The sequence below is a fragment of the Anas acuta genome, chromosome Z (genome assembly GCF_963932015.1).
Source record: "Anas acuta chromosome Z, bAnaAcu1.1, whole genome shotgun sequence".
NCBI classification, from domain to species: domain Eukaryota; kingdom Metazoa; phylum Chordata; class Aves; order Anseriformes; family Anatidae; genus Anas; species Anas acuta.
Genome location: NC_089017.1, coordinates 49,824,359 through 50,098,330, shown reverse-complemented (window position 1 = coordinate 50,098,330; position 273,972 = coordinate 49,824,359). Strand labels below are relative to the sequence as shown.

At 42.7% G+C, this 273,972-nt stretch overlaps 3 protein-coding genes across 9 annotated transcripts; 2 read left to right on the top strand and 1 right to left on the bottom strand.

The window, feature by feature from the left end:
- Window positions 1-129,097: 129,097 nt before the first annotated feature.
- Window positions 129,098-240,348, top strand: RNF38 (ring finger protein 38). Of its 6 annotated transcripts, XM_068666501.1 has the most exons (13): window positions 129,098-129,374; window positions 142,222-142,306; window positions 199,060-199,130; window positions 211,874-212,067; window positions 217,435-217,648; window positions 219,485-219,652; window positions 223,153-223,323; window positions 224,946-225,107; window positions 228,331-228,437; window positions 229,212-229,296; window positions 231,426-231,547; window positions 232,493-232,592; window positions 236,840-240,348. In XM_068666501.1, the coding sequence occupies exons 2-13, from the start codon at window positions 142,222-142,224 to the stop codon at window positions 236,894-236,896; spliced, it is 1,536 nt and encodes a 511-aa protein (XP_068522602.1). In that variant the 5' UTR covers window positions 129,098-129,374; the 3' UTR covers window positions 236,897-240,348. The 6 variants fall into 6 exon arrangements, with proteins under 6 accessions (XP_068522602.1, XP_068522601.1, XP_068522606.1 ...); XM_068666500.1 differs by lacking the exon at window positions 142,222-142,306; XM_068666503.1 differs by lacking the exons at window positions 129,098-129,374; window positions 142,222-142,306 and adding an exon at window positions 136,972-137,070.
- A 5,723-nt stretch (window positions 240,349-246,071) lies between these two features.
- On the top strand, window positions 246,072-255,761 carry TRIM14 (tripartite motif containing 14). 2 transcript variants are annotated; one of them, XM_068666556.1, is made up of 6 exons: window positions 246,075-246,295; window positions 249,419-249,514; window positions 250,354-250,587; window positions 251,220-251,382; window positions 251,959-252,051; window positions 254,879-255,761. In XM_068666556.1, exons 1-6 carry the CDS (start codon window positions 246,131-246,133, stop codon window positions 255,412-255,414), a joined length of 1,287 nt encoding a protein of 428 aa, XP_068522657.1. In that variant the 5' UTR covers window positions 246,075-246,130; the 3' UTR covers window positions 255,415-255,761. The 2 variants fall into 2 exon arrangements, with proteins under 2 accessions (XP_068522659.1, XP_068522657.1); XM_068666558.1 differs by lacking the exon at window positions 250,354-250,587 and having other exon boundaries at window positions 246,072-246,295.
- Window positions 255,762-256,360: 599 nt separating this feature from the next.
- NANS (N-acetylneuraminate synthase) lies at window positions 256,361-266,133 on the bottom strand. Its single transcript, XM_068666559.1, has 6 exons — window positions 265,897-266,133; window positions 265,506-265,721; window positions 261,274-261,373; window positions 260,882-261,036; window positions 259,619-259,885; window positions 256,361-258,195 (listed from the first exon to the last, which is right to left on the bottom strand). Exons 1-6 carry the CDS (start codon window positions 266,026-266,028, stop codon window positions 257,986-257,988), a joined length of 1,080 nt encoding a protein of 359 aa, XP_068522660.1. The 5' UTR covers window positions 266,029-266,133; the 3' UTR covers window positions 256,361-257,985.
- Window positions 266,134-273,972: the final 7,839 nt, after the last annotated feature.

Here is a 273,972-nt window from a genome sequence, read left to right as displayed (position 1 = left end):
GACATCCTGGACTGCCTCCTTCTGCCAGTCCACATGTTGGAAAGGACTGTAGCAGTTGATAAACTGAAGGGAAACCCACAGGGAGCTTGATTAGCATGAGGAACGGGCCAGCATGAACCTCCTGGAGTTCAACAAAGGCAGTCCCACACCAGGATGCACTGACCACCAGGGTATGGCAACAAATAGCCTACCAGATCCAGGAAAGGTATGTATTCATACGTTACGTGAGTGAATGCATGCCAAAGAACTGAGCCACAGAAGAACACCACAACACTAAAGCTAAACAAAGTATAACCCTGGTTGCAATTATGAACCTGGACTGGCAACACAAAGAATTACCAGTGGTCCAACAGGCCCATGAGATGGCAGGACATAGAGGCCAACGTGGTATTTGGTGTTGGGCCTGGTGATTACATGGAATGAATCTGCAAGAAGAGTTGCAGGACTGTGTACAGAATAAAAGATAGAGTCAGTGGGAGGTGGCAGGGGTTGGGCCTGCCTGAAATTTAGCTACAAAGGCATGGAAAAGAAAAAGGGAGTAATTTAAGAGTAAACAACATTTGAATGCTATGAAAGTTGGAAATGTATCATGGGGAAGATGTGAAGGACCTTTAAAAAAGGCATACTGAATGCCAGTGAGGTAGGAGCCAAGTGTTAGATGCTGAGAGAATGTGGATGCACCAAACTGAAATCAGGCACTCTCTACACAGATCTGTGACTGGTATTGTCCAGTGTCACTCGGGAGACCTGGAAGAGACTCCCAACAGAGAGCCCAGAGAGAGAGGATTTGGGGAGAGACTAGAGCAACATCAGGAGACTCCAGGGAGACCCAAAGGCACCTCAAGAAAAACCCTGGGGAGAAAATGGGGAGATTTCAGGAATGCCTGGGGAGAAACGAAGGGGACCTCATATAGGGACCTGCACTCAGACTACCCACAGCATGGCTGGTACTGCTCTGCTGACACCTGACTTCTCTCCCATGTGGTTTTCCACACAGGGAAATAAAGTTGTCTCAGGAACTCCTACAGTGACCAGCCCAACTTCTCTCCTGGATTACACAGACTTCCCTGCAGAACAGAGGAGTCACATTAACATCAAACATATCCATGACAGGAGGGTTTTGGTGTCTGATTCCATTTAGTGTCCACACTGTCAGTTTGGTCTTAAAACTGCAACAACCAACCTTGAGCCCTATGTTCCCTATTAATTATTGCTATTAGTTGTGGTTAAAAATTCCAGATACAAATATATGTGGTATAATTTTAATAAATGATTGCAATTGATAACCACATCAGTATAATAAGGACAATTCTGAACAGTGACTTCAAATGTCCAGGATGGACTCAGCTGAAGCCCTGGAAGAAGCTATCTATTCTGCTGCCTCCATCTGTTCAATCCATACATGGTCAGCTCTGTGAGATTAAAATCCATTTAAACAACATCTTTGAATTTTCTGTTCATTCATAGCCTTCTTTCAGCACACGAGAAGTCAGCTTCCCTATGAAATCAGCTTTAATGGAAAGAATGGCCTGTAAGCTTTTACCATCTGCCTGTTACATCCACACATAGGGCATGTCCTTGTTCTGCTGCTGTTAAGGCCATTTTTCACCCTCCTAAACCAACAGCTTGGGCAGCCCCTTTTCTTACTTCATGTCCCTGGGGCACTCATCACACTGCCTGAATTCTTCTGGGCTCAGGTCACTGTGCACAGGCTGAGTTAAAGAATTTGACTTGCCTGCAAGAGACCCTGGTGCAGTGCAAAGCCCAGGGTTAGCTCTTCCCCATATGGGATCTGTTGTGAGGAAAGCTAGGAGCACCTTCCCTTCAAAACCGCTTTTAAGCTGCTGGCTCCACCTGTGCCACATCACAGCTGGGTAGCATCTACATTAATGGCTAGTCTTGTACCTCCGTCATTCTGATCCTGACCCACTGCCTTGGCTTCCCGGCTTAACCTCAGGCCTGCTGTGTCCCCATGGACCTGCTGCGTTAGCAGTGGACTGAGACAGACCCTGCTTGCTGGCTCAGCATCCTTGCTCCTTGCAGCATGTCTTGCTGTCACTCTCAGCTCCCAGCTCACTTTCTCATATTGCCTTCCCTTGCTGCTCCCTGACACCTGGCTCAGCTATTTGTGTGGCCAGGTCAAGGATTTCACTGAAAAGTCACCCAGGAACCGCTCCCATACACAAACACAGAGTTCCTCAGTAATCTCCATAGTTCACATAGCTCGGATACCAGAAACCTTCAGCACCAACAGAATGAAACAGCCTGCAAATTCCCCATAACATGGACTTCAGAGCCAGCCACCTCCAGCAAATGATTATCTTGAGGGGCAATAACACTTTCCCACTCACCCATTCAGGAAAGCTGTCACCCACTCCAGCAATGCCATGCAATGTGCTGGGGAAGGGATGGGAGCTAAGAGATCCTTTACTTTTGCAGGCACCACCACAAAAGAAGAACATCCCAGGCAGCTCTTGCTTCTCTTTCTTTTCTGGTAAACTACATCAAAATCCCATAACTCAGCAAACAGGCTACAGCATGACTGTGGGGACGCAGGCAGCACTGATGTGAGGACATTCCTAGAAGGAGAGGCAGTCCTAGCAAGCAGAACACACACCATCACGTGTGAGCTTTCCCCAGAGCTCTACTCCTGCCCTTCCTGGCCAGGCAGTAACACCACGAAACTCCAGCACTTCTCTCACCTCCTGCAGACAGCAGCAGGCCTAAGAGGAATTTGGCTATCACTGTCTGCCACCCAGGACAACGCTGCAGAAACCAGTCACTGGTCACACTGCCTTTCAGGCTCCTGAGAAGTTTAACTATCAGCTCAAATGCATAGTTTGCTTCACTGCTACGTAGCCCTGTGAATCGAGGCAGCAGAGTAGGCCTCAGCTACGTGGCCTACCTCTCTGGCTTGCATGCAGACTCCTCTGGCTGTCCCGAATAGTTCCAGGGACAGCACTACAGAGCTTTGCAACACAGCTCTGCAGGCAGAGAGGAGGCCAGAAGCCTGGCTTGGCTCTGCATTCCCTCACAAACCTCCTTCCCCTCCTGGTACCCAGCTACTTGCCATTATGCTTTTTGACAGGCTGGTTGAACAGCCTGGGCTCTTCACAGTTACACAGCTCCAGGAACAGTACTGCTGGCCCACAGGATTTCATGCAGAGACCTTTCCATTTGCACCTCGCTGTGCTAGGACCAGGCTTCCCCCCAGCACGTGGTCATCAAACTTCTCCCCAGATCCTGGGCCTCCTGGGACTCCAGCCAGCCCTGTTGTCCTCCCAAAAAACAGCCAGGCCCTGCTGCAGGAAGCCATTCTCATGCCCTGGGAGAAGAAAACAGAGCTGCTTTCTACTAGGCACTGCTGCTCACCACTGCTCTGGTGTCTTCTGTACTTCACATAAAAGGTGGCCCTAAGCATGCTTGTCACTCTGGGCACAGTGACCGCTTCATGGCTGCATTGTAAAGCATGTTTCTGGCACTACCCACTGTGCTTGGCACCATGTCTTTGGCACCAAAAAAAGAGAAAATAATCCCCTGAGGAGAGAGGGAAGAAGCAAAGGACTATTGGTTACCCCAGGCTGGAGCAAGGGTTCAAGAGCATGAGTTGGCCCCATCTCAGCAGCACCTGTCTCGACACCTGCCATATCAGGGAGTAATTGGCAAAGTTACCTCTGCCCTGGGCCCTGCTGGAAGGAGTGGCATGCCCACGGGCAGACAGGACCTCTTCCTGCTGTTTCAACTTTAACTTAGCGATATGGTTTAGTGGAGGACTTGTTAGTGTTAGGTCAGAGGTTGGATTCCATGATCTTGAGGTCTCTTCCAACCTAGACAATTCTGTGATTCAACAGAAGCAGGGCAGAGTCCACTTTGCCCTGCTGCTGGCAGCTGCTTGCATTGAGGAGTGGATCTGGCGCTCAGGCAGCCTGTGCCTGAGCTTGGCTGCTTCTTGGGGAAGAGCTGCACAGCCCAGAGTCACCTGCCGAAAGCCCCTGCTCTCCTGGGGTGGGGTGACAGTGTCACAGGTAAGAACTAACATGTAAGAAGCTCTGGCTTTGAGTATTCTCCATCTCATGTCCCAAGCAGAGGCTCTAGCTTTACCCCAGCAGGACATATGCTTGGGATCGTTCTTATAAGGCTGTTGGGCTTCCCTGGTACCTGTGGGCCTTCAGTGCTAGCAATAACTTGATTTCCATTTCTTACCTAGTGTTGTTTAACCTGGCAGGCAGCCAAGCACCACACAGCCATTCACGTGCTCCCCACCCTGACCTGGGATGGGGAGAGCACTGAAAAAAAGGTAGAAGTGCAAAAAGTGAAAGGATGTGATAGGGGTAGTTTACTAATAAATAAATAAATAATGAAAACTAAATAAAAAATGATGCACCATGCAATAGTTCACCAGCAGCTGACCAATACCCATCCAGTCTCCAAGGAACAGCAGTCCCTCAGCCAACTCCCCCCAGTTGGTTTGCTGACCATGACACCCCATGGCATGGGACATCCCTTTGGCCAGCCCAGGCCAGCTGTCCTGGCCGTGTCCCCTCCCAGCTCCTGATGCACCCCCAGAAGGCCCTCTGGCAGGGCAGAACCAGGAGCTGCACAGTCCTGGGCTCTGTGTGAGCACTGCTCTACAGCAACTGGAACATCCCTGTGTTATCAGCATTATTCTCATCCTAAATCCAAACCACAGCACCACATCAGCTACTGTGAAGAAAATCAACACTATCCCAACCAGTGCTCTAGGACCCTGTCCCCCATCTCAGCCTCCACTGGACTTACTCTGCGAATAGTCACGTCTTTCTTGTGGTAAGGAGCCCAAAACCCAAAACCAGTGATGACATATGGTGTAACAATGGCCAGACACAGCGGAGGAACCACTTAATTCTGGAAATTTATTCTGGAATTAATCTACTGGCTACAGTCGTGCCAAGAGAGATCAACAACTGCATGGTTGGCCTTCACTGATGCCCAGGGTTCATTGCTGACATGTACAATTGGTTCTACTTTATCTTCATTCAGTGCCATCCCTGTACCAGTGTGTGGCCTCAATCCCTTGCATGTGCATGACTTCAAAACTGCCTTTGTCAAATTTCAAGTGGTTAATGCTTGGCCCATTCCTCCAATCTGTCTAGGTTCTGCTTGAACAGCAACCCTACCCTCCATTTTTACTGCTCCTTACAATATTATTTTTTTTTCAGTGAAATGTATGCAAAGGCAATGTGTCCTACCATTCACATAGTTAATACAGACACTAAATTGTGCTGGCCTAAATACTAATCCCTGAGGGCTTGGTCTATTCCTCGTGCCAGTCATGCCCAGATACCAGTAGGACTTTGCACCACAGATTGCAGCTTTTTGCACCCAGTGGTCCAGCTAGTTTTCCATCCATCTTACAGCTAACTTGTCAATTCCTGTATCACCAATTAGGCTATAAGGATAGGAGGGAGACAATGCCAAAGGCCTTGCTAAAGTGTACAATGACCGTTCATTTCTTTCCCCCGCCCAGTGAGCCTGAACCATCTCATCTTAGAATGACTTCCAAGGAAGCTTTCCCCCAAAACCTTCTTGAGGAATGAGGTGAGACTAACTGGCCTGTTGGTCCCTGACCAGACTCCACACTTTCTTGAAGATGAGTATGAGCTTTACCTTTTTGAAGTTCCTGCAACTCTTGATACAGCTGAGTAAGTCAAGGTGAAGAAATAGTCTATGAAATTCTGTGACAGGTTAAAAGTTTAGCTATCTTAATGTTATGTCTGTGAAATGCTGAAGAACAGTGTGCTAAAGGTATTCTGGAAGCTCAAACAACATCCTTCCAGCTTCTCCTTGTTCTTCCTTCCTGTTTGCTTGATAAAGCATTATAAAAATTACTGTAATTTTTCTGTTTTACTGGTGGCACCAGAAACAATGTTCTTGTGTGTTCTCAGTTTGTCTAGAACAATTCTAGTAATCTGTTATCTTTTACCTGTTAAACTCATTTTTGTACTTCCCTGACTTAGAGGAGGCAGGAAACTGAGCAGGGACAAGTTCCGCTAGAGAGTGACTATATGCAGCTTCATATTTCCTATTATAATAATTCCTAAGTTTATTTTTATGGGATAGAGACAGTAAAATTGCAGTGATGAAAGTTTTTGTTTATTTGTTCTAGAGAGAACTTCCCTGTCCAATCATTACAATGGCTAACTATATTTTGTTTACATTCAGAGCTTATCTTTACATGGAGATTGTTTCAGGTCAAGTTCCACAAGCCAAAGAAACCATTCAGTACATGAGAAGATCAGTTCAGGACTGTTGACCTTGAAATGAACTTTGTCTCGTTTTGTGTCAGTTGAGTCTCTCTCTAGTTGTGCTTGTCCTTTTTAATTTCACTGTGTTAGCTACAATTTCTCCTGTTTCAACTCTGTGTAAATGATAATGCAAACATACCTTTGGTTATTTTGAAAAGTGCCAGACTGAATTGAAATCATACAAATTGGTCAACTCCCTTTTTTTGTTTTGTTTTGTTTTGTTTTTGTTTCTCCTGTATTTTTTTGTTTGTTTGTTTGCTGTTTCCAGACCGAAGTTGCACTGAATGTGTTGTCAGAGAGCAGAAACACACAGGAACAACAAGCACAGCATCAATCACCTCAGCTGCAATTCAGAGAACTTCCACACCATCAGCTGTGCTGCGAGTTGGTTCATGGCATTCCTGGACACAGCTCTTGTCACCTTCATTTCCTCAAGATTCTGCAAAGTCCAAACCCTTTCCTGAAAATACACTTTGTGACGTTGTTCAGGGCTCACAGAAGCTGCGGAGCTGCTGTGTGGAGCTGCCGTGTGCATTCTTCCTGCACACCGTTCGCATTCCTCAATTTACAGCTATGCAGCCACCCAGCGGCTGGTGCATGTGCAGACCGAAGCTTTCCTGCTTTTAGAGAAACACCACAGTAACCAAGCCCAGAGGAGTTATAGCAGTGACTACTGGGATTTATTATTATTATTATTATTATTATTATTATTATTATTATTATTATTATTATTATTATTATTATTATTATTATTATTATTATTATTATTATTATTATTATTATTATTATTATATTTAAGCTTAATGTTAACAATATTTATCATGTTCCAGTATGTCTTCACGCTGTGTTTTCTCATTACTGAATCCTAGCATTTTGCTTATTTCAACAACAGCAACAAAGAAAACAGAAACCATGTTTAGCCTGCTTGTGGTCATTCCAGTTTTTGTCATTTGTTTCTCGGCCGCATTTCTCCTTTCCTTCCTTTACATTAATTTCCCATTCCTCCTCCTTTTGCCAATGACTGGAAAAGCTCAAATATAAATAACAAATCATTTGGTTTCTGCTTTGGAAAATGAAACATATACATGTTTGATGGGAGAATGAGAATGTTGGATTTTAAGTTATTTCATCTTCTTCAGGCCATCCTGGCATGGTCTTGCCCAGCCCACCTGGTGTTGGTGGGGTGAGCCTGACCATGCATCCCCCTCAGTAAGGTCCCTCCTCACTCTCTGGAAGTTTGGGATCAGGCTGCATGCTCTGCCTGGAAATGCTGATGCTTTCTAAGCTAGGACAAGACAGGGCACTGGGCTGCAGGAGAAAGGGCTGGAGAGAATCCAGTCTTTGCCATCCTGGTGAGGACTGAATTCTCCCAGGTTGGCCCATGGTAGACCCCTGCCTGGGGCAGGGCATGAAGATACTGCTGCAGGTGTGGAGTCCCTGCCCAGGCAGTCTGCTGTCCCCAGTGACTGTAAAGGCTGTAAACCCAGCCTTGTGTCCTTCTGTTCTCTGCCCGAATGTCCACGGGCACAACTGGGAGCTGTGGAGAGGTGACAGCCCTGGTCAGGGTGTGCAGGACAGAAGGGAGATTCCCCCAGCCCCAGTCTGGCCAGTGTCCCCAGCAAGTGCAGGCTGCCCACGACCTAGGAGGTGAGGGAAGCAGCAAACACAGAGCAACCCCTGATGTTCTCTGTATGGCATCAGCAGCCCATGTGGTGCAGCCCCATTGCCTCTGCATGCCTTTCTGCATGGCTCATGTCCCTGGGTGTGCCTATTCCACATGGCCTATCTCTGTCAGTGTGCCTTTGTAGAGGACTCAGCTGCCTCGGTGTGCCCTTCTCACAGCCCTGCTGCCTCAACGTGACTTTCTGCACAGCCAGAGTGCCTCAGCATGCCTTTGAACTGCCCTTGTGCCCAGCACTGAAAGGTACTTGCAGGCCCCCAGGCCAAACAGAGGGCACTCAGAGGCCCCGGGCTGAACAGAAAGGAATTCAGATAGTCCTGGTTCAAACAAAGTGGCTCCTGGAAGCCCCTGGCTTGTATAAAATAGCAACTGGGGCCCCTGCTGCACACAGATGGGCACTCAGAGGACCCTGTGATGCATGGAAAGGCACTTGGAGGCCCCTGGGCCACAGAGAAGGGCCTTCAGAGGACCCTGGGTCAAACCATCAATGGACAACACGGAGGGGCACTTGCAGGGCCTTAATGTTTGCACAAAGGCATTCAAAGGTGCCTGTGCCACACAGGTGAAGGTGAAATGAGGCTACTGGGTCAAAGAGAAACACAATCAAAGGTCCCTGGCCTATACAGAAAGGGATTTAGAGTACCCTGAGCCTAACCAAAGAGAAAATAGAAGCCCCTGGGCAACACAGGAAAACACTTGGAGATCCCTGCACTGAACAGAAAAGAGCCTGAAGGCACCTGTGGTCAAATAGCAGAGGCAAGTAGATGCCCTACCACCTTAGGAACCTGGAGGCACCTGAGCCACACAGAAGAGTGTTCCAAGGACTACAAGATGCAGAAAGGCACTTGAAATGCCTGGGGATGCGTAGAAAGGTGCTGAAAGAAATACATATTGATTGGAGATGCATTTTGAAGCCCTTGTGACATGAAAAAAGTAACCAACAAACAAATTTTTAGGCCTCTGGATTGAATAGAAAAGTTCTTGAAGGATTGGAATATGAGTAGGACGTGTAGAGACACTACTGTGTTATTCGCAGAGAAGTGAAGGCTAGTAGAGTGGATTATCAGTTTTATATAGTTTACCTGTAAGCAGTGTAGCTAAGGAAAAATAAAGCTCTTAAGATGTGATACAAAATACCAGTAGCTGTTCTATACATCTTCTCCCAATGACAAGAGCTTCACCTGCTGCTTGTTTTCACTGTCATGTCAGGTAAAATTATATCTAAGTTTTACCTTATTGATTTCCACTCATATGCAGAAATCTATACCTTAACTGAAATGGTACTTGAATAAGCAAGCCTGGTGTGAGGCTGAGAAGTAGCTTGAGAGCTTTTGATGCTTGAGCTTTTAATGTGCTCCAGATATTCACAACAACTTGGGCAGCAAGTCACACTGTTCATTTTTCATGGTGTCACTCAGGTGCTGGACACTCTGAACCACTTGCAGGGAACAACTTGAGCATGCTGTCTCTAGGCATCACAACAGAGAGGGCTCACCAAAGGGCAAATGTGAGGTGCTCATATTTCTATAAATTGCTGGAGAGTAGTGAGATAAAAAGCTCTGCTGAAAACACAGAAGTATTCGGTACAGTCACAGCTAAAGCTAGCCATTGAAAGGATTTCACAGTGCTGATGGGCCAGCAGAAAACAGCAGATGAAAATCAGTGGCAGAAAATGTAAGATAAAGCAAATGCATTAGTGGGAAGGCCACATACTTAATATTATGTGCAATTCTGATTGTTCATTCTCGAACATTCTCAAGAAAGTTATAATGCAGACATAAGAGGTACAAAGGAAGATGACGTGGGTTGTCAAAGGTATTTAATAGATTTTCTACGGCTGGAAAGCACTCAAGCTAGTCAACTGCACCATGAAAAGCAAACATAGACTCACAGAATGGGTTGGGTTGGAAGGGGCCTTAAAGACCATCTAATTCCAACTCCCCTTAGTATTTTTAATCCTTATGCCATTCCAGGGGCTCTTTAGCAACCTTGTTTACTGAAGATCTATGTAGGAGCAAAATGTTACATTTAAAATTGAACACTTTGGTTAAGGCCCATACTGAATTCATGCCCTTGTTTTGTCTAAGCCCTGTTTATCTGTGCTTGAGTTTACAGGTACATTTGACAGTTACTGCAGAGCCTGTCTGAAGAAGGACCCTTACCACAGCCATCTGTCATTCTCAGACTGTTAGGGCCTTTACTTTGTTACCGGTGTTCTGTATTTCTGCCTTTTATAAGGAGAGAAAATAAAAGTTAATGCTCACAAATGGTGAAGTCTCTGTATGGCTCTACTGAATCTTGTTCAGGTCATTTGATGAAAGATCTTATCTAAAATTCACCCAAAACAGAGGTGAGTAGACTAACAGGGCAGGATAGAACACTTTAGGCTACTTGATGTTGAACTTTCTTCTGAGTGTGACAAAGTAAAAATATTAATTGTCATAGGAATTGTCTAAACTTTAAATTTCCACAAGTTTCAATGTTCAGGCATACTTCACCAATTCACAGAGTTCTACATTCTTTAATTTAGCTCTTCAGTCTGCAGTGAATGAAGAGATTATAAACTTTTCCGTTCTATAATGGTTTGGTCATTTGTGAGGTTTCAGAATCTGCTCTTCCCTTTTAGTTCAAGTAATGAAAGCACTTGCTTCTGAAAGCAAAATCTGAGGCTCAACCCTTAAGGTTAAACCTTCTTTTCACTTACTTGATATTTGTTGCCCTTGTGGACCTAGTGTTAAATTTGTAATTTCATTGACTTAGCTTCTGGTGGAATGTTATCTAATGTACATATATAAGTGGTATAGCAATCTCACATACACAAAATACATTTTTTTTTTATCTTTCCAGTGGGAGAAGTCTTAAAGGTAGTATATTCAATCTTAATGTTCTTCCCTCCCATTTAGACTTATCTAATCATTTCAGATGACTGGAAAAATCTGCTTTTTATTCAGAGAGGATATCAAGTTCTTCTAGTAACCTTGAAGTTTTTGCTTTTGTTGTTGTTGTTTTTAAAGTTTTGAGGAAAAAATCATTTTTTGTTGTTTGTTTTTGTCATTTTATTGAGAATTCTCAGATTATAGTTGTCATATGAAACAGTTAGAAAGAAAAAAAACAAAAAGACTTTTTTTTAAATCTCAGATATCCACTGAAAATATCTTTATAAGGAAAGTTTTCATGTAGCACTGAAGATCACATACCTCTATTGATTGCAGTTATCATTTAAAGAATGTCACGATATTACAGTTTTCTCTTTTTAATAAAATAAACTTTTATGCTTCTCCTGTTTCTTGAACCTGATCATCCAGCTTTCCATTTGTTTGAATTTCTATTTAAAATTGTAAAAATTTCCAAAGCTGGATGCAGTACTAAATCTACCAGTGCCCACATAATGACTTTACTAATTCCTCATCTCTGATGGAATTACCCTACCCAAGGGATTTTAGAACCACTGTTTCGTTCACAGTTTCTTTCTACTGGCAGTGGGTATCATGGGTAATAATAACAAATAATTCAACCAAACAGCTTCCACCTGGGAACAAAAATATGGGGTAGCTACATGCTTTATGATCTGAAATTTTCTTTCTCACCAGATGAGCTGTGAAACCTATTCAGTATAATCCATAAAATATTCTATCCCATCTCCTAAGTGAAGATATTCTCTGTCTTGATGTCTTTAGCAAAGATGATGAGAATGCATATATCTTGTGCTGTCAGTAAAGGAAATCTTGGAAAAAGATAACCCCAAACATAATATTTGAAAACTGCAGTGGGAATCTCCAGTTTAACAACTGTTGTGTATTCTATCACTTTTTTTTTTTTTTTTTTTCTGTATTCCAGGGAAGGGCTTTCATATTTTCTGTTTAGAAAATCAGTTATCAAAGTAGTTATCAAAGCAAGATTTTTTTTTTTAGATCAGTATGATTTGCTCATATTTGCTGATACACCTTTTTGTTATTAATTACATTTTGTATTCTACATTTTTTGTTATTTTTTATTTTGGAGAAACACTTAAGTTCTGCGACAGCCTACCTAGCCAGAAAAAATGTTCTCTTTAGGGGCTCCTTTGAACTGCAGAGGTGATTTTTGACATGCATCCTCTCTGTGCTCTACTTTCCCCATTACCTATCTAAGGACCATCAGCTAGCAATGGGAAATGCTTTCTTTTTCTGCAGAGAATGTACACTTTCTTTGCTGCCAGATTAGACTTTGTTCAATCAAAAATTGACAAAATTGCCATATATTTTTTTTAGGTCATTTCTATATAAGTACACTTTCCACCAAAAATGAAATTAAAAAAAAAAATAGCTTAAAAAAATCTATTTTTCTGGCACGGTTTCAAACATTCTGAAGAATGATCACATTCATATATTTAACACAGTTTTTTGGATTGTACCTGATTTATAGTTTATGCCCCAAAGTGAACCCAGGTTTTGGTTTGAAAGCAACTTATAGTTCAGTAGGAAAAAAAAAAATCTGGTTAAGAACAACTGGATAAGATCTTCTCTCCACTCTGACAGTCCAAAAAGATTGCTTCCAAAATACACTTCCCAGGAATTCTCTGAATTTTCTTCTTCTTACAGCTTATCTCTGGTAGCAGCAAGTTTGATATGCGTTTCTGCACTATGGCCACAGCATAAAGATGATGACTTTTTCAGTTGAGTCATTGTGACTAGTGTTCCCTGCTCCTGACCTCTGGTTATACGGTTATCGTAATCAACACCATTTGAAAAGAAAGTGGCCATGATCTGTAAGCAAGCTGGTCACGTATCAACCCCTTTCCCTGCCAGCACTGTGAGGTCCCAAGCTTTGGGCCAAGCCAACCGGGGTGCGGTGACCTGGGGCACAGGGAAGTGTGACAGCACAAGGAGACCTGCCTGTGAGACTAAGCAGCTGCAGGTCCCAGGTGGGACTTCGACTAGACCTGCTGCTGGGTGGCAAAACCTGTGATCCTGCACTGGTCCGGGACGTCTCTGCCATCACTGGCTTCCTCCAAGGGCTGAGTGAGTGACTTGTGGACTTTTAGGTATGAGCAGCTCACCACTTGGAAATAACATCTTCAGCAATACAAAAAGTAACATAGTATTAGAAATATGATATCACAGAATCACAGAATCATCCAGGTTGGAAGAGACCTCCAAGACCACCTAGTCCAACCTCTGACCTAACACTAACAAGTCCTCCACTAAACCATATCTCTAAGTTCAACATCTAAATGTCTTTTAAAGACCTCCAGGGATGGTGACTCCACCACTTCCCTGGGCAGCCCATTCCAATGCCTCACAACCTTTTGGAAAAGAAGTTCTTCCTGATATCCAACCTAAGACACCCCTGGCACAACTTTAGCCCATTCTCCCTCATCCTGTCACCAGGCACGTGGGAGAACAGACCAACCCCCACCTCACTACAGCCTCCTTTAATGTACCTGTAGAGAGCAATAAGGTCACCCCTGAGCCTCCTTTTCTCCAGGCTGAACAAGCCCAGCTCCCTCAGCCGCTCCTCGTAGGACTTGCTCTCCCGGCCCCTCACCAGCTTCGTCGCTCTTCTCTGGACCCGCTCAAGCACCTCGATGTCCTTCTTGTAGCGAGGGGCCCAAAACTGAACACAGTACTCGAGGTGCGGCCTCACCAGAGCCGAGTACAGGGGGACGATCACTTCCCTAGCCCTGCTGGACACACTGTTTAGGAAACAGTTTAGGAAAATGATGTTCACTCAATTAGGTGTAGTCCTTAACCATCAAAACAGAGGTAGAATATTTGTGTTAGTTTTAAGATACAGAATCAGAAATATGAGGCAGGACACAGATACCAAGTGCTTACACAAAAGATTTTGTACATTGAAAAGTACACTGTATACAGTGTTGAAAATGAAGAAAGTATTATGAAGCAATTATTTCCTCTGAGATTAAAAATAGAGACTTGGTGGTTTCACATACCTCCATACTCACAACAGTACAGCCTTTAGTATTTTTTTGCAATGTATTTGCATGAGGAATGTAGAAAATCCTACACACACCCTTAGCGAGGCAAGGAAAATGAGAGTTCTCAATATCACAGAAACAAAACAATGTAAAATTACCAAATTGTGTGAATGAGACTACATTTCTATGTGCACTGTGAAGTTAAAATAAATGAATCACTCAAGTAAGGAAATATATCATACCTCCAGTAGTGCTCTGGGTTTACATTGCATGGTTTTGCTAGCCCAGGGCTGCAGGGGTGGCCTCTGTGAGCAGAGCCCAGCAGCTGTCCCATGTCAGAGCAGAGCCAGCTCCAGATGGCTCCAAAAAGGACCTGCTGCTGGCCAGAGCCGAGGCAGGGAGTGCTGCTGGGTGGGCCTCTGGGAGAGCAGAGTTAAGAAAGGGAAAAAATACTGCTGTGCTACAGCAGCTGGGAGAGAGGCTTGTGAAAGCGTGAGAGAAGCAGCCCTGCAGCTCCCAAGAGAAGGGCCGCAGGAGGGCAGGAGGTGCTGCAGGCAGGCAGGCAGCAGCAGTTCCCCTGCGGGCTGTGCAGGGAGAGGCCCCTGGTGGAGCAGGCTGTCCCCCTGCAGCCCATGGGTCCCCCATGGAGCAGATCTCCACGCTGCAGCCCCCCCATGGGTGGAGGAGCCCCCGCTGGAGCAGGTGGATGTGGCCTGGAGGAGGCTGCGGCCCATGGAGAGCCCCCGCAGGAGCAGGCCCCGGGCTGGAGCTGCAGCCCGTGGAGAGGAGCCCACGTGGAGCAGGGGCAGAGAGGGACCGAGAAGGAGTGGTGGAGATGAAGTGCTACAGACTGACCACAACCCCCAGTCCCCCTGTTCCCCTGCGCTGCACGGGGGGAGGAGCTGGAAGAGCTCAGATGGGGGGAAGGAAGGTGGTTTTGGTTTCTTTCCTTTGGTTCTCACTTGTCTAGCCTGGGAGTAGTAGTAGTTAGGCCGGAAATCTTCCTGTCTCCCTATGCTGAGTCTGCTTTGCCCATCACGATCCTTGTTGAGCGATCTCCCTGTCCTTGTCTCAACCCTTGAGCCCTTTGCATCGTATTTTCTCTCCCTTTCTCTTTGAGGAGGGGGAGGGAGAGAGTGGCCGTGATGGAGCTCGGCTGCCCACCCACCGAAAAGCACTGCAGCTGCAAAGTACTGGAAAAGTTTTCAGAAGCAACAAGGTGCTTAACAAGGAAATGTATAGTTTCCTTTTTCAGGCTTCCTAAATAATTGGGCTTATTTCATATTCCCAACTTGGAGGAGGAGAATTGTTGATTTCACCTTCTTTTTTCTTCCTTGGAAATCAAAGGTGAACAGCTCTAAAAGGAAGGGGAACGTATCAGAAGCAAGCTTTTTTGGCTTGTAATCCTTTCTTAAGGAAAAGATTTCTCACACACCTTCCCCAGATGTAGGGGGGCAGAGAATAATTTTGGAACTACTCCAATTAAAGTCAGCTTGGGGAGAGTGGTACTCCTCTACTTGTTTCTGAGACATTCGCATTAGCAACAGAGAGTGTTGTGTTGCCGCTGCCAGGGGCCTACGGTGATGTCTTCAGAAACAGAATTGAATGATGTCACTGTGACACCTTGGGAACAGCTGCCTCTGAGCAAGTTGAGCGAGGAGGGACAGAGAAGTGTGCTGGATGAAACCACGTGAGGACTTGTGGATCCCACGCTGAGGTGCATCGAGAGGGCCCACCCTTCTGTAAGTGTTTGGATGCTTCATTTTAGTCTTCTGTAGTTTGTGTAAAGTCCTTTCGTAAGCATGAAGTTTGGTACTTTGGCTCAGTGATGTAGCTGCACAGAGTGACAGGTGCAACATGTGGCTGAGGGCCTCTGCACGTTCTCTCTTTCCCACACACGATCAAGAAAGAAGGGTAGACAAATAAGAGTGTGCTGTGGTCCTGCCATAGACCTCAAGTACGACAGCATAAACAAGAGACTTAAAAGTAGCCCATCACATGAAACTTCAGGACAGCAATGCACTTCATCAGCTGGTCTGGCCTGTTGAGTGGAGTGTCTCAGGATGGAGTGTATGAAGATGCACTCCATCTGCTTTCAGATTAGCACTTGCAGTGAGCAAGCTGCCTGGCCTTAACATTTTTCATTTCCTTTTTCACCCGACTTTTGCTGGTTCTTCTTGGTCTAGAAAAAAAAAAAAAAAAAAAAAAAAAAAGTGAACTCAGATCAAAATAGAAGGATTTCCTTTTCATTAATTCCATGTTCTTAACTTGACAGGTTTGGTTATTGACGTAGAAGGGACATATCTGGCCTGACTGCAACACCCATGCTCGCAGTGTGGGACAGTTCTCATAAAGGTGATTCCGTGTAGTTTCTGGAAGCGAAGACATCAGATGGCAAAGGTAATCTCCAAATTTTTTTTTATTTATTTATTTATTTATTTTTTTTTGTGCTAATGCAGGAAAGGCAAGTAAGAGTAAAAGTAAGAGTCCAGATAGTGTAAGAAGCAGCAGCTGTGAAGGAAACTTCCTTCTGGCTGATATGGCTCCATATCTAGTTGTGGAGGTCATAGTGCAGGTGGAAGCATGTTCTCGTCCAAATACTTAGCTCTCTGTTTTCACAACAGGTCGAGCAGCAGAATGTCTTTGAAACAACTGTGCCTATGACCAAGTTCATGCATCGTGGTAGACAAGGTAAAAGCTCTGGACAAGCAAAGGGGAGGGATGGATGGGCATGCAATACGATCACTTCAATCTTATCTCTCTAAGAAACCTTACTGAGAAAACAAAACAGAACAGAACAAAACAGAACAGAACAAATGAAACAAACAGCTAGCTTGCTGGAGACATTGTCTGGGAAACAGTGAAAACACTTGCAGACAAAAACATATCCAAGGACTAACACTTTGAGCTTGATTCTAAACCAACATCCTCAACTCAAACTCTTGTTTATGTTCATTACAGACTGGTCTAATAACATGTCACATTTGATGACTTTGCAGCATAGATGTCAGGAATGCAGCTTGGGATCACCTGCTTCTACTTAGAGTTCAGTCTGAAGGGATGAGCAAGTAATTGTTCCTGGGCTGATGGAAATCTCTTCTAAAGTCTGTTTTCTAACACTCTTCTAGGTGCTTCTCTGTCCATCGCTCTGACCTGCCAACTCTGGTGCAAGTGTGCAGTTGTGGCAAGAGGGATTTCCTAGTCCTGATTTGACCTGGTGGACACCAACTTTCCTAGTCAATTGCCGATGTTGCTGAGGAGGCAGCAGTATCAAAGCCCTTGTTGATGAAGATAGAACAAGTCTGGGGAGGCTTTGGCATTTCTGCACAATGCTGCTTCCTGATTGTGACCCAAGACGCAGATTCGGAACTAGGCAAAGTAAGCTAGAGTAAGCTAGACTGCATGTCCTGGTCATTTTCTTTTCTTTATTTATTTTTCATTCGTCGCTTGTAAGAAAATCTAAATCTTGAAACCATTTGTTTGAAAACACAGTTTTATGGAGATGATTGTGGGTGTGCTCCTTAACCTTGTTTGGAACCTGTTTAACCTCGCTTCAGTTAGAGGAGACCTGTGCTCAAATTTATGCTTACCACGATCAAGTGGCATCCTTTTTCCTTTTGGTATTCTTGACTTTGGCACTTGCAAGTGAGGTTGAAAAGAGTTCTCAGGATGATTCTTCTTTTCCTTTGCAGTATCCCAAACTCCAGATTACATCTGATCTTCATCTCTGATCTGAAAAGCTTCGCAGGCCAAAAGAGAATTGAGATGAGGAGTGAAATACAGAATGCTGGTGAATCTTTCCAGTTGCCACCCATAAGTTTTGTGAGAGAAGCAGGTGCGTTGCTGTAGTGGTAGGAAGTCAATAAGATAAGGATCATGCCCTTGAAGGCGAGTAATGGTAGAAAGATGAAGAATGCAAGGCCCTGGTTAAAGACAGTCTTTAGGCTGCTTCTGGATCAGCAGTTTGTTTGGTTCTTGCACAGCCTCATCTCCACTTGCTTAGAAGCTGTGAAGATGGGAAGAACACTTGGTGTTTTTCATCCACTCTCAACCTCATCTCCATTTCCTCCGAAGCTGTGAATATTGGAAGTACACTTGGTTCTTCCAATGATGTGAAGAGCCAAGTGTCTTGGGTCTTCCATCAACTCAGAGATATCAAGAGAATAAGGTATTTGCTTGATAGGACAGTACTTAATGTAGGTATTTATGAAGTGAAGAAGAACACTGAAACCAGCCGAAGCCGTATCAGACATGGTAAGGCCATGCTTCTGTTAGGAAGTAATTCAGAGTGCTTCCATGGTGTACTTTGGACAGATGAACTCTGGTCCTCTGGACTAAGCACCCCCAAGGGACAATTCTCTGAAAAATCTCTCGGAATGATCTGTCCTTATCTCTTACACTGTAGTCTCCATTGGGAAAGGATAAATATTCATTGCCCATGTGGAAAGGAGCTCCTCACGTAGTTGTTTCTAACCAAAATCTCCTTCTTGTGTTCTGTTGACAGAAACCACCTGGCGAGCCAAGCCAAATCACCGAAAATGGAAGTAGTGGAACTGCTTCTAAACCAAACTGCAGTGTAGGTGGGGACAGAGCAAGGGGACACGACCCAGCCAGGGCGAAATTGAAAGTCACCTGTCTGAGCCGCGGAAGGAAGTCAGTGCTTCCCAGTTTGAGACTGTTCCCTGACTGGTCCCACAGCAGCTGGAACGCTTCCGATTGCTGCTGATGGATTCCCATGGATCAGCCAGTGACACAAGCTGCCAGAGCAACTGAAGCGATCTGGAGTTACGCTTCTCCCCCTTCTGCGTTCAGATCCGTGAAAGGAAGCAGAAGAGGGGAGAAGAAGAGGGGAGAAGAGAAGAGAGGGGGAAAGAAAAGGACAAGAAGGGAGGGAAGGGAAGGGGAGGGAAGGGGAGGGAAGGGGAGGGGAGGGAAGGGGAGGGCAGGGCAGGTTAGGGCAGGGGCATGTAGGGCATTGTAGGGGAGAGTAGGCTAGTGTAGGATAGTGTTGGGATAGTGTAGGATAGTGAGGGGAGTGTAGGGGAGTGTAGGGGAGGATAGTGTAGGGAGGGGAGTGCAGGGGAGGGGAGTGCAGGGGAGATGAGCATAGAGGAGGGGAGTGCAGGGGAGTGTAGTGTAGGGGGGTTTGGGGGAGTGTAGTGTAGGGGAATGTAGGGGAGGGGAGTTTAGGGGAGTGTAGGGGAGGGGAGTCTAGGGAAGGGGAGTGTAGGGGAGGGGAGTGTAGGGAGGGGAGTGCAGGGGAGTGTAGGGGAGGTGAGCATAGAAGAGGGGAGTGTAGGGGAGTGTAGAGGAGGGAAGTGTAGGGGAGCATAGGGGAGTGGAGTGGAGTTTAGGGGAGTTTAGGGGAGTTTAGGGGAGTTTAGGGGAGGGGAGTTTAGGGGAGGGGAGTTTAGGGGAGTGGAGTGGAGTTTAGGGGAGTTTAGGGGAGTTTAGGGGAGTTTAGGGGAGGGGAGTTTAGGGGAGGGGAGGGGAGTTTAGGGGAGGGGAGTTTAGGGGAGGGGAGGGGAGTTTAGGGGAGTTTAGGGAAGGGGAGTTTAGGGGAGGGGAGTTTAGGGGAGTTTAGGGGAGTTTAGGGGAGGGGAGTTTAGGGGAGTTTAGGGGAGTTTAGGGGAGGGGAGTTTAGGGGAGTTTAGGGGAGTTTAGGGGAGTTTAGGGGAGTTTAGGGGAGTTTAGGGGAGGGGAGTTTAGGGGAGTTTAGGGGAGTTTAGGGGAGGGGAGTTTAGGGGAGGGGAGGGGAGTTTAGGGGAGGGGAGTTTAGGGGAGTTTAGGGGAGGGGAGTTTAGGGGAGGGGAGGGGAGTTTAGGGGAGGGGAGGGGAGTTTAGGGGAGGGGAGTTTAGGGGAGTTTAGGGGAGGGGAGTTTAGGGGAGTTTAGGGGAGGGGAGGGGAGGGGAGGGAGGGGGTGGGTATTGGTGGGAAGTAAGGAATGGGCCAGGGAGGGAATGGGAGGGGAGGGGAGTGCTACCCTAAATAAAATGGCCAAAGAAGTGACATTTTGGATCTGGAGCCAAATATGTATGTTGCCATTCATTCCACAACGCGATTCATCACTGCAATCTGCGTTTTGCACAGTGCCATTAAGGGTTTGGCATGCACAGAGGTGACTGAGTATTTTCAGAACTAACTTTCCTTCCTAACTGATTTGAGACTTTTGCTGGTGTTCTAAATGGCTCAGTCTTGCAAATAGGGCAAGAATCAAAGTTTACAATGTATGAAAGGAACGCATTTCCCTTCAAGCTCTCTATTGACACAAATTGCTAAAACCTTCCTCACACTGGAATGCAAAAGATCAGGTGATTGGTTAATGTAGGGTTGGCAGCTGAGCAGGGGAAACATCTTCAAAACTTCCAAATATTTCCCCTATGCAGAACTCCAACTCCTTCTTCTCTGCTCTCTGGTTGGGAAAGTTTCTGTCACCTGCTCAGGAAGCAGAAGCAGTCAAATGGGATTTCGAGGGATCCAGCTACAGCATCAGTGCCAGTTAGAGGAAGCAATCAATTCCCAGGTAGTCCAGGCTTTGAAGAGAGTTTAAGCAGCTTTCCAAGGAACATGTCCAAGTGCAAAGCAACCAATTGATCTGACTCTCCAGTGAAAGAAAAGGAAGTGCAGAGCAGCAAATGCTTGAGAGAGGGCAACCTTTTTGAAGCACAGCCATTTTGGGCCGAGACCTGTTAATGTGCTAGGCAGTCCCAGGAAGCGTCAAAGTGTGAGCCGTGCTCTCCATCCAGCACTGGCGTCCTGCACTTTCTGGAGGTTCTTGATTCTGTAATCAGAATTCCAACAAGCTCCTCAACAGCATACAGATCCAAAACCCACAGACCCAGATCAAACAGCCTCCCATCTGGTTGTATCATTGTCAGGCATGCATTCTTTTCTAGTAACTGGTCCTTTCTTCCTTAGTTCAGATCAAACACAAATAACAAAATTCAGATGACTCCTAAACTCTCCAGACAGCTCTGGTGTTGCTGTAGGATGGAATACAATTGTTTTCCTTACAACCCCCCAGTTATTTCCATGTCTGTTCTGGACCTTGGGATCTCTTTTGGGAGCTACATTACGCAGAGAACTACAACAAGGCTGAGATCACCGCTGCCTCAATGTAATGCAAAGGTGAAGGCCTTTATGACAGCCAGTTTGGAAATGAATGCAGCCCCATCTTGTCAGCATCAGAGCAGAGCCAGCTCCAGATGGCTCCAAAAAGGAGCTGCTGCTGGCCAGAGCCGAGGCAGGGAGTGCTGCTGGGTGGGCTTCGGGGGAGCAGATTTAAGGAAGGGGGGAAAATACTGCTGTGCAACAGCAGCTGGGAGAGAGAGAGGCTTGTGAAAGCGTGAGAGAAGCAGCCCTGCAGCTCCCAAGAGAAGGGCCGCAGGAGGGCAGGAGGTGCTGCAGGCAGGCAGGCAGCAGCAGTTCCCCTGCGGGCTGTGCAGGCAGAGGCCCCTGGTGGAGCAGGCTGTCCCCCTGCAGCCCATGGGTCCCCCATGGAGCAGATCTCCACGCTGCAGCCCCCCCATGGGTGGAGGAGCCCCCGGTGGAGCAGGTGGATGTGGCCTGGAGGAGGCTGCGGCCCATGGAGAGCCCCCGCAGGAGCAGGCCCCGGGCCGGAGCTGCAGCCCGTGGAGAGGAGCCCACGTGGAGCAGGGGCAGAGAGGGACCGAGAAGGAGTGGTGGAGATGAAGTGCTACAGACTGACCACAACCCCCAGTCCCCCTGTTCCCCTGCGCTGCACGGGGGGAGGAGCTGGAAGAGCTCAGATGGGGGGAAGGAAGGTGGTTTTGGTTTCTTTCCTTTGGTTCTCACTTGTCTAGCCTGGGAGTAGTAGTAGTTAGGCCGGAAATCTTCCTGTCTCCCTATGCTGAGTCTGCTTTGCCCATCACGATCCTTGTTGAGCGATCTCCCTGTCCTTGTCTCAACCCTTGAGCCCTTTGCATCGTATTTTCTCTCCCTTTCTCTTTGAGGAGGGGGAGGGAGAGAGTGGCCGTGATGGAGCTCGGCTGCCCACCCACCGAAAAGCACTGCAGCTGCAAAGTACTGGAAAAGTTTTCAGAAGCAACAAGGTGTTTAACAAGGAAATGTATAGTTTCCTTTTTCAGGCTTCCTAAATAATTGGGCTTATTTCATATTCCCAACTTGGAGGAGGAGAATTGTTGATTTCACCTTCTTTTTTCTTCCTTGGAAATCAAAGGTGAACAGCTCTAAAAGGAAGGGGAACGTATCAGAAGCAAGCTTTTTTGGCTTGTAATCCTTTCTTAAGGAAAAGATTTCTCACACACCTTCCACAGATGTAGGGGGGCAGAGAATAATTTTGGAACTACTCCAATTCAAGTCAGCTTGGGGAGAGTGGTACTCCTCTACTTGTTTCTGAGACATTCGCATTAGCAACAGAGAGTGTTGTGTTGCCGCTGCCAGGGGCCTACGGTGATGACTTCAGAAACAGAATTGAATGATGTCACTGTGACACCTTGGGAACAGCTGCCTCTGAGCAAGTTGAGCGAGGAGGGACAGAGAAGTGTGCTGGATGAAACCACGTGAGGACTTGTGGATCCCACGTGGAGGTGCATCGAGAGGGCCCACCCTTCTGTAAGTGTTTGGATGCTTCATTTTAGATTTCTGTAGTTTGTGTAAAGTCCTTTCACAGGCATGAAGTTTGGTACTTTGGCTCAGTGATGTAGCTGCACAGAGTGACAGGTGCAACATGTGGCTGAGGGCCTCTGCACGTTCTCTCTTTCCCACACACGATCAAGAAAGAAGGGTAGACAAATAAGAGTGTGCTGTGGTCCTGCCATAGACCTCAAGTACTACAGCATAAACAAGAGACTTAAAAGTAGCCCATCACATGAAACTTCAGGACAGCAATGCACTTCATCAGCTGGTCTGGCCTGTTGAGTGGAGTGTCTCAGGATGGAGTGTATGAAGATGCACTCCATCTGCTTTCAGATTAGCACTTGCAGTGAGCAAGCTGCCTGGCCTTAACATTTTTCATTTCATTTTTCACCCAACTTTTGCTGGTTCTTCTTGGTCTAGAAAAAAAAAAAAAAAAAAAAAAAAAGTGAACTCAGATCAAAATAGAAGGATTTCCTTTTCATTAATTCCATGTTCTTAACTTGACAGGTTTGGTTATTGACGTAGAAGGGACATATCTGGCCTGACTGCAACACCCATGCTCGCAGTGTGGGACAGTTCTCATAAAGGTGATTCCGTGTAGTTTCTGGAAGCGAAGACATCAGATGGCAAAGGTAATCTCCAAATTTTTTTTTATTTATTTATTTATTTATTTTTTTTTGTGCTAATGCAGGAAAGGCAAGTAAGAGTAAAAGTAAGAGTCCAGATAGTGTAAGAAGCAGCAGCTGTGAAGGAAACTTCCTTCTGGCTGATATGGCTCCATATCTAGTTGTGGAGGTCATAGTGCAGGTGGAAGCATGTTCTCGTCCAAATACTTAGCTCTCTGTTTTCACAACAGGTCGAGCAGCAGAATGTCTTTGAAACAACTGTGCCTATGACCAAGTTCATGCATCGTGGTAGACAAGGTAAAAGCTCTGGACAAGCAAAGGGGAGGGATGGATGGGCATGCAATACGATCACTTCAATCTTATCTCTCTAAGAAACCTTACTGAGAAAACAAAACAGAACAGAACAAAACAGAACAGAACAAATGAAACAAACAGCTAGCTTGCTGGAGACATTGTCTGGGAAACAGTGAAAACACTTGCAGACAAAAACATATCCAAGGACTAACACTTTGAGCTTGATTCTAAACCAACATCCTCAACTCAAACTCTTGTTTATGTTCATTACAGACTGGTCTAATAACATGTCACATTTGATGACTTTGCAGCATAGATGTCAGGAATGCAGCTTGGGATCACCTGCTTCTACTTCGAGTTCAGTCTGAAGGGATGAGCAAGTAATTGTTCCTGGGCTGATGGAAATCTGTTCTAAAGTCTGTTTTCTAACACTCTTCTAGATGCTTCTCTGTCCATCGCTCTGACCTGCCAACTCTGGTGCAAGTGTGCAGTTGTGGCAAGAGGGATTTCCTAGTCCTGATTTGACCTGGTGGACACCAACTTTCCTAGTCAATTGCCGATGTTGCTGAGGAGGCAGCAGTATCAAAGCCCTTGTTGATGAAGATAGAACAAGTCTGGGGAGGCTTTGGCATTTCTGCACAATGCTGCTTCCTGATTGTGACCCAAGACGCAGATTCGGAACTAGGCAAAGTAAGCTAGAGTAAGCTAGACTGCATGTCCTGGTCATTTTCTTTTCTTTATTTATTTTTCATTCGTCGCTTGTAAGAAAATCTAAATCTTGAAACCATTTGTTTGAAAACACAGTTCTATGGAAATGATTGTGGGTGTGCTCCTTAACCTTGTTTGGAACCTGTTTAACCTCGCTTCAGTTAGAGGAGACCTGTGCTCAAATTTATGCTTACCACGATCAAGTGGCATCCTTTTTCCTTTTGGTATTCTTGACTTTGGCACTTGCAAGTGAGGTTGAAAAGAGTTCTCAGGATGATTCTTCTTTTCCTTTGCAGTATCCCAAACTCCAGATTACATCTGATCTTCATCTCTGGTCTGAAAAGCTTCGCAGGCCAAAAGAGAATTGAGATGAGGAGTGAAATACAGAATGCTGGTGAATCTTTCCAGTTGCCACCCGTAAGTTTTGTGAGAGAAGCAGGTGCGTTGCTGTAGTGGTAGGAAGTCAATAAGATAACGATCGTGCCCTTGAAGGCGAGTAATGGTAGAAAGATGAAGAATGCAAGGCCCTGGTTAAAGACAGTCTTTAGGCTGCTTCTGGATCAGCAGTTTGTTTGGTTCTTGCACAGCCTCATCTCCACTTGCTTAGAAGCTGTGAAGATGGGAAGAACACTTGGTGTTTTTCATCCACTCTCAACCTCATCTCCATTTCCTCCGAAGCTGTGAATATTGGAAGTACACTTGGTTCTTCCAATGATGTGAAGAGCCAAGTGTCTTGGGTCTTCCATCAACTCAGAGATATCAAGAGAATAAGGTATTTGCTTGATAGGACAGTACTTAATGTAGGTATTTATGAAGTGAAGAAGAACACTGAAACCAGCCGAAGCCGTATCAGACATGGTAAGGCCATGCTTCTGTTAGGAAGTAATTCAGAGTGCTTCCATGGTGTACTTTGGACAGATGAACTCTGGTCCTCTGGACTAAGCACCCCCAAGGGACAATTCTCTGAAAAATCTCTCGGAATGATCTGTCCTTATCTCTTACACTGTAGTCTCCATTGGGAAAGGATAAATATTCATTGCCCATGTGGAAAGGAGCTCCTCATGTAGTTGTTTCTAACCAAAATCTCCTTCTTGTGTTCTGTTGACAGAAACCACCTGGCGAGCCAAGCCAAATCACCGAAAATGGAAGTAGTGGAACTGCTTCTAAACCAAACTGCAGTGTAGGTGGGGACAGAGCAAGGGGACACGACCCAGCCAGGGCGAAATTGAAAGTCACCTGTCTGAGCCGCGGAAGGAAGTCAGCGCTTCCCAGTTTGAGACTGTTCCCTGACTGGTCCCACAGCAGCTGGAACGCTTCCGATTGCTGCTGATGGATTCCCATGGATCAGCCAGTGACACAAGCTGCCAGAGCAACTGAAGCGATCTGGAGTTACGCTTCTCCCCCTTCTGCGTTCAGATCCGTGAAAGGAAGCAGAAGAGGGGAGAAGAAGAGGGGAGAAGAGAAGAGAGGGGGAAAGAAAAGGACAAGAAGGGAGGGAAGGGAAGGGGAGGGAAGGGGAGGGAAGGGGAGGGGAGGGAAGGGGAGGGCAGGGCAGGTTAGGGCAGGGGCATGTAGGGCATTGTAGGGGAGAGTAGGCTAGTGTAGGATAGTGTTGGGATAGTGTAGGATAGTGAGGGGAGTGTAGGGGAGTGTAGGGGAGGATAGTGTAGGGAGGGGAGTGCAGGGGAGGGGAGTGCAGGGGAGATGAGCATAGAGGAGGGGAGTGCAGGGGAGTGTAGTGTAGGGGGGTTTGGGGGAGTGTAGTGTAGGGGAATGTAGGGGAGGGGAGTTTAGGGGAGTGTAGGGGAGGGGAGTCTAGGGAAGGGGAGTGTAGGGGAGGGGAGTGTAGGGAGGGGAGTGCAGGGGAGTGTAGGGGAGGTGAGCATAGAAGAGGGGAGTGTAGGGGAGTGTAGAGGAGGGAAGTGTAGGGGAGCATAGGGGAGTGGAGTGGAGTTTAGGGGAGTTTAGGGGAGTTTAGGGGAGTTTAGGGGAGGGGAGTTTAGGGGAGGGGAGTTTAGGGGAGTGGAGTGGAGTTTAGGGGAGTTTAGGGGAGTTTAGGGGAGTTTAGGGGAGGGGAGTTTAGGGGAGGGGAGGGGAGTTTAGGGGAGGGGAGTTTAGGGGAGGGGAGGGGAGTTTAGGGGAGTTTAGGGAAGGGGAGTTTAGGGGAGGGGAGTTTAGGGGAGTTTAGGGGAGTTTAGGGGAGGGGAGTTTAGGGGAGTTTAGGGGAGTTTAGGGGAGGGGAGTTTAGGGGAGTTTAGGGGAGTTTAGGGGAGTTTAGGGGAGTTTAGGGGAGGGGAGTTTAGGGGAGTTTAGGGGAGTTTAGGGGAGTTTAGGGGAGGGGAGTTTAGGGGAGGGGAGGGGAGTTTAGGGGAGGGGAGTTTAGGGGAGTTTAGGGGAGGGGAGTTTAGGGGAGGGGAGGGGAGTTTAGGGGAGGGGAGGGGAGTTTAGGGGAGGGGAGTTTAGGGGAGTTTAGGGGAGGGGAGTTTAGGGGAGTTTAGGGGAGGGGAGGGGAGGGGAGGGAGGGGGTGGGTATTGGTGGGAAGTAAGGAATGGGCCAGGGAGGGAATGGGAGGGGAGGGGAGTGCTACCCTAAATAAAATGGCCAAAGAAGTGACATTTTGGATCTGGAGCCAAATATGTATGTTGCCATTCATTCCACAACGCGATTCATCACTGCAATCTGCGTTTTGCACAGTGCCATTAAGGGTTTGGCATGCACAGAGGTGACTGAGTATTTTCAGAACTAACTTTCCTTCCTAACTGATTTGAGACTTTTGCTGGTGTTCTAAATGGCTCAGTCTTGCAAATAGGGCAAGAATCAAAGTTTACAATGTATGAAAGGAACGCATTTCCCTTCAAGCTCTCTATTGACACAAATTGCTAAAACCTTCCTCACACTGGAATGCAAAAGATCAGGTGATTGGTTAATGTAGGGTTGGCAGCTGAGCAGGGGAAACATCTTCAAAACTTCCAAATATTTCCCCTATGCAGAACTCCAACTCCTTCTTCTCTGCTCTCTGGTTGGGAAAGTTTCTGTCACCTGCTCAGGAAGCAGAAGCAGTCAAATGGGATTTCGAGGGATCCAGCTACAGCATCAGTGCCAGTTAGAGGAAGCAATCAATTCCCAGGTAGTCCAGGCTTTGAAGAGAGTTTAAGCAGCTTTCCAAGGAACATGTCCAAGTGCAAAGCAACCAATTGATCTGACTCTCCAGTGAAAGAAAAGGAAGTGCAGAGCAGCAAATGCTTGAGAGAGGGCAACCTTTTTGAAGCACAGCCATTTTGGGCCGAGACCTGTTAATGTGCTAGGCAGTCCCAGGAAGCGTCAAAGTGTGAGCCGTGCTCTCCATCCAGCACTGGCGTCCTGCACTTTCTGGAGGTTCTTGATTCTGTAATCAGAATTCCAACAAGCTCCTCAACAGCATACAGATCCAAAACCCACAGACCCAGATCAAACAGCCTCCCATCTGGTTGTATCATTGTCAGGCATGCATTCTTTTCTAGTAACTGGTCCTTTCTTCCTTAGTTCAGATCAAACACAAATAACAAAATTCAGATGACTCCTAAACTCTCCAGACAGCTCTGGTGTTGCTGTAGGATGGAATACAATTGTTTTCCTTACAACCCCCCAGTTATTTCCATGTCTGTTCTGGACCTTGGGATCTCTTTTGGGAGCTACATTACGCAGAGAACTACAACAAGGCTGAGATCACCGCTGCCTCAATGTAATGCAAAGGTGAAGGCCTTTATGACAGCCAGTTTGGAAATGAATGCAGCCCCATCTTGTCAGCATCAGAGCAGAGCCAGCTCCAGATGGCTCCAAAAAGGAGCTGCTGCTGGCCAGAGCCGAGGCAGGGAGTGCTGCTGGGTGGGCTTCGGGGGAGCAGATTTAAGGAAGGGGGGAAAATACTGCTGTGCAACAGCAGCTGGGAGAGAGAGAGGCTTGTGAAAGCGTGAGAGAAGCAGCCCTGCAGCTCCCAAGAGAAGGGCCGCAGGAGGGCAGGAGGTGCTGCAGGCAGGCAGGCAGCAGCAGTTCCCCTGCGGGCTGTGCAGGGAGAGGCCCCTGGTGGAGCAGGCTGTCCCCCTGCAGCCCATGGGTCCCCCATGGAGCAGATCTCCACGCTGCAGCCCCCCCATGGGTGGAGGAGCCCCCGGTGGAGCAGGTGGATGTGGCCTGGAGGAGGCTGCGGCCCATGGAGAGCCCCCGCAGGAGCAGGCCCCGGGCCGGAGCTGCAGCCCGTGGAGAGGAGCCCACGTGGAGCAGGGGCAGAGAGGGACCGAGAAGGAGTGGTGGAGATGAAGTGCTACAGACTGACCACAACCCCCAGTCCCCCTGTTCCCCTGCGCTGCACGGGGGGAGGAGCTGGAAGAGCTCAGATGGGGGGAAGGAAGGTGGTTTTGGTTTCTTTCCTTTGGTTCTCACTTGTCTAGCCTGGGAGTAGTAGTAGTTAGGCCGGAAATCTTCCTGTCTCCCTATGCTGAGTCTGCTTTGCCCATCATGATCCTTGTTGAGCGATCTCCCTGTCCTTGTCTCAACCCTTGAGCCCTTTGCATCGTATTTTCTCTCCCTTTCTCTTTGAGGAGGGGGAGGGAGAGAGTGGCCGTGATGGAGCTCGGCTGCCCACCCACCGAAAAGCACTGCAGCTGCAAAGTACTGGAAAAGTTTTCAGAAGCAACAAGGTGTTTAACAAGGAAATGTATAGTTTCCTTTTTCAGGCTTCCTAAATAATTGGGCTTATTTCATATTCCCAACTTGGAGGAGGAGAATTGTTGATTTCACCTTCTTTTTTCTTCCTTGGAAATCAAAGGTGAACAGCTCTAAAAGGAAGGGGAACGTATCAGAAGCAAGCTTTTTTGGCTTGTAATCCTTTCTTAAGGAAAAGATTTCTCACACACCTTCCACAGATGTAGGGGGGCAGAGAATAATTTTGGAACTACTCCAATTCAAGTCAGCTTGGGGAGAGTGGTACTCCTCTACTTGTTTCTGAGACATTCGCATTAGCAACAGAGAGTGTTGTGTTGCCGCTGCCAGGGGCCTACGGTGATGTCTTCAGAAACAGAATTGAATGATGTCACTGTGACACCTTGGGAACAGCTGCCTCTGAGCAAGTTGAGCGAGGAGGGACAGAGAAGTGTGCTGGATGAAACCACGTGAGGACTTGTGGATCCCACGTGGAGGTGCATCGAGAGGGCCCACCCTTCTGTAAGTGTTTGGATGCTTCATTTTAGATTTCTGTAGTTTGTGTAAAGTCCTTTCACAGGCATGAAGTTTGGTACTTTGGCTCAGTGATGTAGCTGCACAGAGTGACAGGTGCAACATGTGGCTGAGGGCCTCTGCACGTTCTCTCTTTCCCACACACGATCAAGAAAGAAGGGTAGACAAATAAGAGTGTGCTGTGGTCCTGCCATAGACCTCAAGTACTACAGCATAAACAAGAGACTTAAAAGTAGCCCATCACATGAAACTTCAGGACAGCAATGCACTTCATCAGCTGGTCTGGCCTGTTGAGTGGAGTGTCTCAGGATGGAGTGTATGAAGATGCACTCCATCTGCTTTCAGATTAGCACTTGCAGTGAGCAAGCTGCCTGGCCTTAACATTTTTCATTTCATTTTTCACCCAACTTTTGCTGGTTCTTCTTGGTCTAGAAAAAAAAAAAAAAAAAAAAAAAAAGTGAACTCAGATCAAAATAGAAGGATTTCCTTTTCATTAATTCCATGTTCTTAACTTGACAGGTTTGGTTATTGACGTAGAAGGGACATATCTGGCCTGACTGCAACACCCATGCTCGCAGTGTGGGACAGTTCTCATAAAGGTGATTCCGTGTAGTTTCTGGAAGCGAAGACATCAGATGGCAAAGGTAATCTCCAAATTTTTTTTTATTTATTTATTTATTTATTTTTTTTTGTGCTAATGCAGGAAAGGCAAGTAAGAGTAAAAGTAAGAGTCCAGATAGTGTAAGAAGCAGCAGCTGTGAAGGAAACTTCCTTCTGGCTGATATGGCTCCATATCTAGTTGTGGAGGTCATAGTGCAGGTGGAAGCATGTTCTCGTCCAAATACTTAGCTCTCTGTTTTCACAACAGGTCGAGCAGCAGAATGTCTTTGAAACAACTGTGCCTATGACCAAGTTCATGCATCGTGGTAGACAAGGTAAAAGCTCTGGACAAGCAAAGGGGAGGGATGGATGGGCATGCAATACGATCACTTCAATCTTATCTCTCTAAGAAACCTTACTGAGAAAACAAAACAGAACAGAACAAAACAGAACAGAACAAATGAAACAAACAGCTAGCTTGCTGGAGACATTGTCTGGGAAACAGTGAAAACACTTGCAGACAAAAACATATCCAAGGACTAACACTTTGAGCTTGATTCTAAACCAACATCCTCAACTCAAACTCTTGTTTATGTTCATTACAGACTGGTCTAATAACATGTCACATTTGATGACTTTGCAGCATAGATGTCAGGAATGCAGCTTGGGATCACCTGCTTCTACTTCGAGTTCAGTCTGAAGGGATGAGCAAGTAATTGTTCCTGGGCTGATGGAAATCTGTTCTAAAGTCTGTTTTCTAACACTCTTCTAGATGCTTCTCTGTCCATCGCTCTGACCTGCCAACTCTGGTGCAAGTGTGCAGTTGTGGCAAGAGGGATTTCCTAGTCCTGATTTGACCTGGTGGACACCAACTTTCCTAGTCAATTGCCGATGTTGCTGAGGAGGCAGCAGTATCAAAGCCCTTGTTGATGAAGATAGAACAAGTCTGGGGAGGCTTTGGCATTTCTGCACAATGCTGCTTCCTGATTGTGACCCAAGACGCAGATTCGGAACTAGGCAAAGTAAGCTAGAGTAAGCTAGACTGCATGTCCTGGTCATTTTCTTTTCTTTATTTATTTTTCATTCGTCGCTTGTAAGAAAATCTAAATCTTGAAACCATTTGTTTGAAAACACAGTTCTATGGAAATGATTGTGGGTGTGCTCCTTAACCTTGTTTGGAACCTGTTTAACCTCGCTTCAGTTAGAGGAGACCTGTGCTCAAATTTATGCTTACCACGATCAAGTGGCATCCTTTTTCCTTTTGGTATTCTTGACTTTGGCACTTGCAAGTGAGGTTGAAAAGAGTTCTCAGGATGATTCTTCTTTTCCTTTGCAGTATCCCAAACTCCAGATTACATCTGATCTTCATCTCTGGTCTGAAAAGCTTCGCAGGCCAAAAGAGAATTGAGATGAGGAGTGAAATACAGAATGCTGGTGAATCTTTCCAGTTGCCACCCGTAAGTTTTGTGAGAGAAGCAGGTGCGTTGCTGTAGTGGTAGGAAGTCAATAAGATAACGATCGTGCCCTTGAAGGCGAGTAATGGTAGAAAGATGAAGAATGCAAGGCCCTGGTTAAAGACAGTCTTTAGGCTGCTTCTGGATCAGCAGTTTGTTTGGTTCTTGCACAGCCTCATCTCCACTTGCTTAGAAGCTGTGAAGATGGGAAGAACACTTGGTGTTTTTCATCCACTCTCAACCTCATCTCCATTTCCTCCGAAGCTGTGAATATTGGAAGTACACTTGGTTCTTCCAATGATGTGAAGAGCCAAGTGTCTTGGGTCTTCCATCAACTCAGAGATATCAAGAGAATAAGGTATTTGCTTGATAGGACAGTACTTAATGTAGGTATTTATGAAGTGAAGAAGAACACTGAAACCAGCCGAAGCCGTATCAGACATGGTAAGGCCATGCTTCTGTTAGGAAGTAATTCAGAGTGCTTCCATGGTGTACTTTGGACAGATGAACTCTGGTCCTCTGGACTAAGCACCCCCAAGGGACAATTCTCTGAAAAATCTCTCGGAATGATCTGTCCTTATCTCTTACACTGTAGTCTCCATTGGGAAAGGATAAATATTCATTGCCCATGTGGAAAGGAGCTCCTCACGTAGTTGTTTCTAACCAAAATCTCCTTCTTGTGTTCTGTTGACAGAAACCACCTGGCGAGCCAAGCCAAATCACCGAAAATGGAAGTAGTGGAACTGCTTCTAAACCAAACTGCAGTGTAGGTGGGGACAGAGCAAGGGGACACGACCCAGCCAGGGCGAAATTGAAAGTCACCTGTCTGAGCCGCGGAAGGAAGTCAGTGCTTCCCAGTTTGAGACTGTTCCCTGACTGGTCCCACAGCAGCTGGAACGCTTCCGATTGCTGCTGATGGATTCCCATGGATCAGCCAGTGACACAAGCTGCCAGAGCAACTGAAGCGATCTGGAGTTACGCTTCTCCCCCTTCTGCGTTCAGATCCGTGAAAGGAAGCAGAAGAGGGGAGAAGAAGAGGGGAGAAGAGAAGAGAGGGGGAAAGAAAAGGACAAGAAGGGAGGGAAGGGAAGGGGAGGGAAGGGGAGGGAAGGGGAGGGGAGGGAAGGGGAGGGCAGGGCAGGTTAGGGCAGGGGCATGTAGGGCATTGTAGGGGAGAGTAGGCTAGTGTAGGATAGTGTTGGGATAGTGTAGGATAGTGAGGGGAGTGTAGGGGAGTGTAGGGGAGGATAGTGTAGGGAGGGGAGTGCAGGGGAGGGGAGTGCAGGGGAGATGAGCATAGAGGAGGGGAGTGCAGGGGAGTGTAGTGTAGGGGGGTTTGGGGGAGTGTAGTGTAGGGGAATGTAGGGGAGGGGAGTTTAGGGGAGTGTAGGGGAGGGGAGTCTAGGGAAGGGGAGTGTAGGGGAGGGGAGTGTAGGGAGGGGAGTGCAGGGGAGTGTAGGGGAGGTGAGCATAGAAGAGGGGAGTGTAGGGGAGTGTAGAGGAGGGAAGTGTAGGGGAGCATAGGGGAGTGGAGTGGAGTTTAGGGGAGTTTAGGGGAGTTTAGGGGAGTTTAGGGGAGGGGAGTTTAGGGGAGGGGAGTTTAGGGGAGTGGAGTGGAGTTTAGGGGAGTTTAGGGGAGTTTAGGGGAGGGGAGTTTAGGGGAGGGGAGGGGAGTTTAGGGGAGGGGAGTTTAGGGGAGGGGAGGGGAGTTTAGGGGAGTTTAGGGAAGGGGAGTTTAGGGGAGGGGAGTTTAGGGGAGTTTAGGGGAGTTTAGGGGAGGGGAGTTTAGGGGAGTTTAGGGGAGTTTAGGGGAGTTTAGGGGAGTTTAGGGGAGTTTAGGGGAGGGGAGTTTAGGGGAGTTTAGGGGAGTTTAGGGGAGTTTAGGGGAGGGGAGTTTAGGGGAGGGGAGGGGAGTTTAGGGGAGGGGAGTTTAGGGGAGTTTAGGGGAGGGGAGTTTAGGGGAGGGGAGGGGAGTTTAGGGGAGGGGAGTTTAGGGGAGTTTAGGGGAGGGGAGTTTAGGGGAGTTTAGGGGAGGGGAGGGGAGGGGAGGGAGGGGGTGGGTATTGGTGGGAAGTAAGGAATGGGCCAGGGAGGGAATGGGAGGGGAGGGGAGTGCTACCCTAAATAAAATGGCCAAAGAAGTGACATTTTGGATCTGGAGCCAAATATGTATGTTGCCATTCATTCCACAACGCGATTCATCACTGCAATCTGCGTTTTGCACAGTGCCATTAAGGGTTTGGCATGCACAGAGGTGACTGAGTATTTTCAGAACTAACTTTCCTTCCTAACTGATTTGAGACTTTTGCTGGTGTTCTAAATGGCTCAGTCTTGCAAATAGGGCAAGAATCAAAGTTTACAATGTATGAAAGGAACGCATTTCCCTTCAAGCTCTCTATTGACACAAATTGCTAAAACCTTCCTCACACTGGAATGCAAAAGATCAGGTGATTGGTTAATGTAGGGTTGGCAGCTGAGCAGGGGAAACATCTTCAAAACTTCCAAATATTTCCCCTATGCAGAACTCCAACTCCTTCCTCTCTGCTCTCTGGTTGGGAAAGTTTCTGTCACCTGCTCAGGAAGCAGAAGCAGTCAAATGGGATTTCGAGGGATCCAGCTACAGCATCAGTGCCAGTTAGAGGAAGCAATCAATTCCCAGGTAGTCCAGGCTTTGAAGAGAGTTTAAGCAGCTTTCCAAGGAACATGTCCAAGTGCAAAGCAACCAATTGATCTGACTCTCCAGTGAAAGAAAAGGAAGTGCAGAGCAGCAAATGCTTGAGAGAGGGCAACCTTTTTGAAGCACAGCCATTTTGGGCCGAGACCTGTTAATGTGCTAGGCAGTCCCAGGAAGCGTCAAAGTGTGAGCCGTGCTCTCCATCCAGCACTGGCGTCCTGCACTTTCTGGAGGTTCTTGATTCTGTAATCAGAATTCCAACAATCTCCTCAACAGCATACAGATCCAAAACCCACAGACCCAGATCAAACAGCCTCCCATCTGGTTGTATCATTGTCAGGCATGCATTCTTTTCTAGTAACTGGTCCTTTCTTCCTTAGTTCAGATCAAACACAAATAACAAAATTCAGATGACTCCTAAACTCTCCAGACAGCTCTGGTGTTGCTGTAGGATGGAATACAATTGTTTTCCTTACAACCCCCCAGTTATTTCCATGTCTGTTCTGGACCTTGGGATCTCTTTTGGGAGCTACATTACGCAGAGAACTACAACAAGGCTGAGATCACCGCTGCCTCAATGTAATGCAAAGGTGAAGGCCTTTATGACAGCCAGTTTGGAAATGAATGCAGCCCCATCTTTTCAGCATTTTAAGACAGATGACTACCCAACACTGAACTGTCTCATGTTTTCGAAGTGCGACAGCTTTGTAGAAGCAATAGAAAAATTTAAATACAGTTGGCCTAGCATGGAATTTGTTCTTAACAATTTCGGTAGAATATCCTTGTAGACTTCAAAACCTGTACATCATCATTTGAACACTCCTTCATCTCCATGATGTTCTCCACAAGGACCCAACTTCTCCACAAGGACCCGGTAGCTATAGCTAATCGGTCATATTATCTCATCAAATTAGCTGATCAGTCACTTGAGCTGCAGCCCATGGAGAGGAGCCCACGCAGGAGCAGGGGGTGTGGGGGGAGCTGCCACCCACCTGTGGAGGACCCGTGCTGGAGCAGTTTGCTCCTGGGGGATGGATGGATGGACCCTGTGGGACGGAGCCTTGTGGGAGCACTGCTTGAAGCTTCGGAGATAGTGTCAGGGACTGACTGCAGCCGCCATTCCCCGTTCCCCTGCAGAACTGCAGTAGCAGTTGGTACCAGCTATATCAAGACCAACATGTAGCATCCTACAGGAACCTTCTTCTGGACTTCAAACTTGAAAAGCAGATGAACATTGAGAACAATGTTTATTTTCAGGAACTATGTATGACCCTGTTTTTTCTTATTTCCCATAAAAAATATCAAATCCTTTCCAAAATTTCATATTTTATTGACTTGAATGATAGTGTAATCACATGTAGTAGGAAAAAAATCCTACTTTATTTGGTGGGTTTGGAATTCCTATTAATTTCATTGAAATTCAGCGCTCTAGCTTCCTTTGAAAAATCAAAGTTTTAAAAATCTCATATTGTTCTTTGAATCATAGGAGAAGCATGTCCAGAAACCTGAGTAATGGATATACCTCAGTTAGTGACAGGTTTTTAATCTCTAAAAGGGTTATAGTTATATTTTAATTTTTGACATCTGTTGCAGGTAAAACAGAACATATATTATTTGTCATTATAAAACATTTTTCATGATATGCATTATATTTTTATATACAAATGTAATAAGATACAAGAAAATAAATGAGAGATTGTCATCACAATATTATGGACGTTTTATGCTGTTGTAAATTGACTTGAAGAACATAGGATGAAGAAGAAAATATTCCAAATTGAAGGACTGTAATTTATCTTGGGTGATGAAACCTGCCTTTCTTTATAAATGGACAAATATGCTTAAGTAATATCTACATTTTTATGTTTTATATTCAAGAGAAATTGGAGGTTCTGTTCTTTATAAATGATGTACTCAAGAAGCTATCCTTCAGAAGACAGAAATTTTTGTTGTTTTTCTTCCTTCCTGATAAAATGAAGATTATATGTGTTGCTCCAGATCAGTCATTTTCAATCCAGCTTGAAGTTAGATGAAATCCAGTGTTTATGACATCACCAAGGCTTATATTAAATTATTTGTTGTTGTTGTTGTTTTGGGGAAAAAAATAAATCTCAAGCTTACTCTAGTTCTAATCAGTCAGTGCTACTCACTGCCGTGATTAGAGGGAACACACGATTTTGTATTTCCAGATCTTTTGTGTATACCACCAGCGTAGTATCTCCACAGTTTGGAATCATTATTTTAGGGACTTCCAGTTTCTTTTTCAGGTCAGAACCCCATTCACAACCATGATATATGTGGAGGGAAATGTGACATCATAAGCGTAAAGGTCTTCTCCTGGTATTACACAATCTGACTGTGGCAGACTTCTGATAAGGTGAAAGCTCTTAAATCTCAGAATCCATGCTTAATGGAAGTATCATCCGTTGTTCATTTTTTGTACCTTGTCTCTCTCATGTTCAGATGCACCTTAATAAAATACATAAATTCCTTCAATAGTGACATGCTAAATAACACAAAACTGGGGAAAAAAAAAGAAAAAAAAGAAAAAAAAAAGAATTGTTCATATCACTATTAATGTATATGAGAGTTGTCTCTGCCTTTAAGAGGTATCACTATATACAGTTCTAGAAGAACATTAAGTCTCTTAAAAATGTTTTCTTTGGTATTCACATGAAATTGTTCTGGGAATTGATTGAACATTCCAATAAAAGTTAAGAATTTTTTTTATTGATTAACATTGAAGCATGCTTGGAAATTTTGCAGTAGACAGTAAGTCAGAAATAGAAGAGTCCCTTTCATGTAATGAAAAGATACAGCTACCTATTCATAGTGACATTTATAGCAAATATATAATAATTGGGAGTTTTAAAACTTGATTTAGCTGATTGAAATCCATATTACAGGTTACAAATCCACTGTCTACTTAGCAAGGGATAATTTCAGACTAATGATGTTACATTTTGCATTAATTAAGGTTAGTCTACTTTATATGTATAAATTCAGATGGGTTGGTGTGCTGGTGGGTTATATTTATGTATCATGATATTCTGGTGTGTTATATTTATGTGTCACGATGAACAGTTCCTTCACATTTATAACTCACTACATAATTAGGCATAACTGTTACAGGCTAATTAAAAAAAAAAAAAAAAAGTGTAGGCATTCACAGTGTAAGATTGGAAGGAGAAAAGTAGCACAAGACACAGCAGTGCTCTCCTCAGTGTTCAGTAGAAGAGGAAATGTAGTCCCAGATTTATTGTTCTCAATGAATATACTCATATAGAAGTAAACTTCAACCAAGGTATAAAATTAGGGGCAATGGAAATCAACATTAGTTAAATATATATCCCCATATGTATGACATAACACTGTAATGCATTTTTCTCACTGTAAACACAAACGTGATAGCTGCAATTGTGTAAAACATTAAGGTAGAAAGCACTAGTTAAGCTGGTATAAAATCTGGCTGTTGACTGAGTTGTATTATACTTTCAAGGCAGAGACCTAACGAATAGTCTAGGCATCCATACAATTAGGGATTAATTTGATTTTCATGCAAATACAGTGACCTGTCTTTACACGTATGTACATGTCTGTTTTTGCCAGATCTGTATGCTTCCATATCTGAGCCAAGTTGTTGTGTAGATCCCCTGGACCATAACAAAACTAACCAATTTAATTAAAGAGCCTCAGTCCTATCCTCTGCAGCAATCAACTGTTGGAATCATGTAGACTTGGTTGTACCTCCATGAGCAATTCTCCATCACAAATGCCTAAAGACCAGTGCTAAAAAAATTCTACCTAGAAGTCCAATTTACTTGGAAAGGCAGCAGTTTTCAGACACATCTCTGTCATTTCAGACGGGTACAGGGTCAATTTACAAATTATTAAAAAAGGAAGTAGAAGTTATGAATGTCTTATTTAAACAAACAAGGCTACAACCCATTGCTTTTTTTTAGTTGCAGTAAAATTCATTTGTCGCAGCATAGTTTAAAACTACAATATATTTTATTTCATTTTTGAAAAGCATTTTCTTTTATGCTATTCTGCTCTTTTTCATACTGTAGAGGTAAAAGCACAGTGACATCTTTATACCTTATCATGATCAAGTGATGATTCTCCATAGCCCAGATATTAAGGAAGAGTTATCCGGGAACATTTTGTGCTTTCTTCTTGGAAGATGAATCTGATCTGAGAGAAAAAGAAGTAGCTGAACATCCTTTTTCTTTAAAAAGAAAAACATCAAGAGAGAAAATTAATCAGGAAGGTTGCAGAGCAAAGGAAACTCATGCTGTATTTCAGGAGGCATGGGAAATTGAAATATAGAAATGTGTTATAAAATTTTATATTCAAACTTAATCTGCACTGCTATCATCTTTAAAACCTCATCAAAGATTTTACTTAACAGTAGGAACTTGAGGAATTAATATCTACTAAAAGCACTGCAGAAGCTATCACAAGCTAAACAGAAAATCTGAACCTGAACTACCAGTCATGGGAGAAATCAAACATAAGCTTCAGTAACATTTGACCTCTTCGACATGAAGACTAAATGTCTTAGTGATAGCCCTAACTCCTACAGGTCAAAAGGTTCAAACACTTGCTACAGATGAAAGATTTACAAATTATTTGCAATCTGTCATTCCTGTATCTAACTAAAAGTACCACTATAGTGCACTTTTATTGATATAAATACAAATGCAATAGCTACAATGGTTTAATAAGGTGCAAAACATACTAGCATACTTAAACTGATAGAAAATCTGTTTGTTGACTGTTTTATTATGGATTAAAAGCAAAATCCTAAATAATAATTTAGATACGCATACAACTAAGGTTCAGTTTTATTTTAATACCAATAATGTCTAAGTGTTAGACACAGCAAAGTAGATGTGGGACAAATTTCTTCCAAATGGCTCAGCCAGTATCACTGCATAGCTAGGTATGTAAAAGTTTAGCTGCATCCTCCATCCTAGTACATGAGAACTGTGTTGTGTTTTTTTTTTTTTGTTGTTGTTGTTGTTTTGTTTTGTTTTTGTTTGTTTGCTTTCAGTGTTTTTATTTGATGGTTTGTTTTTTGTAAGCTATGATTCAGTGATTCAGTAATTAATAAATACATTGGACAATATTCTGGCTTTATGCTGGTTCAGATCAGTAGAGAAAGATTAGGTGGAGAGACACTGTCCTCTGTACTAGGAGCTATGGAGTTGATCTCTGTATTTGTTCCAGTTTTCCTTCTGAAATTCATTAATTTATTCAAAGAATCAAAGAATGGTTTGGGTTGGAAGGGACCCTTAAAGATCTAGTTCACCTGCCCTACCTTAGGCAGCAACACCAAGTATATTGAATATATTTAACATATTTCTCATATTCCAAAATAACAGCTACTGACCATTAACTTTCTATTAATTATACCTGTATCCATTCTATATGTAGTAATATATTTGATAAGCATTTGCAGAAACGGTGTTTCAGTGACATTTATACTATATCTTATAATTTATTATAACATAGCTAACAGAAAAATATATAATCAGATAATTGAATATTATATATAATGCATCGTATATTATTTTATAACAGTATTATCATTTTATATATAGATGATAGATATAGATAGATGTATGTGTTATATAGTATATAGAATATACTATATAGCACGTGTTACACGATGTATTAGTATATTGCATGACATATGACTTGTATATTATACACTATAATTATCATTCTATAATAATTACATATTTATTATAGTTATATAATAAGCATACGTATATGTAAATACAATACAAGAGTTTTCTTCCAGGTCAGTGTCTACACTTGAAATGACAAACTTGCATTCACAGGTAATTAAATCTTTAAAATATTTTTTCTCATGGATAATTTCCTCTATCCATAGATGAAATTGCTGACTATATTCATTTCTTGCAAGTTTTGGAATGCCATTTAGTTTGAAAAATGACTTCTTTTTCAGTAAAAAAATAAAATAAAATAAAATACTGTAATGGGACAATGGAGGAAAGATGGAGCGTAATTTAGAAAATAAACTTTTCAAAGTATGTGACTATAACAAAAAAAAATAATAATATCGTGCAGGCAAAATACTACCTCTTTTTCCAAAGTGCTGCAGATAGCAGTGGTTACAGTAGGGCTTATTTGTCATTATGCTGTGAAAGAAAAAGAGCAACACACCAGTGATTTTCAATGATTTGCTCCAAGGACTGTGATTTTCTACCACAGTGCAAAGAAACCACTTATTTTAAGCCCAGTGAGTTTTGTACTTTGTTCACTTCCTCATAGGATGTGAATGGGTGAAAATCCTGCACGATTTTACTCTACCAGTCCATGAGGAGAACTTGAGCTTCCCCATCTTAGCTGTAGTTTATTGCAGAAATCCCTTACTACTATGTGAAGGGTGGCAGACCACTTCTGTTCAAGGAACATCTGTAATTGGTTTTACACCTTATGGCAGAAATCATCCACGATGCTAATATTCGTGGCACATTGCTAGATTCAGCTGTGTGTCTTGGTCTTGTTAGTGGCAGTGGACCACGTGAGGAGGGAGGGTTGGTTATGTCTGCCTGTGGGGTGATACTATTAACAAATACTTATATGAATGATGCTGAGGATTGCTTCTGTAATGAATCACTGAAGAATACATAGGAACTTTTGGCAGGTAATATTTGAAAATCAGCAAGCACATGTTTAGCTACAGCTAGGTAGATTCTGTTTCTCCAGCCAATTAACGATTCTGTCAGCAGGATTCAAATGTCTTGCAGGTTGGCCTTTCTTCCTCTTTAGGAAGGCTAGAGCAGGAGGGAAGGTATGAGACTGTGTGGCTGTTTACTTTGGAAATGTCATGCGTGACCTGTGTCAGAGCTCCTGTCAGTTCACTGCTCTAGTTCAGCAGTGATCTAATATGGACGCTGACACAAGTTGCAATGTGATAAAATGGCTCTTTTAGCTTGGATTAGGCATGGCTTAGGGGAAAAAATAATGTGAAGTCATAGGGAATTTCAGCCACTCTGGGCTAAGCTGGAAGTACCATATTACTGTAATACCTCCCCGGTGATTCTATAAATTGGATAATAGTTTCCTCAGTGTGTAGTATTTCTACGTTAGACATTATTTTGACAACTATTGATGAGTAAATCCCTGATCTGTACAAGTGATTCTAACACGTTACTTTTGTTATGTACATAGAGACTGCAAACCTAATCAGTAACATATATAGCCTTGGCAAGTCAGTCTAATGATCTCATACCAAGTAAAAGTATAAGAAAAACTGCTTGAAAGTAGAATTGAGAGGGGGGGGGGGGGGGGGGGGGAGATGTGATATTTACATTCTTTTTAAAAAAACAAATCCTGGAACATTCAATTAAAAAAAAAGGGGGGGGGGGGGGGGGAAGGGGGAAGAGGGGGGAGAATTAATAGAAATGACTATAAATCATTTGTTTCTATGTTCAGACAACTAATAACAGATACAAGTATTACGAAATAACATTACTATAAAGTCTAAGAAAATATAACATCAGATTTGCCATAAATTAAGATAAAAAAATAAAAAATCTGAATAGTGAAGACCTTTTTCTAAGTAGACATATTAAAGCTATCAGGAATACGTCAAGGTTGAAATGGCAGAAACTTCCCATAAAAAATTATTTTTCATGTATGGAAATTAGCTAGATGATGCAGTAGTATTCTACTATGAGGACAATAAAGAAATTTCTACACCAGCTGTAAATAAGCAGTTGGTGTGCAACTCCTGAAGCTATGCATTTGTAAATTTGTGGTTATGAATAACTTGCATCCAAGTGTTTGATAGGAATTTGTTGTCTGGCATGCTGAACTGAAGCTGCCAATTCATTTTTAAAGAGTCATGAAGTACTGAAGAGGTATCCAAACACTGAGGGGAAATAAATTGAATTTATTTAAAAAAAATAAATTAATAATAATAAATAAATTAATAAAAGGTATTTGATTAAATAAATAAAATTGAAACAAATTCAGTTTTCTCAAAGGTAGGCAAGATAACTGACATTGTTTTTGTCTTTCAGCATAACCTTGAAGAGACTTCCAAGCTTGCCCCACCTTCATTAAGTTTATTATTAAACTTATTTGCTACCATAAGCACTGATGATAAATGTGTCAGTCAGACCTGTCCTCCATAGAAAAATATGTTCTTGTGAATGGCATAAATATTAATTCAGGTGAATAGAGGTATCATATCTCAGAATCAGTTCCTCTTACAAAGTGTGCAACTGTGCTTTGGATAGAGAGCAGAGCAATACGCTGACACAGAGAACTAATACAATTCAAAGTGTGGACCAGGGAACTACTCATTCAAGTATTCCAGCAGCACTGTGTACCACATTAGGGAGCATATTTGGTTCTTGCATATGTACTCAAGGTATGGTGAATATTGGAAAAGTTTATGAGAACTGGAGAAATAATTTTTGTTTTGGAAATCTTCCCTGGCAGGAAGAGAGCAAAAACCAGATGCAAAACCTCTTATTTAAGAGATGGTAAGAGGTAATGGCATGGTTGTGGCTTACTAAAACCATTATAGGAAGGGGTTTCAGAGATTAAATGACTCATTAATCTAGAAGATGATTACACCAAAGATGCAGACAAAATCAGGCTGGAGAAAAAATGTAAGTTTATAACAAATTACAAATTTATAACAAATTACACAGTAATAGCAGCTGATGACCTTATTAGGATATATTTGAGATTTTCTGTCATTTAAGTTTTCAAATCAGAATTGGATGTCTCATGTGAAAATATCTGCTCTGGAACAGTTAGAGTTTTGTGCTTTGCACAGGAATAACAAACCTGTACACTGCAGGTCTGACAAGGATATCACAGGTTCTCTTGTTCCAGTCTTTGCATTTTTATTGCTATTGAGACTGGTATTTTCTACCGCTTTTTAGTTGCTGAATCAGAAGCTGAGTACAGAGCTATGTAATTCAAGATAAGCATTATAAGCATATCAGTTTCAAAACTTTTAGTCAGGTTGTTATTACATGTAATAACAATAGAAAATAGAAATAACAATAGAAAAGACATTGCAGAAAGAAAAAAAAAAAAAAAAAGAAAAAAAGAAAAAAAAAGTTCAGAAGAAGAATGCCAGGTTCCTTTGTGTAATGAATTACGCAATGGCAGAATCCAATCCATTCCAGTTCAGTGTAGGTAGGATTTACTTAGGACTTGGGGGACTACTGGGGGGTGTGGGTGTGTGAATAATTCAGTGCAGGACTAAAGCGTATTGCTTATAGTCTGCTTCCAGCGCTTCAGGTAGGCACTTATAGCACATGCATCTGTGTGCATGCCAGAGGAGATAACAGGTTTCATTTCTTTTCTTTAAAAACTGTTTCATTTCTCTGGCTCACAAAAACTCACTTGAGTCTGGAACACTGTAGAGGAAGCTAAAGACATTCTTCCCCAAAAGAACTGTCCCCATCAGTTAATGATATTTACATTTTTGAATTGCTGTGGGTGTACCTGTTATTGATATGTGAAAACTCTGGAAGAAAGCATATGGACATAAGGACAGTTTACTTGTCACTCACCTTTTAAGTAACCTAAGTACAGTGCAAAATGCCTGTGCATTGTGATTCCTTCCTGTTACCAATGAAGAGGTGGTGCCAACTGTTGCCAGCTCAGAACCCACATAATTCTCCTGCCATGCCCTTTAAGCATATGTTCATCTTAGAAGAGGGTAAATTCCCATCCGGGAAGGAAAATTGAAACTATCTGTGCAAATCAGAGCAGATTGAGCTTGGCAGAAAGATTACCATAGATTCCAGGCACTTTGTGTCAAGGCCATTCCTTGAGGCAAAATCTTATTGACCATGTTCAGCATTTGTGTAACTCCAAGCACTTTTGGGGGGAGTGTAAGAACAAGAAGAGGAACATTAGAATTCAAGCTTCCATTTCTTCCCCAGGGTCATCCGGAAATCCTTCCCCTAGTTAATCATTATAATCAGCATTTAATTTTCCAGTTCTGTTCCATACAGATGAGCCAAAATTCTTATTAACACAATCACATACTCACATGCAAGACTTCTTTTTGTCAAAGGATCTGTATATTTTCCTAACTTGCTCTTATTTACTTGCAGTAGTAACTCGAAAATTCAGTAAGTTTCTTGTATCATGTGCTGTGTATAATTCATAGCATGACATAGTCCTTACCCTAGAAAAATGAACTTTTAGATACATACAGGAGGAGGAAGTACTGACTCTTGTGTGTTATAGACAGAGCTTAGTACCATAGAAAGTCAAAGACATGGGGAACCCTTATCCAGCTTTAGGCATTCAGCAAAAGAACCTAAGGACCTTATTCTAAACTTTGTACATAGAAATCTGTCTGCATTTCTATATGGAGGATCAGGCACCATCAGGAGAATTACTTGTCCTGTTAAATACTTCCCTTGACATGAATGTCTCCATTACGTACATGGAGAAACTGCATTGTAGTTTTAAAATAGGATTTTAATTTGAACATTTGAATTATGTATGTCAAGTTAGGTTGTGTGATTCCAGATGTAACAGCATTGACCTATGATTGAACTGTTTGATTCAAAACCAAGTAAGTTCTGGGATGAAAACATGGATATTTATTTGACTAAGATACAGGCTAGTACTGAGAAATAAGATCAGATCTTTGGGTCATTAATTGCTCTTACAGTCTCATAAGTAAATTACAGATAATAATAATAAGATTAAATGGATAAAGTCCAAACAATTTACAAAAATGTGGTGTGTGGAAAATCAAAGAGACTTGTTTTTGCATTCCAGCAACCACTGGCACCGTATGTTTCAGCAACCACAGTAAATGGAACCCAAGATCAAGAGCAAATGTCCAGTTTTCAATGGACCCCCAAATAGTGCAGGATCTTCATCAAATCAAGCATAGACTAGACATTTTGGAGAACTGGTTCACAAAGTGCTCCATGTACTTTTAAAACCTGGACCAAACAAGGGATACCATACTAATGCATGCTTCACTTGTTTTCCTTTGGTTTGGACAAATCTGCGGTTGCCGCTATATATTAGAGGCTGAAAGTCATTAATCTTAGTCACTAGTAAGGGATTCATTAATGTTTATTTTAAAAGCATGATTCACAAAGTCCAATTCACTGGAATTTGGAAGGTTTGCTAAGAAAACTTATTCACAGGATAAGCAGCAAAACACCAGAATGAAGAGATAAGTATATATGTGATAATGATATGATTATCAGTGAACTGAGATTAAAATGCATCTTAGATACTCTTCTGGGATACTTTGTGCTGATAAACATGAAGAGAAGAAACATGAGAGGCAACAGAAAAGTTCTCCTAACAAACAAACCTCAAAAGCCTCCTCCTTTATCAGGGTTTTTCACATCAGACCAGTGTAGCTTAAAATATTTTTAGAAGCCTGTGTTTTGTAGATAATTTTCTGATGAAACAGATAGCCATAAGCTGTGTGTTGTTTTCATTCTCCAAGGTTGGCTGTATGTACCTGAGACACTAGCCGACATTTCAGAGCTGTTTTGTGTTGTGTTGAATGTTATTCGGTTCAGTGTGACTAGTGACTTAGCCCTGCTTAGAGCCTCTGTTCAACCAGTTGAATTGTTTTTTTCCTATTCTCTTGAAGGAAGCCCATCAGACAAGGATGAATTATCCTCAACATCTATGAAGATAATAGCAAAAATTTGTTTTAACTGAATTTTGATTGTGGTTTACAAACATTCATTTCCTGCAAGACAAAATTTAGCTCCTGTATAATTCACTGTCAGTCCTCTTTCTCATTTATTCCTGAACACATTCCTTCTCTCCCTGATCCCCTATACATGTGCGATCTCCAAGAAATGCTTGTCCCCAGAGGCACAGATACACTATAATGACAAATTCCATTTCAAATGATATTGCATCACAATGGGAATAAACATACTGCTTTGAAAGAGTCTAGCTCCTGTGTTTTACCAAAACTGTGCAGGATTAAGTTTTAGAAAAGCACAGGGGACACTGGTTACAGAAGGGAAGAAGTTGGGTTGAATCAGCTGGGCAGCAGGAAAAAGTGAGTGCTGGGACCCACTCTTTTCCCTACTAAACAGATCCAGTCTGTTTTCACTACTGCTGTGGTATAAGGACTTGCTTTTAAACAGTGGGGATGGAGTGTGCAAACTGAGTGGAAGCAAGGTCTAGTTCCAAGAAATGTGCTATTTTTTGAAATCTAAGCCAGAAGTCTTCATTACGGAAAACCTATTGGGTTAAAGAGGTGATTTTTTTTTTTTTTTTTTTTTTCCCTAGAGAGAAAGCAAACTTTATAGCTGGCTTCTAACAGTTCAGAGAAACGGAACTTATAGAAATGAAAAAGAACATTTCTGGGATGTCTGCTTCAAGCCTGTTCCTCTAGGTTAGAGATACCTGATGGCTGTTTTGTAGCTACTTCATTAGACACACAGCCTCCCTGGCAGACTGAATTCAGCACTGGCGTCTCATGAAAGCTCTGGTGTATTCACCCTTTTAGAGGGAACATATTGCTCTTTGTTTTATCTCCAATGGCTCGGTGATTTAGTGTTGTCCTCTTTACACTAGTTTTAGGAATATTCCAGTATACATACAGTAAACCTATATACATGTATGGCATTTGCCTTCCTTACCTGTATCACGTATACATAGGTATTTAGATATTTGCCTACTTTATAGCCTCTTTCTCTGATACCTTGTCTGAAGCGAGGACGTAACTACTAATCTTAGAGGTGGTACTCTGAGTCCTATTAAAGACAGAAGCGAATGTATGGTCTATATTTCTTCCTTGTCTAACTGACTGGCAGGAAATCATTTCCTGAAGGGAAGTGGCAAGCCCAATCTCTAGAATCCTGTTCTTCTTATTATCCTGTTGATCCTTGGAATCCTATGGAAATCCTTCCAAATGTGACAGAAGGCTGCAGAATCATAGATAAAGGGAGAAAATTTGGAAAACATTTGGTGAATGAAGAATTCAGTCAGATCCATTCTGTCTCACCTTCTGTCTAGTCCAAAAGGATGACGTGCAAGCTAGTAAACTGTATATATGCCTGCTGCAGGGCTGAAGAGACCAAAACTCTCTGCAGAGGACCACGGTGTCTCTGAAAGGTACCTGATCTCTATGGCACATCCAAGAATTGTGAATTCCTTGTGAAGATAGTTGTGTAGGAGAGCATGCTGAGGCTGGTTGTCAGTAGCAACTGTGATTTAGCAGATGGCCACCTATTTAAAATGTTCTGCTGTTCTGTCCATCCACCTATCAAACTCCTACAATTCTTCTGTCTTATTGTAATCTCAGCACTGACCACTTGATTTTCCTCCTAGCTTCCTATATTATTTTGAAAGTTTGCATACCTTTTGAGAGAAGACACCATGCTATAGTCAAAAAAGCTGCATTTCTTTTTCTTTTTATGACCACATATTTATGGCATGTTCTGAGTAGATGTACAACAAAAATGATTGCATTCGTTTTGCTCACTTCACATGGCTGAAAATTATGCAAGTAGGGACAGCTTGTTGTAACCTATTGTAGGGGGTCTGGCTGGGATGGAGTTACCTTTCCCTGCAGCAGCCCATACAGAGCTGTGCTCTGCACCTGTAGCTAGAGCAGCAGTGGTATCACTCCAGTGCTGTGTCTATCACTGAGCAGTGCTGGCACAGCACCAGGACTCCCTCCAACACCCCCAGAGCCAACAGGCTGGGGATGGGCAAGAGGTGGGGAGGGGACATCACCAGGGCAGCTGACCTAAACCAACCAAAGGGATATTCAATGTGGTGTCACACTCAGCAACAAGATGTGGGGAAGGGGAAGGAGAGGGGGGGCTCACCTTATGAAGATGTCTTTCCTCCCAAATACTGCAATGTGTGTATTGAGGCCCTGCTTCCCAGGATGTGGCCAAACTTCACTTGCTGATGGGAAGTAGAGAATAATTTTTTTTCTCTCCATGCTTCCATGCAGCCTTTGCTTGTTTTTTCTCTCTTCCTTTTCTTTTTAATTAAATTACCCTTCTCTCAACCTGTGAGCTGGTTTTGTTTTGTGTTTTTTTTTTTTTTTGGTTTTTCTTTCCAGCATACTTTCTTCTCCCCCTCTTCTGAGGAGGAGGGGGAGTGAGAGAGCAGTTGTACTGGAGTTCAGCTACTCACCACACCTATTTATGTGCTACAGATGCCTTGATTCCAGAAGCAAAGCTACACATTTGGTAATATATGTTTTGAAGCGGAGGCTTCACGATAGCAAAAATAGAATCCTATCTGTTCAGATAGTTAACTTTGCCTAGGACTGACTAATGACAGATCTGAGTTTAGAAGAAATATTCCCACAGATTGTTTCCCTTCTTGGGAAAAGGAAGGGTGACAACAAGGGAATGCAAAAAGCTGTTTTTTTCTTCACTAGCATAAGGATGCTGCTCCCTCTTGAGAGCACATGAGTATCTGCCCAACTCCTTGCCGTGGCCAGGGCTTGAGGCATGCTGTTTCTCCATTCTGCCCATGCTTCTTACTAGATTATCATCCTACAGACCATGCTCTAGTCTAATTTGACATCACTAGCATGTCAGCGACCCTTGACAGTCTTTGGTTTCTCGAGTGTTTTTCCTGTCTACGGGTCCTCTGTTAGACTGTAAAAAGACTATCACCCCAGAGCAGTTCCTTTGCTGCAAGAGGGTGGGTTTTTAGTGTTTGAATGACAGAGCCCACAAGCATCAAGTTCAAATAACTGTATGTTCATCTTTGTCCTTGTTTTCTACATTTTTTTTTTTCTGCATGGGCAAGCAGAAATGTCTGTTGACATTTGCTCATCTCTCACTGCACAGCCTGAAATCCACCTCCCAACATTGCCACCGTCAACATTTGGCCTTTTACTGCCTAAGCAGCACAAATGTATTAGAGACAACATTGTCAGAGTGTCTTACCTCTCTATCTTGTCATATCTTTAATGCTGCTTACCCTTTGGTCCAAAGCACAACTCCTTGGCTTCATTCAGTGCTTATACAATGCCCAGTACCCAAGCACAGCAGCCTTCTCATCCACATCCAGTGCCTCAGCAAGACAACTGGAAGACTTCCCACATGTCACAGTACCAGAAGGATGGTAAGATGCCTAATGATATTCCTCATCTCTACAGCATCTGGGTAGAAATCAGGAGGATATGAGCAACATTAATGTGCATTGAATTGGAAAAACAACAACAACAACCACAAAGCAGGAAAGGGGCAGTTAAGCAGTGTGTGAGGAGTACACTGCTGTCTCAGTTTTCTATAATGAATGACAAATTGTGGAGTATGGCAGTGCACCAAAACTGATTTCAACAGAAGAAGCATATGGCGGGTTGGAGTACAGACTCAAGCAGAGCATGACATCATTCACCAAGTGTAGGTAGTATGAGTTACTCAGAGACTCAGAGCATCTGCAATTTTTCAAGAACAGTGAGAGAAACACTTCTGAACTGATCCTCTCTTATTTACCCTTGTAACTTTGAACAAATGAGATGAGACTTCCATACAGAAGGGAGTTGATGATAAGCGAAAGAATGACTCCATGCCTCTCACGTACAACCATCTACCATTAATCTTATTTTGGTAATAGTATGAGTGAAAATGACAAAGCAGGCTTCAGCTATCTTATTAGATAAGCAGGATGACAGGAGCTTGTAAAGTCTGCACAGAAAGAGACAGGCTAATACACTGTAACCAGTAAGACTAAGCAGGGAGGAAACTGGAAAGCAAAGAATTAATAAAGGAGGCTGGGAGAGTTCTGAGTCTGAGATAGCAAATGTCTCCCCTGCATAGTCACCAAAAGTTTTCTGAGAGAGTAGCGTGAACAAGAAGCTTCTTATGGAACAGAAAGCCATAGAAAATAAGTCATCAAAGGAGCTGTTTGAAGAGCTATGATGGAAAGACAAAGTTTTTAGTTCCAAAAATTTTGTGCTGCTACAGTTTTATCAGGTAATCCAGACTGCAGGGGAGTCAGGGACTTGAAAATTAAAAACTCCAGAATTTCTTTACAACAAAAAGCAAGCTTATCCTAATTGCAAGAAAGGACTTCATAACCAACTGAGTGAGTTAAAGTGTTCACAAAAATAGAAGGCCTAAGCCGGGAATTTTATTTTAAATGGGACTAGGACATAATAGCAATGTAGCTACTTCTTAGAAGCCAAACACAGGAATAAAGGAAGTACTACCAAAGTTGGGCTCAGCTAAAACCTGAAAAAAATGTGTTAAAATAAGTCTAAGACACTCTTTAACCACAAAAATGGGAAAAGGAATATAAAAAGAAGGGGATAGATTGCAATTTTGAGATTAGAATTTATCTATATGTAAAGGAGATAATCAGGACCTGACTCTTTGGAAATTAAAGGATTTTAGTGTCATTCATTCTTGACATGGGGTCACTGTCTACATCATTAGGTAGCTGAATACCTATCACCACAAGCCTCTTAAAATACTATTTCAGTGCTTGAGCCAGTTAAGTTCTGTGAGGCAAGTGTATTGAGCATCAAAACCTGGTGATGAAGTGGACTGCAGTTTACATCTGAACGTGGACATTGGGAAAGTGGACCATAAGGAAATTGCAGTGATAGGAAGTGATGCAAAGTGACTTTCTTGTTATTGATCTTTTTAACAGAGTTCCTCCTCTATGTCTCCAGTCTACACCTGTGTGATCAATGTTACAGCACTGGCCCCATAGATAAGTACAATAGTAAGGGTAGGAGCAATAAAAATGCTGATGACTCTATTCCAGTACCCCCACATGCACTGCATTTAAAAAAACAAAACAAACAAACAAACAAACAAAAAACTAATAAGTGGTCTGTAATATTGATAGCAAATCCATTACATTTTTTCCTTTTCCCTTCCCCGTCCCTTTATAAATGCATGGTGCATCCCATCTTTACAAAATAAAATCTTCCCTTCACTTGCTGACTTGAATTAAAAGGAAGATTTGGGTTCAGCACAGAACATTCTCCTAACCTCATGGAACAGACTGTTCAGAACAAAATGAATGTTTGGGTGCCCTTGGTGAGGTGAAGCATTAGTAGTATGTCAGCACATCTCAGCAGCAGCTCATTTTCATGAGGAGTCTGTAGAGGTCTCCACTTCCTACCAAATAGTATCTACCAGTGAGTGTAACACATTCAGAATTAATAGGCTTTCTGAAATAAATGTTTTCTCATGTGTTTCTTTTAACAGAGAAGTCCAGATGCTTTTTTCCTCTTTCAACACTATTTAAACTGCTCTCACAAGAAACTCTTCATATTACCCATTTAGGCACTATTCACCTCTTCTTGTCCTTAACCAATTCTGCTCTCCCCTTCTCCCAGGCAATGCACCTCTGTCACGTCTTTCCTGCCTGAGGGAGCAGGGAGAATTGTCTCTTACAAAGGTGAGAGCTGGCCTGATCACATTTACATGAAGTGCACTGGACACCCCAAGGGAACTGTGTAGTTTTCCTCCAGAAGAGAGAGACTGCCCATTACAAACCTCACATGAACAGTGCAGTCTGTGGGAGAGGAGGCCAGCAGCAGTTACAGCATTTATACACCCTATTTATTCTCTGGTGCAAAAAGTCATCCTCTACTAAGGACAAAAAGCAATCTCCCTGTTAAATTCCCACAGCACTCTAATGTACATTCTTTTTTATTTTCCCTGTAGTCATTCAATACCGGTTCTTTTAAGCAGTTTATCCACAAAAACCCAACTTACCTACTCATTGGTGAGCCCAGTTTCTCACTGCCTCCCAGCTGGGGGGCCATTTGCTTGCCAGGGGTCGAACACCACCACCTCTAACTGGCTGTGCTTCCACACCCTCTCTGCAAAAGTGTGAGTGATTGCACAAGGCCAGGAACCTGACACAGGATCTGGAAAGCATTTTTTGCCCGCAGCTTGCAGCCTGTGCACAGTTATGTTGGCATGACATGAAAGTTTGCAACTGAAGTTTGTTCTTAGGTTTGGGAATATATTCCACTTTATATCAAAATGCATCCTGTCAGTCTCCACATACCGAAAACAAACCAAAACCAAAACCATGATATTTCCCATAGATACTGGGAAATGAGCTAGCCATATATGTCAATGCTCTGTCAGGGACAGAATTTTGGTGAGCAGCACCACTGTAACTTAACTATAAACCATAGTATTTACTGGTATCTCTACCTAATTTACTGGCTGCTAGGGAACGTTGCAGCAAGACTGGGACAGAAAGATTGAAAGGACATTGCACTAGGAATACTGTCATAAAGAAGAAAGAGAGACTGGTTTATCAGTCTCTGATAGTCAGTCTTCTGGAGAAATTTCTGGAGATTTTCTGGAGAAATCTAATGGCATCTTGGTGAGCATTGCTGATATTTCAAGGAAATGTTTCTCAAAGTTTTGCTGACATCTCCCCAGGGATTTCAGTAAACAGCTAATACAGAAATTGAATCCATCTCCTTCTTACCTTCTGATGCCACTAAGATACTCAACCAAAGCAGAAGAATTACAGTTACACAAGTTCTCTTGCCACTTCTGTTCTGCACTATGACCTGAATAATAAGTGTGAGGTAAAGCTCACAAACTTAGTGTATTATGTACTTCAAAGGATAAGTTGTGTCTTCATGTGTGGTCTCACAAAATCATTTTCATCAGGGACCATGTCACTGCTAGAACAGCAAACAGCTTGACCTCACAGAATTCATTGCCAGAATTATTTGTCCAGTCACCTATCACCTGCACTTCTGTGACTGTCTGTGAGGGAAAATAGCCATGGACATGAATCAGCATATTCTGAGACAGATGTAAAAGGCAGTCAATTGGATTGCAGTGCAGAGATGAGTGTTTCTCCCTGGGGCATAATGAGACCTTAAAGGAACTACCTTTTGAGTCAACAGCTACTCTATATAAGAATTGGGTACAATCAGAGAAGTGTCTTCCCTACCCTCTGTCATGGAGGAATAGGCTGTGAGGAGCCATCAATCCCACTTGGTCCCAGAGGAGGCTGCAAGGAATTATAATAACTGAGCCAGCCTGGGCAACAAGATGCCAAAGGCAGCTAAATGTTGTCAATGAAAAAGTAATATGACCTGGGAGGAAAAGCTGAATAGAGAAAAGGTTGTGGGCATTACGGCAGGCAGACAAGCAGACAGAGCTTCTCACACAGCAGATGCTGTTAAGGGAGCAAATATGAGATGTGGGTGGATTAGGAGCAAGAATACACTCACTCAGATAAAGCTTTACCTATCATCTTCCATTTTAGTCACTCCAGTTCAATAAATTCTGCAGAATGGGAACAAATCAGGGGAAGAGAGGTGAAAGTGACCTAGAATCTAGGAAAATATTTCTTTAGGAGAGATCAAAATAGCACAAGAATGTTTAATCCAGAGGAACAGCGTACGAGAAGTATCACAAAAATCCATAAAATGCTGAAGAGTATAGAACGTTATGCCCCTTGCTGCAAGTCACAGCCATGGCAGACAAGAGACAGGCAAATAAACAGTGAACTGAAGAAAAATGACTGCCCCTTCTCAAGGGAACATTCAAGAGGAAAATATATAAATAAATAGGAAAAAATAAAACTAATTTTAAAAATTTAACCTCATTAGTTGAAAAATATTCGATTAATTCAGGACAAGGATTTCAGTCCTAGAATTATTTTCCCACTAAAAAAAAAAAAAAAAAGCAAATGATCATTGGTTTGTTTGCTTATTAAGAATTATGGGCTCCTTCATTTTAAAAATATGCAGAGAAATAACTTTTCTTAAGTCTTTTGGTCACCATTTTGGTGACGTTCAGCATAAATGATGAAATCGAAAGAAACACAATAAACGGATAAAAATAAATGCCTCTATCAATTATGTCTAATTACTGTGGGGAGACTATTACTGCAAAGGTCATTGAGATGACAAGCTGAAGAATTATTGAAGATGTTTATAAGAAAAATATCATTGTTAGTTAACACAGTTAAAGTTTAAATAAATGAATAAATAAATGACATCCTCTACTGCAAAATGTAAAACAATGTAAGAAAGGTGGGAACATCATCATCATAACAAGACATCATAGCACATTGGTAATACTGGGATAATATGGTAGGTTATTTGAATACGGTCTGAGCAGCACACAGAAATCCCAGTATTTGTGCATCATCCAAACTGTGCAGAGCAGTCAGTTGACAAATTACAATGGTGGTTTAGGTTACTTCATCAGAAATAAGTAGTGACAAGACTAGAAAATAAAGGTCCAGAAGCAAGAAATATTTCCATGAATTAATTCTTAAATCCTTAATTCTGGCAGAGTAATCTCCAGATTTTTCATCCAAACATTCTCTAAATACTGAAAAGATGGTATTTAAATGACTTAAAAGAAACATCAGTTTAAAAATGACTCTGTATAACACTGATTTTCCTTTTTGCTTTTTTTTCTTTTTCTTTTTCCTTTCCTTTTCCCTTTTCTTTTTCTTTTTCTTTTTCTTTTTCTTTTTCTTTTTCTTTTTCTTTTTCTTTTTCTTTTTCTTTTTCTTTTTCTTTTTCTTTTTCTTTTTCTTTTTCTTTTTCCTTTTCCTTTTCCTTTTCCTTTTCCTTTTTCTTTTTCTTTTCCTTTTTCTTTCTTAATTCCCTAATCTTTCTCTTGATGTGAACTTACATGGTACCTTAGTAAAGAAAGTAAAGCAGGATTAGAAAATATTAAAGAATGTGAATCTCTTTTGTTTTGTTTTCCTAGGTAAGTATTTCTGGCATCCCTCATTAATGAGGATTAATTCCACTGATCTCACCACCTATTCAAAATACTTTTCTGTTTCCCTCTTACTGGTATATAACTTTTCCACATCCATCAACAGAAAAAAAAATAAATAAAATTAGGAAAATATATTTGTGAGAAACCTGACACCAGTCAAAAGCATGTGTAACTACCACAAGCACTTAAAAACAGCTGTTTGATTGCATCTCAAGATGATGTGTCCTCAAGTACCATTGTGAACGGTAGTTTAGCAACTATAAATATAAAAGAAGCTAAACAAAAATGCCTTAATTCATATTCTATTATGAAAACATGTTAAAAAAATAGGTAGAGGAGGTTAATATGCAAATGACAATGAAATGTTCACAGATAGCAGTCATGGTGGAAGGAAGCAACACAGTGAATGTGTCATCAACTGGCAGTTTCAGTGAAATGGCTGTTTTCAATTTTATTTGCCTCTCATTTATCAGCAAAGAAGGAATCTTTCAACACCACAGACAAACCTTCTTCAGCATCCTGGTTCTGCTTGCCCAGATGCAGTCACAGTATTTTTACAGAATTTTCTGCAAGGCAGAAAATGTTATGTTGGGAAGTGAGTCTTCAGTTTACATCTTAATTCTGCATGTTCAAAGATAATTGCTTCTACACTCACTGTAGATGAATGTGACAGTGCTGGTTATTGGATTTATCCAATTATATATATATATATGTATATATATTAGATTTATCCAATAAATAAAAACTTGGATTTATCCAAGTTTTCATAGTGGAACTTAATCCAGTATCCTTCATTTTCATTGTTCTGCCCCTCACCTCCTCATCTGAGTGAGCAGAACTTGAATGTAAACTTGTAAAAATGATTTGTTGGGGTGCAGTTTCATGCACAGTTTGCTTAGGATAAAAGAACAAAAATGTAGTGTAATTTGTTAGAGAAAAGGTGTGAATGACAGTTAAAGGTTCGGAGATGACTCAGCTAAGCTACATAATTTTTAAACTCACTGTAAATGTATATGTACAGTGCCTTATCACAAAACATAAAAAGACCTTTATGTGGTGCTTGCAAATAAAGCCAAATTTTGACAAACGTGTTGAAAGCTTGTCCACTTTCCTAAGCTGAATCTAGTTTCCTACTCAAGTGAAAGGTTTCTGTATTTTGAGTAGGTGATGCTGAAGACAAGGAGTGCATCCTGGTGAGTCCTTGTGTCCTGATGGGTCCTTCATATCAGCACTGGCACAGCACTGGATGTATTTTGGACACTACACCCATTCCCATAACCACTCCCCATGCTCCTTGCTTAGCTCCTCTGTTCCTGGGACTGATGATGTATAAAGCAGAGCAAAAGGCTAACAGCTTAATGCTTTAAAGTTTACTGGTTTTTGTCAGGAAACATCCTCTTAGTGGTTTCTATAACCTAGCAGCCTTTGGCTCTAGAGCTCATCAGCAGTTTACCTGATGCATGGGTCATACAAGGCTATTGTTCTGGTGAAAGGTGTTTTAGTCCTAGAAGGTGATGGTTTGGACACAGAACAACTTATTCTGCTGCCCAAGCTGACATGTCTATGCTGAGATACCATCGGTGTGCAAAACGTTTTCCCAGAAATCAATTAACAGAGCTCATACTTGTTAATGACTAAATGGCCTTCCAGGAGCCTTCCAAGAATTAAAGAGGAGACTGAAATTGCACAGCCTGAAGAGGCTGAGAAACCAGTCCATCGGCAGTACTCTCTTGGGGTCTGCACTGCTGTCTTGCCTACATGTAAGCTCACTCTTCCGCTTCTCTTTCATGAGAAGGTCCAGTAAAGTATAACCCTAAACAGCATCATAGTGGTCCAGTCTCTCTGCCTAATGTCCTACACACTTACTGTGTAATAAGGAACAAAACATTTATAAACATCAAAATCTGTGCAAATGTGCACAAACTCAGTAGTTTCAGTGGAGCTTCTTTGGCTATTAGCAGCTGAGGATATGACCCCTTATGCCTTACAGCATCAGTGGGAGGTCTGTAAGCATGCCTGAAAACATCTCCTTGCTACAAGCACCTCCCCAACATGAGTTTCTGTCTAGTAACAGCAGCTCTGCAGTTCACAGGGAGCCAAGTAATACTACTGGGTTGTAGCATTACAAGAACAGCTGGCATGTCTTTAAATAACTTCCTAAGCCTTCAGAGGCCCTCATTATGCTCTTTGTTTTAGAAACAGCTTGAGACACAGCAGAACAACTGAGTGCATATGCAACTCACTTTCCCTCTCTGCATGCACCTGGCAAACACCTGTATCTCATTTTGCTAGCTGTGAGAGACTGGTTATGGGCTTGAGCTCTCCTCTGTTGGTGGCCAGGTTGCAGCAGCTCCTTCTCTTGTGAGACTTTGTCAACATAAACTTGAGTGTGGACCTGGAAATGCATGGGGCTCTGCTCCTGCAGGGACACAACATAATCCCTTTGCAGTTTGGGATTGTTGTTACTGCCCCTGACGGCAGCACAATATTTGGACCTCATTGTTGGAGAACAGGGTGAGTCCAGTTGTCACAGACCTGGTGCTACCTGATTTATTGACTGTCAGAAGGGCAGGGAAGTACATTGTATTTAAGACTTCAAAACTAGGATTAGAATTTGCAGTTTTCTGAATTGTTTTTGTATGTCTCTACCATCTTTAAACTGCATGCTTAGGTAGACTAACGGCAGGGGTTTTTGTTTTTTATTGACATCAGAGCAGCCCAAAGGGCTACTTTATAGGCTTTGGCTTTCAGAGCTCTTGAGTGTTGCTAATTCTATGGAGGAAGCAGGGAAAGATGTAGAGGTTGCTATGCAAACTCTTTTTTTTTTTTTTCCTTGAAGGTGCTCAGTTGCACAATACCCTGTGCTTGAGGCATGATATAGTAGGAGAACTGATCTGCCTTTCTAAGTGGCCCCCTGTCAGCTTGGTATTTCAAATGGTGGTTGTGCACAACTACTGTCAATAACAAATTCCTGCCTAAAATGAAAATATGCAAACACGGTGAAATATTTTCCTTGCAACAAAACAAAAGAAAGGAAGAAACATGGGACAAGAAAAAGATGTCTGTGTCTCCAAAGCCAACCAGAGTTTTGAGTTTGTATGGAAAAGACAGAATAGCAAACCAGTGGTTACTTTCCCTTATAAAATGGGAAAGTAAAAATGAAAAATCTTTTCTGATCAGAAAGTGGCAGTCACCTTTTGATTTGCAATGCAAGCTGCCAAATTTTCATTAGCTAAGATGGTTTTCTTCATAATCAGCTATGATTCTTTTCTCTTTAAATGATTTACATATCTACACATTCAAGTTATTTAGACTTTGTACTGGTTGCAACATGTGAATCACTGCTTTTCTACGCTACAGAAAGCCCTGTGATTAGTCCTCTACCACCTCTCATCTTCTGTCTGCCCTATTGCTCACTTGTGAAGAGGCAATTAAGGCGTCTGTTTGGAAAATGAGTGTGTCAAAAGCAAGGGGAGGCCTTCCCAATCTCTGGGAAGTGGTCATTCTGAATCATTTAGAAGGCAACATCCTTGAAGAAATGGGGATGAGAATATCAAGTGCATCCACCAGCAGTGTATCAGTAGTTGGGAACTCATCGTGCTGCAGCTCTGACACTGACTGTTTGCAGGGTGCTGGTGCATTGTGCAAGCACTGTTCAAAGTGTGGCAAACCAAAACAGCACTGGCTTTCATGGACAAGCATTTACTAATCTCTCTGGAAGAAATAAAAAAACATCAACCGGAAGAGGTGTTTTCTGGTTCCCTTATATTTGGCACTTAATGCTTGGACCAGTTGAGATTTTCTGCTTTCTCTCAACAAGATAATCACAGAAGTATCAGTGCCCCATTCTAACTAGAGAAATGCTTCGTATATGCTCTTGCAATGGTGGAAGAAGAGGCAGAAGGGAAGGGAGGAATAAGGAGTAATCATTTCCCAGAGCAGCTGCAGATAACAGACAAGCTTACATTTGGCAAACTGAATGATTTATTTTTTTTTTTTTTATGGCAGGAAATGTCATCTATTTGACTATGGGCTGTAGTGAAACATAGCATTTATTTACATCAACACCATAGATGTCATCTGAAAATCTAAACTGGGTAATTGCGGGGAGTGGATATAAAACATGAGTTATTTTATTAAATGATCCATACTTGCCAGAACCATTCCTCTTAAAACTGATGTTGGTAAACGCAGGTATGCAGATTCATATCATTTTTGCCCATGTACTGCCTATGCAAGCCAATGTTTGTGGGTAACTAAAAATGTGTGTGCTCTCTCCTGGCTGCACTTGACTCAGTCATCATCAATATTGGTTTTCTTTATATAACTATCTACATATAATGTTTAATTTTGAAATACAGTTGACCATATGAAAACAGGAAGAATAATTTTAGGGAGTACATTTTACTTAAATGGAATTTTGTTTTTTATTAGCCGGAGGCTTTTATCTTGCATAATACATGTCTCCTCTTTTCCCTGCTTCTATAATTTTTAATAAACATCTTTGTTTCCCAGTAATTTATGGATTCAGGTACTCCCTATCATTTCTTGAACAAGTACAAGTATCTGCTTCTTTGAAAAGTATCTTTTGGAAAGCCAGTGTTAAAAAAAAAAAAAAAAAAAAAAAAGTGTATTAATTATGTGTATATATATAGCGATAGCAATTCATATAAAGCAAAGAAATTTCAGTGGGCCTTCAAACCCAGTTTTAGCGAGCATTCAAAAACAAGTTCCAGGCAGGAAAATAAAAGGGGCATTTAGGCTAGTGGAGAGATTTTGCTAGCAAATGTCAGGAAATTTTTAGAATCGTAGTATCAGTATATGCCATTTTGTTCTGGAAAATTTACAGAGATGCCCTTGCAAAATTCCTGCCCTGGTCCAACATATGCTTAAGTCAAAAACTGCTAAGTGGTTTCAGCACGGGGGTAATGAGGTGAAAACTAAGTCCTATTATAAAGGTCGTCATGTTAGAGGAAATTAATGTTCCTTCTGAGCTGAATCCATGAATCCTGAAATGTCTCTGGATACTAAAGTGTTTAACACTGTAAAACAAGTTCAGTAGGATTAGTTTATTAAGTGCTGTGAACATTGTGCATTTCTTCACAACCACAGTATGCATATGTTATTAAACAATGAAAGTCCTAATTGCATTCAGCAGTTGAAATGATGATTTGTAAAATAATGACTGTTTTAAAAATTGTTTGGACACTGAAAAATAGTATTTATTGCTCTTTAAACAAGTTCTCTTCTACTAACACTGCTATAAATAAGAGAAGCATTCAGCAGGCAATTTGAGTGGTAAGAAAAGGTTTTCGCACACTGTGATTCCAGGTAGTGTTTGTGCTGGCAGAAGGTTAAATAAATCAGTCCTGTTTACCTCAGTCTTCTACTATTTCTCAACTGTGGGATTAGCTGCAGCAAAACCTGACTGAGTGTTCCAATAAGGGTGAATAATTCAAACAAACAAACAACAGCAACAACAAAACATGAGAAATTCCTACAAATGTATCAGAAAGAAGAAAGAAAAATAAATTGCATGGGGCACTGAAATGGCTTCACCATCATACTTCATTAGGAATTTCTTTAAAGAGAGGGCCAAGTTCCCAGTAGATGTAAATCAACACTGTTGGTTGGAAGTTGCCAATTTCATTCTTTCATGTGGCATTAAGGGTCTGCCAACAGTTCACTTAATATTTGGTTTAAGCATGGTTAGAAAATACAAAAGAATAGCAGAAGGGGAATTTTTAAAAAGACCCCAGAAAAAAATGTGCTGTTTACCGCCCCCTCCCCCCCCCCCCCCCCCCCCCCCCCCACTGAGGAGGCAGGGGAAAAGAGAAATGAAAGTCTAACATTGATAACTTATATCTATGCCATTGGAAAAACAGGAAGTGATTTTCAAGCGTTTACAGGAAATTTAAAAATAAATAAAAATAAATAAAATTTGAATCTGGTCAATATGGTCTGAAACATATTCTGGAATAATCCAGAGACCTCCAATAATGGGTACTTTCATAAACTGATGTAGCAGAATAGACCCTCAGGTTCTTCAGAGGGCTTTCTGTGACATATTTATCATATATCATGAATTAGGAAGAACATAGTTTAAAAGTAGTAAAAACTCACTCTGAGTTTGTAAGTGACCTAATATTAGGAGAAATTTGGAAAGCTATTCAAAGAAAAGTAAACCTAGATGGAAATTTCCTCACAATTCTTATTGATGACATCGTTAAAATAAAATGTTCAGCAAGATTTTGTCAGTTGTATTAAAAGTTTCGACAAGAAATTACTGACACTTTTATGCAAGACCAAATTATCTAGTTAATTTTTTTTTTCCATTTCCATGATATAACAGATTGAAAGATAAAGCCAAAATTATGTGTAGTGACCTAACTAAAATAAAATAATCTAAAATGATTCTTAGGATGATAAACGCTGAGGTTGTTTTTGTTTTTTTTTGTTGTTTAAAAAGGGGGGGGGGGGGGGGGGGGGAAGATGGAATGGAATTGAGAATTTGGCTTTTGGTGTCATTTTAGGATGAGAGGACATAATGTCTACCTTTCCTGAGAAGTAGCAGCTCCAATTTTCTCAGCACTAAATGGAAATTTTACTATTCATAACAAAGTTGACCTTCTTGAATCAATCTCAGCCCAAGCAGCAGCTTTTTGTTCTGTAGATTGTTAGATATGTATGAAGACAGAGCAGTGGCACCCACAAATAGACTGATCCCTGTACCTTTTTTGTATCTGAAATAGAGTAAAAATAAATGTTCTATGGGGATAATGTAGTCTAAATTGTATTTATGGATCTCTTAGCTGGAAACTGAATATAGATTTAGTTCCTACAAGGAAAGCAATCTGCTTGTCAAATGTAGAAGTTAAAAGACCCACAAGATCAAGAGAGAAGATCTATTAAGGTATCAAGGTATCACTTGACAAATTAAAAATGTCTTTATACACGACTGGTTTGAAAGCAGTAATCAGAGGAGCTGTAGTCTTCAAAGTCATGCATTTGACTAGAGAGATCATGACGGTTTTTTCCTCTTAACATAATATCATTTTTGTGTTTTTGTTTGTTTGTTTGTTTTTTATTGTCTCTGTCTCTTATCATCTCAGACATGCATTCTACTTGCAATCAGTGCTTTTGCCGCACCTCACAAAACGGGATCCCATTTTCTTCCTAGGGCACTAGGAGTAATGCACGTTTAACAGCAAGGGTTTTGAGTGGCTTAAAGATGAAGCATGGACAGTGGACTTTACTGTATATATTCTGTATCCCAACCTCCTGGCTTTAGACACATCCCTGTATTGAGTTTACTTGGAAAGGGCAAGTAGCACAGGGCTGTAGGGGTGGCCTGGTATGAGGGACACCATGTAGAGCAGGGGCAGAGATTGTCCATGAGGAGCAGTGGAGACAAAGTGTCAGGGACTGACCTCAGCCCACATTCCCCATTTCCCTGTACTGCTTTGGGGGAAGAGGTGGAGGAGGATGGATGGGGGGGGAGAGAAGGTGTTTATAGTTTGCTTTTAGTTTCTCACTATTCTAGTCTTCTAGTGAGAGGTAATAAATATTTATTATTATTATCATTATTAATATCATTATTAATATTAACATTAATCTCTCTACCCTGACTCTGTTTTGCTCATGGTAGTAACTGGTGAGAGATCTCCAGCCTTGAACCCTTTTAATCACATTTTCTCCTCCTTTTCTTTTGAGGATGGAGAGTGAGGGAGTGGTTGTGGTGCAGTTCAGCTACCCAGCTTGGGTAAAACCACCCAATCCCATCACATCAGTTTCTCTTTGTTTACTTCCCTCCTGTATGTGTTGTAAAATAGATATACCCTTTGTAAACCTCGTGACATCCACACTGGTTTCATGAGGGGGGAAGAAAGTAATTTATGGTCCATGTGTGTTTTAAATTGGCCTTCACAAAGTGTTATGTGACTTTACCAGAAGCAATTCATTATATGAAACTCATGATCTGTGGATAGTTTTCACAAACCTTTCCTTCAGCTTGATTAAGTACATGATCTCCTCTGTTTCTTCACAACACTGATGACCATGCAAATCAGATATTTCTTGACCAATAGATGTGTTCCTATATGAAAACCTCCGTGAGGATTGTGCTGCCAGCATGCTTTATCTTTCAGGGATTGCCTTCGTAGAGCAGATTAACTTCCACTGCTACCTGCTTTCTTTGGGGGAGCACTTTTTCTTGAGATTTGGACAGAACAAAAGCCTATCTCCATCTGGACAAGATAAGGAGATCATGTTGAATACTGATCTGCTCATCTCTGCACTCTTTAATCAGTAGAAGAGATTCAGGCTCTGATTGGAAATCATGTGTTAAACTCCATGTTAAAATAAATAAATAAATAAACACATGGCCAATCCTTCATGAGGCCAATGAACCTACATGAAGAGATACTGTAGAATCTGTCTGATGCGTGCACTTGGACAGCACAGACAGCAGGTTGCACTCATGATTTAAAATGAACCCTGGTTCTCCTACTGCCCACTTTCTCCTGCCCCCACCCAGTTCTGCAAACGTTTCTCTGTCAAAGCATTTCTTTTTTACGGGAGCAATACCACTGTAGTCACAATGTGCTAAGGGTCAGTGTGTTACCTGCCTTCTGTGTTGGTATCTAACCTAATGTAGCTAGACGGCAAGACATGCTAGTCACAGTGCTCTCAGGCTCGGTACAAGATGTTCTCAAAAAAAGAGTACTTCCAGGTGCAATCCAGCTGTAGTTTGTGCAGAGGAATGTAGGATTACAGTCTTCAAGCTTTCTAAAATGACTACTCATTGCTCCATTGAGTTGGGGGATAGGGATTTTTTATGCTGCTAAGACTTCTCAAAACTACCAGAGAGCTCAGCTGTTCCTGCAGAGGAGCTTTGCAGTACCCCTGGGATGGGAGCATAGTACCTTCAAAGAAGCTTCCCTCATCTCGTCATTCATTCATCACAGAAGTTGAAGAAGAGTTACAAATACCTGGAATATTATTCAAATCCCAACTTCACTTGATTGTATTATTCCTAGTTCATGCACTCTGTCTCTCCAGTCATAGCAATTTTGTCCAGTTAAGGCCTGATTTTTAATCTGGAAAACACATAGAAATTAATGTTATTGCAATAAAAGTCATGTTTAATATATTTTTGTGAAAACAGAGAAGCAACATAAATCTCTTTCATTTTCCTTCTTTCTCCACCCTCAGGGCACTGTCATCTACTCTGTGGCTCAGCCCAGTAAACAACAAGAGGATGAATGAAAGAATAGCATTTTATACTCCATGATTCCGGGGACTAAAGCCTGGTTTCCTTAAGACTTGGAATGGCAAGTAATTAAGAAAAGAAGACTTTCAAAAGAATGAAAAGTTAATGTGAACTATATGAATGAATCCTCTCATAATATTAGAAAATTGTTATTTTCATAGCAACAATTTTTTTTCCAGAAGACATGCTATATTACATCCCTCTTGATGAGAATGCATCTGCATTTCATTTATTACTTCTATTAAAAAAAAAAAAAAAAGTAAAAAATAAAATAAAATTAAAAAAAAAAAAAAAGGATCTTTTCTCCAGTTGTCCTGAACAACTGACTTGGAGCCCTGAGCCAACTGTAAACTGTAAATGAATGCTGTGCCTGTTTCGTTAAGGTGTCCAAAATGACTGCAAATGATAATAGTCCTTTTCCTCTTTAAGGACCACTGCAATACAGCAATGATCTCTCTCATTTGTTGTACCTTTTTTCCAACCTCAAACCATGAAAATGTTTACAGTTAGCAGAAGACTCCATTGAAAATAAATGGGCTTGCCACAGAGCCACCTGCCACCTACCCCTGGTTTGAGGCATTTCTGCTCTCCCCCTTGTCTCCTAAATGGTACACCACGTAGCCCTTCAACCCATCGGATCCTGGGGAGCATCATGGCTCTCTCACTCTCTCTTCACTCCCATGTTACCTTGGGTTTCTGTGCCCAGTGTTACACTGCACTCTCCCCAGAAGGATTTCCCTTACCAGCCTGCACTCTTCAGGCAAGTGACAGGGCTGTCCCCAGTCACCCTGCTTCTGCTAAGTGGTATTTCATGTTCAGGGAGGAATAAAAAAGAAAACAGTTGTAACTGTTTTAAAGACATGCCTTAAAATAGTTGTTTTATTGTTCTGTACTGCTTCAAATCCTTTTGCATGTTTTGTTTTTATGTTAGGTTTTGTTTTGTTTCCAGCAACTTCAGCATGTTTGCAGGTGACAAGCTGGGACAAAATGAAACTTAGAAGTCCTCTAATTGTGTCATTCTTTCTTGGTCATCTTTCCCACTTAGCGCAATGCTATCAACAAGAGTGACTATTACATTGATAGCACTCCCACTATGGTGCAGTGCCCAGAGTCCTCTGCATGCCCTGTGATCCCTTGGCAGCAGTACACGTACATTGTTTCAGGCTGCTAGGAGAAGAGGCATTATTCATGAAGGGGTGATGTGGCTGAGTCATAATGAAATTACTTCTTCATATGCTGTAGCATCCCATCTACAGGGGGAGCTGATTCCCAGCTGTCCATACTCTCAGGTACCTTGGCACCTCTGATAGTCAAAGTCGGCTTTATTTTTCCCTTTGTTCTTCTACATTTCTTTCCCTTCTGCAGTATCAGGGAAGTTCCTTCTGTTTCTTCAGTCTGCCCCTGAAGAGGGAGAAGAAGTTCAGGTGCATAAACGTAGGCATCTAATGACTTTTTGTTCACCTTTGGATATTTCAGCTGCTGCTATGAAATGGTGAAGAACACTTATGGCTCTTGGTCTTGCCTGACAGTTCTTTCAGTATATGTCTCAGATTCCCCAAATCATCTGAAAATGACACCACACAGATTAAAAAATAAAAATTAAAAAAAAAATAAATCATTTATGCTGTGCAGACACTCCAATGCCTTTCTAATGATTTATTTTCCCTTTCCTTTACAACCCTCACCTCCTTTCCACCTGCTCAAAGGTGGGTTTTGCAGCACTGACAGATTAGCAGTATTTCCCAACAAGGTACAACCTAGACTCTGACAGCATGTCTGCATCCCTTACTCACCAGCCTTCCCCTTACTGCTTCCTGCCTGATGATATAGTGAGGAAAAAGTCCATTTCAAGCAAATATAAGTAAAACCCCAAGCAACTTTACAGTTAAAATTCAGTCCATTCAATATGGCCTAAAGAAACCCAGGTAAATTTGATAACAACTTGAACTTTACACTCACATCCTTCTCCCCAAGGATACTCCACAACACTGAGAATGAATTTCAGTTTTCAGTGCATCTAGCCCAGATTCATTGACTAAAGGACACTTTGGATCAAGCTTTGAGTAACTACTATTGGCAGCATTTCTTTCTGTTAATACTACACAGAAAAGAGTGGATGCTGTGGTGTTTTTTACTTAACTCAATCATAACAGTCCACCAAATTGAGTATGGTGCCAGAAATATTTTTGTCTGTTTTGTAGGAGTTGAACAATTTGCAATGTCCCTTGGTTTCAAATAGTACATATAACCATAGAGGCATTATTTAATTGAACTGCAAGTACCATGTACAATAATTGCTGGTCTCTGCAAATTTTACAAATCAACTCTACAGTTATAATTGATGTTACCATGAAAATCAAAGATTGTTTACTGTGAATCTTGTGTTTGTCAAATCACATAATGCTCTACTTCAGAAGAAAGCAATAATCGTATAACAACCTCTGCTTTGAATGCAAAGTGATTACTGTGTACTTCCATGCTTACTAGCAAACAATATATTTCCAAAGATCTCTATCTATCAGTTCTCTGGAAAGCAAGCTCTTAGCCAAGGTACATATTTAACATAATAAAAGTTTAAAGGGCATGCATCAAATCTCATTGATGTCAATGATTCTCAGACTTCTAATATATGAAACCAGCAGCATCCTGTGCCTGACTCAAATACAATAATTGTTCAGCATCTGTTTACTGGAATATTTATTCTCTAGACTTCTTAATGTGTCTAATAACTTTATTACCTGAATTGCTATGATACACATGCACACACACATGCATTTCTCATTGTAATATCTCCTAATACCAATGCTGTCTATTCAGTAGAATGTATCTGGGCTTACATTTTTAGATTTTGCAAGGAAAATTATGGAAGTAAAAATATCCTTGTTTACTTACATATGTACCTGAATCTCTGTCTGTGAAATATGCTTAACATATTTCACTCTTTTTTTTTTTTTTTTTTTTTTTAATACAGAGGTTTTAGAAATATACAAATTTATTCTGGGGAAAACATTTCTGACCTTTGGTAAGTCTCTGACATTGCAACACTAATATGAACTTACAGCTTAATCAGCTTGCACTAGTCATAAAATATATGTTTTTTTAAATACCACTTGTTTCACTAAGTTCACTGGAGAGAGATTAAGTTCTCTGTTCAGAGATATTTGTGTTTTGGAATTCAGATTTACAATGAAAAAAAAAAAAAATAAAATTCCACATAGAAAAGCTTTCAAATCACCACATTATTATTTTTTTCTTCATAAAGTACGCACATCTTTCTCCTCTCACTTATGGTTTGAGAATCTTTCACAATTTTTGACTGTTTTGCCAAATCAGAAAGGAAATATGACCTCAATTTCAAAATATTTCTTGAGGTAGGAAAGCAATTACCTACAAATCCCTCCAAACAGTGAAGAAACCTTTTTCTGTATGAGAAGGAGCATCTGTAAAATATTTCTTCATAGCAGTCCTTTCAGTGGAAGACCAGGAGCAGTCTACCAAGACTGGGTATCACTGGGATGGAGGAATGACAGCAAACCTAAAGGCAAGGGCTTACTTACAGTGGGCACAAGGGTACACAGAATAATTATCTCAGAAATCTATTTGGTTTCAAAAAAAAAAAGAAAGAAAAATAAAAAGAAAAAAAAAAAAAAGAAAAAACAGTTCACTGTATAAGTTTGTATTAAATCTGTTTTGTGAGAATGTGAGGGTATTGCTTTCAGGGCAAATGCAGGTAGGCCTGTTTCAGAGGGCTGTTTAACTCCAGAACCTGCCTTAAGACAGGTGAGAGGAGTTACTGTAACCGTGTCCTTTGGCTCCAGTCCCCAAAACTAGGGCAGTTTGTCACAGCTGCCACATGGATCACCTTGTGCAAGGTCCCTGGATGCTGGGAGATGGGCATCAGGTTGTCATGCCCTGGAGGTTACCTGCCTGGCATGGGTGTCCTTGTTTCTGGGCAGATGCAGAGATAATGTAAGAGCAACCAGCAGCTACACAGTGAGGATGCAGCGCTCTCTAAATTCCTATTTAATGAATGAAGGGAAAAAATTATATGAAATAGCGTACAAGCCTCAGTCTGCAGCCCAATTCTAAACAGACTTCCAGATACACAGCTGAGGAGATGATATTTAGTACTGCTCTGCTTTCCCACACTGTCTGTCTTTGCCTGAGTCCAGTCTCCATCCCATCTCATGGTTTATTGTCTTCACAAAGAAGAGATGAAGTAGCGCTGCTTTAATGCGTGTCAGTGTTTAACTGAGCTGAGCAGTCTTGTTCAGACCGGTTGGCACTCTTGTAATGTAAACCAGCCTCCAGTCTGATGAGTTGTTTTTTCTCTCCAGCTATGTTTTTTCTTCGGCTTATTAATGACTTCTTGGTAGCCAGGAGGCCTTCTCTGGGGTCAAAAGTCCATTTTGTCAGCAGGTCACGACAAGAAAACCATCTGTATTACCAATGCATCAGTACAGGGAGCAATGGTTTTAAACTAAAAAAGGATCAATTTAGATTAGATGTGAGGAAGAAATTCTTCAGTTCGAGGGTGGTGAGGCAATAGGCTGCCCAGAGAAACTGTGGATGCCCCATCCCGGGAGGTGCTCAAGGCCAAGCTGGATGGGGCTTTGGGCAACCTGGTCTGGTGGGAGGTGTCCCTGCCCATGGCAGGGGGTGGGAATTAGATGGTCTTTAAGGTCCCTCCCAACCCAAACCATTCTGTGATTCTATGACCTGGTGCTGATGTTTGCGACAAGTGCTTATTTATCATATAGCTGAAACATCTTCCATCTACCCAAGGAGTAGTAATGAGACAAATTATTTAGGAACGCTCAAAAAAATCTGGCCAACAATCGTGACTGATGCTGGGGCAAGTGTATATAGGGAACTGGCTCACGACACATCTTTGCAGGCTCCTTGTAGAGCTGCTTACAGTAGCAGGACTTTTTCCAATGCATTGTTTATTTAATTTTCTTTCCTAATTAAACACAAATACACGTTTACTTTGCCTTGTGGTGTATTATAAAAATTACTGGAGGCATACAGTACATAAAAACTTTGGTTTCAAAATTAACCTTCCCAAGGCAGTGACTTTCAATATGCACAGCTCCCTGGGGATCCAGAGAACCAAGTCCCTTGGTCTCTGAGAGCTTGAATTTAAAAGTCAACATCATTCACAAAAAAAAAATAAAAATAACTGAAACAGAAATCCATCAAAATGAAAAAAATCTGAAAAACTTGCTCACATGGAAGAAAAAAACAGTAAATTTTTGGGTTTCTTCTAATTACAAAATAAAGGCTTTCAACCACTGGAACCATCATTGTAGAGGTGAGAGTTGGTGGGTTATGAAACTGGCACCAAGATACATTGAATAGCTTCAATAGGAGGCTATGCAAGGATTCAGTTAATTTAAAAGGGGCTCACTGGGAAACGTGACAGGATTCTAGCTTTGCATTGCCCAAATGCTAACTTAAAAGGAGGAATTTATTTCACATGTAGTGAAAGAATTCAAGTGAGAACACATCTACCAGATGCTAACGGCAAATGTCTCAGTAATGTTTCAGTGCTCCTCATGAAGTGGGACCCTGAAAAATCACAGCTGTCTTCTGGCATCCCAGTCTGAACAGCAATCCCAAAAGAGCACTTTCAGGATTATGAGCAGGGAGTGAGGTGTTTTCCCAGCAGCAACCAAAAGAAGAAACAATTGGGAAACTCACATTCCTTTTGGACCATTCTCTGACTAATTGGTTTCTCCTCTTGTTATATGCTAGCTTTCCCCTCCACCAGTGCACAGAGCAAGCCACCCTTTGCTGAGCAGCTGATGGCTGGATGTGACAGGATAGGGGTGTTGGTATATCCATCTGCTGTCATCTATCTCTAACATTTTCTCTGTGCTGGGCACTGTGGGAGATGTGGCTTCAACTCTCTTCCAGCCTGATCAGGAGTCTATGCCTGCAGGAAAAGCTTGGCTGAAGTAGGGACAGAAAGAAGAACACACTGAAGACAAAGGTAAGAGTACCAGAGTTGTTGAAGTGGGACTTTCCTCAGCTTGCTCTTTTCTGATCTGGGCAGCATGCAGAGCGACTGCCTCTAGCACATCTTGCAGTCATGCCTCACATGGGCTCTTGGGCAGGAGTCACGCTAACACTTTTGACAACTTGGACACCCATGTGCACACTTCATTTAAGGTAATTCAAAGTGAGAGACTATATCGGACTGCACAGTCCTCTGGGTGAAAATGTCCCCAGAGCCTGTCCACATCTTGCACTCTATGATGTGGAAGGTGACAAATGCAAGGCTGACATCTACCATTGCAAACACATGTGATGAAGGAGGAGGACCATGGAAGAGCCCTGATGTTGATAAGGGCAGAGATCTGCACTTAACAAGGTACCAGGTTCAGGGATCTGGGCAAGACGTTCTGTTTGGCCTTTACATATTTTTACTGGCACAGCCTTCACCTGGAACAGAGCTGGGCTACAAAGTGAACTGCAGAGCACCAGAAGCCTGATCAAGCTGATGCTAAAGAATACCCCAAATCTGCATTAGTTCAGCACTCAGCCCTTAATTTATTCAAGGGATTTCTTGGGTCCACTCTCACCTGAACTGCAGCATAGAGTCCCACAAGGCTTCATTGAAACACTCACATGAATGGGCCTGTGAAATTGATGGGAAGCAACACCAAGAGCCTTGGTGAAATTCTAGAAATAAAGAAAGGGGTAGAGAGAAACAGGCAGAGAGAAATGCTCCCTGACAAGAAGAAAGTAAACATTTCCTGTGGCTGTGTTTTGGACTGAGGTGAAAGAGTTAATAGCAAACATATCCAAATGTCTTTTGCCTGCAGAGAAAAGCAATTAAAGCCAGTAAGGAACAGGTTATGTAGATAATAGAGAGTCCTTTAAGTATTTACAATACTCCTTCATAACAACCTGTTATGAGGACTCAAATAAACACCTATGAAAAGGAGGTATGTTTCTTAGGGCAGTGCAGATCTGTTAACAAAATAAATAAATAAATAAATAAAATTAATTTTTAAAAATGTATTTCTATAGCACAAAGTAAAAATCTTGCAGATATCTTTATTGATCTTTAGTACCCAAGGCATTGGCCTTTTGAAAAGATAAGCCATTGTGCAATACAAAATTTACTTAAATTTCAGGCCAGTAAAATAATGAAAGCCAGCGTAAAATCAACCCTATTCTCTTAGTCTTTGCTTATCTCAATTTAACTATTCAACCTTTATCAAATGCTATAAAAACTTTTGTTTGAATGGTGAATATTCTTCTTGCAGTCAAGTATATATGTACCACAAAGTGATTTAAACAAAAAAAAAAAAAATCAATTACTCTTACAGTGATGTAGGAGAGGCAGCACACAGAAATTTGTTCCATTTTATTGTACCACCATAAATTTGTGTTTTCCTTTCATAAGTAGAGATTTCCCATGAAGAAATGACCTAGATATAGACAGAATCACAGCTAAGAACACAAAGTGTATTTTGAATAAGCTAAAGAAAATCATTTGAAAATTACATGGGCAATTCAAATCACCGACACTGTGTGTACAGCAAGATGAACTGCGTTAATACTAATTAATGAATGAGTTTCTGTATGCATTGTAAGAAGGTGAGAATTTAAGTCTGGAGTTAAGAGTCCTAGTATCTAACAAGGAATGCAAAGTGTAAAAGTGTTTTTAATAAGATAAACGCAGATGTTCATGGACAGACAGTTTTGCAAAGTCTTGCAATTTTTTTTGACCCATGCTTACAGCTTTTCTCAAAAACAGACTGTTCTTGGAGCCTTGAGGTGAAGATGCTTAAATCATCAGCTATTTTAAAGTAACTTTCAAACTGTTGTTATATGATTGACAGCAACAGCTTTAACACCAAGCTATCTGACCTGCAAATAAATCCACATGCTGTGGTTGTTATTATTCTTATTGTTATTGCACCTTATGAATTTAAAGCCTTTCTCACCATTTGTAGTAGTACAAGATACATTACTTTCTAAAACCTTGGGTTTGCCAATATGGCAAAATATATTTTTTGATTAGTCTTCTAACACTAATCTGAAGTTTGTACAGTTGCTTTTGGACACTGTACCTAAAAATCTTGTATGATCAGGTGTAACCAGAAAACATGCAGAACTTCCAATATGCAGCATGTCTGAAATTCTACAAACAAATACTCTTAGCTTTTGTCTTCCATATTGTTTGAGAGAAAGAGGTGGATTATATTGTTTAAAGATGGAAAATATCCCTTAAGCTTTTGATTATTTCCTATTCCATCAAAGAGCTGTTCCTTCTTGTTCATATTCTCCTAGAATATTTATACCACTTAAATGTCTTGTAATTAGCATTGGGAGAAAAAAAAAAAATAATAAAAAAAATGGAAAGCTCTTTTTGCAGTTCACAGAAAAGTATTCAGCTTAGAGTTGTCTCTCTTTTGAGATGAGCCAAGTTTTACCCAACACTAATAATTAGTTTTTAAAATTGGGAAGGTACTGTGAATAGAAAATATTTGAAAGTGCTAAGTAGGAGGAAAAAGAGGAGTGGCTTATGGAAGGTTTGTTAAAAATTCTCCCAATTTGGCAGAGATCTTTGTAAACTTAAAAAGGATCCAGAATAATATTAGTTTAAAAACAAAACAAAACAAAACAAACTCTAGAACATACCTGAAACCTACGGTACAATTAGTGTCAGAAAACCATTAAAGGTGCAACCAGGGAAAATGTGTAAAGACAGGATTTAATAAAGAATAAGCCATGTGGCTTCCTCAACAGAGACAGTGTAATGATGCGATACAGAGATTCTGTACAAATAATGAAGCTCTTAGGTTTTGTGAATGCTTCTCAAAATTAGGTGTTTGGAGGGAAATGTCAGAGCTGGAATGCTACAGGACAAGGTTCAGAAACATTTGAAACTGACACTAAAATTGACATTAAAGGAGAAGACATGCAGCATAGCCAGAGGTAAGTCTTTCCATGTTGTGCTGAGTTTTCCCTCATGGCAGCATGACCAGTACTCTACATTGGAGGGAGTCCCAACCAACCAGTTGCATCTTGAGAAAGGCACTGCCAAGGAACTTTTGGTGGCAGCTTCCTTTTGAGTACGTGCATTCAAACATGAAAGAAACTCTGAAACCCTCTCATGAAAGAGAACCAAAAGATGTAAAATAATGATCCAGTGACAAAAGGTGAAGAGATACATCTAATGAAAGCACTGCTATGTTTTGGGCAAAGACAATTTCACCTGTCATACTGTTAAAAATAAAGCAAGAAAATGGGATGACAGGTTAAATATCTTGGAGCATGAATGTGGTATGAATCAGAGCAGTGGAGGTATTGCAGCAGTCTATAGAATTGTAAATACTTTCTCCTGGGAGCTCAGTTCTGCCCATTTTCATGGGTGTACAAGTCAGAAGATTTCATAAAATCTGCTGCTTCCCACACATGGGCATAGCTTGTTAAATTTACTCAGCATAGTTTCATCAAATCTCACTACACAGATAGGCAGATGCTGGCAGACCAGCTGAAGAAGCCAAAAAAAGTCCTCTAGCTGTTGACTTCAGCTATCCTTGCAGGCCCTTATGTGAGGAAGAAAGGATAAATGGATCTGCCTACTTACTCGGCATGCTTTGGCAGGGGAAGCCCACTTCATCTGGGCTTTTCTGCAAGTGCCATGAATATTACCTAGCTGTTTTTGCCAGAAATCAGCTGCCCACACATAATTATCTTTTCAGAAATGAAGCACTTTCTCAATGTAGGGAACACTGCACAGTTTTTGATTATTTCTGTAATAAAAACTACCGCTGGTAGGAAAGTGCACTCTTGCCACCGTCAACTGGGAGTAGCATTTCCTAAGTGCATCCATGTCCACAGCACAGTGCTATGTCTACATTCCTGGGGGCATTTTCATGTCAATAAATTCTTGTTATGTAAGCTTCTTGTATGTTTGATAAACTGTGGATTTTATCCAAGCTGTGCAGGACAGACACCATCTTCTGGATTGAACCAGACCAGCTGAAGGCATTCTTGCTATAACTGACTCATTAGAAAAGATTTCACAAGAGCTCACTAATCGGCTATGTGTTAAGCCAACCATTGAGCTCAAACCACCCAGAAGAATTGTCCTGCAGGGAGCAGAGAGCAGGGGACACACCAGTGCAACCACAGGCATTTTTCTGGGAGAGCTATGGGAGAGGGGACAGTCTTCAAGAGAGCAGGGACAGTGCAACCAGACTGGGGACAAAATCATGATCAGCTGATATTTCTGGGTGAACATCTGACCACAGCCTCATTCCCGTTTTCCTTCCAATCAAAACAAATGAGTAAGAACAGTTTCAGCACTGCTCCCACATCTGTGCAAGGGACAGATGGTCTCTGATGGTCTCATTCACATATCTCCTGCATGCCCACAGAAATGGCCAGTGTCCATGGCACAGGTCACAGGCAAAATCTGTGACAGAGCCAAAAAATAAAACTGAGCCTTCTGCTTGCTGGGATACCCTCTGCTTCACCTAAAATGAAGAAGTAGCAACAGAGATGGACCAAGCCTTTGCCTGGCTGGAAGCAATTGCCATGGAAACATTGAGAACCCTTAGGAATATGAACCAGAAAAAATCATTTTCATTAGAGAATGAAGGGAGAAAAAAAGCAGTTGGATGTGAAGCCCCAGACACAGCTTTCCATGTGAACAATAGGCCCAGTTTAGAAGCTGCAGCAGGAGTGGGGAGGAGGACAGGTCCTGCCCCACATATCAGAGCAGACATCCCAGGGGATGGTGCCGCAGTCCTTGGCCATTGGGGAACCCATTCCCAGTCTAGGAGTATGGCCCAGGTAAGCTGCCTGGGGAGTGTCATCATGGTGGCATTGGGATAGAGATACCTAAATGATGTGGTTTGTAGGCAGAGCTGCTTCAATCACACATAAACCACCACACCAATATCCCTAGGAACTAGATCCCATATAGAAGTTATCATAAGTTTTGTTTTTCTGCAGTCAGATTAAGCATATCCCAATTTGGTATCAATTTTCTTGCATCTGATGGTCTCAAAGGAGTTTTCAGATTACCCCAGCAGCTCTAGGCCAGCAGTGAAAAGTGGGTCTGTTGTTAGGCCAGATATCACCTTTACTCATTCAAGATTCTTTTCCTTCAATTGCACACAATACTCCTCCCCTTTATTTGTGGTTGGAATGCTGACTTTATCTTTCTCCAACATGAGTTTCAGATTTCAGTGAGAATAGAGCTGCAAGGGGCATAAAAGAATTCAAGAACTCACCCAAGAACTTCAGAAATACATTAAAATATTTAATTAGAATATTGCCTTCAGCTGCCTGTGTACTAGACCTTAAAGTTTTACAAGGGTCTGTGTCCTGGAGGTATTAGTGCAAGGTAAAATTCATCTCCAAAAGGCCCAGAGGTCAGCTCCAGCTCATTAGTCTGTGGATTCACTGACATTGCCACTGAAACCACATTCTCGCTAAGAGTGGGTCAGAAAAAGATCATGTAACATTTAATGAATACAACAGGAGAAATCCTCTCAACAATTTCATCAGGAATTTGTGCCTCTTCTGTTATTTGTTTTCCTTTTAATTTTGCAATAGCAAAATACAGAGAACAAGGAGTAACGTATCATCAGAAAAAAATGAACCTCTGGGTAACTACTACAAAAGTAACACAAGACATGCAGCTTGCCCTCACTGCTCTGCAAAGGATGATAAAAGTCAATAACCTGATCTAGCATTCAGATGTCCCTACAAATAGAAACATATTCAGCCATGTGAGAAAGCACCTGGATACAGACATGATCTAGTACTTTGCTACATCCACAACTGTGTTCAGTCACACAGTGGATTCCAATTCACGGCTTACCTTCTCCCAAGGCACTGTGCTATTGCTAGAAACATTTTTCAATGAGTCATCACTACTTGTCTCAACTGGGAATAGGGCATGTAGTAGTCATTTCGACTTGCATTAATAATGGATTGACAGCCATACTTTTTTATATTTTTTATTTGTTTTTAATGACATAAAATTACAATGAGACAAAGCCATGGATGGATAAGGCAGGGAAAGTGTGCAGGCACTTTCCATTTCAGGACCATAGCTGAATCGGGCCTACTATGTCTTTCCAGTAAAAGTAAGTGAGGTTCATGCTGAGTTTCAACATGTTTCAGATGATCTCATTTTCACTTGCTTTCCTATGTCATAATTACGCAGCCAGTCTAAGTGGCTGTAAAACAGGCCAGTGTAGGCACAAATGCATGCATGCACAGCGTACCTTTACTAAGGAAAGAAAAGAAAAGATATGTCTTCATCTGGAAAAGATTCAGAACAATATTATGACATTGATAATAGAATGTTCCCAAACCCACTGGAGATGAAATGTTAATGTTCTATAAAATGTATGAAAGCTAAGAAAGAAATGAACTTCCAGGTAAAATTAGACATATTATATATAGTTGACTCAATACTCCTGTCAAGTCTCTTCATTTACATGTTCCTCTGCTCCCAGGGAGGCCAGCTATGAGAAAAGGTAGTTTCAAAAAGTACAAGGTTGATTATTTGAATTAACAATATTCTCTCAAGTCTTCTAGCAATAGCAAGTGAATGCCTTGGCCATTTTTTTTTTTTCTCCAAAAAATCAATCCTCTGAGCTTCACAGGCCATGAACCACTTAACAGCATTGTTAAGGCCATAACAAAGGTGGTCAGAACAAAGGGTGAAAATAGGTACACCACCACTGACTCAGCAGCTACTGCCACCCAGAACAGCTTCAGCATAGCTTTTGATCTGTGTCTCCCAGCATGGTTCTTGTATGGATAGAAGCTGACTTAGTGTGTGGGCTTTGGGTTTGAACAATGATTATGCCATCTGCAGAACAGGGACAGGAATATGAGGTCTGCAGAGAGTCATTTATTTGACTCATTGCTTTATTTTCTGTGTTATTGTTGAAAAAATGTTGAGAAATTCCATATAACTGCTCACATCAGGCTCACCATCAACCAGACAGAACAGATGAGAATTCAGCTGTTGACTGAAAGGGACCTATATGAGCTTCAAAGTCCGCTGGACAGATTTGATTGGTCATTTTAAATTATATGTCGTATTTCTAAACTAGGAATGCATGTTTTTAATCCAGGAATGACTCAGTGGATGCATTTATGTATTGTTTTCTGGGTTTCCTGTAGAAATTGTTACATTCCTGGTTTATTTGCTTTCTTCAGATATTCATATTTCCTGTTTATTTCTAAGTACTTTTCCAACTTGGATTGCTCGCTGGATTAGTTTTTTTAAAAGTTAATTCAGGGGGGCTGAGTATACAGTTAAGTTATTTCAGCATATCTTGAATATTTCAGAAACTACTGTTTCTCAAATATATATCTAGCTCTACAGAAAATGTTCATAGGATTTCCCCTCCAGCCTGGCCCTATGACATCTTGTCTTGCATCCCAGTAACAGCCAAGCGAACTTCATTTCCTGCATGTTTCTGGCTCAGTTTGCCTAATGAGGTTCACTGATTGACCAAGACTGCATCTGCAGCATGTACGTGACCTTTCTGTGGTGAAACAATTTCAGTGAGCCAGATTCAGGACTAGTGTAAAACACGCATGTTGCTTTGCTCTTTAGAGGGAAAGGCCCATTGTTATAGCAAGGATGTTATTGTAAGCTAGTTAAAGACACATCTTTCATTGCAAGACCACTTTTTTTACTCTGATGAATGAACCCAGGAGTGCATGCAGCTGCCCTGTTTTGCGATATATTAAATCAGAAATATTTTTTTCTGAGGTAATAAAAATCCATTCTCTTTCATCCAAATGCAATGTGTTCTTTGCTGAAGACATCTCCAGATCCTTTTTCTTTAAATCTTTTTTTTTTTTTTTAATATATACATTTTTGTTTATTTATGGGAAATTCCTTGAATATCTGCATGTTAATCTGCACAGCAGTGTGCAAATTCTATTACAGGTAGGTATTAGAGAATCAGTTGCTGTTGTCATTCAGGAAAGTACTGCTTCATCTTGGCATAAAATACTCTCCTCAGTACTGTAGCTCCTCATAGAGCTTCTGCTGCAATAACCAGGACATTGGTATGCTTGAAGAACATTGAATTTCAGCCACTAGAGAGCTTGTCTAAAAATCAAGGAGATATTTTGTACCTTCATTTTCCCCTCTTGATAAAGAAAATAACAATGTCACACCACTTGAAGACTAATAGCAAGCCTTGGTACCTAGGACCATAATGAACTCCCCAGTTTGCTGTACCTCACTTCAGTGAAGAAATTCTAGCACAGCATAGGAAAGTGGTATGCTCTCTAAGCCGTATGAGGCATGCATTGTGTTATACATCAGCTGCCACTGCGTTTTCACAGAGCGTATTACAAGGTCTTGTGCATTTATTTTTAACAAAAGCTTTGTTCGCACACATACAAAGAAGCTGCCATTAGGGCTGTCTGAAGCTAATTATTTTTTTATGTCAAGACAAACAGAACACTTTCCAACAAAGACCTAAACACTAGAGTTTGCCCTCCACTATGAAACTTTTCAAGATGTGAAGGCCAAATTTGGGAATAGATCAGGTCTTCAGTGAGCTTATCAAAATATCCCTTCTGTTTACTCTCAGTTTGTTTTCCCTGGATCACAGGATGCTGCTGGTCTTTCAGCTTGAAGGCCAGGTGAAGGACGTTATTCGAGAGGACTGTTTGATCTAAAAGAAAGCCTCAGATGTTCTGAGCAAAATGAAGGCATGGGAGTCCTCATGGAGTTATTCACACTTAAATGACAGATGTCAGACTCGATGGTGTAACTAACTAAACCAACACAGACCTTTGCAACCTGTGTATCTGCGTTCTTTCCTCTCTACAATTTTCAATGTTATTTGCTGTGTTTACTTCTAAAATCTATTCGTGCAAATAGGAATCTAGAGACTGTCAATTCACTTGTGTGTCTGTGTTGGTTTCACCCAGAAGAGTGTAATGTGAAGCTCCATCACAAGTGAAGAAACATGTACAACTGGCAAAGTGACATATAATGAGTGCATTTACCCCATGATCTCTGCAGTGAACACATTTGAGCAAGCCAAGACCCTTATCTTCCAGGGAAATTTGTATATGATCAGTGGCCAAACTGCTCAACAGAAAATTAAAAGAGAAAGCTTGACTCCTGGGCCAAGATGTTTGTAAAATACAATTTCCTTGAACATCTTTTCTATTATCCAAACAAGAAGGCACAAAAACTGGTCACCTGTGATGGATGTTATCCCAAGCAAATTTTTCTCTAAGTGGCGTTTCCCCTACAGCTCATCATCACTGAGGCAGATGACATGGTAATTTTAAGAAATATGCTGTAGTGATCCTGGAGATCCACACCAGGGTTAGCCTGACTGTGCCCAGGCCTGCCCTGTGCTGTACTGCACAGACCCCTTGGCCTGGTGTGAGTCTCAGCTCCCTCCTTATAGTGGAGGAGCCTGCAGGCAGCCCACAGCTGGTATTGGTAATTACACCACCTGTGTGCGATTGTCTTCAACTAACCATGAAATATGAAGTTCTCAAGAGAATGTTGTTTCTGCTTTGACTGTAAAAATGATACAACTGTTTCCTTCTAAGAACATCCTATAAGAGTTGAATGACCAAAGGGAGAATCTCTGCTACGGACCTGTCTGCATGGTGTGTGTGGGTCAGATGTTGCATCCTGTTCAATGCAACACTATGCAGGATTCCTATTATTTGAAAGGATACAAGGGATATATGCTATTCTCTTCTTACACAATTAGCTCTAATAAACAGCAGTTTAAATGAATTGTTACAGAGCCTGAGTGCTTTTCTTGCAAGGGTCATAGTGAACCAGCACCTGCCAGTGCAGAGCATATGCCTAGCCCTGCTTGTAATCAGGGTGCGTTACAGAGTACGAACATATTTTAATTCCAAACAGCTTCCCATTACACAAATGAAGCAAGGAAATTTCCAAACATGATCAGTGTACTGGAAAAGTCTCCCACCGATGCCACAGCTGTGGATTAGAAGGAACAATGGCCTAGAAGTCTCAAAAGTTGTACTGGACTCTCCAGAGGTACTGGAAATGGTCATCACATGCTCTAGTTACTAGTCTCCAGTTTCATCAGGACTCAGTGATCATCCCATACATATGGACATAATTTAAGACCACCCAGTCATAAGAGCAGACAATTTGCAAACTGAACAGTCACTAAACTGAAAATTTTAAACTAAATCTATACTGCTAAACTATGTGACCATGATCACATGATGATCTTTTGAGGTCCCTTCCAACCCCTACAATTCTGTGATTCTGCGATGTTTTCCATAGACTATAGACATACTAGGGAGAAAATATGTTTAAGAGGCTCTGGTCATGAAAAAGGTTGAGAAGCTGAATGAAGAAGGTGCTCAAACTGTCCCAGAGTGATTCCTTAACACCCGCACAGTCCTCTCATTGCTGGTGGCTGAGTTTGATTTCCAATACAGACAGATGAGGGAAGACGGATTCGATCCTTTCTACTTGTATTAATAATGTTAATATACCGATTACAGAGTAGAGAACACAGTGAATACACTTCCCCGCCCACATTCCCCCCCTTTTTTTTTCTGAAAGGGAGAATAGCTGATCACTTGTGGATTTTCTGGAAAATTAGGACCATACAATCCAGGGTGGGAATGGAGTTTCCCTGTGTCTCTCTGTGCAAGTGTGCAAGAAGAGAGAGAAAAATCCCTGTGCTGACTTACCCAACTTGCACCGTTATGCAGCAAGAGTGACCTTCATGCCTCCTTTCTCCTAAGAAGCTGCCTAAGGCCCCTGACATCATGAAAACAGCAGCTGGCAATGTGCACAAAAAGCAAGTGGTTATGGGACAGAGACATCTGAGGTATCTGATTTTGAACGCATAAAGACAGCATATAATTGAAATCATGGCTTATTTTATCTTGTTTTGCCATTGTCACAAATTTAAACACAGTGCCCTTGTAACATTTTTGTAAAATACCTTCCAGGAATAAAAATGACAAAAAATCACTTGCAGATTGTATTTAAGAGTAGGTCACATTTTTTGTGTGCTGTTTGTGGTTTTCTGATGCATGAGAAAAACAAGACACCACTGCTTAAACTTTCCAAGTCAGATGATGCACTTGAAGATACCAATCTAAGGAAACAAGTGGGGAAGAAAGAATAAAGCAAGTGTTTTCTGTCACCTTGGCAAAATAATACAGCATTTAAATAACAAGAAAGAAGCAATGTTTTTCAGATGTTCTGAGGAAGAGATCTCTGAACATGAGCCTCTCCTGGGATTTCTCATGCTGTAACAACTGAAAAATTTAGTTATTTATGTACTGGTGTTCTGTCTTAAAGGTTCTGATTTAATCAGTTCTGAACAGAGCATAAACTCAACAAGTTGAGAGAGCACAGTTTTGAGAACAAACCTCTGCTATTACATTGGCCACATCAGTTCCTCCTGGCTTACTCATACCTTCGTGTTCTGTGCACAGATTTGATAATAGACTTCTCTTGACACTTTGCCAAAATTCTGACACCTTTCAAAATACATACATATCCACATCCATCTGTTAATTGCATTTGGAGTAGTCCTGCAAAGGGGAACACAGAGTAACTCAAGAAAAAGGCCAAATTACCACAGTGTTCAACACTTGATTCTAATTTTCCATTAAGCTCATGTAAAAGTAGGATGGTCTTAATGGTATCCTGGCAATTGTCTGTCAGGTTTAAATCTGATAAATATGCACAGATATATATATGTATGTATATGTATATATATATATATATATATGTATATATATATGCATATGTATATATATACAGATATTGCAAATATGCTACACTGAATGGACTGGCAGTAGATTTCTGATAACCAAATTTTGATGTATTTTTTTTAGCGTTGACCATTAAAAATAATAACACTTTCTGTTTAAGATGATGTTTAAAAGTCTCATCTCGTGTCTTCCTTGATCTTGGTGAGAATGAAACCAGAATCAGATCTCTTTAACTATGTGTTTTATGTTACTCCAAAAACTGTAGGAAATTGATCTCACTTAAGAATCTCAATCAGAAACTATTATTCAGGGTTATGTCTCGAGGCCTGGCAAAGAACAAAGTCAGAGAGTTGGCATTATACAGAGAATTGTCTCTGGAAAAAAATCTATAAAAACAATGAATTGCCATCTCTTAAAGTATTTTTATCTAAATAGCTATTATTTAAAATAAACACATGAACAGTGAAAAACAAAACCATTTTACAGTATGTTTTGTTTTCTGCAGAAGAGATGCTCTCTTTTCTGTTATTTACCTTTGACTTTCTCTGATTTTGTTTGTTTGTTTGTTTTTGCATATAGCCACTGGAAAATGTATGGGTAAAAGGAGGGAAAGAACAGGAGAGAGAAAAAGAAGAGAGAGAAAAGGAAGGAAAATTTCAGTGATTGTGAAGTTTCATATAAAAAGCATTAGACAAAATATCTTGAAAGAAGGCATGAAGAGCACACATCTTAGATGTTCCCACTGCATGTCCTGGCTTTCACTCCTTTTCTTACCGATACTTGTTGTAATATTCTCTCTCCTATTATTTCATGTTTTCATAATAGAACTTTTAGGTTGCCTCTAACAAAAGATGCTGCAAAATTAAAATATGTCTGAAAACGTGTCATCACAGTGCAAGAACATATCTACCTGTGTAACCGACCTAGCCTATTTGGATTAGACTACATCCTTATAGGATTATTTTATTTCATTACATTTATTTTTTTTAGACTTGAATCTGTGTTATTTTTCAAATGCAAAGTCTGTATCCACATACAGCTTTTGTTTCTAATTGCAGGCTACAGAATGGATTAGTGTTTAGTTACTGTCAAAGGTAAACTAGGCAATGTCCTTTATTTTTAAACTTTAGGGATGAATTTTAAAGTGCATTTCTCCCACTGTCTGTACATATGTATCCCAGAATAGTCATTCAGATACAGGAGACTGGAAAACATCCTGGAGTTTATATACAAGTTTATATGGAGAATGTATGCTCCACAGCTCACTCAGTGACTCTCAGAAGCTCTCATTAAAGTTCTTTTTTTCTGATCTGCCAAGTGGATATGACATTTTCTCATCGGCTAAAGCAAAATTGTTCTCACAGATACAACATTCAGAAGAACTTTGTGCTCCAGATTCTGCTCTCTTTTGTGATCCAGAGTAACTATGATATTAGGTGCTAGCAATGTGCATTGCTTTGTTTTGTTTTGTTTTGTTTGTTGCTCTGGCGATCTCCAGCCTTTCATCCCATATTTATAAGTCTGGGCTGTTCCGTCTAGAGAGATTTAAGATGGGATCCCAAGAGTATGAGCCAGGTAAGGCAGGTGATACTCTTCTGAGTTTTCTGGAAAGGGGCTGTTCTCACTCAACACCAAAGTCTCTCTGCTCAGATTTGGCAGGGCTGAAGAAGAGTAAACAGCTGTTTTGGGAAGGAGAACACTCCTTGATCAGACACTTCCAGTGACTCAGATTTCTTCTGTCTGTAGGCTCTTGTACTTGACAGGATGAGGGAAATCATTGTGCCTTAAGGTAAGTGTGCCTAACTAGTGAGCCCATCTGTTGACTGGGAAGCTGGCTTGGTGGAGATGCTCACCCCTTGCAGAACTTAAAGCTGAGTGACAGTAACGCCGTTCCCAGTGCTTGTACAGTCTGCACAGGGGGGAACATGACCAATACCCCACACTTACAAGAACAAATGGGTACTGTCGGGATCTCAATGTCAATGTCATTTATTGAAAGGATGCTGTCATATTATCCTGGAGTGCTCATCTGTTGATTTATATTCTCAGTACTGAAAAACTTGTTAACATTGGTTCATTGCCAGCATTCTGCCTGGCACAACTTTGACTGACATTGATTGCTGCACTGTTGGCAGTGCCTTCATAATCACACATCCACTGTATCCTTCATAGTGTAGGTGCAAATGAATATGTCAGACCATTACATCCCAGGCAAATGAACGCTAGGGAAGAAGATACATGAACAGGCAGAGGGAGCAGATTCCCTTGAGAAACCAAATGCTGATTACTTGTGCCTTTTGGCCTTCTTTTCTTCTCTGTCCCCGTGTTTTTTCTTTATTTCTCCTTTTTCTTTAAGCTATTAAAAAGTGAACTATGCTAGCAAAAATTCAAAGTAGAGAAATGTCCTGACACAGGACAAGCAGACTCTTCAAGCAGAAAGCTAGGTTGAACTGAAACTTCTTAATGGCCTAGGCCCATGACTTATACTGTACACAGGAACCCTTCCCACCCTCACAGAGCGGGTCTACACTGCAGGGATGCCCTGCAGGACCCTCTCTTGGAAAGATCCCCACTGTCAAGTACCCACAGTTTCTCTTTTAGGTCTCACTAAACATCCCTTCTTCCCCATCCATCTGTACATTTTTTCTGTGCAGATTCAGTCACAGGATACAACACTTTCACTCCTCAGGGTGCATGCCAGTTATTTTACATGGTAGTTAATTATTTTTTTCCTATTTTTTGAGCTTTGTGGGGTTTTGTTTGTTTGTTTTTGGTGTGTGTGTGTATGTGTGTGAAATGTTGTAAATAACAGATGGGTCTGAGCTGCGCAGTCTCTGTGTGGGAATCAGGGGGCTACTGTGAGTCCTTGGTCAAAATCAGTGTTTGAAACATTTCATGCTTCTGTGTCTTCTGCTGTCCAAAAAGACAGCAAACAATTTCAGCTGGCATAAGCAAGTCTACTCCCACTGAAGTTATCCAATATGTATGGGCTAAGGTTTTATCTCCAAACTGTGGCCGGCAAGGTCCTCCTCAGAGAGGCCCTCTGTATCTTATGGTCTTCATTTCATGTTTTGCTGCCATCTGTTTTCATCTGTTTTTCTCTGGCATAAGAACAATGCTTCTTGGGAAAAAAAAAAAAGAAAAAAAAAAAAGAAAAAAAAAGGAAATAAAAGAAAACCTGGGAAGAAAAAAAAAAAAAAAAAAAAAAAAAGAGGAAATTATACCAAGTCATCACATGAAAAGTGGAGCAGGTCAATCTAACCTTATTTTCCAGGATAACACCAGAAGAGCTTGTGTTTTTTACTTTTTATTTTATTATTTTGTTTTTGTTGTTTTTAATCTGAAAGCCAGATGTTTAATGTTAACCTCTGTAAATCTTCAAGCCATAGGAAAGGGGAGGAAGACATGGGTATATGGCACCACTTCCAAATTTAACATTGTAATGCTAGGCACTCTACTGAAGAAGATATTTACAAGTTTACTTAAGGAAAAACAGTTTTTAAGAAAAGTGGATTGCATTCTCTTTCCTGGAAAAAAAAATAAAAAATAAAAACACCCTGTCATAGACACAGACTGACAGTTCTTGCTACAATAAACTTGTCTCACATTGAACAGGGTTGGAGAAAATTGTCTCCAACACAAAGATCTCAGTGTACAATCTCTGTATGTAAGTCATATTGGCTTCTAACATAAAGTCCCTGAGAGTTGTAGAAGAAATGTAATAGACAAGAGTAAGTCATTTACTATCTTCTGTTCTCATTTCCTAAACTTGTAGGACAAAACCCATTGACACCTGAAATTGCAGGGGACAGAATGTCCACCACATTACTGACTAAATTGTGCACGTTTTGTCCATATTTTGGGATGTGCATCTTACACTTTCTCTGAACTACTTATGCCATAACATCTCCACAAGCTCATGCATGGTCAATTCAAATGAGCAGCAATAAAATTTCCTAAGGCACTTCGAAAATATTGAGCTTAAAGGCTTAAACCACTTTAAGTGGCAGCCCTTGTGCCTTTTAAGGCTAAAGGAAATGCTTTCAATTGTGTCACTTTACAGAGGTGACAAATGGGCGCTGGAGATGTATGTCTAGGGGGTAACACATAAGATGTCCTGGTGGAATGACAATTCAGTTGGAAAACCCAACCTTCCATAGAATCACCTCTGCAAGAGTCCAAATGGTTTTTAAGACCCTTTTAAATGACATATCAATCAAAGGGAATTTTTGCACTGAATTGCAGGTCTTCCAATTCCACACCCAAGAATTATGTTACTAGCAACAGTGTCACTAATTAAAATACTTGGCACAGAATGAAAAAAATGATTGTTGTCTAACTATTTTAGAAAAATGTAGTTTTTAAGCAGCTTGTATTGAAAGCCTATAAAGATGTCTTTGAAAATCAGTATGATTAGCAATGTATGAGTTAAATCTGATTTACTGTTAGTAGGATCACCCTTGAAAGGTAAGATGTCAATCCAATTAAAAGGGAAGTGTCTAGATAATCCATCTAGATATTCCATCTCCTAATCTGTGCAGCATGTTTCTCTGAAGTTAAACCAGGCTCCTGGAGAAGAGCCATATGCTCTTAAATCAGGGATGTATTATGTATGAATGGCATTAAGATTAACTCCAGCAATAACACAGAACAGAAAACCAAGGACAAAAACCTGTCATATTTGATATGATGTATTCTGCCATTGGCACTAGTGGCAAGTTCAGCACTTCTAGCTATTCTGTGGAATGTTTCACTGGTGTCTTAATAGCATTCTTAAAATATAGGGCTGTAGGGAAAACAGGATTCACAAAATGTCAGGCTTTTTTTGTTGTTTTTTTTTGTTTACTCAGAAATATCCTCTGAGAGAGTACTATGTCCTTTTTCTTCTGATCCTGTGATCTGGCATGAAACTTCTTTTCTGCAGAGGGCAGTTAACACTGGTCTTGCTTTCAAACATACCTGCTTGTATTATATGCTAGTCTACGTACCATGGCTGTGGATGCGTGTGTTTGTGAACATAGGTGTACACATACATATATAAATTAAAAAACAAACAAACAAACAAAAAAACACAGTTAAAGACATGGGAAGATGTTACAATAGGTGGGATGGTGAGAAGTCTCCAGTGAAATGTAAAGACACAGTTGATCTAAAAGACTACATCTTTAAGAAAAAGTTAAGTATCTGGAAAAATCACACTTCATGGTCGAGGAAACATCTCTCAAACATATGACCAGTCTCTCAGTTTTAGCAACCTTTCTGTCTCTCTTTATACATTTTAGCCCTTCTTCTCTCCATTGTTTGATTCTTCACCTGTCAAAGAGTTTTTGGCTAGGTATTGCTGGTTTATACACATCACAGAACTTTCCAAGCTTTTGAGCATGGTTATGAGGAAATACAAAAATCTGTTCATTTTCCATGGAGAGGTGTGTGTTAGTAAAGTACAAAGATACTTTTACAGGACTAATGTGATGGCTGCTGTTGTAGAAAGGCATTATACTGCAATAAGGTCATCTAAATGTGTGTACAGCTTCTGTGTTTACCTTTTCAGCTCTGTAAACCATACTGTGCAGGAACAAGTGGACTTTTTTGTACTAAGCTATGCTATATATGTAATTTCAATAGCATACTGGAAACAGATTGTTTCTTTTGGGAACAGGGCTTTTTAATCCCTTAATAATATGTTGTTTTACACTTAGCAATTTTTGGATCAAGGCTTTGTTTAACAGAAGCCCTGCAAGAAGTTTCTCAAATTCCTCACAGAAATTAATTGCTTTCTGGTTGTGAAATTAAATACCAATAGTCAATAAAATAGAAGGCCAGATTCAACATCTACTGATGTGAGTGGAAATGTTCTCTGTTAATTCAGTGGCCTGTGGATTGGCCCACAGGTCAACAAAGTGACTTAACCTTAATAAGCTAATTGGACTAATTAAGATAAATCCTGTTTCTATTCACTCTTTTAAAGGTGTGAACACTCACCTGCAAATAATGGATATGACTAATTTGATACAGGAAAGTCAAGCTAGTTCTCATAAAGAATTACAAAAGAATCAAATCTTGACTACCATTTTAAGAAAGTGCATTAGACTCTAAAAGATCTTACAACTGTGGAGGTCCACAGAAATTACCCTACAATCTGTCAGAACATATGTAGTTGCAATTGATTTTATTCATCCTCCAGTATCTAAATTAAAATATTGTGTATGTACTATAGAATTCATTTTCTTCTAATAAGAGCTATGAGCATTCTGTATTCTGTACTCTTTCCTATGAAATTTTGCGGGAGTTTTCTGTGTGAGCAAAGCTGGAAACAGTGGAATTAGAAAATTGTATTCTTAAGAAAGTCTACAAACCAAATTCTTTTTGTGGATTTTAACTTTAACTCCCTTTGATTTGGATGGCCTCCATACACAGTCATGCAAGGACACACTTCGGTCTATTATAACCTCAGAACAAATTTAACTTGCCCAGACACATTTAAGATAGGATAAGAAAACATAAATCCCACAAAATAAACTGATTATGTAAGTTAGCAATAATTGCCTATTTTATGTACTCCCTGTGTGGAAGCCAATGGACTGTACTGCAGAATTATATTGCTCCATATCTATCATCTTTGGTAAGCAGGTTGTGACTTCCTTCTCCTTTTCTTATGTTTTGGAGAGGCTTGCAAATAAATTCAGAAATGTGTGATGGCTTTGTGATTCACACTTGCTTCCAGTAACAGACCCTGTAAGGATAGACTTAGAACTGCTGGAAAAAAAAAAAAAAAAAAAAAAAAAAAAGCAGAGATTTATAAAGAACACATGTCTACACACGTTACAGATTGTTAGAATGGCTTAGTTTGGGAAGGAACTCTGGAGGTCACCTGGTCCAAACACCTGCCCAGGCAAGTCCATCTACAGCAGGTTGCCCAGGACCATGTCCAGATGGCTTTTGAAAATCTTCAAGGACAGAAAAAACAGAATCTCTTTGGGCAAACCTAGGCAACCCTGGCTCCATCTTTTTTGCACCTCCCATTGCATATTTGTACACACTGGTGAGATTACCCTTGAGCCTCCTCTTCTGCAGGCTGAGCAGTCCCAGCTCTCTTAGTCTTTCTTCACAGGACTGGTTCTCCAGTCCCTTCACTTTATTTTTGACTTTTCATGAGGCTCTGACCACTATCTCCCTCTCTTGTACAGCCCAGCACTGTGCACGGTGCTCCAGGTGTGGCCTCACCAAGGATCATCTCCCCTCACCTCTTGGCAACACTCATCCTGATGCAGCCCAGGGTCCCATCCGCTGCCTTTACGACAAGGGCACATTGTGGGCTCAGTTTAGTGTCCACCAATCCATTTTTTGCAGAGCTGCTTTCCTGCAGGACAGCATTCAGCTTTTGCTGGTGCATGGGGCTGTTTCTTGTGCCACTGCAGGACGCTGCACTTCTCCTGGATGAGTGGCATGGGGTTCCTGTCAGCCCATTCCTTCACCCTGTCCAGGTCCTGCTCAATAGCAGCACAGCCCACTGACATACCAGTCACTCCTCCCACTTTTGTGTCATCTGCAACCTTGTTGAGGATACACTCTGTCCTGTCATCCATATCATTAATAAAGTTGTTGGACAGGACTGGGTCCAGTATTGACCCTTGGGGTACAGCACCAGTGACTGTCCTCCTAGTGGACTTGGTGCCACTGATCACCATCCTCTGCTCTGCCTGTTCAGCCAGTTTTCCATCCACCCCACTGTCTGCTCATCCAGCCTGTTCTCCATCAGTTTCTCTACGAGGATATTAAGGGAGATGGTGTCCAACCAGTCATTTAATCACAGAAGCTTATCAGGATGGTCAAGCATGACTTCCTTTTGCTGAATCCATGCTGATAACTCCTGGTCTCTTTCTTTTGCTTCCTGTGCCTGGAAATGGTTTTTGGTTTCTACTTGCTCTGCTACCTTCCAAAAGATTAAGGTGAGGCTGATTGGTCTGTGGTTCCCTGTGTCCTCCCATCTTGCCCTAAAGGAAGACAAGACTGATATTTACCTTCCTCCAGTCTTCAAGCACTTCCCCCAACCATAACTAAAAAAAAAAAAAAAAAAAAAAAAAAAAAAGATTAAAAGTGGCCTCTCAATGACATTTGCCAGCTTTCATCTGCCTTGGTGCTCGTAGGTGCATCTCATGAGTGTCCATTGACTTATGCATGTCCAATTTGCTTAAGTATTTGCTTATCACATTCCACCAAGGGTACGTCTTGCTTCAGCCTTTCATACTGGTCCCTGGGATTCCTGAGATTCCTGAAGGCCAGTCTTGCTAGTAAAGCCTGAGAAGGAAAAATGCATTCAATACCTCAGTCTTTCCCATGTTCTGTGTCACCAGGTCCCCTACCCTATTCAGCAGCAGCCTGAAAATGAACTGGCCCTTTACCCAGTCTTCCTTTTGTCACCAATGAACTAATGGAAGCCCTTGTTTATGCCTCTGAAATACCTTCCTGGATTCAATGTGGGTGGTCTTTGGTTTTCTTAGAATCATAGAATGGTTTGGATGGAAAAGGACACAATTATAACCCAATTACAAACCCCTGCCATGGGCAGGAACACTTCCCACCAGACCAGGTTGCTCAAAGCCCCATCCAGCCTGGCCTTCAACACTTGCAGGGATGGAACATCCACAGCTTCTCTGGGCAACCTCATCCAGAGCCTCACCACCCTCACAGTAAGGAATTTCTTCTTATTATCTAATCTAGATCTTTCCTTTTTTAGTTTAAAGCCATTATTCCTTTTCCTATTGCTTCACCCCCCGACAGAGAGTGCCTCCCCAGCTTTTCCATAGGCCCCCTTTAGGTACTGGAAGGCCGCTGTAAGGTCTTTCCAGAGCCTTTTCTTCTCCAGGCTGAACAACCCCAACTCCCTCACTCTGTCTTCATAGGAGACTGCCTGCTCATTCATATGGTTCACATTGGGATTGAGCTTGGAGGAGGTGATTCTTGAATATTAACTAGCTTTCCTTGGTTCTCTTCCCTACAGTGCTTTAACCAATAGTATATCAGAAGAAATACTGGTATTTGTGTGAACCCACCTCTAAATTAACACCTATCATTCATATTTGACCACAGGTCCTTACCACATTTCTATTTTGTAGCAGGAGATGCTGGTTCATGATAACCAAAATAAGAAAGGCACTCAGGACATGTAAAGTGTCATTTATAATGTTACTTTTTAGAGCCAATTTTAAAAGAATGAGAAGGTAGTATAAATACTCTACCATCCCTTCAGAGGCTGGGAACACTGAATTGTGCAGCATCAATGGGCCTTCAACCACCATGTAACAAACCGTGCTGATCCTGTCCATAGAAGGGTTATCCTGTTTTTAATCAACTGAGCTTCTTATAGTATTTTCTCAAAAGAAAACAGCTTCCACATCCTTTCTACTGCCAGTCAAGATGATGTTTACATAAGAACTTCCAGCTGACATTTAGATAAAGATAAAAGTCTGCAGTTGGTGTAATTGCTGGTATCAAGTGGAAGCAGGTTACAGGCTTCTCTGCTGTAATTAATCAGATAAGTTTATCCTGCATGCAAGGAATATGTACAGAAGACAGGCCTGAAGGTCAAGCCATACACTCTGCATACTATGGCATGGCACAGCACAAGCTAGGGCCTACCTGGGACAGCTGTTTTGTGGGTCATTTATTCCTCAGTGTACAATGATATTCTGCTCAGGGTCACTACAGTGGTCTGTGTCCTAACACTAAAATTTCCTTGAATGTGTATAAGCACATTGTTGTAGAAAAGAATCTATGTAATCAGGAATGTGAATATAACAAATGAGCCAAAAACAATGTTATCAAAGGCAGATATTTGAAATAAGAAGATTTTCCACTTTTTTTTTTTTTTTTAACGAAATTTTTACCTGTTGATATCACTGCCAGGTCAGACTGCAGGATGGTGTGGTACTTCATAAAAGCCATACAGTTTTAAATCTTTAGTGTAATTTGGCAGGTTTTTAAATCTTTGTATTATTAAATAATAGTCTGATAGTCTACACGTGGATAACAGAATGGGAAACCTATCTATTGAAGAAGAAAATACGGAGGGTAAAAAGGTGGTATAGCAACAAAACTTTGTGAATATTTGATGGAAAGCCAAAGTAGTTACTGGTCTTCCTGAAACAATACTAAAACAGGAAACAAGTCATATTATTTGACTCAATTTTTTTGCATTTCAAGTGTTTACTCTTTATTTGCTGTATTATTCCCAAAGCTGCACCGTACTCTACTCCAACAATAAATTGAAGTATCTGATCTGCACCCACACAGAAAGGAGAGTGAGTTTCCCTGACAACAAAAACCATGAGAAAATTCTGAGTTCAGCTCCTGCATTCCTACTCTCAAGTTTCCATTCATTTCAGGTTTTTTTGTGTGTGTCCTGGGAAAGACAGAAACCTGCCACAGCGTTATCAGAAGCACTGGAGACTGTTAGCAGTTGTGTGAGCCCCTTACTGTCTGTGTGCCATGGAGAAGCGTGAGAGCCGACGGGGCAGCCTGTGGTAGTGCTGGTCACATTCCCCTGGTGTTGACTATTGCCTCTCCTGCAGACGTGAATTTTACTTTACATATGACAATCAGAAGCTTGAATAGGAGCTGTTACAGAAAAGCACAAGTGGAAGTCCACTCCAAGACAGTATCAAAAGAGCACTTTTCTTCCCCAGGATTATTTTTCTGTAGAGAAGTTTTACTTATCGCTGCTTGTTTCCTTAGTATGGGCATGTATGTCCTCCCCTTCCTTCAGATGTGTGCCCAGCTGTTTGTTTTGACACACGAGGAAATGAATTTAGGAACTTTTCTAGCTCAATGAAAGAAACAGTGCATAAGAACAGACTTTTTAAAATACCAAATTGGTCCAATGGGGCAAAGATAAAACTAGTTGTACCAGGGCAGCCTAGGATAGGAGCACAAAGATCCCTGTGTGGTACAGGGGTAGGAGCTGGCAGCCAGAAAGGGAATGACAGTCCCTCCATCCTGTATTCTCTGCCCAGCCTCGGTTTGCATAAGGAACCTGGGCATTTTAACCCTTCTCAAGTTAAGGTGTTGTAGCTTGCAGAGTTACTCACTAGAGATCATTCCTGCTTTGCTCAAGCATTTCCAAAGAGGTGAGAAAGGCCTTAGCTGTTACAGCTCCAGAGCATGTCATCACACAGAGGTGATTAAGTCTGGGTGCTGAGAGATATGGGCAAGCCAGCAGTCATTACAGGAGCAGGGCTGTCTGTGGCAGCTCTCCTGTTTTGCAAGGGAGAGGCTTTCTGTAAGAAGTGCAGTATGAGATGGAAAGAATCAGGGCAGACAAACCCCTGCAGGAAGGGCATCGAGAGAGACAGTAAGTGGCCTAGCTCAGCTCCAGGCAATGGCCTGCACACTGGCAAACGCATTGATTTAGGTTTAACAAGGGAAAATGTGTTTTCTTTCTTTCCTTCTGCCTGCCTTAATATGGTAAAAGAACTCTTCTATTTGTACTTTACCTTTAGAAGGCTAAGTGAGTAGTGATTTGCAGGTAACAGGAAAACCCCTATTTTTTTATATTTTTATTTTTCAGAACAGGGTGTGGTGAATCTAAATACCAAGATACTTTGACACATTCACCTTCACCTAGCCACCCAAGGCTGTAGGGCCAGTGTGTAGGAGTACACAGACCAGGCTGGTTTTACTGTGGGAACAGGAGAAAAGTGTCTTCTAGGTGTCAGATAAAGGGAGAAACATTCTGGCTTGTAACGATGTAGCAGAAACACAACAAAGCACTAAGGTCCTGAAAAAGACTGTGACACCCCACAAAACCACAAACAGTCCTGCCAATAGCACTAATGTGGCTGCAAAATTACCTAACATGGAAGCTGGCCTTGGCATTTTTTTCTCCTGCTCTCCAACCTGTGTCACCATTAATAGGTAACCTGGGGAAAAAGGGGAAATGGCAGGGACAGGGTAATACCCGGGTGTACCTGGGACTGTTGTCCCAGGGTAGGGACAACAGGAGAGCAGGATATTTGTATTTACTCAGAAAGAAAAAAATGATATACATATATATATATAAATAAAAAAATAATATATATATATATATTATAATATATATAATATATATGTGTATATACACATATATATATGTGCAGAGAGATTTTCTTATAAAGCCCCAAAAGCAGGACCAAAATAACAAATCTCTGGCAGGAGAGCTGTGCAACACTTGGTGCTATGGACCCAGACAAGGCAGAGACTCAATTCCTGCTCTGATAGCAAGCCACTCCAGCTGTTCTGCAAAGGAAGCAAGCAACATGGCAATACCAACAAAAAGGGGGACAGGGAATCAGAGTGAAATTAAAGACAGAAAAACAGCAGCTACTTCAGTGAAAGAAAACATGACAAAGGAGAAAGAACTGAAAGAAAACATGGAGTGAGGGAAAGAAAGAATCTAAATACAAAAAAAAAAAAAAAAAAAAAAAAAAAAAAAAGTTGTGTAACTATAAATGGAGCTGCTTGCAATTAGTAAAATATCAGTGGAAGTGGACAGGTTATGTGAAAAGGAAAAAGTAAAATGTCACCCAGGGAGGATATGTTTGTGGGCATCATGGCACAGCTTGATCAGGTCCTTGTGAGTCAGAGTGGGAGATGGGAGAGGTGGGCAGGTTTCTCTGGGTGCCCTGCATTGCACCGGGCTGCTCACAGGTTCTCACTGGAACCTTAGGCGCAGCAGCGTGACTCCTGGGGGGTGATACCACAAAGGCAGCTTACTTGGATAGGAGAACTGCTCTTTCCACTGTGTGACAGCAGTGTATTGCACTTAAAAAAGATGTCTCTGTAAAGGCACTATCTTAAATAACCTATCCTGTCCTTGGACATGCCCTCTTGATGACTTTGAGGTTGTTCTTCACTTGACAGCAGAAATAACATTAATTGTTTTATGTCTTTATGTAACATCCAGACTGTGCTGTGAAATTTTGACTGTATTCTTGCCTACAGACTAGGCCCACATGTATGTCCATATGCTATTCCCTATCCCATGGAGGGTAGCTTGTTTGTAGAGAGGGATCCAGTGTGTTCATTGGCACCTGAGATCTTTTTAGGAAGTGATGAGTCTCAGTCCAGCAGAATCAGACAAAAATAATCCTGTAAAATCAGGAAGACCATGAAGAGGCACAAGAGAGTAGGGACAACAAATGTTTGCAGAAAGTCAGAAAGTACAGGTCTGAAAAGCAGTGGGGAAATTCAGCTGTCCTCCATCTGTTCCTGGTTGCTTGGGTTTGTTTTATATGCTGAAAAAGTGATTTACTTTTTTTCCATCATACATGAAGAAAAAAAATATGAATCATTCCAAATTAAAGTTTATTTTGAGCTCCAGAATAGTTTTCAAATATGTTGGATTGGTTTGTTTTGTTTTTTGTTTTGTTTTGTTTTATTTTCTCCTCTTCCTCCACCTTTCCTACTCACTATTACACAGGGAAAGGAGTTGGAAAGAGGTAAGCAGAGATCAGGCAGTCTGAGCAGGCAGTTCAAATGTGCCAAGGTTCTGATGGGATATAAGGAAACACTTTTTCCCTGTGAGAGCAATTAAGCACTGAAGCATGTTGCCCAGAGGGGCTGCGCAGTCCTTATTCCTGCAGACTATGAAGATGAATCTGGATAAAGCCCTGAGCAACCTGGTGTGGCTTCAGAGCTGTGTGACTGACCCTGCAAAGGCTCAGAGGAGGTGGGACAGGCAGATGTGCCCTTGAAGCTCAGGGAATGCTGCCGTGGGAGACTGTTGCAAAGAAAGATGACTTTATCTAAGCACCAGGGGGACCCTAGGGTGGCCTTCTGCTGGGCCAGTGGTTATGTCAGTTAGGTGGGTCAACATGTGAGGTAAATGTTTCTTCCTGAACTCCTTAAAAAATTGTCTCCCTGAGTTAGCCCTACCAGCATGGGGGAGTGAATACATAGCTCAGTCCAACATAGAGTATAAAAACTAAACAATTATCAAAAGCATTTCAAAGAGAAATGTTAGGCTGGCTTCAACACACGTATTCCTTCCTGGCAATTGGGAACAACTAGTGTAATGATGGTGAGCATATTATAGAGACGAGGAATGGGAATAGCATTGTTATTGTGATTGAACTTTGTATTGCAGTTGGTACCTTTTCTTAAGTATAACTTACAATTGTACTGTTTTCACTATGTTTTGTATCACTCTGCTAGATCAGAAATCTGGTGTATCAACTATTTTCAAATAAATAAATTTAATATTAACCCCCTGTCCTGGTTTCAGTTAGGACATGACATCATGCTAAACACCCTCCCTCCTCCCTCTCTGGGATGGGGGAGAGAAACAGGAAGATGAAGCCTGTGAGTTGAGAAAAAGACAATTTATTAAGACAGAAAAAATATAATAACAATAATAATTATAACAATAATGATGATAATAGTACCAAGAATAATAATGTGTATGAAACAAGTGATGCACAATGCAATTGCTCACCACCTGCTGACCGATGCCCAGGCTATCCCTGAGCAGCCCAGCCCCCCCACCCCAGCTAGCCACCCCTGTCTGTTGCTCAGCATGACCCCATACAGTACAGAATACCCCTCTGGCCAGTTGGGGTCAGCTGTCCTGGGTCTGTCCCCTCCCAGCTCCTGCTGCACCCCCAGCCTGCCCACTGGCAGGACAGAGCAAGAAGCTGAAACGTCCTTGGCTTGGTGTAAGCACTGCTCTGCAACAATTAAAACACCAGCATGTTATCAGCACTCTTTTCATCCTAATCCAAAACATAGCACCCTACCAGATACTGGGAGGAAAATTAACTCTGTCCTAACTGAAACCAGGACACTCCCCCACATGGAATATCTAAAAGAGCTTAATGAGACACTTTGTACAAGACTCTGTACAACAGAAAAATAAAAGCCACAGTGGGAGAGAAACATTTTGAGATAAGACACAATGTTGGCATAAGAACAAATGAGTAGTATTGCCATGAATAAGCTGGAAATTAGGGGAAGACATCTGACCACTGGAGCAAAGTTCTAACAGAGCCTGCCCACAAAAGACACAGCGGCAGGGTGCTGGCCTGGCTTGGCATGGAGCACAGCTGGATTTTGCAGAGGGGAGTCTGATAGCACAGAAGCACAAGGAATGAGGACTCCTAAACACAAAGCTCCTGCCAGGCTTGGGATCCTTACTTCAAAGCTTATAATCAGTCATCACTTGTTTCAGAAACACTTGCCTGCCTGTTCAATATGTGGTAATTATAGAGTCCTGTATTCAGAACACTTTAGTGGTGGTGGAGGGGAGGCACAATTTTCTTACTATGGTTTGAACCCTTGGAATATCATGTTCCCTTTCCAGAAGCTACTAACTGGAAATGATACATAAAAGATATTTTCACTGTTTGTCCCAGGTCAAGTTGTTGATAACAGCCTGAAACACAAACCTTGGGCCTCTTGTACTGCCAGATTCCAGCAGTCTGTCCAATTGCTGTGGTCAGTCAAGAGGCAATGCTGGCAGCTGCCACCTCCAGATCTTAAGCAATGAATGTGTTTTCTGCCACAGATTTTGTGAGTCTCCTGTCACAGAAACTATGGAGTTCACACTACCAAGCTGTAAAGCACAGCAAAGGGAAGAAATGTGACAGCGTTGCTCTGTCTGATATGAGTCTCTGCGAGCCACGTCACTTGCAACTCCAATGCTTAATATAACTACGTTTCTTTCAGTATTGTGTTATAATGTTTGTAATGCCCATAAGCCATAGATATATTTTTCAGTATTAAAAAGAGAATGTGGTGTTTACCTTTTGCATGGCACATCACCTACCTCTCTTCTTTGTGGTAACATGGGTCCAACAGCGTGTAGCTCATCTCATACCTCTTTAAAGATGAAAAAAATCTGATCAGGAGCTAAATGAAATTTTCCACTTAATCTTTGCCTTTAAAATCTTTTCTGCATAGTTTCTTTATCCTCATGTTTCCTTTTTTTCCAGTCACCAGGGACTTCACCTTGCTGACAGGACTTTCCAAATATGATGGAGAGAGGCTTGACAGCTCCATCAGGCAGTTCCCTCAGGACCCTGGGGTGCATAGCATCAGGCCCCACAGACCTGTACCTGTCCAGTTTCATCAGGGGGTCTACAATCTGCTCTTTGCCTACAGCAAGAGGGACTTTGCTCTCCCAGCCCTTGCCTAGAGGGTCAGGGGCTGGAGAGATGTGGGAAGCCTGACTATCAGTGAAGGCTGAGGAAGAATGGTTGCTGAGTACCTCAGCCTTCTCCATGTCTGTTGTTATGAGTTCTCCCTCCTCATCCATCACACGGGGCACACTCTCCTTGGCCTTTCCTTTCTGGCCAATGTGCCTGTAGAACCCCTCCTTGTTACTCTTTGCATCCCTTGCCAGGCTCAGATCCATCTGTGCCTTGGCTTTCCTGATCCCACCCCTGCACATCCGAACAGCATCCCTGTCCTCTTCCCAGGCCACGTGTCCCTGCTGCCACTGCCTGTGCATTTCCTTCTTGCACCTCAGTCTGACCAGCTCACCTTGCTCAGCCACCCTGGTTTCCTGCCCTCCCTGCTTGCTTTCTTACACAGGGAGAATGAAAAGCTCTTGTGCTCTTTTTTTTTTAAGCATCCTTAAAGAGTTGGAAGCTCTGTTTAACTCCTTTCTTCCTAAGGACAGTGTTCCAAGGGATCTCATCCACTAGGTCTTTAAACAGCTGGGGGGAGGGGGGGGGGGGGAGCGGGAATACAAAAGCACTGGCTGTTTCATTCAGAAGATAAGTACAGAAACTCCGGCTTCTTGTTGTTCCATGTTGTCTCTAAAAGTGGTATTTGATTGACCTTGATGATCACGAAAAGGCTTTTTACAAAAGTAATGGTAAATAATGTACTGTAATAATAAAGAAAAAAATAGCTAAACTGGACTGTATATTAGATTTTATAGTCACTGCACAAGAAAGAGAAATAAAGAAGATTTTATTTGATTTTGTGAAGGGAATCTTCTTTCTGTTTTTCCCGAAGGAATGTGTTAAAAGACAGTATGTAAAGTGGCAGTCATTTGAGGAAAGCTGGAATATAGTTGTGTGATCCAGAGTGTTGTCACTACTGGATGTCAAAACATAGATGTTTTACACTTTGCATGGTTGTGTCAAAACACGGCAATGTTGCAAAATTGGCTTATTCTTTTCAGTGCTAAAATAGGAGCTGTACTGCATGTTTTGCGCCAGAGTAGTGGTGTCTTAAACAGTATGACTAGTGAGGGATCATAAATATGTCTCATTCCTAAGTCATTCATAGTATTTCCTGTTTGCTGTGAAAGACTGTACTGCTTGTAGGTCTGTCCTCAGTAACAATATGAACTATCATATTGTGGATATTGTGCCACATCCTATCCAGCTTTTTTCTTGTAACAAGAGAGGAACTCTAAATATTTTTTCGATGTAGGAACAGGAACATCTGAGCACAAGAGGAAATCTGTTACCAGAATCAGGCAAACAACGACCAAAGCTCATTCATATTTTACATCCATTCTTTACTTCCTCTTCTGTCCATGTTCATTGCCAGAAGATGGTGTATGTATGCAAACAGATTTTTCTAATCAGATTCACTCAGTCTGGTTTACCACCTGCAATCTAGAGTCTGTAACATCACGCTCATTTCTATTCAAGTGTAACTAGCAAAATAAAAATAAAGTCTTCCTGTCCTTGGCCCAGCAACAAGTAGTTAGTGCCATCAGCTGAGACATGCTGGATCATGAGCCCAGGCTGCCAGTCTCAAAGCTGCACAACCTGGTGTTCAAGCTTCCTCCAAGGGAGGCCTCCCTCCACCGCCTTGCCCTAACAGAAATGCTTGGCAATTATACAAAATTTCTAGTGTGATCATCACAGTGAGCTAGCTGTGCTACAGAATGGAGAGTTTCTCTACCATGGACAGGAGGTGTTCCTCTGTCCACCGTCAGTTGTGAAACAGCTACCTGAAGATGCAGCAAATCCCAGCACATGTTCAGTGTCGTGTTTTTCTGATTATGCTCTCGTGGTCCTTTTCCAGCAGAACAACTACACATCAATCCAAATGTTTGGGAGAGAGATATCTTGTGAGACATATGGTAGGAAGAACTTCCTCTTGACTTAAAGAGGTTAAAATGAAAACCATGACTAATATTTTTCATTTTGGTTTTGGTTTGGGCTGTTTGGTTTTGTGGTTGTGTTTTTTGTTGTTGTTGTTTGTTTGTTTGTTTGTTTTGGTTGGTGTTTTTTTTCTTCTTTTTTTTTTTTTGTTTGTTGGTTGGTTGGTTGGTTGATTTTCAGGGAAGTAGATAAAAAAGGTTTTCATGTGAACAACACATGTTTTTCAGGCAATAGGAGCTATAGAGTATGGTCACCATCGGTAGTACATCTGCTTCTCATAGTTGCTCTTCTGTCTCAGATTAGAAATCTCCCCCTGTGATAAATCGGCACTTTACAAAGTGTGTGCTAGGGGTTCATGTCTGGACAACCGATACTCTTGGTTTTTCTTGCACTAACCTTTTCCCAACCTGTAACTTGGAACACTGCAAGGCAACTAATCCATATGTAAGACTCATTTAAAGGTCAAGCCTTCAGTAAGTCTGCTGTAGAGAATTTAAGGAATAGACATTATTAGCACATGGGAGAATATGGTATTTGGAAAAGTACCTTGACTTCTTTATTTCCTCTTTCCCTGATACCAGAGTCTAGCAGTATGTCACAAAATAGGAATCCAGTTTATTCTGTCTGCACTGGAACTTGATTACAGTCCTTATCCAGGTCTTGTTCCACTGCTTTGACTTTCCACATGGGAAACATTGTGCAGAGACAGAGTTTTCAGACCTCTCTAACCCAGTGAGGATCAGCCCTCATATACATCATAGAATAGCTTTTCTCTCTGCCACTTAGGAAAGGCCAAAGGTGCACTACAGACCTCTTATCTCTGCCAGGAAACGCATCTGAATATCCAACACTTCAAATCTGACAGCAGCCTTGTGGTATCTTAGTGTTGTGAGGAAATCATCAGCAGAGTATTGCCATAAAGGCTTATGCATACTGGCAGAGCAAACCTGGGCTGGTGAAGCTAATCTGTATTAAGGAATGAGAGTTATATTCAGGACTCACAGTTACAGGAATAACAGAAATGCAAAGCAACACAAAGTGGATGTTAATCTAACATCCATTGTTTCTATTGTATGGAAGCTATGTATGAAAATATCACCCAGGAAAGAGATAGAACAGATAATTTTGGAAACCACAAGTGCAGCGTCCTGCAGCAGCACAAGAAACAGCCCCATGCACCAGCAAAAGCTGAATGCTGTCCTGCAGGAAAGCAGCTCTGCAAAAATGGATTGGTGGGTGCCAAGCTGAGCCCACAATGTGCCCTTGTCATAAAGGCAGCAAAAGTGTATAAATATGTAAAGAGAAGGTGCAAAGAGGATGGAGCTAGGCTGTTGTGAGTGGTGCCCAGTGACAGAGCGAGGGGCAGAGGGAACAAACCAAAGCACAGGAGGTTCCCTCTGAACACCAATAAGCACTTCTGTGCTGTGCAGGTGACTGAGCAGGTGACAGGTTACCCAGAGAGGTCCTGGGTCTTCTGTCCTTGGAGATTTTCACAGGCCATCTGGACATGGTTCTGGACAACATGATGTAGATGGACCTGCCTGGACAGGTGTTTGGACCAAGTGATCTCCAGACCATTCTAACCTCACCTATTCTGATTGCATGAGAGACTTCACCCAAGGCTTGTGCTGAAATTCAAACTTCACTATTGCTAGCATTCATATTTGTCTAGCAAGTCTCTCCTCTGAAATGTTTTGCACAGACAGAAACAATTTCAGCCGTCACTTTCTTCAGAAATTTTCCTTCACCACTAAGTGCAATGTTCAGCCTCAGATCATTATTCTTATTTTACACTAGGAACAGGGTCCATATTTCCCCTCATTATTTGATTGCATGCAGCAATTCAATAGAGTTTTCAGAAACAATAACTTCTCTCTTGTCATAAAGCCAACAAGTGATTGACAGTTAATCTGAAATATGGTTAATACCCTTTAAATTCCACACTTAAAATCACATTACTTTGTTACTGTGCTCTTCCAATTACCTGTCTCGTTGTCTATCGTCCTCTCTGGTTTACAGTTCTTTGAAGCCTTGTAACATCATTTTTAGTATGAGGAGAAATTAACAGGTGGAACAGGCGTGTCCATTGCAGTTCTGCTGATTATGGATGATTAGAACAAAAGCGCACTATTAATGTGATGCCTTGGGGAATTTTCTTGCTCAAGACTTTTGAGTCATTCACTGTCAACAAGTGCTATGCCTGAAAATGCAGTGTCTTTGTCTTTGCTCAACACTGCTTCTGTACCTGTTTTCTCTCTTCTCCCTTTCTCATCTGTGCAGTTTACCAGGCAAGAAATTCACCGATCAGCGCATTTGAAATCAGGGAAACTTCTTGCTGTGCTACTATGTGTTTGAGCAAGCCTCACCGGGGACCCATCATCTTTGATGTTGGTCTCTACTGACTTTGATTATCTCCTCAGGTAAAAAGTTTTATGTTGAAAGTCCTGCGTTGAAAGGTTCAGCTTTAAACACATCTGCATTTGTTGGCAATTTTGCCAATGAGTACTACATTGTCCCACCTGCAAGCTCTTTGAAGCATTCTCTCTACATTTGTGCAGTACCTAACAGCAGATCCGCCAGCAGAGTCCATAGACACTACTGTAATAATAAAGTCAATCATTCAAATACATGATGAGCACACAGCTTTTAACAAATGCAGGGGTTTTCTCCCAGGGAGCCTGTCAGTGAATCTGATGAACAATAATACATGATACAACGGCATGGGGTGGGATGGTGGGAAGAATTATCTGGAGAAGAATCAGTATGGGGAAATAAAGTGTGAGTCAAGGATAGAGTGGGTTGGCTAAAGACAATATTGTCCAAGATAAACAAGTTGTTCCCTTTAATAAGATGATACAGATGACATGATGAAAAGAGATGGATCATTATGACAATTTCATGTCCAAAATCATGAGTCCTGGCCTTCTTCCACAAAGTCACAAGGTTCTTAAAGCCAACAGAAATGATGGATCTCTTGCCATACGGATGTTTTATGTTGAACACCCAGCATATTTGCGAGTTCTTTCTTACATGAAAACATACATATTTCCTTCTGTTAACTCTGTGGTCCTCATTCAACATCCACAAATTGAAAATGGAGAACTTAGGAAAAATCAACTGTTATACATGTAAAAGCCTAGGAATTAATTGATTTTAGGTCTGTCAGAATTTAGCATTGTTATCTCATGAACTTGTCTTTTTTTCTATGTATGTAGACATGTGACATTACCACATGCACCTCTCGATATGTGGGGTGTGTCCTTGGGGATACAGGAAGATGGGGCCTAGGTCAGAGGTCTGCAGTTCGGAGGATGTACACATAATGTGAAGTCAGGATTTAGTTCACCTCCTGTAGAGAGTTGAAAGGAAGGGTTGTTGGCCCAAGGCTTGTTTCCAAGAGTGAAAGCTGGGTGCTCACCCCTGCATCTTCACCCAGCCTGCTGTGCTGGGCAGTGGGACAACACCACTATACAGTCTTGTACAGGCCTTGAGAGGATGAGTGCAGCATGGTGGTTGGAAGATGCACAGGTAGTGAAGGTCTGACTTAAAATTTCTGTTTCCAAAGAATTACATAGCTCCCACATGAAGCCAATAGTATTGTAAGAGCTCCATTTTCAGATGCTCCTGATAATGTGACCTCGGGAATTTTATGAAGCACATAAATCCACCTCTGCTGGGAAGTCTCAATACCAGATTTTATATTGTTTCCACAGCAATCTGCAATGTCTAAGTGTCCTACACTGTGGAAAAAATATATAAAGACATGTCTGAAGAGGAACATGATTCAGCAAAAGGTACATGAATTTATTTTCAGCACAAGGAGTTACTGCTGCAGATATGGATAGCAGTGAAAATTTCATTACCAAGTCTCCAGCTTTCAGCATGCTTCCCTTTTAGGGGGCAGTATGCAACCCTCAATATATATGCTCCCATCTTCTTCATCATCATCAAAAGCTTCAGCAGCTTCCTGATGGGAAGAAAAAAGATTCTTCACAGCCCTCTAGCTCATGTAGCCACTCAGCTCAATGCAAAGCAAAAACCAGCTCTGCATGACACTGTACGCTGTCGTGTGGGGATGAGGTTGGCACCTTTTGTCTACAGTGAAGGCCAAACATATGCTGAGTCAAAGACATAGTCCTACCACTGGTGTGACTCGCTGGCAGCCCCATGAGAGCAGGTTTAATGTCACAACATTGCTAATACGCCACGGTAAGCCATTTGTGTTTAACTGTATATTGAATGAGAAGTTTTAGGACTGTGTAAATCACCATTCTCTCACATCAGTAGGATGTGTCCCAAGGAGAATTCGAGTTATCATGAAGGCTGCTCTGCTCTGCTAGCAAATTGTATTTGTTGGTACAAAAACAGAAGGCCCATAAAGAGAGTTGCAACCATCTGCAGCTGCTCAGACCAGTGCGCTTGAAGACTTCCCATTCAAAGTTGCGTCTGGGTCTGCTGGTAGGATAGGCTTTACTTCGATGTCTCCTTTTGTGTGATACCATGGTTCTTCAGATTTTGAAGAGCAGGCGTGGAGGGAAGCTGCTGATAATTGAGAATGAAACTCTTTTTTATTTTCTAAGTTGTAGGAACAAGAGGACTGGTTTAATGATCACCACTGGATAACTGCTCTCTCCCCAGTGCAGACACGTTATTCATATTTTCCTCAATCAGAAGTGCAAAAGGGAGGACAATCATAATGCTGCTCATTTGTGTGCACAAGGACAGAGTTACTCTGTAATCCAGGGCAGGAAAGATCTGCACCCATTTGAACTGTTCATGTGGATTAAACACAAGTGGTTTTGAGCCCCATGTACATTGTTGAAATTCCATTGCAGATCCATGCTGAGCCCACTGTGGTGTTCATGGACTAGTCAGAGGAAAGCCATCAACTTCCCTTGATATCAGAGTCCCATTCAACCACCAGTGTGCACTTCACAGTGCAGTATCCAGCCTGAAGCCAGCCTAGGTCAGTGCTGCTGAAAATCAAAGACCCACCCCTTCTTCCCAACTAAACACACAATACTAACAGAATAACACCATTACCAAGCAGGCGAAGTACCTGGGATATTTTTATTGCTTGGATATGGGCACTTCTGTGGTCTTTGCTTTGCCCAGCATTGTTCTGACTACCTGGAGTCTCCTAAATTTCCGTCTTGAGATTTTTCATGGAATAGCAAATTGATTTGTTGTGGTTGTGCCTCTGCTCCTTTTGAAAGCATCCATGACTGGGTGAGCATGTACCGCCTGCCATAGGATCTGAATGTTTTTACCCACTTAGTTTCTCAGATGGTCTGTTCATAGAATCTTAAAATCATAGAATCATTCAAGGTAGAAAAGACCTCTAAGGTCATGTACTCCAAACTTTAACCTAGTACTGACAAGTCCACCAGTAAACCATTTTGCTAAATTCTACATCTACCCATTTCTGGAAGACTTACAGGGATGGTGACTTAACCACTTCTCTGGGCAGCCTATCTCAATGCTGCACAACCCTTTCAGTAAAGAAATTTCTCCTAATATCCAACCTACACTTCCCCTGCTACAATTTGATGCCATTTCCCTAACTTGGAAGCAAAAACACCAAAATATTACTCAGTCAAAGCAAACACCAGTCATGGGAGAATGATGAAGCTTCTACCCTCTAAGTTACTACAGATGGTGGATGTCTTCACCAAGCATGAACTGTCAGTGTGGAGACTTGCAGTACTCATACCATTTTATAAAGGGGCTGGATTGCCAGCCAAATATGGTGAGTGCTGTGTGCACAGCTAGTGTTAAACAGTGCAATGGCACTGGGAATACAAAAGCACTGGAAACTGTTTCATAAAAATAACTACCAGTTTTCATTTCGTTTTGTATCAATATTCTCAGAAGACAGAAAATCATACTGTGCTTGACCTGTATTTGAAATGAGTTGGATGTTTTGCTGTATGCATAATTTTTGTGTGCATTTGCCACAGTTGTTCTCAAATGCTGAGAGATTTTCTGTGAAAATACTGTCATACAGCTATTGGCACAGCAATTCTTCGCTATACTATGTGGGTCCCTTCCAACTTGGGATATTTTATGGTTCTACAGTTTAAAATCTGAGCCACAATATTTCATTTCTTCAACAAAAGCTGTTAGTAGAATAAATACAACTGGTAATGAAGAAGCATTCCAGGGTGTAGTCTTGCGGCTGATGTTAGGCTCAGGTTGAATACTGCTCCAACCAGCAAGCTCCCTTCTTCTCCTTGCAGCCTGGCATGACATTCTGGCATACTGCACTTGCTGACATGCTATACTTGTTGGCGCCTCCAACATACAAACCAGTTTGGGCAACACGTTTTCTAAGAACTGATCTCTTTTATAACACTAGCAAGCCACAACTATCCGTGGCTTGAGGCAAACCTTCAGCTCACCAAGCACACCTTATAGACAAGTTGGTGGTTTATTCCAGCCTTTGATTTACTGATTGGTTACATTTATCACAAACCACAAATGCTTGTGAGCTGCCATGAGCTGTGGATATTAAATTCTATTTCCATAGCACACAAACAAATATCAGTTTGGCTTCGAAAGCCTCCTGCAGGGCTTAATCCACAGGCTAGGTTATTTCTATTCTATGGATGAAGAAAATGTGGTCATAAAGCGTTAATGGACTTAGGCAAATCTGACCACAGCAGAGGAAAGCATAGCACTGCTTTACATACCGCAGTCTATAGGTATGTCCTACCATGTAGTTCATGCTTGGTAATGTTCTGGTTCAGCTTCCCATTTAGCAACGTTTCATTAACTGAGCTCTAGACTCCCATGCAAGAAGATGCACAGCTCCACCAAAGGCATCCACAAGATTTTTTTACATTTTGTGGGGAGGGGGAAAGGAGCCAGCAAAACTTCCTTCCTTAATCAGTACCAGGCACATAAAGCATGGCAGAAGCCAGGAGCAGAAATAAATAGGGAATGGGATGTACTCAGTGCCAAGGGGAATCCCATCAGCAGAATCAAAGCTTAGTAAGGAGTGTGCAGGTGATGGAGAGGTCATGAAGAATGCTTTGCACATCTTCCTGAGGCCACTGAGTACCTCCATAACAATTTACCATGCTTCTCTGCAGCAGTGATGCCCAGTGTTAATGTAACAGTTATCTTTGCTGATTTAGAAAATGCAAATATTCATGAGAAATTAGCTTTTACGGTACTGTGATCAAAACTGGCGATCATCCTCCAAGTTAAGGTTTTTCCTTATTAAAATAAAAACAAAAAAAGTTCACAGGAGTGGGAGAACCATTGCTGACACCCAGAATAGGTCCATCCTGTAAGACCACTAAGGTAAATTGCCTACAGAGAAAAAAATCTGCAGTGTGGCAAAATGAGAGATAGTGCCACAACATACTTCTGTAGAGGGCCAAAGCAAAGGTCAGTGGTGGACAGACAGCATTTCATGGCAAAGTCTGAGCCCTGGACAGCAAAGGTTGTTGCCCAAATTTTAACAGAGTTCATTTCCCAGGTTTTTGTTGTTAGTAATTTAATTATGCCTTGAATTTTCAATCTGTTTGTAGACAGTATGTTAATTAAAATTATTAATGCCATTTGTCAGACCTCATTAAAGCATGATTAGTAGGAAAGGTACAGTTTTAACTGACTTTTTGTTGAAATGGGTGTTCTATGAAAATCAAAAATACTGAAAACTAATATATAACCATGGAACAGGGGAGTGGATGATTACATGTTAGTTTGACAGTCCAATTTTCGAAAGTACTTTGGGATCCCCGAAGGCCAGAATTTTAATGCTGTGCTAAGTACTTAAACATATTTTGAAATCTTACCCTTGAGTGTGCCTAACTCCTGCTCAGATCTGTGAGGATTTGGCACACCCGTATCTTTGAAGACCTTGGCCCTAATATTTCTAGAACAGGGTTGTATGTCCCAAGTTGAGCAGACATCTGAACATTTCCCATCTTTTAGGCAATGAATCTAAATGCCCTTCTTGGTCAGCCTTGTGCAGGCAGTCCCATTAGCTGTGCAGGGCTACCTGGTGAGTTATTTCTTTAACACCCACACCGAGTCTCAGAGTACCTTTCACTGGTGAAGGAGGAGGGCTAAATGGGAAATGGGTGAAGAAGATGTGGGCAGAGTGTGTGCCACTCTCCACCAGGAGAAACATGAGATGATGATGCTTAACAAGAGCTCTGGAGTCCAGCCCTGTCTTTTTATCTCTCATAAAACAACTCTGAGGTTTGCTTGAAGGAGATCCAGGTATTGGTGTTTTGCTAGACTGTCACTGCAGCTCCACGGCTGGCTGCAGACACCAGTCACAGCATCAGCTCAGAAATCACGGGGCTGCCTTAACATTAAAATTATCAATATCTAAAACAAACCATATATCAATATCTTACGGCTTTTAACTGCTGTTGTGCTTGAAAGCTCCCCTCCTCGGCACAATGGCCAGGGTTTAGGTACGGTTTGCAGGGTGTTGTGGTTTAACCCCGGCAGGCAGCTGAGCCCCACGCAGCTGCTCACTCACTGCCCCCAAGTGGGATGGGGAGAGAAGTGGATGGTAAAAGCTAGAAAACTCGTGGGATGGAAAAAAAAGACAGTTTAAGAGGAAAAGCAAAAACTGCATATGCAAGCAAAGCAAAGCAAGAAATTCTTGCACTGCTTCCCACCAGCAGGCAGATGTTTGTCCACTTTCCTGGAAAACAAGCATCCATCACACATAAGAGTTACTTGGCAAAACAAACACCATGCCCATGAATGTCCCCTCTTCCTCCTTCTCTTCCCACCTCCCCCCCCACTTTTTTTTTTTTTTTTTTTTTTTTTCTGAGTACAATGTCATAAGGTATGGGACATGCCTTTGGTCAGCAGAGGTCCACTGTCCTGGCTGTGTCCCTTCCTTTCCCGTCCCATGCTGGTGGGGCAGCATGGGAAACAGAGATCTTGGTGGTGTGTAGCCACTGCTCAGCAGCAGCTAAGATTGGTGTGTTATCAGCAGTGCTACCAAAACTCCCCTTCCTGCCAGCAGATGAGGAAAGCACAATCTGCTGCAGGATTCATGGACTCGGGCTTGTTGATCCAGGGGTCAATGCTCCACAGCACAGAGCACCCCTGCCTCCAAGTCAGGAGGCATTCAGCTTCTTGTGAGATCAAGAACCTGCGAAGGGAGTCCAGCCAGCAAAGTGTATTTATACCAGCAAAGCATTTGGCATGTTGAATCTGTACCTGAATCTGCATTTCCCAGGTCACAGGTGCCCAAGTCAGTGAGTTCAGCCTAGGTGATTACAGAAATAATGATCAGCTGTAAAGTTTTGATTCAGAACAGATACTGATCCCTAAAATTGAGATCCCATGAAAACTTTCTTTCTTGTATATAAGGCAACTGTAGCTATGTATTCTGTGCTGCTGGGTACCTCAGACTTGGCAATGGCCTTCTGGAGTCTGAGAATGGCTAGAAGAAAAGGAGCAGATATCAGGAACCTCATGCAACTATTGAGAATCAGTGGCATCTGGCACCCCTCGCTCTACCTGGTCCACATGTGCAGTGTGGTCTTCCCCAACCTTCTGTCTCAACTTCAGTTTAGAGCGAGGTTTTTCCTCTGCTTCTTGGACTTGATAGGCATAATGTCTCAGATATGTCCTTCAAAAGCTGCTTTCTTCTTGTTTTCACCCTCTTGTGTAAGATGACTTCAGTTTGTTTGGTCTTTGCCCCAGAGCAAACAGGATATCATAGGATCATGGAATGGTTTGTGTTGGAAGGGAAGCTAAAGATCACCTAATTCCACACCCTGCCATGGGCAGGGACACCTCCCACCAGACCAGGTTGCTCTGAGCCCCATCCAGCCTGGCCTTGAGCACCTCCAGGGATGGGGCATCCACAGCTTCTCTGGGCAGCCTGTGCCAGGGCCTCACCATCAGTACAGTAAAGAATTTCTTCCTAATATTTAAACTAAAGCTACTATTTTGTAGTTTAAAGCCATTGCTCCTTGTCCTATCTCTATACCCCTTAACAAAGAGTCCCTCCCCGCTTTTTCTGTAGGCCTCCTTTAAGTATTGCAAGGCCACTATAAGGTCTCCCTGGAGCCACCTTTTCCCCAGGCTGAAATCCCCAACTTCTTCAGCCTATTGGAGAGGTGCTCCAGCTCTCTGATCATCCTCATGGCCCTCCTCTGGTGTCATCCTAATACGTCCATGTCCTTCTTGTGCTGGGAGCCCCAGAGCTGAACGCAGCGCTCCAGGTGGGGTCTCAGGAGAGGAGAGCAGAGCAATACAATCACCTCCTCAGCCCTGCTGGCCAGGTTGCCAAGATGCAGTTGGCTTTCTGGGCTGCAAGTACACAGTGCTGGCTGAAGTTGAGCTTCTCATCAACCAACCCACCCAGGTCCTCCTCCTCAGGGCTGTTTTTAATCTGAGAAATATATGCAAGAAAGATAAAGGATCCCAAATCCAAGCCAGTTGTTGCTCCTTATAGCTAAGTTTACAGTTTGTGCAATGAAAAATCCACATCTAAGCGCTCAGAATACATGGCTTCTTCTTCCTTAGTTACAGTAATTTCTCATGTTTCATTTGTCTCACAGCTTGAAAATAGCTTCCAAAGAAGTACTAGCTTTACCTACATTTCCAGAAGGACACAGACCCGTTCCATGGCAGAGAAATCTGCTTTCTGTGCCAGGGAAGTGAGGGAGAGAGGGCCCTCTTGATGAACTTTGGCTAATGTTAGCTTTCCAGGAGTATAACTCAAACAGCTGTTCGACTGACATCAGCTTGCAGCCATGAAAACAGAGCAGCTGTGTGACATATCCTCATACTGCTTCCTGCACATGCAGTGGGGTTACTAGGTTTCTGACTATGGGGTTGACAGTATAATTAGAATAATTCTTTCTGCCCTTCTTGCCTATGTGAGTTGGGAAATGTAGGTAAAAAAATTCTTGTTTTATTTCACTCTCATGTTCTTTTCTTGAAGTCATCCTGGTCTTGAGGAGACTGGTTTCCTAGAGTAATTTAAACTGACCAAACTGCAGCAGCTATACAAAAGTTATTCAGCTGACAAATATCTAAATACTGTAGAAGCTTAACACGGAAAGCCAATAAGCAAATGATCTGGCTTGGCTGATCATTCTGTCTGTTTAACACCAGACAGAAATTAGAGCAACTAAATAAAATGTATTACATCATTAATCTGGTCTCATCAAGAAGCTAACATTGCAGTTTTGTGCTCTTCTCATGATGCCCAATCTGGCTCAAAATGATTCAAATATAAAGGTAAGGTCATAGCACTAATTTTCTCTCCTACTCATCTCCTTTTTGGGCTGCAGTATATTTTCCTAATTACTTATTTTTAAAATACCTGTGAAATCTGGGCTTTCAGTGTTGGTTATGTTCCCTGAGACCCCAGTATGAGCCAGAAGGGTTCCAGCAGCAGGGCCAGAGGGGTAGGGGTTGTCTCCAGATCTCCTGTGTCCACAGAGCACCTTCCAAGGGCAGCTTGTCGGTGATCTGGGATTCATACCATCCTACTATCAACTGCAAAGCATACAAAGGGCTGAAAATCTACTTGACTAGTGTGCTCACTCTCAAATCATGAAAACATTCATAATGAGGTGCATTCTGGTGCTCATGTCCACGCTGGAGAGCATCTTATTCTGCCCTCCCACTGAGGTCCTCCCAGGGTACGTGCTGTGAACAAGCACATCAGACTTGGGCTCATCAGTATTGATAGGAAACAGCAAGGTCCTTGCATAAAACTCATCACACTCTCCCTGACAGCATCTGAATTTACCTCATGTCTGCTTTTCTGCAGCATGATTTATTTTCTTCTTCATTGATTCTGATGATGCAGGGAAGAACTAGCATGCAGCAGCCCTTTGGCTGGCTTCATTTTATTCATGCATTTCATTTTCTATTGATGACTTCTACTTGCTTGTAACTTGTATTCCTTTCAAAGTTGTTTGCTGTCAGATTTGAAGGTAAGCTGTGTTCAGATGATTATTCCATTGCAGGACAAATTTCAGCCAACCTGTTGACTTGTAATATTCTACCAAGATCTGATTTGTGTTCTTAGATGTAATTTAAGTCAAACTTATGCCGTAAAAGTATACAAAATATTGACCGTGTTATTTGTATGTCAGTTGTAACTGCTGCTTCTTCAGTTCTGTACCACTTCTGTTTATCCATACTAAATTTTACTGCATTTTCCTGGAATTAGTAAAAAATTTGATTACTGTCTGTCCTGTGTTGTGTAACTTTAGCTATAACTATGATGTCTTTATAAATGGCATGGCTGTTTGCTGAGTAGGGTTCATGTCTTTTTGGACCTTTCTTCCTTTCATTTAGTTATTTGAGAAAGAAAATAAAATTCTTACATTTTATATATAGTCCGTTCAGTATTCTTGGCTTTCATTCAAATTCTAGAAGGTGAGCGCTTCATACTTTATCCTTGAACCAAGATTCCACCCTAATATAAAATAATCTGCCTGTGCAATTTCTAGCCCTCCATGAAAGGCAATAACCTTTCACATCCAATCCACAGCAAAATAATCTGAACTAGGTCCCATCAGTGTAAATCATTGTGATACTGTTGGTGTCATTTCTATTGTTTATTGCTGTGAGAATGTATTCAAGATTAAATCAATAGCAAGGATATACAACACACAATCCAATGCACAGAAACTCATAGAAATACTTTAAGAGATTAAATTGTGGTAATTTAAAGGACTACTAATTTACTTGCTCTGGATCATGTTCTAAATACTGTCCCCTGAAACCATTACTTTCTTGTGATTATTTGTGATTCTAAATTTTAATTTCTAAATGTGCACACTCTACTTTGTGGTCACAGACATGAGTTCCTTCTGATGTCAGTAAGGCCAGGAGAGGTTGGGATTTTAATCTTTTAATCATGCTATCAATATGTTTTATAAAAGAAGCATTAATATATGCTAGATTTATTGCAAACTTTCTGCTAGGCTTTATGTGGTGATGATTTACCATTAAAAAAATAAATAAAAAATTACCTAATCTAAGTACAGAGCAATATATTTTTATTCTAAGTGGTATTTTTTCAACTATATTTTGTGAACTATAATCATCACAAATAGACAAAACTTCTTTATTCCCTTAATGCTCTGATGGCTGAACTGCACTCCTGCTGCTGTCACTTGGAAGGCTCAGTAACAGGTCATATGAGGACAGTTGTTTGGTGACTTTAGATTTCTCATTAGTAAATCAGAATCAGATGTTACTCATCCCAAACAGAGAAAAAGAGAAGGAGGGTGCATGTATCTCAGAATAAGCAGCCTTCGCTGCATAAATCAGCCCACGTCTCCAAAATGAGACCTGAAACAGCAGTCACTCACATGATTAACATTCTTCTATGTGCAAAATGGATGAAAAAAATATGATCCTTATAATTAAGATAGCCAACAGCGCAGGTTTCAAATTTGCATTTTGCATAGAGCAACAGCAGCTTGCTCAGGCCATCCTTAAGGAGAAGATGGGAATGATAAACTGGGAGCAGCAGACAGAGTGGGATTTGTGTCCCAGTTAGCAGGGAACATGACTGCTCATAGGCAAAATCTGTTTTTTTAGGGAAAAAAAAAAAAAAAAAAAAAAAAAAAAAAAAAAAAAAGACTGTTACCTTCTTTAGAGTTCTCAGAGTTTATGAAGCTTCTGCATATCCAGAATTTGTTTTGTCCAAACATACCTTTGTGTGTGTCTGCGAGTGGTGGTGGATGGAGTGAAATCCAGCTGGTCATTGGTTACCAGTTGTGCTCTTGCTGTCTGGATGTAGCATGTGTTCAGCCAGAAAAACCCTCTCACAAATATATCCCTCACACAGTTCCCCATTCTGCTACTTGCTGAGCTGTAGTCATAAAGCCATAATTACCTGCCCTGCATTAGGCAGGTACAAATCAAGACTTATAACAATATCTGAGGGGTGGGGAAATGGACTGTTTAATCTCCTTCCCACCTGCCATTATCAAATTATGCTGCTCATAAGAAGTGGCGATAAAGTCAAAAAATGACATTTTGGTTTAGTTCCTGACTAAGGAGTTGGAATCCTCCAATGCATCTCATTCATCAGTGCCAAGCTGAATGGCTTGGAAACGGCTCAGTGGAAAAGCAGACCAATAACTTGATCAGCAAGTTGACAGTGATTGTGGCTGCCTCAGGCAAAAAGTCATTGGCTTGACCTAACCCAGCCACAGAATCTACTGTTCTGAGAGAAATTTGGCAGGGCTGTACTGGCGAGGAAGTAAGGCACCTCAGACAAACAGAAATTAGAATATAAATAATACCTGCATCACTGCAGCCAGTAAGGGAGTTTCTTTTTAGAGTCCAGTTCTGCCTTTTTTTCCTCAAGCTATAAGAAGCATCTTGTTATGGAGGTGATTTTGCAAAGGAGATAGGTCTGGTCACAGAGGGATCTCTCAGAAAACCCACTAAGGCCCAGTATAGCAATGGTAACTTGTGACCAGGGGAGGCTCTGGCACGGAGGGCAAGGGCTGGCTGACGGATGGGCTAAGCCAAGGGGAAACAGAAATGCCAGGGAGAGAGCAACTCCGTGCAGGGAGTGAAGTTCCCCTTGCTGATGAGATAAGACATGTGGCAGCTTTCTCCTGTGGTGATCGTGTGGTGCAGGCGCTGGAGGACACCTGTGGGGATTGGAGGTAGGTGCTGGGGCACAAACACAGCACCAGGCAAAGGTGTGCTGTGCCAACACTAATGACTGATGCTGGGGCTAGTATGTAAGTAATCGGCTCATGACATATTTTTGCAGACTCCTTGTGGAACTGCTTACAGTGGTAGGACTGTGCAATGCACTGTTCATTAAATCACTTTATACTTAAGCATAAAGACATGTTTAATTTACCTCAAGGGATACAATAACAATTCCCCAACAGCCATTGCCTGCTTACTCATGAGTAGTATAAATTCCTACTTGCCTGAACACAAAACAAGAATCAAGTATCAGTTACTTTGCAGTTACTTTTACCAAAAACCTTCTCTTAGCATCTTACTCTGCATCCTTTGTAAAGCATGTTCTGGAATTGTCTGCAGTTTCTCTGCCCGTTCTCTTTTATCTTCTGTATCCACAGAGAGGTTTTTATTCTTACCCTCCTGGGTGGAAACTGGTTACACAACCTGCACAAATGGACTTGCACATGCACACACATGAATATATGCCATTGTAGTCATTCACCAGCAGAAATCCAAACCTAATCAGCCCACTGAAATAAATCCCATTTGCTTGGAGGATCCCTGCATCAGCTCCAGAAGGAGGTGCAAGGTCGTCTTAGCTCCTCTGTCACATCAAGATTTCAAAGGTTTCTTACAAATAGAAATGCCTGACTAATGTCTTAGTCCTCATTCAGCTCCATGGTAAATGCATATATGTGCATCACATGACACTTGGATTCGGTCCACTTTTTCTAAGTGGCTATTTTTTAGTTTATACCTAACAAAGCCTTCAAAATCTAGTAAGTAAAACTAGCAATGGGAGCACCTCCTTTGCCACCTCATCCTAGGCTTTCTTCTCATATCAAGACCTAACTGTACTTAAGAAGAAAGATCAGTGCTAGGTTTCTCCATTACCAGGGCAGGCTGCTCCCACCCTGTTTGGCAGCACTCTTTCTCAATGACTATCTTCACCAAAGTAGCACAGCATGTGGAGGGAAGAAATGCATCTGCATCAATGAGATATTTAGATCAGCCAAGCAAGGAGATAAATGTCACATTAATCAGTGCCACACTCTGTAGGAGTGTCTTCTGATTTTAGTGGATGAATGGGTAATTTCTTTACTACTTATTAGATGTGCTTAATAGTGAAACTCAGTCTCCAGAGGCACTGAGTCAGTGCTTGTCAATCCTGAATGTTCTCACTCTGTAGACACCTCGTAATTTCTCTCTATTCCTCACAGTCACACAGTCAGCAATGATGGCTTCTGTCATTACAAACAATGTTTAAAATTACTGAATGTGATTGCTGTTATTGATGAAACAGCAATACCACTGTGTCTAAATAAATAAATAAATAAATTTTGTCAAAAACATTAAATTAACAACACTTGGCTTTAATTTTAATTCAAAAAAGTTAAGGTTTGGGGGATTTAATTTTAATTTGGATAGATTCTATGTAATTCTACTCAGTTTAATACTGAAATATATACTTATATACATGATATATGCCTACCAGTCTGCAAGTTTCCTCTATGGAAAAACAATTTCTTCTTTATCAAAAGACAAACACAAACTTCTCCGGTGAAAATACGTTTCTTTATTTACGTGTTTTATTTTGGTTTTGCATGTTTGTGAAAATATATAAATATTATATTAATTTCTGTCAAGACTCTAATTTAGCCAGGAACGCAGTTTACACCAAAGAGGGTTTGAGTTTGAGTGGTAGTGTTTGAGCTTTAAAAGAACAAGTTTGCCCAAAATTTCAGTTTAGGGGTTCTTAACGTGTACAGCCCTTTGCCCACTAGAGTCATGAGCCATTCCTATGACTCCTACAGGAGACCACAAAAAAAATTTTTCACTGTTTCAAAGAGCACTTCGTCTGATTGGGTTTAAAGCAAGATGACCTGCAAATGTTTCACAAGAGCCTTGTGTTATCTTGTATTTCTTTGCTACTGTGCCTTGTCTGAACACCTGGTGTATACACTAAAGTACAAAAACAGATGGAAAAATAAATCAGTGGGTGCATATACATGTATTTCAAAAACTGATTGAAACAGGGCGACTCAACAAGGTTCTGTTGTAGGTGACAACTCAAGCACAGGAAGCTGGGCTCTTCCCCAACCTACTGACTCTCCTTCAACAACTAAGCGACAGATGAGCACACAGGCTGAAGCTCTCATCTCCCTCTGCAATGGGAAGAACTGCTCTAGTTTCTGTCACTGGGAAGGGGGTGATGGTTTCTTCAGCACTTTGATATATGTGTAGTGAGCTGGCTGGTCTGAGGTGGTGTTTCTCACTGGCTGCTGGAACAAAACTCAGAGTGTACTGGACACTTCCAAACATACCATAATACCTATCACTGCACTACATTGAAGATGCAATTGCTGTCCTTGCTGTAAAGCAAACCAATTCTTGCAGTCAGAGTTATTTTCATGGGCTATAGGTAGTGTTTCCTGTAATTGAATCGGTGTTTTATAACCCCTTCCTTAACATGCATTCATTAAAACATATTGTGGAGAGAACTGCATCTTTCAGGAGAAGCTTTATACAGTGTCTCTGATTGTTAATGGTTTTGTGAGCTGTCCCAACAATTGCTGCTTCATCCTCAAACTCAAGAATCGCCACTGATGTTTCCCATTTGTCTTCTGGATCCAAGGCGGATTTTTAAAAATAACATTGGGTACCAGCGCATAAAGACCCCAGCAGCGTCCATGTTTCAAAAAAATGCATAGGTACCCTTCTTGAAAATCAGACCTTTGAAATTATCTTGTTATTATATTATATTATATTATATTATATTATATTATATTATATTATATTATATTATATTATATTATATTATATTATATTATTGTCTTGTTATATTATCGTGTTATCTTATTATACTGTTATTAAGAAGTATATTTTTTAATGTTCCTCTTCTTATACAGGGTTGTTCTGCATCATCTGAAAAACTGTGATGCAGTGAATCCCTGATCAATATGTCTTCTGTCTCCCACCTAGACAATGTTGCTCTTCAAAAATTCCCTTCATGTGCTTTGAGCTTACAGTAGCGCCAAGCCTTGCTTCTCCATAACTATCACATTTTCTCTTTTCTTCAGATAATTATTATTATTACATAGCATTCATAAAAGACAGCAGTAGCCTGAGGCTCCTGTCAGGATCAACACTTTGCTGTGCTGGCAGTGTACAACGGACAAGTTTCTCTAGCCCAGCATTTGATTGGGCTGACAGTATAATGCTTAATTATATTGCTTTTCATGTCCATTTTTCTCTTCTCGGGACCTCCTCTACTTCCCCCTTGCATACACCTGGTCTCTTTGCAGTTTCTAAATACATCACCCCGGTCTCTGGATTTCTGCTGTCACACCAACAGATATTCCTACCTTGTTCAGTCCCTGGAATTGTCCTTCAGAAGCTGTGGCATTTCCCTTCCACTCTACCACAGTATTTGTATGTGAGGCCTGGGGCTGCTTCACACTTGGGTGTGAACAATTTATTGGATTGTATCAGCTGTTTTTTTCTCTCCCCATTCACAACCCCACAGGTGGGGTGGGGACTGGGGGCATTTTTTCCAAAGGTTGAATATAATCTTATTGCATGAGATGAAGGTATAACCTGCAAAAGGCAAGAGCTCAGGTGAATTTATGTTCTATAGTGTTTATACAGAGTGACATATGGCTGGTTAAAAGAGGTGATTCTGCCACTATATTTAGCATTGATGTAGCCTCACCTTGAATGCTGTGTGCAGTTCTGAGCTCCACAATGTGAAAAGGATATAAATGTCCTTGAAAGCATCCAGAGGAGGGCAATAAATCTGGTAAAAGGGCTGGCAGACGTCCTGTAAGGAGATGCTGAGGACACTTGGACTGTCCAGTCCAGAGAAGAGGAGGCCAAGGGGCAACCTCATGGCTCTCTGCAACTCCCTGAGGAGGGGAAGCTCAGAGGGAGGTGCAGGTCTCTGCTCCCTGGTCACCCATGTCAGGATGTGCAGGAATGGCAAAAAGCTGCACCGAAGAGGTTTAGATTGGGTGATGCCACTCATTAGGTTTGGCTGATGGTTGAACTTAGTGATCTTAACACGTCTTTTCCAGATGATTCTATGATTCTATCTGTGAAGTCACCACACTCAAAAATGTGGTACTACATTTTGACTAGAAACGATTGCTTTATTTCTGTGCCCAAGGAAGTGGCCCAGCTCTCTTTTTGTTAGTGTTCCACATTGCAACGCCCTTCTATATTGAAAAAATATCTTGTTATACCCTTCTATCCCAGCCCTCAAACAATACAAAGTATTTCAGATCCATTTGTGGAAGTGATACCTGATGTAATTCTCTCTTAAAGTCAAAGGGAATTTAATGGCAAAGCATCCAGCCTTTGCAGATACACTGAAGGAGCCTCAATGCTTTTAGGATGCACTGAAATTGCACAGCCAGATATAAAGTCTGCTTTCAGAAGTGCCAGTGGTCTGAACCATTCATAAGTGCAGGTCTCAGAAGAAAAACTTGCCAGTGAGCCACTGAACTCGTGTCCACTGGACTGCTAGATCAAAAGCTGTGTCCATTACTGAGAATTTCCCGCATTATCACCGTGGGAGGGACCAGTACTTGGCAGAGAGATCTGTAGAATTACAATGTGGAGAAGGAATTCTTGTGACATTCCTCCTGATCTGTGAAACAGCTGCTAAGCCCCACTTTCTGGAAATAGTCCACCAGAAGACAGTGAGACTGTATCACACCTTCCCCGTTAGTCGCCCATATGTCTCTGAGAACTTCCACAGTCTTAAAAGCAGCAGCTGAGTCACCTGGATGTGGACGTCCTGCCTCATGCTTCAGCAAGGAGCTTATGTGGCAACAGTGGTTGGGCATCCCAAATGCTGTGCTGGTCAGATGGTGCAGGGAGGGGGAAAGTGTTTGGTGCAGCCCTAAGGAGCCAATTTGCAATGAATTAGAGAGAAACAGACACTGCTACAAGTGTTATGCTCATCTTGCCTACTCCTTTTCTATTTGCATGTTCCTCCTTTTCATGCATGTTCATATTCTGAGAGCAATGGAAACAGCGTTATAGGCTATTGCCATTTTGCTTTTAGTGTACCTACAGCCAGGAAAGTATCTGTTAACTTTGGTCCGTAAAACAGTTAATCATTATCTACAAAGAAAAATTCTTTCCCTGAAGTACTGTGTCCTTCGTGCTTCACCTAAAAGAAAATTTACTCAAGAACAATTTCTGTGTCTTTACAGCATTATAATGCAAACTATTATCCTTTAAAATATTGGTTTAAAGAACACTTACGGTAGAAAGCAGTGTGGCAAGCATCCTGGATGAAGCACATGCAACAACAAATTCAATCCAGGACTGTTCTGCCTGTCTAGTTAGGGTGTTCGCAGCTTGCCATTAGTGGGCATAAGACATTAAAAAGCAGTAATTTAAATTAAAAATTAAATAAACAAAAACAAACAGGTTGCATCACTGTAGGCACCTTCTGTTCTCCTCCATTTTGCAGGGCTGGCTCCCACGTTTGATCCCCTCCTCAAAAACAAACAAACAAACAAAAAAAAACAAAACAAAAACTTTTTTTCCTATGTTTGCAAGCTCTGAACAGGATGCTTGTTGATACAGATAAATTTACCCACTAAAATCAGTGCTTCAGCTAAAACAAGGAGGTTTTTCAGGAAAAGGGTTTTGTTCCAGCAAAACCTTGTTACAGATTTCCAAGGCTTCAGCGTGACTGAAGAAAGGCTGTTCGGGAAAAGTACAATAGGTATGCTGATGACAAATAACCACTGGGTGGCAGCTGCAGCAGGGATGTACCACCTGTGGAGAAGTGCCGTTCCTCTCCCCGTGTGCACAGCTATACGTTCAGTTCATCTGGTAGTGAAAAGAGTCATTTCTAGCAAGCCTCAACACCAGCGACCTTCTTGAGCCGTTACTTGCCTATACCTACAAACGTCAGTAGTACGTTGCTAGAGCTAGCTATGAGTAAAAACAAATCTCTAAAAAATTACAGGGAGCAAGTAGAAGGAGACTCAGCAAAGATTACAGTCAGAAAAAGAAGAGTAGCAAGAGTCATAACAACAGCAACAAGTAGGATTCGATTTTGGCCATTGTAATTTAAGGAAGGTATTCAATCTTCACCCTACAGTATGGGTCTGTTGAACAGAGCATGGGATCTCTGCATTTAATCCAAACAAAGTGAACACTTTAATATTTGTTTGTCTTGAGAAGAGCAAACTAAAAAGTGGCATGCCTTACAGATTTAACTATTTGATAACTGCTACAATAAAGTGATGATTGCCCTGTATGAGCAAGGGGGTAGAAGAGCAGAAAAGCCAATGAGCATGATTAAAGGCAATATGTTTGCCTTCACAGTGAGGAGCAGAGACACCCTGGAAGTTGGTGTTTGGGTTTTTGGGTCAACCTTTGCAACTGCACAAGCTGCCTGAAGGGTCTCGGGCCCCAGGGTGTGTGGTACTGCCTTGGGAAGGTTTCTCCTCCCTATGCTACCCAAGCAGAGTGCCTCTCCTAACATTGTCTTCACTCCATACTTCACACCCATTGTCCTCATATATGTGCTTGGCATGCTGGGTTTCTCTTTCAGTCTGTGACACTATCCCGTTTCCTTTAAAAGAGAGTCTACATGCCCGACCATTGGCAAGGAACTCTGTTAGAGTAGATCATGGGGTGGTTTGTCTCATATCTCTTTTATTGTACAAGTTCACAACAGGATTTCAGGCATTTTGCCTCTTAGAAACAGAGGGAAAGGCTTTCTTTCTGGGGAATTAATAAGCAGTATTTTTTTTTCCATGGCTTGCAGATGGACAGTTGATAAAGAACAGGGACAATGCATAGAGAAATCAGTTAGTGCTCCAGCACAGTGATTGGGATGAGGAATGAAAAGCAATAAGCAATAAGCAATGAAAATAAGAAAACGACAGATTCAGGTCTGAAGGGATTTCTCTGCCCCCAAAACCTGTCCAGAGACTGAGGGCACCATGAGACATTGTATGATGATGGAGGGGAGAAATAGAGCCGAAGAGTGTCCCTGTCTAATCCCTTTGCACTGAATGCTCTGCAAAAACTTCTGGGGAGGCATGCAAAACCCAGAATGAAAAATACCAACTCTGTTTTCATCAAATACATCAAACACAGGGTGTGTCAGTCTGGCAGCTATGGTGCCTTCTGTGGATATGTTACAATACGACATGTGCATCACTCCTGATTCTGATCGCGTTGGGAGTAAAATTTCTCTGTAGAATTAAGCTCTTGAGGTCTCCCCTGCCAAGCTTTAACATAGGAAAGGGATTGGCTTGTGGTAGAAGTTGCCAATCCATATCCCTGGAGGTAAGTATTAGTGTTTTCTTAATGTAGATGCATCTCATGCTCCCAAACTCTCTTTATCTATCTTATTTTCTGCCAAGAAAATAATATACATGCTTTTCAGAGCATGTGATCTCTACAGCCTCTGGTAGAGACAATACCTGTGCTCTTTCTTGGCTTTGTTTTGCACTTTTGATTTTTCCTAATCCAAAATAAAACTCACTCAGGCTGGACATATTCAAAATTTTGTCATTATTTCCTTATATCTGTGTTGCTCTCTAAATAAAGGAATCTTACCAAGACTAAGACTTTAAAAATATGAAGTAGGTTGCTGATCAGTTAATCACAGATCAAACACCTTGCCAGCTGCTCAGGGTGTATGTGAACCCAAACCTCATCACAGCAGGTTTAGCTGTGTTCAGCTCCCAATGCTGAACCCTTTAACTCACTCTCTGCCCCACTCCAGAGTGCCCAAATGCGCTCAGCTTTCCATAATACTTTGCATCTAAGAAAGACAAGTTTCAGAGATTGGAAAAGTTCTTTTATTGTGCATTGAGAGGAGAGCACACTTTAAAAATGGAGCTGTTTGTAAATGTAAATTGAAAACTTAATTTGAAATGCTTCAGGCTACCTGTTTTGCACTTCTTTCAATGTAGCTGGTTAATATCTTTTAAATTTACATATACATATACATATACATATACATATACATATACATATACATATACATATACATATACATATACATACTGGGGGGAAGAGGGGGTTAGTTTCCATAACTAACAGAATGGTTTGGGTTGAAAAGAATCTTGAAGACCCGCTTCCATTCCCACTGCCATGGGCAGGGACACCTCCCACCACACCACATTGCCCAAAGCCCCATCCAGCCTGGTCTTGGGCACTTCCAGGGATGGGGCATCCACAGCTTCTCTGGGCAGCCTGTGCCAGGGCCTCACCACCCTCTGAGTAAAGAATTTCTTCCATATATCAAATCTAAATCTTAGGTTAAAACCATTACTTCTTGTGTCCTGTCACCACAGCCCCTGACAAAGAGTCCCTCCCCAGCTTTCCCATAGGCCCCCTTTTGGCACTGGCAGGCCCTGTAAGGTCTGCCCGGAGCCTTCTCTTCTCCAGGCTGCACAACCCCAACTCCCTCAGCCTGTCGTCATAGGAGAGGTGCTCCAGACCTCTCTGATCATTTTTTGTGGCCCTTCTCTGGACTCACTCTAACAGGTCCATGTCCTCCTTGTGCTGGGGGCCCCAGACCTGAACACAGTGCTCCAGTGGGGTCTCACGAGAGCAGAGCAGAGGGGGACAATCACCTCCCCAGCCCTGCTGGCCACGCTGCTTTCGATGCCTTTATTCCGAAGTTGGAAATGTTTGAAATTCTGATGGTTTTCATCTTGCTTTTTCTTTGTTTTCCAAGAGAACCCCTGGAAAAGAAAAAATAAGACTGAAAACTGTTTAATTTTTGTTTTCTGCCATTGAAAACTGTTTAAATTGTTTGTAATTAAACAAAACTGTTTAAACTTCAGAAACCTGATGGGGGGGAGAGAGAGAAATTAAATGCTTTAACTTGCCGTCTTTAAAACCTGCCCAGTGCTATTCCTACTACATCAAGTGACAAAAAATAGAAAGGGAGGAAAATGCAGGACAAAGAACTAATAATTGAAAATGTAAAGAATATTTCAAAGTGTACTGAAAGGTTTGCACATGTGCCTTTATGTTCTGAAAACCAAGCTAAGAAAATATATACTAATCCAAAATAAAAATTAAAAATCATCGTATTACCCCTTGCCAGTGAAAGATTTTAAACAAAAACAAACACCAACCAACCAACCAACAAAAACAAAACAGAACAAAAAAAATAATAAAATAAACAGAAAATATTGTGGGTTTTTTGTTTTTTGTTTGTTGTTGGGTTTTTTTTTTTTTTTTTTTTTTTGGTATTTAATCTGGTATGTAGAGGCATGACAACATGAGAGGACATGAATTATCATCACTATAGTCCTGCCTATAGCAAAATGGTCATGTAGTTTGCCTGCGCCTCATGTGGGATCTCTAAGCCTTTTAGAGTCTGGCTTAGGTACTGAAATATTTCATGCATATTTCCTTTTTGAGTATTTCCTAATCAAACCACAGCGACATTTCACATAAGATTGTTCATGTAACCTACATCTGTTCCAATGTTGAGCTGGTCTGATGCTTTGTTCTATACTTGGAAGCAAAACATGAATTTGTTGTACAACGCAGATGTTTGGCATAAAGTATAGGTGGGCATTTGGTCTTGAGTTGGAGACACATGTGGCAGGTGAATCGTGCCAAGCACCAACACTGCAGAGAAGCCTAGTGTGCCAGCTCTGTCATTTTGCTGCCTTACTCTGCTCTGACTGAAGTATTGCAAAAGTTGGTTGACATACCAGCAGTTTAGCTTGGGTTTTGCATCAGCTACAGGGGTACTTTACACAGCAATAAATACCGTATAGCTATACTACGGCTATTTATGTATACAAAGTGAATCATAATTCTACTTGTTTTAAGGAACCTTGACATTGTCAGACAATTTGCTAATGTCTCTGGCACAGGGTTCACCTTTCCTAGGAACCCTTCTCTGACTATAGCCAACACCAGACACTTCAGAAGTTACAAGAAGCCCACTGCTGGCAGCTGTAGTCTCATCTGTTCTTTGGACAGAATTTATCTTTAACCTTTTGGAGACTGGCTATGGGCTGATGCCTGAGGTTTCCTACTTCCTTTAAAATTCACTTCATTTTTCAGTATCAGCCGTCTGTGCACAGACTTGCACCTGGTTGACTAGGCTAGTTTTCATTCGTCTAGTGTAAGCTCTGTGTGAGAGTGTATGGAGGTTCCTCTTACCATCCAGGCTGCAGAGATTAAAGCAGGGGACAATGACTTTTTTTTTCCCCCGTTAGTGCGAGAGCATAGCTTTAATTTCCAGATGCAATGAAAAAGGTACAAAGCCAGCTTAGCTACCAGTCCTTTCATTGTTTTTCCTTCAAAGCGTACTGCAACCCAAGATTGCCCAGAACCAGCTGTACATGGGGGTCTGAAGCACAGCAGCCAGCCAACAAGATGAGGGTGAGAATGTTTTACATCCAGCATCAGTGTGCCACTGTCATCCACACAAAAAGAGCAGTGAGGATGCAACAGCTGGTCTTCAGCACACACTAGCAAGCAGATCAATGCCCCCACAGGGGTACAACCTTCCTGTTGCAAGTGTGTGCTAAAACCCATCCTGTTGGGCTGTTCCAGGTGCTGCTCTGGAACTAGGTTAAGCCAGCACACTGGTAGCAGCACCTGACAATCCTGTCTAGCTGAGCCGTGTGCCTGGTCACCACAGCCTTGGTCATTTGAGGGGATGATACATCAACACACCTCTGCCGGAAAGGCAAAGCATGGTTCAGGCAGGGCGGGCAGCTTTGAGAAGGCAGGGAGAAGAGCGAGAGGGAAGTGCTGCTGTGACAGCATGCAGGATGTTGGTTTGCCTGTGTGTTGGTTTGACATATTTGAGGGATGAGACATACTTTGGGAAGGGTTCCCAAGAATGCCAGGACAGTTCGAGTTTGGTTGCCTTCCCAGCCTCCCTGTTCTTTGGTTCTGCCTCCCAAATGCTGTGCTCCCCTTGTACTCATGCAGGAGCCTACTGGTCAAGATGTAACTTCAGAAGTTACAGCTTCTCCACTTGTCTGTTGAAATAGAAACCACTGTTCTCTGTGGCCACGGATGCAAAGAGCCTTGAAGCCTGATGCCAGCATGATCTTTCCACCGGTTTAAGTTGCCCTGTAGGCAACTGACTCCTGTGCTCACCCCTGCAGGTCAACAAAGAGCAGCACCTCTCCTCTGCACCTGACACCCTGTGGGTGTCTCTGCCACCCCAACTTGCTACATTTGGCACTCCTTTGTCTCCAAGGTCTGCCATTTGGGATATTCTCCCTATTGCAACATTGCATCTACACTGTTGAAGTCACTCAGTAAAGTCCACTAGGAGTGACACACAGGTAGTGTGAAGATAGGAAGCAAGAAGTATGTCCTGGAAGAACTGCAGACAGCTCTTGTCACGCACAGGCAAAGCCCTTCTCTTTTCACTTAGGTTCCTTGTTCCTGTTTGAGTACAGATAAGCAAGTATTTGTGCGTGCTCTTCAGCTATGTATGCTCAGCTACATGATTTCTCGTCTCCTCATGAAGCTTTGCCCAGGGTGAGGTTTTTGCAGCTCGGCTGGAACCTACAGCAGCGTACAGGAATGACTGTGAGCGGGGAGTCCAGCAACAGTGCAGCTTCAAAGCAAGTGAATGCTGGGATGGAGCAGGAGGAAGGAAAATCAGAGGGCCCATCTGAAAGCTCCGCACTGTCTGTGTGACTGCCTACTAGGAAAATGTTGTCTTGTAGGAGGAGTAAAGGACCTGGATATATTTCCAATTGTTACTAATGCTAAAATTTGTTTCCTGAGAGATGTGTTACATCTTCTACCTGTTGCATACCTCACTCTTCATTGAGGTTAGCAATGTCTCATCAGCAGCTTCAGTAAGTGACCTACTCTGTCCCCAGCAGGGCCAGCCCTGCTGCCTGCTCCACGTCCCCTGCTCTGCGTCCCCTCTGTTTCCTAACCAGGAGGTGGCTGAGCGCAACCCCCAGGGTCTCTTAGCCTGCAGTAAGGGAGGGATGGATGGCTGCAGACATTGAACATGCAGCAGAAACAGAGCTAGCACCACTGGAAATACCTTGCAGGGGTACCTGCATTGTTGCAAACACCTGCATTTTTGCAGTCAACTGTTAGAGCTGTTGTTTTAATTCTTCTTGATCTCAGTGTCTTTCTAACTAGTTAGAAGAAAGCTTAATGTCAGCAGGAAGCTGAACATGGATTTTCTCTACATGGAATTTCTGAAAGAACATGCTTATTTGCCCATGAAGAAAACACTTTTAAAACATGCATATCAGCTTTCTCTTGAATTTATTTTTTTTTTAAATCTGACACAACTCTGCTGATCCTTTTTTTTTTTTTTCAATTAACTGCCATTGTGTCAGTCATATTTGGATTAAGCTTTTTTTTTTTTTTCTTTTTTTTTTTTTCTACATGTACCCCTCATAATCAGGCACTTCAGCATCACTGAGAGAGAGAAAACAAAGTATTCAGGGTAAATAGCATCCCACTGCAATGTGTGGCTGACACAAAGCCTTAAACACCACTTCAGCTGCTAACAGACTTTAAGAGATGCCTTTGGGTGCAGTGGAGGCTCAACTGGATCTATTTTTAATGAAACAATACAGCTAATGTCACCTTTTTCAGGACTGGTTGGAACCCTGAGAACTGTGTTGTATGCCTGATTCTGGCAGACCAGTTGGCAGAAATCCACACTCAAATTTTGTGTGGTTTTGTTGTTGTTGTTTTAGACAAGTTAGTTACGAGGTTGGAAGAAACAAGCGCTCCTGACCTGCAAGGCGGCTTGCAGCAGCATGAGACGTTGTTATACTGATTGCTCTGAGCCAAACCAGTGAACTCTTGAGTTCACCTACGTCTACAATACTGAGAGCATTAGCTGTCTGGTCATTGCAGTACTTCAAGATTGTAAACTTTAAAACAAAATGAAAGCTGTAACATAAAATAAATAAATAAATCACTCACCTTAACTTTTGCCTGGATCTGCTTGCTGAGTTTAACCCACCAGTGAGCTTACCTCTAGACTTCTGTCAGTTCATTTCTAATTAGAGAAACGAGACACCAGTTGTTTCAACATTACAGAGAGAAAACCTCGTCTTTAAGTATCTGGAGGCCTTAAACAGACCTGAAGAAGGCTCCTGTCAAAAGCTTGTCTGTTTTCCAGATGCATTAATCAGCCTAATAAGCTATTGGGCTAAAAAGGGATCACCTTTTCTGCCCCCTCTGAGCTAAAAGACACTTGGAAAAAGGCCGGATCTGGCTGTTGTAATGATATGCTCTAGATTTTATTCAGAACCAGCATGACAGGAGGACGGGACAGCCCGGCCCCAGCAGCAAACGCAGTGCCAGGCACCAGAGCCCCCCAGCTACACGTCCATGGGCCCACCAACCCCAGCCCCTCAGAAGTGGCCTCCCTGACCTCCCTGAGAGCCTGTAGTCGGGGGTGCATGTTAGCTCTGGTTGAAGTGCTTTTGCTTGTTTCTGTCAGACCAACTAGGTGCATCCCAGTTGGATTGAGCTGAACGGCTGACGCTATTTTCGGGCCTTTTCCTGCAGCAGAGCCACCCTCTAGCCTTTGACTCTGCCCCGCTTCAGAGGGCTGATGAGGAAGGAAGTCAGTGCCACAGCGCTGCGTTGTGTAACAGCTTCGGCCGGGGAGCCGTTCAGCAGCAGCTTCCCCTCAGGAAGCCATCCAGAAATGAATCACCCAGCAGCAGCCCCGACCGTCACCACACACCGCCTGGAAGGGGCACGGGCACCCCACAGGGGTGGCACAGGCGACGGGACGGGGCTCAGCAAGGAGCGGGCGAGCTCCGTGGCGCTCAGACCACAAACCCCGAGCAGCACGGAGCAGCCCAACATACCCATGCCCCGTGGGCACCGGGGCTGCGGACCCCCGAGGTGCAGCCCCACGGGCGTGGAGCTGGAGCCGCAGGCGCGGACGGGGCCGGGCTCGGCGCGACTGCGCGGGGCGGGCGGAGGCTCCGGGGCCCCGGGGGGGGGGAGCCGGGTCCGGCCGGGCCCCGCTCGCCTCCACCCCCGGGCGGGCGGAGCGGAGCGGAGCGGAGCCGAGCCGAGCCGAGGGGCGGCCGCCGGCACCGGGAGCGGCGGGGGGCGGCCCCGGGAAGGCGCCGGGCCGGCGGAGGGAGGAAGCAGGCGGGGAGACTTCCTCCTCCTCCTCCTCCTCCTCCTCCTCCTCCTGCTGCTTGTCGTCCTCCTCCCCGGCGCAGCGCCGGGCGGCGGCTCCCCAGCGCCCCGGTCCCGTCCCGTCGGGGGGCGATGCCCGTGCCCGTGCCCGTGCCCGTGCCCCGCCGCCCGCAGCCCGCCCCCAGCCCCCGTCCCCCCGCCCGCCGCCGGCAGCAGCAGCAGCGCGGGGCGGCTCCGCCCGGCTCGGATCGCGGCTGCTGGGCGGCCCCTGCCGCCGCCCCCTTCCTGCCTCCCCCCGCCCCCGCGCCCGCCCCCTCCTCCTCCTCCTCCTCCTCCTCCTCCTCCTGCCCGTCCTCCCCCTCCCCCGCCGCCCAGGCCGCCGCCGCCGCCTCCCCCCCGGCTCCCTGCCTCCTGCCGGCGCCCCCCCGGCCCCGTGCTCGCCCCCTCCCCGGCCGCCCCGCACCCGCCATGAGCGGCGGCGCCGCTCGCTTCCCCCCCCCGCCGCCGCCGCCGCCCCCCGCCCGCTGCCCCCCGCCGCCGCCGCCGCCTCTGCACGGGCCGAGCCTGCCGGAGCCGGGAGCGCGCAGCCAGGGCCGGGGCAGCCCCGCCGCGCCCCGCAGCGCCCCGGGACCCAGGGGCTCGCCGCCAGGTGAGCGGGGCGGGCACGGCCCCGAGCTGCCGCCCCCGGGGCTGGGGGGGGCGCGGCGGGACGGGGCGGGGCGGGGCGGAGCTGCCGGCGGGGAGCGGGGGGTGCGGGGACCCCCCCCAAAACCCGGGGGGTGCCCGCGGGAGGGTCCCTGGGGTGGGTCTGGGGTGGGCGTGCGCCCGGCGGGGCTGCCCGAGGGCACGGCGGCCTGCTGCGGGCTGGCGGGGGGCTGCCGAGCAGCAGCGGGAGGCAGGGATGGAGTTTGGTGGTGTTTGGGTGGGCGCCGGGGGAGGGTTAACCAAAATCGCCCTCCCGAGGTGCCCGGGACACGCGGCTGCGTGGGCCTCACGCGTGGGGTGTCCGGGAGGAGGGGGGGGAGCCTGCAGGTACAGCCCGGCGGCAGGAGGGGCTCCGCCTGCCCGAAGCTGTATTGCAGCGTTTTGTCCCGAAACTGCCCCGGCGGTGCTGGGGGGTGGGGGTCCCGCTGCCAGCCTGAAGCGTCCTGCGGTGGGAGATGCCCCTGCGTGCCCCGGGGGCCCTGGGTGGAGGGAGGGAGGAAGGAGGAAACGCAGCCCGCACCCTGCGGTGGGCGAGCTCAGCGCAGCCCTGCTGCACCCACAGCTGGCTGCCGGGTCGGGCGGCACCTTCCCTTCCCTTTTCCCAAAAACGAAGAGGGCTCCGGGGGCTTGTCCCGAAGTTTTGGGTGTTCACCGGCAGAGCTCCCGTGCTGGGAGGTAGCCGGGGGAGCCAGAAGCTGTGCTCAGAGCCATTGCTGCCGGTGCCGGGGTGAAATGGTGAAGTTTTACAGCACGCTTCGGGCGCCGTTAGCGGGTGAATGCTGGCTGTTAGTCGTGATCTCAGAAATACAGAAATTGTTTTTGTGTAGTGTGATCTCTGATTCATCTTCTGTTTTCGAGATAATTTCATAATTCACGGGTCGATCCAGGAGATTTCTAGCGTGCGGGTGAGAAGTGTGTATTTTTCTCCTCCTCCAAAGGGGAAGGCTGTCGTACCAAACGTGTGGCACTCTCCCTGTCCCATTCAGATATTTGCCACCAGAGGAAAAAAGCGATGTGCCAAGCTGTGGCGTCAGGGCCAAGCTTGGATTGTTTTGCTGAGCATCCTCCTGGACTTGCTGTTGAAAGCAGTAGTCTCCCATCGGTGGTCCCAGTATTTTAACTTTAGGGGAAAATAAAACAAACAAACAGAGCCTGTATTCTTACGATCCAGCCTTCAAGTGCGAGAGGCTAGCAAACTTGGCATAATTTATGGGCAGGATTGAGAGAACGTGCTATTTCTTTTATTTCTTTTCCCCCGGCAGAAGTAGTTTTGGTGTTGTCTGGTTCTTTTTTTGGCTGCTGTTGTTTCTTTGTGTGTGTCTGTTCTCCCCCTGTGTGTCAGCAGAAGGGAAAGTCTCTATTCATGGCTGTCAAATTAGTGAAAGGATATTGGACCAGAAAACACCACACAGAAGAGCTGATTCCTTGTTTCATTCAGGAAATTGATCCTGATCTTAAGAGGCACTTCACCTTCAGTAAAGTACTCTGCTTCCAACGGGGTTCGTGCATCTTCTCAGTGCAAGAGAGAAAATGACCTAGAGGCGTGGTTGTCGGCTGGGAGGAGGAAAGTGTGGCTGCAGTGGAAATTTTTAGATTCACTTTTTGTAAGGGGTCTACATTACTGTTCTGAGGCTTTGCAGCGTTCAAAAAGTAACTTTGAAACTCACAATGTGCTTGGCACCAAAGGTATAAAGGTGATGTCTACGCTGCTGAAAACAGATGCTCTCCTAAACACCTTTGCTACGCAGGTCGGCCCTTTGGATGTCACCTGCTGAATTTTGCTGCTGTTAGTTAACATCCTCCTTACGTCGCAAAGTCTTGAGCTAGAATCATGTTAAAACTAAAAACAACATTGAAGATGCACATGAGGCCAAGTCCTGTCGGGAAACATTGTTAGAAGGAGTAACGGGTGATGCATATTTAGAGATAACTCATCATTTGCAAAGTCTTTCTGTTTGGAGAAGCTGGCAGTGCTGATGGAAGGATGGGTGCCAGTTTTCCAGCATAACCCACCCTGCAGAGCCCCGGGGCGGCCCGCTAAGCGTGGTAGGAGGCTGTCCGGGCTCGCGGTGCTTCTGCCGAATGCAGCACGTGCTGAGCACCAAGTGCCAGCACCCTGCCTCTTGGGATGGGCCCACATGAGCTTGTGTGCCTCGAGCAATTACCTGCACGTGGTGCGTCTGGTTCCGTGCCCCAGCTGTGGGGCAGTTCCTCTGGATGTGTGGTGGGGCCAGGGGAGGTTTGGGTTGGATATCAGGGCGAATTTCTTCATGGAAGGGGTGGTCAGGTATTGGAATGGGCTGCCACGGGAGGTGGCGGAGCCCCTGTCCTAGGGGGTGTTTAAGAGACGTGTGGATGTGGCACCAAGGGATGTGGTTTGGCAGTGAACACGTAGGGTTAAGTGGATGGTTGGACCTGATGATCTGGAGATGGGCGCAGGTCTTCTGGTTTGTGTCACAGTGATGCCTGCACAGCTTTATAAACGTGTGAAATAGGGCAAGATGCACATACAGCTCCTTCCTAATCAAAGTGCATCCAGTATGTGGATGGTTTACAAGTATCTTGGTTGATTTGGGTAGATTAAAAACAAAAACAACAAAGTAAAACTTCACAGCACATGTATTTGAATTTGTTTAAAGTGCAGTGTTCAGGAGTACATGGCTTGGTGGTACTTCTTGATTAGGACTACCACACTGTTGTATATCTGCAGTGTTTTACTGTGTATATTCAGTGTGTAGAAACAGTTTATTTCAGACACTAAATCGTAATTGCATTTATTATCTCAGAATTACTTATTGCAACGTTGGTGCATTGTTTTTGCTAGTTTTGAATTAAAATTGAAGATAGAAGGCCTTGGTTTTTACATAAAGTAGTTGTATTCTTACTGGATCCTAGTAATAGTGGAATTAAAGTTAGCAGACATATGTTGAGCACTTAGTTCAAGACATTAATAGAAATAAGTTGCATATTTTGGGACTGCTTTGGGAAATAAATGCAGATGTACTTCTTTGTAATTTAGTTGTTTTCAGGTAATGTGCACTTTGCTTTTAAGTCATGCTCTGTGTCTATCTTCCCTATCACTTTCATTTCTTTTTGGCTTGCTTTAGTAAGTTAATAAATATGCAGTGTTTATGTAAACTGGAAATTATAATTTTATGACACAAAATTGTTCTATGCTATAAATATACTGTATAAAGTTGTTTTGGAAGTATGCTTCTTAGGTGCTGTGAGCACCAACCAGTTCGAGCAAATGCTAGCAAGTATTTCTTTTTTCTTTTTTCCCAGACTTAAGGATTTAAAGGCAGTGTCAGACTAGGATGACTACATTTGCAGGAGAAAAAATCAAATAAAATGAATATGTGGGTCTTTAAACTGTAGTCTTAGCAGCACAAACTACTTTATCCCTGTTTACACTGGCATTTTTCAAATGTAGGATAGGCAGGAGCATGGGAATGAAAAAATCTGAACTGTCTCTACAGTACAAAGATCTGTATAATATTAGGAAGAAGACCAAAGATAAATGTTTAATTTTGAAATGCGTACTCTGCTTTGCAATGTCTGCTTACAAAATAACCTAAATTGCCTTCTTGGTGTAATCTGTCAGGATACCAGTTTCTGTCAGTGTCTGTGGATTTGAACTGCATGGTCTCCTGGAATGGATCCTTCAGCTGTCAGAAGGATGAGAGTTTGGGGCCCACACAGAAAAACGTGGTGAAGAGCAGTGGTGTGGCTGTCAATTGAGCTGGTTTGCAAACTCATCTGTCTTTTTTCAGCTAGAAGTTGTGAAGTGCCTCGAAAGTGGGCAAGTAATTATCTGCATCTCCTTCTATACTTCCTTAGGTTTGCTGCTCCAAATTAAAGATAAATTCAGGTGCTTCCATCAAAACAAAAAAAGTGTTAGACGTGAGTGTGCGTATATAACTGGTGACAAACACTTCTTCTCTCTGTTGCTTTTTCTGCTGGTGTCACGCCACAGGTATTAGTGAAGGTTTCATGGATATATAGCTAGAAAGCAATTCAGGTCTAATATCTTGTACAATTTGTATTGGTCTGTCCCATTTTGCAACTGATAAATCCATCCTGACTAATAACAAATAGTTGATAATTCAATGTGCAGTAAAGTCTCACTTCAGAGAAATGAAATGTCACCCAGAATTACAAGTACACGTATATATTTGTGCGTACTATCCTGGTTCATGTCCTGTCAGTTCCCTCTTATGTCTGCATGATTCTTCTGTATTTTAATGACAAAACTACAACACTTGTCTTTTTACGTCCACCTGAAGTCAACGTCCCAGGCACACTGCGTGTACCATTTGATCCTTAAGATCCTTTTTCCTTACAGAAAAAAAATAAGGCAGCAAGGCAGATTTTGTGCTCTCGCTACATCACACAGGGATTATGCTTAAAGACGGGTGTAAGGACTGGAATTCTGTGACAGAAATTTCACAGGCGTAGCGTAGAGAAGAATGTTTGCCTTGTCACAGAAAAAGGTTAAAATGAGAAGTTGCTTAATAAGCATACTACTAAACATGAGTGTGAACATTGCCAATCCTTGGAAGAACTGTGCTCAATTTAAAAAACAAAAACAAAACCCAGCAAAACAATTTCTTGCCTTTTCATACTCACTTTTGCTGCTCATCCAACCCTTTTTTTCCACCCACAACATTAATTGGCAAAATTAAATCCACACATGCACAGGATCTTTTTGAGCCAGGGTTGTCAGTTTTGTGGGTTTTTTGTTTTTCGTTTGTTTGCTCGCTTGTTTCCAAGAAAGAGTTTAAATCCTTTTCTGTCAATAGCACTTCAGCTATTTTTGTCTTAGATTTTTCACCCTGGGTATTTTAGGTGGTCTCTCGTGCCATCTGATTCATAACAGAGGTCCAGGTGAAGCTGTGTCAGGCAAGGTATGGGTGGGATGATGATAAGGCAGACTACTTGAGAGCATCGTAAGAAGTTTGCAGTGAGAAACTGTTTGCATGAACATTCTGATATGAGGGTGCTGCTTTCTTCCATCCTTGTTTTCCTGGGTTGGGTTGTTTGTTTTTTATTGTTGTTGTTGTTGTGTTTTGTTGTTGCTTTTTTTTTTTTTAACACCTTCTGCTTGCACTCATTTATGCTTGCTCAAAAATATTTCTTTCTTTTTCTTTGTGTATATGGAGAACCATAAATACCCACTTGGATGTTGAAGTTCCCTGAATGTGGAAAACATTTTCCATTCTTGAGGGGAAAAATATTGTTGTCCGTATGGTCTGGTGACTAAAGATCAAGTTTTCTTTCAGAAGTCATTTGATGTGTAATGCATAGCAAAGAATGAATACTTTGCTCTATTTAAGGAAAGAAGCAGGAAGTGGTTGTAAGTCATACGTATTTTAAGTGTTATGAGCAAGCACAGCGTACAGCATTTCTGTTTCCCAGGCTTCTCAGAGGCGTGCATGCGCTCCAAATGTTCATTCTTAAAACTCCCTGTCTTAGATCTTGCCCTGTGCAGAGCCTGATGTCCCAGCTCTCACCTCCCAGTGCCACGCTACGGCGTTCTGGCTGAGCCTCCACCTCCCTTCTCTCGCACAAGCCCTCAGCAGACAGGATGCGTGCAGAGGTGCCACCTGGGTTCGGTCTGTCAGTGGTCCAGCACACCAAAGCCCTTCTGGGATTTCTCGTGCCATGATGCAGGTGTTTGTGGCTGTGTTGCCCAGCAGCTGGTGAGGTTTTCTTGGGGTTCATCTCTATAGAGGGGATGCGAACGTGCTGTCATAGCCAGCCTTTAGTGTAACACCCCAGTGTTTCTGAGCTCGTACATTTGGGCTTGGTCACCAGCTGCTAGGGAATTGGGAAGCGATGAGCTTGAAAGAAGACACGCTCCATCTCCTTAATTGCATAAAAATCAAGAAGTTCACTTGAACCTTTGAGTTTTTATTGTTTTGTGTAATGTGCACAAGTGTAGCACAGGAGGCTTCTGCTGTATACAGCCGTACCGTAAAGAACACTACTTACACTGTTAAAGGTGTACTTAAGATTGTTTGGCATTTCTCCTTATGAATATGGAATTGCACTTTTCTCTTACGCTATTAATGTGTGCCCCAGGGCAACTTTTACCAGAAGGAGGGCAGGAGAAAGGTTGTCATTTATGTTAAAAAATACATTTTCTGTCAATCTGTGTGTTGAGGAATAGAACTAAATATGAATTCTGTGACTTTTTTTTTTTTAAATACCTCCCAATCTGAGTCCTTATAAAATTACCTGTTACAAACACTTAAATAGCCTAAAAATTGCTAAAAATCACGGAGAACATCTGTGTGCATAATGTTTGTTAGTAGGAGAGCCTGGGGAGGGATTCCTGACCTGCTGAGTATGGCCAGGAGCATTAACCATGCAAGTGAAGCAGCCGGGGCTGCTGGGGGACGTGTGGAGCGGCAGTGAGCATCGTCTGGCTGGACCCACACCAAGGAGCTGCAGCACATGGGCTGTGAACATTTGCTGCCTGTTTGCACCACAGCTGAAAACCGTCCCCTCTCATCCTTTCTTGCAGCTGGGGTACGTTCTGGTTCCACAGTGAAAATGCTAGAGGCTTATGTTTATGTCTCTTGGGCATGTGGATGCTTCTGCATTCATTAAGAGCACGTGCAACTCATTGCAGGACCTGAATTGTGGTTTTTTGTCCCTACAGCTCAATATTTCTATGTGCTTTTTATGCCCCCTCACATAACCTGTTTGTCTGCCTATTTTTGGTGCGTGCAGGCTTTCTATAGATCTTCCGAGTGGCATTGCTTTTTTCCTGTTGAAAAAAATCCTGAGCTGATATGGCAGCAAGCCACGCAGGAGTAAGAGGTATCTTGTGGAAGGAGTTTTGGTGCAGGTTTCCTAGCAGTAGCTTACTGAGCCTTCTGGCACTGAAGCGCCGGGAGTCCATGATCCTTGTGGTTTGCGTGTGTGGTTTTGAGCAAGGTTACATAGAGTGTGTATGACGTGATATGATATGAAAACTCCTTTTGTGGGCTATTTTAGGTTGGATACAGGTTGTATTTCTGAGCAGTTCCAGAAATTCCGATTGATTTTTGGAGATACAGGAGTGGCTGCTTCTAGTCATTGGTACGAAAAGCATGCTGGAAGTAAGAATTCTGTGACTGTGCCTATGAAGTAGCAAAGCAGCAAACCGTGGCACATGCTGCAGCGGTGTATTTCCAAAAAAGTGGGAGTGAGGATACACTTGATGTTGTTCTTGGTAGATGCCTGCTGGAGTTGGACTGAAAAAGTGAAGGAGACACACCCAGAAAAATACTCCATTCTTCATTAGAATGTAATTTTATTTTAAAACAAGGGCAGTCTTTTGTGCCCATAGAATCTTTCACTTGTATAATATTTTGGATCGTCATCCATGATGCTAAGCCATAGATGTGTATGTACAAATCCTTGTTCAAACCAATAATCTGCAATAGTTCTAGATTAAGGATATGTTAAATGGACCTTTTTTTTTTTTTTTTTTTTTTTTCCTTTTTTCCTCTTTTCTAGTTTTAAATTAAGTCTAGCAGTGGGAGAAATTCAGCCATCCTGAATGACCCTGAATCTGACCGTTGAGTTGTTTACTTCTGAAACCTGCACAGGAGTTCTCGGGAGATGTTCAGCCAGTCTGTAAATTCATGGTATGCTGGTTATTTGCTGGTTTGGAAAAACAAATATCCTTTTTGTTTGTATGGTGGTTTTTTTTGACATAAATCTTATTGATTCTGTTTTTATACAGTGTGATGCCAAAAGTAGTAGTAACTAGGAATTTCAGCACTAAGGAAAAATTAATTAAAGGACTTAGTGCATTTTGGCTGTTTCTGTTTAAAAGGGGATAGCGAATATGAAAAAACAGGGAAAACCTGCGGGAATGGCAAATATGGTGAAAATGATGTAACAACAGTGGCTAGGGTGGAGTCACCTTGCGTAAAGCCTCCCATTACTCAGCAGCGTGTCTCTGGCGGAGCAGCGGTCCTCCAGCTGGTTCACGGATGACACCAAGCTGTGGTGACCAGCCAGTATGCTGGATGGCAGCCGTGCTCTTCTGCGGGCAGCTGGAGGAGAGATGGCTCGAGGGGAGATCCCAGCAGTGTCTGCTGTCCTTCATGGGAGGACACAGAAAAGAGGGAGCCAGATGCTTGGATGCTGGTAGGACAGGAGGCTGCAGATAGGACTGAGTCTGGAATGCTTGAATTTCTGACTAGGTGTTAGGAACAAATATTTTTCTCTCTGGGGGCAGGCACTGGAGCAGAGACCTGAAGACACTGTGGGATTTCCATCTTTGCAGACCCTCAGGACTCAGCCGGGCATGGCCCTGAGCAGCTTGGCCTGAATGGTAGGGGGAGTGGACTAAGTGAGCCCCAGCAGTCGGTCTCTTGCCACCTGAGCAGCTCTCTGACTTCACATGGAGAAGTAACAGTAATTCGGGACTGCTCTAATTGCAGGCAGTCAGAAGCAACGACAAGGACTCAGCTTTCTTGAACATACAAGTGCCACCTCTGTCGTGTTAGGTGGTGTGGTGGTTTTTTGTTTTTTTTTTTTTTTTAAGTTTGAATTTTTCCCTGTGATCATCATAACACACTTCGTTCCCACACACCCCGGAAAACCTTTTGAGATGCATAATTTGTATATAAATGCTTCTGATTAAAACATAATTAGCTGTTTATATTTAAATGTGCACTGAAAGCAGAGCCACGTTCCTTCAGCACCTCTTCCTAACTTCTGCGCGCACTTGCTGGTTTACCTACAAGCATCTGTTTTCTTCTCATAGACAAAATCGTGCACCTCAATTTTTTTCTGTTTATTACAGGTGTAGGGGATGTTGAGTCTGGTCTTTGCTGTCAGACTGGGTGCGCTGCCTCAGAAGGTGCCAGCTAAATGCAACAAGGGATGTGTTGTTTGGTAATGGAAGGTGGTTTTCTGAAGTTTGTAAGGCGTGTGAGTAAAATAAGTAAAAAATAAACAAAATAAGTAAAAGTTATGCAATGACAGTTTTGTCTTTGTCTGTTAGCCTTTACTTTATCAGTATCTGTGGTGTGGTGAATCTACTGGAGCAGAAACCATCTGTAGCGGTACAAAGAGGAATTCTATCAGTAGCACAGAATATGGGCATAGCAAAGAGCAAAAACTCTGGTATGTGACCTCCTCGGGCTGCTTTCTCATGTAAATGCAAAGCCAGCATTCAATGTAAAGCTGCCTGCTTGCTCTTTTAGTCCTGTTTCTGTGCAAATAACTCCAGAGTTTTTCGGGGGAGGCTTGGAAATGCTCAACTTGGGAGAAGTCAGCCATCGAGTGGTGTGTCCCCACAGCACGATGGGTGCTGATGGTGCCACAGGTCTGCCAGGCCTCCAGGCAGGAGGAGTGGAGGGCAGCAGGGGCACGGGAGGCCCAGGGAATGGCAGGGGGTTGTGAGGGCTTGGGGGACAGCAGGGTTATTGCGGGGATGGAGCGTGGAAGTACAGAGCAAAGGCCCATGGAAACTGGGCTTCACCGACTGCTGCTCTTGTGACTGCTGCTTTGGTCTGAGGAGCACTCTTGAAACAGCCGTGTTATGAAAAAGAGTTCTAAAAGTTGTCGAGTTCCCCATATTATTGTGGGCATGTTTCCTGGCATTTTTTTTGTTGTTGTTGCTGTTGTTTTGGTGCATGTTTTGGATATTGTGTTTTCTATCTGGAACTGGCAGGTAGATGTTTCTGGTATCTTAGTTCTTACTTAGGTTAGTGTTTCTCCCTTTTCTACTGCTTTACCCTTCTTTTTTCTCTCAAATTTCGTAGTGACAAACAGGGCAGTGGCGAAGAAGTCTGATAGTCTGCATCAGAAGGCAAGACGTAGGAAATCAATCTATCATAGTACAAAGCTGTAGGAGAGCTTCACTCTCAAGGCAGCATATCTACTTTTAAAGGCCTTTTATGACTGAAGGGATGCACAAATTCAGGTGAATTGTTCAGCAAAGATACATCAAAATTATTTTCTATTTAGAGCCAGAATTTACAATTTGGAGAAGAGATGCAGGCCCAGGACAACCAGTAAAGATTTTATGTACTCCACAGACAGCAGTAGGTGCAAATCCTTAAATGCTGTTTGTGTTTACTACAGTGAGGATGACATTGTTGACTCTCAGTGTACTGAGAAGCTTTGACATTGTCCAGCATTACTGCATAGGTTTTGTCATTGCTGGAAAGTTACACGTTAATTTAATCAGTGTAGCTAAAGTGACAAAGATGCTCTTCTCAAAGATGAAAGTGGCTTTGAATTGCTGATTCTTGGAGAGTTTGTCCTGTTCTGAGAAACAGGATAAGCCATTGATAAGAACATTTTGATCTGTTAACTCAGAGTTACAGACATGGTGTACCTGGAACCTCACTGCTCACCAATATACTTGCCAGTTCTTGTGTGTAGAACAGCAGCTTAGAAGTTCTTGAAATCTGAAGTTGCTTAGTTACATTTTATATTGACAAGAAATTTCCAGCCTTGCTGGGAACACATGGTACCTTTTGGCTTAAGCCTCGTTTTCCTGAAGCCCATGTGATGAACTTTTGAGATGGTTTCCTCCAAAACATTTGCTGTTTGTTTGTTTCCTTTTATCTTGCTTTGCCTAACTTCTTCTTTGCCTAACTTCTGCTCATTTGGTTTTGTTGGCCTTTGTGTTCCAAAATTTTGTGCTCTTCTCAACTCATTTGACAAGTCATGCTGGAGCTACATGGATTGATAGCCAGACTTCCCAGGCTTTTTCCTGGCTTTTGCTCCCTCCCAATTCAATTAATCTTGTCATTTTCAAGGCAACTGATGAAGCAACAAATTTCAAAGTGTAATGAAAATGCTTTGGTGGGCTGAGTCACACCTATTGAAGATTACTGTGTCCATCATTCTTTGTGGCTAGTGGAGCTGTTCGTTATATCATAGGAAAAGCAGTGTCAATGTGGGAGACCTATCATGTAGGAGAGGGGACACCCATGCCTGTGGATATCTGTGTTCTCCAGGGCTGTACTGAGGACTTCTTGGAAAGTATAGTTAGCAGGCTGAGGCTGAAAAAACATCTCTGCGAAACACATTTCTGGAATGTGAAAGTGATTCTGAGCTCTGGTAAACAAAAAGCTGTCTTGCTCCAAGTGCTTGGAGTCCCTGTGAGCATTTCATGCTAAAACTCTGGCAAAACTAGGCTTTAAAGTTTGTATTTGTGGTGTTAATAAGGAAGGTTTTTGTATGTGAAGAAAACTGCTATTGTTACAAATTACAACTTGCAAAAAGAAGAGGAAGTGAATCTTGTTTGGTGTATGTTCAAAAAAGAAATGTAGCAAAATGTAGCAATTTGGTCTCTGGATGTGTCTGAGCTCCTGGAGTTGTGCTCTGGAAGTGGCATATTTTGTGTTGCAAAAGCTTGGGTAGTGAGTTCACTCGCTCACCCTTGCAGTGCAGATACAATTTTCCAGAAACCATTGTGAAACAGAGCAGATGCAGGCAGGTTTTTGGGATCAGATTTGCTCTACTGTCCCCAGAAGTGTAGGCATAATTCTCCTTGTAACCAGGAATACTCATGCTTCAACTTTGCAAATCAAATGTTATGAAAACAATATTGATCTGTGATCTGTCGGTCTGTGCTGATTTCACTGTTCATGCCTATGTTAAAGGAGTCACATGTGCTCGTGTACTGTGAGCACTGTATTTGGAGAGGGGAAGGCAAGAGAGATTATTTCTGTAGACTTCCTTAATTCCAGTGGCTGAGCTTCATTGCTGCGCAGAGGCCACTGGACGGCCTCTTTTGGCTTTTGGAGATGACCCACAGGCATTTCATGTAAAAAATATCCTCAATAAATGGTAGTGTGCTGAAAGAAAGATGGATATCTTACAAGTCATTATCTGTTCAAAGTCTCCTTTAAATAGACATTTCTGTTGAATAGTCTGTTTTTTCCTGCGTGTTATTATTACTGTTATTAACATACTGTTGCTCTTAAAGAGGGGTTGAGAGTTCAAAACATGCACAGCATCTTAAGTTTGGACTCTCTTTTGCCTTGCATCTTTTCAGTTGTTTGTTTGCTGCTCGAGACAGGCACCCCATGCGTGGGGAACGCTCACAGGCACACACATGGACTTACACACTGCTATATCTAAAACAGTCACCTCTTAAACATCAGAGGGTTTAACAGCTGTGACTTCCTTGACTCCCGATTGCATCGGTGCATTATTTAGGATGTGAAAAGAGATACTGGTGGGGAGGAAGCTGGCTCTACAGCATCCTAGATTGATGCGTGCTGAGTGCATTGTAAACGTTGCAGGGCTCTTTTGTGAAACTGTCTGCAGTATCCATCTCTGCTGTGTGATGACTTGCTGTTGGGGCTGGCTGACCTGGCTGCTGAGCTACTTCTCTTCAGTTCTGCACACTACTTCACAAGATCTTTGCTTCATCTCATGTGTATTTAAAACTGAACTAGAACGCGATATGTATGTTTCAAAATCTGTGTATATGCATTGTGCCTAAGTCTGTGAGCCCTTTGTTCTGGATTGGATACAGCTATGCCCTCATTAAAAGCAAAAGAGGTAATGTGTTCAGTCATACAAACATAATAGCGGTCCCCATCAGAAGGAATTAGTCACTTAAAATGGCCAAAATGTCGAGTAGCTATAATTGCTTGCCCTTAAGATCAAATTTGGATTTCCTGTATCTACGACAGTTTGAACTACAATATGTACTTTTGTTGTTAAGCTGCTAGATGAACAATTGAAAACTACTGAGCTATGTGGACCTGTCACAGGTACTGGCTGACGTGCATCTGTGTTGCTGCTTTTGCTTTCAGATGTTACCATCAGTATCAGTTGGAGCACAAGGAGCTATGGTAATGGGAGTGTTTGGGAGAGCTGGGTCTTGTATACTTGAGAAAGGTAAGAGTGTGATGGGGCTTGGGGACACCTGATGGAACAGAGTGAGAGTGGGTGATAACTAGCGAGGCTAGACCGTGAGAAAATGAGAGACGCAGCTAAGTTCAGAGGTGAAAACAGCAGCAGCTGAGAATCAGAAACTATAGAGAAGGAAACAGTAAGAAATCCACTAGAAAGGGAAGTGAGCTGAGTACTTTTGTAGCCCTGTACTCAATCAAGAGACACGAAGAGTGCAGTTCTCTTATGCCGAACTTAAAAAAAAAAAATTAAAAACTGTGGAAACTAATGTGGAAATCTGTGAAGAAAAAGGGTTATTGTGTGCAAGGCCTCATTGTGGCCTGGAATAAAGAGACCTGGAATTACTATGATAACTAATGCAGACAAACCTTGCCTGTCTGTGTGTGCTTATCTCTTCATTAGCTGCTCAGGGAATTTAAGCTCATAATTTTAACACAACTCGAGGACAGGTGCTAGAAGAAGGAAACGCAGCTAATATCCATAGGGTGTCCTGGGGCAAGAGGAGGTGTGGGAAGAGCTGTGTTAAAAAAGCTAATGCAGGGCAGCAGAATGAACTCAGCACCCTGTATTGCGTTGTGTGTGATTATTGTATTATGATTTATGCCATTTGCTGCCTAGAGAAGCTCTACAGCTGAAAAGGGTAATGTAGTTGACCCCAAAGGCAGGTGTTTCTGGCCTCCTCATCCTATAGCCTACATCTAAAATTGAAAGTGAGTTGCACAGCAGCCATTATTTTGAATAAAGTCATTTGTATATGCAGAAGATTGTAGAAAAGGGCTGTGAATCCTGCTAATGCTCTGTAGATTACCCACTAGCCAGAAATCTTAGGATTTCTATATGTATACTTATGAGTTTGAAATGGGGGGGGGGGAATCTGCTATTGTAAAGAAAAGAAAATAACCAAATTCAAAACGAAGTGCCAAACCAAAACCATTTGATGTTTTACAGATCCTTAAAGGCTGAATTATCATGACTTTTGCTTTTTGCTTAGCATTTGGAGGGGGGGAGGGAGGGTGTTGAGATTTTTAACTTTCCCCAGGCTTCCAGAAATCTTTTTTGTTGTTGTTTTGTTTCTCGCACAGCAGACGGAAGTCTCCTGCAAGACTAACAAAGATGCAGAAATAATCCAGCCATGTAAATGGAATGGAGACAGGAGTGTTCAGACTGATGTGTGATTTGCAACAAAATCTACTTAAGAGTGACCTGCTGTTCTGTCATTTGACAGAATTGCTGCACTTTGTGTATTCTTTTGTAAATGCCGTATGGAGATTTCTGCATGCATTTTTGTGAGAACCTTTTAAGTGGATTGCATGTGGCTAGCACCTATCTTGTGGTCAAATGCTGAGGGCTGTGATGTTCAGAGTAAATTTCAGGCAGCAGTTGTGCCCATCACAAGGACAGAAGGAGCTTTGTTACAGATTTTCATGTCAGGACAGACGTCATCCAAGTTGCTGGCAATAATTGAGAGTAACAATCTTTCCAAATCATCCAGACCGTGTCTCTAGAAGGCTGCATGGCATTTTTGAATGAGGAGGAGGGGGAAATGGCTTCTATCCTTGTGTTTGTAAGGAAGTGCTGCTTTCCGAGGAGCATTTGGTTAGGGACATAACCAAGAAGGAATGGTTAAGGGCTTTTGTTTTTGTAAGGATCAGTTTGTGTTGCTTCAGGCGACCCCTCTGGTATTGTGTGCTACGGCAGAAAGCTGCCCATTTCAAGCCATCTGAAGTAATGCAGGTGCTGTGGCTTATCCAAGATATTAGTATGGTTCAAAGAAAATTTTGTGAAATACATTTGAAGGGATCAATTTTTCGCTGGATTGAGCGGGTGTGAGGCCTTTTCATAGACTCTAAAGCAGGCGGTTCCTCCAGGAGGCTTTTTCTGTGATGACAGACAGTCTGCGGGGTAAAGAACGCTGTCTGCATCTTCGCTAGGAGAGTTTCAATATTAGGCAGTCGCTGTCTTCACACTGAGCACAAGGCTGTGTGGCCTTCACAGCAAAACGGGAGGCAGGTGAAATTAGGGCATGTTGCAAGACTTTTTCTTGTTTTTGTTTTTGATTTTTTTTTTTATCCTAAAGCCTTGGAGTGTTTGGCTGAAATCAGTTGCATAAAAGGCAGACAAGACCAGCTTTGGTCTCTTCAGAGTTCATAAAGCATTTCCCTTATCTCTCTTGTGTGTGTTTTCTCTAGCTGATGTCATGAAGCTCTGAATCAGGCATCCACGCCTTTATTAACCATCTAGAAACAGTATAAGGATTGTTATGAAAATTAAGTGTGTTTCTCAGGTCATAACGTCATGCACACTTAAGCTGCAGCTGGAGTAGCGGAAAAGGCTGCCTGTTATCTATCACCCTGGCTTCTGACCGCCTCCATCCTAAGCTGGATGAACGCTGACATGAAGTGTTAAATGAGGTAAATCCCTTGTCTGGGTTCACAGGGCATCTGTGTGGATGATCCCATGATCCTTACCCATGCTATATGGGGGGGGGGGGGGGGGGGGGAATGTTTCCCTCAGTGACAGTGCTGCCCTAGAGTGTAATCAAGAAACAAAGCAAAAACCTTGCAATTACTTTTTGGTCTGCCTGGTGACTTCTAAGTGATGCTTGTTTCTGTCTCTCTTCATCCATGGTACCTTGTAGTAAATTGATAGGGGCACTGAGTAACAGGGAAGGGCTGATAGCTGCATTGTTGAATATAGAGAATTTTTCTTCTTAATACACTGACAGATAGTTTGCCATAACTAGTAATGTCTGTGGAGTCCTTAGAGGGCTTTTAGCATATACAGATTAAATTTCAGACAGACTCACATAGTAAATGGGTGTTTTGCAAAAGTAAACAAGTACAGATGAGAGTTATTTATATTTTTGGCTGTTAATAAAATACGCATTTATTCCCCATGTAGAGATTAGTAGTGATAGAGGCAGCATCAGTGCTGAAGGGACATATATTTGGTGGGGGGAGGGAGAGTGTTTTGGTACATCAGAGGTAAAGGTTTTGTTTTCTGTTGCTCGCAGCTCTACAGTAATGCAAAGTGAACGAAAAACAGCGTTTAAAATGACTGCGTAGATGGAATGTCCTCAGTGTGCAGATAATATTTCTCTGAACTGCACCTCCATTCATGTGATTCAGTTGCTGCATGAATCGGATAGAATAGCTTGGTTTCCACTCGCTGTGTTGAGTAATCCTCGCTGTTCAGGAGTCTGAGGCTAGAGCCCTGCCATTGTGCGGGTAGCAATCGATCCCGCCTCGCCCCCCGCAGCTCAGCAAGCCACAGGCTGGTAGGCACCAGCCTCGGCAGCTGAGTGGAGTTTTTACAGAGCTTCATGTGGTTTGCTCAGGTAGCCTTCCTCTTGTGCTTTCAGCAGACACATTTTTTGGGTGCTTTTTGCCTCATGTTTTGGTACGCACGGGTACGAATATGATGTAAGCTGTGCTTAAGGCACACACTGAAAAATTGGTGGCTTTTCTTTCTTAACAAGTGCAGAAAACCTATCTTTAAACCCAAGTGCATGACATCCCTTCACAAAACTCTCATAAGCCTCTCCTATAAAACTAAACGAGTGACTTTATTTGCTGGCAAAGCTGTTCATAAACATCATTCTAGTATCAGCTGGTTTCATCTTAGAGTACACTCTCTTCAACTCTGTAGTATGGTTGCCAGTATTGGAGGGAAACAATTTTGTGTTAAAGTTGGGAGAGTGTCCCACCGTAAGAGCTGCTTTTGTTATGAAAATAATATATAAAGCATTGGCAGTTAGACAAGTGAGGATTTGTGTCTAGAAATCCGGAGTATAAAGCCTCGTCATTTTACTTTAGGAGAACTAATGTTCAGTGGCTTATTAAAGCCAGCTACTGATAGTACTTGAGTTGTGAAAGCTGGATTGTGGTTTACTCTCTCAAATTAGCTCTTGAAAGAAGAAGGTCTTGATGTAGGACTATTAGGAGAAGTAAGCAGGGTCTTTAGTGCTTCTGATGGCTTCTGAGAGACTTTGTGCATTTGGAAGCACTTTTACTTCAGTTGCTTTTCCATGTTGGGTTCCTATTAACAGACACTTTGAACTTGTTGTAACATCCCACTGTTGGCAGAAGGGGGAATCTTTTCATCTTGTAATATGGGAGAGTCCTTGGGCTGATCTTGTCTCTGGGAGGTGGTCTGGAACCCAGTAGTCTGTGGCTATTTCCTTGGTACTGAAACCCTCTCTCCTAACAGTGTTCCTGTCCATTCCAGCTTCTCTTACAGTCCATCCATCTCCTCTGGGTGATTTGAGGAGGAAGGGAAACCGTTTTCAGAAGGTCTTTCTCTCTTTTAATTTCTTCAACCTCAACTTTATTTGCCATTCTTTTAGTTTCATTTTCCAGGTACCAGGTTGAAAAAGCGTCTGTCACGTACTAAGCATTGAGCAATCAAAACAAACTTCAGGTTTTTCCTCAGTCCATGTATCCTGCCAGAAACCAACACCTGGCACTTGGTCACATTCCAGGAAAATCATGGGCTTGGTACCTGGCTCCCAAACCAGGAAATAATGTGTCGTACTTTATTGCTTCCTGGGTCAGAATGTTTTTACTTAAATTGCTGTCATGCTTAGAGAAGCTTTAGTTTGCAAAACGCAGCAAATGCACACAGCAGGGAGAAAAAAGTGGTAATCAAGCAGACCACTCTCCAAGTGGGGAGAAAGTACCATATAGATTTTGTCTGATCTCATGCCAGGAGGTTTCTGCTGCCCTGTTAAGGCACCTGTCAGTCTGTGATAGGACTCCTCCAACAGTGTAAAACTGCTTATGCCCAGTAAGCCACACAATGCCTGTAAAAGAGTTTTCTACACTGAGAGGAACTGCTGTTGGTTGCATTGGTGATGACCTGGTCTGTTCTGCAATTTTACTGAGGCCTCACACAAGTACCAAAGTGCTTTGCAAAACCTGGAACCTATCTATAATTGGACTTAAGCATCTGGAGGGATGTTTTCCGGAAGGTAAACAATATTTTTGGAACAGATTTTTCTCATGTTGTCAGGTACAGGTTAGTCCTAGGTCATCCTAGATTGCGCCTTTTTGCTGCTGGTGGTCCACAGTAGGTGCTTGAGAACCTACTCAACCTACTGTGAGTGCAGCACAGACCAAATAATCCTTCTCATTGCATCACTCCAGCTTCAGGAAGTCTTGGCTGGGAACTTCCGTGCTGGAAGTTGTATTGAATCATAGAATCGTTACGGTTGGAAAAGCCATCAAAGATCATCTGTTCCAACCCTCCCCTTACTACCCGTGTCACCCACTTAACCATTGGGCACATTGTGTTCAGTAACTGGACCTTTTTTGAGGCACAGCGAGTAACTTAACTTTGTCTATGGTACTAATGAACTAATAGTCAGCCTTCTGTCTTCAAAGCAGAATGGTCCAGGTCTGTATGTTGTCTCTTTCCCCTCTTGTTTATTGTACCACTGTTTTGTGATTGGAATTGTAGGCTCTCAAGAATGCAGTTTCCAAGGTACTAGCTAACCTTGACTGTATGGCATCTTCAGTCTTATTCCATGGCCCTTTTCTGCTGATTCTGAATGTTTATCTGTTAATTCTACCAGAAGCAAAAAGTCTCTTTCATTCTAAGGAGAGGCAGGAGAAGAAAGATTTTAGTCCACAAGTGCAACTGGGTTTGTTTTCCTCCTTGTTTGGGTTCCTTTGTATGTATTGTTACCGAATTTCATCTGTCATTTTATTTGCCCAATGTGTTAAATCCCGTGTTAAATCCTTTCATAACTCTCTGTTGTCTGTCTTCTGTGTTGCCCACAGGTTGTGTCTGACCTTAGTAGACTAGAAAACAAGGATTGCATTGAAGCTTTTAAATCTTTGTCTGGCTTTGCAGAACCATGCTGGAAAGATGCGCCTGAGCACTCCTTAGAGGAACAGTTCAGCCCACTTCATCCAGCATGCTTGCATGTCTGTGTGGGGCTGGCTCAGGCACGCTTACCCTATTTCCATTACTGGCAATGTGCTGCTCTGCCTGCTCCTGAGCCGAGGATCTTCTGAAAATGTGGAGGCAGTGCCTGACAGGGGTGGCAGAGGTCTGTGGCAGGGGTGGCTCCCTCTCTCTTCATTCATGGTTCTGTCATGTTGCTCCCCTTTCCACCTCCTTGAAGATATTTGCTGGCCCTCTTCCCACTTTCACTTATTAAATGACTTAAACCACTTTTCCTTGTTAAAATGGTATGTGACCAGTTTTCTGGTCAACAGCATTGATTTTAATTGCTGTGAATAATTACTAAGCTTTTATATTACCCCCCTCACTGCTTCTTCATGATGTACTCTGAATCTACTGATCCCTGTTTCATCTGCTCTCTGGGAATGTGTCCCTTGCAGATCCCACTGCTGGCATCACCTCTTTTCCATAGAGAGGTCCCGCTGGGTGATCTTGCTGTCAAGCCAGAGCTCAAAACTGTTGCTTCACTGAACTCAGACAGAGGCTAGAAGATCGTAAAACTGTCTGCTTGAGTCTAGCAGGTTGCTGTGAGAGCTGCTTCAAGTTGTATGCTGTTATTTCCGCTTCGGATTGTGTTTTTCCACCTTGCTTAGGGAGTTTGGCTTCTGTCCCCTAGCTGTAACATCTTGCGGCTTCCTTGAAATTAGTAATACCAAAAAGTATGTCTTCAGTCTGCTTTGTTTCTCTTTTCAAGAGAGAACAAAAGAATCATTCCCGTGCAGTAATTATCCTGAGAGCTGTAAGTTCCTTAAATAAGGTTTAAATAATGCTATTGTGGAAAAGTCTCCTGACTGTATGTGGTAGTGGCACACTGTGCGCAGTCTTCTTGTTCTGAAGGCTTTGGTTTTCAGAGGCAAAGTTAATGCTGTACTGACAATGTGCTTGTGAATATATTGACTTCTAATTGGGGCAGCGTCACAAAAGAGGGATGGGCTGAGCCCTTAAGGGCTTCTGCAGTGGTAGAAATACTGGAGGCAGGGTTCATATCTCGCATACGCAGTTGAGGCTGCGGAAGAGAAAAGGCAAAAGGATTCACTCCAGGTAGCTGCTGCTCATCCTAAACATTGCAACCACGTCCTTCTTGTTTCCCCAGTAAGCCTCTCCTGGAGTTCTAAGCTTCCTGATAGATGATGCCTGCTTGCTGTCCCGCTTAAGAAATGAGTGAGTATTTGAGTCATCTGTCAGATGGAGAAGCCACAGTGGCCATTATGGATAGCATTAATACCTTCTATTAAAAATAAGCCTTCAGTGAAATGCAGGTTGTCATTAATATGCTTGTTGACCTAGGTTACTGGCTAGATGTTTACCTTCATGTTGTTAATTTTGTATTATTTGACAGTGTACTTCAGTTCATCATTGATGTCTGTGCTGAAAGAAGGATGAGTGAAATAAGTGAAAAAGTGCTACAGTAAGAGAAATGGGCATTTGGTACTGGTGTTGGATGTGACAGCATACCTAGTCATAGTATCAAATATCTCTGGCACATTTGGGATTAAGAAAGAAAGAAAATTGATCAGTTAAAGCAGTAAGTGTGGTACTGAACTACTGCTTAGTGCTTGAAGGTGAACTTCTCTGCCGTGGTTCAGTCTTTGCTATAGCGTACAAGCAGGACAGCTGTTCTGTTTGTCAGCTCAGGCTAAGTTTTCCTCTGAAGAGCATCCCTTACTGATTTTCCACAGCATGTCAGGGTGATGGAGTAAGCAAGATGCCAGGCAAAATGATTTACCAAGCTGGTGTAGGTTGAGCAAAACTGGCTTCAGGGAATAAGAGACTGTTTGGTGAACACAGTTCAGCTTCTCAAGGGCTAGGCAGTTACTTCACCTTTTCATTTTGTTCATCTGTTTCTTTTGTGAATAAAATCAGCAGCCTCTGGTCCCTGTAAATCTTTTTTTTTTTTTTAATATCTTACATAACTTAAGGTGTTGCAGGTTAGATCTTGTGACGTGTGATCGTCTCATAAATTGTTACAATTACTATCTCATGCTGGATGTACTTTCTGCTTTTACCTATTCCTCCTTCGTGAAAGCTCCTTCTGGGTGATTTTTTTTTTTTTTTTTTTTTGGACCTTTTGCAAAATTGCCCCTCTTAATCTTCATATGTGCCCCTGCTTTTTCTACTGATTTGTCCTTCCTGTAACTTTCAAATACACCCTTCCCTGTCTAATCACTGACTTCCATGCAGTTATCTGATGTTATTACTTTGTGTGACGCATATGTTTCTATGCCTTTAATAGAACTAATAAGTTCTATTAATGAAATGCCTTTAATAAGCCCTGTGCCCCGACTGCTGAGTTTTTGTTTGTTTTTTTTGTCTCTGAAACCTGTCTTTGTGCCTCCTGTCCGTAGACACAGAGGATGCCGTTTAAGTTAACAATTAAAGTCAGCGTTGTTTGTGTTTGCATACAGGCTGCAAAGCCTTCTGCTCAGTGAGATTATGGGAATATTACTATCCATATGCAGAGATCTGGGAGGTGCTGGACGTTGAACCTGCCCTCTCACAGGAGAAAAGCTGTCCCTCTGGTGCCTGTCAGAGGGCAGGCTGTGGCCGGCCGGACACCGCCGCCATCTCAGGGCCTACCTCACGCGGGTGGTGGGGACGGTGGCGTGTGCTCCTCGCCCCTGGCAGTAAGAGATGTGGTATCTCCGTGCTGCCATCCTCGGTACACAGACTGCATGGGCCCTTTTCTTTCAGCCTGTGTGACTAGGGTGCGGTTTTATGGATTTGGGCGCCTTTAAAGTGGGCAGCTTCAGTGACGGCACTGAAAACTGAAGGCAGTGCTACTGGAGCCGGACAGCGGTGGTGGTGGTTTTGTGCCCCTTGCTTTTTTGTGGGACTGCAAGGATCTCCAGGCAATGGAGTTTCAGACAAATGGCTCCAGAAGTGTTGTGTGTTGAAACATGTTGCTCACTCAGGTCTTGGTAGCAGGGCCAGGAGTTGCCTTATAACAAGACAGCTTTGCAGGGGGTGCAGTGGGTGACAGAAGTCCTTTTTGGTGGCTACTGCTGCCGAAGACGCTGTTCAGGAGCAGCACTTTGGTGGGCTGTTCAGAAAGAGACTGCCAGAACAGGAGCAAGGAGCTTCTCAGACAACAAGCTGGAAGAGGAGTGCTGAAAGGGAAAGCAGTCCATTTGAAATCCTCCCTTTCCAACACGTGTTTCTCACCTCCCATTTGATGCATCGTTAGTTTATTTCAGGGGTATAGTTAAACTCCTGTCATACATTTGTCTGAAATGTACTGGAGAAATGTGTTCTTCGTTCCCCAGCCTTCCTGGTGTAGTTGTGTTTTGTTAGTTATGCTTTTCCTATTCTTTTTTTTTTTTTTTCTAAATTGTGCATGCTAATGTGTCTTTCTTATATGCCTGTTTTTTCTGGCCTCTGTGAATGCTGTAACTGTTAACAATTTAATTTATTATTAATTATAATTTACTTAACTTTTCAATTGGGTTACTGTCATCATTGAGTGAAAATGACATCAACTGTAACAGACTGTCTGGGAAGTCAGCATTTCTAGCACAGAATGCCTTGGACAGCTGTTCCTGTAACTTTTTCCCTTGAAGTCATAAAACAGTTGTCAAAGCACAGACTATAACGCATAATGATGGTTAATTACCTTTAAAGTGCTTTAAGACTTAAAGATGCAGAATGTCTGGGCTCTTCACGTTATTTAACATTGTAGTCATGAGCTTCATAGTGGATCTTTTGCATATAGTCTGTAGTTGCTGAGTGAAGACAAATCTTTTTTTATGATTCACAGAAGTTATACTTTATTTCTTTCAAGGCTTATGTCAAGTTTGATGGTGTTATTGCAGTTTTTTATTCCTTGCTTGCTCATTTTGTTGTATGTGCAGTTTTAGCCCAGAGAGGGTTTTTTGTTTTTTGTTTTGGTTTGCCTTAGGGCAATTTCCTGCTTTTATTTGTATTTATTTTTTTTAAAGCTAATATTTTCTCTGGACACCTTGGTGCTGTTAGCTGCTTGAGTAACCAGTTTGGTGGAGCTCATGAAAAAATTCCAAGCATGAAGAAAGAATAATGCTCAAAAAAAAATAAAATTTAAACTAAAACACGAAAGTCTGCACACCAAATGTCTCTGATTGTTTATAAGGAAAATAAACCCATTTATTGCATTACACTGTGTTTTTTAATTTTATTAAAATAAATATTAAAAAAACAAAAACAAAAAACAATAACAACAACAAACACACACACCAAAAACACGATGAATGTAGTCATGATTACAGGAGGTGTTAGGTAACAGCACCTAATGTGACTCAGCTCTTCTGGGTAGTAAGACTCTGCAAGAAGTGGGAGAATATTACTTTTTTGTTCTATTTCTCATGCTTACTGTGCCTGAAACTGAATTGTTTCACAGGCTTGTCTGTGGAATTGTTGTGAGTGGAATGGGATTAAGAAAAACATCCCACATTTCCTTTCCTTCCCCCTGTGCTGTATGTACTCTTGCAACAATTTCATTAAGAAGCTGTTGGGTCTCAGCTAGGGGAACCAGCAGTGGGTGGGAGTGCTGGATGTTTTGCCCCCCATGTGAAAGCATGGCAAGGCTGCGAGTGTGCCGGCTGCCCAGGAGGACTCCTGTCTGCTGGGCTGTCGTGTGGCCACAGGGCATGCAGCAGTGGAGCAGGGTGAAATTTGTAATTTCCTGGCTTAAAGGAGCTCTTCATGCCATGCCATGCGGTTTGCAGAACATTATGGTTAGAAAGATGCAGAGATTGTGGCAGAAGGGCAAGACCTTCCTGTAGCAGTTGGGTAAATCTCTCTTTCCAGAGTCAGATTAGGGATCACAGCGAACTGTGTAGCAGGGACCTGTGGAAGTCTCTGCATCCTTCCAGCCTGTTAGCTGGTCCTTGCAGATTGCAGCTGCTTCTGGATGCTCACTTGCTGTGTCAGTAGGAAACTCAGGAGACTGAAATCCCAATTGCTTTGCTGAGGTTTCCTGTGTGGAACAGAGTTTGTGCATTGTCCTCATTCTGCAAAATTAAATTTCTGGTGAGCTCTTGTCTAAAAGAGCAAGAAAACAAAGGTATCTTTAAAGTACAGCATTAAGAGTTAATCAGGGATATTTTGGATTTCTTGCTCTGTAACCTTTGAGTTGCATGGACAGCCTTAAGATAACTTTCTGAGATGTAGTTATGATGCTGCCTAACAGTACATAAGACTTTTTTTTTTTTTTAACTGCACTTCAGCTTTGCATCCAGAGCAGGCAGTGGATCCTGCTGCAGAATGAATCGGGGTGCATCACAAGAGCGTGTGGCCTGTAGCATCCCCTCTTCGTGTCACATGCAAGAATGAGCAGTGGCTGGGACAGAGCCTTCCAGCCCAGAAAGGCTGTGGTGGCTATGACAGTGGGAGCTGCCATGGTAAACTGAGTTCTGTTCCTGCCTCCAATATCTCGTGTCAGGCAAATAAACTGTGCAGCCCATGGTTTTTGCAGGAGCTCTTTGTTTTTCCCCTCCTATAAACCCATTGTCTGGTTTTGCAGAGCTCTGGGCATGTGTAACTGCAGCTGAGATCAACGAAAGCAGTCCTGTCGAGGTTAGGAAATGAGCCTGCCATCAGCGTGCACCAAGCGCTGAAGGATCAGACAGAGAAGGAGGCACACATTTGCCAAGTCAACTCTTTGCAAAATGGCAGCAGGGGATTGTGATATTGTGGACATGGTGGACTTGTTAATGTTGTTAGCATCTGAGATATGACCATGGGGAAATTGAGGGTGAGATCTGTGCAGGTTTGGTGTGTGGTGGTGAGCTTTGAAAGGTGAGGCGAAAGGGGATGACCTTTCTCTGTGCCGAGCGTCCGGTCGCTGAGGGAGGAGTGCAGGGGGAAACACGGTGGTTTTCCCACTGTCATAATATCCAGAGAGGTTAAAATTAGCATTGTGCAAGTTATGGTAATTCAGCCATTTCCTGAAGATCACTTCTTGTTTGTAACGTGGTTTTGCTTTAAGGCCATTTGAAAAGTTCAGCTGGAATTTAGAAACATGTATGGGGTTTTGAAAAATTTCTGCTTTCTCTTGGCTGTGATACCTTTTTTTCTGTAAAAGGTGAAACCAAGGAGCTAATACAGAATTGTGTATTGCTTTGTGAGAATGTTAGTACCAAGTTGAATTGAATCTTTCCTTATGCTTTCACTTTTGTTTTACCAGTTTGCTAGCAGGCCTCTTGAGCTACTGTGAATTTGTGAAGATGATCTCTGAATAGGGTTAAGCACTAGGTACTTGCAGTAGTTTCTAGAAGTCATGTATGTAATGTTGTGTCCTCTTAGGAACAGACAAACCAGAAAATCTGTTAGCAGCCTAGACAGAAAGTTGGTGTGTTAGTCTCCTGTGCACACATGTATGCTTGGACACGTATGCAGTCACCTCTCTTTATTTTTTACTGCAGTATGCAGGAGTAAATGGGTTATAGGTCTGTCATTCAGACTCAGCCTCCCTGGTGGCTGATCTCCTTTTAAACTAGCAGGTGTGTAAAACAGCGCATGTAGAAAACACAGAATCTCCTGTGTGCCTTAAGAGTGCCTACTGAATGTAGAGGAATATGGCTGTCCAGTTGCAAATACTTCCTCAGAGCTTTGTAAAGCAGAAACAACTGTGAAAGCACCATTTCTCACAGTCTGCTTTGATAACTGGAGTCCAGATCACCAACCTTTGCCACTCATAGGAACATCTTTGGAATAGTTAAAAGAAGTTCTTTGTTTCTTTGTGCTTCCAAAACAAGTCACTCCAAACACTACTGCTTAATGGTTCTCCAGCAAAGTAGCAGGAACAGATAAATTGATTTCATTTGTCAGTCTTCATGTTGACAAACAAAGGCAAATAAAAATGGAATATTACCTTGTGAATGGCACAGGAGTCCAGCAGTAACAGAGATGTTCTGGGGTTCACGCTGTGTTCGGTTAATGTATGGAGTAAACCAGATGCTCCAGTGGCTGTAGGAAAATACAGTTTGCAGTCCCTCCTTATTCTTACGGAAGCTGAGGGTTTAAACACAAAGACTTAATTTGTTTTTCCACTGAAAGGCTGTCTCCAGACCATGAAATGCATCTCTTCTAACCTGATGTCCAGGTCACCCCCTAAACCTTTTTAAAGTCATTTTAGAGTCTTTTATGGTAGCCATAAAAGATAATGAAAAGAGAAATCCCCCTGAAGTGTCTGAGTGAGTAGGTTAGGCAAGGGACTTTCTGTAGGCTTTTCTTCCAAAAACGCACTGTGTACATTTTCACTTTCTCTTAGTTTGATAAATAGGATGTAGGCTGTCTTGTTTGTCTGTGGCATTTAGTGTGGAAGTATTATTAGAACAAGTCCAGAGAAGGGCCAAGAGGATGATCAAGGAGCAGGCTGAGGGAGCTGGGGTTGTTCAGCCTGGAGAAGAGAAGGCTCCGGGCAGACCTTACAGGGCCTGCCAGTGCCAAAAGGGGGCCTATGGGGAAGCTGGGGAGGGACTGTTTGTCAGGGGCTGTGGTGACAGGACACAAGAAGTAATGGTTTTAACCTAAGAGAGAGTAGATTTAGATTTGATATATGGAAGAAATTCTTCACTCAGAGGGCGGTGAGGCCCTGGCACAGGCTGCCCAGAGAAGCTGTGGATGCCCCATCCCTGGAAGTGCCCAAGGCCAGGCTGGATGGGGCTTTGGTAGGAGGTGTTGGAACTGGCTGATCTTTAAAGTCCCTTCCTAACCCAAACCATTGTATGATTCTATGATTTGTAATTCCATCTCCTCTGCTAAAATAGTTATTTATAATAGCAATGGATTTAGCAGGTTGCAGATTGGTCCAGCTAACCTGCGACAACAGTTTGCAGTTCCAGTTCCTTCTTTCCCGATAAGAAAGCTTGGCTTTCCTGGATGTGACAAGCGCATTGTAGACTCCAGTGGGTACTGTAAGCAGAAGCAGATCAGCCTGGCTGCAGATGTCATGCCTTCGCTCAAGAGTGCTGAAGTTGCCAAACCATCTTAAGAGGATAAGTATTTTGACCTCGGGATTGGCTTTGACTGAGTGGTGCTTAGAGTAGAATTTGGGAAATTGTTGCTTTTGTTGTGGCATGTGTTGTCCGTGGCTGTAAAAGAGTGAGATTTTATCTGTTATCTCTATTTGTGTAGGAAAAAAACGTCTATCTGTCCTTGGGCTATGTCCCTCTCACTTAGTCTTTCATTTTGATGAGTTGCAGCTAGTGGGTGCTTCGGGAGAATCTTAGGATCAAAAGCAGTGAGGGATCCTTTCATGGTCTGTACTTCTAGTTTATTTGGCAGCTAGTAGTGGATGTTGATCTCATTGTCTATAATCACTTCTGATCCACAGCTATCTGTGGCACCCTGAAGCAAAAAGTTCAGAGCTGAGACAGGGGCTGTGCAGAAAAATTGCGAGTTAATCATACAACATCAATGCTGACAGGTGTCCTGAGAGAAGTAGTGAGTAATTGTTATCTGTTTATTTATATAACACGAACATTTCACTCCTCAGTGTAGTGTCCCTTAGTTATATCTTCTATGAGCTGAAAATTGTTGGTGGTCTTGTGCTTTCTCCATGTCTTGATCATTCTTGCTGCATGTCTCTGCGCTGTCTTCTAGATCTGAGGTATAACATCACCTATGCCATTGACTCTCTGCATCCGCCTCCTTGACAAATTCAGCTCTCTTGTAATCTTCACACTATGTTGTTCGCTGAAGCCTGGCAAAGGAGAGAAGTACATCCATGTGTAACTGCAGTGTGCCTTGAATGAGTTCCTGCTACCAGCTTACTCTCTCCTGGACTTTGAAGCCTTGCTCTGGCATCTTCTTTATAGATGAGCTGGTAGAGCTGCCTAGCAAATCCCCAGCTAGCCTAACCTCAGCTAGCAGATCATGGGAATGGTGTGCTGACAGCCAGTGAAAGAGCCTGTCACATGTACCGGTCCTTATCCCTATGCCTGGATAATTTGCTTCATTAATTGCACACTTTTTTTGTGATGCAGGGAGTGATTCAGAAAGCATACTAATTCTGGAAAGGTCGCACAACGGGGTTCTGTGTGTGTGTTCATTTCCTTATCAAATTGAGTCATTTGGGGTAGAAAAGATTTGACTGCAAGCAGAATTTTCCTGCAAATCAAAATGTCTAAAAATAATAAAAAATAATTGTAAACAATGCAGGCCAGGTTAAGTTCTCTGTCACCTATGCATTATTTCACAAAAAAAAGTTCTGTTGTTCTGAACTAAGGAACAGCATTGACTCTTTTTTCTGAGCAATGTTAATAATTTGTCTTTTTATTCCTCTTAGAGCATGCTATCTTCAAGTTTTCTGTTTGAAATTACCAGGACTTTTAAGTTCATGAGAAACAGAATCCTGGTGCAGAAAACCACTAGTATATATAATTATTTTTTTGAAAAGGGCCATTTTAAAGCCAGGAAATGTAAGAAGTCACTGCTTGTTTTTTTCCAGTAGTTCTCAGTCCTTTTGTTGGATTACTGTATTTTACTTTTTTTTTTTTTTTTTGGATCACTGAATTTTACCTTTTGCAGGTGACAGCATAGCAGTGTTGTAATGAATCTCCTTAGCATGAATGTTCTTCCACAGATTTCACAACTCTGAAGGAAGAGCATTTGTATATGTGAATTCTCTGTTTACGTTGATTACATATTTGGCATTATATCTCAGTTTGTTTTGTACTCACTTACATAGGATCCTCTCCTTGGTAACTGTCTGTGGTGATCCTACTTAAATGTCCATAGAAATCAGCAAGCCGAACAGCAGGGAGCATGTTGTGGAAAGCCTTCACGAGCCGTCCGAGTTCCAGTGAACAATGGTTGTTCCAGCTCGTAGCCCCTCCTAGCGCTGTCTGCACACCGGCCAAAAATAATAGATTCTGCATGCTTAAAATCGTGGATTGAGAACTCTTACCACAACCCAGCAAGGTCAGCAAGTTTCTCCAAAATCATGCTAGCTTTTTTTTTTTTTTTTGCCTTTTTTTTTTTTTTTAAGAGGGAATAAAAAAACAACTAAAGCATAATTATTACTAGTTCTTGCATTGAACTTTGCTAAGGTTAAGTTGAGCAGAAATTAGAAACATGTTTTTCTGATTTCAGTAAAGCTTTTGATACTGTTTCTCACAGTATCCTTCTGGACAAAATGTCCAGCACGCAGCTGGACAAGTACATAATATGATGGGCGAACAATTGGCTGATGGATCAGGCTCAAAGGGTTATAGTAAATGGGGATACATCAGGCTGGTGGCCAGTCACTAGGTGGGATCCCCAGGGCTCCGTTCTTGGGACAATTCTCTTCAGTGTTCTCATAAACGATGTGGATGCAGGAGTTGAAGGTATACTTCAAATAAGTCTGTGGATGACACTACATCAGGAGGAGCTATTGACTCCCTCGAGGGTGAAGAAGCCTTGCAGAGAGATGTTGTCAAAACAGAGAGCTGGGCAATCATCAATAATAAGTTTAACAGGACCAAGTGCTGGATGCTGCACCTGGATTGGGGCAACCCTGGTTGTATGTACAGAGTGGGGGATGAGAGGGTGGAGAACAGCCCCATGGAAAGGGATTTGGGTGTTCTGGTCAACAGCAAGTTAACCATGAGGCAGCAGCATGCCTCGGTGGTCAGGAGGGCCAACTGTACCCAGGGGTGCATCAGGCACAGCACTGCTAGGTGGGTGAAGAAAGGGATTGTCCCACGCTGCCCTGTGCTGGTGTGGCCTCACCTTCAGTACTGTGTGTGGTTTTGGGTGCCACAACATAAGAAGGACATAAAACTATCAGAGAGCCTGTGCAAAGGAGGGCTGCAAAGATGGTGAAGCTTTTAGAGGACAAGACGTATGAGGAGTGGTGTGATTCTATGACTCCAAATTCACTGCTTTTCATTGTCTAAATGTATGTAATTGGGAAACTGTTCTTTGATTATATGTTTCTCTTCCTCTGATATACTTATCTTTCTCAGATACACTTAACCTCCTACTGAAAATGAAAATATTTTTTGTATTTTGGTGTGAATATGCAGGACACGTTGCAAATACACCCTGAGAGAAAGAAGTGATGGATTTTCTTCCTTATTCTCCAAATAGGCAAACAGTACTGTGGTTTTAGAATACTTCTATTTTCTGATGCCTCAGTGTATTCTCACCCTTAAGCAAGTGGACAGTATAGTATGTTCTTGCATCCTCATTTTTGGGTTATCTTGAGAAGTGGCCAAAACCGCTAAGTGGAGCAAAAGGTATTGTTGAGGTGATTCTGGTTGTAGAATTGAGTCCAAGAGGCAATGGGCACACACTGAAGCACAGGAGGTGTTCAGAGGTTCCCTCTGAACATCAGTAAGCACATCTTCACTGGGTGACTGAGCACTGGCAAAGGTTGCTCAAAGAAATTGTGGAGCTTCCCTCCTTGAAATCTTCAAGAGCCACCTGGATGTGAGGCTGGGTAACTTACTCTGGCTGACCCTGCTTGAGCAGAGCAGGGTGGACAAGATTTTCTTCAGCTATTGTCCAGTTGCAGCTGAAGACTGTAGGTGATGATGACTTCAGGTAGAGCATTCAGACTTCTGCTTTGTAGTTGGAAGTCCTCTTGCAGGAGGGTACTTTTTGCTGCTGCCTCTGCCCATAAGCCTGATTGTAATGGCAAAGATGGAAAGCAGCTTCCCATAATAAGCTCTGTAAAGTAGAGGGAAAACTGAAGCAAATACGTGTTTCTGTTAAAGAGTTTGCACCTGGTAATATATTTGGTTACAAGTTCAAAACTTTTTGGTTTTCTTGGGAGGGGGCAGGAGGAAGAGAGATCAGGGATGGGCGTGGGAGAGAATATCAACTTCTGTTCTGATTTGGAATTGAAATAAAAATTGTCATCAGCTTCTCACAGACCAGAAGTTCTGCTTACTGGTAGACTTCAGTAACATGCAAGCTGGAATTTTGTAATGGAAGGTGAGAGGTATGTTTTCATTTGAATGGCTGGGTTCGGCATCCTGTTTCTGTTGTTGAAAAGCCTAATTTCTCTAAAGCTTTGTCAGCTGGCAAGCCTACTCTCATTTTTAACCTTCTGGAAAAACTTCTGCTCCATGGAGAGAAAGTGATGGATGAAAGATCTGTGACAATCAGAGAGTGAGAACTACTCCTCTGGGGACAACGGAAACCTACTAAGCCTTTATTTAGCTGGCTCAAAAAGCAGCTGGCTTTATCGCAGAAGGGTCTTGTTTTCTTATGAGAGCCTCTTTGAAGGTAAGGTGATACATGTTCTTTCCTGTTCTGGGTTGTCATGAATTAGCTGGCATCTGGGTCTGACGTTTTGCCAGGTTGAGATTATGAGCTTTTAAAGCTCTTCAGTTTTATGGGAGGAAAAAATACCTTTTAGGAAAGAATAAAAAAGAAAAAAAAAAAAAAAGGAAAAAGTTATTTGAAAAATGAGCTATTTCTTACAAGTCTGTGAAGAGAACATGCATATTCTGCCTCTGGAGTGGCAAATAGATGAGGTGGTTCTAACTAAGGCACATATTCAGATGTGTCAGCAGTGTAAATTGCTGATCATTCAGGAAAATCTGCTCATTTGTTCTTTAATTCCGTGCTGAGATAGCACTTTACCTTGCAAAAACGTTCTCCCTTCAGTATGAAAGAAGAGCTGCTAGAAAAAGAAACCCATGCCACCGCAGAGGAATGTACAAGGCAAAAAGATCTGTTGGTCCCATTTTTAATGATTATCATTTCTCTGAGCATCTGTTGGGGAAGGATCATATGTGAAATTTTTAGGTGTTTTAGCAGCAAAAATGGTTCAAAAGAAAAGTGGTCTGCTCATTGGAGATGGCATGAGCTGCCTGTTCACCAGAGCTTTCACAAGGAAATTAAATCTGGATGTCCTTGCAGAGCTAGCCTGGGATGATGGTAGAAGAGAGTACATGCCCAAGAGCGGAGCTCTTTAGAAAAACTAACCACGTCAGACCCTGCAGCAGCTGCAAGTTCTTCAGTCCTAGAGACTGTGATGAATTCACGTTGGTTAGTGAAGATGATGTGACTGAATCAAGTGAACACCTTTCCTGTGCCCCAAAACTCCCCTGTTGGCTGCAGGCCTGGCTGCTTTGTGCATTGCAACTAACAATAACATTTGATGGAGATCCTGTGTTTTTATAAATGGCTCTTGGCAGCCACTTTGAATCTGGGAATTGTACAGAAAACATAAGAAAAACACATTTTTTGGGGGTGTGTCTGGTTGCTGGACTTCACTTTCTTATATTGTATACCTCTACTTTCTTGATATTGTTAAGTTTGTGTAATCAGACGCTGGGAAAGTTGGTGAGGGTGGAGTTTGTTTTAGAAGTAATCTAAAGTAGTTTCTTCTTTTAGAAACCAAACATTCATGTTTTGCAGCAGCTTTGATGGCTCACATCAGACTGCACATGCCCTATATCAGGCTCTGTGCTCTGATTTCGAAGTGAAGCCAAGAGGAATGGTTTGTAATTCTGTTGCACTGGTATTTTCCTTGAGCTCTCCCTTTGACAGTGTGCTACCAAAATTGTCCACCAATAAACAGTTCAGCGGTATTTATTGCCTGTTGTCTAAGTCAGAGTTCCAGGAGAGCTGCACAGGAGGCTTGGCTGAGCAAAAAGGTTGCTTCCTGAGGTGTGCCTCTCCACCAACATGTGTCGCATACGTGGTTATTTGATTTGCTGGTGCTTGGAATCATTTCCAGTGGCCAGTACACCCCTTTGCATCCCAGATCTGGGGAGAGGTTCATCAAGCCATGGAGTTCCAGCAGCCGCTGTGCAGTAGCTGTTTGATGCCTAGTAGAGCAGCTTTAAAAAGACACAGCACTGCAGGTGGAGTGCTCTGTGTGTCCTATTACACTTAGAAGGATCTAGGATTTTATTCATCGTTACTGCTCCTTACCAGTACAGCCTCCACTTCTCACGGTGTAGGCTGTGTCTTGTGTTGGAAAATGTTTCTCTCCTACCTGAAGTGCTCAGAAAGCACATTTTAAAGAATGCAGTAAAGTAACTGGGCCATGTTACTTAAGCAAAGGTCCTTCTGATGCTGTTTTGTGTCAGGGAAGAGCCTTTGCTAATGCTCCAAACCTTTACTGGAGCAGAAGGGTCCCTGTTCAAGCAACCTTGGGGCTTCGGGTCTAGCTTTAGGATTAGAGTGCGGAAGGTCTTAGTGCTTACCTTGAAGGTAACATGTGCTTCTGCTGTCAGAATGTTTCTGTAAATATTGTTCTTGCACAGGATATTTTTTTTCTTAAGGTGGAAGAGCACCCAAGGGTGGGAATTTAAAGTGCATTACCCTCTGTGCCAAAGTTCCCCCTCACTTAAAAAAATAAAAGACCTGTCTTTCTCCAAAATTGTCTAGAAACTTTCTTCCCCTTCAGCCTGCCCTCCTGTCCTCAGCCATTCTCCTACTCTAGCTAGTTGGGTAGTGTTCCTGACAGATCTCTTTATCTCTTTGTCATTTTCTCTTTTACTTTATTACCTCTTTGAAATTTTGTGCATGTGCTGGTTTTATTTGTTCGTTTGTTTTCTCCTTATCCCTTACTTTTGTTCTTAGTTCTGAGGCATGCGGAAGCAATGATGACAGTGGGAGCATACATAGATGGTAGTTACTGTGTCCATTATGTCCCTAATTAAGGCTCTGGATGAGTGAGCTGGGGAAGTGTTGTATAGAGGATTTGATTACTGCAGAGATAGTGAATGGGTGGGAGCCTTAGGGCAGTCTTGCAGGTGGCCCCAGAGACCCAGCTGGGGTTCATGCTCCTGGAGAACCTGCCAGGCGGTCTGCCAAGGGGCAGGGCATTTCTGTGGGGGGAGACCAAAAGCATTCACTGGAGTGCTGTCAAAAGCAAAAGATTTTGATTGATTGGCAGATTCCCATTTAAATAATGCTGAGTGAGAATTTCTCCTGATCTGCTCTACTTCTGACCCTGAAATCATGTTTAGTGTTCCCTTGCTTTTAATGTACATCTGCTTTCTGTTGGCCCAAATGGCTGTACAGTAACTGACTTGCAGTGTCCCTCTGCCCAGCTAACACGAGGACTTCTGTAGGATGTCAACTGCAGTGTTTTATATATGGTGGAAAAATGCTTGGCAGCTCCATCAGCCAGTTCCCTCAGGCCCCTGGGATGCATGGCACTGGGCCCCACAGACCTGTACCTGTCCAGTTTCATCAGGGGGTCTCCAACCTGCTCTTTGCCTACAGCAGGAGGGACTTTGCTCCCCCAGCCCTTGCCTAGAGGGTCAGGGGCTGGAGAGACGTGGGAACTCCCTGGCAGTGAAGGCTGAGGCAGAGAAGCTGCTGAGTACCTCAGCCTTCTCCATGTCTGTTGTTATGAGTTCTCCCTCCTCATCCATCACACGGGACACTCTCTCCTTGGCCTTTCCTTTCTGGCCAGTGTGCCTGTAGAATCCCTCCTTGTTACTATTTGCATCCCTTGCCAGGCCCAGCTCCATCTGTGCCTTGGCTTTCCTGATCCCACCCCTGCACATCCGAACAGCATCCCTGTCCTCTTCCCAGGCCACGTGTCCCTGCTGCCACTGCCTGTGCATTTCCTTCTTGCACCTCAGTCTGACCAGCAGGTCTTCACTCAGCCATCCTGTTTTCCTGCCCTCCCTGATTGCTTTCTTACACAAGGGAATGAGGACCTCTTGTGCTCTAAGGAAAGCATCCTTAGCATGTTGCTCTACGGTGAAAAACACGTTTCTCTAACACAGAAAACCCATTTGAATCAGCTGAGCTGCATCACACTTCTTTCTCAAAATTGTCAAAAAGTTCAGTATGCTTGACAGTAGTAGTTACGTAGTTCAAAATACTGTTGATTTTGATTGCTGTGTGAACTAAAAACTAGGATGTTTGTTGTAGCAGTCATTGCTTGTGCTGGGAGTTCTTGCTCATTGCAGAGCAGTTAAATGAGCAATCCGCCCCAGGGCTGCAACAGGGCGAGTTGTAGAGTTGTGGTAGTAACCTGTGATACTTTTTTTATTGGAAGGTGTTAAAAACTCCCAGAGTGTCAGTAAAGCGACTTGTCACCATGGGCATATACCCCAGGTGTGTGCAGTGCAGATGACTGAGCTGCCCCCTGTTGTCCGGCGTTAGTGAAAGCTGTGAGTGACGGAAGCTAACAAAATGCAGGCGTTCCCTCCTCTAAATGCAGATTGCAAACTAATGCTCAGCAAGGTCGTGCTAAAGCTCTGCATAGTACATCAAGAAATGATGTAAACCTTACCATGCCAACAAATGCAAGCTCTGTGAAACTGTAGGAGACTGACTTAGGAGATAGAATGCTGTGCTGGGGAGCTGCCTTAGCATCGCTATTATTTTTTTAAAGAATCATTTATGCACGCCTTCTGTTATCATGTTAGTCTCATAAAACATTTATAGCACCCCCCCTCCGCTTGGTGGAGAATTAATATCTTCTCTCCCTGTGAGCTGGATCTTTAATGAGCTGTGAAAAGAAACAGAACAGCGCGGCGTTCCTCATTTTTGAGAGAATTAGACGGCATTGGTCTGAGTGGAATAAATCCTCCTGGAAACCATTTCTTATGCATGAAGGAGGAGAGGAATAACTCAGGCTTTATGAACCTGAATTCTCTTCTGTGGGGAAACGACTAGATCTGTGGAAGATGGGAGAGCAGAGGCTGTCATCGCCCTTGATTTATATTAAGACTATTGATATGGCCTCCCATGGCATCCTTGCATCCAAATTGGGATGATATCATGTGCACAGGTGAAAAACTGGCTAGATATTCCGGTTCAGAGATTAGTGGTTAGTAGAGGCTGAGGGACTGAGTCTTGTTTGGCCTACAGAAGAGACAGAAGCGGGATTATGTAGTAGTGGTCTGCCTTTACCTGTGAAGGAGCTGGGCAAAGGACAAAACAGCCTCTCTGCTCAGATGTAGAACAGGAGAATGAGAGACAGTGATCAAAATTTGAATCAGATCATAAACTGACTAGTTTAAACTATTTAGTGTAGCAGCTTTTGTCTAGAATGTCTTTTCATATAGGCTTGTCTACAGAGGGATAAGGCAAGCTTTAAATTGCCCCATGATGTTTGTGTGGGATCATGTAAGTCATTACAGAGGAGGTGGCTTCTTCAATGAGAGTCATAGAATGGTTCGGGTTGGAACAGACCTTAAATATCACCTAATTTCAACCCCTTGCCATGGGCAGGGACACTTCCCACTACACTGGGTTGCTCAAAGCCCCATCCAGCCTGGCCTTGAACACTTCTAAGGATGGGGCATCCACAGCTTCTCTGGGCAGCCTGTGCCAGTGCCTCACCACCCACTGAGTGAAGACTTTCTTCCTAATGTCTACTTTAATTCTACTCCTAATTAGCCCAGAGTAATCTCTGTCAGCAAGATGGAAAGCACCTGTTGCACCCAGTCTAATCTCACTGCTCGAGCAGGGTCATGTAGGCAGGCTGCCCAACACGCTGCCTGGTTGGTTTTGAATATCTCCAGATCCTGAAAACAATTTCAGGGTACCAACTGCTGTGACTTTTGCTATGTAGGCAAGGCCTCTCTGTCACAGCATGGCTGTTGTGGAAAAAGGCTGAATTATGTGTTAGAGAGCCAAACAGAACAGGTCTTTCACAAACAAGGTTGGACCAATTTTGATTCTTCATTTGTGTTGATCTCTCAGTAACTAACAACATGTTTTTCCCCAGCCTGTAATTCTGTCATGTTGTGTGCATTTGAGTGACACTAAGTTGTGTGGAGGCAGAAAGGGGAATTAGTTGTTCTTTCTTCCCTCTGTGTGAACAAAATGCGTTTTCTGCAGAATGTTCCCTCTTGATCCTTGTGGAGGGATGTGGAGGAAGGGATTTGCACTATCAGGCAGTCTTTCTCTTACTGAACTATTCTGTATTGATCAGGGAAATGTTTCTTAGCTTTCTTTTTCTTCCTAAGAGATAAAACACATGATCCCCAGCAGTTAAGTGTTGCCAATTTTCCATATTAAAAAAAAAAAAAAAAAAAGGCTGTGGAGTGCACTGTGCATTCTAAATTCAGGTACTCTGAGAAAGATCCCTATTCATAGTCGTCAACTGTACACAGTAATTTTGAGGTGATTAGAGCCCTTTCTTGTAAGTCAGAATTAAGAAATAAGATGCCAATGTTGTTATTTTATAGCACTAGGACTGCTTAAGAGTCTTGTAGTCCAAAAGATGTCATTTGGGTCATTGTTACTCAAAATAAATGAAAATAAACAAGAACATGCAGCATATAACTTCATGAAAATAGCCTGAGAGGATAATTTTTCCCTCAAATCATTATCCATTGTACTAACTGGTAAGACTTTGTAGGCATAATGCATGTTCATGTTTCTTCTATGACCTTTAAAATCACAGAATCATGGAATGGCTCGGGTTGGAAAGGACCTTGAAGATCATGTAACTCCAACCCCCCTGCCATGGGCAGGGATGCCAAGCCACTAGGTCACGTTGCATTTCTTTGCATAAAGGTTGCATTTCTTTGTGCTATACATGAACTGTTACGTGTAACATATGAAATTACCAAGATCAGAAAACACTGGTGAGTTTGGAGCATTCTTTCTAATTGATTTACTTTTAGTATCTGACAGCAATTGGTGTAGGGGTCCTAGTTTTCACCACTCCATCACCCTCAGTAGATGTTTCCTGCTGACTACTGTGTGTGTCTGTCTTTCATGTATCAGTAGAGTAAGGAGAAAGGATGTTATCTTGCTTAAATGAACAGTGATAGTTCCTGCTCCGCAGCTAGTGGAGGTGCCTGTGTAGTACCTAATACTGTTTTTCAGTCATTATTTTGTAACTACTTAAGAAATGACACCCAATTTTTTACTTAAAATTACATGAATGGTTTGTCTGAAGGTGGCACCAGTGAGCTAGAATAGCCAAAATGCGTTTAACTGCTGAAAACACAAGGAGTAAAAGCTTTCTTGCTGTTCCCTATTTACAGAGGTAGTGAAATGGGCAGCCTTTGTGCTTAACTCAAGTAAGAGGCAGTGTGACCTAAGTGTACAGATCTGATTTACTGACATTTTCTAGTCTTGAAACAGGAGTTGAAACTAACTATAGGGAGCTTGCTGCCCAGGTCTTGTGTCATGTATGGGTGTGTGACTGCAGAACCATTATACTGATTTTTGTCAATGTGTTCAAGGTGCCTACCAACACAGAGACTGCTCTCATCTGCACAGCGTGGAGCAAGCGTTGTGACATTCGTGAGCTCTGAGCCCCTTCAGCTGCAATTGCAAGAGGATTATGTACCCTCCCCACCCCCCCCCCCCCCGAAGATTAAGTAATGATGTGGTATAAAATTCTAAACAGAGTCTGTGTGCATGTGTGCATGCTTATTGAAGGCTGCTGGGCTGAACAGAGAGAGAGATCAGGTTGATTTAGGTTTGCTCCAAGGTAAGATGAGAGAAGGAGACATGATTGTTGTGTTGTGGTCGCAGAAAGTGGGTGGAATTGGGGTGCAATCTAGGAGAGATGCTGTATTCATTTGCTTTGTGCTGTTTCATGTCTTGGAAGAATTTCCAGTTCTTCATTTTCTAGAGAATATTTTAGGAATGAGATTTGATAATGAACTTATTGTTACATAGAAACTGGTGTTCCTTCAGTCTCTTGTCAGGTACCAGATCCTTTTTAGACTAAGTCTTGGGAGGCAGAAATCAGCTTCAGCATGCAGACATAGCTTTTTCATTGGGATTCTGCATCTTGGCATGACCTCTGGCTGGCTTTTCTTTGTGTGTCTTTTCAGTTCTGTTTCTGTCCTTGTTTTGTAGCTATGTCCCCGTGCATCCTGCTCTACCTGGGAGCTGGGCTGGATCTTGTGTACCCATTTCGTTTTTGCTGTCCTCTCCTCCCTGACAGGGAAAAGGACTCATCAGATATATAGCGAAGATGTATCAGCACAGCTTCGCATTGCTTTTGATTAAACAAATCTTCGGAGAATTGAAACCCTTGAAAAAGTAGCCTGTTTGTGGCACTGAGGTAGTGAAATTTCTGGCTAAACCTTTATCTGTACACTGAACAGCCAAGGACAATGCCAGGTGTTATTTCACAGAATCACAGTCACAGGATCATCTAGGTTGGAGATCGACACACGCACCTAACTTGGTGTCATCTGCAAACTTACTGAGGGTGCACTCGATCCCCTCATCCAGATCATCAATAAAGATACTAAAGAGGACTGGCCCCAGTACCGAGCCCTGGAAAATGCCACTAGTGATCGGCCTCCAGCTGGATTTGACTCCATTCACCACGACTCTTTGGGCCCGGCTGTCCAGCCAGTTTCTAACCCAACGAAGCGTGCGCCAGTCCAAGCCACGAGCAGCCAGTTTCTTGAGGAGAATGTTGTGGGAAAAAGTATCAAAAGCCTTGACTTCAGCAAGGTAGACCACATCCACAGCCTTTCCCTCAACCACTAAGTGCGTCACTTTGTCATAGAAGGAGATCAGGTTCATCAAGCAGGACCTGCCTTTCATAAACCCATGCTGACTGGCTTCCCTGGCACTGAGGTCAAACTGACAGGCCTGTAGTTCCCTGGTTCTGCCCTCCGGCCCTTCTTGTAGATGGGCATCACGTTTGCTAGCTGCCAGTCAACTGGGACCTCCCCCGATAGCCAGGACTGTTGATAAATGATGGATAGGGGCTAGGCCAGCTCCTCTGCCAGTTCTCTCAGTACCTTCGGCTGGATCCCATCCGGCCCCATCGACTTGTGCACATCCAAGTGCCGTAGCAGGTTGCCAACCATTTCTTCGTGGATAGTGAGGGCCACATCCTGCTCCCCATCCCCTTCCGCCAGCTCAGGGTACTGGGTATCCAGAGAACAACCGGTATTGCCGCTAAAGAGTGAGGCAAAGAAGGCATTAAGCACCTCCGCCTTTTCCTCATCTCTTGTAACTAAGTTTCCCCCCGCATACCTCCAACAAGCCTTATTTCAGCCTTCTTACCTAGTTTAAAGCCCTCTCAATGAGCCCTGAAAGCTCCTGGGCTAGGATCTGTTTTCCCTTTAGAGATAGGTGGGACCTGTCTGCAGCCGTCAAGCCAGGTGCAGAGTAAAGCACCCTGTGGTCAAAAAATCCAAAATCTCTGTGTTGACACCTGAGCCACATGTTTGTCAGGCGGGCTTTCCATGTCCTCTCTGTACCCCTCCCTGCTACTGTAGGGATGGACGTAAAACACCACCTGTACTCTCGCATCTACTACCCGTCCCAGTCCCCTAAAGTCCTGTTTGATAGCCTTCAGGGTTCTCTCTTCAATATGATCACTGCCCACCTGGACTATCAAAAGAGGATAGTAATCAGAGGGGCGAACCAGGTTGGGAAGCTTTCTGGCAATGTCCCTAACCCTGGCCTTAGAGAGGCAGCAGTCTTCCTTCCCTATAGGCAGGGTCAGGCCGACAAATAGGGCCCTCTGGAGTCGCCTACAATGATCACCCTTCTGTCTTTCTTGGTGGAGGCAATGTTGAGGCGTGGAGTTGACTTCCTCGCCCTAGGCATTCTCCTGGGTAGACTTTCTACCTCAACCTCACCCACTGGTCTCTCAAGCTCCAGGGCCTCAAATCTGTTGTGTAAGGGCACCTGGTGAGGTGGGGCTGGTAGGGAAAGGCGCTGCTTGCAAGGTCGAGCAGGGATTTCTGAATGTTGAAGATGCTGGTTTCAGTTACCATGTCAGCTGGTCCTCCTGAGTGATTCCCTGCCTTCCTAAATAAATTAATTTATTTTAGAAATGCAGTTGGGCTTCCATTTAGGCTGGCTTTTTTATTAGCCTAAAGTTGGTTTAATTTGTACCCATCCCTTCTTTATGAAGCCCAGCAAAATGTCCTGCAGCTCTCAGTTTGTGTTTCTATGGCTGTGCATCGCACATTGGAATTAGAAATTAAATTGCTTGAGGGAGAGCATGTCCTGCATGTAGTAAATAGCTAAATTATCATTCTCATTTATTTTTTTTTAGTGATTTATTTGACAAATTGTTACTCATTGAAGACATGATTTGTGCACTGTAGTGGTTAAGGCTTCAGAGAAGGTCTGTAACATTGCCTTTCTATTTTTACCAATATGTAGTCCTTTCATTCCCTTTTCTGTTTGCTACAGCATTTGGGGTATGTGGGAGTGGTACAATCTCAAGGTTTGAATGTTGATTATTTTCCTTCAGGTTTTCTGATTAATCCAGGAAGGTCAGAATGGTTCCTAGCACATGGCATCCTGCAGCTGGAATACCAGAGATTTTATTTCATGCTTTGACATCCTGTTTCTGTTGCTTTTATTAATACACGGTTGCCAGGTTCGACTATGCTTCTGGGCTTTTTTTTAGGGCTATGCATGATAACACGAAGGAGAGTTCTCCCAGCTCACACCTCCTTTTTTTCCTTTTATCACGATGAAAGAATTATTTGCATAAGGTCAGAAAAGTTTTCTGGTCAAAGAGGATGAGATATAAAAACTTAACTAAATAAATCAGCCTGATTAGGATACCAACGTTGTATAATTTTGCTCTGAATAGCAAGGATTTCTTGCTGAAGATCTGAGTACATCAGTTCTGTTTACATGTGACAGATAATAGGAAAAGCATCTCCATGATTCTCACTGTCCCACGTAGATGGAGAGAGAGAGAATACCCAGCATTGTTTTTACTGCATATCCTCTTCCTCACTTTTTCTGACATTTTTTTCCCCACATTTACATTTTACCTTTGATCAGGAGGAAAAAACCCTGAGAAATAAGCAAGCATATGTACATGTGGGTATTTTTTAGAAGAGATGGCTGTTGTCCTTCATTCTCCATCTTTTACTTTCTCAATTCAAGCCTCAAGGGGGGAGGCAGTCCAACACAAGCTGACCTATACACAGATGAGTCTCAAACTTTTTTTTTGCAGTTTTACTGTTTGGCAAGGGTTGTTGGGTGGGTGGGTTCCTTTTTCCCACCCCTCCTGCTGGTAGCGAAATGATGACAGTGCAATCCTTGGCTTTGCTTTTCCGTTCTCCAGCTCTGCCAGATCACTTGCTGCTTTTTATCAGATTAGCATTCATGCTGTCCTTGCACACAGCAACCCTTTCCTCTCTATGGAAAGATAAAAGGGAAAAAGGGAAAAAAAAAAAAAGGGATGGCATAGCATAGTCAGTAAGTTCTGCTGCCACTCTGCCTGCTAGGTGAGACTCCCTGGTGTCACTTCGGTGGTGACATTGTCCCATGTAACTTAGCCTTGTGAGTTGGAACATGCCCCTCTGACTCAATGGACTCCTGAAGTTCTCGAGTTCCTCAGGCATGTAATACATGAAAGTCTCGTGCTGTGCTGTGCACCCTCTTACCACAGTCATGTTCAGATTCCCTCCTTTCTGTGAGTGGGGCAGTCTCAGCCATGCTGATGATTTGGGGCATTATGCAGGGCTCTGGCTGCTTGTGAATCCTCTGCATGATATCTGTTAGCAGCTGAACTACAACATAGATGTTTTCTCCAGCTTATTCGTGTGGGTGGCAGACAGGGGGAAGATACCCTGCACTCCACACTGCTTTCCTTGGCTTGGTGCTGGCATCAGCCTTCGTCCCACTGGTGCGTGCAGCTATGGAGTCGCCTGGCACCGCTTCTGACTCCAAGAGCACGTGGCAGGTGTGACTGCCCTGGAGTGCTGAAATGGCAAAGTGCTGCTGGGCTGAGCATGGCAGTGACAACAAAGCTCATCTATGCAAAATAAAAGTCAGGCCCCTGTCACAGTTTTGCTGTGTTGCTGCGTGCGTTCTTTCTGTTGTTTTGGGCACAGTTGCTGCAGGTGAGGATCATCTCTCCTTCAAACTGATACACACAGCCATGCTGATGAAAAGACACCACACAGACCTGATCTCCAGGCTCGGTTTTCACCCAGGCAGGATGTTTGACAGCACATGTTGGCTGTAGCATCAGCTCTTCAGGCCTCTCTGTGGCTTGAAGTGCAGGTGTGAGATTCATGCAGTATGCTCACTACTCTCCATGACAGAAAAACCTAGTGGTGGATGCCAGCTGACTCATGCTTTGTGGCTGCTAACGTAGCTTCTCTCACTGTCTGTTGTGAAACACATACACAGGTACAGTTTGTGGCCCTCTCTCTGGCAACACACTGAGGACATGAGCCTCAAAGCCTCACTTAGAGATGCTTGAGTCATGCTAGGGCTCCAACAGCTCCCAAGTTCATGCCAAGACAGCAGCCATCACTGGCTGAGCCTCGAGTACAGCACTGTTCAGAGGCTAAGGTAAGCTTTTATGGACAGAAATGTGTGCATCACCCCTGGAATTAGTCTCCTGAATCTGCACTAAAAGAATGCTTCATAGCAGTGCTCCACTGGCAAATGTTGCTTTGCATCCAGGGAGGTCCCTGGATGTAACAGACCTAGGCAGAGGGGAGGGAGGGGGAGACTTCAGATGGGGTGTTGCACCACAGGTTCTCAGTGATCTGAGCATGGGTTTTCAGTGAGTGGTTTTAAGCCAGTGCGATGTGCCAAGCAGGGCAATATAGAGGTGGACTGAGAGAGAAGGCCTCGCTCGTCACAGAAGTTGCAGATTGCTCAGAAGCTCTCGGTGAGTGTTTCTGGACAGTAATACTATAATGAGGGAGAAGCTGACATTCAGAGTAAATCCCAGGAGAGTGCAAGCCTCCTCTCTGGGGACCGTCTGGGTCAGCACTCAAGGAGTGCTCTCGTGTCATGCTCTGAGACTGGGGAGGTGCTGGTGCTGAGGGCCCTGGGTCCCAGCTGAGCTCTTCCAAGCTGCCTGCAGCTGCCAGGGGGCTTCCAGCAGGGATTTTTGGGAGCATCTGCAGGGATGCTTCCCTGTTTAAAAAGGGCAGCCCATTCTCTTTGTTTAGATGTGTTTCAGTTCCAATGCTTGTCATTGGTGAATTTCAGATATGGGGAGAGGGCAGATGGGAGCTGCAAAAAATTTTTTTTTTTGAAGATTAAGCTGGGCTGTCAACTAGAATGCTGTTGTTTCAGGATTTGTCTTTGCAAGTCTGTCAGCGTGCATCTCACCTCACATTTGCCAACAGGAAGAGTGCAAAAAGTTGGAGTATTTTATTATATTCTTTCTGTTTGACTTTAATGACTGGGAGAGCTTTGGGGCAGGCAGGACTGGGAGTCAAATTTGCCTTGAAAATTTAAAGTAAATATATTTAAGCATAAACAAAGTCTAGTGATCTAGCCTTAACATGTACAAGAGGCACACCTGCAAAGTTGTGAAGGGAAACTATGCAGTGACAAAAATATCAGGTGCCAGAATCACGTGTGTAATGAGATATTATATTTCCAATACAGAATATTGGAAATATAGTCAGCAGACATTTTATTATTCCTGGTGCTTACCAAATAAATGTAAATTGGTAGAGAGTTCCTGTACACATCATCTTTTTCTCAGGCTTATTCTGGAGACTGGGAACTAAGCCAGAATTTGTGATGAACCACTGCTGCTTAAAGACGTTTCCTGAAGGGAGACTTCTTCAGGCACGAGGGTTCTCCCTATGTTATTTTAGATTCTTAATACTATGTTAGCTTACTTCCACACTGCAACCAGGTATTATGTCCTGAAGGAGCTTGGATCTGTAAGGAAGACATTCCTGCCACAATGCCATGTTTATTGGCCTCTTCTCTGATCCAGACCCACAAGCTCTCACCCAGCTGTTGTCCCCTGGAAGAGCTCCCTGTATCAAACCGCTGTTTTGCATGAAGCAAGGCATCCCTTCCTCTTCATCTTCCCTGCCCGCATCTCCTGAAGAGCACCTGTCTGCCTATGATAATGCTCACTGTCATTCAAGAGGTCTCAGTTACTCCAATCATGCTGTGTTGCGATCGGCTGCAGGGCTCTTGTTCCTCCTGACTGTTCCCAGCTGCAAGTGTTTGTGCACACATATTTGAGGCAGGCATCCCTCAGCTCGCAGTGGTGCTCCCGAGGTGCCTCTTGTTCCTCTCACTCCGAGTCCTTCACTTGCTGCTGCTGCTGCTCCCCAGTTCTTCTCTTAATTTTAGGTCAAGGTCAAACCTTTTCCTGTTGGAGATGCTGCAAGCTACAGAGTAATCAACTGGAAAAAAATGCATTGCATTCACTGATGTTGCTGTGCAAAGAAATAAATACAAAGTGTAATATCCTGGGACCATTCACACTGGCTACCTTCTGCCCACTGTATCTGATTCCTCCCTTGCCCAAATCTTCATGCTGCTGACCTACTTACTGCCTAAATTTGACACTGCCTTCAGTTTTCTGTATCTGTTAGCTGCATGTGATACCATTAACTGTGTTTGTGACATTTTTGTGTTCTTTTGGACAGCTGGTGATGCTCCTTGTGCATGCCGAATGCACCAGGTTAGTACAGCTTGCCGCAGCTGAAGAGCCCTTGGCTTCTGTTATGCTTCCAACAGCGACTTTGCTTCACGGTGCTGAGAGTCCCTGGAGAGTTTCAGGTGGCTGGGCTCCTTGGGGGATTTGGTCTCAGAGTTTGCTTGAGTTTTGCGACCAGTTCATGTAGCTCTGCTTCAGCCAGCGCTTTTTTGTCCATGTCTGTTACTGTTAAGAAACAGTAACAGACTGTTTGCTTTCTGCCACCTGTGCCTAAAGGTAGCACTCGGAGTGCCCTTGTAATATCTGAGGTGGTACCTCAGTCATGGTGTTAGTGAAGTATCACAGGGAGCACCAGCTTGCCCTAGGACGGCAGGATCTTTGTGCCATGCTGTACTGGTGTGGTTACGGATGCAATTTTGTGCTCTGTGTAAGGGAACTGTGCAGCAATCAAAGAATGATCAGGACGGTGTGATACTTATTTAATGGAAACAAAGGTTTTTCAAAATAAAGGATCCTCTTCAGCTTTTTGTACCAGCAAGGATTTCTATTTGCATTTTGATCTAAAAGCTCTACAAGGTAGGAGGGCTACAACCAGGTCAGTCAGTTAAAAAAAAAAAAAAAAAAAGTGGAACCAAACCTCCTGAGTGTTGTTTTGATTCTCCTTTAAAGCTGCTGGAGAGCCTTCTTCTGACAGAGGACTTTGTGATGATTCTTGCTGTCCTGCTGCTGTTGATGTTGCATTCCCAACTCATGAAACAACTTATTTTCAGAGTACTGCCTGGAAGTTGGCAGAATCTTGTGTGGGAGAAGGCTTCTTCTTGGAGGGGGAAAAGGGTGCCTGTGATGGTGTGTTTTGTTTTGTTTTTTTTGTTTGCTGGTTTGTTTGGTTTCTTACGTGTGTTTTTTTTTTCTTTGAAAACCACTCAAGAAAGGGAGGAGAAGGAAAATATTTGGTTATTAAACTCAAATCTTAAATGAAATTAATGGTTTCATGAAACCTGTTAAAAGCTGTTCCCATTACTAGTACTGCAGTTAAAATAATTGCTGCACTCTTCCACTATAACCTCATCCATGGCAGCACTTACTACTTTGTGGTAAAAACATACTGCGGGCAATGAAACTTGGCATTCCTGGCCAGAGCCCAAGGAAATGCTGCTGCTGTTTGTTTTTTTCTTTTGTTTTCATTTGGGTTTTTATTTTAATTTAAAACCATCATTTTATTTTGATTTGTAAAAGCCCAAGTAGTAGAGGTTTAATGGTTTTGGCTGGTGTTTGTAGTTCCTACAGCTGTTTTGTTTATATAGGGATTGCTGGGTCATTAATTCAGTAATGTGATCTAATTTGTTTCCATTATATGTACACAGTCTTAAACTTTTACTTGAGTGTTTACCGTTAGTTACCTCTGTCAAGAGGGCGTTTGCAGGATTTACTTTATACCCGACCGAATGCGCTCTGATGCTCCCCTGTGCTCGCACAGAGGCGCGCAGGCGCATGCAGTTCATGAAGAGAAAGGAGCTGTGGCTTCAGCAGCTTGCTGGCCTGTGCTTGTGAGTGAGCGATTTCGGTGAGGCTGATAACACAGCACAGCACAGCTGTCCTGGGCTGGGCCCCCTGCCTCGCCAGCGTGTGCACGTTTGTGGTCGTCCTTGTTCAGCTCTTGCTGCAGGCGTCTTGCAGCCGTCTCGGTGATTCAGGCAGGTGATTAAAAGGAAATCTCCATTTGTGAATTACTTCGTAAGAGGATGTTTTGGAGGGGAGCCTCTTCAGCAGATTTGTGCTATCCAGCTGTGGGTAGCTCTGCATCCACTTCTGGTTTTGCTTGCTAGCTTACAGCATTCTGTTATACTGCAGGTGAACCTCGGTGTAACGCTTGAACTCTAAGTGGGGTTTAGAGCTGTGGTTATGGAAGAATAACAGGATTAGGAAAATCGACGAAGTTTTGATTTGTTGGGAGTTGCATGGGTGTCATGTGATAGGGTTAGCTAGTTTCAGGTTAGTATGGTGTAACTGAAACCAAGTCCCCAGCACTGAGGTGGTTTATGTTAGCAAAAACACTTTTTACCAATGAGAACTGCTTCAGTCTTGTATCTAAAAACTCTCTTTAACCCAAGTTTACTTTTGAAAAATAAGGTGTATGTGTTTTTAAATATATGCTTATGTTCATATATATTGCCTCGTCCTTGTAAAGTTGATGGTAAAGTAATGATCTTAAAATTGTAATTAGTGTCACAGTAAATAAACATTGTGTTCAGATTGCTCCCCAAGTGTTAAAAACTCTCAAATAGGCAGGAGAGCATTAGGCTGGTGTAGTTATACAGGAGGAATAAAATAAAAATAAAAGTTGAGCTCCCTGTGGCCCATTTAGGATTTTAGTTCACTTGTTTGGCAGTTGAAGGCACTTCACCTTCTACCTAGCATCTGATAAATCCGTCTGTTGTAAACTATAGTTTGGAGGAAGGTAGTGGCAAGGTCCTAGGACTTTGTGTGCAAGCTGCTGGTCACGCACAGCTCTGGGCATTGCTCGCATCCCAGGCTGCTTGTGCTGATGGCTGCAGGAGCAGGTGGGAGGCAGCAGAGCAAGGCCCAGCAAGCGTGCGGTGCCTGGGCTAATGAGGCTGTGGAGGCATGGGCCTGTCTGAGAGGGAGGCTGGGGGCAGGAGCACTGCTCGGTGTCAGGCACCTGCAAACTCAACAGCTGAGCCATTGAGTCATTTACATATATTCAGTTTTGGGCCCCTCACTACCAGAAGGACATCAAGGTCCTGGAGTGTGCCCAAAGCAGGGCTATGGAGCTGGTGAAGGGCCTGGAGCACAAGTCCTGTGAGGGGCGGCTGAGGGAGCTGGGGGTGTTTGGTCTGGAGAAGAGGAGGCTCAGGGGAGGCCTCATTACTCTCTGCAGCTACCTGAAAGGAAGGTGTGGGGAGCTGGGGGTTGGCCTCTTCTCACAGATAACCAGTGATAGGACCAGAGGGAATGGCCTCAAGTTGTGCCAGGAGAGGCTCAGGTTGGCAATGAAGAGACATTTCTGCTCAGAAAGAGCAGCCAGGCACTGGGATGGGTTGCCCAGGGAGGTGGTGGGGTCACCGTCCCTGGGGGTGTTCAAGGAGAGGTTGGACGTGGTGCCTGGGGACAGGGTTCAGTGGGTGATATCGGGGATGGTTGGACCAGGTGATCTTGGAGGGCTTTTCCAACCTGGGCAATTCTAACAGCTGGCAGGATGCTCCCAGTACCGAGCTTACAGCCTGCCCGAGTGAAATTCCTCTTGTAACTGCCTGCTCCCCCTTGTGCCTGTGGGTCAGGATGCTCTCCAGCTGTGGGTAGCTCTCATTTCAGATACACCACGGCTCGCCTTACAGGTATCTGGCACCACATGTGGCAGCCTCTGGATGCCGCCCACGGGGTGGCAGCCCTGGCAGCGATGAGGATCACTGGTGTCAGCGCTGAACAGAGCGTGGACTGACAGGTCAGGATGCACCCCGTAATGGAGAAGCGTGTTGGCATGGATGGGTAACAGAAGCTTGCAGAGGCAGGAATGGAATCAGAGGCTCTGTCTGCGCTCTGGCAGCTCAAAGGCAACAGGCACTGTTGTGTGTGCTTTCTTTCCCTCCTTTCAAGAGAACAAAGCCTCAAACAAAGCCTTCAGCCCACCACACAAAAAACAACCCTTCACCCAATAGCTAAGCTGCATTGGTTTTAATTAATTTAGGATGCCTCTGTTTGAATGATGCTTTTTCGGCTTAATATTTTGGAGGTTTTTGTTGAATAAGATTTTATTCTTATTTCTTAATGACACTTCCAAGTGAACATAGCGTTTGTTTTTTTTTTTGCTAAATGTTGTGAATAATTTTTATGAAAGCTGCAGGCATACTTGAGCAATTCATGTAGCAATTTATTGTTTTCTTGTGTTCCATGGTTTATTCTGTTGGAAAATTGTGAAGTGTGTCCCCCTTCCCCCTTGCTAGGATTAGTTTTTATTTCATAATTGATGCTGTACTGGTGTTGAATAATAATGTAATACAATTAATCTTAGTCAAAAAGCTTCTTAAAGCACTCTTAGAAGCAAGGCATATGTTGATAAGTCAGTGTGCTGGGAAAAAAATCAGCTTAAGAAACTCGGGAAAATGAAAACAAAAATATTTGAGGAACTTGCAAATTCAAAGTCATTCTCAATATGTGGGATTTGTAGAACTCATGATTTAGAATTTGTGTGTGCTTTGCCTTCTTTTTCTAATCTATAAAAATTATCCTGTTTTCTCCTACAATTTGTAATACATTTCCTCGCTTTGAACAAGTAAGCCATTATCCTGAAATGGAAAATTACTCTTTTTTCACCAGAAGGAGGAAAAAAGGCTACAGCTTTTGAAAGCACACCCTAAACAATTCTGACTTCATTTGCACAACCAAGAATTTCCTTCAGAGGCTTGACTGATGCCTAAACTTCAGGATTAATATGTACCATTTCAGATTTCAACTTAAAAAAAATAAAATCTAGGCCTTAATATAAATTCTTGCTATTTCAAGTGCATTTAAAGTAGCATTTTTTTTTGTTTAACTTCAGCATCTTAATTTAATTTTTTTCCTTTTTACCTCCTAGCTTGTGATGTTCAAATACTCTTCCTTAGATCAGGGATTGAAATCAAGGTTGTGCATACAATCACTGTTCTGCTTTGTCTTGATTTTTCTTGAATGATGTATTATTATGGAATTCCATTGTTCTGCTTTGTTTTTTCTTAATTATGAAAGGGTTTGGAATGGAGTTGCTTTCTTCAGAACTGAGTAATCTTGTGCTTTAAAATATTGAAAAGTTGAATGTCTGGTCCAGACAGTGGTGCTGTGAGGCTGTTTCTGGGTCTCAGAAGTCCTCCAGGTGGGAGGAGTCTTTCTGCATGCTGTGAATTAACCTGACTGTGTGCTGAACGTTTTTCAGAACCAAGAGGCACCTTACCTTTAGCCTTGTTATTATCCACCTCGTTGATTTTGATCATGGCAGTGCTCTATAATTTAAATGGATGGGTGCAACACAGCCTGCCTGTGCTTTGCAGAAAGGTAAATGAAATTTCTGGTTGATATTAAGTCCAGTGATTTCAAGCAACTTAATTCTGAAGAACTATAAAGTGAATAAATATTGAGACTGCTTCTTTGTAACACTGGTCTTTTATCACAGGTCAGGGTTTGAGTTCCGCATGACTTGAGCTGCTTACATAGAGAGCAAATTTATGATTGTAGAAAGGTATATTGTAAGTTAGAACTTTTTTTTTTTTTTTACATGATCTTTTGAGAAAGATGTCCTTCTCTGCTGAGAACCTTAGGAACTCTTGTTAAGAACCTTAGGTGATTTTTGAAAGATGCAGGGATTATAAAAAGGGAAGATGTAAATCAATTTCAAATCGGCTACAGTGGCCCAGAAAATGGTTGGACAAATTCGTGAGGGATGGATCCATGACTGCTTATTAGACACCATTATTCACATGCAACTTGCAGCTCAGGGATCCGTGGACTATCGATTTTTGATAGGCTATGGGAGAAGAAAAAAAAAAAAGGAAAAGGAAAATTGTGATGCTCTTCTGTGCTCACTCCTGACAGATCTGTTGTTGACCAGCAGTGAAACAAGACACATGCTTAAACAAGCCATCCATCTGAGCTTGAGTATGTGTTCTTTGGTAACAGGTTTCTAGAGTGCCCTTACCAGAATTACTGACGTCTAGCAATAGCAAAATAAATGGAAACATATTTTTTCTTGTTTATTTTTTCTATGTGCTTCAGTGCATGAAACTAGCCCACTCCTTGGGTGACAGGCTTCTAATGTTGAATATGTATCAAAAGAGTGCCTGTGTTAGCATTTAATAAGCCTGCTAAGACTTGGTAACCTACAGAAGCAGGAAAGATAGGCCAAAGAATTTCTGTATTTTAAAATAGAAAAGGCAACAGTGTGCAAAAATAGTGAGTGACTTAAGCATGCTAAAAAGTTGCCTTATTTGATGGGGTGATGCAGTGTGTTTTGTGATACTGGAAAAGAAACCTACTTAAACCCTGGAAGCCTTTCACCTCTCTCCTAGCCCATATGCATGCTGTTATAGCACGTATTCAGAGGTTCTTTTTTGTCTGCTACTATTGCTGTAGTACATAAAATTATCGGCTTGCAAAACAAAGGAAGAAATGGCATGACGAGATGAATGGTCTGGAGGGGCAGTACGTGGTGTTCGGTGGCATGTGCATTAAATGTTGGCCAGCTGCTTTTTCAAACAGAAGCAGTGAGGCAGAATGGAAATATAATCTGATTTTTGAATTCTGAAATTGAATTCGAAGTTGAAGCTCTTAGAATTAAGAGAGTTGCATTACTTATAAAAAAAAAGGATACTTAAAAAAGGAGTTTCGTGTGTGGATAAAGTATGTGTATGAATCCCTGATAACTGGGCTGCTAAGAGGCAGTAGTTCCCTGTACAAGGTAGTAGTCAGTTACTCAGAGCTTTTTTTTTCCAAATTGTGACATGGTAGGTGGAATTTTTTCCAGCACAACATCTGAGAAGACTTTAGAAGGAATTTTTTGCTATCTTCAAGGTCCAGGACAGACAGAAATGCATTTTGCCAGGTTAGGTTTGGTTCTCAGAGCACTTGTTTATGAGAATTTTTTTAGTTGTGTACTCCTTGAAACTTAGGAGAGGCTTGGACTCTTGTGTCGGTGTTGTACTATCCCTGTGGAAATTCATTTCAGTTAGAGAAGAGTACTTAACAATCAAAATAATTAGAAAGCAAATCAGATTTCAGAAATGCTGGAAATTGAGACTCATGAGCATGGTACCTCCTGCTTATCTGTTTGCTGGCTGATTTACCTTGTTTTAACTACAGGTTTTGACAATGTGTACTGTATTTGCACCAGAACTGAAACTGGGGAGTGTGTGTACCCGTTTCTGTCCTTTCTTCTCAGACTAAACAATGTGAGAGAAAGGCTTTTTGCCGAAGAGTATAGTCTGGACAAGAGCAAGTTGGGGGGGTGTAGGTGGTGACAGGAGCTGGGAGCTGTAGGGATGCTTTGGATAAAGGCATAAGGGGGAGCAGCAAGGAAAGGAGCACCGAAATGGGTTGAAGTATGTGGTAATGCACCTTGGTTTTAAAAAAAAAAAAAACAGAGCAGGAAAAAAAGTCAGAAGGAATTGCAGCATTCCTCCAAGAGAGGTGCAACAAATTAACACGGAATTGCAGTGCTGTAAGGCTTGATGGAATTTGCTTATTGAATGGTACTTCAAAAAAGCAGAATCTGGTTTACCAGAGAAACATTCATCTGTGCTGGTAACACGTTGGCTTGTCATTTTCTCAGGATCTGTGCCTTGTTGTTTGCAATAACAGGCCTGCTCGTGATTTAGCAAACTGAGATTCCTTAGGAACCTTTCTCTCCCTAGGGAAACCCAGTCATTTTGCGACGTGGTATATCCAGAACAGGGGGAATAGCGTAGTATCATGTAATTGATGTCTCTGTTACCGTGTGCAGGGCTGAGATAAAATAGGCGTGCTGCCAGTCTTTTCTTCTTTTCCCTCCAACTAACCCGTGTTTTATCGTTAGAACCTGACTTGCTCAGACAAAAAGATAACTAAACATTACTAAATATTTTATTCATTTTTTGAAAGAATGGCACGGTATCTGTGGCTGCTAATGTCCTTACTCTGCAGGTGTAATGAGAAAAAGGCAAGGCAAATGCTGAGCATTCCTCCTTGGAAACAAGGCTGGGACCAACGCTCGCTAATTGGAGTGAGACGAAAAATGACGGGAAGAGAGAAAGTTATTTCATGGCCCATCAAATATAAATTAATTTAATTTATAATCATTTTGTCCTGGCAAGTCAGTCCTACTGATTAGTTGCACTAAGTAACTGGTAAGTTGCAATAGTAAGCACTTCATCAGCTGCCAGGAGACCAGGGTTATAGAAAGCTCATACAGGGTAACAAAGTGCTACTTAATTCTGGCTTCTCTGACCTGAGACCAATTTTAATTATATTCAGGTTTTCCTGTTTTGGGAGATAATCTGTCGTGAGAGAGAATTTGGGCTTTTCTTTGAAATACTTTCCTAGAGATGGCTTGATCACACAGCTTCGAGTAAACAAGCTTTCAGCTTGGCCCTGCTTCAAGCAGGTGCTTCCAAGGTCAGTTCCTAAGCAGGCAGTGCCTCGCTGGTAATCTTTGCTTCATGGCTAGATTGAACAGGTAGTGAAAATACAAAACAAAATAAAAATGAGATATGCTTGAGTCAGACAGCACTAGGAACATTTTCACTGCTAAAGCTTTCTGTTCTCCAGAAAAGGCTGGATTTTTGTGCAAATTAGCGATGGGTTTGCTACTTTGTTGGGTGATGCCATAAAGAAACAGAAGGAAGGCAACGAGCCTCTGAAGTTTAGAGCTTAACATTTAAACTTATGCCTGGTTGCTTTTGTTGCAGTTATTATAATGATGAATATGTGACAATATGTTTAAACCAAAGAAAGGACTATTGGTTGCTGCATCCAAAAATACGTTTCCAGACAGTTTGCATATGCAGTCCTTGATTCGTCAGAGTGTTAATGAGATTCTCAAGAGAAGGTGAATTTCAAGAAAATCACTTTAGTGGTCTGGTTATGAATAGAGAATAACAAATGGCTTGAAATTTCAGGTACCTTTAGCTTTATGAAAATAACTTACATTCAGGTATCTCAGGAAGTCAGCTGAATCTTCAGAACCATTAATATCAGTCCTGTAGGACGGATACGGATGTCTGTGGGCTTGTCTGCTCATACCCAGCTTTTAACAGGGTGTTTTCTCCTGTTGATTCATCTCCCAAATAGTTGATGGTGAACACTGAATTCCATGACCAGATTAAATGATTTTTCTTTTTACAAATGCTGTGTGGCTTGCACGTCATACTTTTTTGTTCCGGGGTCTCAGCAAAGTCAGCCCTGAGTTACTGAAAAACTTTTTTTCTTTACATTCTGTATCTATCTGCATATGCTTTTAAATAATTATGTTTCCTTATCTTTTTGTCTTTTGGTGCTGCTGTTAGCCTCCTTTTGTAAGATGACAAGAGCAGGAAGAAGTGCTAAATTTTGGCTCCTAGGAAGTGTTTTCTGTGGTGGGTTTCACCCTACTATGTATCTGCATAAATGAATTCTGTGCTTCACTCTGGAAGTTCATCAAAAGCACGTTTCCACAGCCAGCTCTTGCAGGATGAGACAATCCAGAGCTCAGCGGCCCTCAGCGAAAGTGTAACTTGTGCAGGAGATAGCACAAGTCTGATGAGATAGCCACCCCTCACCAGCCAGGGGCTGGTGTAACTAGCCTCCAAAATAAGGTGTCACAGGGGCCAGACACCATATTCAGAGTGTGTTGGCAGTAGTGTCAGCCTCTCACAGAGTTTTAACGAAGAAAACAAGGTTTATTCTAGTTTGATAGCAATTTAAAAATTCCTTCTGGTAAGATAATTCCAGTGTAGGAGTTGTGGATCCTACTGTGCAGCAAAGGAGAGAAAGATGGAAAAATACAAGAGTACTTGTCTTTCAGCTGCTTCTCATCCCTCCAAGCATTGATTTCTGTGTAGGTAAGTCCGGTGTGATTCCTGTAATGACAGCAGCTAGGAAGGAGGAAGTATGTTGTCACGTTACAGTAGCAGCGTGTTTCAAGCTGCAGTTTACATTGATGCCAGTTCTTCAGAAAGTATCCTCAGAATGATTTTGTTGTGAGAGAAGATCTGGGCAGAGTGATCACTGACACAGGAGGAACTGGTCATTGTGCTGCTGGCTTGGTTCAAGCATCCAGCTGCCGAGGCCAGCAGGGATGGCCTCTTCTGAGTCTGGGGGCATCGTCTGCAGCAGCATGTTAATAATGTGCGAAGGGGGCTTCCAAAATGTGTAGGTAGACTGCACCTTAACAAACATGAACAACTGGTTGTGGGAGGAAGCAGCTTTTTGGAAAATGGTTCAATTCCCCACAGAAAGGTCGGTTTATGTGTTAGGTGGTGTTTCCGAATGCTCAGGGAGCAGTCGAGCTGGATCTGCCTTCTTGCAGTAATCACACAGGCACATCTCTTTGTTGGCCTTCTTTTGTAAATAAGCTCGTGCCCTATTGATTGATTATGTGCACCACTGTGATTTTCCCTTGGGACTACTTGGGCCATCACCTGAGGTGGATCTTGCCGCTGAACATTTCTAAACAGCTCCTAATCTCCATTTACTGGTTGGTAGTGTTTCATGTTTGAGGCTTGAATGAGATAGCACAGAAACCAGGTGATTTTAGCAAATCCAGTTCGTCAGAGACAGGAAGATAAAAAAGTGACACAGCCAATTAATTTAAAATCCTGATACAGTGAATGGTGAACAGTCTAACTCTTTTCTACTCTGTAAAAACAAAACAAAAAAAAAAAAAAAAACCCTCTGAACAGCTTGTATTTATAAACAGGGTATGTTAAATACATATCCTTGCAATACTTGATGGAAGTTTTACTCGAGTGGCACAGCAAGTGGGAGTAAAGTTATGAGCAGTGTCATGTTATGTAAGAAAATCAAGAAGTGGCTTTTGAATTTCTATTTAAAAATGGGTCTGGAATGAAATCTAAAACGCTGTTTGAGGAGAGTAGTATATACTGTTAAGACAAGCAAAATGAGTTTGTTTTTTTTAGATTTTTTTTTAAGAATATATTTGCAATGACATCACATATAAAGTTCTAATCTGTGACTCTAGCAACATCAGTGCTCAGCCTCAGACTGTAGAGGTTGTCCTCAGAACAGAAGGTGACTTCCTCTTTTTGGCCCTACGATTAATTGGCTTATTTGACACAAGTAGTCCTTTGACCTTACTGCTTTAAGTATTTTTTTTCTGAGGGTGCCTAACTATTATAAGCCGGACTGACAATGTGCTAACAGATTTTGTTGGCGCTTTGCTGTGTAATCTCATCAGTTGCACTTCATCTCCTGAAATTCTAAGTACCAAGATTACCAGCAAAAGAGTGGTGGCAGTGTGCTTGTGGGTGTAAAAGTATTTCTGCATTAACCTAATTTCCTGAAGGTTTATGGCTGCTGTAAATTTTTTGCCCCAAGTGGCCTCTTCCTGAAGTGCTCCTTGAACAAGCAGGGAAAGCTGATCCTTGGAGCAAAGCAACCACCTGTGAGTAACCTTAAGGAAAATGCTGCTGGGTTTTATAAGCGCACTATATAGATAGGGAAATACTACATTTAAAATACTCATTTAGCACTTGCATGGAATTCAAAATAGAATTTGTGTAGTGTTTGAAGTGACGTCAGACTAAGTTCCTAAAAGCCAAGGCACCTCCCTTAGCTTCATTCCTCTGCTTTTCCCCTGGCGTGTCTGAGAGGTGGCACTCAGAAGCGTGACTGGAAGGTGCGTTTAGCGAGTGTGAGGTAGCACGGGCACAGACTTCCCTGTGAGCTTGCAGTGGTCTCATTTTCATCAACTTTTCTTGATCCTTGTTAGGCAGACAGTCTGTTTCCCTGACAGCTACTGAGAGGGAGCTTTTCTTCATCGTGGTGAGACTTCTGTTCCTGGGGAGAAGTTCTGCAGCACAGCTGATTTACAGACATCTCTTCCTCGCCCCAACTGAGTGGATGTTGTGATTGGCATTTTGTGAATTCATCTCTAACTTCTTTTCTTTGTTAATAGTGAAATACTCCACTTGCCTTGTCAATAGTGTTTTCACTGTGGTGAATGTTCTTTTCAGGGTTCTTGAATTCTCAGGAGCACCTAAAATACAAATAGTGTGTTGCAAACAGGAATATTGTTGTCTAGCAGATAATAGACATCTGCAGGAGTGTTTTGTAGTTTTTTGTTTGTTTGTTTGTTTTTTGTGCCTGTGTTTTTTGGATTGTGTGTGGAAGACGAAATTTTTGTATCACGGGGAACTTGTTTCTCTTCCTTGTATCTTCAGAGGTGGACTGGCCATCTGTGGCTGTATCATATCATGAGAGTACATCCTCCTCTCAGCTCACAGGTGTTATCAAAGGAACAGTTGATTAAAGAGCCTAAACTTGCTCCAATTCAAGCTTTGTTTCCGTGCTTTTGCAACTTTAGCCTTCAAATCTGCTCTCTAGCCTTCAAACCTGCTAACACTCACCCCGGGACTCTTCTGACTTAGGCAAGTCAGTGGAGCTCCACAGCATCATCCCACATAAAGTGTGTACTTTATGTGGCACATGTGGCAGTATTTTAAGTGGCATATACAAGCGGTTTCCTGTTCAGGCTGGTGCTGGGAAGGGGATGAGTGTATCTATCCGTGTCGTTCATTTAAGCAACGAGGTGTGTACAGTAGCTCTGAAATGAGTGCATTTCAAGGACTGAACTCCTACCTCTTCCCCTTGCCTTACCACTTCATGAGCTTGAACTCATATCGATAGGCGTGAGGCAAGCCACTCAAAACTGATATTGATTCCCTTTTTATCACAATCCACGAGTTAGGTCGAAACCATGAAACTCAGAAGATTCTCTCTGCTGTTCTGTTTAATGTGTGGGTTTAGAAGGAAAACAATCCCCTTCCTGTGGTAGGTGGGGAGCCCAGCACTCTTTCTTGCTTATTACAGTATAGCTGATGTTTTTTTTCCTGAATTCAAGACATACCAGACAGCGTGTCTCACTTTGATTTGAAAAAGGGGCTTGAAAAAATACAGCTGCGTTTGAAGAGGGAAAATGCAAGTTTGTCTTTAAATGTCTTTGAGGTGCATGTATTACATCTAGGTACACATACACACATACATATACAAGCAGAAGTTGTGTGTGCATTGCTTGAAGGGCATTACTCTGCATCCTCTCGGTATCAGTGATGCAGAAGGGGTGGCTGCTGCGATGTGTCACGGTTGGCTGTTGTTTCTTGGAGGCCTCACAACGTACCTTGAGGCCACAGTTTTGTCACCGAGGTATTAGAAGCTGTGAGTTTGAGCAAACCTGCTGACTGTCACAAACTGCCCTGTTATTAACGTAGCAGAGAGACTTCTTTGGGTTGTGTGTGGGGGAGTGCAGCCTAGTAGGTTTGATAGGGAAAAGGTAGGCATTAGGCCTCACAGTTGCATCTGCTGAACACTGCAGCAAGGAAATGCATTTGGCAAGGTGGTGGGGACAGTAGCTTGCATGCCTTACTCTGTCACCTAGACAGGAGCCTTATTGGCGTTTTTCCCCACTTTCAGTCTGTGCATTGGGCTTATGTGGCCGGGGGGCTGCAGGGGTGGCCTCTGTGTGCAGAGCCCTGCAGCTGCCCTGTGTCACAACCACAGACGGCTCCAAAAGGGACCTGCTGCTGGCCAGAGCTGAGCCAGGGAGCGATGCTGGGTGGGCCTCTGGGAGAGCAGATAGAAGAAAGGGAAAAGACTGCAATGCTACAGCAAATGGGAGACCAAGGAGTGAGAACAGCCCTGCAGCCCCCGGGTGAGTGCCGCAGGAGGTGCTGCAGGCAGGCAGCAGCAGTTCCCCTGCGGGCTGTGCAGGGAGAGGCCCCTGGTGGAGCAGGCTGTCCCCCTGCAGCCCATGGGTCCCCCATGGAGCAGATCTCAACGCTGCAGCCCCCCCGTGGGTGGAGGAGCCCCTGGTGGAGCAGGTGGATGTGGCCTGGAGGAGGCTGCGGCCCGTGGAGAGGGGATCCGCTGGAGCTCTGGCGTTGTATCCCAGTTGAACCACAGTTGAAAAGTGGTGATGCAGAGTAGAAAGCTGCTGATGTTACCTTTGAGATTTGGGCTCATCTGACCTTCCCTACAGAGGCATGAAATGCAGTTCACCTTTCTTCAGGGTTGCCTCAGTGTAAGGAGAAGCTATCTGTTTCTCAGAAAGAAGATACTTTAAAAGCATGATAACCCAATTACTAAACCTGTCTGTTTAAAACTAAAAAACATGTTAAAAAAAAAAAAAAAAAGAACCACAACTCCTACAGGAGTTGCTGGTTGTGTAACTGAACATTATAGATGCGCTGCTGCGAAGCAGAGCCTCTAGCTGGTGGTAATCCTGTCCCAGCTCCCGGGCTCTGCTGCATCTGCTGGCCCCATCTGGGGGACCACGTTACCAGCACGGTCTCTGAAGGAAGCAGGAAGCCCTTCTGCAAGGCTGCCTCTGGGGAGGCTGTGGTTGAGCTCAGCCAGCTCACCAGTGCAAAGCAGGCAGGACGTCTGTAAAGTCCTGACAGTTACGGGGTCGTGCTTTATATCATGCTCTTGCACTTTAGTATGCTTAAGAAGCCGTTGACCAGAAGTGAAACAAATATGACATGAAGACCATGGAAAGCCTTGTTCAAAAGAAAGGGAAAGAAGGCATTTCTGTATCTGTGGCTAACTGCACTCGTGGTATGCGGTTCAGCTTATGGAGCGGCTGAGTATGAGTGAAGCACATAGATTTATCCCAAGCTAGCTTTTTTTCTTAGTAATTGGACATTGGTGGAATTGTGGCTCTGGTGACCTGAAATGTAGCGGGCTGCCCAGATGCTGTAAAGGTTTGTATTTGCTAGCCGAAAGCTGTTCTGCAGCAGCTGTATTGCTGCTGCTGGTATCAATTACAGCTGGAGCGAAGCCAGCTTCTGATTGTCACTGTGTGTGTGATCACTGTTCTTGAAAACTGCATCTGTAAATGAACAGCATGTGCTACCTGCCTCTCCTTGTGTGATGCAACGTCCATGTATGTGAATTTACTCTGTTAGAGAACAAGTTTTTGCTGATGTTGAGTCTAGACTTAAGCTACAGATGTCATAAATGCCCCAGCTGTAGAATCATCCTTTGTTATCCAAATGCACAGATGCCCAAAACATGCTTATAAGTATTTGTCATGATTTGGCAGAATTGAACTTGCTCCACAGTTTTATCTTAGGCTAATTCAAGAGGTCATATTATACTTTCTGCATCCGAAGTAATGGACAGAAAGCTGCCAAGCCTTATCTTTAAGACCATTTTCATGATTTTTTAGTTTGCCTTTGAGTTTGAATTGATTCCAGATTTCAGTAAAGCATGTGGAGTGTTTCTAGTGAAAATACATGTGTTTTGCACAGGTCTAAATCAAATGGGAATGAGCTTAGCATGTTTTGCAGTTTAAAACTGGTCTTTTTTTAACTTCACACCCTGAAACTTAAACTTAATAATGATTTCTTCTTTGTTCTCACTTCCTACAGAAATACACAGGAAGTCTTCTGGATCTCTTAAGCCAATGTCAGTGAATCCTATGGCAAAGTTGCTTCTTTCCAAAGTGATGAGTCAGAAGTTAATTTTATGAAACTAATGTTTGGAGGAAAATAACCTGTTTTTCAAAATGATGGCCTTCCAAAAAGCAGCTTTCTTTTTCTTTTCTTTTCTTTTCTTTTCTTCTTTTTTTTTTTTTTTTGGAAACTGTCAGCTCTGTCTGAAGAGGTCAGCCAGCCAGCTAACTCACTAGGAACTCATTACTTTAACATATCTTCATCAGTCTTTGCATCTGCATTGATAAAAGTTTTGACAAGAAACCTAACTGGCAATCCCTGTGTACTTTGACAACAAAAGTCTTGATTGTATCTTGGACTACGGAGTGATAAGCTTGCAGAGTGCAATTACTGTTTTGTCCAGAATTATCAGTTTGAGGCTAAGTGATTTTTTTTCCTGCCCTGTGAAAAGAACTAAATGAATTTTCATGTTTGCCTTAATGTGTCTTGCATTCAGCTGATCAGTATTACCATCAGAAAAGGCCCTCTGGGTGAATACTGTTGATTTTTCCTCTCCAGGGTTCAGTCTACTGCCTTTTTCTCTCCTCAGTGCATTTCCTAAACTTCCTTGGTGTCTTTCAGGTAGCTGTGGGTTCTCAGAATGTGTGTTCTTGGTCTTGCTGCATTGTGATTTCCAGCAAAAACGAAAGGCGTAATGGATAACGAGTAGGTTTAATGGTGCTGCAGACGTCAGGTGTGGTTATTTGTGGTTTTACTAGACCATGCTCGAGGAGTGAATGGAGGCGTGTGTTGCTGCCTTAACCTGTGTATGTGGAGGAGTCCAGGCTGTTCTATTACACTGCCTTTTTCTTCCCAAGTGTCTTTCTGGTATGTGTTTCTAGAACAGCAGTGGTAAGTGACTGCAGAAGTTGAATGCATCCTCCACAAGTTCACTGGTGACACTAAACAGGGAGGTGCTGTAGACTCACTGGAGGGGCCTTCAGAGGCATCTGGTTGGACTGGAGCATTGCGCAGTCAGCAGCAGCATGAAGCACAACAAAGAAATAGACGTGAATCTGCGTAAAAGGGCTGGAAGATGTCCTCCTGGGACAGGCTGAGGACACCTGGGCTGTTCAGTCGGGGCAAGAGGCCAAGAGGTGGCCCCATGGCTCTGCGACTCCCTGAGGAGGGGAAGCACAGAGGTCTCTGCTCCCTGGTCACCAATGGCAGAATGTGCAGGAATGGCACAAAGCTGTGCCAGGTTGGGCAGTAGGAAGAAATTCTGCACTGTGAGGGTGGTCAAACGCTGGAGCAGGCTTTCTACTGAGGTGGTTGCTCCCCCATGCCTGTCGGTGTTCAAGAGGCATTAGGGTAGTGCCCTCAATAACATGTTCTAACTTTTGGTTAGCTGGACAAGATGACTTTTTGGAAGCCCCTTCCAACTGAACTGATATGTTTGTCGTGTGTTTTTTGTTTGTTTGTTTGTTTGTTTGTATTTTTAACCTTACAGTGTTGCCCAGAGAAGCTGTGGCTTCCCCATCCCTGGAGGTGTTCAGGGCCATGCTGGATGGGGCTTTGGGCAACCTGGTCTAGTGGGAGGTGTCCCTGCCCAGGACAGCTGATGGGACCAGCTGATTTTTAAGGTCCCTCCCTTCCAACCCAAACCATTCTGTGTTTCTGTGATTATATGAATTCTGAATAAAAGATAAGTTTTGATCTCAGGGATATTGATGATCTCTGTCAACTTGCAAATTCTGGAATGATTTGTGGAAATAGAGTAAACAAGGCACTTAAAGCTTGTATTTTATTATTAAAGCAAAAGCTGGGTGTATCAGCTATAATTCTAGGTAAAATATATATGTAAAATTTTAATCTAGAATCCTACCTCTTTACCAGCGTTGCTGAGCCTTCTTTTATAAACACTGCTTATTCGTGTTGCTAATTACTTATGCTTACCTAGTTAAATAACTTAAATCTCTGCTGTTCTGTAAGAAATAAATAATGAAGCTTTAGAGACAGTTTTGCCCACAAATCACATTTTCTGTAGTTCGGGATTCTTGTGTAATTATGGATGCTTACTTGAAAACAGACTTCTCAGGTTTTTTTTATCTGTTCTGGCTGTCTGATCCTTACTGGAGTCGATAATTACCCTCCTAGCAACTGGTTGCAGTGTTAAAACTGAATGATGGATTGTAGAAATCGGTAATAAACAACACAAAATATGTGTATATGCGTATGTAAAATATTTATACATATATGCATGTGTATGCACACGTGTATACATATATATGTACATACATACAAGGCTGTATGTGTGCATATATAGAATGTAGTTGACTGTGCATAGATAAATACAGAACATAGTGGCAAACAGTACGTGCAGGTGGATGCCTGACACAAGATTTTGCTTTGTTATAAACATTTTCCACTGTCCTTGGAAGTCTCTGATTAAAAGAAAAAGTAAGTAAGGAAGAAAGGAAGGAAGGAAGGAAGGAAGGAAGAGAAAGAAAGAAAGAGAGAGCGAGAGAGAGAGAGAAAGAACGAACTCCACCACTACTACCACCTTCCATGAGGCATTAACATCTATTTAATTTCAGTAACATAGTATGTTGTGATGGATCCATTTGCTAGCAAATACACATCTGTAAACAACACGGCAAAGACACTTGCAGAGAGAGCAAGCAGGAGAAAGGAGATGTAGTTTTCCTTCTTCTGAATTTTAAACTTTTTTTCAGCAGGCAGAATTGTCAGTGCTAAATGTCAGGTTTCCCTTCAAGAACATGAAGTAAGAGACTCTGAAAGGCAGTCTTGCTAAGGGAGGAGGGGGGTAGAAATCAATGGCAGTGACAGCCTGGCTGTGGGAACGTCTCTGCACTGTCACTGCTAACAATGTTAGGGACCCAGAGGGATGTGCTGCTGCTGTCCGGAGTTTGCTGTCTGCTGTGCAGCAGTTTTTAGTACAGTGATGCAGAAACTTATGCAGGTGCCCTTTCCTCTGCAGCAACACCCGTTCTCAAAGCACGTATGTGAGAAAAAGGAAGTTTGTTGTAGTTTTCCACAGTTCAATGCACAGGCACACTGCATAATTTAGTTCTGCTGTAAAGACCTGCAGTCCTATTTCAGTTCTAGTCTTTATCTTCACTTGTAAAATGGCATTATTTAGGATTTAGTTAGAATTTATCTTTATTTAGATGCTTTTTCTTTTTATATATATATTACATATAAATATTTATATTATAGAATATATTCTTTAATATTAGAATTTATCTTCTAAAATGGCATTATTATCTTAATTAATTTTGGGTGGCATTAAGGCAAGGATCAGTACAGTTTTGCTTAGTATTGAGGTGTACTACTGCAAAAAAGGGCACAGAATATTGCTCCCAATGATGAGAAAAGTAAATCACAGAATCAGAAGATTGGAAGAGACCTCAAGATCATCGAGTCCAACCTCTGACCTAACACAAACAGTCCCCACTAAACCATATCCCTAAGCTCTACATCACACAAACAGTCCCCACTAAACCATATCCCTAAGCTCTACATCTAAACATCTTTTAAAGCCCTCCAGGGATGGTGACTCCACCATTCCCCTGGGCAGCCTGTTCCAATGCCTCAAAACCCTTTCGGAAAAGAAGTTCTTCCTAATATCCAACCTAAAACTCCCCTGGCGCAACTTAAGCCCATTCCCCCTCATCCTGTCACCAGGCACATGGGAGAACAGGCCAACCCTCACCTCGCTACAGCCTCCTTTAAGGTACCTGCAGAGAGCAATAAGGTCGCCCCTGAGCCTCCTTTTCTCCAGGCTGAACAAGCCCAGCTCCCTCAGCTGCTCCTCGTAAGACTTGTACTGGGTATCCAGCGAACAACCGGTATTGCCACTAAAGACTGAGGCAAAGAAGGCATTAAGCACCTCCGCCTTTTCCTCATCTTTTGTAACTAAGTTTCCCCCCGCATCCAGTAAAGGATGAAGATTCTCCTTAGTCCTCCGTTTTGTGTTGATGTATTTGTAAAAAGATTTTTTGTTGTCTTTAACAGCAGTAGCCAGATTGAGCTCCAGATGAGCTTTGGCCTTTCTAATTTTGTCCCTGCACTGCCTCGCAACATCCTTATTCTGTCAGCTGCCTGCAGAACTCCTCATCCGTCTCCTCATCCTGGTTCGGCGGTCTATAACAGACCCCCACCAGGATGCTTCCCTTGTTGGCCTTCCCGCCGATCCTAACCTGTACAGACTCAACCTTATCATTCCCAGCCTCAAGTTCCACGACATCAAAACTCCCTCTGATACAGAGAGCCACACCACCACCCCTTCTGTGCTGCCTGTCCCTTCTGAAGAGCCTATAGCCAGACATTGCAGCACTCCAGTCATGAGACTGGTCCCACCACGTTTCCGTGATGGCAACCAAGTGGTAGCCTGCCTGCCGCACGATGGCTTCCAGCTCCTCCTGTTTGTTGCCCATGCTGCGTGCATTGGTGTAGATGCACTTCAGTTGGGCCATTGCCTTCTCTCCCAGCCTTGCCATTGTTACCCCTGGCAGAGTTCCAGCAAGCCTTGTTTCAGCCCCATCCCCTTTCTTACCTAGTTTAAAGCCCTCTCAATGAGCCCCGCCAGCTCCTGGCCTAGGATCCGCTTTACCCTTAGAGATAGGGACCCATCTGCGGCCATCAGGCCAGGTGCTGAGTAAAGTGCCCCATGGTCAAAAAGAAAACAAAATTTCTGTGTTGGCACCAGCCTCTGAGCCACGTGTTTATCGGGGGGGGCTTTCTGTGTCCTCTCTGTACCCCTCCCTGCAAATTAGAGGATTTGTTCTTATGGGTAGGGGGATCACTCTGCCCCCCCTGCTTGCCCTGCCTGTGCAAACTGAATACAGGGAACTTACTGTAAACTTGTTCTGTGTTCACAAACTAGAGATGAATTAGCACTACATGGCTAAAGCTCAGTAAGCCCTTTCCATTTCTGCGTGCCCATCTTCAGTTTACGTGCCAAGCCTTTGTACCAAAGTTCTAGAAGTGTTGTATTTTCATGTCTGAACAATAAAAGGAACTGATTTTTATATCCCACTATCCTTTAAGCCCAGCATGCTTTGAATATCCTGACAGCATGAGTGAATGATGCTAAATAATGAATGATTATAAATACTGGAAAGTTTTATAGAAATAATATAATAGAATTATAGATAGAATTATAAACTATATTTTGCACATATGGCTATATAAACACCTGTATGTATAAACATACACAGATAAATGCATACATATACACACCTATGTGCGTATGTGTACATGTACACATATATGTTGTTTACTTTTGATTTCCACAATCTGTTCTTCATCTAACATACTTTATTAGAGATTTCTAAACCCATTTTTTTTAATACCTTTGCAATGAATTGTTGTTACTGCAACTCTTGATACAATCAGCTCAAAAAAACTTGCAAGATGAAGTTGGGCACAAGAAAGCCAGGATTTTGCTTTGAAAGGAGAACTTAAATAAATGTGTGAGTTTGTGTGTGTGTGTGTAAAATCTTTTATTCTCTGATGCGTTTCTCCCACAAAATCAATGCAATTCAATTTCTTTTCAAGTATATTGTCTGTAAATTTAAAACAGGAAGGTTCAGAGTTGTTTACAACAGTGCAGAAGAGAGATGTTTAAGGGAAACCCCAAATCTCATGAAACCTGTTGGTGTTGGTGCCTGCAGTTCCCTGTCTGCATTACTGTCAGGATGTGAGTTCACCCTTTTGACTGGAGACTTGAGTCATAACTGGTGCAAAGCAATTAAGGAGTTTATTAATTAGTTACGGGGAAACTGGTACAGCAGCAAAATCATCACTGCTAGGCCATCAAAGAAGTTCGCAATTATATTCCAATGCATATGATTATGCCCTTCTAGGTTGCTGCTAATTGTAGGTTTGCAGTCTAATGACCACTGAATTGCAGCTGTGGGAGCACGGCAATGTGTCTCGCCACCACTAGCATGTCTTAGAGGTGCAGACCTGACTGAGAGCTGGTCAGGCTGTGTGAGGGGCTTGGCTCCACAGCTCCACCTCATCGCTGCCTGGAGGCGTCGGCGCTCCTCTTTCTTCTACAGATGACTTTATTACTTATTCTAATTTTTTTTTCCAAGTTTGGGGCCAGCCATGTGCTTCCCAGACATCTCCTTCACTCCACCCGCCCTCCACATTCATTCCTCTGGTATTAGTCCTGTGACCACTTCCACCAGCAGCCACATTCCCCAACTCCAAAAGAAGGTCAGGCTTTTCAGCCTGAGGATTCCCAGCACATTCATGCATGTGGAAGCCACGCTGCTAACGAGGATTTTCTGCTGCGTGGCCACTCCAGAGCTGGGCTGCAGGAGTTCTAACACTTTTATGTTTATTATTTAGTACGTGCATGTATTTACATGAAGTCCTCATTCAACCCCTGTAAGTTAACGAGGGACTGGCTTCAGGAAGCAAGCATGTGTGTCTCCTGCATTCAGAACAGTAAGGAGTAACTGTGTTCGTGCAGCCTGTAAAATCAAGCTGCTTCTAATATAATCCAGGCTTGACAAGAAGGGTGTAGACATGCAAATTCTTCACCTGAATTTCAGGCAATACACTTTTCTGTGTGTGTTTAAACTTCTTGTGCATGTTGTAGCCACGTGAGAGCAGCATCTAAAACTGATTGTGTAGATAGGCACCAGAATGCTGTTATTTATCTCTCTGCATTATCTGCTGTGTTTGTGGTAACACCAGTTTTCAGCATTTGAAAGCACATTTGCCTACAAAAAAAAATCCATAATAGGTTTTCCGAAATAGGTTTCTTGTCTTTTTCATCCTAACCTGCTAGAGCAAAATAGCTGTGAAAAGTGCAACTCTAGATTCAGTTCAAAGTCTGCTTGTGAGCCCAAACGCCTAGCAGTCTGCAGTAAGCTGTGACAGCTGAGTCAAGTTTTTTAGTTTGGGTACTAGGAACAGATGCCAAAAAGAAAACTGTATGACATCTGAAGCTGTTCTTGTTATCTCAAACCAAATAAATATGTGGCCTTTTTATCTATATTTAATGATCTTTTATTATATTGGTGCATTATTTATGTAAACTGTAATTAATTAGTAATTTCTGTGGAAAATTTAGGTTTTAGTTTGTTTGTTTACTTGTTTGGGATTTTTTTCCAGAAGGATATATAGATTCTGGCAGTGTGTTCTGGTTCCTTTTTTTTTTTTTTTTTAATTTATTTCCTGAGAATGGGACCATGGGATTACTAAGAATTTAACTGACATCTGCTTTCTTGAAGAGCTATTCCATCCTGGAAATGCCAGGGGAACTTGGGGGCAGGGGAGAGTCCCGTCCCATCCCATCCCGTCAATAACATACAGTTCTGGTAACTTGTAAGAAGTTGAATGTGTGAGTCTTGAGGGGGAGGGAGGAGAATAACCAAGCAACACGTTTAAAAGTGCTCTTTTCTTTCAAAGTCGCAGCCTTTAAAGGCACGTGGTTTTTTAGCTGACTTCAGAGGTAACATGCTTCTGCAAAACTACCACACAGCAAAGTATTTATCAAGGAACCAAGGCTTCTATTTCTGATCGGTCAGGGTGTGAGGAAGCTCTAATCCTACCCAGCACACAAGTGTGGATTCCTGTGCTTTGCTATAAAAACAAAACCAAGCACAATACCTTCTGTGTGTGAGAGCCAAACAGAGCTGTAGATGTCGTACCCTACAGGATCCTCTGCTACCACCTTTTTTAAGATATTTGCTTTGTTTGTTTATGAAAATATGCTAATGGTGAGCATTTGTAAAATACTGTTGTGCGTTCTTACACATTCAGAGCTTCTGAAAGTTGTCAGCTCTAAAAGAAACTCAGATTTGGAACAGGAGGAAACCGTACATGTATCACTTGATGGGATGAAGATTTTAGCAGTACCTGGCAGGAAAAAGGAAGTCAAGTGCTTTATTATTTTCAAGAAAGTCAGGGCATGTTGGAGTTTTCTCGTGGATTAAATTTGATGCTTGGATGGAGACTTTTTTCTTGGGAAAAGTAATGTTTAAGTGGATGAGTAAACTTATGTTAAAGTTCTTCTGACTGAATGTTGCTCAGCTAGCACATGCAACTTCAAGCCTTCGGACAGAAAAACTGGAGGCTGTTAGATATTGTATGAAGCTTGGAAACTTCAGGACAGCATCTACATGCAGCCGTGACATGAATTGTTTCCCAGTAGCTGTGGTAAAGCTGGCTAGTCTGCAAGCGTGCGATTCAAGCCTAAAATGATGTGAATTGGCTGAGGACCATGATGAGTAACATCCAGAGGCGAAGTGCTGGATCGGGTTCATTGTGCCGTCACGGGCTGTGCCTGTGCTGCAGGGTTCAGCAGTGGCTCCTTCAGGAACGTCTGCTCTGGCTACAGAGTGCCTGCAACTCAGTGGAGGGGAAGGAAACTCATTTTCCCTCTCACCCATTCTTCGCTTTCTGTTATAGAAGTCAGGAAAAAAATGCAATTTTAATGGTAAACACATTGAGTCTTATCTGAGGCAGTGATGGCAATAAGGGGGGACAAACATTCCCTCACCCAATTACAGCAAGATTTAAGGGACTTACATTAACTGGCAATGATTTCTGCCTGTGGCTGAATAAAAAGAGTATTTTTTTTTTTTCTGCCTATGGCAGCATGAAACCAACAATAGCTGTTACCTGACTCCTGTAGTTTATAAGCAAGGAAAAAACTCGTAAAATAAATCTTTATGGTGTAAGGGCTCTGTGAGTGTATTTTGTAAATCTAAAAAGCTTGGGAATCTGTGTGGATATGATCAAACTTCAGTTTGGTTCTCTCCTTAGACAAAAGACCCACAACTGGGTGAGCCTTTGTAGAGGTGTGCTGTACCACATAAGAGAATGTGACATAAAGAAACCTATTGAAAAAACTTACGAAGGCAGAAATTCCGCTATAGACAAGACTGATAACAACACAGCAAAGCTTTTCTGCTTTGACCTTGGATTTTTCTGCTCACTCTTATTCCTAATATACCATTGGAGAGAGACTTGTTTTGTGGCTAACCAGGGTGCTGAAAATTTTCTGGAGTAAAAGATACGGGGCAGGACTGCACTACCTTAACATGGAGCGTGTAGCTTCTCTCTGTTTGTGCCTGTGCGTATGCACTTTGCTGCATATGTTTGCCTTGGACAGATGAAGTAGTTAGTTCTAATTTTGTTCCGTTTAAATATTTGGAAAAAGTCTGCATGGAGATATTGCTGGCACGTTGTGCAAAATGCATCTCTGATGCTTATTCCAGCATCAGATTTAAATGTATGACTTGTCAGACGTAACTCTTCAGCAAATAAATCTCTCTTCTGTGTGTGGAAAAAAAATTCTGGCTGGTACATGTGTCTTTACTTTTAGCATTCACAGGAATTGGGTTATCACTTTAACAATTTTTCCCCACCTTCTTTTGTAGGTAGCATTGGTACTTCCTTTCAATGCCAGTCAATCCATCAAGATCACATTTGCAGCGATGACAGTGATAAGGTGAGGCATACATAAATTTTTCCTTCAAAAGATGCATATATATATATATATATATATATTTATGTATTGCTTTTACTATATAAAGACTGTTTGTTATGCAGGCGTAGCAGTCAATTTTAAAAATTAGTTTTGAACTATCTGGCATGTTAAGAAATATACTTTATTCGGGACAATCTCTTAGTAAATGAAGGAGAAATTTATGTTGTACAATATTTTTCTTTTTGCTTGCATTCCCTTAGTAAACACTGGTGGCTTGCCATATTAATGCTCCCAGTTAATAAAGTTGCTGCTAATGTTTAGGTAAGGTAAGATGTCTTACGCCTGTTGCTTCAGGAGTTGTAGCCTAGCTAAGTGTTCAAGTTTATTTGTTTGCTTGTTTTTTGTTGGTACATTTTTGGGGGGTTTTCTTGTGTGTTTTGTTTTTACAGGTAGGAAACTGTCACTCAGTGGTGCAGTCTTAAAACACCAACCTGTCCAGTAACGCGTGTTTTCCTAGTCATTTTTGACAAGAAATCCTCAGATTGGCTCACAGTTGGTAGCACACTGGTTGTGCTACCAGTGTTCAGCATTACTTGGATCAGTAGCATAAGTCTGGCATACGGAAGGGAAAAGTTTTCACACTGAACTGCTTGTGAGACTTTCCTTCAAGTTACCAGTAATGTTGATGGGTCTACCTTAGACTTCAACTGTCCTGAAGTAATTAAGAGATTTCAACTTCAACCGTCCCTAAGAGATTTTAGAGTAATTAAGATTTTAGAGTAATTAAGCAAACTGATAAACATTCATTCAACATATAACATGTACTACATTGTTTGCAACTATGACACTTCATAGCTAGCTTACTTTTTGGCTTGACGTGGCATATATTAGTCAAATTTTAAAGATCATTCTTAGAAATGAGAATTGCATCTTAGTACCTTGATAAATGCAAAACCCCTTGTGTTTTAAAATTCTGGAACAGGTCAAGTTTATAGTTATTCCAACTCATCCCAGTGCTGGATTTGTTTTCACTGCAAGTTGCTTTTAGTGCTATACTGCATTTTTTCCCATCTCCCTCTTTTTAAAAATGTGTGTGTATTCAGGGGCCATGCTACATTTGAGGCTTGGTTTAATATACAGATATTGGGCAAACATGCTATCCAGATTGTGGGATTATTTTGTTTTCTGTTGATTAGCTGGCCATGAATTGTGAAACTCTAACAGCGATATGTTCTCTACTTTTGTTTCCAGTGTCTGAAAATATTCTCAGTAGATTAAAAAAACAACCAGACAAAAACAGCTAAACTCCCCTTTTCTATTATCATTTTTTTTTATTTCTTGTTGTGTTGGAGCTATTTTTGAAGATGCTTAAAGACGGAGCTCCGGCGTTGCTTTCTTCTGTACGTGCTTGCAGCAACTAGAAATCTTTGCTGTCCTTCCTCTTTGGAGAGTGAGAGCTGAAGGTCACTTCCACATTGTGGGTCAGAAGTGGGAAAAATGTGGGAGAGGAAAAAAATAGTGCCAAGGTGAGGAGCAGGTGGTGGAAATTTGCTTTCAGAGCCACCCTGGTGCACCAGCTTCGGTCTGGCAGTCCCTTCAGCATTCTTCCTTTCCCGTCACGTGGAGGAACACCTCTGTTGGGTTGACAGAAAACTGAGGGAAGACGGGTGATTAGAGGGAATCGGGGTGATTAAAGCTGTTTTAAGGCATTTTGGAAATCCTGTGAGGTGCTTCATAGGCTTGGGGGGGGTGGGAATGGGAAGGGGCAGCAGCTGACCTGCCTTGAACTTCAGAAGAGCACATCCAGCATATACCATCTACCTCCGTATTGACAGAGGAACTGGGGGAGAGCCTCTTTATTGTTATCCTCAGTTCAGCTTTAAGGATGGTGGGCGAAAAACGTGTTTTACTTTTGGGCGCTGACTCCACACCTGAGGAGCATTCCTGCCTGTGAGGCAGCAAGACGGATGCTTGCTGCCAGCCCCATGCCATGGAAGCTTTGGGCTTCCCGTCCGAAGCTTTCGGAAACGAGTTCAGTTTCGCTTATTTATATGTTTATTTATTTATTTATGTGCTTATTTATTTATTTACTCCGTGAGGCGGCGCGGGGAGAGGGGGGGAGGGAGCTGAGGGGAGAGGGGGGGCGTGGCCACCGCCCTCCGGCCCCGCCCCTCCCCTCCTTCGCGGGGCGGGGCTGAGGGGGGGGAAGATGGCGGCGGGCAGCGGCGGCGGCGGGGAGCCGCGGGGGGGGCGCGGCCGCAGGTACCGGCAGCGGGGGGAGCGGGGGGGGGGGGGCGGGAAGAAAAGGGCCGGCGGCTGCCGCCCCCCTGCACACACGGACACACAGACAGACACACGGACACACAGACAGCCTCAGCCGGCCACCCTGCGAGCTGCGCGGTGCTATGGGCAGCACAGCCGCCCCGCGGGAAGCCGCCCGGCACGGAGCTGTGGTGCGGGGGGGAGCGGCGGGGGGCGGCACGGAGCCATGGAGGGGTGGTGGGGATGGGGATGATGGGGATGATGGGGATGATGGGGAGGTGCAGACGGGCAGCCTGCCCGGCTGTGGGGTGCCCCGGGGCACGGGCAAATTGGGGAGAAACCCCCCCCCCCCCCCCCCCCCCCCCCCGTGTTGGGCAGTGGGGGCTGTGCTGTGTGACTGTCCCTGTCCTGGAAGGTGTGGGTGCATCGCAGCGGCAGGTAACAGCTGTGATCCGCCAAATTTATGCCTAAGCTTCTCCACGTGGATTTTTTTCAATATCGTTTATTCAAGTTATTGTGGGAGGTAATGATTTAGGTTGATTGCTATTGATGGTGTAAAGTCACTTGTTCGGCTCCAGTAAGAAAGTTTTTGAGAATTAAATGGTTTCTATATTCTGATTAAAGAGCGGTACTAAAGTTAAAAGTTGTGCGGTTGTGAATGCAAGTGAGTTCTTTGAGACTCCTATTGAAGCTAGTAGTCTTGTAGTAGTTCTAGTACTTCAGGACTACTTGTAGTAGTATTTCGGGGAGTTATTCAAGACTGCTATTGCAGATTAAAACTTAAGCTGTCGCCTTGTGGCTTTTCAAAACCGTCTTACATCTCTGTCCATGGAAAGAAGTCGCTGGTGCATTCAATGGGAATTTGTATGGAGGGAGTCTTACACTCCCTCCTAAAGGTCTTTAATTTAACCTTTGTCAGGAGCTCTTCCTCCCCGTCCCCAGGAGGAACATGAAGGGTAACAGGTAGGGTACAGGTAACAGTAAGGGTGCAGGTGGAATATGAAATTTCTTCCTGTTTGGGAGAGTTGGAGAGTTGTGTTTGGTTGTCGGGGCGCTGATGCTTGTAAATCTGGGAGGAGATGTGACAGCCAGATCATGCTGGACTCCAGCTTGTGCTTTTCTTCTCTGTGTACGTTTGCGTGGCAGGTTGAATAATTAATTGATGCATGTTTAAATTCTGTTGTGGACGAAACTTGCCCAGGTCTTCTCTGACTTCCAAGGGAGGCTTCTCACGGTGCTCGCTCCGGCTTCGCTTGGGACTGCTCCCCTTGGCAGACCAGGCAGCCTTCCTTTGCTTTTTGGTGCCCTCTGCTGACTGCTGCTGGCCAGCACGCCTAAAGCTAGGGCTGGTTTCGTCTTCAGCTGCAACGAAACGCCGACAGCTGCAGCTAGCTAAAAGCAGCGGGAGGGAAAAGAAAGGAAGCTCTATTGCACCGTAAGAGTTTTGCTGATTGCTGCCCGACCAGGTTGTCTGGACTGCTTCGGAACTGCTCCTCACTCGGTCGAAAAATAGTTAAGTAGCATAGCGCACCCTCACCAGGTACCTTCAATAGGCTTTCCAGCCGTAAAAAAAATCGGTGGCTTTGCTCTCCATCACCACTTGCTCTCCCCTTGCAGAAAAACAGGCTTTTCAGGGTTGCTGTCCTGGAGATTTTTACCTCTTGGTTCACTTGTGATAACTTTTACATTTTGTATTTATCACTACAATCGTACAGTGTTTTTTAAAAAAAAAAAAAAAGGATTTTTTTTTTTTAAAAAAAAAACAACAAGGTGCTGTGCTTCTTCATGTGAGCACTGCTACATATCCTAAATTTGATTTCCTTTCTGTTTAAGGAGCCTTTCATCTGGTGAGTCTTAGAGTGTTGCTCCTGTCACTCAGATCTCTTGATGCCTCTGTCCTAGGCAAACTCACCAGTGGCTTGAACTCACCTGTATCCCCTCCAGAGCCTCTTACTGATAGCCTTGTGGCCTGATTTTGCCAAATCTGTTCATTTTTGATAGAACTAGCCATTTTTTTCCTTTCACGTTGCGGCAAGGGTAAGTCATGATTAATGAGCAGTTATGACGTATAAGATGCTATGACTTATGTGCTCATAAGTCACCCTACTGGGGTGAGAGTATTCATAGCACAACTTAGGTCCCTGCCAAGTAGGGGCTCGGCCTGGAAGTCTTCATCAAAGCTTTCGGAAATGGTCTTCTCTCTGAGAATTTTTCTTCCTTGCTCAGGTGATTTCCTTTAAAAGAATGTAGCATGATGAATATTCTTGTTGAGCTGCACTTCTAAAAGCTGATTCTTAGAAACCTGTTGTGAAGACACTTTAAAACTACTTTGACACTAAATGCTGAAGGGGGCGTTTTGTTTTGGTGTCCTGTGTGCGTGAATCTGTTGGTAAAACATCTGAACTGAATATGAAACGAGAGGTGATGTAGAGGTTGGAGTCAGTAAGAATAGCTACTCCTTTTAAGTAATGTGTGAGGAACTTATGAAGACAAATGGCAAAGTACTAAGTGGATGAGTATGGATTTAAGAGAAGTGTTCAGATGTGAACACGCAGTCTGGCGAGACTGGTTATGCATTTTGGCATTTTTCAGTATAGAGTAGGACTTAGGACAGCATAAGAAAGAGGCACAGATCTCAGTGATCATGGTTCTGAAACACTGAAAAAAAAGTGGACTTGCATCCTTTTTGTACTGCATATAATGTTAATCTCACTTTACAAATTGTATTCTTTTTAAGTAAATACTGTGTAATATTTCCCTACTTCATTATCAAAAGTCACAGAAATCTGAGGTGTGTAAATCTGAGGCTGCCACAGCAAATTTTACATTGGCAGCCTAACATTGTAGATTGGTTTCCATTTTTAAGCTGTCATTACTATTTTTTTTCTTATCCCGTGGTGATATTTCACAAGCAAGTTTGGAGGAAATGTAGGCTTCCTTTCAGAATGATGTGCCTGCTAGGGAGACTAGTTTGTCTCCAAGAATTAAAATACAGAGTATTTATTTCCTAATCCCACAGAGAGAAGGCCATAAGGGGTTTTCTTCTGAACTATTTTTTTTCCTCTGTAACCATAGAAATGGCTATTTAGTGTTTCTTGATCAGTCCTGAAATTTTCATCTCAAGTACTGGTTACATACCACCGATTTTCTTAAATCTCAACAGTCCCTTCTGAAGTGCAGTGGCAGAAAGCATCCCATTTTAAACACCCTGCCATGTACATGATGCTCAGTGGTAAACTGTATATATTCACAGGAATACTTCTCCGGACCTCTGCCCTTCTTGGACCTCTACCCCAAGGTATTAGTTGAGTTGCTTTTTGCTGCATTCACAGGAAAACACTCCTAAAAGCCTAGCACAGTGTGCAGTGAAGATCAGCTACTGCTTTGATTTGTCTTGCCACAGATACACAGAATGGTTGAGGTTGGAAGGGACTTCTGGATACCATCTGGTCCAGCCCCCTGCTCAAGCAGGTTGTACTGGGTTTGGTTGGGATGTTAACTTTCCCTGCAGCAGCCCATACAGTGCTGTGCTCTGCATTTGTAGCTAGAACAGCAGTGTTATCACACCAGTGTTGTGTCTGCCACTGAGCAGTGCTGGCACAGCACCAGGACTCCCTCCAACCCTCCTAGGGGATGGGCAAAAAAGTGAGGAGAGAAACATCACCAGGGCAGCTGACCTAAACCAGCCAAAGGGATATTCCATACCATGTGGTGTCACACTCAGCAATAAAAGGTGGAAACAGGAAGAAGAGGGGAGGGGTGAGCTCTTGTTGTGAAAATATCAGTCCTCCTCCTGAACTCCGGCTATGTGTGTTGAGGCCTTGCTTCAAGGACATGGTCAAGCACCATTCATTTGTGGGAAGCAGAGAGTAATTTCTTTCCTCTGCACTTCCATATAGCCTTTGTTTTGTTGTTTTTCCCTTTCCCCATCCCTTTTCCTCTTTCCCTTTTTTTCCCTTTAGTTAAATGGTTTAGTTAATAATAATCTTTCCTTATGTGCTCCAGCTCATTCTTCGTCTGTGTGGCTTTTCACTGGACTCTCTAAGTACCTCCCTCCCTCTGTTTTGTACTGGGGAGCTCCATGCTACAGGTATTTTTCTCTAAGACTTCTGGACCTACCCCAGCAACTGCTTAATTTTGGACTTCCTTCCAGCTACCTGACTTATTTGAGCCAGCTCAGATTTGGGACTGCCTGTATTTCTTATGGTGTTATGTTCCAGGTATTTTATTACTCTCGTGAACAGGTGAAATGGTGGTATAAAAATTGGTGGGTTGGAGCTGAAGATCTGAATTCAGAAGTTAACACTGCAAAAAGTGTTTTGGGATGTAGCTGAACTAGCACACTAGTTACAAGCTTTTTTTTTTTTAAAAAAAAAAAAAAAGAAATCTTAAAAAGCACAACTAAGCCAGCAAAATTCATTGGGCAAAAGCAATTACTCTGGAAAGAGATTCTTATTGCTGATGTTTATTCTGTCATCTAACATTTCTGTAAAGAGCTCTTGCCAATAAAAGCTGTGTGTCATCCCAATATGATTCTGCTGGCAAATTGAAGACAACTCCTTTGTGATGCAGCCCCGTGTCCAACTGGATAATCTTTGTTTATTTTGTCTTGGAAAAAGCATAGCAATTGGTCTTAGAAATAATCTGTTCATAATCCATAACCCTTTTGCCAGTTCTGGTACGTTACTCTTAAATTTAAGTTTATTGTGTGTATTTGCTTCTTTTTAGCAGTTGCTTTTAGATTTGTTTAGATCTAGAAATTGGAGGGAATATTTAAAGGTAATGTCAAGCTTTTTGTATAAAGTCTATGAGCTTTTCGTTTGCACCTTGACAGTTAATATGACCACTTTTTTTTCCTGTTTATTTTTTCTTGCCTTTTGAATTTTGGTTTAACATTCCTGTGTAGGACAAGGCACAGGGGGATGCCCATTTGTCCAGTTTTCATGGGTAGTCTATCTCATTCTTCCTGAACTGTAGTCTCTGACATCCTTATTTATTTCTGTACGATTAGCTGAAGTCTTGTGTGGTTTCTTTAGCTGTGTGGGGAAGGAGAGAGTGTCTGCCCCTATATATGTGTCTGGTCAAGGATCATTTCAGTGCCAAGAGGGGAAGCCATAAAAAGGAACTCTCTTGAGAGAGAAACCTGACCAAAAAACAGTAAGGGAGGTGGTGACAGGAACCAAACCTGGTCAGGCAGTAATTGATAGGAGTATGTGGAATGCGGGAGTGCTTCCTGCAGTGAGACCTCATCAAGGACCTCGCCAAATGGGATGATAAGCGAGGGGGTGAAGCAGTAAACAGGACTGAATGCCGGGACTCAGACCTGCCAGACAAACTTAACGGAGACGAAGACCAAGAGCAAACCCAGTCAGCTGCACTAACTGATGTGTTATCAACAAACTGCAGGCAAACAAGGACTTTGCAACCAGTGAGGATGCAAACCTGAGGTCTGGGCTGCTGGAGGGGGCAGGTGGAGCGATGCCAGCGGACGAGGCGGTGTACAGGGGAAGGGGAGCAGGGATGGGCAATGGGGGCAGGCAGAAGAGGGCCTGGAGGGGCTGCCGGTGTGTGACTGTGCCTGGTCACCACAGCCTGTCCCCTTTCTCCTCACATCCTTGGTTAATGACCCCTCCGTGGGCTCCCACTCGAGTCCCATGCACATGGTGGGGACCAAACACCACGAGGCCGGCAGCTGGAGCCCAACATGGCTGGGCCTGGGCCTGCGGTGCCAGGGACTGGAGCCCCTGGGGTCTCGGTGCCAGCCCCAGGGCAGGGGCCCGGCACCCTCCTGCCCCCGGGGTGGGAGCGCTGCCTGTCCCCAGAGCTCCGCCGCCGGCTCCCTTCCAACGGCTGGGACAGGGCCAGGGGCCGCAGCAGCGGGTGAGAGGCCGGGCTGTGGGCAGGGGTCCCTGGGCAGGGCTGGGGGAGGCCGGTGTGCATCTGATGGTGGCCTGGGGACGTCGCCTGTGGGCCTGCACCAGGGCAGGAGGGGCCGAGTCTGTGCCCCTCAGCAGTGGGGCATGTGAGCAGCCCCTCAGGGGTGGCAGTTTGTGCAGCTGGCTGCCTCTGTCCTCCAGGTGCGTGCCTCTGAGATGTGTGCTAGGTTTGGATCTGCCAACAGGACAGCAGTGGCCACGTCCCTCAGCTCCATAGCTCCCTAGACACGTGGGACTGGGCTCCTCTGGCCACACGGGAGGAATTCCCAGTCCTGGAGCTGCTGGTGGCAGCGGCCACTCCCAGCATAACATCCCTGAACAGCTTCTTTTCCTTGGTCTGTGAGGGGACATTTTCTTTGTCATCTGCTTACATTCTCAGTATGCAGGAAATCAAGAGCTTGTCAGCACGTTAAAATCATGGGATGTGTTAGCACAGTGATGGCTTGTCAAGCTGCTGGAACAGCAGGGAGTACAAATGACTGGTCACGTTGCTTATACTGAAGTACAAGTACCTTTCACCAGTGTTGTTTCTTAGACTAAAGATAAAGATCACAGCAGACTTTTTGTACAGGTAACATACGTGAACCAAACACGGGAGGAAAATAGTGGTTTTACAGTGGACAGAGGAAACTAAATGCTCTTTGAAAGTGTGTGTATATATATAAATACATGAGAAACTGCCAAAATACTGCAAATAACTACTGCTCAGGCAATTTGGATTCAGAAGGATCCAAACAGTGGGGAAGCCTGTGGTTTTCAGACATGTTGAAATGGGTTGTTGTTGTTGTTTTGTTTGTTTAAGAACAAAAAAAAAAAAGTTTTATTTTTTATACTTAAAAGCAACCAGAAATACTGGAATGAAATACAGTAAGATGATGTCCAGGAAACAGGACAAGTCTGGAAAACAGACCAGGTTATCAACTTAAGAATTGATAATTAAAGTGACAGTCAGACAAGAGCTCTTCAGAGAAGGAAAAATAATGACATGCGTTCATTCCTCCAAGTCTGTTGGGGAGGAAAGTGAGAAACCATGACACTGAGTTTAGTCAAGAAGCCCTGCTAGCCTGGCTTCAGACAGGGATTTGCAGAATGGAAAGGCAAGGCCAACTTTTGCAGTGAAGAGAGTTTCAGGGAGACACAGGGTGGCTTCATTTGGGTTCCTCCTTTAAAAACAAGGAAACTGTACACTTTGAGCAGGATTCCGAGCTGTAATACTGACTTAATTTCAGTCTCTGATGTACGAAACATTTAATTGAGTGTCATCTTCTGCTTGAGATAAAAACATCGTTAATTTGTTGCTTGTGTAAGCCATGTTTGTATTGCCACTCAAGAGATGGGTGAGAATGACTTTTTTTGTGGAGAAGAGCTCTTCTACCTTCCAGTAAGAATATTCTGGCCTTAAAGTTGGTCAGTTCCAAATGGTTGGTTGTGTATCACCTTTCCTATGTGTGCACAATGTGCTTTTTTGCCTTGGTTACTACTTTAAAATCCTTTTGATTGTGCTACGCAGATGTCGGTTTTTAATGTGTAATAAAAGTGGCATTCCTGAGTTTGAGCTTTATGAATGTATTGCATTTTAAGTACATGAAAGTATGAAAATGAAGTGGTCTGTAGGCAAAGATATTTTGCTAGATGTTGTCCAGATTAAAACTGATGATTCAGAGATAAGATCTACAATATTTGCCAAGCGAAATTGATTTTTTTTTCAAATTTTTAAGTTCAAGAGTACTATTCCTTAGGCAGTACAATTGTGTGGACATCTTAGAAGCATAAAGAGAAAATGATGAATGCTTATTCTTTGTTTGAACCATTAGTCTCATCTAGCAGAGGCATTTTAAACATTTAGAGAATGAGAAGTTTGATGCATATTTTGTTTGAAATTAAAAGTTTAGTACAGATTTCTAGACAGGCTTGCAACTTGAAGACATGAATATAAGAGGTTGCTATAAAATACTGTGCTTAGAAATGCAAATAAACAATCAATCCTGTTCTCCCATCTAAGGACCTACATTACCTCCTCCTAGCTTCAGGTTATTTTTTTCTCAATATGGGAAAAAAAAAAAACACATAATTACTCTTTAAAACTATACTTATATGTCATTCCAAAAATGATTTTATCTTTATTTTCTTTCTAATGGGAAGCAAGTTGAAGTGAAAGCATGGTCGCTTAGTATAGCGAGCAATTCAGCACTTGCTATGGGGTTTGAAATAACATTGTGAGGTAGTGATTTGGAGTGATGATGAAGGCTAGCTGGTTGGCAGTTTCCATCTCCGCTGTTTTTGAAGGGGTGCAATCCAGATACAAAATGAAAAATGATCAAAGAACAATCTCTCTTTTTCCCAAACTACTTTCTACAGGGCAGGGTGTGTTAGTGTTACTGCTTGGGAAAATGTGCCAGACGTAAATTATTGCAGTAGCAGTGGGAGATTGCCAAGCAAAGGCATGTATGGGTTGTAGCAGGGCAACAGCAATTATTTTGTTACTTCACCGTGTTTTGTTCTCTGCCAGCTTCACTAAACCTTGTGTCTCCTCCTTCCATTTGACTTTTCCTTCTACACTCACAAGACCCCAGTGTGCCTGCTTTACCTGCGTTTCAGTTTGAGTAGAGTTGGGCCACAAATCATCCTTCTCTTTGGCTCCTTAGAGTAGGATAGATTAAACAAGCAGCTCTGTGAGTGGCAGAACAACTGTAACTTTGTTTGTGATTTGTCCTTTGATAAGACTCTCTGAAATCTGCTAAGATACATATTTTCACAGAAGCTTTGACTGCTCTGAGGGCAATTGTCAATCATCTCTTCCAGTTGTTTGGTTATAATGCATTGAAATCCCGAGTGCCTGCAGCCTTCTGGAAGAGTCGCCCTTTACCTGGGCATCTGCTTTTGTGAACCTTCAGGAATATGCCTGTATTTTGACCTGTTTTTTCTCTCACTGCTTGATACTGAATATTGATACTGACTTTGATATTCAGGTGCAGTGAGTTAAGGAGTTGAAAAGCAGGTTGCATGCATTATCAGCCTGTTTCTCTACGTAAATCACACTAAAAGCAGATGTGGAATTAAAAATGGGCACCCTCACATGTACTTTTTTTTTCCTTATCATTTTCTCTTCAGTCATCATTCCTAGTGACTGCTTAAATTAAAATATGGTAGGAGAAAACTCCAATTTCTGTTGAAATATTTGAAAGCATGAGGCTGAAGAGAAGTGAAATTTAGACAAAATGACCAGAAGTCAAAAGAGGAAAAATACCTTTTTTTTATCTTAAACACATGGACAAAACTTAGGAGTTACATAAAGGTATGCTTTATGCACTGGAAAGAACAGGAGGACAAGCTAAGTATCTTAGCTGTAAAGCTAAGAAGAGGTCTGTAATCTACAAGTACATCTGCAATGAGACTTCTGACAGTCTCTGGATTGCCAGATATTCTCTGACTCAGTTATTTGCAGTTGTCTGCAAGTTTGAGGCTGTTCCTGTTAATTGAAATAACGCTGCAAGGGGCTGAAGTGGGTGAGGTGAGCTGAGCGAGTAAGCTGGAGAGCAGCAAACCAGCAGGGTCTGGCTCGCAGGGGGAGTGTCAGTGAAGTGTATGTGATGTTTGGACCCAAAGGTGGGTGCAGCGTGGCTGTTCTTGTGTGGCTGTTTGTGTTCATGAGTTCGGTGATCTCTGGAGCAGAACATTTCCAGTTGTTAGGCTTGTTACCAGCAAGACAGGTTACACTTCCACAAGAGTATTGTGGAGGGAAGGGACATGTATTGCCTTTCCTGCTGGATTTTTGGTCGCCTTGAGATCTTCTGACAGGAATGGCAGCTGTCTGCATTTAACGAGTCAGCAGCAAGGGCACACAATGAAAGCGAGAGGTAGTTACTTGTACTCGGAACCTGCTGGGAGCACGGTGCTTGGAGATGAACAGTGTTCCTGTCACTGACACCAAAACTTCAGGTGTTACGTAGTCCCAGCAGAGCTTCAGTGAAGTAAACGCACGTAAACAGAAGTGATTTCTTTTCAGATCATGTACAGGTACTTTCCTATGATCATTATTGTACTAATGAGTAGGAAACTGAGCACTTGTGTGCTCAGCTGGCAGAATTAAAATTGGCTGCAGAGCAAAGCTAATATCTGATCAGCCACATTAGTACAGTCCTCATCGAAAAGGCATGCATCCCAGAGCGCGTATGGTATCATGAGGGCTGTGCTTATACCTCTTTTCAAGCCTCCGTAACCTATAAATGCAGGGGCAGGAGGAATGCAAAATAGGATATACCTTATTTTCCTCATATTACTCTCCTTCCTGGAACATTTTTTTTGTGCGTTGATGTTAAGATTTCAGTATATTCATGCTTCTAAAATATAACTTAGTTATTCATCGGGGGTTAGAAAGCCATCACAAATTTGTATTACAAAGGTTGTAAGTAGGTAACTACTTGCAGTTGATTAATTTCATGGTGTTCTAGTGCAGTCTGCAGTAAATCCCTCCTTCTAATGCTAGCTGCAAAGTGATATTGAAGTGTGGATTGTAACTCACTCATCTGAAGGTGGGTTTTTGTTTTGTTTCTTGCACTGGCATAGAGCGAAGACAGTCCTAGTCCCAAACGACAACGCCTTTCCCATTCAGTCTTTGACTACACAACAACATCACCAGCCTCATCACCACCAATGCGACCATGGGAGATGACATCAAACAGGCAGCCTTCTTTGGCTCGTCCCAACCAACACCACTTCTCAGGGGAACGATACAACACACCTGCACGACACAGAAGGAGGTAAGCAATATGTACAGTTTTTTTTAATAGTTTTAAACTGTTTTTTAAACAGGTTTTTTATTCTTCCTGATTTCATCTCAAGAGAGGAGTATTTCTGAATAGAATCCTCTATTCAGATGAATCAGTATTTCAGACCAGATTTCATGGTAAATACGTTAACATTTCCTTTGAGCTGTAAATTGTTATATTTGTAATTGAGAAGTTAAAGTAATATAAATTGATTCATCATCCTATAATTTACTGAAGACAACTCAAGGAGTGTTTATTAACATTTTTAATTATTAACCTGATTCTGTTCTACTATGCACTGGAGCAATAATCGTTCAGAACAATGTGAGGAAAAATCCTATTTCTTATCAGGGTACTTTGAAAGAATCACAGAACTGTAGGGGCTGGAAAGGACCTTGAAAGATCGTGTCCAACCCCCCTGCCAAAGCAGGTTCCCTAGAGCAGGCTGCCCAGGTAGGTGTCTAGATGGGCCTTGAATATATCTCCAGAGGAGGAGACTCCACAATCTCCTTTGGCAGCCTGTCCCAGTGCTCTGTCACCCTCACCATGAAGTTCTTTCGCATGTCAGTGCGGAACTTCTGGTGCTCCATCTTGTGGCCATTACCCCTTGTCCTGTCCCCACAAACCACTGAAAAGAGGTTGGCCAAATCCCTCTGTCTCCCACACCTCAGGTATTTATACACATTGATGAGATCCCCTCTCAGTCTTCTCTTCCCCAGGCTGAGCAGACCCAGGCCTTTCTTCATAGGGAAGATGCTCCAGGCCCTGTATCATCTTCGTGGCCCTCTGCTGGACTCTTTCCAGGAGATCCCTGTCTTTTTTTGTAAGGGGGAGCCCAGAACTGGACACAGTACTCCAGGTGAGGCCTGACCAAGGCAGAGTAGAGGGGGAGGATCACCTCCCTCAACCTGCTGGCCACGCTCCTTTTAATGCACGCCAGGACCCCATTAGCCCTCTTGGCCACAAGGGCACAGTGCTGGCTCATGGTCAACCTGTCATCTCCGCAGAGCTCCTCTCCAGCAGGTCATCCCCCAGCCTGTACTGATATATGCAGTTGTTCCTTCCCAGGTGCAGGACTCTACACTTGCTCTTCTTAAATCTCATTTGGTTACTTCCCGCCCATCTCTCCAGCCGGTCCAGGTCTCGCTGAATGGCAGCACAGCCTTCTGGCGCGTCAGCCATTCCTCCCAGCTTTGTGTCATCGGCGTACTTGCTGAGGGCGGACACTATTCCCTCATCAAGGTCGTTGATGAAGATGTTGAACAAGACTGACCCCTGGGGAACACCGCTAGTCACAGGCCTCCAGCCAGACTCTGTGCCACTGATCACCACCCTCTGAGCTCGGCCAGTCAGCCAGTTCTCAACCCACCTTGCCGTCCACTCATCTATCCCACACTTTCTCAGCTTTGCTATCAGGATGTCACAGGGGACAGTATTGAAAGCCTTGCTAAAGTCAAGGTAGATGACATCCACTGCTCTCCCCCCATCTACCCAGCTGGTGATGCCACCATAGAAGGCAATGAGGTTGGTCGAGCACAACTTCCCCTTGGTGAATCCATGCTGACTACTCCTCATAACCTTCTTTTCTTCCAATTGCTTGAAGATGGCATCCAGAACAAGCTGCTCCAACACCTTTCCAGGGACAGAGGTGAGACTGGCTGGCCTGTAGTTTCCCAGATCCTCCTTCCTGCCCTTCTTGGAGACCGGAGTGACACTGGCTATCCTCCAGTCTTCGGGCAGCTGTTCTTCAGTTCTCCGGGACCTTTCAAAGATGATAGAGAGCAGTTCAGCAATCACCTTTGCCAATTCCCATAGCACCCATGGATGCATCCCATCGGGACCCGTAGAGTTGTGTGCGTTGAGCCCACTCAGATGCTCCCGAACCATTCTGTCATCAACCAGGGGGGAGCCCTCCATTTCACAGACCCTTTGTCCTCCCGCTAGGGTTGAGGAGTCCTGGGGGGAGTCCTTGAAGCAAAGACTGAAGCAAAGAAAGCATTCAGTATCTCTGCCTTCTCAGCGTCTCCTGTTACCTGGACACCCCCCTTGTTCAGCAGTGGACCCACATTATCCCTCATCTTCCTTTTACTCTTTACATACTTAAAAGATAGTAAGAAGGTTTTTTTTTTTTTTATCTCTTTCGCAAGCCTCATCTCTAGGTGGGCTTTAGCCTTCCTCATCGCGTCCCTGCAGACCCTGACGACACTTCTATACTCCTCCCAAGAGGACAGACCCTTTTTCCACATTTCGTAGACCATCCTCTTCCTTCTGATCTTATCGATGAGCTCCTTGCTCATCCACACAGGTTTCCTGCCCCCCTTCCCCGATTTCCTACGCTCAGGGATGCAGCAATCCTGAGCAAGGAAGAAGTGTAGTTGAAATGTAGCCCAGCTCTCACAAGCACCCTTGCCTTCTTCCAGCAACCCAGCCCATGAGATACTCCCAAGCAGGTCCCGGAAGAGGTCGAAGTTGGCTCTCCAAAAGTCCAGGGTTGCAATCCTGCTTTTAGCCTTATAATAACCATTATTTGTGTAGTACCATGATTTTTGTGCATTAAAAGTCTAAATTTTTTACGTGGTTACTTTTAAAGGACTTTAAAGCAGAAGCTCATTACCAGTGTTCAGTAATAGTTTAGATCCCTGTGTTGGTTATTCATCTGAAGTGCTTGCCAGTAACTTGGGAAGCATGTAGAGCTGTGTATCTGGATGCACTGGATTTTGCTGAATGAAACCTGTAGTTTCTTTATTATTCTACATAGGAAAAATACTTTTTTTTTTTCCAGATAATGTTAATCCATTTGTTTAAAAAAATAAAAAATAAATTATTCCATAAGTCATGCAAACTTTTCCTGGTTGTGCTTTCTCATGATTCTGAGTCCATAAAAAAGTAAACGTACAACATTTAACATTTACCAAAGTGTAATTATGAGAAGCTACCTTGTCTAAGTCCTGGTGTCAGAGAATTTCTGTAATTGTTCTTCCAAAGCACTGGGGTTGCCATTCATAGCTTTTCTCTATTACTACAGATTTTCAAAACAAATATGTTGCATACACATTTATGCCAAAATATTTATTTAGACCATTTCTGTTTTGTAGCAGGAAATAACTTTAAAGCAACTTCAGTTCTCAGAAAAATCTTTTGCATTAAGTGTTAATCAGCTTTGTGGTTAGAAATCATATATACCAATTTTATGGTAAATTATGTGAATTTACCGGTTTATGGTAAATTATGAGAAAATTATGTGTATTTTATTAGCAATACAGAGATGGAGAGTGGAAAACACTTCTCAGAAAATAAACTGTGACTAAGACATACAAATACATCAAATTGTAAATTGGAGTCCTCAGTGCTCAGAATAAAACATGTTTTATGTGTTCTGACATGATAATTTGTAAAGACAATGATGGCTATGCTTTTTTTTCTGCTGTTATAATTCAGCATCAGGCCTTCTGTCTGACCTGGAGTGAATGACCATTTGTTTCAGTCTTAAGACAACAATGGCATAACATCTGTATGAATTAGAGCAGAAAAGTAGCAGCTTAAGACATGGTATCATATACTTACAGTACCATCTGAATAACTGGTATGATGCTCCCCCTTTCCTGGAGTACATCAGTTTCACTCAGGAAAAAAAAGTTGGACTCAGCTTGAGCAGACTTTTGTTTTGCCAATTTGTTTTATTTGCTAATAGGAAAGGAATAGTGAGAGTGAAGCATATTACATTCTCTTTGACACTCTCTTGGAGAGGATGTGCTCTAGTGGTTGCAGCCCCTTCTGTTTCTTTGCTGCATCTTGGCTCCTTCAGCCTGTTCTGTAACTGGGAAACCATTTTGTCCCATGTAGCTTTACTTTGCTGTTGCCACTGTGGCATGCAATTTGTACCTTCCAATCTCCATGACACAAATTGGAAGTATTGGGGGATGGTCTTGTACTTCCAGGGATGTACCAGTGTGAGAAACATCTCAAATAATTTTCTTCAGACAGGCTCTTTTATGAAGCTATTTTATTTGTGATTGCAATGGCAGGCATCCTGCAATTAGGAGTGCATTTTAGTAAACAAACCATGACCTTTTATTCCCTATTACCCGACACCTGATCACCTCCCCTGTTTCCTCACTGCCTGAGTACTACAGGTTCTCAAGCTACTCAACACTCCTCTATACCACATGTGTACAATTTTTCTTTTTTTTTTTTTTTCCAACTCTTTAATTTCTTCTTTCTTATGTTTAGAGAACTTGTGATCTTTGTTTACTCTTCTCACACTGCTCATCGTGTTTTTCTCAAGCTTCTACCTTATTTTGGAGCAGTGAGGCCTTCTACTGTCCACTTATCTACTTAGCATTTCTCCTTATGTAATTCTCTACTGCAAAAACACAACTTTGTTTCTCACACTAGTACTGGAGATGTTCAAGAGATGTGTTGATGCGGTGCTTAGGGACATGGTTTAGCAGTAGTCTTGGCAGTGCTAGGTTAACAGTTGGGCTTGATGATCTTAGAGGTCATTTCCAACCTACATAATTCTATGATTCAGTCCTTTACCCTTCCAAATAAATGAGAAGCCTCTCAGTCAAAACTTCTAATTGCGAATTTGTTACTTGTGTGTGCCTGATTTTCTGAGTGTTGAGCCAGAGCTGCTGGTTTCTGATTTACAGAAGTTTTGGCTCAAGATAGTGGCAGTTCTGCTCATAACATACGTGTAATTATATAAGATTATATTATCAAATCCCACACATGTAAATGAGTTACTCAAACGAAGTAGATGCTGTGGTCTATTTACACTGCAGTTCTCTGCACTGCAAAAGAACGATTACTGCAGTCACAATTTCCTGGTGTCTGCCAAGGAGATGCCTCTGAGGCATTCAGTTATTTGGTGAACATGTGAGAGCTGAAAAAAATCATGTTTCTCCAGAGGAGCCTACTGCTCTGTCCGTCTCACTAAGTGAGCAACCATTCTGTGGCGTGGCTGGAGCACGGGAAATCTGTAATCATACAGTTAAGGATTTTTGCCTAGAATAAATGCATAGAAATCTTCTGAAGTTTGATGTCGTTTGTGCACTTGTCCTGGCAATCCCACTGTCATCTTTCTAACAGGTTAATATTTATATTGGAGCACTCTAGCTTTCCTTGATAGCATTAAGCTATGCTCTATTAAGCACTTCTGCGCTGAGATAAGTGTCAGCTCTAAAGATCTTGGCAAGTTTTGTTGGTAAGAAGTTGTGTTCCAGTTTAATAAATCTGTTCCAGTAACATTTTCAAGTTTACTTTTTTTTCTTTGGTACTTGATTTTCATGTGGTTTTAGTTAATAGGAAGGGCTTTTGGCATTTATATGATCTCTAATCTTTTTAATGTGTTTGCAGTCCTCCTGTTCGGCGTCAGAGAACAAGGAGAGATCGCCTGTCTCGACATAATTCCTTTAACCTAGATGAAAACTATCACCGTTTCTCCTACGGACAACAGCAAGCAATAGAAGAACCCAGAGCCTTTCATCCACCGAACGTATCTCCTCGTATGTTGCGCCCAGCTGCTCACCCGCCACAGCAAAATGCAATGATGGTTGACATTCACGATCAGGTAAGAGTTTCAGGGTACAAACAGACAAATGTCACAGATTTTTTTTTTCCCAAATCTTAAGATCCCTCTCCACCTCAAATTAGTTGGCTATGAAAGTCACATTATCACTAAATTCTGTTTGCCCTCTTAGAAGTTATTTTTGTTGTGTACTGTTATTGATGTATGAAGTGCTGCAGTGGCAGTGGGGAAATAAAAATTTCAGAGCGTTAGTAAAGAAGATTGAAAGTTAACAATTTTCCAATACCTGTATTGGCATGGTGCTATAGGCCTCCTGCCCACCCTTGAAGTGCTTTTGCTTCTAAAGTTAATTTAATGTGATTAAGATGTAAGATGATAATCAAGGATGTGTTCTGTTTCACATGAAGCGTCTCTCCTTAGCACAGGAGCCTATAAATTTTTCAAATAAATTATTCAGAAGTAGAATTCACAATGCCAATAATTGGCTGTGAACATAACAGCAGAAACATGACAGTATTGTCACAGAACCAAATTAGTCATCCAGACCTAATCAACTCCTTAAATTACATGAAATAATGAAATCTGTGGTTGGTCCAGAAAGCAAATAATTCCTCAGACAGGAATTGGTACAGAGTTCATAAATGAAGACCCATAAAAGGAGCTGACCTACTGATGTAACCTTTGTTGTTGTGCAAATCAGCAGGCTGCAGCACAAGTGCATTAGTTGCCTCACAGTCATGACCTAGTTATCTGGACGTCCACTTCTCAAACTGCACATGCATAGAATGCAACTCCTAACTGCCCTGCTTGAAAGCGTACCTGCATTCAGCGCAGCTGCATACAGCTGCTGTGTTGTACTACATCTGCAGAGCAGCGCTCAGTAAGGAAGTATTTGCATTTGGGACCAAGTGCAAGGGTGGAAGCTAACCACCAGTCTAGCCACCTCACAACGTAGCGTTTAGATGAACAACTGTACTGCTGCAGCATCTTAAAAATTCAAAACATGCTCTTGCTTTGTGTTGCAAGATTACATCATGACAAGCCTGGATAAGCAGTTGTTCCATCCCACTGCCTGTACCTTCCAAGCACCATCTATGATCAGATGTCAGTGTTTCCAGACTAACTGAGGTCTTCTATGGTGATGTTTTATACTTCAGAGACAGAATCATTAAGAGGTCATTTTTTATTCTTATTCTGAGCATTTCTGAATCATGCCCAGCATTACACTGTATGCCTAATTTTTGTACCTGAGCCAGAACCAGGTCAAATTCAGTGTCTCTCCTGAGAGTGGTCTCTGTCATCAGTGATACACATGTTGAGGCTTTAAGTTCCATTCATTGATCCATGTTCTTGTTTTGGCCTCTATGTCTAACCGTACACTACCAGTTCAGTAAATTAGCTGTCTTTAATCATTCTCACCTTCCTGATGAGCTTTTCTTGCTTGTTAATTTCCCATGAGTGAGTTCTGTTTTAGCAGAACAAGAAGGAAGAATGAGCTTCTCTGAAATAATTACTTTCTGTGAATCCATGTTCCCTGACACTAAGGCTTTTTGGTTTTATCAGAGCATCAGGGATTTCTTACTTGGTGTTAAACAAACCAAAACAAAATAGGAGCCTTGGAAGTTTTAACATTTCAAACTGAGAGATCCCTCTCCACCCTGCCCAGAAACTGCTGATCAGTGAGTAGTATTCCAATGAAAAAAGTATTTGAAAGAACAGGAATTGCAGTCATGTGCTTCCTTTTATAGACTTTCGTTGTGAGTATGTTTTTTCCTGATAAGTAGGTAAAAGCTTGTTAACTTTCCCAGCATGCTGTACAATACTGTTAAGAGTTTACAGTAATTATTTCAACTTTTTTTTTTTTACTTTTTGCTGCAGATCCATCAGGGCCAAGTTCCCGTCTCATACACAATGACAACGGTGGCTCCACACGGCATACCACTTTGCACAGGCCAGCACATCCCAGCCTGCAGTGCACAGCAGGTCCCAGGGTGCTCAGTGGTTTTCAGTGGACAGCACCTTCCAGTTTGCAGTGTACCTCCACCTGTAAGTGGGCTTCTGTAGTTTACACCAGATCCAATCTTAAACAGAAATTGCACCTTGGAGCTCCCACATCTGTGTGGCTTTAATTACACTGGAAAATGACATATTTTTTTCCAAGTGCTAAATTGTAGTGGCATAGCAATGCAGGCCTTAGAACTGGTAAGCATATGTATGTTGCTTACATACCAGCTTAATAGTGCATGACTGTTTTTAGTGTAAAGTCCTGATGCCTTTTTTTGTTCTAGTGACATGCTGGTTTATGATCTAATTTCATATCAACAGCTGTTTTGCATACTTCCAGATTTTTTAGAGGAACACTTCTAAGACTTTTATTAGTTAACTAACCAAGAAAAAAATCGTATTTTATAGAGACCTCTCTTGTGGATTGGTTATATAGAAAGGTCTGATATTCCAAATTTACTTTTCTTCTGAGAAGATGATCTACTGATCCTGAATGATCAGTAAAAGCTGAGAAGTGCTCTTCTGTCCGGAACACTCACAAAAATGAAAATATTCTTTAATAATGATGTCTCTCAGCCTTTCTGGGAGTGAAATAAAGTGCCTTGACTGACTTACCAACTTTGAACATGAAAGAATCTGAACTATTTTCTCAGAAACATTCAGATATCAACTCATAAATACTACTTTCCAGTTAATAGCATTCCCATGCTATGTTATTCTGTAGAAATTTCACCTTTAAGTGCCAACAAATGCCAGGGCTGAACAAATGAAACAGGTACACCCAAGAACTTTTAACTGTACAAATGAAGGTTGTAGAACCTGCTGGTAGAGTCACAACTATTTTTTTAACCCTTTTCTAGTATAAATCAGCAATATCATACATAAAAATTATATATTCGGTGTCCAGTAACTACTTGTAATGTTGGTATATACATTGCCAACATCTGCCAGCTGTGCATTTCCTAGCAGTGTGTAACTTTAGCTTTTCCTCTGTTGCATGTTCTGTGACCAGAGAAAATCAACTAGCCTGTGGCACTGAAACAAAACTCGTGATGTGACCACCTACTTCTTTGTTTAAGCCGATTGTTGAAGAGTGAGGGTGATGTGCACTCAGGTTGTCCAGATGCCATTTATCCCCATTATAGACAGTAAGCACTTAATCAAGTGTGTTGAGAGGATGGATGGACATCAGGAATTAATCAAGGTTGAAATTATGTAATGTCAGCAGGCAGACATTACACTTTTTTCTGTAAAGTCACAGAATAATGTAAGTTACAACAGGGCTCTGGAAATCATCTGCGGTCACCAGTTTGCAAGGACGGAGATTGCACAATTGTTCTGAGCATCTGCTCTAGTGTATGTCCTTACAACAAAGAGCTGCTTCTGATTGGAATCTGATTGGAATTTCCTTGGTTGCAGCTTGGTTCTATTGTTTCTTGTCCATTCAGTGTGCCCCTTGAGGAAGAGTCAGGTACCCATTCTTATAAAGTAGATGAAGGCAGGATTAAGGTCATTACTTAGTTCTCTCTTCTTAAGGCAGAACAAATCCAGTTCTGCAACCTCTTCTTTTATGCAGTGTGATCAAGGCTCCTTGTTGTTATGTTGTCTTTCGGCAGACCCATCTCAGGATGTCAGAGTCTGGTTTTGGTACTGAGAAGGCCAAAACCAGACACAGAACCATCTGCTAGGACCAATCTTTTTTTTTTCTTGTACATCCACTCTGCAGCCAGTCTCAAAGTGTCCTGATCCATGAGGTTATTCTGTCCCAGTACCAGACTTCATATCTTGCCTTCATTGAGCTTTGCATGGTTCCTGTCATCTCGTTTCCCCAGACTGTAAAAGTACATTTGAGAGGCATCACTGCTCTCCAGCATATCATCTTGCTCCCCCTGACTTCACCTGTGAACTTTGCAGTATCATTTTGTTGCTTTCACAAAATTAGTGTAATTCAGTATATATACAACTACAAAACAAACATTATCTACAAAATATCTTCATCAGTTCTGCTGTTTGAACTTACACTACTGTAAGTTTTAGAAGTTTTCCAAAAGTCTGAATGAATAAACAAATAGTTTGCATGATCTTTCAAGTGGAAAGACGTGAAACTTCATTTGCTCTTACTTGAAATTTAAGTAAGCATAGCACAGATCGTTCCCAACATATATTGCAGATACTGCAATAACGTATCCTGCAGCTAATTGTTACTGTACAGAGTCTTGGGATGAAAACTATTTTACGGTATTCTCCAGAGTACTTCCAGTTTTAAAGAGTAGTCATGTTGTACAGGCAAATTTATCTTCAACTACTTTGGAGAACAGTTTTCAATGTAATGAACTATAATAACTGTTTTAACAGAAACATTTCTCAATGGTATTTATTTTTTTATAAAACAAAGTAGTAACTCAAAGAATAGTCAGCATTTAAGAAAAACTAATAAATTAATCTGATACTGTTTCAGTGCATCTAAATGTGTTTGGTGATGACAGTGCATAGCAATGAAGTAGTGATTCCACCTTCACTACTAACGAATTTTAAACCCTATCTATCATTCTGCCATTATAGTTAGCATGTTTAGTATATGTTGTGTGACACAAGACTCAATGAAAGAGTGAGAGATCAAAACTGTGTCATCTACATGACTTTGTAAAATTTCATAGGCTTTGCAAGTAGGGTGGTGGAGTTTTAAATTTAAAACTGTCTTAATAACCATCTTTGTTTATACAAGACAAAGGTACCTGTTGTTTTACAGGTAGAAAATGTATTATGAATAGCTCTTTCAATGGCTAAAAATGCAACAGGAATGCGTGACATTCTGGTAACACTTCAAAGATCAGGAAAAAAGAGAACAAAGATTTTCTTGATCCTCTCCATGTTTAGAAATGGAAATAAAACTGGACTCTTCCATGACGCACATTCATGCCTTCATCATTTGTGTGTTCAAACTTCAGTGCCCAAAGATGCTTTCATATGAGTAATTGCAAAGACAAGAGAACAAGGGCTACTTCCCACAGTAGGTGTATCTCACCTGATTCAGAGAACAAGGCTCCCCTCGAAGTGCAGAACTGAGCAGAGCTTATGCATTATTCTTAATATATAAGGCAGCGTATGTTTTAAGGCACAGGTTGATGTCTGGGAGTCCCTCAGCTACATCTACAGCTTAAAATGTTTGGAACAGTTTTGCTTTCAGATGCCATTTTGAAGGTAAAACGTGAAAAAGTTAGCAGGGTAAACATATCCACTTTTTACTTAGGAGTTTGTCTGATACTGAGTATTGAAAATCCCAAATCCCACTGACCTCACAAGAACTGAGAGCTATGTCGCACCTAGCAGATGTCACAGTATGGTATTTTTATAGCCTGCATGGTGCTAGTTACTGACCATTGTGTATTAGAATGAGTTACTATTTGTGTGTTTTGGAGGCTCTTCCAAGGAGGCAAGAGAACTGCTTTCTTTTAATGACATCTTTCCATGATAAGCATGGATTGTTCTAGAGGGAGTGTTTGTGCTAGAGTCAAAAATGTGTTGTTTTCATTTTATTTCAGATGCTTCAGGCATGTTCGGTCCAGCACCTACCAGTACCGTACGCAGCATTTCCACCCCTCATTTCTAGTGACCCATTCCTTTTTCATCCTCCTCATATCGCTCCACACCACCCTCCTCACTTGCCTTCTCCAGGACAGTTTGTTCCTTTCCAAGCACAGCAGTCGCGGTCGGTAAGTAATGCTTCTTACCCTCTCTCCTTAGGATTGGTATGGCTGAATGGGCAAATAGTGCTGATACCTTACTGAGGAAACAGGTGGAATTTGTTTAAAGTAACAGGTTTTTGCCCTGATCCTTCTTTAGCAAGTCTGTAACTACTTAGTGTGAAGATGAAAAAATAAATTTAAAATTCACCCTGCTTCTCTCCAGATTTCATCAGCTGTTCTGTGCTGTGTCTCCAGGGGCCTTTACTCTTCATCAATAAGATGTATATCTTCTTTACCAATGGTTCCTTCAGGTGTTTCTTTTCCAGAAAGCCAGAGAGAATCCAGAGGAAGCTGTGTAGAGCAGCAGTGGTCTACATTACTTAGAAGTAGAGGAAGGTTTAGCAGAGAGATAAGGAAGGATGGGATGTTACTCTTATTACATGCTTCCCCAGTATTACTTATCAGTTAATTTTTAAACAACCAGTGGTTTTGCTAGAACATGATGACTGTAGGGCTTCCAGATGTATTTAGGAGCCTACAGTCTCTTTTTTTCTTTTTTTTTTTTTTTTTTTTTTTTTTTTTCCCACTTACAGAAGTTATTGGCACTTCTTGCTTATGCAGACTTGGCTTAGTGATAGGGATTGTGCAAATATAGGGACATGTGACCCTGTTCTGGATTTGGGGAGAGAAGCTAGATTTTTACTACTGGCGTATGGCTTGTACTGTGGGTCTGTCAGTATACTCCCATCCATCTGTTTGCCCCTGTGACCAGAAGATGCCAATATTCCACTAATGCAGAAAGAGTTTCATTAATTACAAATGTTGCTGAGACCTATCCATGCCATATCTCAGGTGTGGCTAACCGTCGTAACAGCTTTGTTACGATGATGGTCAGCGTAAGAAGGAAGCGGAGTTTTCCTTTGCTGCCACAAGGTGGGATTCGTAAGCTGAATTTCTCAAAACAGTGGAATTTAGCACCAGGAACAGAAAGGTGTGTTAATAAAACAGTGACAACTTCTGTGAGTTTCTTCAGAACAGTTGGGCCTGGTGGATGTGCTGCAACTGACCAAATTACAATGCTGAACTGGAATCTCACAGTTCTGAAACCACCGGACTGTGCTCTGGATGGGACTTCTTGCATAACCCTCCTAGGAAAGCACCTGCTTGATTACTGGCTGTCATTCACAGTTTAATATCATTAAAGTCACCATGTTCACTCTCCTCTTTTCAGATTGTCTTGACACAATTTCAGTTCTCGTCTTTGGTTGTTTATTTTTTTCTTTCACATAGTTTTACAGTGAGAGCAGCCTGGCAAGAAGGAGAGCAAATATTTGTCCTGCAATATGCAAGAGACAGGAAATTACAGCCACTCCTATATTTGCTAGATCACATAAATTCCTGGTCAATAAGCATGGCTAGCTGGAAAAGGTGAATTTATATCAAATGTGTAGTGCTATCTTTGCTTTTTGGTAGTGTTAATGACACAGGAATTGTTCGTATTCTGTCAAAGTGAGTACTTTAATTTTTTTATCCCGTACAATTGGCCGCAGAAGTGCAGAGTATGCATCTGGGATTTCAGTTCTTTAATGGGGAAAAATTGCATCTCTATTACCACAGCAAAGTTTTTTTTTTTATTTTTTTATTTTTAGCCACTTCAAAGAATTGAAAATGACGTGGAACTGCTCGGTGAACATCTTCCTGTAGGAGGTTTTACGTATTCTCCCTCAGCCCATCCACCAACACTGCCTCCCTCAGCTCCTCTCCAATTCTTAACCCATGATCCTTTACACCAGGAGGTGTCATTTGGTGTTGTAAGTATTGCTTTCTGCATGACACACTAATTCATGCTGCGCTGACTGACTTGCTTGCAATTCTGCACTACATTTTGTCAAAAAGTAACACTTCTTGCCGTTGTCCATTAATGGCTAAAGCTGCAGCTGTGGTGTTTCCTTTAAGCTCATTTAAATCAAGTTAAGGATAACCTATGTATTGATACCAGTAAATAATTTCTGACAACATTATTTGCAGAGAGAGAGTGATAGCAGTTAGTTTGAAAACATATCATATTACCATACAGTCCAGGGCTTCCACTGCAGAAACTAGTTTGTGTGGTTTTGAAAAGCTCTTGTCACTTACCTTGTAGTTAATTCTTCATCCGTAAGGTGAGTTTCTACAAGTCAGAAAAACTAGAATGGTTTAAAAATAGTTCTTTTCCAGAGTGTTTGTAATGTGCTGTCCCGGTTTCAGTTAGGACAGAGTTAATTTTCCTCCCAATAGCTGGTAGGGTGCTATGTTTTGGATTAGGATGCAAGTGCTGATAACATGCTGATGTTTTAATTGTTGCAGAGCAGTGCTTACACCCAAACAAGGACGTTTCAGCTTCATGCTCTGTCCTGTCAGCGGGCAGGCTGGGGGTGCAGCAAGAGGCGGGAGGGGACAGACCCAGGGCAGCTGACCCAAACTAGCCGAAGGGGTATTCCGTACCGTATGGGGTCATGCTGAGCAATAGATAGGGGTGGCTAGCCGGGGGGGAGGTGGGCCGGATTGCTCGGGTATTGGTGGGGCATCGGTTAGTGGGTGGTGAGCAATTGTATTGTGCATCACTTGTTTTGTACACATTAGTAGTAGTAGTACTATTTCATCGTTATTGTTGTTATTGTTTTCCTGTCTTAATAAACTGTCTTTATCTCAACTCACAGGCTTCACTTTCCCATTTCTCTCCCCCATCTCAGAGCGGGAGGGGGGAGGGTAAGCAAACAGCTGTGTGGTGTTTAGCTGCTGGCTGGGTTAAACCACAACATGTGCCCACAAGCAATTGTATGGAGTACTTCCATACTGCAGACTTCCATATTATGGAAACAGCCAAAGTTGACTTAAGGCACCTGTCTAGAGGGCTACAAGCAGTTCAGCTGCAGCAGTACAAAACAATGAAACCTGGTCTGGGTTAAGATCTGCACTGAAATCTGTGCTTTGTGGTTAAGCTACGTCCAGTGTCTGTGCTGCTTCTATGGTCTCTGTGGCACGCTTCAGTTTGCTATGTTGCTTTGTTTGAAAAAAGCCTTTCCCACGTGTGCAATGCTTGAAGAAATAACTGCAAGGCAAGACTAGGTGGATTTTTTTCAATTTTGACCTGTGCATCAAGTCATTGGAAGGTTTTAGAAGCACATTGTCACTTAAACCTTTACATAAGAATGAAATTTTAGAACCTGTAACTACAGAACACACTGCTAGTTTTGCTTTATCAGTCTCTTGAAATCAAGCAACTTAGTTTAAACTAAAGTTGAAAAAATTTTTCATGAAATTTTCATTCACTGTGAGACACTTTCAAAGACACTTAAAAACTTCAGTAAATTGCTTGGATTTTATTCACATCATCAAAAAAAAATTTGGAGTTTTTCTTGATTTCCATGTTCACTCATTAAAAGTAGATAGAAAACAAAACAGCATTTTTTTGCAAGATTATATATAATCTTTCCTCTCTGTTTTTGTTCTGTGTTGCATACAGTCGAGGGGTGGAATAAAGTTTTATTATGAGTAATCGTACAATGTTTTATAAAGCAATCCTAAGTATTTATAAAATTTCTCCAGTGATTTAAAATGATTTTCAGAAAAGCTTAGTATTTTTCAAGTGGTCATTAATGTTCTCTTTAACAGTTATGGTGGAATGGCTGCATCCCTGATTCTCTTTCAGTCAATGAACTGAAAACTGAACACAGCACTTTATAATATTTCTGAGTTGCAGAATTCATAGAGCAGTAAAGCTAGTATTTACTCCGTCTAGTTTGGGATCTTACTTGCAAGAAAAAGACCCTGTTTTTTATATTGTGTTTATATGTAAGTCTGTGGCTGTCTATTAGTTATGTCTCCATTGTAAATTTAAGAATTTTTAGCTAAGTTACTGATGGTGCTGGGCTTCTGTATGTTCTTAAATTTCAAACATGAAAGAATAAATACTGTTTACTGAAGATTTTGAGTGCTCTTTGTTCCAAAAAAATAAATGCCTTAAAGCCTTCAAATTTGAATTCAATAATGGTATGTGAGTTTCCTTTTTAAAAATTACTAGAATTTTTTAGTACTCTGAATATTTCTGGGAAAATATAATTTACTAATAAGTGGAAAATTTCTGCTATATAGGTTCCCATTTTAGTAGGTAAAACAAGGAATTTTGAACAATGACACCATAAACCTAAATACATGTATTTAAGTGAAGAGCCCTGTTTTATCCATGGAAATTGAAGCTGTAGGCTTGACCATCTCTTTAGGCATGGTCCAGATGCAGGAGTTGTACTAATTTAACTCCACAAGTACGGTTTAAATCTTTCAGCCCCTCTTTAATGTAAATGTAATTATATGCCACTGCTTTCTTAAATCCTGCTTAGAGATTTTGTTGTAGTGCATTGTGGCAGTGCCCCATAGCAGGCATTAAAGCATTATACTAACCAAAGAATTCATGAAGATAACAGGTACAGATCTCTAAAGGTTTTATTTTAAGATTTAAGTCTTCTCCACTCAACCACTTGTGCACAAGCCTGCATAATAGCACCAGGCTTAAAGCAAGTCACTAGTTCACGTCCTGTCTGTTTCCCAAGCCAGTCAACATGGGGAATGAGCACAATAGGTCCTGCCAGGATTCCTGCTGCATGTCACTATTGTTTAACACGGAATGGCACAAATTTGTTCCTGATAGGAATTCCTATTTCAAATTTTTGTAAGAGAGGCTTAGATTTTTGGACTTGAGCAATGGCTGGATTTTTTTTTAATAAAGTCTTATTGAAAATGGATTTTGATATTCAGATATACTTTTATTTCATGGTTAGGTAAACCACACATTGAATCACAGGATAACAGTGGTTGGGGTTGGAAGAGGCCTCTCAGGTCCTGTGGTCCAGCCCCCTGTCCTCAGTCAGGGACACCTAGCACTGCCCAGCACCGTGTCCATGCAGATGTTGAATATTTCCTGGGAGGGAGACTCCATAACCTCAAAGTTCCACTTCCACAAGTTTCAAATGACACTTCCTTTCTTATCTCTTGTAGCCGTACACACCGTTCATGCCTCGAAGGTTCACAGGGCGCAGCAGGTACCGATCGCAGCAGGCAATACCACCATACCCCTACCATCCTAGCCTACTACCTTACGTGCTGTAAGTTCCAAGTACATTTTTTTCCATGTAGGTTTAATGAAGTGAGTTAACCATTCCCCTCAACAGGAACCTGCTGTCTTCGTGCTTGGGCTCTACCAGAGAACAGGCATAGGCTGCACCAAAGAGGAGGAAAAGTTCTGTTCCTGTGTGAAGTTTTCAGCCTGTTCTGAATAACATACACACTTAGAGAAAACTCAAGTGAAGAATTTTGTACAATATACTTTTGTGTCTGTACCTATTGTTTCTGAACTCTCCATAAAGATCACTTCAGTATGGAAGTTCATCAGTAGCATATCCTAATTATCTTCATTATGTGTTGTAGACTTTAAAAAATATATATAAGCTTCAAGAATTTTGCGTTGGAGTTAGGAGAATTTAGGGTTCCTGATCATTGTTTATGTTTTATACACTTAAAGAAATATTGTTTAAGTCCAGACCATGAATGCCATGTCAGTATTATTATCACACATTATAGTAATGTGTGATAATCAAGAGGTCCATATTGGTGATAATGCTAAACATTATTGTAAGTATCAGTTAAGACATGCATGCAGTTTAAAAGGCCACACTGACAGTGTCAGAAATTGGCAGAATTAGCTTTTCCCTTTATCCTTTCATATCAAATACATATTCTTGATTCCAAACTTAACATTTTTATCAGTTCTGAGAACCTGACATTTTGAGAGGGATCGATAAGATAGCTTTACCTATGCCGTATGTCTTTGTGCTTTCCTTCAGCAAGATGCTGAGCCTTATCATTGTTTGCTCTCGTAGATCAATGCTTCCAGTGCCACCTGCAGTTGGACCACCTTTCAGCTTTGACTTGGACGTAGAAGATGGAGAAGTAGAAAACTACGAGGTTGGTGCACAAAATGCAAATACGTTTAAAGAATAGATTTAGATCAAGCAATACATAAAATGGAGTTATATTTTGCATTTTGTCCTGGTTTTGCCTTCCAAATAAATATAATAACCATGAAGACAGAATCCGGAAACCATCCTTTTATACCTGTTTGCAGCACTGGATATCTGAGGTGCTTAGCTTTACCTTTTACCAGTTGCTTTTTCCTAGAAAACACCCTTCCAAACTAGTAATCATTAAATTGTTCAGCCTTTATTTTCTACATGCTACTCTTCTTCTTCTTCTTAATGATAAATGATTTTAAATATCAAACAAGAAAAGTACATTCAAAAGAAAAGTTAGTGTTCTTATGTACATAACTGCAGAATAGCATTAATATCATAGGATTAATCGATCTAAGTGTAACACTTGTAAAACTGCTTTAGTGGCTCTTCTTCTTGACCCTTGGGATGGTACAGGAATTCACACCTATAGATGCATAACCATCTCTAACATCCTAGGCAGTTGTGACGCAATTCAGGCTGGTGTGCCTTTGCTGGTTCTGAAACTACCAGATTCCCTTTGGATTCTCTTTAAAAATTCCTTCTTCAAAACCCCTTACTTTTGCATCTCTTCTCCAGTGCTCCTCTGTGCAGTAGCAGTACACCATTGCCAGTTGAACAGTGAGTGCTTCTGTTGTAACTTCTGTGCTACTTCAGAAGAAGCATCATCTTGTTTGTAAAAAATGCCCCTAGGTTTGGCAGTATTAGAAATCTGCTTGTGATCAGTACTGTTTTGCAGCTTTCACCAACTTCTCTGGGCATTGGTTCTCTGTTAAGTTCATAGTAGTATTTTCCCCAGGTCCCTTGGAAGGGAGTGCAAGTTACATACATGACAGAGTGCAAAATTAAGTACACAAGAGGCTCCTGGTTGCAAAGCTTGACTCACAGAAAGTGAACACAAATTTCAACAAAAAAAAAAGTATTTAAACTTTGATGGTATGCACTCATTTTCCAGATTTATTATGAAGTCTCCATCTCCCAGTTCATCTAACCCACGTTGTGGAGTGGAAATCAGAAGCTGTTCCTTCACATTTATAAATCACAGAATCACAGAATGGTTTGGGTTGGAAGAGACCTTAAAGACCACCTGGTTCCAACCCCCCTGCCGTGGGCAGGGACACCTCCCACCAGCCCAGGTTGCCCAAAGCCCCATCCAGCCTGGCCTTGAACACTTCTAAGGATGGGGCATCCACAGCTTCTCTGGGCAGCCTGTGCCAGTGCCTCACTGCTCTCATAGTGAAGAGTTTCTTCCTAATATCTTATCTAAATCTACCCTTTTGTTATTTAAAACCATTGCCTCTTGTCCTGTCACTACACCCCCTGAAAACGAGTCCGTCCCCAGCTTGCCCATAGGCCCCCTTTAGGTACTAGAAGGCCGCTGTAAGGTCTACCCAGAGCCTTCTGTTCTCCATATTGTACAACCCCAACTCTCTCAGCTGCTTTTCATAAGAGAGGTGCTGCAGCCCCTTGATCATGTTTGTGGCTGCCTTCTGGACCAGCTGCAATACTTCCTTGTCCTTGTTCTGGGGGTCCCAGAGCTGAACACAGTGCTCCAAGTGGGGTCTCAAGAGAGCAGAGTAAGGGGGAAAATCACCTCCCTCACCCTGTTGGTCATGCTGCTTTTGATGCAGCCTAGTATACAGTTGCAAGCGCACATTGCCAGTTCATGTTGAGTTCTTGGTTTCTTTCAGAGGACTAGAATCGTAGTATATTCTTAGGAAGCTAATCTGTTGACTTTTTTTTTTCCCATTTACCTATGCTATTAATTTCATAACGGCATGATGGGATCTTTCAGAAGCAAAACACACATGAAGCTGTGCAACCACAGTAGCATTTTGAAGTTTGGCCCTGGATTTTGAAATCCGAAAGAGAATATTTTGCCTAATTCAGAAAGACGGTCAAAAGATGTTGGTGGACAGGACTTGCCATGATGTTTGTTTTGTAGGGGAGAGCTAAGGGTTCTAAACATCTCTTAAGATTTGTGCTACCAGCTTGTGTGGTGGTATATCATGGCATCTCCACCAGTAGCAGAACCAGCACTTGTTTAAACAGAATTTGTAAATACCTCATTTCCTTACTTTTCAGGCACTGCTGAATCTGGCAGAACGTCTGGGAGAAGCCAAACCACGAGGACTAACAAAGGCAGACATTGAGCAGCTCCCATCCTATAGGTTCAATCCAAACAACCGTCAGTCAGAACAGACATTGTAAGTACATTTGTGTCTTTCAAGGTAACACAATTTATGTCTGTATTTGACTTTATGTCAATAGCAGCCTCAACTATGCTGGAAGAGCTGAAAGTAGTCATATCACTAAACTGTTTTTTCTTAGATTGCTTTCCAAATCAAAAACTCTATGACTTCACTGTAAAATGTCTACATAGTCTCACGTTATTTAGAATTGTTTCAATTTAGTTCTTCACATTTAAAAAAAATTAAGTTGAAGGAAGGTTGTTCTAGGATTCAGCATCCTAGAATCTGAAATAACATTGTCAGTTTGGATTTTGGCCTATGTTAAAATAGCTTAATGTGTTGGAAGTTTCAAGTGCTTCTGATAGAGTTTAGTCAGTGGTTTAAGAGTGCATTTTCTTATTTTTAAAATCCATTAACTTACTCTGTCTGCAAGATCTGCACAACCAAGTGGAAAGAGCGCTATCGATAAAAAGGTATTTGAAGTGACTCAGTACCAAATTAATTGCAAGAATTTTTTTCTTTCATATTCTAGTGGCTGTGCTCCTCAGTTCAACTTCAGCAGCAGTAGGGAATGAACACAACTTATATGCCTGTATTTTATTTATTTAGATTGCAGCCTCAGCTACACCAGAAGAGCTGAAAGCAGTCATATCAGGAAACAGTTGTATTTTTTTGAGTGAACTTTACAATCGTCTCCACCATTTTAAATTTTTGGTGAAACATCTGTTCTGTGGATTGAATTTGTAAACTCATGTGAGAAGCAGCACTTGTTTTGTGATGTGAAAGCACAAAAAAAAAAGAGTTCCCAGTTTACCTTGGTCCATTACACTTCTTCAACCACAAATACAGATAACTGTAGAAGCTGCTGTGTTGCAGTCACACCTGCAAAGTTGTGTGTGGAATGTATATTCGACGTTCTCAAATAACTGATACATTTAAGCTTTGCTGTCTTTTTTTCAGGTGTGTGGTGTGCATGTGTGATTTTGAGTCAAGGCAGCTACTTAGAGTCTTACCCTGTAACCACGAGTTCCATGCCAAGTGTGTCGATAAATGGCTTAAGGTAAAGTCATCTTACAGAGAATTCATTATGTCGGGATTTTGAGAAGGGGTGGTTATTATTTGGGGATTTGTTTATTTTACTGTTCTGCTTCATTTTATCTCTTGCTTCATGTTTCTATTATTTATGGTAGAAATGTCAACAGACTTGAAAGTACAAATTAGTTTATCTCACCATAGGGAAATTCTATTTTCAATAACCTTTATAGCAAAGAGTAAATATGAATACCCTCCCTCCCTGCTTTGCTATCACCATTAGGTTTTAGAGGACATGGAGTGTATTATGTGTGTACATATGTGTATGCATGTATAAAGTACAATATATAAAAAATATAAAACTTAAATAAAACTTTTTAAAATATAAAGCTTATATAAAACTTAATTATAGTTACGGCTTTACATAATTATAGTATACATTTCAAGACAATCTGAGAAAAAATAAAAGGGTCTGGAATCAGGACAGCTCAATAAGATGACAGAAAATAACAACTATATACAAGTAAGTAGACAGTACGCAGACATTTGTACATGCTGCATTAGCCAGATATATTGCCGACAAAGTATCCTAACATCTCACCTTTTTTCTGTATTTTCTTCTATTCAGCTTTATTTTAATCTTTGTAATCTTTGTAGAACATCTGAAACTGCAATGATTGTATGTTAAAGTATGTTGGAAGCAGTCCCTAGAGGACTTAAAAATTAAATTAAAAACTAAATTAAATTAATTAACAACTAAAATTAAAAAAAAAAAAAAAAAAAAAAAAAAAAGCAAAAGCCCTTTCCTTTTTGGCTTCATAAAGGCAATAAAATATGTCTTTGGTATACACTAAAATACTTGCCGAGGAAAATTAGTAATCAAGTTAATATTGACAACATTCTTTCAGCTAACTTTCAGAAGAACTGTTGTCCTTTGGTATCTGAATTCATGTACATACCTGAGAATAAGCAAGAGGAATATAAACATATGTTTGTTTTATCTTCAAATTAAAAACAAAAACAAAACAAAAAACACACACACAGACACACACACATAGATGTATCATATTTCATTTGGTAACTGCTAATTAAGTAGATAATGTATATGAAAGTGGTAACTGCTAATTAAGTAGATAATGTATATGAAAGTGGTATTCTCCAGTGACCCCATATTCCTCTTGGTGCTCGGGAAGTGTTCACACCACATTTGAGAGTATTTTTAGAGCATAAAACTTAAGTAATTTGTGGAGTTGACAAAGTAGCCATGGATAATAGTAAGTCTGTTTTATGAGGAACAGAACTAGGATCATTGGACAGCGTGTGAGACAGAGGATGCTAAAGGTTTATATAGGTTAAATTGACTATAAAGATTTCAAAAAGAAAGCTCTTCCTAGACTATTAGTGCAAAAAAATCACCCCTGATTTATGGAGATTCTGATCTGCAAATTGCTGGGAGTTAGGAAAATACATCAGGGAAGTGGCATGCCAGCTTGTCGTGCTCTTGTGCCCCTTATTGCCTGCTATTGGTCTCAAGAGCCAGGCAATTAAGTGAAATGAAGATTTTGGGGGACTCTGTGGCAGTTCTAGCGTTATATGCACTACTTTCAACTGGTAGTGAACTGGCAAGTGAATTCAAACCAGCAAATAGAAAAAGCAAGCCTTTATAAAATACAAATTACAAATAGAATAGCCTTTATTTTCAAAACCTTAGATTTACTGTAGTAATGGTGAAACAGCTTTGTCTTGATGTTCCTGTCCCAGCTTAGGCACCATGTATTTTCTAAGAGGTCTAAGTGTGGTACCTTCTAAAGTTTGATATATCATAGGAAAGCTGTATAAGCATAAGAGTGTCACCTAGATGGGTAAATAAAGTGAAAGAAATACAATCTAAATGTAAATGAGGTGCAAGCACATCTACCAAAAATGGTTTGTATTTGCATAACATATCCCAAAGCGGAATGCAAAGTGACCTAGCAAGAATAAAGCACCCTAGTGGGATGTTGCTGAAGCAATGTGTGTAGGTTTAGTTTCATGGAACATCCATGAAGATGCTGTGTCAAATAAAGATTATTTTGCCTTGCAAACCAGAACAAATTACCTGTACAATGTCAGCCTATTGTAATATAAATAAATAAATAGGTTACAGGTAAAGCAGCAACCATCTAGAAGCGAGGATAACAAAGATATTTTGGGTTGTAATTTTTTGCTTATTTCCATTTTTTATACATTTGACAAATCGCTGAATATTTTGATAGTATGATTATGTCCACATCTACATAATTCACAGCATTAGGCCAACATAGTGTTAACAAATTTTCCAAAGGAAGGTAAAAATCTTAGCTTTTATTACTGTAAAGCTTAAAAAAGAAAAAGAAAAAAAAAAAAGACCCTAAAAGGTAAATAAATAAGTAAAAACTAAAAAGTCAATTTTTCAACCTTTTCAGTTTAGCCTTGACTGAAAAATAAAGAAATAAAAATTTAAAAATAATAAAAGTTTATCCCTCTTTTTATTGGATTAAACTAGTGGAAAGAATACTGTGTATAGTTCCACCTCATTGTATAGTGTATGCAAGCAAGAAGAAAATTTCTTTTAAAGTGCATTTTGTCACCTGCTTCAGGTTATATTTTTGTATTTAAACAAGGCTAAATACTTGTGAAAGAGCAAAGGAAATACTTGTATTAGAGTAGAGGAAATAGAATTAACAAGAGGGAGATTATCCTTTTTCTTTTCATAGTATTGTCGACTCTCATATTTTACAGTATTTGGTTATTCCTTAATATCATAAATCCTTTGGTCAAATATGAATACATGAGAAACTTTTTATTTCGTAAGGTAAGGTTTAATCATCATTCTAAAAAAGGACAGCTTGAAAATATGATCCATCTTCACTTTTAGGATTTAGGTCTAGATGACAAGGAAAACTTGATTTTATGTATAACAGTCCGATAGGAAACGCAGTATTATATATGAGAAAAGACAAACTAAATATTAAATATTTTCGCTTGGTTTTGATCGATTAACACTAAAGAAGTGCAGCGGTTGTCAGAGAAATCTAGTGATATTACAGATTCATTGCTCTAAATGCAGTTGACTTTAGCTAGAAATTCCTATCAATCATAACAAAATTGGTTAATTCATGGTGCAACTCTCTGTTACAGCACAGAAAGTTGGCTTGGCTGAAGGAGTGATTATCTTATGCTTCTTTTTGCACTTACTCTCCTTAAATATCAGGAAGGGGAGTGAATTTTAAGAAAGACAAAAGAATGCAACCAAACTTAAAACAGAGAATCTTGAAAAGTTGCTTAAAAAGCAGTGCCTCAGTGCACATGGCTGGTCCTGTTGTTTAAGGAATTGTGAAATACAGAATCTGGGAGAGGGAAGTGTTTCCTTCCCCCTGCCAAAAGTAAATGTTTGTCATAAATGTAACATTGTGTTTGTGATGTTTCCCCTTACTTTCTTAAGATGAAATTATGCCTTTACTTAAAAAGAGGAAACGAAGACAGAAATACTCCTGGTAACTCCAAGAATGTTAATTTCGTCTGTGTTATGCTTTTAAGGAAGCTGTGAAAAAGTTGCAGGGTGCATATTTTCAGTGAGTGCCTTAGCGAAGGATAAACTTATACCTGCTTTTTTGTATGTTACTTAGGCTTTGAAGTTTAATACCTGTTTAACCAGGTTATCTTCCTTCTTTTTATTATTATTTAATTTATTTTTATATTAAAACTGCTTCTGTTCTTCCCTGCTTTGCTTTGACCAATTCTATATGATGGGTTTCTGTGAGAATAACTGGATAAGGAGAGTGTAAAGAGTTGTGATCCCTGACCAGTAGAGCTTGTGACAGCACGACACCTTCAAATAGGGCATTTACTTCTGGCCCACTGTGGCTTGTTTGGTTTTGCTGGGTTCCTCTGCAACACACAGTACAACTTCTAAGTTGCACCCATCTGACTGCAATATACTATAAGTCTACATTAATATAACCACCATCACACAGGTAAAGCCCAGTTTGCTGTTTTCCTCTGTCTCTTAAGATAAAAAGTCTTTTTTTTTTTTCTTACTTTTGTAAACCTAATTTTGAATTGACAAATGCACAACTCTAAAGTAACAAAGGAAACTGAAAAAGGGCATAAACACGCTTTGTCGTCTCTTCTTTGTTGCTTCTGAGTACTCTTCAGCACTGAAAGTGCCTTCTCATCGCGGATGTTCTGTGTCATGTACTCACTAACAATGTATTTGTCAGTAAAATGAACCCTTTCTTGTTTCTGTTTTTACAGGCAAATCGTACCTGCCCAATTTGTCGAGCTGATGCTTCAGAAGTGCATCGTGATTAAGAATGACCAATCTAAGAGCACAAATCTGTTTTGGATGTTCCTGGTCACATGTATATATGATCTATTGAACTTACCCATGTGGCTTCCAGCCTTTCCCTTTCCACAAAAGGGTCAATGGACCTTACTTTGCACTGTGTGACTTAATCAATTATAAAGCTTAAAACTAGTCTTCACAGTTAGGGATTGTTATACTAACAGTGTGATTGGAACTCCAAAGATTTTATTCTTTAGCTTAATTTTGTGTGTGCACTAACATTCCCTGGTTTGTGTGATCATTCCGAGTGTTGCTGCGAGATTACTGTGGATGTGATCTTTTAGCATGTGCTTTTCTATAAAATAGAGACAAAAAAGTGGTAGCTCCAAACAATATAGCAATCTACCTTATATAGAGCCTTCAGATACTGTGAGTGGGAATGAGTGGTGTGACCGTGTGTTTGCCAGTGGGAGGATGTGTGAAGTGTGCTTCTGAGTGTGCATGTCTGTTTGAGAACCTATATACCAGCATGTACGGAGAACGTATGTGTGTAGTATTAATTATGCTGCAACGTATAATCTTGTGTGTTATTTAAACAGTACTAGGACTGTACACTGGTTTCTTTCCTTGTGTTTGCAGTTGCACACTGAATGTGATGGGTGCAGCAATTACAGACATTTAGTATTTCCTCCCCAACATACTTAGAGGTATAAAGACTTTTCTGCCTACTATTCAAACAAGCGGTTATGCTTCCCCTTCACTGGAGGCTGTAAGTGTGTACCATGGAAGAGTGCATTGTTCATACATGAGTAGCCTTGTTTTATCAGCCTATGTTACAAAGACCAGATGTTTAAATTGCTGATTTACGAGTTATTTTACCAATGTAAAGTTAAAATACCGCAAAAATCATTTAGCAATATTAACATTTTCAATTGGTAATTTGAATATCAGTGTGTTTCTGTTCTCCCTTTCAATTTTTCTATTTTTCTGGGTTATAACTGCATTCAGTTGATTTCAGATTAGAGTTAAGGGTTACGTGCTTCTTTTGTGAAAGGAAGCAGAGAGAACGCTGAGGGTCTTGTGCAACAGCTCTTCATTTTTCACCATTGTACCTGCTAAGTACATAATCTTTTAGCTTTTAAACATTGGTTTTAATCATATACGTTCTTTGTCATTTACTAGGGAGTTCGTATGCAATTACAATAACTTGTAAGAGGTTACAATTTTATTCCTGAAACTGAATAAAACGAACTTTCCATCATTTTCACAGAGAAGTAGAACTTTTTTTTCATTGCATCACAAAATAGGGTGGTTTTTGGTCACTCTTTGCAGAACTCAGTTGCCCTGATGCTGCTTCTTGTCCCTCCTTATTTACGTGATGAGTTTAATATGAAGAAGGAACTCCTTTAGTTTTAGCAATTGAGTTTCCACAGTAAGACAAAATGGGAACACCTTCCAAAAGAAAGTGCTATTAAACAGGAGGTAACCTCTATTCTGAATAGTATTTTCTTTGTGCTTTCAAAGAAATTAGTTTTGTTTATAACATTTCAGTCTGTTAGCATGTTCACGATGTTTCACCAAAATATGTAGGTCTACATATACCATAGTTATTCAAAGGATGCACTTTTTGCATCAAAATGCTTCTCCTAAATTCAGTGTCATTACTTTGGTTGCAGCAGCACAAGTGGTACAGTTACCAGTATTGCTGTTACTTGCTGCCAGTCTCAGCTTTAAGTTTATTCTTTATCACTTCTCATGTTTTTGTATGCTGCTGTGCTTTAGTATCAGTTATAATTTCAGACAGTGTTACATGTTCTCCGTGCTGCTTGCCCTCTTTGAGTATTCTACAGACCGGTCACAGCTTGTGGTGCAAGTGAAATAAAAGCACAATTTTGCCCTATTTCAGATGCTCTTGCCTCCATTTAGTTATGCAGGTAGTTCTCAAAAACACTGAGTCTTTCCATTCCTATTCATACCTAAGAACACTAACTAAACAAAAACATGCTGTTACATCAAATTCAAAATGTTAGAATTTCTTCTCTCTTCCAGAGGAGTTAAAGAGTAGGTTTTTCACAATAACACCTAGCAGGTTAAATTACATATAGTAAAATTTATTTTTTTAACGAATGAAATCATGTTTAAAAAAAAAAAAAAAAAGCATATGCCACGTGTCTTACAAAACTTAGGCTCTTTTATATAGCTGCAAAAGAAAAATTTCTATGTGTACAGATTTAACCATAACTAACACTATGTTCAGTATTCAGTTTGAAGCATGGAAAGAGGGCACTTTTTCTAAGCTAGACACAAATGCATAGTGAGCAAGAACCATTCTGAGGCCAAGGGAAAGTAGTTCTCTTTCTGGAACTTAGAAACCTCGATGTGTAACATGCCTTTTTCTCTAGTGAAACTATGTGAGGCAGTGGGAGATGGAGATGGAGGGTCTAACTTGGTAAAATTATGAAGTGAGTTGTTGCCCTCTTACAGCTCGTCTCTCCTGGACTGTTTCTTTCGTTTGCATGAGACTCTTGCAGATGTGTGTGGACTTGCTTTGTGTGGTTAGTTGGATACAAGCAGCACACATGCATATGTTTTAGATCAGCTCAGACGAGCTACAACCAAGCCCTCTGTGTTGTGGCTGTGAAGGGAGGGGGATACATGCTCAGCTGTGAACTGCCATGTGTCACACACGTTTGTGTGCAATTTCACAGCCTGCTGTGGTACCTGGCGGTACCAGCATACAGCAAGACATTTCTTAGGTTTATTCCCTTCCTGCCATCACCTGTCTCCTTCTTCTTAAAAATAAAACTAAAAATAATAAATGTTCGCTTTATCACATTGGCACTGCTGTGGTTTTGGCATAAACTGTCAATTAAATTTGACATTTTAGTGGATATCAAGGCCTATGGATAATTCCAATGTCTCATTTTGTGGCTTTCTTTAAAAAAAAAAAAAAAAAAAAAAAGCCTTTTGTTTTATGCCGTTTTGTACGGTCTCTTGAATGTGATTTCACAGCTGTTAACACACAGTGTAATACAGGGGATGACAGTTATCAACCTTTTTAATTTTACTTACAGAAAACACATTTTTGACTGAGTTATCTTTGGGCCTTTTATAAAAGCTGTGTTTTTGTTTTTGTTTTTTGTTTTTTTCTTTGGTGCATTGTTACCTCATTTTGCTACTTGTGTTTCAGATTTGCTAATGATTCTGAAAGCTTATGGGTTTTGTTGGAATCATATTTTGTCAAGTGTTTTCTTTAAATCATACTCTATTGTATCACTTAATGTGTAGTTTTAAATGTATTATATCTGTAACCAAATCATTTGAAGGCTTGATAAATTTTTAATAAAATTTGTACATTTTCTATGAGAGTTACTAGTAATGCTTTACTAGGTAGTGCAATGAACTCTTATTTTTAATCCCTGTGTCCAATTTTGGAGTTGAGAGAGTTGTTCAACAATAAATGTATAATGTACACTTACACACTTTTGTCCTGTTCTTTCTCCTAGAAGGAGGTGAATTGTTTCCTTATTGTATTCCTTATGTTTCTCTGCCTCATCATGCAGCTCTAGATATTGGCAACACAGAATGGTGTGGGTTGAAAGACACCTTAAAGATCACCTGGCTCCAACCCCCTGCCATGGGCAGGGACACCTTCCACCAGACCAGGTTGCCCAAAGCCCCATCCAGCCTGGCCTTGAACACCTCCAGGGATGGGGCATCCACAGCTTCTCTGGGCAGCCTGTGCTACAGGATGTGTTGTAGGTGCAAGGTTTATCTTCTAAATTGCAGTGCATAGGATCATACAGATTGGAAAAGACCTGTAAGATCATAAAGTCCAGCAATCACGTAACACTGACAGGTCCACCACTGAAGCAGGTGTCTAGTTGCCACATCCACACATCTTTTAAATACCTCCAAGGATGAGGTGATACAGACTTTTAAACAAGATCTACTTTGAGAGATCATAAGAAAATGACGCAAAGTGTCATATCTTGGAAGTGTAAAATGGTCGTCGTTAATAGAACACAAAGCCTTGCCTAAAAGATCAGCTTTCCAAAAATAGCTACAGAATCAAAGGGAAATTTGAGGGGATGGAAGTGCTCCTTGGGCACACAGTTCTCACAGTGTGTCACGGAGATCTGTTGATGTGTTACATTTTGCAGTGCCCTAAAAGTGGGAAGAAAATCATCCTGAGTTAAGGGTGAAACTGAACTGCAGGGATTTCAGGTCACACAAGGAAGTGGTGGTTACACAAACAAAAAGGAGCCCATCCTGTAGGTGTTTGGTTGTTGCATTTTAGTTTACATCACCTCATTAAAAACAATAAATATATATACATTTAAAACAAGAAATATATATACATTTAAAAGGTTTCCATTTACACAGAGTATCTAATAGGCAGCACAAACCTATGCGAGGCTCTGAGCACCGGGTCAAAGCCACGCTACAGCCGTACCCACCGTTCCCGTGGGCTGTGCTGAGTTAGGCAGCTCTCCCAGCCACACAACGCCAATCCTTTTTGCAATAGTTTTTCTACACGCACTGTGCGTTCGGTGCTGCATGGATGGTACTGTAACGGGTGCCTGCTTCATAATCTGTCACGGTGTGAGTGCACGAGGCAGGCCTTCAGCAGAAGGAGAAACCCTCGGCAGCTCTCTGCAGTTCCTTTCTGTGCAGAAGAAAAGCGGATGTTTGGCTGTTCGTCGGGAAGCCTCTGAGTGGGGAGGCAAGGCTCAGAAAACATACCTGTGAGCTGGTAGGTGAAGTGGCAGGTCTGCCTTGCCAGACTGTCTTCTCACTGCCAACCCTGTAGGTTTTCTGCTTTTGTTTCCTGTTAACTGAGTATATTATTTCCTTGCTGCTCCCAGTACAACCACCTTCAAAATCTAAATCCCTTAATCCTCAGTACCAAGCCAAGCTCCAGCTGTTCTATAAATCCGTGAACACGTGTAACTGTAACCCAGGAATTGCCCTTAATTTCGGCCAGAAGTGAAGTTCTCCCCCATCTCTCTCCCCTTGCATCATTGCAATACATAGAGCCCTCCAGTCCTTCCAGATGAATAGAGTTATGAAGCTAAGTCTTGTTTCCCTAGGATATCTTCATACAGTGCATTTCTGCAAGGAAATCTGTCCACTTCTTCCTGCCCGGCTGATCTGAGGCTTCACTAACCACCATGAGCCCAGTTTTGCAGTCTTTGCAGGTAGGAGTAAAATAACGAGGAAAGCACTGATCAGAAGCTCCTGTGTCCTATCTCATCCCAGCAGATACTGAACACTTGGGAAAATAGGCTGAGCAGTTATGCTTCTGCTTGAGAAGTCTTGCACGTTCTGTGTCTTCAGTGTGTTTTTGCTGCCTTGGTCACCATTGTCAAAGCAGGATCATTTAGCAGCCTGTCTCAGGCAGTCGCAAAGCTGAACTCTGGGGACCTTGCAAGCTTTTACCAAGAATTTTCTCATCAAACCACAGCACTGATTGCCTGGTAACACTTCTGATCTCAAGTACTGATTTTGGCAGAGGTTTCTTGCTTCTAGCACCAGCCCACGTGCTGGCTTTCCGCCACTTTACCTTAACTTTCAGCTGGGGGGCAGCATTCAAGAATGCTATAAACTCGCAAGCAAACAAGTTTAACCCTCCCTTCTGCAGTTAGTTAAAAGCAGCTTTCTGGTTTCTGCCAGCATCAAGAGATGCAGTGGTACCATCACAGGGCAAAGAGTAAATTGCTGGTGCGTAGGAGGAAAGCGGAGAAAGAATTGGAGGAAAGACTGCCCTTCTGGTCCCACAGAGTTCATGCTCTCTTCTTGTGCAAAGTTCCTACTGAATTACATCAGGAAACCGCTTGAACAAAGAGCCCAGTCGTGCTTTTTGTGCATCTCCACAGAACAAGGAGGACTTACCATGCCATGCAAGTATGGCTATAGGACAGGGGTATCAGCAAGTACGTGAAGGTATTCCCTTCCTAGTAACTTGGAATGTATGGACTGGCTGAAACTCCTGAAAAAAAACAATTTCTTGAGCCTGAGCTCAGACACCAGCAGATCCATGTCTGCTGCCCCCAGACACTGGCTGTTCTGCCCATGTAAAGCAGGTTGCAGGGGCAGCAGGAGTTTGGCCACAGCCAGTCCCAGCCTGGAGAGCAGAGTTGCCCCCAGATCTTCCTTTCCTGACCGCCGTCTTCCCTTTGTGCCACAACATCTCACACTCAGCCTATATAGCAGCTGTCTTTGCTGATCCTGACCACTTCTTGTGAGTCTTCTGCCATCCTCAGTCGTTAGCTGGAAGGCCACGGGTTAAATATCAGAGGAAATGCTGCCACTCAGTCACTGTGCAAGGGCCACAGAGCAAGTTTGGTCTCCAGAGGAATGCACACTGAGCAGCGAGATGCCTGAGGCACTCAGTGCAGCGGGCAGGTGTGTGCAAAGGTGAAAAGTGTTTTCTAGCAGGAAAAATGCATGAAAGATCCTGGGAAGAGCAGGGGAAGCGATCCATAAGTGCCCTACACTTTATGTGGAGGCCAGACAGCCTGGAGGAGGATCCCACTGCCCTCACCGTGCAAGTGGCTGCAGGAGCACAACACCCAGAGGGTGCTGGAGGCGGGTGGGTTAGGCTGTGGCGGTTCTGAAACTGATGATGCCATCTACTGACGAGCACTTGATTTTACCACAAAACAGCCCGTTCAGTACAGCAGCGACAGGCAGCAGAGCTGCAGCAGGCCGGAGGTTTGGGCCTCAGCACTGGGCCTAACACGGGGCCTGCAGCCGTGTTAGGGTGAGATGTGAGGTAAAAATGCTTCAGCTGAGCCGGGGCTGTCTCGTGCTTTTCCTACACAGTATTAAGGAAGTTACTCGTTGCCTGTTACTCGGGCAAGGAGCACCTGCTGTGCAAGTGGCAGCGTTCAGCAAGCATGCGAAGAGCAGGCAAACAGCAGGGTGTCACGGATAAGCAAAGAGCAGAGGACACGGAGATTGCCCGTTCTTTAGAAAATCTCGGTTCCTGGTGAATGAATGCACATGGGTTTCAGTGCTACCTTTGCTGGGTTGGCCTAGGGCAGTGTTGTTCATACAGCAGTTAGCAGCATGGCAGACAAGCAAGGCAAAGAAACAGAAAGTGAAAATAAAATGCTATCATAAACACAGGCAGGGGGGAGGAGATAGGGAGGGGTGTTTTTCTTTCCCCTTATTGCTAGTTATAGGCCTGTCTGTAGGAAACAAAGCATCTGTGGCTGAAACACAATAAGGAAAAAGGAAACATAGAACAAAGCAAGGCCAGTACAAGAAGGGGACAGCAGGAAAATTAGCGCACGGGTAACAACACCAAACAGAAATGCTACAACTCCTCCCCCAGGAAGGGACAGGGCTTCTTCTTTCCAGCTTCCTTTCTGCCCTGGAACAAGATGGTGTGGTCCCTGGGATGGGCTTTCTGCGTCCTATGGTAGTTGTTAACAATCGCAGATAACAAGGGTCGTGGCAAAGGAAAACAACAGGTTGTTGTTTGCTTGTTTGTTTTTTGCTGGAAACTATGAAGAAGTATGGGAAATGGGGGCAGAAGGAGGATTTTACTCAGCCTTTTGCCCAAGTTCTCTTTAAAAACAAAACCCAGACAAGCCAAATCTGTGCTGTGAGGCAGGCTGGGCACGGCTGTAGGTCGCACATCCCCAAGCAGGGGACACAGCAGCTGCCTGAGCTGCTCTGCCTGCCCAGCCACAGCAAGGCCCCTCCTCTGCACACAGGAGGCTCCGGACGCAGTGTGGGGACCCTTCCCGACGGTGGCTGGTCCCCAGCCTCTACCCCTCCCTGGGCACATTCACTCTGTGCAGTGGGGGCTTCCTGTTGCTTGACATCTACAGATGCTGTGTAGCTGCCACTTCTCACTCGCCAGTGTCTCTGCCAAGGTGCAGAAAGAGCCCAGACCCTCACCAGAACCTGTGAATCGTACACAGAGACAGACATGTAATGCCCTCCCAGCCAAGCTGACGAGCAGCTGTTTGGATGCATGTTTGGAGCAGATGTTTGGATGTTTGGTAGGCCAGCAGGCGGACAGAGAGCCCCCTGCACTGCTCGGCACTGAGCAGTGCCATCAGATGCACAAAGTCCAGGCCGCAGCTGGGTGCTAGCACCGCTCCTGGGAATGTTTAATGTCCTTATCTGCAGACAGGGCAATGGGGTAGAACAAGCCCACGGTGACTGTGGATGGGAGGTGACAGCAGGCAGGGCTGCTCTGCAGAGGAACTGTGACAGGCTGGGGAAAGGCACCAGCGTGAATCCCACCAAGATCAAAGCAAAAGCCACATCTGGGGGCATCCCATGCATGAAGGAACCCCTCTGCAGCGGTTCAGGCTGGGCACCAGCAGGCTGGGGAGCAGCTGTGCTCCCCAAAGGGCCCAGGTCCGTGGGCTGAACACCTTCCCACAGTGTGTCCCTCTGGTGATGGGGACCAGCCACAAGCTGTGTGTTGGCCCTGCTGGGGGAGCCCTCCTGCAGAGGCCACTCAGAGAGTGGTGGGGGTGAAGCACAGCATGGCAAAGGAGACATGGGAGGAACTGGGCTTGTGCAGCCTTTGGAGGAGATCGCAAGGCTGTCTGTAACTCCCTTTTGGGAGGAGATAGGTGACGGGGCCACAGCTGTCCTTGGAAGTGCACAGTGAAATGGCATGGCACAGGGTGCAACGAGGAACATTTTGACTCGACACTAGGAAGTTTTCCCCATGGAGATGGTCAAACACTGCAGCACGGTCCCAAGGAGGCTGTGAAACCCTCACCCTTACTGCCTGAGGAACACCAGGCTCTGTCCCTTTTCTGTGTGGGATGGTGAGACCAGATGGTCCCAGATGCTGCTGTGAACCCTCACTGTCCTGCGACTCCTGTAAGGCTCTGAGCAAGGCTCCCTCAGTGAGAGTTTTTGTGAATCCCTGAGCATCCGTGCAGCTTTGTGGCATTCCCCTTGCTATCAGAGGGAGCTCAGCTCCCCACAGCCTCCTGCATCCACGCGTGCAGTGAAGCCACACAGGGAAATAAACCCTCATCGTCAGCCCCATCCTGTTTTCCACATCGCTTTCCCTCCGGGACATTGTTTGAGCCGCTCGGTTGGCTTTCGCTGGCAGAAACAACGGGCGGAAAACGCATAAAACAAACAAAACCGGGAGGGCAGCCGGCACCTCACTCAGCCCGGAGAAGGCTGAGCAACCCCGGGCCCGCCCCGCGGCCCGGCCCCATCCCGGCCCGGCCCCATCCCGTCCCCGTCCCCGTCCCCGTCCCCGTGCCGCCATGGCGCTGGGGGAGCCGCGGCGGGGCTGCGGGGCACACGCGGGGCGGCCGCTGGAGCTGCTCTGCGAGGACTGCGGCCGCTGTGTCTGCGCCCTCTGCCCCGCGCTGGGGCCGCACCGCGGGCACCGGGCATGCCTGCTGCACCATGCCGCCCGGCACCGGCAGGTGGGACGGGGAAAGGGAAGGGGAAAGGGACGGGGAAGGGAAGGGGAAAGGGAAAGGGAAGGGGAAAGGGAAGGGAAGGGAAGGGAAGGGAAGGGAAGGGAAGGGAAGGGAAGGGAAGGGAAGGGAAGGGAAGGGAAGGGAAGGGAAGGGAAGGGAAGGGAAGGGAAGGGAAGGGAAGGGAAGGGAAGGGAAGGGAAGGGAAGGGAAGGGAAGGGAAGGGAAGGGAAGGGAAGGGAAGGGAAGGGAAGGGAAAAGGGAAAAGGGAAAAGGGAAAAGGGAAAAGGGAAAAGGGAAAAAAAAGAAAGAAAAAGAAAGAAAAAGAAAGAAAAAGAAAGAAAAAGAAAGAAAAAGAAAGAAAAAGAAAGAAAAAGAAAGAAAAGGAAAAAAAGGGAAAAAAAAAAGAAAAAGAAAAAAAAAAGAAAAAAAAGAAAAAGAAAATTAAAAAAAAAAGAAAAAGGAGAAAAAAGAAAAAGGAAAAAAAAAAGAAAAGAAAAAGGAAAAAGGAAAAGAAAAAGGAAAAAAAAGAAACAAACAAAAAAAGAAAAATAAAAGGAAAAAAAAAGAAAAAGGAGAAAAAAGAAAAAGGAAAAAAAAAAAAGAAAAGAAAAAGGAAAAGGGAAAAAAAGAAAAAAGAAAAAAAAAGAAAAAGGAAAAAAGAAAAAGAAAAAGGAAGAAAAAATAAAAGGGAATTAAAAAGAAAAAGGAAGAAAAGGGAATGAGCACTTGTGTGCCTGCCTGGAGCTGGGAGACTCGTGAAAATCCCATCTTTGGCCGTGTCTGCAGCTGAGTGACCGGGCTCCTGCATCCAGGCAGCCCCTAAGGGAGCTGGAGCAGGGTGCACAGGGCGGGTGGCATAAGCTGTGCACAGCGCCTGCTGCAAGGATTGCCCTTGGGAGCAGCTTTCGGTTTCCTCCCTGCAGCCCGGAGCGCTGCTCGGCCTGGGGCTGGCACCGTGTTGCCTGTGGGGTGGGAGTGCTGGGTGATGGGTGATGCTGGCGGGGAAGGAAGGGGAAAGGGGGTATTTTGCTCTGTTCTCTTGGCTGGTCTTTGAGGAAGGCAGCAGGGTGCAAATTTTAGAATAAATGGGGGAAGGTTATCACCAGGCAGAGCTTGTGAATCTTTTAAGTGGTGCGTCAGGGTCAAGACTGGAAAATTGTGGCTGGAAGAGGTGTCATGCCCCAAGTTTCTTGGAGTTCCCTGTTCCATGCAAGAGAAACATCTGTCTGCTCACACATACGTGCCTGTGGCAAGGGGCTTCCAGACATGGACTCCCCAGCTTTTTCCTGCAGCCCATTTTGTCTCTCTCTCTCGTAACTGAGTGAAAAATTGCATGCGTCTCCAGAGGAGCCACATGTCAGCAACGCAAACCCACGTAGCCCACACAGAACCCCGAGGGCTCTGTTTATCCCCCCGGCAGAGTTTAAACGCAGTTAGAGCTGGGGATGTAGCAGTGAGTTCGCCCTTGTGCTTGGGTCCCAGCTGCAGGACGGGCACATCGACAGAGCTGCAGCTGCGGAGCTGGCCTGCCTGCCACAGCTGAGAGGCTGTGTGAACATCACCAGTGCATGGGGCTGCCTTGCCGTCGGGTATCACTGGTGCCAAGCTGTAAATATTTGTTGTTGCAGCCGCTGGCTGCAGCACTGCTGTAGTGTAGTGGGTGTTTCTGATTGCTCTTTCGCACGCCAGGAAGCACCCTGAAGGTTCAGTGGGTTTTGACCCTAGACAGAGCCCCCTGCTGATGGTCTGTGTGGAAGTGCTTGGTGACTGCCCCTCAGTGCTGAATGGATGAACATGCAGTCTTGATCTGAAAATACAGCAGGTTGACCTTCTCTGGTCACCCACCTAGCAGCTCTCTCAGCCCCCCTCCTCAGTAGGACCAGGGGAGAAAATAAGATTGATAAGCTCCTGGGGTGAAGCAAGGACAGGAATGGGGGATCACTCAGCAATTGCTGTTTACTTGGGGAAGGTTAACTTGATTTATTGCCAATTAAAAATAAAGTAGGATAGTAAAAAGCAAAAACAAAACCAGAAACAGCTTTAGCGCTTTCCCTAGTCTCCTCTGCCTTTTTCCCGTGCTCAACATCACTTCTTTGCTCTGCGCTCCTTATCCTCCTCCCCCCTGAGCAGTGCAGGGGAATGGGGAATGGGGCTGCGGGCAGTCCCTGACGCTTCGTCTCCAAAGCTTCAACCACTGCTCCCACACGGCTCCATACCATGGGGTCCATCCATCCATCCCCCAGGAGCAAACTGCTCCAGCACGGGTCCCCCACGGGTGGGGGCAGCTCCCCCCAGGCCCCCTGCTCCACGTGGGCTCCTCTCCACGGGCTGCAGCTCCGGCCCGGGGCCTGCTCCTGCGGGGGCTCTCCATGGGCCGCAGCCTCCTCCAGGCCACATCCACCTGCTCCAGCGGGGGCTCCTCCACCCATGGGGGGGCTGCAGCGTGGAGATCTGCTCCATGGGGGACCCATGGGCTGCAGGGGGACAGCCTGCTCCACCAGGGGCCTCTCCCTGCACAGCCTGCAGGGGAACTGCTGCTGCCTGCCTGCCTGCAGCACCTCCTCCTGCACTCACCTGGGGGCTACAGGGCTGTTCCCTCACACTTTCACAATCCTCTCTCCCAGTTGCTGTAGCACAGCAGTATTTTTTCCCTTCCTTCAGTCTGCTGTCCCAGAGGCCCACCCAGTGTTGCTCCCTGGCTCAGCTCTGGCCAGCAGCAGGTCCCTTTTGGAGCCGTCTGGAGCTGGCTGTGGTTGTGACATGGGGCAGCTGCTGGGCTCTGCACACAGAGGCCACCCCTGCAGATCCCCTGTTAACAAAACTTTTCCACATAGACCTAGTACACAATGCCATAGATTTCAAGATGAAAACGTTTTTTTCACCATTGGTTTCTCTGCTGCTTATGAAGGTGGCATAATGTGTACATCTGTATGTATCTTACCTTTTAACCACTGGGCAGCAGATGAAATGATGAAATATTTGTTTAATCTCCCTCCACTGGCCTTGCTGGACAGCCTTATAAACTGTTTCTGTAACATACTCACTGATAAGGAAAGAAAGTTGGTTTTTACAGATGTTGTGAAACAGTAATTTTATTTATTTATTCATTTATTTATTACTGTATAGGAACTCCTGACACTGTGTTTGAAGGATCTAGAAGAGAGAAAGGAACAAGAGGCTGGTAACAGAAGGTGTATAGAGCAAGCTGCTAATGATCTGAAGGTAAAGCACAGCTTCTTTCTCCCCTGGATGGTGGTTTTCCAAGGAGAGACATTTTCCTCTGTCTGTAGCTCTCCAGACCCAGATAGCTGTTGCTTCCCAGGAAAGGAATGCTTTTCGTGTGTACATTACAACATACTACTGTCAAAGGGAGAGAGGAAGGGAAAGAGTTTCTAAAGGCCTGGCCCTCATCCCCTGCTCAGCCAAAACCCTACAACTTATTTTATTCTGACTTTACTGATGGATGTTGCATTGCACAGAATTGCATTATTCAGTCTGACTGAATTCAGAGTGTAGCAAACAAGAAAAGCTCTATTAACTTCCCCCAAGAATGGGGAAGTGTGCTAAGTTCCACCTCATTTATAGAGCATTTTGCTCCAAGGAGCATCTCTGAACTTCTCTATTACAAAAATATCAGTAAAAGTTGGAGGAATCTCTGAAGAGCTTTGGACACTGTGGTTTGCTGTCGCTTCCTTTTGATGCTTTCTTTTCCCAGCAGCTCCCTGACCCTAACTTGCTTTAAAAAGGGGACAAAGCGTTGCTACCAAAGGACCAGGTCTGTTGCTTGTAGCAGTTGATACCCGGCCTGGTACCTGGCCTGGTTACATTACAGATGAAAACTGTGTTTTCCACATAAATAAGCATCACAGAATCTGCCCTCACGCTTTTCCATCCAGGAGACAAGCAGGAAGATCCTGACTGTGCTTGCCCTTAACTGGGTGAACACTCATTTCTAAAGAGATGCAGCAAATTGGTAAAATTCAACAGAAACATGTCATTGACAGCTGGAATGTTTATGGTCTGTTGAATCTGGGGCGGTCACTCTTCTGCTTCACCTTTAGGCACACGCTGCTATGACCAAAAAGCAGCTGTCAGACAGAATGACTGAGCTCCAGTTACTGCTTCGCGAGGAGGAGAGCCTGGCGAGAAATTTAATTGACGAAAAGACTCAGCAAGCCCTGGAAGCACATGCTCAGCAGATGGAGTCCTGTCAAGAAAAGCTTGCAGCCCTGGACACCTTTTCATATCGAATCAGAGAAATGCAGCAGAACAATGATATCATTCAGTTTCTGGAGGTGGTATTGTGTGGTCTCGTTCTGCCTCTTATCCTCATACTCCCTGGTTAGTCACTGCTCTAGTGTTTGGCCTCAGTAGACCCTTCTGTATGTAAGCAGCATCTTTCTCACTGATTTTTTTTTTCTTTTTGTTGTTATTTTGGTGACTGGTTTGTTTCCTGATTTTTGAGCTGTTAGGTGTTCATATCATGGAATTGACGTCAGGTCTGTATGAGAACCACATTAATTTTAAGCATACGTGAAATGAGCTAGGCCTGTCTCCTCATCCTTAAGGTTAATGCTGTATTGGGTCTTTCCTTACACAGTGTAACACAAACGTCTGAGGAAAGGCAGCCCTCTCCAGGAACCTAAGGAGGAAGGCTAAATTGGCTCATTCCTTTAATTGCAAAAGATGCCAGTCTTCCTGAGCTCATTTTACTGGAGTGCTTTTCTTCATGCCTACTGATAAATGTCAGCCTCTCTTTCCTCATGGGCTGTTAAACAGTCTGAGCACAGCAAGGGTTCCCTGTTACGGTCCTGATGTTCACCTAGTGATGGAGCTGTCCTTGCCCTCTGGTGTTTGGGAGCTGGTGGGAAGAGTCCATTCATGCCACTGTCCATACTAACTGGAGGATTTTCCTTCCTGCCCTCAGAAATCCATAGAAATCGAGAAGGAACTGCAGGAGTCAAAGAGCCAGCTCGAACAGTGTCACCCGATACCTCTCTCATTTGAGCATGTGCTCAACTACTACAAGCATCTCATGACAGGGCTTCAGTCCGTTCTACAGAAACCACTAGAGGTCCGGCTTAAAGAAGGTATTTGCAAGAGTGCTGTGAATTTTGCTTCCTCCTGGCCTCCTTCTAAATATAGTGAGGTCTGTAATTTTCTTTTACTAAGTAAACTGAGCTGGAGAAAGCAAGCATTTCAGGTATGTGTGCTGTTCTCTGGCAGCACTGGTGTTATGTTACTATAGTTGTGGTGATGTAGGAACACGTGAGGTTTCTCTTTCACCTGGTTCTCACCTGGTGTGTGGGGTGGTTTTGGAGGAATGGCAGGGGCTTGCCTAGGGTTGTGCTGGGTTGTGAAGTCCCGTGGCATCACTGGGATCTAGCATCTCCGTGCTATCCAAAGAGCTTAAAGTAGAAAGTTTGCAGAGTGAGTGTCTTTTTTCCAATAAAAGTAGTACAGATTGTCCCATGAGGTTGGCATATAGGGTGACCGTATACCTTACTCAGGATGTGGGTAGAATTCACAGCAAAGAGATAAAACCCAAATAAACGGTCTTACAAAATCCCCCCTGTTGTTTTATTTTATTTTTAAAATCTTGAGAGTAGAGCATTTTTCTTCCACTGATAGACTTACCTAAACTGTCCCTTTTGATTTCTGCCCAGACGTTTTCAGCAGCCTGAATGCTACCACAAAGAAGGAGCCTGGAACAATGCTGAAAACCATGTCTCCTGTTGATCGGTTGCTTTTCTTAAAACGTAAGTATGGTTGCACAAAAGCTAGAAGCACTCCAAACACTCGTGGCTTAATCACTGAAGCAGTCAATGAATGTGTGCTACCACCTGTTCATTATCTTGAACAGGTCTCTTAAGAGGGTTCCTGCTGTTTGGGAGGAGCAAATTCTTAGCCCTGCTTGAGAGCCAGTACCCTTTTCTCTACCTCAAGTTGGGAAAGGAATTTTAGTTTCTGCCTGTGAAGTCTTGATCCTTTGTTTTTATTCGAAACTGGCAGTGTGTGAGTCAGTTAATGGATAATTTATTTTTTTTAAAGACATTCATGGAGGGTTGGACCAGATGATCGTGGAGGTCTTTTCCAACCTTAACGATTCTGTGATTCTATGTAGTGTGTCTAGGGACAATCCCCAGGTCATCATTTCCTCTGGTATTGGTAGGGAAGATGTATAGCAAATTGTTTCACCTCCCTGATGGAAAGCTAATGAACATTTCCAGCGGCCTGCAGCAGATGAGTGCTGTGGCTGTTCTTAATCCAAAAGCTGTCAGGTTCCCTGTTAACATGGCATCTGCTGGCTGTGATGGCAGTAGGTCCTTCCACGCTTGCATCATCTCTGCGCTGCAGGATCCAGACTGAGTCATTCACTTTGTAACCATAACTTGATCTTTTTAGGGTGCTAGGACAGGTAGTACGCGTCAATGAGCTCTAGCCAGAAAGAGAGCACTGCAGAAGCTTTTGTCTGGCTGTGAAGTGGGCTCTCAGTCTTCACGAATGCCAGTCTTTATCCATCTCCTTCAGGCTGTCCCCTGATGGATTCATAGAGAAAGTACTCCATTTGTTTCACATGTGAGCAGACATCTCTCTAAGGGCCAAAAAGACTATATCTCAACTCTTAAACCTAAAAATAACAAACCTCACTAAGATGCTGGATGCAGCTGCTCATAGTCCAGCAAAATTGTCAAGCCTTAGTGATAAATGAGTATTTGGAGTTAAAGTCACTTAGATATTCTACTACTTGGGAAACATGGCACGTCCTCCAGTAATCCAAACAACTCCAGCTGTTTTGCATTATTTTTCTAGCCAAATTCACATCCATGCTCTCATATACTGGCATCCAGATGCCATTCAGTTCTTGGTTTTGTTTATTTGTTTGTTTGTTTGTTGGTGGTGGTTTTTTTTTTAAGCAACAGACATATTTGCATTTTAGTAGCAATTTATTTATTAGGAACGCGTTTTGTGAAAACCTAGGTTTTCAGGCAAATTTGACAGACTTGACACCAACAATTTGCACAGCTTTTCAAGTACTTTCTCGAAGAGAAGCAGACACTGAAGCTAGGCCTTTAAAATCATCCCTACTTTCAAGTGACACTTTCAGTCTCTTTTGGACCCAGTGTCTTACGTGTCCTGTACAAACAGCATCCCCACCATTTACCTCTTGGAAGGTGACTTGAAGCCAAGACCCAAAGGCAGCCAGAGAGACGTTGACAAGAGAGGATCCTGCAGCACGCTGTTTTTACCTTTCTAATTCCTGTTTTCCTGTCTTTTGTCACCAACTGTACATGCAGGTGGGTGTGAGTGTTTGCAGCGTTCCCCCACCTAAAACACCTACGCAGACTGCATGAAAGCCAGCGCTGGCTTTTCTGACTGGTGCTGCACCCCTAAAGTGCAGTGGAGGTCACTACAGTAGGATGTTGCATGTGCGAGACCTATCCCTGTGGTGGTTGGTGTGCTTTTGGAAGTTTCAACTTGGTGTCTACAGTCATAATACCAGAATTAAAATTACGAAAGTTTTATTTTTGTTTAGAAAATGGCAGTGCTTCTGTTAGCAGTGCTGTTTCCCTCTCCCTTTTATTGCAGCAAACAGGTACAGTTCGAAGGGGGTAGAATTACCAGCAGCGGGCTCTCTAGCACCTTCACATGCATTTTACACTTCAGCAACCCTTTCTGTATGCCTTTGCCCCAGAAACTGCTTTGTTTCTGATAGCCAGGTGTGTGCAGCTCAGACCAAGACAGTCTGCTAGCAAGGCTATGTATAAAACAGCAGCGACTGGTGCACCACTGGTTCCTGAATGTTAAATATAGCTGATGTTAGGGGCCATGGCAAGGCAAGGGAGGCGTGGAGTGCAGCTGCATCTTTTAGTCACAACTCGTGTAGTGCTTACTTGTCTTTCTGAAACACTATGGATGGGTATAGAGGTCTTTTTCTGGCTTTGTGATTTCCAGTCCTGTAGCAGCTGCTTCATGGTGAAAATATTCTGAGCTGCTGCTGAGTAAGACAGTGATTTCTAGGGTATAGTTCCAGACTGTGGTTTTTCTTCTGTAAGTTGCAGGCTAGGTGACAGTTTAGTGCTGTAAGTCCCCTGGGAGCTGGTGGGTTGTTCCTTTGCTACATACGTGCTGCTGAGCTGTGGTGCCTCTGTGAAACCAACTCAGCTCATTTTTCAAATGTGATCTCACTGAAATGAGGTCTCACAGCCAAAGAGTCTGCTCCGGTGCTCTCTAAAAACCTTAGGCTGTCATCACACTACCGGTTTCTAACTATTCCACTTAAAAGTAGAAGCTCTGTGTTTATTCCCTAGCTAGCTGTGTTCTTCTTACCATTTGTTAAACACACATAACACTGTTTTACATATTTGTCTTTTACTGACCTGCTTTAAAGCCTTTGCAACTTTGAACCATCAGTGCATGTTGATAGTGCAGCGTTTTCCAATTAAAATATGACTGTTTCCTTCCAAAACTGCAGTTTCCAAGCCACTGCCTGGCTGTGGGCTCTTTTGCAGGCTTTGTGTAATTTTGGGCTTCTTTGATGGATCACGATAAATGCAGCATGTACATTTTTGGTTTTGATTGCAGATGCAAGATCGCCAACCTGGGAATACGACAGCCTTCATCCGAGGCTGAAGTTGTCTGACGACCGTCTAGTTGTAAGCTGCAACTGGAGGAGGGTATTTTACCCCTGTGGCCCCCAGCGATTCGATAAATTGTGGCAGGTGCTAAGCAGGGATGGGTTCCTCTCCGGGAGCCATTACTGGGAAGTCGACCTCCTTCAGGCTGGAACTGGGTGGTGGATCGGCGCAGCCTACCCGTCCATCGGCAGGAAGGGAGACTCTGAAACCTGCCGCCTGGGCTGGAATCGAGCATCGTGGTGCATCAAAAGGTTTGATTTCGAATACTGGGCATTCCACAAGGGGGAGAGGATCCCTCTCACAGTAGAAGATGACCCTGACCGCGTTGGTGTTTTTCTGGATTACGAGGCAGGGATCCTTTCCTTCTACAACGTTACAGATGGCATGGCTCACCTGCACACCTTCCGCTGCAAGTTCACAGAGCCAGTGTACCCAGCCTTGAGGCTCTGGGAGGGGTCCATTGGCACATGCAAGCTGACATAAAGAACGAAGTAAAAACAAGGCTGTAACTCATGGTTTTGGTATGAAAGCCACTTTATAGTAGTGATCTACATGAATTACTCTGTGTCCTACAGAAGAGTCAACTGTGATGCTTTTAGAAGGCAACGGTGAAGTTGAAGAAAACCAATTGTGTTTAATGTCTGCGTGTTTTAAATGGGGGAAGTTGATCTGTCATTTATAAATGATGTCAATATACCGCCTAAAGTGCCATACATTATATTTTTTGTACTTGATTCAAATTTGCAAAATGGAAAAATGGAAAAAAATTTGCAAAACTGTGGTTAGAACCTGGAAAAAAGTTTATTACAACTCGTATTTGAGCCTGGTAATTGTTGTCTTTTTGATTTGATTTGGATAATGATTTATTATTCTTCCCAGGCTCAAAGAGTCACAGGGAACAGTGTTCAATCCCGCTGGCAGCTGGTCACCAGTGGCTTCCACTAGGGCACTATTCTGGGGACAGTTTTCTTTAACATTTTTGCCAATGACCTGTGCAAATGACCACGTGCAACCTCATTAAGTTTGCAGGTGATCCCAAGTTAGGCAGGAATGTTGATCTGCTTGAGGGTGGGAAGGCTTTTCCTGGGAGCAGCCTGCCCAGTGAAGTGGCGGAGTCCCCATCCCTAGAGGTATTTAACAGATGTGGCTTAGAGATAGGACTTCATATGTCAAGTGGATGGTTGGACTTGATGATCTTGAAGGTCTCCTCCAAGCTAGATGATTCTATGATAAATTACAGTCCTAGAAATCTGTGGAGCCTGCATTGCCCCCATTCCCTAGAACCAGCTGTACCGCCCCACTGAAGGAGCACTGCCCCTCAAAGCAAGCAAGGTAATCTTGGGTGGTTCAGATACTATCGGCCCTGGAATCCTCTCTGCTGCTAGCAAAGGCAAGCTCTAACCACACACTGAAACACAAAAACGATAGCTTGTTTTAGAAGCTCAATTTATTTTTTAAAATTGCCATTAAAAAAAAGATCTTTTAACAATTGAGTTGTTTCTTAATGTAAGGCAAGCATACTGCATCAATCAGAGCTCACAGACTGTCACAAGCACAGGATTCAAAGACCTCTTCTCTCCACTTCAAATACAGGACTACAGTCTCCTCAGAACTGCAGCAGGGTAAACATTTTGAGAGTAAACTGCTCACAGGTACAGAAACACAACCATCAAATTCAAAATACTTCACCAATTCATAACCAAGAGGTAGCAAGTTCCAAATAACCGTAACTAATAAATGGTTCTGTCACGGACAAATGCAGACAACTTACAACAAGGTGGCTTTGTGCTGACCCAAGCTAGCTGAGAGATGCATTGTACCTGCTGCCGTGCAGATCCTTCCTGGACAAAGGTAAGGGCTGCAGGCAACTGGGGAGAGGAACTGCACTTCTTACGTGAAAAGTAAGAGGCTGTGATGGAAGGGTGGAGTGGATGGAGGAGTATGGACTGTCATGCTGTGATCTAGTCAGTGATGTGATCTAGTCAGGCAGCCAACCTCAGCTGTTTCAAAGAGCAATGAGTGGGAAAACAAAAATCCCAGTTCAGTGCCTTTGCTTATTAGTCCAGCAAGGAGGCTGCTGAATCTTTACCAGCGTGAGAAGTTGCCCCAAATACAAATAGAAATACCCAAATGAACTGCAAAAATCATTAGGATGCCAGGATTCAGTCAGCTGACGGTGGATGCTTTTGCTAATTTCTGGATGCATTGATTAAACTTATTTCCACTGATCATCTTGGACGGGTTTTTCCCCTTAACTTGTCCAGCTTGCTTTCTTGCCTTTTAGTTCACAAAAAGTACAAAAAAGGCTCTGCCTGTTAGATGGGGGCTTTCTACCCATCCAATTTACTACATTTCTTGGAACTGTCTCTTGAGACGGTATGGCCATGCTGGAATCTAGTTTTCTCAAGATGTTTTTTTCCTACAGTGGCATTACTGAATAGAAAGTTATCTCCCTTCACTGTGATGCTTCTTTTCAACTTTGTCCACCTCTATTCCTTAGGCAGGTTCCTGCAAACCATTTATCTTGAGACTTTTTCTTAAATCTTAAGACACACCTTGAGAAAAATCCATCGGGTTGTATGTGTAAAGTTTTCTGTTAAGTTTATGTAACCCTGCACTTCTCTGCATTTAACTCCAACTAGCATCCTATTTTTGCAGGGATGAGGAAAATGATGGAAGAGAGAGGGAAACATCAAACGACAGCGCCATGACAATTCGAAGTGCAGAAAAATAATTAGGATTTAGTGTATTCTCACCAGAAAAGGCAAACTGGAAAGCAGCAGACCTTGGTCTCTGATTTGGCAAAACTCCGAAATAATCTAGGTTAAGTGGAATGGAAAAGGAGTATGGTATTTTCTACACGCACTGATACACAGTTTCTAAAAATTGCTTTTCATAATTTATATCCCCTTGCTGAAAAAACTTCCTGCTACCGGATCTGGAAAATTATAATCTGCTTGGATCCTTTCTTCTAATCTACCATGCTGCTATACTTAAATATGTTGTGCAGTAGGGCAGTCCTACATCATGAAATGTGTAACAGAGTACTTTGGTTTAGCACTTTACTTTCTTGACGTGATTTTCTACCGCCTGCTCAGTGATGGTTTCATCTTCTTCAATATGCCTTTTAACCTTCTGGCCCACCAGATCGAAGATGGCTTCTGGAGGAAATCCCTTAGGCTCTCCCACCTTCACTGTCAGCATGTCAAGGGTCAGTATGGTGCCTTCAGGAATTGTCACCTTCGCCACAACAGACTTCCCCAGCTACAAGGGAGAATAAAAAGAAAGTTTGAGTCAAATACATTCCTAGACACAGAATACCAAGAGGTAAAAAAAAAAACCTGCAGTTACTTGGAAAGAGGTTGGGTGGACTGCTCCCTCTCCCACCCCCATTGATTACTTCTTAGTCCAAATTAAGTTTGAGTTAGCATGGAGGCCTTCACTCTGACAAGGCTGTCAGGAGGATTTAAACCCAATATGAAATCAGACAAGGTCTCACTGCAATATCCCAGAAATAGAATAGAGAGAATCTCATTAGACTGACCAGTATTCTACCTTAGTGCAAAAGCAGCTTAGTTCCTCAATGGATGGTATGCATACAACTGCACTATACTCAAAATTGCCAGCATTATGCTTTGGTAAAAATAGTTAAGAAATAGCACTCCATAGGAAACGATAGGTCTACAAAGACGTTACAGTGTGCTACACATTATCAATGCGCATGCTGCAACCCAGCAGCAGAAAATTTAGAGTGCAGAGGCAGAAACACTACTGCAATAACTGAAATACCGAGAATATAAACCTAAGTATAATGTGCATATTATCAGGCAGTTTTTCTGTATTGGTTTTACGTAGCAAGAATTTGGTAGCATGGGGGCTGCAGGGGTGGCCTCTGTGAGCAGAGCCCGGCAGCTGCCCCATGTCAGAGCAGAGCCAGCTCCAGATGGCTCCAAAAGGGACCCACTGCTGGCCAGAGCTGAGCCAGGGAGCGATGCTAGGTGGGCCTCTGTGAGAGCAGATATAACAAAAGGGAAAAAAATATGCCAGGCAACAGCAGCTGGGAGAGAGGAGTGAGAAATGAATGAGAACCATCCCTGCAGCCCCAAGGTAAGTGCAGGAGGAGGGCAGGAGGTGCTGCAGGCAGGCAGCAGCAGTTCCCCTGCGGGCTGTGCAGGGAGAGGCCCCTGGTGGAGCAGGCTGTCCCCCTGCAGCCCATGGGTCCCCCATGGAGCAGATCTCCACGCTGCAGCCCCCCCATGGGTGGAGGAGCCCCCGCTGGAGCAGGTGGATGTGGCCTGGAGGAGGCTGCGGCCCATGGAGAGCCCCCGCAGGAGCAGGCCCCGGGCCAGAGCTGCAGCCCGTGGAGAGGAGCCCCCACAGGAGCAGGGAGTCTGGGGGGAGCTGCCCCCACCCGTGGGGGACCTGTGCTGGAGCAGTTTTTAGTTTGCTTTTAGTTTGTCACTGTGCTAGTCTGCTCGTGATAGGCTGTGATCTCCCTGTCCTTATCTCAACCTTTGAGCCCTTTCAGTATTTTTTTTCAGTATTTTTTTTCATCGTATTTTCTCCTCCTTTTCCTTTGAGGAGAGGGAGTGAGAGACCGGCTGTGGTGGAGCTCAACTGTCCAGCTGGCTAAAGCCACCACATGAATATAGACTTTCAGCTGATGTGAAGCAAAAGCACAAGTTACCTTTTCATTGCAAGCCATTTCACAAGGCAGGAGTTGTTTAATTGGAGAACCCATTGCTTTTTCCACAGTACGGATGGCTTTCACCAACTCTGCCAGTTCATTTGGCTCCAGGGATGCTTGGTGGTCACTTCCTTTCCACGTTTTGTCAAGAGTCACATGGCGTTCCACTACTTTTGCACCCATAGCTACAGCCGCCACTGAAATGGCAATGCCAGTTTCATGCCCCGAGTATCCAATGGGGATATCAGGAAAAGCTGACTGATAGGCCTGGAATCAGGACAGAGTTGGTCTGAATTATCAAGGCAGCAATTTCAGAGATGGAGCAAGTTTAACAACGATAACTGCAATGAAAACATGGGCAGTTACTGCGCCACAGAAGTGGTTGGTTATGCCCAAAATGATTTTTTTTTTGAACAAGTCATGCATTACCAAACATCTTGTTTTAACAAGTTCATTGGGATTATCAATACTGACAATGACAGACGTATGCTCTATTCTTCAATTTCTTACACTTTTTAATTTAGTTGTACTCTTCAAGGTCTTCAAAGCCTACACCACTGTAAATTACACTGATAAAGTAGTGCTTTATTTTCATCCAAGAACCCAATGGACTACTTAACTTGTATCCAAAGCAGATTCTGCACCTCCCCATATTTCAACTCTGAAGCAATCCTTTCTGCAGCACACAGGGGAGTTATCCAGTCTTACAGGCAATTAAATGCAGTCATGCCCAGTTCTACTGAAACTAAAGGTAGGCAAATGTTTGAACACCGGCCAATTTGGGAACCTCTTCTTGCATTAGCATCAGGCATACCCAAGTAATATTTTCAGCAAAGGCAACTATAATCTATTTCCTTTGCAGCTCTCATATTCACATGAAGCCTTTTCAGTGAAAGTTTCTGGTCTTGACCCCTGTTTAGGATCATGTTCTCAATTACATGCACCTTCTTGGAGGTAACTGTCTGTGTCACTTTCCTTTCCATTGTAAAGATTGGGGTGACACTTCAACCTCCTGCTTCCCTCTGTTTAATTGCAAATGCCCCAACAGTAATATACCTTATCATATTCTTCAAAGCTGAGTTCTGCTAAAAGAGGATCCAATTAATACATTCACTTCAATGTTTGCATGAATTAGAGGAACATTACACTCTTCTTACATCTTGGAAGTGAATTCCAGCTTGCCCAAGATCTGGAAATATAACGCAATAGAAATACATAGCTCTTCTCTGGTACCCTACCCATGGCACTCTGTTACTCACTGACCGATATAACACGGAGATTGACATCCTCTGGCTGAAGCGGGTAGGCACTGGTGCATTGCAGGAAGCAGAAGTTTGGATTGATGGGCTTCACAATCTGATAAACCTGGTGCATGGTGTTCATTGACTGCATCCCGCTGGAAATCACCATTGGGCGTCCTAGCCATTAAAAAAAATAAAAATGGTTTGCCCCAGATCTCAAGGTGAGGTCCATAAGAAAGCTACAAAAGCTTATTTGAAATTCTTGCAGTGAATGAATTCAATTGAACTGGAAAGGTGGGTAAATCTTTTTTCTTCCTACGAGTTTTTTCTAAAATCAAGTCGAAGAATTATGTAATAATTGAGCTACTGAGACACAGTGACGTTTACCAAGACTGCTTGAAAGAAAATGCTTACCTTTCTTTGCAGTTTTTTCCAAATACGGAAAATTGTTTGTATCTCCTGATCCTACTTTGAAAAATGGAACATCCAGTTCATGTAGAAACTCCACAGCCATCTGCAAGAAAAAGAAACCACTGCTTTTCAACAAACCACTTCAGCTGGGTCAAGAACAGACAAGAACTACAATGCTGTAGTAAACCAAACAAACAAATAAAAGCAACCCAACCCTACAAAACAGTAAAGCCAAAGCTTAAGTAAAAATGGCACATATATACACAGCCCCACAAACTATACTTCCTATACTTCTCACGAATCAATGGTATCAGGTACAAAAAAAAAAAAAAAAAAAAAAAAAAAAAAGGTCAAATAAATCAAAAGCAGATAACACCATTTTGCTTCAGGAGGTTGGTCTGCAGGTTAGCATTTCGGAAACTCTGAGCCCATCAAAGGACTAGATTTTAAGATGGAGCATAGATAGTGTGGCAGGATTTGTCAGATGCCTTGTGGCATGCATATAAACATTAAGCATGACTTTCTGAGACTGTTATCAAAATGCTCTTGATATAATCAGAAGACAAATAGTAAGAATATCAACATTTGTTACCCTGGGGAAAGGACTAATTTTATTCAAAGTGAGACTTTGGAAAAGGTGCTTACTGGAACAAGCTAAGGAGCAAGGGATGCATCAGGTACTTCAGTCTGCTCAGTTCAGTTCATGCAAGTCTCATCAAACAGTACTAACTTTTGGCAAGGCTAGATCTCAACGGATTTACATGTCCAACTCCTGAATAACATTTACTATTCTGAGGATGCTAGTTTCTGACTTCCCTCCAGATCAAATATTACCGAGGTTCCTTCTTTTACACAGATTTTGCACAGGTTTTTTATTAGGTTCCCTGTCTCAAGGCAGTCTCTTTGGTCTCCTGGCCATAGCTGGTCAAGCCTGCTCTAGGTACAGCAGCTTCGTACAGGCGTGCTCCCCTGCTCCTCTAACTCTGTGGGCCATGGCACTCTTGCTTGATTTTATTACCACTACCAGGAAGAATAACTACCCATAGATGGGCGTTAGCCCCCTGAAGAGTGAACGTGCTGCAGGCACAGAGGCAGTTTTCCTGCCTCACGTCTGCAGCACTTAAATCTACACGTAGCTTTCCTGCACAGGTCTGACACTAAAGAGTCATACAAGTATTCTGCTGCCTTTTGACTCTTAGAAGAAACCTGTCACCAGCTTTGCCTGTCTAGCTAACCTGTTTGCAATGGCTGATCCCCCTCAGTTCCCACCACATGTAAACTACTACATCTAGCTACTTGCCACGTCACTATTTGTGGAAAAAGTTAATGCTTCCCTTCCAAAGAACAAGTAACCCACAGACATGGAAAAATCATGTTTGCAAATCAAAGGAAGCCACAATGGATTTTCTTCTATGAGCGATATCCAAAAAAAACTATAAGATGTGCCAAAGAAAAGACAGGGAGACAATTTATTCAAATCTTAATTACACTCTTCCTCCTTCTAAAAATGTGTGTGCTATATTTGAGATAATTCAGGAAGTATTGGATGTTCCATTAAAATTAGTATTGCATCAGTAAGTAACCTTTTGAAAATAAGTATATTTAATGAAAACAAAAATCCCAAACCTATCACAAGCGACATTAAAATTCTTCATTCATATTTGGGAGAAACAATGAAGTAGTTACCTAACTTTGACCCCCTTTCAATCTCTCCCCACACACTTTTAATTTCTTTGCCTCATTCCTTGTTGCAGCCAAATTAACTTAGTGCCAGAGAAAGACAAAAGTAACGTTCAAAACAGATTCACACCTTCTTCAGTCTAATTTTTCTATAATCACTATAATGCAGATTCAATTGCTTGTGTCTAGGATGCGTAATGCCTCTTTAATGTGGTTTATTCACTAAGATGCATTGTGCATGAAGACATATTAAGAAGCCACCAATCTAATCAGAAGAGACTGCACAAAATGAAGTATGACATATGGGCCCAATATCTAATGCCACTCTTCATAAGGTGACTATCTCACAGAATTTGGCAGCTTTCTCATAGGAGATTCACGGAACAGGACCAGCCTGAGCACCAGGGTTGGAGCAGATGACCCCAGAGGTCCCCTTCCAGCCCCAACCAACCAGTCTGTGATCCTGTCTAACTTCAAATAGCAGGGACAACATAAAAGGGAGTGGTTCAACAGGATCCTGTTCCGTCTCCAGTACACACTGGAGCAGAGCAGATAAAGGAGTTACCCAGAATCTTTGTATTTACGTCACACATTGCTTCGCAGAACTTCCTCATACGACTGAACACACAATTTAACCTCTTCAATTTACCTGCAGTTCCAGAGGTTATGCTCAATTCACAGAAGCTAATGTTCCCAAGGACTTACTACCTCAATCTGTGCAAAGTCTGGATTAAGTCCGAAGAGGGCTAGCACAAATACTACCAGCAGTGTCAGCAGCTGTATAAAGTAACTGCTGTTCAAAAGAAGATGCTCAAGTAGGTGTCAGTAGTGTTAACTACCTGATGTGCCCACAGGCTCAGAGAAGCACAGCACCTTGAGATAACAAGAGATCTTAGAGGTGGAAAGTGATATTAGCTGCTGCATACGAAAGATGTTCTGCATTTCACTACAGACTGTAGAAGGAGGAAAAGAAAGGGCATGATTTTTCATCCCAAAGACATCCCAAAGACATGCAGTAGCCTCTGACAGAAGTCAGAGGCTACTGGGTGTAGTTGTTCTTTTCCTAAAGGAAAAGATGGAGTAGGTGTTGTTATTCAGCTGGTCCTTACACATGAAGGCACAATAAAATAAATATCACAACACCCTCTTTTCCCTGATCTACTTCAGAGCCCATGGCACTGGGCTATTGTGATACATGCAAAACACCTGCTTGTCTATCAGACGTCTGAAGTAGTTTTTGATGGTGTTACAGTGTTTGGCAGCTGCACTCTCAGCTGGGGCACAGCAATTCAAGGATTTTGGTCCATAGGACAGACTCTTAACAGAAACAGTGGGAATGGGCAGAGGACTAGAAAAGACAACATAAGAAACTTCAAGGATTTGAAACCACTTAGTCAAGAAAAATATCAACAAGAAGAAAAAAGGGAAATGTAATAATGGTGTTTGAATAAACAGGAGATAGGAGAATGAAAGTATGAACTTTTATGTCAGACGAAGAATCATAAGAAAGGAGATTAAGCTGATACATCAGGAATTATCTCTGATGGTAGGGTAGGGAAAGTAAGACACTTAAAGCACTGAACAGACCACCTGAGAACACTAGATAAATCCCATCCTTGTCCCATCCTGGATAAGGCTACATGCAGAGTGACAGTGATGACGGTGTGCCTGCCTTACGCAAGAGTGTCTGGCTTGCTTCTGGAAGCTCTCGTTCAGTTTGTTCCTCTATTATTTTCTAGGCCACAAAGAAAACTAGAACAATACATAATCTGCAATCTCTGTTTAGGTTTAACTGTTACCTGGACTTTCCGGTTTACACATTTCAACTGTACACTGCACTTATTAATACTGCAATTAACATTGTTTTGAGGTAGGCAACGTGCAAGAGTTAAAGACTTCAACCACTTTCAAGGGGACACAGCAACAGATGAGCTTCATGGAGTTTCCAGGCTGGTGGCTGACTGTCCCAAAGCCCACTGACAAAGTAAGTAAACGTTTCAGAAATAACAGAGCAAGGTGGAGACCCTCTCCACCTTGATTAGTAAAAGAAAAAGAAATGCATTTGTGCTCCTTAGAAATATGAACTTAGTAAGCAGAAAGAAAGAAAAAAATAAGAGAGAGAAATAATAGGTATTAAGAACAGAATCTAGTCCAAATGCACAGGAGAGTTTGAAGTGTTGGAGCTGATACTGCAGACAACGCTAAGCATCATTCAGATCACCCTTTTGATCTAAACTCTCAAAGTCTCGATTGTTTAGGGAGCCCAGCTGAGGCCTAGTCTCTAATATAGTGTACTGTGCATACACACTTCAGCATAAATGTCAGATCTTCCAAGATATTCAGCTGTCTGGTCAATCAGAATAGATGCACAAGGGCACTGACAGAAGTACCTTTCCTCCAGTTTCCTCATTTACAAGCTCAACGTCCAGACATACTTGGTATTCTCTTTATGTCAGAGCTATAGCACATGAGTAACAGACTCATATAGCACATGAGTAACAGACTGCAGGCAGGACAGCTGGATTCTCCCTGTCAGTCCCCTATGGCTTACGTACCTCGTCCATGCCAGACGCCGTGAAGAAAATCCCAATTTCCTCGGCGTATTTCTTGAGCTCTCTGTACTGGTCATGGCTGAACTCCAAGTGGCGCTTGTGCTCCCCGTAGGTCTTTCCCCAGGAGTGCTTGGAGGTGTAGGGCCTCTCCAGGGCTTTCTTGTTGAATTTGTGCTCCAGCTCGCTCTTCTGGAACTTAGCGCAGTCTGCTCCGCACTCCTGCAGAAAGAAAAGGGAGGCGGTGCACGCTCAGCGACAGCACCACCAGAGTGACAAAGGCACCCCCCCCGCCACCCCTCCATTTCAAAATGCCTGTAAAAACAGCAGCAAATAAATAAATACATAAATACATAAATAAATAAACCATTCCTCAGCCGCCCCCGGCCGGGCGCACCTTGGCCATGCGGATCATGCGGCGGGCGATGTCCAGGTCGCCCTGGTGGTTCTGCCCGATCTCGGCGATGATGAAGCAGGGCTGGTCGCCGCCCACCCGCCGCCCGGGGCACAGCTCGAACTCCCGCGGCATGCTGGCGGCGGACAGACAGACAGACAGACCGACGGACACACCGGACACACCGGACAGACCGACACGGAGACCGCGGCTGCGCCGAGGGGGCCGCCCCTGCCTCGCTCCGCCCCGCCCCGGTAATGGCGGCGCTGCCGGCAGGGGGCGCTGAGGGAGCGGCCGCCGCCATGAGGCGGCACCGACAGCCCGGGGAGGGCCCGAGCAGCGGGTGTGGGGGGAAATGTTTGTCAGTGCCGCACGCAAATCCCCTTTCTGCACTCGAAATTATTTATTTATTTATTCATTTATTTATTTATTCGTGAGCTACCTGCAAGCCAGCCGGGAGGCGTTGCTCAAAGCAGCAGGTAGCTGCTTCCAGAGCCTGAAGGGTAATGGGCGTTGTAATGGGAGGGGAGAGAGGTTGATGGTTAAGCCTGAGGAGAAAGTTTCTGTGCAGAAGGAAGCAGGGTACATATCGGCTACGCTAACGGAATATATGAATGAGCGCTTTGTTGGCATTTATTTCGCGTAGTGGTTTAAGGCTGTGTTGGGCAACTGCGTATTAACTCCAAGGAAAACAAAAGCAGAACTATCTCTTGTGAAGTAACATGTATGAACCAGGAACTGAACCCAGCCAGGCTCTGCTGCGTGGACAGGATCCACCCAGAGATCTAAGTGATCTCAGAAGATGATCAGTAGCTCCCATTTCTGCCTGCCTCTGATTTTCTTTTGACTGAACCTGGTAATGCTGGAAAACATCTAATTGCTTGATGACTTCCATTAGCCACAGATTTTTTTTTTATTATATATATATATATATATATATATATACACAAATGTGTATCTTTGGATAAAAATGATGAGTTAACAGTTATGAGGAAAAAAAAAAAGAAGAGGAAAGGAATACTTCCTGTGTTCAGAGATTTTCACGTGGTTAGCTATTCCACATTCCTGTCATTCCTCCTGGGCATATGGCTTACTTTCTGTCTTCCTCCAGTATCTCTTTAACACTTTGGAGAAAAAAACAACAAACAAAAAATGGACCTGTAAAAAAAACAAAACAAAACAAAAGCTCTTGGACATTCAGTCTCACTTGGCATTTTTAAACACTCAGGAATGTCAGGAATGGCAATACTGGCACCCATGAGAGATGATGATGAAAGAGCAGCCACATTTCATGGAGCCAGCTACATAAAATAATTTACCCTGCAGCTCTTCTTCCACAAACATTTGGAAGGTTGTTACTAATGATCCTGTCGAGATTATTGCTGTACTTCCCTAATTTAGGTACGTCCTCTCTGACAGCTAAAACGCAATGTTCAGGTGGTGAATTAAGGATGGGTCAGGCGGTTTGTGGCTACCTGACACAAGCTGCTGGAGAGCTGCAAAGCTTGGTGTTGGTGGAATAGAGAAAACAACAACAGTAAAAAACTTTTTTTTTTTTTAAAGATAAATGGATATATATCTGGATATAATGGAGATGCACAGATGATGGGGAATTATCACTGTTGGAAGCTGCTGTCTGTGTTACCTAAGGAGCTCAAATTACTGGTTGTGCTGGTTCACTTAAACAATCAAAATCACTGCAAGATAGAAGAGTCCTTGCAGGTTGTTTCTGTTGACCCTGATCATTAACCCTCATACAACCAGAGAACACCTGCAGATTTTGCTGGAAGTATGAGGCTCCTGACATGGAAAGGAGGCCACACCAATGAATTGCTGGTGGTCGTGGCAGGGTTAGACTTGGAAGTGAAGCAGTCAGAAAACCAGCAAGATTTCTGTGTACTGGCAATGGAAAGCACAGTCCTGGTGTTGTTAAAAAAAATAAAAAAATCCTACTCTAAGAAAGTAGGAAAGAAGTTTGCAGTTTTGGGGTGTGTTTGTGAGTGTTTTGGAAAGGTGAATGTTTTTGACTTGAGGATGTTTTTCCACACTTTTAAACTGAGGATGGTCTTGCTTTCCCCTTGTATTCCAAGTGATGGCAGTGTATTAATTTTGTTAGGAAACCTACTATGCCAGCAAAACTTAAACTGTGGCACTTTGATAGGCCACACAGCTTGGTTTTTAATATCTAGATTTACTGTGGTAACACTAGAGAAGTATAGAATGTGTTTATTTGCATCCATCTAACACAAATGAAAAAAAAAAAAAAAAGAAAGAAAAAAGAAAAGAAAACATATCAGAAATCTCAAGAGATTTAAGAAAAGAAAGTGCCATCACCACTATAGTAAGTGAATGGGTTAGAAAACTGATAGAGGCAGGGAAAAAGGAAACAATTTTTTCCTTAAAAATACCTTTGTGGGCAAGAGAAGGAACATTAATTTAGTAGAGTTATATGTATTGACCAAATAAACCAGCTATCTCCAAGGTCCTGAGTATCTATATAGTCTTGTGTTTTGGTAAACTCCAGCAAACAACTTTTTCAGGGATTTAGCCAATTTTCTCAGCGCTCCTGAATCTGTGCCTCAACTAGGCCATATGGAGGCGCTGGAGAAATGATTTACACATACTACTGCGTTCTGACAAAGGCTGCCTCTGAGACTCCAAAAACACCTTGTGGCAGATGTCAGACATATTTCTGATGTTCTGGCCCTGTCTGCAAAGTTTTAAAGGAACTGAAAATCGGTAATTGCATTTATTATGATTTTGTGGTACATGGTGTTTGTTTGTTTGTTTTTTCAGGGTGAAGCTGAATTGTATCTCCAAGGCTGTACCCACACATACCAGATACTGACTCGCAGAAAACGGACTCCACAATAAGTCAGACTGTACAGTTGGTATGTTTAGTCAGTGCTGGGTGGCACGGGGGGTAGTCCCACCAAAGTCGTGCGTGCCTGACGCGGCAACTTGCCTTGGTTATATGCAGTAAAGAGTTACATTTGCATGAAGTTTCCCAATACGTCCATACATATTCATAATCTGTCCCCGCTTCATATTAAAATTAGTTCCAAGGAGTCATTTCCATAAACTCCTCCCATCTGTGCTTGTGCAGTGTATTCTGGTGGTGGTCTTCAGGGGTGGTGGGGGTGAAGGTTGATGACTCTTCTCATCATCACCAGTTGACCTCTTGTCTTTGCGCAGACTCAGTTGCTCCTTGGCTATCAATTTTCTTTATCAATTCTTTGTCTTGTCCTTTTACGAAGAGCCCTTCTTATCTATGAGCCCTTGGTCACAGTCTGAACCATAAGGCTGGTTTCATCTGGTTCTCAGGGTCCCGGGGGCTCCTGTTACCCGGAGGCCTAAGCACAGTACAGGCACAGTACATCACAAATATAGCACATATTAAGCAGTGAGTGTTGCTCATATTCACTCTTAATCAATTGCTCTCTAATTTCTAATCCCATGTTTCAGTCCCCCCTTTATGGAAAATCTAGTAAATCTAAAATCTATTAAATTCTTTTACTTAATACAAAAATTCTTTCCAATCTCTATGATATGTATCCCTTAATGCCTTGCCTTGTACTTTCATCAAGGTAGCTAATATCGCCATTCGTTGTAACAATTTCCAATTCCAAACAAGTATTATGAAAGACGATATTAAATTTACACCAACTAATATCAATAAAACAATAACTGGGTGACACAATGTGTTCAGAATCCCAGTTGCAGTTGGTGACCATCCAAAGAGTGTGTCCCACCAGTGGTGATTTGCATCTTGTTTTATTCTTTGCAAATAACTTGTGAGAGCATCTATTATTAGTTTGTGGTCTTGGTCTTCAGCCTTTTCCCGCCTTGGTAATAGCTTCGAAACTTGCCATTGGCTAGTTCCCAGTGCCAATAAGGATGATTGTAAGGACTGTTAATCATTTGGCACCCTATTTTAATTTCATCCCCTATGGTTCTTTGGTGTGTTCATTCTTCTCCTAATTTTTGCCATTCTGTTAACATATATAAATGGTCACCATTTGTTCACCACTTAACCACAATTGCTAACTTTCCATTAATGCTCTTACCCTCCGTTGTTACTGCTTTGGACCAAGGCCACTCACCATTCTCTACTATCATAGAGGCAACTTCCAATTCCTGAATCACAATTACTACTATAAGCCACAAAAATAAAACAATAAAAATAAAACAATTTTGTTAACTTTCTGCAAATTGTATTACTAAATACTTCTGACAGTAACATCCTCATTTTGCTTGACTGAGCTTTAGTTTTAATTCACCTTCACCCAGTGTTACTTTCCAGGGGGCTTCTGGAGCTTTCTTCACTCGAGAATGGTGAATCCAGGCACTCTGTTCCTTGGTCTTAATTGCGGTGAAGGTAGTAAGGAGCACCTGGTATAGTCTGTCCCACTGTGGTTTCAAAGTTTTCTCTACAAGAGACTTAGTTACCTCTCGGGCTTTGGTGGTGGCAGTGGGGAAAGCCTCTGGCCATCCTGAAAAGGTATCTGTTAACACCAGTAAATATCAACACCCCCCTTTTCTTGGAAGTTCAGAAAAGTCAATTTGCCACTGTTGCCCGGGCCCATGGCCTTTTCCAATTTGACCGAGTTTTGGTTTGGGGGTTAGTCTGGAGACAAAGATCACATTGTTAAGTTATTTGAGTGATGGTAGCATATAAGTTCCTGGCAACAATTTTTCCAATTAGATAGTTATACAAAGCATCTATTCCCCTATGTCTTTTCCAGTGTTCTTCCTTTAATGTGCTTCCAATAATCTCGTTATTCAGTCCGTATAGATGTTTATTTTCCAGATTCTATTATATCTTTGCAAGTGGTAACTGCATACCCAGCATGTCGTTTTCCGCTGATGACGTAGCTGCTCCCATATTTCCATCTCGTCAAAAGGAGTGTCCTTCAGATCTGGACGGCTGGAGCAGGTAGCTTCAGTGGTCTCCAGGCAGGTATCTCTGAGGTATCCTGGTCATCCCTTAGCGGCAGCATCCAGCTGCTTAGAAAAATAAGCAACTGCCCTTCGATATGGGCCCAGGTCCTGTGCTAGTATTCCCAGGGCAATCCCCTATTTCTCAAGGGAGAAGAGGAAGAATGGTTTATTTACATCTGGAAGTCCCAGATGTAAATAAGAAGGCTGACACGAGAGCCTTCTTTTTAGTTGGTCAAAGGCTCGTGTGGGCTCCTTTGTCCATTGGAGGTCCCTGTTCCCATTTGTAATGAGCGCATACAGCAGTTTTACAAGCAATCCGTAATTATAGATCTGCACCACTCCGTCATTCCCAAAAAGGTTCGCAGTTCTTTTATTGTCTCAGGTTTCAGGGTTTGAAATATCGCTTCTTTATGATCTTGCCCCAAGGTCCGTTGTCCAGCACTAACCTCATAACCCAGGTAGGTCACCTTCTGCTTTACCACCTGAGCTTCTTCGATACCCTGTACCCCTGTATTCCCAGAAAGTTTAGGAGGCTTACTGTCCAGGCCACAAATGCTTCTTCTGTCTGGGTGGCTATTAGGAGGTCATCTGCATACTACAGCAGCCTTCCTTCTCCTGATGGGGCTTCCCAGGTCTTCAAGTCCTTTGCAAGTTATTCTCCGAACAAGGTGGGTGAGTTCTTAAAGCCCTGAGGCAACCTTGTCCATGTGAGCTGTGTTTTGTGCCCACTCTTAGGGCTTTTGCAATCAAATGCAAAGATTTTCTGGCTGGCTTCATGGAGAAGGAGGCAAAAGAAGGCATCCTTAAGGTCTAAAATGGTAAACCAAGTTAGCTCTGGTGTTAAGCATGTTAATCAATTATCAGGCTAATTCCTTCTCTATCTTCCTTTTTCAAGGGGTACTGTTTACGTGCATTTTTCACCTTTCCTGGTACATTAGAAGATCGTACTCCAGAAAACACTTGACTTAGAATTTCCTCACTAATTTCCTCTTTGGTCCCAAAAGCTGTCAATATCAAACTCAACACTTCCACATGTCTTTGATCATTTACCTCCAGCATAATCTCCCCATTTTTAAATGAAATGGTTGCTTGTAATCTTTACAATAAATCTCTCAGATTGGCCAGTTGCCCACTTCACTACAATGTAATCATTCCCCACTGATACTAATGCTTTATTTAAAACTGAGTATGTTGCCCTCGCATCCACCATAAGTTCCACCTCTTTTCCCTCCTTCCCCAGCTTCATTTTTATAACCAGCAGATCTGCTAGGGTAGATTCCCCCGGTTCTCTTCAGTCATCTTTTGCATGTGCAACCACCACCTCCCTTCCATAGTTCCCTTTTCTGTTTCTTTTCTGTTCTGGGCATTTTCCAATGCCCAAATTTCTTACACAGGGTACATTGCTCCTTGCCTAGTTGGGGCTGCTCCTCTCTGGGCCTCCTTTTTCCTTCTTCCCTAATAACTGCTATCAGCCTCTTCTCCATGTTTAACTGAGGAAGATAAAAGTCCTCTCTCCTTCTAAATTGCCCCATGTGCATGTGCCGCACCAAAGGCATATTTCAAATCTGTCCAAATGTTTGCCAGCTCAAGAGCTCTTACCAAGGTGATGATTTCCACCTTTTGGGCTGATGTTTGCATCATCTGCATATCCTGTGAGGCTAAATCCCTGGCGGACGAAGCTGCTGCAGACTATATACCAATCATCCGCATCTTCTAGGGGTGTTTCCTTTAAGTCTGGTCAGCTGGAGTATACCATGTCCGTGGTCTTGATGCAGTCATGAATGGGTCTGGAAACTCTGTTACTTAGGAAAGAGCCTGGGTTCACAGTATTAGTGCCGAAAAAAATTAGTAAACTAATAGTCCATTATACACATTCCTTTTCTTCTTCAGTAGCTATCATTTTCATATTGCAACAGTGTCCCCTTTTCCCGAACGGGTCTTTCAAACTTCAAGATCACAATTCCTGAATATGGTGGGGCTATTCTTGAACCCCTGTGGTAACACTGTCCACGTAAGCTGAGTTTTCCATCCTCTATTAGGATTTTCCCATTCAAAGGCAAAGAGTTTCTGGTTTTCAGTTGCCACAGGCAGGCAGAAAAAGGCATCCTTTAAATTTAGTACCATGAACCAAACTTGACTATTTGTCTCATTTTGTAATTCCAATCATTTTTCCCAATTTAAATTTCAAGCATTGCAAAAAAAAAAAAAAAAAAAGCCTTTTCCTGTTGGCCAGTTGCTCCTATTACATTTACAGACCAATTAACACAGAAGCTCCCATAACCACCACCAACAAAAAAAAATCAAGCCTCTCTTCTTCGTTCCCTAGCTTTATTTCAACCAGTGGACCTGCTAGGGTAGATGCTGCAGGCCCCCATTATTCCTGACTGTTGTAAGTTTATCCTGCAGCCTAAGACAATTTCTTCCTGATATCAGGGGCTGATTGCCCTAGAAAGAGGCTATCCCATTGCCTCTGTTTGTTTCTGAAGCCAGGTCCAAATTTTGTTTGTTTGCAATCTGAGCTCACAGGTGAACTCGGGTTGTTTTAAGAGTTAGCTGCTTTTCTGTTTCCATGACAACTCTCTCGGACCCAGCATGGTCCCTCTGCCCCAGAGGGCTCTCTAATTTCTCATCCCATGCTTCAATACTGCCCTTTGTACCACTGTAGATAGAGAAGTGTAGTAAGTCTTTCTGCTGCTGTGTCTGTTCCCATGCAGAGGAGAACGGCGTCCTTCTGAGGGCTGCAGTAACAGTGACTACTTGAACACAATAACCACATTGCTATGATATGATAAGAAGCCCAGCCTAAAAAGCGGCCTCAGCTTCAAACCAGAGGTGCCTCTGAGCTAACATGATACAACACCTCACTGCTGAAGTGACACATGGAATGGATGCAGCTTTTTACAATGCACTGAGACCTGCAAACAACAGTGGGAAGGGGACGCTGAATAAATACCATTTTTTGCTTTGTCTGCATAAGTAAATATGTATTTTTTTTAAACTAACCTCTGAGTAAGAAAGAATGAGTTAAAAGACAAGTTTGTCACTATCTGATGCTCAGCAATATCACATCTTAAAGAAAACAGCAGGCAGCAGAAACAGCAGAAAAGAGCAGGCACACATATATCCATTTCCTGGCTG

Coding starts and splice junctions, on each gene's coding strand:
- NANS (XM_068666559.1), bottom strand. CDS start 266,028: ATGCCGCGGGAGTTCGAGCTGTGCCCCGGGCGGCGGGTGGGCGGCGAC. Junction 261,374..265,505: donor CGGCGTCTGGCATGGACGAG/GTACGTAAGCCA, acceptor TTTTTCTTGCAG/ATGGCTGTGGAGTTTCTACA. Junction 261,037..261,273: donor GGAAAAAACTGCAAAGAAAG/GTAAGCATTTTC, acceptor TTTAATGGCTAG/GACGCCCAATGGTGATTTCC.
- TRIM14 (XM_068666556.1), top strand. CDS start 246,131: ATGGCGCTGGGGGAGCCGCGGCGGGGCTGCGGGGCACACGCGGGGCGG. Junction 251,383..251,958: donor AGAGGTCCGGCTTAAAGAAG/GTATTTGCAAGA, acceptor ATTTCTGCCCAG/ACGTTTTCAGCAGCCTGAAT. Junction 252,052..254,878: donor TCGGTTGCTTTTCTTAAAAC/GTAAGTATGGTT, acceptor TTTTGATTGCAG/ATGCAAGATCGCCAACCTGG.
- RNF38 (XM_068666500.1), top strand. CDS start 129,194: ATGAGCGGCGGCGCCGCTCGCTTCCCCCCCCCGCCGCCGCCGCCGCCC. Junction 225,108..228,330: donor AGGAGGTGTCATTTGGTGTT/GTAAGTATTGCT, acceptor TATCTCTTGTAG/CCGTACACACCGTTCATGCC. Junction 232,593..236,839: donor GTGTCGATAAATGGCTTAAG/GTAAAGTCATCT, acceptor CTGTTTTTACAG/GCAAATCGTACCTGCCCAAT.